This window comes from Monodelphis domestica, chromosome 4 (genome assembly GCF_027887165.1).
Source record: "Monodelphis domestica isolate mMonDom1 chromosome 4, mMonDom1.pri, whole genome shotgun sequence".
Taxonomy (NCBI): Eukaryota; Metazoa; Chordata; class Mammalia; order Didelphimorphia; family Didelphidae; genus Monodelphis; species Monodelphis domestica.
The window spans coordinates 346,811,214-347,099,571 of record NC_077230.1 but is presented as its reverse complement, the minus strand read 5'-3'; the positions used below and the strand labels follow the sequence as shown (position 1 = coordinate 347,099,571).

The window sequence follows — 288,358 nt, the reverse complement described above, 5'->3', positions numbered from 1 at the left end:
CTTCCTTCTAAACAAAAGTCTGGAGGAAGGAGGGAAAGTTCTGCTAGAGAAAGTGATCTGGTGATGGACTCCAGGCTACTCCAAAACCCCAAAGGGGTGAGGCTTGCAAAGAGATGTCAAAAAATGGCTTGATTTCTGGTTGAGTCCATAGTAGTGGAAAATCAAATAGACAATCACTTGTTAAACTCCTAGATACTTGCTAGGCCTTGAACTAAGTGCTAGGAAAACAAATTTAAGCCTAAAGAATCGCAGCTCCTCCTGCCTTCCAGGAGCTTACACTCTAATAGTGGAAAACTACATAAACAGGAAGCTGAAAAGGAGGTAAGCAGGAAGGAGAAAGGGGGCCCAGAGATAGAGAGCTTCTCTTTAGAAGGGAAGGTTCCAGAAGGAACCAGCCAAGCATCCCAAGAGGTTACAGGGCAGAGGGTACCTAACAGTGAAAAGTCCAAAGGTGGAGGGAGCTGCCAGAGTGAAGAGATTTCTGTGCTATGATAAAATTAGAGGCAGAAGAGACCTGGTTTTGAGTCACATCCCTCACTTGCTACCTGTGTGACCTTGGACAATTCCTTCCTTCCATTTCTTTCTAAAATGAGGCAAGTTGAACTACGGTGGTCTCAAAGGTCCATTCCAGCTCTGCTTCTAGGTGTACAGCTTTCTTCCAGCTCTAATGTTCTGTGTTCCAGTTTTCTCCCACTTTTTGATATCCTGGATTCCGGGTTCCTTTCTAAATCGTGTGTGATCATTGTCCTTTTAATATAGTGCTTTAAACTTTGTAAGGCACGCAATGACTGGTTCTTTGATGGTAGTGGGTATTACACGCAGCATTATCCTCATTTTAAAAAGGAGGAAACTAATGCTTCGAGAGGTGGAGGCTAGGTTGTGTGACTTGTCTGTGGTCACATAGCTCACCAGTAAGTGCTGGAGCGGGGATTTGAACTCAGATGGGTCTAACTTCATGCAGCACTGCAAGGACTACATTGCCTTGTGTTCACTGGGTCTAAATGTCTTTCTAGGCTCTTGAGGGCTGACTTTTGACTGACGGGTTTAGGGAGGGGCTTGGAAGCTGTGGAGGAAGCTGGGTAACCCACAGGAGGGTGGGACTTGATCTTGATTGTTCCTCCTTCAGCTTTACTTGTCCTCCCCCCAGGGTCAGGTGGCAGCATTCCCTGAGCTTGCTTTCTTGGGGGCTGATCAAAATAACTGGGAGGTCCCAGGGGATTGAGGCTAGGTTATTTTTGACCTGGGTAGGAACACAGAAATAACTCCCTGGGTCCGGGAGAGGAAAGGGGCCTCCTCTTCTCCCAGCCAGGGACGGGCATCAGTTTTGATGGCTCCTTTCCCAGCTCCCCAAGTTCAGGCCAAGTCTTCTTGGGAACATTGGCCCCATAGGATATTATCTGAGGAGGGAAACGGCGGCCAAAAAGCTCTTGCACTGAAAAGGGTAGGGATGGGGTTTCATGTCAATTCAGAGACATTTATTAAGCTGCTGTTGTGTACAGAGTCCTGTGTTCATGTCTAGGAGACATGGAGAAGTTGAGGGAGAGACACTTAAGAGGTTGAGAAAAATATGGAGGACGGGAATAGAGTGTAAGAGAATCTGGCTTCCTTGACTCCCAGGAACCGGCTAATCAAGCCAGAGACTCCGGATTTATGTCTGGCAGGGCATACTTTTCAACAAACTACTCTCTAGGGTCTGAGGATTCCCATGGCAAGCACTACAATCAGCTTTCCTCCCTGGTTTATACCAGTCTGAGGACTGGTCCCCTTCAGTGTATTACCTGGATTAAGACACTGGAGTGGCCTTAGGGTCAAACAGTTCTATCCAACTGACATTTATTAGGCACCTACTATATACAGAGCCTTAGCCTCTGAAGCAGAGAGGAGGTTTGGTCAAGAGATGTGTATCCTGTCTTCTTGGGGATCTCCATCGAGTTAGGGAGATAAGGCACCGGCATTAATTTAATATTGCATAAGGCATTAGAACAAGAAAGAAGCACAGAAAAGCAGGATAGCTTTGAAAGCTACAAGGTGAATTTATCCTATTTTTAATAAGAAAAGTGAGCTGCTTATCATACAGACCAGATAGTTCTCGTACAGTCTTCTTTTACTGTTCTACTATGTGTTCAGAAATGCCCATTTTATTTGGGGCTTAAGACCAGAATTCAAAAACACGAAAAAAAGGACATTAATAAGTGCCAGATGATGTCAGAGGGAAACAATCATCACCAATGAAAGACAGGCTGATTAGGAATAGGGAAAGAGGGAGAGAAATTATGGGCATATGAGACAGTGAACAAAGTCCTGTCTCTGAGGCTGCCCAGTTCTTAATCCCTGGCAACATCTCCTTCCCATCCTCCCACCCCTTTGCCAAGAATCGACAATCCCCAAGGATCTAAACAGTCGAAGAATTTGACAGGGTCTCCCTGGTCACCCTCCCTGGACAGAACTGGTTGCTGAGGTCTGCTGCTCTTCTCTCCACATCCCTCCCTGGTTCTCTTGCTATGATCTCCTTGTTCTGCCTTCTCTCCAGGCTCCTGCCCAGGTCAGACCAGCAACCTAAGTATGGCCTTAGAAATTCAACCCCCGTAAACAGAGTTGGATATCCAGACAAGATCAACAGTCTGTTAAAGGTCTGTCCCTCAGAGAGTAAGGTACCAAGATTCTCTGAAAGGAGGGGTCTGTAAGCCAGGATGCTTGGCCTCAGGGAACCCCTGATCTGAGGGGAGATTCAGACCTTCCCTCTAGGAAGCTCAGTGTGAAAAAAAGGACCTTTATCTTTGCAGAGATCATTTGCCTCCTTTCCCCTCCAGTGCCTTGCCTCTCTGCCTCTCTTAGATTCAGCTTAAAGGAAAGGAGTGTGAGGTAATTGAAAGACCCCCCTGGATCTGGAGTCTGGAGACCTGGTTACCATTGAGAGGAAGTACATGTGATAAAAGTGGGTAGAGTGAAGTCCCTGGAGTTACAACAGACCTGAGTTCAAATCCTACCTCTGACACTTACACATCAGTATGTTGTTTTTTTAAATTTTTTAAAATTTTATCTATTTATTTTTATAGTACTTTTCCATGGTTACATGATTCATATTCTCTCCTTCCTCTCTTCCCTACCCTCTCCCAGAACTGACAAGCAATTCCAACCTCAGTGTGATTTTAGGCAAGACATTTCCTTGCCTCTGTTTATTCATGTATAAAATATAGGGTTGGAATTGCTGGCCTCTAAGATCTCTTTCTGCTCCAAATGTAGTGGTCAGAAAGCATTTATTAAGCTTCTTCACTGTGATCTCATGATCCTGACTTTTCCATTTATTATCTGTATGACTTTGGGCAAGTCACTTCTCCTCCTATGGTCTCAGTTTTTCCTGTATATAAAATCAAGAAGGCTAGAAAAAGAAGGGGCAGCTAGGTGGCTCAATGGATAGGGAGTCAAGCTGGGAGATGGGGGTGGTGGTTGGGGGTCCTAGGTTCAAATCCTGGCCTTGGACACTTCCTACCTATATGACCTTGGGTAAATCACATAATCCCAAATTGCCTAGCCCTTACCACACTTCTGTTTTGGAACCAATACTTAATATATTGATTCTAAGATGGAAGGTAACAATTTTTAAAAGAAAAAGGAGGCTGGAAGAGATGATCCCGTCCAGGTCTAGAATATATTTCTATCCACTAAGTCTCACCCAGGAAGTTCTCCCTGGCCATTGCCGCCCATGTTGGTCCCTCCAGACCCTGAATCTCCCTTCTCTTTGACTTTCATCAGTCATTAGAGACATAGATGCTCCTGGTAACCTGGCATTGTAGGTTTGTGCACCTGAAATAAAGTAGAATTGCAGAACTAGATGGGACATTGGCGACCACTGAGTCTAATTATTTAGCAAGCATCCATCCATACCTGGGGCACCTAGGTAGTGCCATAGAGCGCTGAGCCTGGAGTCAGGAAGACTCATCTTTGTGAGTTCAAATCTGGCCTCAGACACCAACTGGCTATGTGACCTGGAACGAGTTACTAACCCTGTTTGCCTCAGTTTCCTCATCTACAAAATGAGCTGGGGAAGGAAATGGCAAACTGCTCTAGTGCCTTTGCCAAGAAAACCCCCAGATGGGGTCATGGAGGGTCAGCCATGACTGAAAACAACTGAACAACAATGACAAATAGCCACATGCCATACCAAGTGTTAAGGAGATACCAAGAATGAACATGTTGTTGCAAAAATAGCTCCTGCTTTCTAGGATCTTAATTCTACCAAGGGAGGAAACCTAACTAGGTACATACAAAAGACATACAGAGTAGGAGGGAAGTAACTGAAGAGGGGGAAGGCTTAAATGGCCAGGGAGAACCAGGAATGGCCTTTTGACAGAAGCTGGCATTTGAGCTGGGACTACAAGGAAGTGGAGTACCCGGAGGCAGAGAGGAAGAAGGAAGGAGAGCATCTCAGACATAGGGCACAGCCAGTGCAAAGGCACAGAGATGGGAGATAGGAGGTCAGGTGTGAGGAATAGCAAGTAGGCCAGTGTGGCCGATCTATAGAATGCATAGAGAAGAATAAAGTAAGAGAAGATCGGTGGAAAGGTAGGAAGAGTTCAGGCCCTAGTAGTAGTAGTCTCTCGGTAACCGAGGATGACGATTGTCTTTGTGCGTTTTCATCTGTGATGTAGATGAGTGTGCACAAAAACACTCGTGCGTGAAGGAGATTTAAGTGGAAAAGTCATTGCACAGAGACAGTCCCACTCTTTCAGCATTGGAAGCCTGGGTCCAGTGGCACAAAAAGTCATTAAACCTGGAAGCTTCCTCAGCTGCATTGGATGGCTGTGTTGTCCTTTGTGCTCCACAGTGCTTTGCTGCGTCGCCATCTCAGCCGTTGAACCTTCTTGTTGGTTTCTTCCATCTGTTCAGCCGAAGCAGTCTTCACATGCTGGGTGAGCAAAGCCCTGGTTCACCAGTTCAGGCCCTAAAGAGCCTTAAAGACTAAACAGAGCAGGCTGCTGGGTGGCTCAGTGGATCGAGAGCCAAGCCTAGACACAGGAGTTCCTGAGTTCAAGTCTGGCCTCAGACACTTCCTATATGTGTGACCCTGGACAAGTCACTTAACCCCCACTGCCTAGCCTATACCGTTCTTCTGCCTTGGAACCAATACACAGTATTGATTCTAAGATGGAAGATAAGGGTTTAAAAAAATACCAAACAGAATATTTCTATTTGATCCTGAAGATGTTGTTTGGACATTTTTCAGTAATATCCAACTTTTCATGACCCCATTTGGGGTTTTCTTGGCAAAGATACTGGAGTTGTTTTTCCATTTCCTTCTCCAACTCATTTGACAGATGAGTAAACTGAGGCAAACACAGGGTAAAGTGACTTGATCTGGGTCACACAGCTAATAAGTGTCTGAGGCTAGATTTGAACTTAGTTTTTACTGACTCCAGCCCTGGCTCTCTATCCACCAGGCCACCTACCTGCCTCTAGGATTAGACTGACTGTATCCCAACTCTCATCCCAGGGCTCTCTTGTTTGCTCATCTGGCCATATGCACTGTTAGCTCAGAAGTAAGCCTTTTTCCCATCTAAAAGACAACCCATCACCTACTCAGCACAGGTCTGGTAAGAAAAGCTTTTTTTGGAGGGGCAAGGGGGATCTTGGTATGGTCTTCTACCTCTACATAGGGAAGGGGGCAGGGGAATAGGGGATGGAAGAGGCTTTGTAGTCCCTAGAGGTCTGGGTCTCTTCTTGAGGATGACAGAGTTCCCAAACTAGGCTGGGACCCCTGCAAAAAGGGTCAAATCAATCTCTTGCCCAGATTCATTTTGCTCCTCTGTTGAAATGGAGAGTAAACAACTCTGCTAATAGGAGACTCATGCAAGAATGAGTGTGTGTGCGTGCGTGCATGTGTGAGACAGAGAATAGAGATTGAGTCAGAGAGAGGGAGAAGAGGGGTGGGGGGGAGAGACAGAGGGAGATGGGGAAGAAAGAGGGAGGGAGGAAAAGAGAGAGAGGGGAGAAGAAAGGAGAAAAGAGAGAGACAGAAAGATGGAGAGAAAGAGGGAGAGAGACAGAGAGAGAGGGAGGGGGAGAGACAGACAGAGAGGGGGGGGGAGAGAGGTGGGGAAGAGAGAGGGAGAGAGAAGGAGGGAGGAGGAAAAAGGAGAAAGAGGGAGAGAGATGGAGACAGAGACAGATGGGGAAGAGAGGGAGGGAGAGAGGAAGAGAAAGGGGAGAAGAAAGAGAGGAAGAAACAGAGAGAGATGGGGAAGAGAGATGGAAGGAGGGAAAGAGGGAGAGAGAGAGACAGAGAGAGGGGGAGGGAAGGGGAGAGAGGTGGGGAAGAGAGGGAGAGAGAAGGGAGGAGGAGGAAAAAGGGGAGGGAGGGAGAGAGATGGAGACACAGAGGGAAAGATAGGGAAGGAGGAGAAAAGAAAAAGCTTCAGGATAGAGCCTAGCAGGGGTCTGGGCTGGGGCTGGGGGGTGTTGCTCAGGTTGAAGGTCTAGGGTTCTACACAAGGAAGGAGTCAATGGGTAGATTCCAAGGCATTGGTCAGGTTGAAGGCCTGGGGCAGGGGGAGTGGGTGGTCTACACAGAGGGTCATTGGATTCGGTTTCTTTTGGAAGCCTATGTATTTTACCTTATGCATCTATAAGCATGATTCTGAAGAAGGGGTCCATAGACTTTAAGACACTGCCAAAGGAATCTTGGTCTCAATCTTGGAGCTCTAATGCTCCTTCTTCCTTCCAAAGAATATAATAGTATTCCACCTGAATCTGTTAGGCTATAGCTAAAGTCATCCTGCAGCTGTGTATTTACAACTCTCCAGGGGACCCAGGTTATGGTCCCTGGTTGGTTCTAGACTCTGTGTCTCTGGGGACCCATTCCCCAAGGCCTCCTTTGTCACCATCCCCAACTCTGCATTGCAGTGTCTCTGGCTTCTCCCCCTCAACCCCCACTTCTTCCACAGGAGCGATGGGAGAGTGGCTGCTCTTGCCTGGGACCAGTCTCTCCCCACGCTCTCCTGTCTATTGGTCTGCCTGTCTGTCTTCCCATCTCTCGGTGTCCCCTTCCTGTGTCTGTCTGTCTGTCTCAGGGTAATGAATGACTAGACAGGACGAGGCTGGCTGAGGCTGATCTGGGCACAATGCCTTGGTTTCTGAGGGAAGAGGAGACTAGGAAAGGGAATCAGGCAAAGGAAGGGATGTGGGGAGCTTTCTAGGCTTCCCTTCCCAGACCACTACTACCCCATAATTCACCCTGAAGCCAAGAAGCCAAGTGGTGTATGCACAATCAAACTTGGAAGCCAGGTGCCAGGATTCCTGATTCTTTCCAGAGCTTAGCTTCTAAGACATAGGGACCTTCCTTTCCCCCTTAATGGCATTTAATAATTGGAGCCAGAAAATCCGAGTTTGAATCCTTGTTCTCTGATACTTAATGCCTCTAGGACCTTGGAGAAGTTGGATTCTTTCCTCTAGGTCTACCTCCATTTTTCTTCCTTTTAAAAATAGAGCAGCTAGGTGGTACAGTGGATAGAATGCCCACTCAGGAGTCAGGAAGACTCATCTTCATGAGTTCAAATCTGACCTGAGACATTTACTAGCTATGTGATCCTGGACAAGTCACATCACCCTGTTTGCCTCAGTTTCCTTATCTATAAAATGAGCTGGAGAAAGAAATGGCAAATCACTTTAGCATCTTTGCCAAGAAAACCCAATTGGTGTCATAGAGAGTTAGACATGTCTGAAAAACAACTGAAAAACTAGAGCAATGGGCTAGATCCAGGAGGATTTTGGATTTCTAACCCCTACCTTCTGCATTACTTAATGCTAACCCTTACTTATCTGTTCCAAGACAGAAGAGAAGTAAGGGCTAAACAGTTGGGATTAAGTGACTTGACTGGTCACACAGCTAGGAAGTGACTGAGACTAGATTTGAGCCCAGGTCCTCCTGACTCCAGGTCTGGTGCTCTATCCACTGTGCTTCCCAGCTGCCCCTTAGATCAGGAGTTGTTGACATTTGTATCAGGATCTCTTTAGCAATCTGGGGGAGAAGGGCTGCCTCTCAGGAAAATGCTCAATTCAGCTAGAGGTTAGTAGAAATAAAGATGTAGAGGGTTTTTTCTATCCATACTTAGACCCCCCCCCCCAATCTATCCATGGACCCTTTGGAAGACTAGATAACAGGCTAAGAATTCTTTGGTCAGGTGGAGTCTAAGCTCCAAATCCTAGGATTCTGTATAAATTATTAGCCTCAAAGGGAACTTGGGGATTGGCTTGTTCAGCTTCAGCCTTCTAAATAGGACCCTGATCTTTATCTCTCTCTGCCTCAGTTTATTCATTTGAAACTAGGATGAGTAGGAGAAACTGACTGAAAGTATTTGAAAAACCCCTACCAGTTCCAATATTCCATATTCAGAGGTTTTTTCCTGATCATGGAACTTCAAATAAAACAAAACAATAAACAAGTAACTTTTTCCATGAAGCCTTCCTTCACCAATCCCTTGCCCACTCACCACCCTACCCCTCTGTAGCTCAGAGAAGCAGGTGGCTTTCTACATCACGGTTCCTCATGTTCCATCATCCAGAATGTTCAAACCTTGGTTGAGAAGTTTCATTGAAAGGCTAACAGAGAAGGTAGTTCTCTTCTGCATTCTTGTGTCAATATAGAATGGAGGAACTAAGTGAAAGCCAGAGAGGGGGGAATTTGCTCAAGGTCACTTGTGGATCATGTGGAACAGAGAGGTATAGAACCCAGGCTTTCTGTCTCCCCTCTGGACACTCTTTCTTATTTAACACCTGGCTAGATGTGGAAGGGAACAGCATGGCCCAGGGGGACCATCTGGCCAACTCCCAGAATTCTGGGTGCCAAGGTTCCTCAGGGAGCAGGAGCATAGTACACAAGACCTGCAACTCATCAGCTCTATCCTTGAAGGCAAACAGGGCTCACCTTCCCAACACTGTCCCCTGGGAAGGGGGAGTTCCAGAGGTCAGAATGGGGCTTACCCAAGGTCACACAGCAGGAAATCTGAGAGCAGAAGCCAGCCCTAGTGTTCTCTGCATCCCCATCTATCTATCCCACTCTCCCGGGCTTCCCTGGAAGTTCTACAGCACCTCATTCCATACCGTCCCAATGGACAGATTCCCAGTGGTCCTGGTTCAGAAATACATCACAACCTCACCAGTGCTCCAAATACAGAGGGGGAGAAGAGGGAGGGAGGGGGGAAAGAGTGAAGGGAGAGGGAGAGGAGGAGAGGGAGAGGGAGGGAAAGGGAGGTGGAGAGAGAGAGAGGGAGGGAAGGGAGAAAGAGGGAGAGGAGAGAAAGAGGGAGGGGGAAGAGAGAGATGGAGGGAGGGAGAAAGAGGGAGGGAGAGAGAGAGTGAGGGGGGAAGATGGGGAGAGAGAGAGGGAGGTGGGAAGAGAGAGATGGAGGGATGTGAATTTTAACCTTTACAGGGAGAGGGAGGGGGAGAGAGAGGGAGAGGGAGGGGAAGAGAAAGGGAGGGGGAGAGGGGAGAGAGGGAGAGAAAGAGGGAGAAGGAGGGGGAAAGAGATGGAGGAGAGGGCAAGAGAGAGAGAGAGAGAGAGAGAGAGAGAGAGAGAGAGAGAGAGAGAGAGAGAGAGAGAGAGAGAGAGAGAGCATGCCCTCAACTTGGAAATAAGGTCAATATTGACTGAGAACCCAGCCCAGGGTGCATATGCCCCTCCCAAGTGTCTATAGGAAGTTTTATACTTCATCCCTGATGTTTGTTGAGAGAAAAGTAATCTGGAGTACTGGAGAGGTACATTTGCTGATAATTCGAGATAAAGGAGGGGGAGAGGCTGGAGTATAGAAGACACTCTCCCTTGATTCATTCATTCATTCATTTTTCTGTTGCAAGGGGGAGAAAAGAGGGTTTTACATAAAAGGTTGGGCTGGATTATTCCAGAGTAAGGTCACCAGGAATTTAATTAAATTCCAAAGATATTTATTTAACAATTTATTTACAAAATATAGAAAGAGTAAAAGTAAGAAAATGAGAGAGAGGATAGAGTAAAATATCTAGCCTAAGCACTAAGTATTTTGCTGCAACCATTGGCTCAAAACCAGGCAGGGGAGTTTAGTCCTTAGTTGGAGAGGCCTCGGCCCTTGTAGCCGAGGACCCGGGGATGCAGAGAGCCTCTTTCAAGAGGATAGGTCTCTCCTGAGGCTAGTCTCTTCAGAAAATCCAGGAAAGGAGTCAGCTCTTTTCACTCACCATGTGTCCATCCAAAGGGAGAGATTTAAGAACAGCCTCATCAAGTCCAGGGTCTCAGGTCCAGACATCAGATTCTTCACCAGCCTCCAGTTCAAACTCAGAACTCCAAAGAATGAAAGAATGAGAGCAGTCAGAAGTCCCAAGCGTGAAGAACTCTAGTACTCTTGAAGAAATCCCCACAGGAAGTTGTAACTCCCTTTTAAAGACACTTTCTTTTGCATCACTTCCTGTACCTTCCTCCACCTTTATGTCTTCCAATTGCAGTTGAAGCTTTGCTTAGGACTGCTCACGGGGCAGTCAGTTTAAGTCTGATTCCTCACCTATTATCCTACATATGGGTCACAGACCTCCCCCACTCAATGATTAAGTGGGATGTTTACACTTTTGGTGATTAAATTTAAAAATGGATAGGGGAGTTCATTTTATCTACACACTGTCTACCTTTCTGATGGCAGATTCCTAGGTGATGATACCCAGCATTATGCTGAGTGTTGTACTGAGCACCCTCGAAGAAAGTCTGTGAGTAGAAAAAGGCCTCCCAGGGACAGCTAAAGTGGTGGCTCAGTGAATTAATAGTCAGGCCCAGAGATGGTTGGTCCTGAGTTCAAATCTGACCTCAGACACTTCCTAGCTGTGTGACTAGCTGTGTGACCCTGGGCAAGTCACTTAACCCTCATTGCCTAGCCCTTACCACTCTTCTCCTTGGAACCAATATACAGAATCGATTCTAAGACAAGAGAAGGTAAGGGTTTTTCAAATAAGAAGTCCTTTGCCTTGGGTTAATGACTGTCATGTAAATCATCCTCTCTCAGTATCTTTTTATAACAGGTTCAGTTCAGGACATCAGATATTTATTATAATTATAGCTCCCATTTCCAGACCCCTTTAAGGTTGCTAAAGCTCTTTTCCTCACAACCCTTCTAGAAACCTTTATTAAGCACCTACTATATGCCAGCAGTGGGCTAGGTACTGGAGATATTAAGATAGAAGCATAATAGACCCTGATCTCAAGGGGCTTACTGAGGACCCAAACATATGCTACATTACAGTAGAAAGAATATTGGCTCTGGACTCAGAAGACCTGGGTTCAAATTTTGCTCCTTATATTGACTTTAATTTTGTGATGCCTACCATCTGTGAAGTAGGTGATGCAAGTATTATTCCCATTTTATAGATGAGAAAACTGAGGTCCAGAAAAATAAAGTGATTTCTAAAATCCAAGGTTGCTCACATAACTAATATGTGACAGTGCTAGGATTTGAACCCAGGTGTCCCCCCCCTTCAAGTTCAATGTTCTTTCTACCATATCATGGGACTAACAGCTCACTTTTTCATGATTTTAGCAACTCTTCCCTCATAACCACTTCACCTCAGAGGCAGTGAAGTGTATCATGTATCACTTGCCCCATTTTACAGATGAGGAGGTTGAGAACCCAGGGTAGGGAACAGGGGGAAATGATTTATATAATATCATACAGGGAGTTTTCAAAAGTCCATATTTTGTTGTGGGGGTTTTTTTTTGCATCATTAGACTTTCTCCCAGTATTCTTCCTCTGCCTTATCCAAGAGAGAGCCTTTCCATGTAACAAAGAACATTTTTTATATTTTATTTATTTATTAATTCATTTATTTGTTTACATGGAATGTGGGAACTTTGCGACCTACAACATAAGACTGCATGCTTCTCCCCACTATTATGGGGGGCCTTGGGGCAAGGACTGTCTATGGGAGCCCAAGATCCCTGGATAGAGAAATAGGTTAGGGATCCCGGCTCCCTTAGTGGAACTCTTCTTTTGGCTAGAAATGAAGATCCATAGCTTTCCATTTTATTCCTTGGAGGTCTATTACCTCCATTGTTTACCTCCAATGTTACCATTTTTTATCAGGAAATGAGCTCAACAAAATAGACACTGAGGCAAATACTAGTGCCAGCATTAAAGGAGGAAGAATCAGTGTTGCCAATAAAGTCACAGGATACAGCCTGGCTTCCTGGGTAGCCCAAGTTGCTCTCTAAGGGTCCCAGGGATGCTTGCTTTGCCTCTTCTTGATATCATCACGTTTGGCCAGTTTCTCCAGGGGGCATTTCAGATGTCCAGCAGATTCACTGAGAGTAACACACTGAGGGCCATGCCAGTGAGCTTGCCTTTCAGCTCAGGGATGACTTTATCCAAAGCCTTAGCAACAGAAGTGGAAGCAGGAAGGATATCAGTTTGGGGCAGCATCATACCCATCGTGCCACGGCTTGCCAGAGGAGCCATCTACTGTCTTCTGGATGGTAGTGAAGTGATAGATTTTGACCGTGAGCAATTTCCAGTGCCCAAGTTGTCATGGATGACCTTGGCCAAGAAGGGCCAAGCAGTATCTTAAAGGGATGATCTCTAATGATTAACTCCCTTCTTGAACATGGCAGCATCAGGAGAAGGGGCAAAGATAATGATACACCTGGATTCACCCTTTAGCCTTTTTTATTTTCTTTTAAACACTTGCCTTCCTTCTTCAAATTAATGCTGTGTGTGTTGTTTCCAAGATAGAAGAGTGGTAAGGGCTAGACAATGGGGGTTAAGTGACTTGTCCAGGATCATACAGCTAGGAAGTGTCTGAGGCCGGATTTGAACCCAGGACATCCCATCGTTAGGCCTAGTTCTCAAACCACTGAGCTGCCCCCATCCCTAAGCCATTTCTTTAATGGTAAAGACACCAGTGGATTCTACTACTACATATTCAGCTCTAACAACTCCCCATTTAAAACTTTTTTAAACCCTCACCTTCCATCTTAGAATCAATACTATATATTGGTTCCAAGGCAGAAAAGTGGTAAGGACTAGGCAATGGGGGTTAAGTGACTTGCCCAGAGTCACACAGCTGGGAAGTATCTGAGGCGAGATTTGAACCCAGGACCTCCCATTTCTAGGCCGGGCTCTCTATCCAGCTACCCAGCTGCTCCCTTCCCCATTTAATATTGATAGGATCATACTCCTGGAAGTTAATAATGGTTTTTTCATTGATCCCCAGCTTTCCATTGTCAGCCTCACAGTGCCCTTGAATTTGCCATGCATAGAATTATGTTAGAACATATAAACCAAGAAGCTGAGATCAATAAGAGGTCATTGATGACTTATCGCACCTACTCTTATCTGAGGGGAATGCAGCCCTGGTCACCAAGTGCATCCATTGACTCTGATGTTCTCCATCTTGTCTCAGGGGAGCAGATATAGCAATACTGAGCTTGGGAGAAAAGCTGAGAGCTCAAAGTATTTTTTTTAAAGGGGGAAAAAGGAGAAGAAAAATGATCATTAGCAAAACCAATGAATATATCAAAAAGGTCTGAAAATGTATGCTGTGGACCTGCCACCACTGCAAAGGAGCGGAGAGAGGTGCCTTCTCATATTTCTTCTTTGCAGCCACACTTGTTCTTTATAATTTTGCAATATTCACTTTTGGATGTTTTATTTTCCATTTTCATTGGTGTAGTCACTGTGCATATGGTTTCTCTGGCTCACTTGACTCTAGGTCAAGTTCATGAAAGTCTTCCATGCTTCTTGGTACCCATTGTATTTGTCATTTTTTCCTGCTCCGTGATATCCCATTACATTCATGACCCACAGTTTGTGTAGCCAATCCCCAGCGGATGGGATCCCCTTTCACACAGAGGAAGTTAGTGGCAGGACTATGTTTTCAGACACTTGGACTCTTTCTCCCATGGTGTTTCCTCTGTACCCAGACCTTGAGGCTATAGGAATTGGAGAGAGAGGGAATACCTTGCCCTCGTCTTTGGGGAGTTTGGAGGTCCATCAGACAGAGAAGATGAACTGGGGAAGGAGAAGGAACCAGCAATAAAAGATGATAAATAAAGATCCAATTGCCACATTATTTAGTTCAGACTTACCTTGATATAGAAGGTCAGAAAAGGGGAAGACGAGATGGGTAACAGTCATTTGTGTGGGAAGACTACTAGTCTCCATTTTGTATCTGCTGCCCACAAAAAAAGGGCCCCTCTTGGGATAAATTCATCATTTCTAGACTCCTAACCTCACCACAATTCTGCTAACTCAAGCCCTGACTGACATCATCTACCTCCCCTCCCCTCTGACTGCCTTCCTTTATAGAAGGCAGAAACTGGACTCAGCTCACTTCCCTTTGCATCTACTACCCTACCTGGTTTCAATGTCAGGGAATAAGATGTACCTTGCAGTGTCCCACTCCCCTTTCCTGACTCCTTTGATATGTTGTTTCCTCCTTTAGATTGGAAGCTCTTGGAGGGCAGGGACTGCCCTTCTTTTTATTCATTCTATTCCAGGCAACTTAATCATACTCTCTGGTGCTGAATGTTTCTTGGATTGGAAGAGGCCTTACTTTAGAAGCTAGATCTTGAAGGATGAGTAGCATTTACTCAAGTGGAGAAAAGGGGATCAAAGAAAGTTGGAGCATACAGCCAGGTCCTAGTCCTAGCTCTGACATTTTGGTCTGCACTGTTTGATCTACAGCAAAGCCTCTGTTTCTTCCTCTATCGAATTAAGGGAATAAGACTGTGTCAGGTACCCTTCGAGATTGATGAATATAGGAAGGACTTAAGTAAAGGCTTCGGAGGCATGGTTGGAGATTGTGTGGACCAATCTGCTAATAGAGGCTGAGGTCTGGCAATAGAGGGCAATCTCTCTGTTTGTTTTTTTTTAATTTTATAGTATTTTATTTGATTATTTCCATGCATTATTCATTAAAGACAAAGATCATTTTCTTTTCCTCCCCCCCACCCCCCCGTAGCCGACGCGTGATTCCACTGGTATCATATGTGTTCTTGACTTGAACCCATTGCCATGTTGTTAATATTTGCATTAGAGTGTGCGTTTAGAGTCTCTCCTCTGTCATGTCCCCTCAACCGCTGTAGTCAGGCAGTTGCTTTTCCTCAGTGTTTCTACTCCCACAGTTTGTCCTTTGCTTATGGATAGTGTTTTTTCTCCTAGATCCCTGCAGATTGTTCAGGGACATTATGCCGCCCCTAATGGAGAAGTCCATTACGTTCGATTATACCACAGTGTGTTTGTCTCTGTGTACAATGTTCTCCTGGTTCTGCTCCTCTCACTCTGCATCACTTCCTGGAGGTCGTTCCAGTCTCCATGGAATTCCTCCACTTTATTGTTCCTTTTAGCACAATAGTATTCCATCACTAACATATACCACAATTTGCTCAGCCATTCCCCAATTGAAGGGCATCCCCTCGTTTTCCAATTTTTGGCCACCACAAAAAGCGCAGCTATGAATATTCTTGTACAAGTCTTTTTGTCCATTATCTCTTTGGAGTACAGACCCAGCAGTGCTATGGCTGGATCAAAGGGTAGACATTCTTTTATCGCCCTTTGTGCATAGTTCCAAATTGGAGGGCTATCTCTCTGAAGAGATAAGGCAAGTCTTTGAGCAGGGAAGGTATGCAATTCAACTTCCAGTTACTATTTGTAGGGGTTGAGCAAATAAGTCACTTTACTATAACCTTATCCCACCCCAACCACCCCCATTAAATAAAATCAAGGACTTCGACTAGATTGTTGTTGAGTCGTTTCAGTCATGTCTGACTCTTCGTGACCCCTTTTGGGGTTTTCTTGGCAAAGATCATGGAACAGTTTGCCATTTCCTTCACCAGCTCATTTTACACATGACGAACTAAGGCCAACCAGAGTAAGTGATTTGCCCAGGGTCATACAGCCAGCAAGCATCTGAGGCTGGATTTGAATTCATGAAGACGATTGTTCCTGATTCCAAGCCCAGTGCTGTATGTCCTATACCACTTATCTTCCCCCTCAATTAGATTAGACAAGTAGGTAGAGCATTTATTATAAGCCCTTACTATATGCCAGTCGTGGTGCCAAGCATTTAGATGCAAATGGAAGCAAGTAAAATGGTCCCAGTCCTCAAGGAACTTACATTCTAATGCGGGAAACAATACAAAGAAGGATTCTGGAAATTGAGAATGGGTAGCATCTTGAGGAGGCTGCTGGGAAGTGATGACCTCTTTTCAAGATAAGGGAAAATGATCAGTAAGGACTTTTCCAGTTCTAAATCTTATGACCTTACGATTCCTGGAAGGTGGTACCTCATGCTGGGCACTGCCAGGAAGGCCAATATAATGTCCCAAGATTGTTGGCTAAAAAACTGGAGTCAGAAAGGAGCAGAGCAGAGGAATGGGGGGAGCCTGCCTGTTAGCTAGAGGTCCAAATAGAAACCTATTCTTTTTCCTCCTATTTAGCATTTAAAGTTTTTCATAGCCTGATCCCTCACTACCCTTCTGATTTACTGTCCTCTGAATTCCCTACCATCTGCTCATTCTAGCCTACTTGCTATTCCTTGTACATGATGAAGCATCTCCCATCTCCATTCTGTCCGCCATGTTTGACAACTGATCCTGCTCTATTCTCTGCCCCTTGGATCCCTGGAGTCCTCCAAAGACTCCATTCACACACCATCTTCTACAGGAAGCCTTTCCTGGTCCCCCCAGCTGTTAGGACCTTCCCCTCCAAGGTGGTATTTGATCTCTATTTTATCTTGTCTAGATTGACACATGTACCTGTTGCCTCTTTTAGAATCTAAACTCCTAATGGGCAGGGGTTGCTTTCATTTTTGTCCCTGTATCTCTACTGCCTAGCATAGTGTCTGGCACAATGTAAGTGTGTAAAAAATTTTTACTGATTGACTGATTGAGAGCTAGGGCTTAGGGAAGGTGGTCTGGGTCAGTCAGTCTACAAACATTTGAAGTAAGTACCTACTATGTGCCAGGCACTGTGCTGAGCCAGCATATGACAAAATGGGATGCAAACATTTCTCCATACACTGATTTCATTGGGAGCAAGAGTTGGTAAAGATCTCAGAAACTGAACAGAAGGAGCAGCTAGGTATATCAGTGGATTAAGAGTCAGGCTCAGAGATGGGAGGTCCTAGGTTCAAATCTGACCTCAGGCCCTTCCCAGCTGTGTGACCCTGGGCAAGTCACTTAACCCCCATTACCTAGCCCTTACCACTCTTCTGCCTTGGAGCCAATGCACAGTATTGATTCTAAGATGGAAGGTGAGGGCTTAAAAAAAAAAGAAAGAAACTGAATAGAAAAAAGCCCTGAGGTCTAATCCCAGGTCTGACCCTTAATAGATATATGACCTTGGACAAATGATTTCTCTCAGGGCCATCTCAGTTTCCATCAGAAAAATGGAGAAAATAATCCTTGCTTTCTTTCTACCTCATAAGACAGTTGTGCATAACAGCCCTTGTTTTGTTTTTGTTTTTAAGTTAAATCTGCATTATTAACATATTCTCTTATCACTTAAGTCTAGTTGTAGTGGTGTGTTGGAGCCAGCTTGAATTCGTTTGTGAGAGCCAATTAATAACTGCCTTTTGTAAACTTGAAAACATTGTCCTTTATTTTTGTTTCTGCAAAAAATGTGTCACTTTATTTAGTCAGTTTTCATATTTTGTAAAGAGCTTTATTGACATCCTTTTCACCTAATTCTTGAAGGATATGCACTTCCCCATCAGGCCATCAAGCTCATTCTTTTAACATCAAAAAACCAAAAATCCAATCCTATGCAACAGTTAAGTAAAGTCAAATGACATTGTGACCCTCAGACAGTGCCCATAGTCCTTACCTCGCCTTAGTGCTTAATAAGGAAAAGAAAGAGTACATTTCTTCTTTTTTAGGACCAAGACTGATTGACTTGTGACTTTGGGCTGCATTTTGTTGTGGGTTTCTTTTTTTCATTCCTATCACTGTAGCCTTTGTGGCAATCTTCTGGTTCTGCTTATTTCACTGCATCTGTTTATACAAGTCTTCCCCTGTTTCTCCGAATTCCTCAGCTTCCTCATTTCTTATGGTGCTCTCCTATTCCATTACTTCCCACAGTTACCACAATTTGGTCAGCCATTCTGCAATCAATGGCACCTATTTTTTTCCAGTTATTTGTTAGCCCACAAAGTGCTGTTTGTGCACATTTTGGCACAACCCTTCTTTTTAAAGGTGGGGAAATTGAAGTCCAGTGGAGGGAAGGAACTTACTGAAGGTCACATAGTCATTCAGTCACAGCTTGTACCCTCAACTCCTGGCTCCCAGCCCAGGGTCCTTTATCCCATATGGAGCTTCTCCTGTTGACAGCATCCTCTTGAGTGCCTGGGCTGTGGCCTGGAGGGGAAGTGATGAGAGACTCAGGATGCTTCACTCTCCCTGACCAAACTCCTTGCTTAGCATCCCCTAAAACATCCCCCCCCCAAATCCTGACCAGAGTTTCTATAAATAAGCAGGTTTAAGGAAGGTGCCAATTAGTAGGTAGGGTGGAATGGAGGACAGACGGGCTGGGGAGAAATGATGTCTTGACCTGATTGAGCTGGGTGGGCAGAAAGTTTGAATGGGTCAAGGATGATGGTGGCCTTGGAGCACCTATACATAGCTATGGACCTGCCTTAGTCAATGATACGGCCAAGCTTACAAGTTCTGAAGGGAGAAAAGTCAGCAGAAGCATACATTGCTAGTCATAGGACGTCAGTGTCCTGAGGCGCCTCAAGAGAGTCCAACACCATTATTTCACAGAGAGGGGAAACTGAGACCCAAATGGAGATGGGACCTGACCAAAGTCACATAGTAAACCTATTTTAGCATGAGGATCCAGGTCCCTTCTATCTCAGTGTTCTTTCTGGTCATACTCGAAGGAAGACAGACAGGGCATCTGTCTGTCCTTTATCCTCCAAAGACTAGAAAAGGAGAGACCGGCTGCATGTTACAGTGTTGATAGATAAAAATACATAATGCATGTATAATAAAGCATTTACTGTGTGTCAGGCACTGTGCTAAAGGTTAGGGGATACAAATATAAGCAAGATGGTCTTTGTTCTCAAGAGCAAGGGAATAATGGGGTAAGGCAGCAACGTCGCAACATCAAGGAAGCTAGGCAGGGGAGGGTGGACCATGGGAGGCAATATGGGGCTCAGTTCCAATCAAGATAAAGCAAAGAATCATCTACAGAGCTGCCCAGTGTCCCAGGGGACCCACAGACTTCTGGAGGAGGGCCAGAGTATGGGCAAAATGGTATGGAGAAAACTTCTAGCCTTGGATCCCAGAAGCACTGGGTCAAATCCCAGCTCTGCAATTTCCTAGCGGTTTGACCCTGGGCTGATCTCTTGCCTTCTCAAAAAATGAGAGGGATTGAATAAAGTGGTGCATGAACATAACAGAATATTAATGCGTCATGAGAAACATGGAAAGACTTGTATGGTGTGATTTGGGTGAAGAAGCAGCAGCAAAAGAATCACATGCACCCAGACTCCAGAGTAAGGTAAATTCAAACTATGCAGAAAGGTAGCTGAGCTCATGCGAATTGCCGTGACCAATTTTGGTCCTGGAAGCAAGAAATAGTTAATCAGCCACAAAAACTGGTATGTGATTATGGACCAGACTAGACTTTGCTGGGATTCAGACAGTCAGGGCTGCAGAAACTCAGAGAAAGTTAAGGAAGAAACCATCTGTTGCTGGAGTTATCAGGAGGACTTCCTGGAAGAAGCAAACCTTAACAAGAGGCTTGAAGGACAGGTAGGATTTGAAGAAGCCTAAAGGAGAGGAGGGTGATGGTAGCTCTGAACAAAAGGCCCCCTCCTTTCCCCTTGTCCACTCCCATCATAAGCCCACGGGGGTTATGGCTTAATTCGAATTCCTTCTCTCTGTTATTTATTTCATATTTATCCAGTATATAAATTGCTTTGTATCTATCTGTTTGCATGGCTCCCCAGTTAGATTCTAAGCTCCTTGAGGGCAAGGACTGTTTTTCCCCCTTTTTGTATCTCTGGCACTGAGCACAGAGCCTGGCACCTAGTAGACCCTTAATGATGCTTATTGATTGACTGGCTCTGACTGAAGGCAAAGTAGTGTGATGTATCTAGGTCTGAGAGCCTGGAAGGACCTGGCTTCTTCAGATACTGCTTCTAAAAGTTACTTAGTGGTGTGACCCTGAGCAAGTCATCATTTTATCTGCTCAGTCTTAGAAGAGTTGAGGTCTCATTACATGGGGTTTGACTACATGGGCAAAATCACAGATATTTCCACTCCTTGCTATAGACCCTGGTTCTGCCTTTTCTTAGCTCTGTAACCCTTAGGAAGGTCACTTCCTCTCTCTAAGCCTCAGTTTCCTCATCTGTAAAATGGAGCTAATCACATAGATCCCATCTGCCTCCCAGGGTTGGTGTGAGGAAAGTGCTTTGTAAATGTTTTAATGAAGGCTCTGTAGATATGGGAGCAGTTAGGATGAGCCTGGGCTCTCCTTGCTTAAGCTTAGTTCACCAGAACCCTGTTTCCTTCTCCTTGAGGACGGGCATTGTCCCAAGCCTGACTGATTATTAGGGAGTCGTCTGCCAGTGGAGAGAGATCGCATTAGTCCGTTAAGGTTTACAAAGTTCTTTCCTTCAGAAACTTTTAAAATTTTATTTTAATATCTTTCTTTCCAGATTACATGTAGCTACAGTCTTTAATAACCATTTTCTGACATCCCCATAAACTTTAGGAAACTGACAGTATCAGTATTATTGCCTCCGGGCAGAAGCTCTCAGAGATGATTTCTCTTGTCACTTAAAAACTAGATGTCAAAGGTGGGATTTGAACCCAAGGCTTCCCAACTCCCAGGCTCATGCTCCTTCTAGCTCACCATGGGAGGAGCCATGGAAGGTCCTGCCAGGCCAGTGGATGGAGAGCTGAACCTCGAGACAATGCTGGGGCTCAAGCAGGGCTGATTGAATGGAGGAAGGTTTCAGAGCTGCTTTCTCTGTCCCCTTCTGGCTGGTTTTGCTTTCTTGGTGCGGAGCCCTTTCATCTTCTTCCCTGACATCCTGGCAAACATCCTGGAGGAAGGGGGCTGGAAGAGGAGGCTGACTGGGTAATAGCAGAGCCTTCTGCTGTTCAGTTCTGCCCTCCCTTTGTGGGAAGGAGCTTGTCTTGTCTTACCTGACCTAAGAGTGCTGCTCTCCTTCCCCAACCCCAACCTCATTATCTGATGGGCTTGAGATCTTGGTACATCCAGGGGTCATGTGTCTCTCTTGGGGTCCTCTCAGACCTGAGGGTTCCCGAGACCAGTGGGGGATGTACGTCTCCTCCCCCCAGCCCTGAGAGCTCTCTGGAGGAGGGGCAGAAGGTTGGGTGCCACAGACCCTAGGCACCAATTACAGGGCTCAGCCAGAGAAAGTGCTTTGGTAGAAAAGTGTGGGTGGGCTAAGTTGGGGCTGAGAGGGTTCATTTCTCTCTCCAGGCTTCTCTTTCTCCCTCCAAAGGGCCAATTATCACTTGGCCCTGCCTGCCTCTTTCTCCCGATCCCCACAGACCTTTTCATCTATCTCCAAGGCTACCTGAGCTGCCTACACAGGTGTGCCCAGACTAGAATCCCAGACAGTCTGCTTCCTTAAGTCAGAGATTCCCCCTGCCTAGAGGTGAGGGGATGGCTGGGAGGACTTCCGAAGGTCTTGTCCATGCTAGGTAAGATGGCTTCCCTTCGCCAAAGGGTGAACTACAATCTACAGTTGAATTGGTGGATTCAAGTAAAAATTTCCTCAAGGTAAGCCAATGGATATCTGCCTTAGAATATAGGCTCCTTGAGGGCAGGGACTTGACCTTTCCATGTCACTCCAGGCTTTGGCATAGTGTGCCTTGTCCATAGAAAGTGTCCAAATGGCTGCTGGTTGACTCATTGACTATTTTACATTCTCTATTCTATAGGAGATTCTAGAGGGGCTTAGGGGCTCCCCCTGCTTCCATTTAGGTCTATAGGGGAAGACTAGGTCACACAGGAAGGAAGCAACAGAGCGAGCCCTCTAGTGCCTCTCAATTCTGGGGGCTCCCCTCTGCAGCCCACTCATCAATTTCAGTTCCCTGAGATCACATTGCTTTCCATTGTGGGGGTCTTTTTGTCTCCTCTCACAAAGATCACCTGCCTTCCTAGGTACCTCATTGTTGCCCCCTGGGACACGGCAAGGGTCTGAGGAAAAGAAAAAATCATAATAATGACAACAACCATATCTAGAGTTTATAATAGCACCTACTAGATGACAGCAACTGTGCTCGGTGCTTTATAAATAGTGTCTCATTTGATCCTCACAACTCTGAAAGATTAGTGCTCTTATTATCCTCATTTTACTATTGAGGAAACTGAGGCAAACAAGTTAAATGACTTATCTAGAGCCACATGGGCCAGTCAATGTCTGGATTTGATTTCCGGTCTTCCTGACTGTGCTGCCTCTAAAAAAAGAGAGGAGGGAGGGAGGGAGGGAGGTCATTTGGTTGTCAGCCTAGGGCTAACCACAGAAAGGTCTCTGAGTAAGCGCTTCTCTTACCCCACATGCCAAGGAACTTTCCCCCCTCCTCAGTTCTCTGCTAGGTTTGAAATCTTCCCCAGGAATGTGTCTGCTCAGTGGGGACATGGAGCCCCTGGATCTCAGGGAGACAGGTGGCCTCTGCCTTCAGCCAGCCCCAGGTTTGAGACGGGATTGGGGGGGGTGTGGAGGGGGTGGGGGAAGACACACATGAGAAACAGACATAAGAGCAGAGCATCATGGACAACCTGTAATCAAGGGCATGGTAATTTCTCCCCCCAAATCCCAGTCTGTGTGTGCATGTGTGTGTCTGTGTGTAAGTATTAACAAGGCCAAAGCAGGGCTGAAAAAACCCTTTTATTTATGTTTTCAGAAGCAGGCCAGACAGTTCTGGAACCCTCCCTTACACCTTTAAAAAATGATACTGGCTGCCACTGGTCTGTTGTAATGTGGGCTGTGTAGACAGGAAACGACGGGAGTCAGAAGGGAATGAGGAGGAGGAGGTGGAAGAGAGTTACTATTACTTGTTAATACTAATGTCAATAATGTCTCCTTTGAGATACAAAGATATGAGGGAGACAGAAAGAATCAGAGAGAGGAGAATGAGAAAGAGAGTAGAGAGAGAGAAGAGAGGGGGAAAGAGAGGAGAGAGAGAGACAGAGAATCAGAGAGAGGAGAGAGAGAAGGGGGAGAGAAAGAGAAGAGAAAGAGAGAGAGAGAGACAGAGAATCAGAGAGAGGAGAATGAGAAAGAGAAGAGTGGGGGGGGAGGAGAGAGAATGAGAGACAGACAGAGACATAAAGAGAATGAGAGAGGAGAAAGAGAAGAGGGGGAGAGAGAAGAGAGAGACAGAGAAGAGGACAAAGATAGAAAGAGTAAGAGAGAAGAAAGAGAGGGGAGGGGGAGAGAGAATGAGACAGAAAGAATCAGAGAGAGAGAGAGAAGAAAGAGAGGAAGGGGGAGAAAGAAAGGAGAGACAGAGGAGAGAGAATGAGAGAGACAGAAAGAGAATCAGAGGAGAGAGGGGGAGAGAGAGAGACAGAGAAGAGAGGGAAAAGAGAGACAGATAGAAAGAGAATCAGAGAGAGTGAGAGAGAAGAAAGAGAGGAGAGGGAGAGAGAAACAGACAGAAAGAATCAGAGAGAGGAGAGGGAGAGACACAGAGAATCAGAGAGTGAGAGAAGAGAGAGAGGGGAGGGGGAGAGAATGGAGAGAGAGAGAAGAGAAACAGAGAGATAGGAGAGAGAATCAGAGACAGACAGAGACAGAAAGAGAATCAGAGAGAGGAGAGGGGGAGAGAAAGAGAAGAGAGAGACAGAGAAGAGAGGGAAAAGAGAGAGAGACAGAGAATCAAAGTGGAAGCAAAAAGAGAATCAGAGAGAGAAAAGAGAGAGTGACAGACAGACAGACAGAGACAAAGAATCAGAGAGAGGAGACAGAGAGGAGAGTGACCAGAGCACCCTGTGTGGGGAAGGGACATTTAGAGCAGGGGATCTTCAACTTGTTTTGTCATGGACCCCATTGGCAACAGTCTAGTGAAGCTTATGGGTTCCTTTTCAGGATGTTAAATGCACAAATAAAATACAGAGGATTAGAGAAGAAAGCAATTATGTTGAAATAGTTATGCTATTACAAAAAAACAAAACAAAAAACCCAAGTTCACAGGCCTGTGGTTAAGAACTCCTGAGAAAGGAACAGCTTGGCACAGTGGATAGAGTGGCAGGCCTGGAGTTGGGAGGACTGGGGTTCAAATCTGACATTATATACTTCCTAGCTATGTGACCCTGGGCAAGTCACTTAACTTTGTTCGCCTAAACCCTTGCCAGAGTTATTACTAAAATAGAAAGTAAGGGCTTAAAAAGAACTCCTGAGAAGAGATCCCCACTGACAGGCTATGTGACTTTGGAGAAATCATGTACCTCTCTGGGTCTCAGTTGCCCTACCAGAGGGTCCCTGGCTGCCAGGGGTACAAGTTAGGGGCCCTAACTCTGGAGGGTCCGATGCTCACTCCCCTTGTGTCCTTGGACAAGTCATCATAAAGTCCCTGTTTATTTGTCTGTAAGATGAAGGGGTTGCATCTGCTGCTTCCTGAGGTCCCTTCTCCGCCGAGCCTTGATGCTAATTATTTTTTAGTCTGGAAGCTCGCTTCCAGCTCTGCTGTTCCATTTTCTCTAGCAATTTCCAGCTGATGATCTCACTCTGACATTTTGTGGCTCGGACGTTCTCTAGTTGCTGTTGTGTACTGTGTATGGCTTCTCTGAGGCTCTTATTCCCCCCCCCCCCCCACCTGCTACTCTATTGGGTTATTCCCTGGTCTCTGGAAGTCCCCCAGCTTCCCAAAGGATATCAACTTCCCGGCACTGAACATTCATCCCTGAGGTATTGGGAAGGGCAGGGTATGCCCTGAAGCCCCCACACCCTTAGCAGCAACCCCCCCCCCACTGAAGACAGGACTTTGCTGCAGCTAGGGGACTTGGGAGACCATTCGGGGTCAAAATCACTTTTTTGGAAATACCCTCAAGGTGAAATATTTACTCAAGTGTAAGACCTAGGAAAGTCCCTTCGCTTCCCTCTTTGTCCAACCAAATGGACTCTTGATGGGATCTATTTGTGGGGGCTTTCTGGAAGAGGTGGAAAATCAGGTACAATTTTACAGACACAATCTCCTTCGATTCTTATCCACCATCCTTGAGAAGTAGTGTGGGTATCATCGCTCTCCTCTTACAGATGGGGAAACTGAGGTAGCAGCCTCTCTCATTTCCCAAATGCTTTACAGTTCAGTCATCAACCCCACGAGCTGGATAGATAGCAAAAGGGTTCCCACCATTTTACAGAAGAAATAACTGAGGCCCAGAGAGAGGAATTAACTTTCCCAGAGTCACGATAATGATTAAATGACAAAGCCAGCAGGAAGACTTAGGCCTCCCAATTTTTGGCAGCAAATTTTTTTTTGCCTTCTTGATGATGCTAGAAACTCGGGCTTAGTGCAAAAGTCTAGGGTCATTGAGCCTAAATGGGAAAACTGAGGAAACAGAGAATTGGAGAGTAGCTCTTGTGCCTATCAAGTGAATGGGCCTTCACTACAGCCAGGTGGGGGAGTGGGAGAATGATTTGCCTCTTTTTTTGGGAGGGAAATCGAGGCTCAGGATAATAATAGTTCCTATTTGGGGGCAGCTGGGTGGCTCAGTGGATTGAGAGCCAGGCCTAGAGACGGGAGGTCCTAGGTTCAAATCTGGCCTCAGACATGTCCCAGCTGTGTGACCCTGGGCAAGTCACTTGACCCCCATTGCCTAGCCCTTACCTCTCTTCTGCCTTGGAGCAGTATTGACTCCAAGACGGAAGGTAGGGGTTTCATTTTAAAAAATTAATAGTTCCTATTTCTCTTATGCTTTAAAGTTTACAAAGTTGTACAGTGATTACTATCCCCATTTTAGGGATGGGAAAACAGGCCCACTGAGGTGAAGTGACATCCAAATTTCCAGAGAATATGGGGTTGGTTGAGGTAGGAAAAAGTGGAGAGATGTAAGAGAGCTGGGCCAAATTTATGTGTAAATTTATTAAAATAAAGATAAAACTTTTTTAAAAATAAGAGAGCTGAGTCATAACTTGTGGGTCTGGGAACATAGAATGAATATTCCACCTCAGCAGGGAGAAATCTTCCCTTTGGAACCCTGACCATCCACCAGAGAGCTTCCCACACTAGCCAGAGTCAGCTTGTCTTTTGCCACTACACAAATTTAATTAGAAAATATAAACGGTATTAATGTAAAACATTACCCTTGGGTTCAAAAAATCAACTGCCCAAGTGCAGGATGGTTAGATGAGGTTTTAAAAAAAAGACTGCAAATGGGCTGAGGGATTTAATGAAACCACTGGCTCAGCTAGAAACCGAAGCACCTAGCCTGGCCAGCTGAAGGATATTAGAAGCTGGGAGCGGCCAGACCCAGCCTGAAGAAGATAAGATGCTGTCCTTTGTCTGAGTCCAGCCACCTCGGGACTGTGGCGGTCAGCCCTGGGGCCATGTTTTTGGTCAGACACATTAAACTGGAGAGAGTTCAGTAAAGGGCAACCAGGATGAGGCCAGAACTGGAAAAACCCACTGAGAGAAGAGGAGAAGCCTGGAGAGTAGCTGATTTAGAGAAGAGATGGTCTGTGATCAAATATTTGAGTAGCTATTGAGGAAGGGAGAGCCTGGGCACCCCCCTCTCTAGGGAGCCCTCTGTCTGAAGGGGAGAGAAGTAGCCCTGCCCTCAGGGAACCCTCAGGCTGGGGAGAGACTCGGTCCTGCACTCTGGGAGCCCCTGGCGTGAGGGGAAGAAGCCCCCTCCTCACAAGGTCTCCAAGTGCCTCTTCCATAGGGCTCTGGCCAGAAGAGCTTCTCCCCCTCCTCCTCCTCTTCCTCCTCCTCCCCCTCCGCTGCCCTAGTTAAGCCTGAGTTGCCAGGAGACGGTTTGTTTCTCTCTATATATATTAACCTGAAGTTTTCTATTGGTTGGTTGGTTCTTCCATTTTTCCCCCCTCAGTTTTGTTTGTTGTCCACTGGTCAGAGCAAGGAGTTATTTGCCAACCATCTGTGTTTCTGGGGGTCTCTAGACCTGGCTCAATCCACTGAAGCACCCAGCTGCCCCCAAGACCAGGTGCTTTAAAGGACTTAGTCTAACCAGAAAGATGGGAGATAGATGCCATAAGCACAGTGGGAAATATGGCTTTTGTGTTAGAGGATCTGGGTTCAAATCCAGTTAGGTACAAATCACTTCAGTTTCCTTGTCTATAAGATGAAGGTTTTAAAGGTCCCCTTCTACCCTAAATCCCAAGCTCCTTAGTGGTCTGAGAGCTCAGAAAATCAGTCATAGAATATTCATTTGGAGGCTTCCCAGAATATAGGACATCCGAGCTGGTAAGGGACCTTAGCAGCTAGCCTAGCTCCACTGAAAAGAATTGAGAGTCAGAAAGGGATGGTCTTGTCCAAGAACACTCAGTAAGCAGCAAAACTCTTTCCGTTATCATGCCAGACTGGGAGGGGCAATTATGGTGGGCTGCTATGGCGAGATGTTTCCCCAGAGGAGATTGGCCACAAAGGTTATATTCTGGCCTTCATGCACTTTATCTCTATTCTCTCTTTTTCTTATCCTCACTACAGCCCTGTGAGGGAAGACCAAGGACTTATTCTCTCCCATTTTACAGATGGGGAAATTGATTCCCAAAGAGAGGAGGAAAAGGAACAAGAATTTAAGCACCCACTATGTGCCAGAAACTGTGTAAATGCTTCACAATTCTGATCTCACTTTGATCCTCCCAACAAATCTGGAAGGTAGATACTATTTTACAATTGAGGGAACTGAGGTAGACAAAGGTTAAGTGACTTGCCCCATGGTCACAAAGCTAAGGAGGATCTAAGGCCATATTTGAACTCAGGTCATCCTGACTCCAGGCTCAATGCTTTCTCCATCGTGCTACCGGGGAAGAAATGACTTGCCTACAGTCAGCAGCAGAGCCATGTCTTCTGACCTCAAAGCTAAGGCTCTTTTTGCTCAAACATAGCTAGCTAATGCTGGGACAGAGAAGGAAAAAATAGACTTTTTTTTTAACCCTTACCTTTCGACTTGGAGTCAATACTGTGTATTATCTCCAAGGCAGAAGAGAGGTAAGGGCTAGGCAATGGGGGTCAAGTGACTTGCCCAGGGTCACACAGCTGGGGAGTGTCTGAGGTCCATTTGAACCCAGGACCTCCCGTCTCTAGGCCTGGCTCTCAATCCACTGAGCTACCCAGCTGCTCCTGAAAAAATAGACTCTTGGGAAGGGAAGAACCTGTTTAAATACAGGGGGAGAGGAATAGAAAGTCCAAGAGAAGATGGGGCTGAAATGGGAGGTTGGGGCCACAATGAGGAGCCTCACATACCAGGTTGAGGAATCTAGACTCACTCAAGGGTCTTGGGGAGCTATGGCAGGTTCTGAGCAGGTGATGGATATGAAGAAATGAGTGGTCCTATGAGGAGAAGAGCCAGGAAGGAATTAATTAGGATTTCAGAAAAAATTATAGGGAATCTCTGACTATAAAGTCAAATGCTGCTCAATTCCCAATCAGGGAAAGGAAGATGGCCCCCCTAAATCATCAAGAACACTAAGTCCTTTGAAGATACAGGAAGCTGAGGAAAGCAGAAGTAGGGAGGACAGCTGAGCCTTCCAACTTCTTCTTCTTTCAGGCCTCACTCCTACTACTGACTTCCTGTGTGAACTTTGGCAAGTTCCTTCCCTTTCTGGGACTCAGTTTCTTCCTCTGCAAAGTGATGAGGCTGGGCGTTTTTGGACCAATGCTAGAAACTCACGGACTTCTAAAACCTTAGAGCTGGAGGGATCTTTCTTTCATCTATCTATCTATCTATCTATCTATCTATCTATCTATCTATCTATCTATCTATTTATCTTCATCCATCCATCCATCTATCCATCCATCATCTATCTATGTCTGTCTTTGTTCATTCATTCATATTTATTTTATAATATATAACATATTATGATTATAATAGAATATATATTTTTCTTTATTCACATTACATTCTCTCCCTCCAGTCCCTCTCCCACACATTGAGAAGGCATGCAGTATGATAACTATTATATGTGTGAAGTCATGAAAAATATTTCCATATTAGCCACATCACTAAAAAGAAAAAAGGAAAGTTTTAGAAGTCCAGGAGTCCAGAGGCCACTTCCCGCTGCCCTCTGCACTTGAAGTTCACTGCATCTCTCTGGAGGTGGAGAGCATTTTTCATCATGAATTCTTTAGAATTATCTTGGATTACAGTATTGATGAGAGTAGCTAAGTCGTTCACAGTTGCTCCTCAGACATTATTGCTGTTGCTATATACAGTGGCCTGGTTCTGCTCACTTTGCTTTGTATCAGTTCACGATAGTCTTCCCAGGTTTTTCTGGAACTGTCATCCCTGGAGGAACCTCTTGGGCCAGTTACATAGCCTCTTTGGGCCTCAGTTTCCTCCTTTGTAAAATAGAGTTGGTTCTTCTCTTTTCTTCAAGTTTTTTTTGTACAAAAGGACTAATATGGAACAATGTTTTACATGATTGCACATGTAAAATCTATCAGATTGTTTACTGTCTTAGTAAGGACAGAGGAAGGGAGAGAACTTGGGAATGAACATTTTTTTAAAATGTTAAAAATTGTTTTTGCATGTAATTGAGAAAAAATCATGTGTGTGTAAAAAATGAAGGACTTGGACTAGAATCACCTCTAGATCCATGATCCTACCATTCCTCTCATTTCTTAAAGGTGAAAATGGAAGCCAGGAGAGGAAGGGTCTTGCCTCTGGTTCCAAAGTAAGTCAGTGGTAGATCCAGGACTAGAACCCAAGTCTCCTGATCCCACCCCCATCCCTACCACAAGTCCAGGATTCTGCTGTCTCACTTGTTGAAATACTGGATGATGAATTATGGGACTCAGTTCAACTTGACAAGTATTTATTAATAGCGGGTGAATATGACATAGTCCCTGCCCTCCTGGAGCTTCCAGTCTTGGAGGGGTTTAAGATACCAAGACAAAATACTGATATCTAGTGTCTCATGGTTAGTATGTAGCAGAAGTCTTGACAAAGTGCCATGTAAAGTCATGGAATTACAGAATTTGATTTAGGTTTTAGAACACAGAGCACAGAATGTCAGAGCTGAAAGGGGTCCTGGATATCATCTCATTTAATCTTATTTTACACATGAGGAAACTGAGGTCCAGAGGCCACAGATAGTATAAGTATAAAGAGTGGGATTAAACCCAGGTGCTCTGAATTCAAATCCACTGTACCACTGAAGCATTATACAGGGCTTCCTGGAGGAGGTGACATTTGATTTGGATTTGAAGAATGGATAGGAATTCAGAAGAGCAGTTAGGTTAGATAGAAGGTAGGGCCTGGAGTCAGGAGCTCATCTTTATGAGTTCAAATCTGACCCTAGATTATTAGCTGTGTGATGCTGGGCAAGTCTACCTCATTTTCCTCATCTGTTAAATGAGCTAGAGAAGGAAATGGGAAACCACTTCAGGATCTTTGCCAAGAAAACCCTCAGTCATAAAGAGTCGAACATGACTGAAAAACAACTAAACAAAAGGAATTCAGAAGGTGAAGAAGAGGGAAGAGGAAGTTCCAGTCATAAGGGACATCAAGACCAAATTCACTGAAGCAGGAGTATGCTGTGCAGGGCAAGTTTGGAGGAGATAGAGTGCTCCAGTTTAGTGGAATTATGGAATTCCTGGAGGGGACTAATAGGAGAGAATGGCTCTTGATTGTGGAGAGCCTTGAATGTCAGGCCACTATCAGCCTTCCTGCTCTTCAGAGAGACCTTAGGAAAGGGAACCACGTGGTCTAGATAACCCCAAACATTGGGTAATCAGCAAATGGCATCTGGCCGGCTTAGAGAACACTTGCATGTTTGGGGGAGGAAAGAGGGGAAGGGGACCACAACAGTTAGGGCCCTGTCTCTTGCTCGAGTGAGGGAGTGGAACCTTGGCCCCTCACCGTCCAACCCTCCTCTGTCCCCCCACCCACAAAGTACTATTATTTCCTTCCTCCTTTTTCTTCTCCTGCTTTTCTCAGAAGTTTAAAATCCCCACCCAGTCCCTAGAGGTGAGGGCAAACTGGCCTGGGGAGGAAGGGTGCCGAGCTAACTCTGCACACCCGTGAGCTGCCCCGCCCAGAGGTAAACCATCTCAGAATCTCAGCTCTGGAAGGAACCCGAGACACCAGCTAGTGTCCAGCCCCTCTTCTGCTCCAGAAGGAAACTGAGAAGAGGGCACTTGACCATGTTACATTGTTAGTGACAGGGTTTAAGCCTGGGTCCTCTGAGGCGGTGGGGAAAGGGCTGCATTTAGAACCAGACTGCCATTTTGAATCACAATTCTGTCATTTACTAGCCAAATGACCGAATGATGCCATTGGGGCAGCTAGGTAGTGAATGGATAGAGTGCTGGGCCTGGAGTCAGGAAGATTCCTCTTCTGGAGTTCAAAGCTGGCCTCAGATACTTACTAGCTATGTTATCCCTGAACAAGACACTTAACCCTGTTTGCCTCAGTTTCCTCATCTGTAAAATAAGCAAGAAAATGGCAAAAATCACTCTAGTGTCTACCTAGAAATAGAGTCATGAAGAGTCGGACATGACTGAAAATGACTGTGCTGATGACCGACCTTAGTTGGACTAGGATTACCTCTAAGGTCCCTTCTCTCATTTCTTAGAGGTGGAAACAGAAGCCAAGAGAGGAAGGGTCTTGCCCATGGTCCCAAATCGAGTCAGTGACAGACCCAGGACCAGAAGAATCCTGATCTCCTGCCCCATTCCCCACCCACAAGTCCAAGATTCTGCTGCCTCACTGGTTGAAATATTAACTGAAATATAGGACTCAGTTCAAACCAACAAATGCTTATCAATGGTCTTATGGTCTAAGTCTCAGTTTCCTTATCTGTAAAATAAGGTTAGACTACGGCCTCAGTTTCCTTCCAGATCTCCATCTGTGATCCTTTGATCTCCATAGAATGAGGGCTCATTAAACTTTTGCTTGAGGAACTCTAGTGATGGGGAGTTCACTACCTTCTGAGACAGCCCATTTTAGTTTTCCACTGTTGAATCCTGGGAAGGTCTTTTCATGCAGTGGAAACTGCCTCTTTGCAATTATCCCCCATTGCTTCCAGCCCTGCTATGATACCCAGTGTCTCCATTTTTCTAAATAACAATCTTCTTTAGGTCATGGCTTCTAGTGCCTTCCCCAAATTGGTCATCCTTCTCTGGTCTTGATGTAACTGGTCAGTGGCCTTCCTAAAATGTGGATCTATGTCCTAGATACACGCCTGGGCCATCCCTGCCCTCTCTCCCAAATCCTCTTAAAATGGAAACTGATCCTTGACTTAACCACAAGTTAACACTACCTATGTTGTATATTTAGTTTGTTAAATATTGCCCAATTATATTTTAATCAATTCTGGCTAAGTTTGAGACTCTTGTGAGCCCCACATTTTTCACCATTGGGTGATCTGAGTTTAATTGTAGCCCCTGCACTGACTTGCTGGGTGATGTTGAGCAAGTCCTTTCTCCTCTTGGAATCCTCCCTTGTAAAATGTCAGAATTATGGAAGTAGCTAGGAGCTCAGTGGATTGAGAGTCAGGCCCAGAGATGGCAGGTCCTGAATTCAAATATGGCCTCAGACACTTCCTAGCTGTGTGACCCTGGGCAAGTCACTTAATCCCCATTGCCTAGCCCTTTCCACTCTTCTGCTTTGGAGTTAATACACAGTATTGATATTAAGATGGAAGGTAAGGGTTAAAAAAAAAGTCGGGATTAGATTAGATGATGCACTTTTCTACCAGCATCCCATCCTCTCCTAGAGGATACTTGGCCTTTACTCATTGAGAATCCCTAGTGTGAGGGTAAGTTGTGGCCTCATTGGTCCATCAGTCAATTGACAGACACTTATCCATTTATTAATAAGCACCTACTGTTTACCACACTCTACCCTAAGCACCGAGGATATAAGTAAGACAAAAGTGAAAAATTGTCCTTTCCCTTCAGGATCTTCCTCTTTTGGGGATAAGGAAATAATATCTATAAATATATATCTACAAAATATCTACTCTCTATAAAAATGCAGTCTATTAAACATACAGCCTATACCATATTATCCTGAATATAGTGCGATGTTTTTCCCCCCAATACGTACCTTTGAAAGTTGCATTTGCACTATATTCGAGCACTTCCAGCTTTGAAATCAAAAGTTGTGTATTGTGTGCCTTAGCATGCATTTTAGTGCATCTGTTTATAATCACTACATTGTAAGTGAATCGAGAATTGATGTTACGATGCAACATTGTTCAAACGTACTGGAAGTGTCTTAAGAACTCTGAAAATAGATTGAGGCTAAACTGTTGCAACTTCATGTACGTGTTGTCTCGTGCAAATCATCTTTCACACACGCGATACGTTGTGGTGGCGATAGACCTCATGCCAGTTGGGGGAACAGCATAAGAATATTATAGGCTGTTGGGTGCCCAATGCGCCCCAGTTTGCAAGATCTCTGGGAAATCATAGCTTAGAAATTGCCAGACACGTGGCCTGCTCCCTAGCATGAGAAAAACAAATACTGTATGTCCAGCCAAGAAAATAATAATAATACAAGAATTCTGTGAGAACATACAGTATTGGGTCATATGTTGACATGTTACCTGTGATTTGTTATTCTATAAAAAATACTGCTTAGAGCCACTAAGGCAATCTGCACCTATCGTTTCCATCTTGTAAATCATTACTAACCATTGTTCCTGCAAAAGACTTACCTAATCCCTTAACCTATGTCATTTTCCCTATAAATTGTGCACCCCAATTTGCCACACCCAGCAAGAGAATGTCTGTGTGTTTGATCTGTCCGTCTGACAGTTCGATCCTCCTGTAATCCCAAAAATCATTTTTCTCATCCCAGTTCGTTGACCCAGGAATAATTCATCGAGCAGGACTTGACAGCCAGTATTTTTGGTTTCGGTAGCTCTTATGCCCAGGCTCTTGTAGTTATAATTTCTGAACATTTACCTGTTATTTATTTGATGATGGGTAGAGAAAATAATATTGACCATGTGGAAAAAAACCAGCTTCTTCCAAAACCCAAGTACTTTTTCCTCTTTCTGAGTTTCCCTTCAAATACTTGGGATCACACTATATTCAGGGTTGTGTTATATTTGAGCTAATACAGTACAGAATGAAATATTTTATATCTATTTTGTGTAATTTATAATATTTATGTCATTAAAATGTATAATATGTAAATATTTGTGAGGGAGGAGGACTCCAGCAGCTGGAGTGAATCTGGAAAGGCTTCCTGTAGGAAGGATTAATTGAGCATTGGTCAGAAGGAAATGAGGGCTTCTAAGTGGCAGAGGTGAGACTCGAGGCCAGCCATGAGGGATGATAGAGTGGAAAGTTCCCCTTGGACCACCAGCATTTCTCTAGGGAGGTGAATGAGAAGGGCCTGACTTGTCTCAAAGGAGAAAGAAGAGGATGTGTTGAGGCCAGCTGCCCCAGGGATGGGCTCACCAGGATTTCTGTGTCTTCTGAACCAGGACTCTGTCACGTCATTAAGGGAGGTGGCTAAATAGCCAGGAGCTTCACAAATAGCCAAATTGGCTCCAAGAATAATTCTAGAGTCTACAGCAGCCAAGCAGGCAAACAGTACCAGGCTCCAGGCTCTAACAATAATCCAAGACTCTAGTATTAGCCTTGAGGTCCTGCAAATAGTCATTAAATTCCAGGAATAATGCCAGGCTCTGCAAACAGTTCCAGGTTCTGCAAACAATTCTAGGCTTTGTGAGCCAGCCAACAGGGTTTATATAAAATGTGGGACTCTGCAACAAGTTGCTATTTGTTCCATCATTCTCAGTTGTGTCTGACTCTTTGTGACCCCATTTGGGATTTTCTTGGCAGAGATGAGAGGGGTTTGCCATTTCCTTTTTCAGTTTGTTTGACAGATGGGGAAACAGAGGCAAACTGGGTTACGTGCTTTGCCATTTCTGTCTCCAGTTCATTTTACAGATAAGAAAACTAAGGCATACAGAGAGTAAAGTGACTTGCCCAGAGTCTCATAGCTAGCATCTGAGGCCAGATTTGAATTCAGTCTTCCTGACTCGAGGTCTACTGGGCCATCTCTAAGCAGAAACCTTTAGAGCATCAGTGTTTGAGGTGGACAAAAGCCCCTTTTCCTGGCTGAGAGGCTTGTTTGAGGGTTGTTGCTCTTGGGAAGGAAGAGCTGGCCATGAGGCTTTGCTAGGCAGAAGTGTGGGCTGGGCTAGTTAGGGCAGGAAAGCAGTCCCTAATAAGTAGGGCAGTGTGTGGTCACAAATACATATTTAGAGCTTAATTAAAAGGTTCCAGGTGGGCAGGTCTCTGTTTATAGTCCTTGGGAGCCTTCTTCCCCAAGGAAGTCCTTTCTTGAGTCTCTGCCTCAATCCTCCCTGTTGCGTTGGGAGACTTAGCAGAGATGGCTCCCTCTACCTTCCCCTCCCTGATTTAGGCAGGGAGTCAGGATGGAAGAATCTGGCTTTGGCTGGCATCAGGAACCCCCTTGGGGACCAGGCTGGTCTCCCTCCCCTTTTCACCACGAGGTGTAACCTGAACCACTGGCACTGACTGAAGGGCCTGTGGGACCTGGCTGGGACAATGAAGGATCAAGTTGCTCCCTGGCTCACTTTTTCCAGCCCCTAGAGCTGAGGTTCCTTCGCGTGGTCGAGGGTCACCTGAGGCAATAAGGAGACCCTGGGCCAGCCTGAGACTTGGGAGGAAGGTGTGAGCCACTGAAGTTTGAGACCTTAGATCCCTACGTCCAGCTCCCCTAGCGTGAGCCCCAGAGGGATGAAGGCACTTGTTGAAGGGGAGAAGAAGGGGTAGGAGAACACTTCAGGCCACGTCCTCTTGACTCCAACCCCAGGGCTGCTTGCTTCATTGCCATCATACAACCTTTCCCTTCTGCCTCTGTCCCAGGAGCCTGAGCTCCAGCTCTGCGCCTGCCTATCACACAAGTAGGCCAGTGGGAAGCTAATCATAGAGAAACAAGGAGACTCTTCTTCCTCATCAGTGAATCTGAAAGATCCAGGGACACACAGGGCCAGAGACAGAGAATGGTGCCTATCAGAGAGCTCATCTGGGCAGGCCTGGAACTGGGGCACAGCCACTGGGGCTTTGCCTTCAGGTGCCAAAATTCAGAGAGTTATTAACAGAGCATTATACTCCTCAGCAGCTTTTGGACCTAGTTAGCAAGAAGAATTAATTAGAACTAGAGAGTATTCATTCTCTGCCTGATATCATCCTATGTGAGTTCCCTCGCCTGGCCTGGCTCCTCAGCCCCACGAGGGGCATCCCCAACACTGGCCTTGAGGTATCCATGGGTGACCAGACCCCGGATTACCCCTCTTTAATAGCTGTCAGCCTTGAGATGTCCTGGGTTCTTCCCCCACCCCCACCCCCCATTTCTGCATTTCATGTCTCTGACCACAAGTACAAAAATGTCTAGTTAGTTCCTGGCATATGGCAAGTGCATAATAAATACTCTGTCTCTATCACTATAAACATCAGGCTTGCAGTCAGGAAGATCTGGGTTCAAATCCAGCCTTAGATACATACTAACTGGGTAACCCTGGACAAGTCACTTAACCCTGTTTGCCTCAGTTTTCTCATCTGTAAAATGAGATAGAGAAAAAAAATGGCAAACATATCCAATATCTTAGCCAAGAAAATTAAGAGTCGGACATGACTGAAATGACTGAATAACAATAACATGTGTTTAGTTATCCAGTCTGGAAGGGACCTGATCTTTGAGCCCAACCATCTTGTTTTTACAGATAAGGAAAAGAGGTCCAGTGGGGGTTAAGTCACTTCTCCAGGGACACACGGTTATCATCCAAAGTGAGATTCAAACGCTGCCCTTCCTCACTCCCGAGACCAGCCTTCTGGCCCCTGGACCATGATGCCTTGTGCTTCTCTGTTTAGCTCCAATTTCTCTACCTTGGGGTAGAAGAAACTGAGGTCTGAGGTCGGAAATGGGGAGTGATTTGCCTAAATTCATAAACAAATTAGCAACTGAGCTGGAAGGGACCTTCTCCACCATCTAGACCAAAAGGCAGCTTTGTTATGGAGGAGCCTGGGGCCCAAGGGGGGAAGGGACTGGCTCAATATTACATATTGACTCAGTAGCAGGCCAGGAACCAGAACCAGCTGGGGGGGGGGGGAGGGGAAGGTGAGGGTTCAGTCAAGATGACAGGTCAATCTGAGTCATGCGTTTGTCTTGGGTTACTTCCCAGCCTCCTCTCTGTATATCTTCCTCTGTCCCCTTCCCCTTGGTACTTAAGATCCCTCACCTTGGAGCCAGATCTCATTCCTCCATCAGTTCTCCCAGTCCTTCATTTCCAAGAATTCATGGCAAAAGGAAGCTCTGGATGGGGAGCCATTCTCTAGAGGAAGAGACAGAAGTCCCAAAAGGAGAGTCAGTGGGATGGGAGCTCCGAGTTCATCAAACAAAGCAACCAGTGTAAATTACTTTATCAAAGCCTCTTCATCAGGGATCTTCAGACTTGTGTTTTTGGTTTTATTTTGGTTTTGAAAATTGTAACAACTACATTTTGATGTAATTAATTTCCATTTAATACTATGTATTTTATGCATTTGAAAACATTTTGAGAGGAGTCCATAGAATTCATCAGACTGCTAAAAGGGATCCAAGCATAGAAGTTAAATTAAGAATCCTTGTGCTACAGAAATGCTAGTTGTCATTATTATTATATTGTTCAGTTATCTGTTATTATTATTATTTGTTCAGTTATTTTTCAGGCATGACTCCATTTGAGATTTTCTTGGCAAAGATACTACTACTACGATGGGTTGCCATTTCTTTCTCTGGCTTATTTTACAGAGGAGGAAACTGAGGCAAACTGAGTTAAGTGCCTTGATCAGGGGCAAACAGCTAGTAAGTGTCTGAAGCCAGATTTGAACTCAGGAAAATGAGTCTTGCTGACTCCTACTGTGGTATTCTATATTATTATTGTTGTTGTTGTTAGTCAAATGAGGGGGTTAGACTAGATGGATGACCTCTGAGATCCCTTCCAGCTCTCATCCTTGATCTGTTCCAACCCACTTTATTTGACAGAAAAGGAAGGTTCTTGCTTTAGGTACCATAGCCAATGAGTGGAGGGCTCAGCCTTGAACCAGGATCTCTAGGGCCCTGGCCCCTGGCCTCTCCAGTTCTGTAATGCCTCTAGGATTATAGGAATACACTCAACGAACTTGCTATAGATTTAGAACTGAAGAGAGAGAAGAGAAGGAAAGAGGCCCATAGGAAGAGAGACTTGCCCACAGTCACACAGCTATTACATAGTAGAGCTGGGCTTTGAACCTGGCTGCCTTGGATGGACAGGTGAGACTCTTTTCCCCCCGGGATGCTCCTGCCTGCCCTGATGTCCAGCTTCCTCTCCTTTGTCCTCAGGTCAGCTGGCCCAGCCCCGGGGTATCCTGAGGATGAAGTGGCAGAGACTGTGCTGGTCCTTCACCTGTTTCCTCACTGTGAGTTGGGGCCAGGGAGGGAAGCGTCTGAGTCTAGTGTGCCTTCTGGTGGTTTGGGAGGGGTATCCCGGGGAATTGAGAGGAATCTCAGGGGCCTTCTGTCCTGGCCCAGGCCATTTAGCCATGCCCAGATCCCTGAATCTGCCCATGATAGTGGCTTATACTCTGAAGTTTTCTATATCTCTCCTGCCCCGACTCTGCCGTGAAGAATAAAGACTAGGAGCAACTAAGTGGCTCAGCGAATTGAGAGTCAGGCCCAGAGATGGAAGGTCCTTGATTCAAATCTAACCTCAGACCCTTCCTAACTGTGTGACCCTGGGCAAGTCACTTAACCCCCACTGCCTAGCCCTTACCGCTCTTCTGCCTTGGAACCAATACACAGTATTGATTCTAAGATGGAAGGTAAGGGTTTAAAAGAAAAAAAGAGTAAAGACTAGGGTCACAGCTAGAGGATATTCTCCCGTTGGCATGGGTGATGGATCCCAAGACTGTGACAACCTCCTGCTGCTTCTGCTTCTGTCTGACACAAGGCCAGCTCCAGCACTAGGCAGGGGCATGAAGGAAGATGACAGACACACTTCTTGATGTAGGGCTCCTCTCCCTGGTGAATCAGAGCTCCTGTGAGCTGGGTGGGATGTGTGAAGAAAGAGGGGGAGGCGTGGAGGGTAGCCAGCACCCGGAGGGTCCGGGATGGGTGAAGAGAGCCCAGCCCTGGGGATTGCTGACGAGACTTGGCCTGTCTCTCATCGGGCCCTGGAAGCACCATGGAACTAGTGCTAAATCAGGAAAAGAGAGATGGGCTGAGGAGCGAGGAGGAAGAGGAGATAGAAGCATGCAGTACTAGAACCTTTAGAATCTTAGCGATGGCGAGTCTTAGAAGCTCACTGTTCTGCATGGTAAAGGTTAAACATGACAGACAGACAGACAGCAGGGAGAGAGAGAGATGGGGGAGGGAGGGGAGCAAGAGGTGGACAGTGGGGGGAGAGCGAGATGGGGGAGGAAGAGAGAGAGAGAAGAGAGAGATGGGGGAGAGGAAGGAAGAGGTGGACAGAGGGGGAGAGAGGTAGGGGAGGCAGAGACAAAGAGAGAGAGAGAAGGGTAGAGGGGGAGAAAGAGAGAGAGAGAGAGAGAGAGAGAGAGAGAGAGAGAGAGAGAGAGAGAGAGAGAGAGAGAGAGAGAGACAGAGAGAGAGACAGAGAGAGAGAGAGGAGGGGGGGGGGAAGAGCGTGCCATGAGTCCCTGAGAGGTCATCAGTCTTTCCTTTTGGATTGTCTTAGAAATATAGGTGGGGATGGGGGTTAGATCCCCTCCTTGGACTTGGGGATTCTCTTCTCTTTGACTTCACCTGTGAAGAGTTCCTCTGAGATCACATGATCTGAGACTCACACCCCAAAAAATAGCCACTTAAAACCAGGATAGATGAACAAATCCAAGTTAATAACAGAGTAGTCAGCGTCTACACTGGCTGGCTGGGGGGCATGCAGGGGAGAGCAGGAATCAGAATGGGTGGGGCTGTTTCAGAGAGGGCTTTAGGGATCTTAGCAGGGATAATATATGTTCCTGTAGGAGGTGGGATGTGCTGAATCTGTCACCATAAGCAGAGTCTAGACTGACATCCAGGATGCTGGAGTCCCCATCACAATTCCTGTTCTCTCACCATCCTCACAACATTACCTATAAAGAATTAGAGATCCTTGTAAAAAGGGGCCCTTTAAGGCAATGGGGTGGGCAGGCATTGGACCATCCGGTAATGGTGTTCGGTTTGGCTTCCCTTTGCAGAGGCTGAGTATGTGCAGTGAGGATGGGCAGACTGTTGGGACTTCCTGGTTTAGAAGCTCTTATAAAGATTGGAGTATAGTTCCCAAGATAGATCCAGTGGGATCTCTCTTAGATCTTATTTTTAAAACCCTTATTCTCATCTTAGCATCAATACTGTGTATTAGTTCCAAGGCAGAAGCGCAGTAAAGATTGGGCAATGGGAGTTAAATGACTTGCCCAGGGTCACACAGCTAGGAAGTGTCTGAGGCCAGATTTGAACCCAGGTGCTCCTGACTTTGTGCTACTCAGCTGCTCCTCTTGAGTCTTCTTTCCTGGCACTTGGCAACCCTGTATAAATGTGGAAAGACCTGGAGTTATTTCTGGAAAAGGAGGTGGAATCTTCAGTGACCCAAGTTGGCAGGAAAGTAGAGCCCCAGGACCTGAACCCCAGTTCATCCATTTGCCCCTTAAAGAGTCATGGACTGACTGAGCTGATAGCACCCTTAGAACATCCTTAGGACCTAAAACGTCAGATTTGTCCAATGTCACATGGGCATTTCAAGCTCGGTCCTCTGGTTCTGAAGATGGTACTCCCTTTGCTGCCCTGCTCTGGGTTTGTGTAATTGTGGGAAAACAATCCTCTGGTTCATGAGAGAGATAGTCTATGGCTACTCTTCTTTAGTTGTTTTACTAAACACCTTTGTTTTAAAGGGGGGGGAAACCACCAATGCCAGAGCAAGGAGAAGCTTTAGAATAGAGAATGTCAGAACAGAGGGGAGCCTAATAAGAGAATGTCAGTTGAATCTAGTTCAAACTTCTCATTTTACAGATTAGGAAACTGAGATCCAGAGAGAGGCACAGTTTTGCCCAAGGTATGCTTGAGGATCAGTGGCAGAGCTGAGACTAGCACCTAGGTTTTCTCCCCGTCCAACATTCTATTTTGTAGCAGTCTTGACCGACTCCTTCTCCATCTTAGCACAGAGGATTCTGGGGGGAGGGCAGGGAAGATTGGTGGCAGCAATGCTGGCCAGGCATAGGCTGGGAATTGGATTGGTTCCTGCCCCTATCTCAGTGTCTGCTGGTGCCAGTCTCTCCTTCAACCCTTCTCTCTCAGCTACTCAGTGGACATCAGTCGTTCTCCCTGTCCTGCCAGGACTCTGAGTACCAGACAGAAGCGGGCGGTTGTGCTGCGTGTCCCGAGTGCCCACCAGGAGAGGAGCCCAATCAGGTAAGCCCATGCCTGGCCCTAAGGGGCACCTGCCCTGAGGAGGAGCTATGCATGACCCCATCCTCAGAGACCCCTGACTCTGAAATGGGGGGAGCTGATGGCTGAGCCTGAGGGAGGACATTTTGCACCTGTCCTCAGGGACCCCCCAGCTGAACTCCAAATAAAGCTTAAGGCAGAAGAGCAAGAGCCCCATATGACAGTTCACATGTATAAAGGTCAAAAATTCTCCTAGTTGAGGGAACTGGGTGGGGGTGGGGGTCAGTCAGTAAATACTCTGGTAGGTTGGAGCATGATAAGACCAATCCAGGTTGGCTTCTTGGAGAAGGTAGCCTTTTGGGAGCCCTTATATAAAGGTCGAAGGGATAGGGAAGAGAGGGGAGAGACCTCCTTCCTTTCTCAGCTTGAGCCTGAAAACTCCCATGATGCCTCTTGATCGCCCGCAGCTGCTAGCGCCTACCCCTAAAATTACCTTGAATTTATTCTGTGTCCATGTAAATGGACATACACACGGCCACAGCCTCCTTCATTCAAATGCTAACTCCCCACTGCCTGGCACACAGCTTAAATGTTTTTTGATTGATTTTCCCACTCAGGAATGTGGTTCCGGACCGGGACTGGGTACTGTGTGCCGTGCCTGCAGGCCGGGCACCTTTTCAACCAGCCTGGGACGAAGCCCCTGCCTGCCCCACACTGGCTGTGCCCAGCTGAGGAGAGTCGAGGCCCAGGTGGGAACCACGACGGTCGATACTCGGTGCGGTGACTGCATTTCAGGGTGAGCTCCTCAGCTCTGGAATTGAGAAGGCTTGATCCTCAGCCCAGGGACGCTCAGTAAGGGAAGCAAAGATTCCTGCCCCCAGCAAGAAGCATCATTGGCTGTGTCAAAGAGGGAGAAAAAATTGAACTGGGAGTTGGGACTCCTGGGTTTCAGTCATGGTTTCTTTGTGACTTTGAATGAAGCCCTTTCCCCCTCTGGGCCTCAGTTTCCTCATCAGTAAAATGAGGTTGGACTAGGTAATCTCTAAGACTTTTTCTGGTTGTCCTGGTGTCCTGATCTTCCATGTTCTAAGTCCTTCTAGTTCTCAATTCTCTGTTCTGAGGTCCCTTCCAGATCTGACATTCTTTGTTCTGGGTTCTAAAGTTCCTTCATGCCCAGACATTCTTTGTCATATAGGTCACATCTCTCCAACTCATTGGTTTTAGAAGGAAAGGAGAAGCCTCAGTGACTTAGCCATCAGATTCCATTTAGATTCCTGTTAGACACTGGGGAAAGGAGAGGCAACAGAATGGAGACTTTGGGGCTGTCTTGGAGCTCCCCTGACCTGAGGGTTTCTCCAGAGGAGGAAGGGCATAGATTGGCCCAGATCACCCAGGCCAACTGAGAGCAAGAGCTCAGGAATTCCAGTTCCAGCTCCCACCATATACCTCTTGGGCCTCTTATCTCCCATGTTGACCTTATTGGAGGAGCCACTGTTTTGCTGAAAATGATCATGGCTGCATTTCTAAGGCCACTTAACTGTTTACAAAGCTTGTTCACCGCATCAGCCCTTGTCCCCATTTCATAGGGGGGGGCTAGGAGATTCAGACATGAGATTCACGGCATCCTAGACACAAAAGGACTCATCCAACCCCTTTCTGAACAGAAATTCTCCTTTTCAGCATTCACGATCTTCAGAAAGGAGGAGTCCCTCTCTGTCTAGGCAGCTCATTCCACTGTTGGTTTTGATAAAGCACCCAGGATGGGTTTGAGGCCTCTGGGAAGCAGAGGGTGAGAATGGGAAGTTGTAGGAGTCCATAGAAGGGGTAGGGCAGAGGGGACTACTATGTAGGAGGGGGCCATTTGGAGCTGGCTGTAGGTATGAGACCACCTTTGTTTTCCTGCAGGTTTTATGACCCCAGAAGGCATCCAGACACCGAGTGCTGGCCTTGTTCTTGGGCACCCATGGGCACACCTGGCTGTGGAGGTGAGTATGGGTCTAGCATGATGGGTGTTGGGGACAAGGGGGAGGGTAAAGGAGGGAGAAATGAAGGCAGAGAAAGAGGTGCAAAAGAATCAAGAAAAGGAGAAACAGAGGGAGGGAGAGAAACTGAGAGACAGCTTAGCGTTTAATAAATGCTTGCTGATTGATTGAGGGTGAGAGAGAGGTAGATAGAAGACATCAGGGACAAAACCAAAGAGGGGAGACAAATGTGTATGTGAGACACAGAAAAAGAGACAGAGACAGAGACAAAGGGCCTGAGACGCCGAGAGACTTAGATGAAAATACAAAAACAGAGACAGAGACAGATAAATAATGGGTCTGAGATGCCGAGAGAGACCCAGATAAAGATACAGAAGTAGGCGAAAGAGACAGAGGGAAAAGAGGAAAAATGAAGAGTGAGAGACAAAGATGAAGGGAAGTACAGTGAAAGGCAGGCACAGAGAGATTTAAAGCCATGGAGACAGAGACAGAGACAGGATGCAGAGTTTGAGAAGAGAGGAAGAAAAAAAGGAAAGGGCTAAGATGGAAAGAGACAGATGTGCAGAGTCTCCAGAGACCAGGAAAGACAGAAAGATGGAGTAGAGAGCTGATACAGGGAGAGAGCCTGAGATGGCTCTGAGAGATGGAGGGACAGAAAAAGGCAGGTATGGCTCTGAGGCAACAGAAGGAGGAAAATAAAGATTGAGAGAAGGAAGAAGACAGAAGGATGGAGACAGAAAGAGATTAAGAGAGCAAAAGACAGATGAAAAGAAGAGAGAATAGGGGATTAGAGACATGGAGTGATAGATGGAGAGATGGCAACTGCAAGAGGGAGGAGTTAGAAGAAAAGGCAATAGAAAACCAGAGCCCAGGGCCCTGATGGGGCAGCCCTTTCCTCTTTTGCCTCTCCTCCTCCCTGTAAACTTTGAAGAGAGAAAGACTACCCAGGACTGATGCTGACCCACTTTCAGCTCCTGAATATGCTGACTCTCCCCACTATCCTTGGGGGGCAGGAGTTAGAAGACAGCCAGTGCTGAGACAGCAGCTTTTTCTTCCACGACTGAGGCATGTCCCTGAGGGGAGGAGAACATAAAGGAGCAGGGTACAGAGAGTCAGGATGGGGCTGTGGAAGGAACCCCAGGCCGAGAGCTGAGACTTGAGAATCCTTGCTCTGCCACTAACTGGCTGTGTGACCTTGGGCAAATCTCTTCCCCTTTCCAAATGGACCTCATTTCCCCTGACTAAAATGACGGCATTTGGATTCAAGTCTCTGCAGGGGGGCCTTCTAGCCTTCAGGTCCATAGTCCTGGGGTGTACTTTTGCCCCTGCTGGCCCCTTTATTTTGAGGTCTGGGATACTGAGGGGTACAGTAGCCTAGGTCAAGCCAACAAGATGGTACACTGAACCAGAGCCCAGGACATAGGAGGATCACTCCCCCCTCCGTTGGGTGAGGACTTGTCCCTGCCAGTTCCCAAGTTATCTTGCCCCCTCTTCCCCACAGATAATCTCTGAGGGTCTGGGGAGAAGAGGCAGGGACAGCTGCTGCCTGTTGAATGGCTGGTCTCTGATGCCCTCGAGCTGCATCAGCTCTGTGCTGTCCTGTCCAACTCTGAGTCCCCTGAACTTTGTGAGATAGAATGAGGTGGTGACAGAGGCCCCAGTGTCCAGCCCCCTCCCCAGGGACCAGGCCCCACTGCCACTCCCCATCCCCACCAACAGGACCCACAGATAGGTGGCACACACGGACCCTCTCGCCTATATGGACTCCTACACAAATAAAGAGCACATCCAGGGAGCCTGGAGGGAATGAAAAGGCAGAGGAGGGAGGGTGGCTGGGACTCTGCTTGGCATCCATGGCCCTGGATCTGACTCCGGGTGCCATGATTTACTCACTCACTCTGTGGCCTTGGCAGCCATCTCACTAATCTGAGCCCCGGGAGACAGTGGAGACGTTGGTCTAGAGGGCTCGCAAAGGTCCCTCACCCGGCCCGAAGACCGGTGGGCTTTTGACACCCTCGTGCACTCACTCTCCAACACAAAATCTGCTCCTGCCCTCAGGGGCCCATCCGGGCACACACTCTCCTTTCTTTCACCTGCTGAGTCACCCTCAGTGGCTGGCACCCTGGATCAGAGCCCAGAGCCTGCCGGGTGGGGGAAACGAGGACACCTGGGCCCACAGCTCTGTGTGTGTGTGTGTGTGCGCGCGCACGCGGCTCGCACCACTATGTTGTGCTCACTGTTTTTAGACAACACTGAAACAGAGAACTTACTGTTTTGTAACAGATTTCTGCCCAGTGGAGGTGAGGCGGGAAGGCTGTGTGTTTGTGGGAGAGCATGGGGCCAGGGGTTCCAATGCCACCTATGCCACTCACTTATTCTCTCTCTTCCCCTTTGGGGTATATACATCTATAAAATGTATTTAGTTATTTATAAATTATTGTCATTTACAATTATTTCTTTATAATATATATTTTGCCCCTGCTGATGCCTTTATTTCGAGGTCTGGGGTGTAGAGGGGGACAATGGCCAAGGTCAGACCAGTAAGGTGGTCCACTGAGCTCGAACCCAGAACTCAGGAGGATGACATGTATGTAATACATATCCTAGGCCAAATAAGGAGGTTGGACTAGACAAGTCTCTTCGAGTATCTTGGAGCTTCTAACATTTGTACCAGTGCCTGGGTCTCTGAGCACAAGGAGGCTTGTCGATGGAATAGCTCCTGCACCCTTGCCATGGCCTGGGACAAAGATCCCTTCTCCATGCCTAGGTGGGCACCTCTCCTCCAACACAGGAGTTACAAGGGGGCTTGGGGAAGGGCTTATAGACCCTAGAAGAGGTGGCTCAGAGAGAGAGTAGAAGGGCAGAAAAGGAAGGCATGGAGGGTGACCAAAAGGGAAGTGGGAGAAGGGTGGGAGCCGGAGGGTCAATACTCCTGGGAGAGACTGAGCAGTCACTGGGGCTGTTTTTGGGCCAGTTTCCCCTCTTAATTTCTCACTAACTTGAGATTCTGTTCTCTACACCCAATTCTCCGTTCCTCTATTCTCACTTTCCCCATCTCTCTCTTCCCCTTTGCCCTGGGATGTTTTTCTGCCTGTCCTTCTATGTCATTCGTCTCTGGGTGTCTCTTCTTCCCTTTCAAATGCTCTTTCTTGTGTCTTTGGGTCTCTATTTCTGCTTGCTGTCTTTGTGTCTCTCTTCTTTCTCTCTTGTGTGTCTTGTCTCTGGCTTTCTCCTTATTCTCCCTCCCCCATCTTTTTCTGTGTGTCTTTGTCCCTCTGACTCTGTGTCTGCCTCCTTCTGTTTCTCTCCATCTGTCTCTTTGCCTTACACTGCCTCTGTTTCTCCTTCCCTCTCTCTCTCTCCCCATGTCTTTTTTTCTCTTCCTCTACCTTCCCCTCGATGCCCGTTTCACCCTATGTCTCTCCTGGCCACGTCTCTTTGGCTGGGGGCAGAGCCTGAAATAGGACGTGGGGGCCGTCAGCGTCGGGACGTGGAGGCTGGGATGGGGCCCGAGGTCCACCCCCCAGAGAACGGCACCCAGGCTGGGGTGTCCGAGGAAGCTGCGGCCCAGTACGCTGTCATCGCCATTGTGCCCATCTTCTGTCTGATGGGCCTGCTGGGGATTTTGCTCTGCAATCTTCTTAAGAAGAAAGGCTATCACTGCACAGCCCATAAAGACAGCGGTGATGAGGCTGGACTTGAGGGCAAGAACGGTGAGAGGAGGGTAATGGAGCCCCAAGGGGGGGAATGTGGCCTCTGCGCTTGGGGTGCTTCCCATCTGAAGCTGGGGGAAAGCCCTTGCCTTGGGGAGGGAGGGGGATGAGACGAGGTGGTCGATCTATCCCTTCTCCAGGTGCATGTGGCCAGGGAAGAGGGACACACAGAGTCTGAATTAAAGTTCTGAGGGGATATCCAGCTGGAGCTGGCTGGTAGACACCTGGATATTTGGATCTGGATCCCAGGAGAGGAGTCGGGCTTAAGCCCAAGTGTCATCGGGAGGGATGTGATCAGTAAGACAGAGAATGAGATTGCCTCTAGAGAGAATTTAGAGAGGCCACTAGAACCTAAGACAGACACAATTAGTGGGTAGGAGAGGAAGATGCACTTTGGAAAAGAGATGGAGAAGGAAAGGGCAGGCAGCCATGAGGGAGAGATGAAGAGTAGTAGCAATGCCAGCTACAGAGAGGATGAGCAGGAGAAGGAGGGCTGAGAGAGAGAAGGCTGCTGGAGGTGGCAATGGAAGAGCCTGGAAAGGGTGATTTTAGTAGAGCAATAGGGCTCTCTCTAGAGCCATGATGGTGAACCTATGGCACACGTGTCAGCCACAACATGTAGCCATTTTTGATGACAGGCAGCCGCATGCGGGCTCCACCTGGGGAGCCTCGTGCCTGCAGAAGCAAGGATGGAAACTCGCGCCTCATGCATCCCAGGCCAGACTCCCTTTCTCCCAGCTACCTTTTATCCAGGGGCCCCTAAGGCCCGAGGAATGTCAGCCACTGAGTTGATTGCATGTGTGCAGGCACTTTTGTTCCCAGCCAAATGGACTGTTTATTTCACTGAAGGCCACTGTCCTCATCCATGCACATTCGCATAATGAAATAGTGTTTGACACAGGCAGAGAGAGCCATTCTATTTGTGTTTTGTTCTCAGAGAGAACTGTAGTGTGTCCAGCCACCTGAGATTCCTCTCTTAGCCCCTGAGCAGGACAGCAGCCGCCATACTGAGGCTAGGAATGCCCTTCCTGAAGCCTCCGCCTTCCTGTACACTCCTCAGTCTGCAGAGGGAGACCCGGGGGGACCTTTTAAGGCTGCAGGCGGGGCCCATTTTGGCCCCCTTGCCCTTTGTCTGGGTGGGTCGGGTGGGTGATATGGAATGTCAGGATTCTCTAAGGGGGATTCTGGGGCCCAGCATGGCTAAGATTAACTTCACAGCTGTTGAAGAAGCTTCTCCAGCTGTCTCCTTCCCTGGGGAGAGGCAGGAGCCTGAGAGCAGCTAAAAACCCCCAGTGTCCTCCCACATCTCTGTTCCCTGGGGGTGAGGGGGAATGGACATGGAGAAAAGGCCGCCTTTCTCTTGCCCTTGTTGGAGAGGCATCCAGCCATCCAACCCTCATCCTTTCTGCTGTAGTCGAGACCTCGTTTCTGTGGGAGGGAGAAGAGTTCTCTGGGAAAGAGCCAAGGAAAGGTCCCAGCCCTGGTTCTGTGACTGATTCACTCTGCAGCTTCTGAGGAGTCCCCTTGGTACCTCAGTTTCCTCAGCTGTAAAATGAAATGGTTGTTCTGGGTCTCTAAGTTCCTCTCTCCTGCTCTAGCATTCTGTGGGTCTGGGTCCCAAGCCCGTGCTCTGGCCAAAGGAATCAATGTTGCTTTAGGGTTCTCCCTATCCCATCACCATCCCAGGGATCCAGACTAATTCATGCCCATGGAGAGAGCCTTAAGGGGGTTGTGTAGGACAAGAGAGGAAAAAGAACTCAGGTTTCCCTGCCTCAAGGATTCCCACACGCCTCAGTCTTGCCCTTGAGCAGCACCCACTGGCTCTCTGCCCAGGCTTTGAACCCTGTTCCCATCATGTCCCTCCCAGTCTCATCGACTCTTGTCTTCCTTCCACAGGGACTAACCCTGCCTACCGAATGGATGACCCCAATGAGGACACCATTGGGGTCTTGGTTCGACTGATCACAGAGAAGAAAGGTGAGGCTGGGGTGTCAGCTGTTCTTTTCCCCTCCCTTGGAACCACGGGAGCTCATTAAGATCGTCCGCTCTACCAGGACCAGTCGCTGTGGGATAGAGGGGAAGTGCTTTGGTGGGAACAGGGATTGGGGAATTGAATTGGGGTGTGACACCTTGTTGGTTCCATCCCGGGAAAAGGAAGCAATTCTTGCTGTCTTGGCCATGCAAATATCCCTCCTGGATCTCTCCTGATTCTGCCAGGACTTAAAAGAGAAGGAAGGAGGGAAACAAGCATTTATTAAGTTAATAGGAATTAATAATTCATCAAATGGCTTGTTGATGCTATAATTCATTTATTAAGCATTTGTTAATATTTATTAATAGGCTAAATACTTTGTTACAAAGGCTTTCTCAATTGGTTGTAGGAGGCAGGTGCTATTATTATTTCCATTTTATAGATGATGGAATTAAGGCAAACAGAGCTGAAGTAACTTTCCCAGCTCATCCAGCTAGTCTGAGGTCAGATTTGAACTCAAGTTCTCCTGACTTGAAGTCCAGTGTTCTGTGCCCTGTGCCTTGTTCCTCGGCAGGAGAAGGAAACCAGTAATGATAATAGTAATAGCTGACATTTTAAGGTTTACCAAGAGGTTCTTCTCATGACACCCCTATGAAACAGATTATCCTAGTGTTATCCCCATTTTCCAGAGAGAGAAGCTTGAGGCTCACCCAAAACAATTTGCCAGCTCCCACCCCAGCATTCTTTTCTTTGGGCTAAGCCATTTCTCCCTGGTGTGCCACAATAGAGCCTGGGAGCAGACAGCACCTTCTGACAGGAATTTTGGGTAGCCTGGAAGGTGCTTCTTGTCTGCCTTTTGGGCACCCCAGAGGAGATGCTGAGTTTAGATAACTCCTGGGTCTACCTGACAGGTCCTAAGAGTGTGAGCCTCTGAATGGGAAGTCAGGAGCCTGGGGTTCTAATCTGAGCTTCACTTGAACTCATTATATGACCTCAGGAAAGCCACTGCCCTTCCGGGCCTTCAGTATCCTCCTAGGGAAGATGAAGGTGCCGAACTCAAGGAGCTTTAAGTGAGATCTGATAGGCAGGGTCTGGGGTTCCTGCTGTAGCCACACAATCGCTGCCTTCTAGATCCTCCAGAACCAAAGCAGCTAGGAGGGGGTATTCTCTGCCAAGCTTGGAATCAGAAAGAACTGAGTTCAAGTCCTGCTTTAGGATTTTACTAGCTGTGTGACCAGACCTTGAGAAAAATCACTTAATCTCTTTCAGCCTGTTTCCTCATCGATTTAATGAAAGGAGTGAGCCTCAGTAGCCTCTAAGGTTCTTTATTAGCCCTCGAACTCTGATCCTCTGTTCTGCTTGGAAGCAGAACCAGTTGGGAGTGGATTCCCAAGGGAGGAGGAATTGTGTAATACCTGGAGCTGTCCCCTAGAACAATGGGCTTCTTCCAAAGCAATGAGGGCCCCACTGATGTATGTCTCCGGAGGGGATCCTTCTTCCATGAAATTAAGCTGGGATTGAGCCCTTTCTCCTGGGCTCTTTCTCCTTTGTGCCTCCAGGTGGGAAGGGAAGAGACTGGGCAAGTGACCATGGCTGGTAGTTCCCCGGACAAGGCTAGGGATCTCCTGGCGGCTGAGCCAGAGAGCCAACCCCGAGTGGGGGTGGGAGAGAAGGAAACGCTCATAAGACTGGGCCAGCCCTGACCTGTGGCCCTTTGCTTCCCAGAGAACGCAGCTGCCCTGGAGGAGCTACTGAAAGAATATCACAGCAAACAGCTTGTGCAGACCAGTTACAAACCTTTGCCCAAGTAAGCCAGAGGCCGTCGGGGATGGGCAAGCAAGCCTTCGGGGGCAGATGAGAGCTCTGCTCGATTCCTGATTTTTGCCACACCAACTGCCTAGTTTGTTTTGCTTCACTCCGCTTGGCTTCTTTGGCTCTCCTTCCCCCTGACTTGTTTTCCCTCCCGTCCTGACTTTGCCTCTGCAGTCTGCTTCTATTTGCTGCTGGTGCTGGTGCCGGTGCTGGTGCTGGTGCCAGTGCCAGTGCTGGTGCTGGTGCTGGTGCCAGTGCCGGTGCCTGCTCTCTCTGTGGCCCCACTTGGTTCTGCCCCGAATCCTCCTGTCGTTTGCTGTCTGAATTCTTGCAGGCTCAGGCTCATTAGGGGCTTGACAGTAGATGGGGCAGAGAACTTGCTGTGGTCCAGGTATTTAGGGATGAAGAAGAGTTGGGGTGTTTTCTGCAGTGGGGAGGAGTTGTCCCTCCTTCCCTCTGGCACAGGCTGGGGACAGGGATGCTTGGCCTCTGCCCTGCCATCCTTGCCTTCTGCCCCTGGAACTGGGTATGGTCCATGAGGCCAGAGTGCCGAGTCTGGGGACAGCAGCGCTGGCCATTCTTAGCTGCCGGGGGCTGTATAAAGGACCCTCCTTCCCCTTTTCTCTTCTTCTCCCCCATTCTCTTCATTTGGGGGTACGGTCCTGTTGTATCCAGGTGTCTCTAGGGCCAGGGGCTCTAGGGCAGAGGCAGGCAAGGCTTGAGGCTACACTCATCTTTTTCTGCTCTTCTCAGGCTGATCCAAGGCCCCCCCTCCGTACCCCACATTTGCCATCACCAGCATCACCTGCACACAGTGCAGGGCCTGGCCTCACGCTCTGGGTCCTGCTGCTCTCGCTGCAGCCAGAAGAAGTGGCCCGAAGTCCTGCTGTCCCCCGAGGCTGCCGCCGCCACCACTCCCACCCCCAGCGCGTTGCCACCCCGAGGTGGCAGCAAGCCTGTGCCCAAGGGGAGCCGCCCAGGGGAGATCACCATCCTCTCTGTGGGCCGGTGAGTCTGGGGCCCTCTGGGGAAAGGGACAGGGAGTTCTGAGAGGGATAGGGATGACTGGACACAGGCAGTGTGATACAGAAGAAAGCCTTGGCTCTGGAGGCATTCAAACCTGCCTTTAAAACTTATATTTGTATGACATTGCCAAGGGCACCTGAACTCCTGGGGCCTCAACGTCATCATCAGCAAAATGGGGATAATAATAGCACCTCCCTGAGAGGGTTGCAGCAAGGCTCAAATGAGAGAATATGCATAAAAATGCTTTCCAAGCTTTGAAGCCCTATATAAATGGACTATTAGAAAATGAGAGGGACAGCTTGGTAGCAGAGTCGACAGAGCACCAAGCCTGGGGATGACCTGGGTTCAAATCTAGCCCCAGACACTTTCTAGCTGTGTGACCCTGGGAAAGTCACTTAATCCCATTTGCCTAGCCTTTGCTGCCCTTCTGTCTTTGAGTCAATTCCAAGAGCCTTAGAATTGGCACTAAGGCAGAAGGGAAGGGTCTTTAATACAAGAAAAAGAGGGGGTTAGATTAGCCAGCCTCTGAGGGACCTTTACAGCTCAAACTCGGGTTGGAATTATAGCAGGCATGGGCACAGCTGAAGGCAAAGAGACGTGGGAATCGAAGGTGGAGGGCAGAGCCCTGGTGACATGGTGTGGTGGACAAGACGGTCTTACAGATTCCCTGACTATAAATAGGGTCAAGACTAAGGAGGAAAGAAGGCAGAGGTAGGTCAGCTCAGAGGTGTTGAACCTGAGGCCCAAATTGGGGCTCCAGAGAAATGAGGGAGATGAGGAAGGACCGAAGCTTGAGGTTCCGAGGCAGCCCCTGGTACAGTTTGGAGTCAGAGGCAAATCCCCTGGGATGCTCCTCTGCAGTTTTGCCAGGAGCTGCCTCCTCCTCTTCCCTCTTCCCTCTCCCTGTCTGTCAGTTTCTCTCTGTGGTGCAGGCTCTTCACCGTCCACAGCCTGGGGGTCCCTTGTGACTTTTGGGAGACTCACCTGCCCCTCTGGTTACTCCCAACCCCCTTGTCCTTCGGCAAATCACTGGCCCTCTCAGTCACTCATAGTCCCAGTTTCCTCCTCTGTAAAAGGAAATTGGTCCAGATCTGTTATTCTCAAAGGATGTGCTGAGAGCTTCAATTAGATGTGCCAGGAGCGTGTGGGACGCCCATACCCTGGCCTGCCTGGGTCTCCTGTGAACTGTAAGGGACTTACATTTGGGGTTACATGCACTTGGGGGATCTCATAGTGTGCTTTAATTAATTCTTTTGTTGTTCAATCATTTTAGTTGTCTCTGACTCTTTGTGACCCCATTTGGAAATTTCTTGGCAAAGATACTAGAATGGTTTGCATTTCCTACTCCAGCTCATTATGCAGATGAGGAAACTGAGGCAAACAGGACCTCCTACCTCCACCTTGCCACCTAGCTGCCCATGTTCAAGCAAACGACTAAAAAGACAACTCCTCCTCCTTCCTACCCCACACTTGTCAGACACAGCTTTCTTTTCAGAACCTGACATGGCAAATGGCGACTACTAAGAAAATGAAAAGGAAGGTGGTTTGCTCCCTCTGCACCCTCTTTTTACCTACTTGTGATTTTATTTCCAGAAGTGTTTGAATTTTTCGGCAGGCTTGCACAGCTAAGATTCATCTTCCTGAGTTCAAATCTGTCCTTAGACACTATCTGTGTGACCCTGGGCAAGTCACTTCACCCTGTTTGCCTCAGTTTCCTCATCTCTAAAACAAACTGGAGGAAGAATGGCAAACCCTCCATTATTTTTGCCAAGAAAACCCTAAATGAGGTCATGGCTGAAATGACTGAACAACCACCTAGTTTATTACCAATGTCTCCTCTTAAGTTTGCTTCAAACCTGGAGAGCCAGTTTCAGCAGGAGGTGAGGGGAGGAGCATCAAAGTTTGTAAACCCATGAAAGAATGGTGGCTACTTAATGACTGTGGAGGAAAAGATGCTTTCTTTGATGGCCAAACTTGATTTTTTGGTAATTAGTTTTGTTTTATTAAAAAAAAATGTTTAAACCCTTACCTTCCATCTTGGAATCAATACTGTGTATTGGTTCTAAGGCAGAAGAGCAGTGAGGGCTAGGCAATGGGGGTCAAGTGACTTGCCCAGAGTCACACATCTAGGACATGTCTGAGGCCAGATTTGAACCTAAGACCTCCCATCTCTAGGGCTGGCTCTCGATCCACTGAGCTACTCAGCTGCCCTGGTAATTGGCTTTTAATTAAAGCTTTATATTTAGGGGGGGAATTAACTATAGAAAAGAGTGTTGGGGTTTATTTTTTTATTAGAATGAGAGTGAGCTGGAGCGAGCCCAGGACTTAGAGTCCAAACCTTAGAATTCTTTCATAGCTTGGCTTTGCCACTCACTAGTTCATATGGCCTTGGAGAGAGCCCTTTCAATTTAGAAAGCATCTAGGAATGCCAGGCACAAGGGAATATAGAAAGAAAAATGAATGAAAAAAAAACTTTCCTTGAAGGTACTTTGCCATCATTGTTGTTGAGTCTTTTCAGTCATGTCTATCCTCTTTAAGGTTTTCTTGGCAAAGATACTGGGGTAGTTTGCCATTTCCTTCTCCAGCTCATTTTATAGATGGGGAAACTGAGGCAAACAGAGTGAAGTGACTCGTTCAAGGTCACACAGCTAGTAAGTATCTGAGGCCAGCTTTGAATTTCTGAGGCCAGCTTTGAATTCGGGACAAATGAGTCTTCCTGACTCTAGGCCCAGTGCTCCATCCACCACACTACATAGCTGCCTCACTTCAAAGAAGAAATACTTTTCCCTGCTCCTGGAGGATGCAGTATTTCAAGAGATGAAAGAATACAGAGATGGAGGAATAACTCCCTGCAGGGGGATGAAAGCATCTCAGCCACATGGGTACATTAACATACCCTGTCCCCAAGCAGGATGCTCTCAGAAAAACCTGGAAAGATTTACAAGAACTGATGCAAAGTGAAGTGAGCAGAACCGGGAGAACATTGTACACAGTGGTGCAATATTTTGTGACGAACACTGTGAATGACTTGGTTATTCTCAGCAGGGCAGTGATCTAAGACAATCCCAGAGACTCATGATGAAAAATGCCATTTGCCCTCTGAGAAAGAAATGATGGAGTCTGAAAGCATACTGAGGCGCTACTATGTTTCACTTTCTTTCTACTTCTTTCCTTTTTTTATTTGAGTTTCTTCCACAAATTGGAAACATGTTTTACATGATCGCACATGTAAAATCTACATCAGAGCGCTTACCATCTCAAGGAAGGGAGAAGGGTGGGAAGAAGGGAGGGAGAGAGAATGGGAAGGGGTGTGAGAATTTAGAACTCAACACTTTAAACTTCTTTTAATTAATTTAATTTTTTAAAAAACCCATATGCTGTCCTATGCGAAGAGGCCCCTAAATATCTAAGCTCGTCCTGTACTTGAGATCCCCAGACCCAGCCTGGCCCAGCTGGATCCTGCTTGGACCCAGGAGAAGCCATCAGGCTCCCTTTTGGCCCAGATGAGGCTAGCTAAGGAGATGAGAGGCCGTGAGAGTTGTTCTTGGGCCGTAGCTCCAGCGATCACAGCTTAGGATCGGGGAGAGGGGGACAGGGTTTATCGAAACTGCTTATCCATGCATTTGACCAGTGGCAGAGCCTTCAGGTTCTCGCTCCAGCACCTCCTTTATAGAACCTAGATCTAAAGCTGGAAATGTACCGAGAGACCGTCGACGCCAACTCATTCAATTTATAGATGAGGAAACTGGCTCCGGGAGAACAAGAGGGTTGCCCACGGTCACTCGGGAGCACAGCAGGTCCCGTGGTGCCAACTTGGACCCTTTTTCTGCTCTGCCACAATATTTTTCTCCCTCCATCACTCACTCTTCTCATGTATCTTCATCCTCTTTCCTCCAGGTTCCGTGTGGCCCGAATCCCTGAGCAGCGGCCAAGCCCGCCAGCCCCAGAGGTGAAAACCATCTCAGAGACCAGTGAGGAGGGGGAAGCAGCTGAAACTCCACCCCCTGGGCTCCCCCCTGAGAATAGAGCCCTTCTGGGCACTGGTGGAGGGAGATCCAAATGGTTGAAAACCCCAGCATCTGGGGCAACTGAGAGCAAATCAGAGGTGAGCCGGGGCATGGGGTGACCCATAGATCCTGGGGTCTTAGAGCAGCCACCCCCAGGCTCAGGCTAGGAACGATGGAATGGAAGCTCTGGTCGAGCTAGAGTCTCCCCGATTTCCCAGCACCCAGGAAGCCTGAGCGTCTCTCTGCCTGTGGTTTCCTGGCTCAGCCCTTGCTTCTTACTGACTCCCAAGGGAGGAGGGTTTCTCTCTCTGGGAATGGAGCCCAGAGTGTATGGGAGACTCCTTCTCCTTCTCTAAAGGAGGGGATTGGTGCCCATGAATGAACCCCCGGAGCACAGCGCTGGGCAGTACAAAGTCCAAAATGAAACCATCCTTGTCCTTGGGGCGCTGGCACACTTGGGGGCCAGCCTGCACCTGCCTCCCCCTTTCTGATCCTTGTGACATCTTCTCCCTTAGGAGAATCGCTACGTGGTCAGGCTGAGTGAATCCAACTTGGTCATCTGAAGGTAATATAGCCCTGGGGGAGTCCGAGGTCTGAGGGGGCACACAGGGACTGAGCCCTGGAACAAACCCAGTTTGTTTTTAGAAACAGAAGAGCGGGCAAGCGAGATCTTTATGGGCAGAGGCTACGGGGAAAGGCTTCCTGGAAGGAAATGGGCCAGGGGGAGGAGACAAGAAATAGGCTGAGAAGATCTGGGCCAGCGGAAAGGCTTTCAGGGTTAGAGGGGTGCAGTGAGGGAGTGCCGCTGCGTTTTGACCCAGGAGCCAACAGATTAAGGGACCCATCGGGGCCTCCCTCAAGTCCTCCGTCTCTCTCCCTCACAGGTGCCCTTATGATCCACTCAGACCTAAGGCCCGAGAGACGCTGGAGCCTGGGAGTTGGCAGCAACCTGAGGCCCCCAGGGGGCCGTCCCTCAGGCCCCTTGCACCCTGGGCAGCCCCTGTGAGCTCTGGGCAGTGGGCAGTGGCAGGGGAGAGAGCTCACTTCAGGCAACTTATTTGAAAGGAAAAGATGATCTTGTCTAGGGCACAGAGGGAGGGAGATGCCCGTACTTGACCAGGAGTGGGCTGCCCTGGCTCCTTACCCTGTCCCCCAGCATCTTCTCCGTGCTAGCAGCAAGCCCCTCCCTGGCCATCCAGTCTTTCCCCCGCTCTGAACAGGACACCCAATTTGGCCTCCTGAGCCCTCAAAGATGGGGCAATCCATACCCAAGTGGGGGTCTCCTCCCTAGGACGTCCAGCCCCAAGGAAGGGCCCTTTCCCTGGTGGCCCACAGAGAGGACACGTCCATCCCCCATCCTTCCCCATGCAGGGGTTTCTAGGAAAATGACGGGCTCAGCCTCCTCTTCCTCTCCCCTGTTCTTTATCTCACCACTCCTGGCAGTCAGGGAAGACGGGGAAGACGGGAGAGCAGGGGCCCACTGTCACAGCATGCTAGAGCTAGGATGCTCAAGTCCTGGCCCCAGAGAAGGGTGAAGACAGGCTGACTGAGAGAGGAGAGACCTTCCAGAGACCACACAGTGAGTGGCACAGGCAGGACTAGACCCAGGTCTCCCAACTCCCAGCCAAAGGCCTTTCCCATTCCTCTGTAGTCATTGGGGACCTCCTCTTCCCTCCCATATTCCCCGCCACTCCCCAAGACCCAGTCTTATTCTCCAAGATGGGCTTGTCCATGGGTAGAGGTCTTGGTGGGGTTTAATGGAGATCTGAGGGGAAGGGGTTTAAACCCCAAACTCTGCCCCTTTGCCTCTCAGAGCCTCAGTTTTTCTCACCTATAACATGGGAGAAAGTCTCTGATCCTATGACCATCTCCTGAGAGGAGAGGCAGCCAGGGAGCGGAGAGGAAAGCTCAGGAGACTCGGGTTCTGGGTCCAGCTTTGTCCCCCCTTGACTTGTGCGGGTCTGTTAAAGAAAGGGTTGCACTGGATGGTCTTTAAAAGGCCCCTTCTGGCTTTGACATTCGCATGTCCTTGTCACACTCTTGTCCCCTGAGTCCGATTTACTAAGCCCTTCTCTGCTCACTGAGCCACCGTGTCCCACCCAAATCTGGATAGGAAAAAAGTGTGACTTGGGGTGACCCTTGAAAGGTTTCTCCTGCATTTCCCTGGGAAGAGCCCCCCTCCCTCCTCCATTGTTCCCCCATTGTCCCCTGTCCCCACCTCCCCAGTGGAGCAGACAGAGGCCTCTCTCTGCTGGGGCCAGGGGCATTTTGGGGTACACGGTACATCTCAGCTCCTTCCCTCCCCCCCAGCTGGATCAATAGCTTTATTAGACTCCCCAGCTAGCTGCAATTCTTCTCCCTGCCCCCCATTCACCAAATCCAGGGCCATGCTTCTGCACGAGTAGGGGGGGGTGCCTTAATGCATGTCAAGCAGCCCCCTCCACCCCGCCCCCCAGGGGTGAATGGCTGTTTTTAAATTAAAAACCAAACTTGTTGTGTGTTGTCAGCTATAGTTTGGGGGCCTCTGTCCTACTGTGTCCCATTTTCCCCTCAAAAAAAGTGCTTTAGAATCCCCACGGCTGAAAGCCCTGGCCAGTGCAGTAGAGAGGGAAGGTGGGGGCTCTAGGTGCTGACCACCCCAGCTGAGAACCCCAGCTACACCTCGTCAGCCTTCCCCAAGCCCCCGACTTGCTTTCCCCCATCTGTCCCGTTTTCCCCGTTGCATTCTCTGTGTTTGCTCCCAGGAGAGAAGCATGGGTGATTCAGGCAGTGTCTGGCGCCCATCTGTCCCGTCTATTTATGTGGGGGCTGTGCAGGTCACAGCCCCTGCTGTCATCTCCCCTCCCCTGGTGGGGGTTGGGCCCTGAAGTTTGGGAACTCTTATTTATTGAATTTGAGCCTTTCCCGTGTCTCCCGTCTACCCCTCGTGCGTCCCTACTCCCCCCCCCCAGTTTCTTTAAGTTGTATAATAAAAATATTAGAAAGTGATGCTGTGTGGGAAAGTCTTTGTCGAAGGAGGGAACTCTGATGCTTTCTCTTCTATCCCAGAATCAATACTGTGTAGCGGTTCCAAGGCAGAAGAGTGGTAAGGGCTAGGCAAGGGGGGTAAGTGACTTGTCCAGGGTCACACAGCCAGGAAGTTTCTGAGGTCACATTTGAACCCAGGACCTCCCATCTCTCCATCCACTGAGCCACTCAGCTGCTCCTCTGAGCCACTCAACTGCTCCTCTGATCATCTCGAACCTATGCTCTATGGGTTGCATTTGAACACAGATTCAGGCCCCTGCTCCCTCTTCCACATGATCTAGTTAGTGTTTGGGGTGCTAGGGAGATACCCCCACAAAAACATGTCCCAGAATCCCCCTTTACAGCCTCTGAGACAGGAAGTTTGGGATAAGACAAGGGGAAATCGCTGACTGGAACAGGACGGCTCAGCCCATCTGTGTGAATGCCCTCCTTCACCCCACGGGCCCAGGTCTAGACTGAAACCCCCATGTTGGGCCTTGGTGCAGTGGATACTATGAGGCCTGAAGTCAGGAAGACTCCAAGTCTGGCCTTGGACATCTACTGGCTGTATGATCCCGGGCAAGCCACTTAACCCAGTTTGCCTCAGTTTCCTCATCTGTCAAATGAGCTGGAGAAGGAAATGGCAAACCAGTCCAGGATCTCTGCCAAGACAACTGAGTTGGCCGTGCCTGAACTATGCATAGCTCACTAGCCTTCTATGGAAAGAAATCCTCATCCAAAATAGCATCTATTCAAATGTGAGAGAGACATTCAAAAGATGGCCGCAGTTAGGGCAGGACTTTTCCTATCCAGGTGGCTGGACGTTCTGAAGCCGTGAGAGGGATTCTGGCCTTCGGAAAGGATTCAAAGTGGCTCATCTGGTCAGTGGCAGTACTGACAGCTTCGATAACTTCCAGCGTGCAAGGGTGGCGGATGTGGAGGAAGTATGTCTGAATGCAGAGACGAGAATGGGCGTGAAACAAGTGATGGGACTGGGAATTGGGAAGGACTTGAAAAAGCAGGAGATGCTTCCTCACGGATGGCCTGGACCAGATACCTCCCATGTCCCTCCCAGTCTGGAGAGTGGGATTTAGAAGTCATAGGAGACCTCATTTCAGAGCTGCTGAACCCAAGGGACAAAGAGCATATTATCCTCAAGAAGATGGGGGAAGTGAGGGTGGGAGAAACAGGAATAATGGGGAAATGAAAGGAGCAGATTTTGCCTTGGCAGGAGTACAATTTCCTAGCAATGAAAGATAATCCCTAGTGGAGCAGGCTATCTCTAGGTAGTGAGCTTTTCATCACCAGAGCTATCCAAGCAGAGAGGAAAGGATTCGTGTTAGGGAGAGATTCTTGGCCAAAGGTTGGAGGCATGGCCGAAGAGGACTCTGCAGGATCTTGGAATTTCTCTTGACCTAGAAAGAAGGGAAGGATCGGAGCAGAGGCCAGGCACTGTATGCTTTGGTGGGTCCATTTCCTGTTAGCCTGGAAACACCCAAGAGGTGCAGCTTCCTTTCCCTATCTGAGGGTATGCTTACAGAAGAAGAGCTTCCATGGCTGCAGTAGGAGAATGGAGACTGGATGTGATGGAGAACTTGGCTGGTGGGTCTCCATCTTCCTCCTCTGAAGGACCTTTCCTCTCAGGACTTCCCTAGACCTGCTTGCTGTCCCCACCAGCTGGCAACTCAGGGAAGAAGCAGCATGAGGGCATGATGGGGGGTGGGGAGCAGAGTCTAAGACCCAAGCTTAAGCTGTTGGCTGCAAAGGTTCCTGGGAGGCTCCATTTGTATTTGGGAGAAGATAGTCTGCACTTGAAGATTTGCAAACACCTTTGCAAACACTTTGAAAGGCTCACTTGTTCCTCACCACAACCTTGGGAGGTAGGTGCTAGGGCTATCCCGGCTTTACAGATGAGAGGACCTCTCCAAGGTGAAATGGCTTCAGTGGGTATACACTGCTAGGTATATCTTGACAGAGGCAGGATTTGAACCCAGATGTCTCCAGGCTCCCAAGTCCAACACTATCCACTTCACCAACCACACTGTAAAAAGGCATGAATGGATGGACACAGTATGTCAGCTGTCCTAGAAGGGGATGATGGCCATCTTCAAGTGATGGAAGGAGGGATCCAACTTCTGTTAGGAACTAGAGGGGAAGAAGTTATAGATAGATTGATTTCTGCACAAATTCCTCACTATCTGGAGTGACACCCTCATTCTGCAGCAGAAGTTCAAAGGGGGGGGGGTGATCCATCACACACTGCCTGTGGAACTCATCCAGTCACAGAAGAGGGAGGGAGTCAGTCAACCCTGGACCACTAACTAAAGTTCCCACAGTTCAGCACACTGTGCCACTCTGCCCCTTATTAGCCCCAATTCCAGGATTCTTGGCTTGGGTACATCTGATGTGCATAGGAGTGTGTGTGTGTGTGTGTGTGTGTGTGTGTGTGTGCGTGAGAGAGAGAGAGAGAGAGAGAGAGAGAGAGAGAGAGAGAGAGAGAGAGAGAGAGAGAGAGGGAGGGAGGGAGGAGGGAGGGAGAGAGAGAGAGGGAGAGAGACACAGAGACACAGAGACACAGAGAGAGAGAGAGTCAGAGAGAGACAGAGAGACAGAGACAGACAGAGAGGGAGGGGAGAGAGGGAGACAGACAGAGACAGAGGGAGAGAGAGAGGAGATAAAATGGAAAGAGGAGAAAACGGAAGGAGAGAAGACAGGAGAGAGGGAGGGAAAGAAAGGGAGGAGACAGAAAGAGAGATGAGAGAGAGGGAGGCAGGGTGGGGCAGAAAGAGGAGAGAGCCAGAGAGAAGGGAAAGAGGGGAGCGGGGAGGGAGACAGAGACAGAGAGCCAGTGAGGGCGGGGGAAGGTGGTCCTGTTGGGTGCACATTGTGAGAGCTGCCGCAAGATGGACCAGGCATCCTGATGGATGGATGGTGGGGGGGAGGAATGGGGGGATAGAGGGAGGGATATCCCATCACGAGAAGTCTTCAGGCAGAAGTTCAGCTGACTGATGGTTAGCGATCATCTAGCAAGGATTCCTGAGCAGGTCAGAATAGCCTCTAATATTCCTTTAAATGCGGAAATGCGGAAATGCTTTTTCTATGTGCATTACCTTCTATTCTCCAGGTGGGGGCAGACAGGCAGGTTATGGATTAGCCCAGAAAACCTAGTGGTCTGTCTACCCTGCAACTCCACACTGTAGCCACCAGATGGCGACCAGAATCCACGATGGGAATCAACACTGTCAAGACCAGGCTCAAGATAGGGGAACTGGGGGGCTGTAGTGGGAGAACGAGAACCAAAGCGAGATAAAAAGCCCCACATCCTTGCAACAACCTCTCCTTACTTCCTGAGGCGGAGCGGTGGCAGCTGCCGGAAGGGGTTGATCTCGACATCCCCTCCACCACGCTGCTCCCACACTTGCGCCCCACTTCATAAAATCCCCAGAGGGGCTTCTTTAACCTGCGCCGAGGCTCCCAGACTGAAGGGAGAGGTGATATCCCCAAGCTAAGACCTCACAGACATAAGGAAAAGAGCGCTAGATTTGGCGTCAGAGACCTTGATTCAAATTCTACTTCTGCTGCTCAATGCCTGTGTGGCCTTGGGCCAATCACTTCACCTCGGCGGAGTCGTCTCATTTTCTTCTCTGTACCGGGAGGGTGTTGGACGACACGCACGGGTGAAGGAAAAATCATTTAAGCATTTGCCGTGCACAAAAGAGCCGATACAAAACCAGAAGCGAAGCTGACCCTGCCCTCGAGGAGCTCCCATTCTAAAAGGGGATGAGGGGTCGTTCGGTCGGGAAAGTCAAAGAGAGGGTCAAAGGAGAGGAGATTGAGGCAGCCTCCCGCCTCCCGGCAGCTAGAACAATAGTCATCTGGGTATGGTTCAGCGACTGGAAAGGGGTTGGGGCGATGAGGGGCAGCCACGGGCGGGCTCCACGACCAGATGTCTGGAGTGGGCAGGGAAGCATTCCTGGCACCAGGAGAGGCACACGCCAATTAGGGAAGTGGGGGACGAAATGGCCGAGCTCATCTGGGTTTAGATCCCTTGACCAAAGGAAGAGTCGCCTGGGGAGGGTGAGGAGACTGCCTTGCCCTGCTAAGAAGACTATGGCTGGAGATTTGTATGATGTCAGAAAATCTTCCAGGGCGAGTGGAGCCAAGATGGTAGCTTAGGAGCAGCACATGGAACCACTCCAAGAATCCTTCCAGTTCTAAAACCTACATTTGGGGATCACGGGATGGATCCGGCCTGGGGCAGAGGAAGTGACTCGTATTGTGGGACCTCAGAAAGCTGGACCAAGGCCATAGCCTGCGTGTTGGAGGAGCTGCAATGAGATCTTGGTTTAATTCCTGGGGACTTGGGAACGGAAGGGATGGTCCTGCAGTGGAAGGTTGGAGCAGATGGTAGACAACCACTTGTCAAAAATGGTGTCCACAGGATTCCTACACGGCGGAGGGGGATGGGTGTTTCTAAAGGACTAGCAGTAGGGGCAGTTAGGGCAGCTGGGCATAAGAGCACCTTGAACACTCTTAGCCCATGGTGAACCTTCTGCTAAATAAGTCACCTGACATGCACTTTAATATTCTATTTTGTATTTGTAGTCTTGAGCATATATTGTGCTCTCTTGTTCGGCAGTATGTTCAACTCTTTGGGACCCCATTTGGATTTTTGGGGGAAAGATACCAGAATGATTGGCCATCTTCCTTTTCCAGGTTCTTTTGACAGATAAGGAAATTGAGGCAGTGTTTAAGTGTCTTGAGGCCAGATTTGAACATGGGTCTTCCAGGCCCAGCACTCTATCCATTGCACCTCCTAGCTGCCCAGTCTGGCACAAGGTAGGTGTTTGTGCCTTGTACAATACACCTTCCTCCAGTATCTCCTGGTACAGTGAGAAGACCCTGGATTCTTATTCTCAGCGGAGGACAGCCTCTGGCAAATCTAAGCAAATGGAAAAGACTTAAGAGCTTTGGAATACGTTTCCCGAGGAACCATCTGGTGAAATGTGGGGAGGTTCATTACTGGCCACCCTGGCATGATTTGTCCTACCTGCCACAACTCATGAACTCATCTAAGTTAGAGATCTGTATTGGTGAAGGGAGGAGGAGCCATGCTGGTGAAATCTGAGCCTTTTGGCCCTCTAGGAACCTAGCTATCATTTTCCGCTGGTGCTGGAACTCCACAAGGCGAGGACTTAAGAGTTTTAGCAAACTTTTGGGGAATTGAATTTAATTAGACAACTGGGATGCATAGGTAGAGTGAGAGCAGGGATACCTGCATGGCACTCATCATCCCCAAGATGTGGCACGAGTCAAACACATAAAGGCTGTGATACGTCCATAGATGACAGCCATTTACTGAGAGAAGCCGGGTCCTTCCTCTGGGCCCACAGATAGCCACTGAAGCAGCTTGGAGGGAAAGGGTTTCGGTGCAGGACAGGGAAGAGAGAATAAAGGGGCCTCCCTGGTCTTTTGGAAAGGTCAGAATGGAATGGTTTATCTTGGGGGCTCAGGAGGGGGCAGGAAGACCTGCCTTGTGTTAGAAGAGTGGTACCAAACACCACTAATGTCAAGACTGTCCTCAAGAAAGCCAGTGGGCTCTGGATATTATTGAACATCCAAGCCATGTGGCATAAAAGCATGAGGAACCTGGGACAAGACGGGAGTTGACTTAGCTTTGTGACCATGCTGGGTCCTCCTCTAAAAAGATGCTCCTCTGTGTACTCCCTGCCTCCCGGGCTGCTGCTGCTTTTTTTTTTTTTAAACCCTTACCTTCCGTCTTGGAGTCAATACTGTGTATTGGTTCCAAGGCAGAAGAGTGGTCAGGGCTAGGCAATGGGGGCTGAGTGACTTGCCCAGGGTCACGCAGCTGGGAAGTGGCTGAGGTCAAATTTGAAACCAGAACCTCCAGTCTCAATCCACTGGGCCACCCAGCTTCCCCCATCATGGGCTTTTAATTAAATCACATTAGCACTATAGAAATGAAAGTTAGCCTTACTCTTTCCCCTGCTAGTAAACTCTTTTGAAATCCACTTCTGACTTGGGTGCTTGCTGCTGAGGAAAAGGAGTGGTGTGACAGGGTTAGCCTGTGTAATGAGTAGTGGGGTTTTATGTTTTTCCCCAAAGACTGATGTCAGTGATAATGTGGAGGGAGGGCTGCTTCCCAAGAGCAGGACCCTTTGGGATCCTTCCTGATAAGTGCTCTTAGGATTGCAGATTGAAGGAAGGGAGCAGTAGCAGGAAGGATACTACCATCCTTTCCATTCAACTCCCAATTGGTCATCCGTTTCCCACATGTGTACTTATGTGACCTACCCTCCCCTTCCCCCAACCCCTCAGAAAAGTTGCTAAGCTTGGCCACCTGGGCCAGTGTTTTTGGGAAACATTTTAATAGTTATTGAATGTTCTACATCTTACAGTGAGTATCATACAGTTACAAATTCTTGGCTTAAATCTGTCTGGGAGATCACGCTGATCTTCAAAAACAAAGAAAACAATAACAGAAACAGAAACCCAAACAAACCAAGTCAGATTGACATTTCATACACACAAGCTGGGGCTGCAGGGCTGCCATATTCTTAAAAACTCCAGGCTGTGTCTCTAAAATACATTAAAGTCCTTGGATCGAGTTTGGAAGACATTGGTCAAAGGTGGTTTTTTAAAATAGGTTTTCTCTTTGTGTGTGGGTCCCAATAAAATCTGAAAATTGGGATCCAACCTGAAGATTAAAATTAATTTAGAAAATACAAAATCATATACCCCCCAAAAGGTTAAATATCATAGGAATGCATATCCCCTGGGATGAGCTACGGATTGAATGCTGATGTTGGACGAGGTTGGGAGATACAAAGGGTGCTACTGAGAAGCCATGTTAGATCCATTCCGCTCCCTTCGCAAACCATGTGGTCGATCTGTACGAGAATAAGAACCAGGCAATACACAGGCCTCCAGATGTCACGGATCACCATTCTAGGTAGGGGGAAATGTTCTCTGCGCCCAATTAGGCCTATATGACTGTGGCAAACCAAGGATATCCTCAACTGAACCCCTGGTGATGGGAGGATGATATCATTACTTCCCCTTGTGCACGTCGCGGGGTAGGGAACGGTTAGTGGGTGATGGTGTCCTTGCCAAGCCACTGGTTATGGTATTATTCAATCTCTCCAAACATAAGCTATAGCTGCTGTTGGGAGCTGACATGGAAAGAACATGGGCCTCACCAATGTTCCAGGCAGAGTACTCACCATCCTAGAAGGCTAGCGCTTCCACTTGAAAGATGCTGCCAGAGCCAGATTCCATGACCTGCACCACTCTCCTGGACTACCTGCCCTGGCTCCAGCCCAAATGCTAGATTCATTTGCTCCCTCTTCAGCTGGCCTTTTTCTTGGGTGGAACTAAAAAGTCGTCAGGACCCAATAGCACATTGCAGAGGTAACACGTGATGAAACTGAGGAAAGACTACAAGAACCTAACAGATAAGTTTGTGGACCGAAGGAGTATCAATCTGCCAAACTCAAAAACAATTTAGTGAGGAAGCAGGGTATAAAGAAGAAATCTGGACCACAGATCAGGAGATTTCTCTTCAAGTCCCAGCTTTTTTACTAGATGCAGGTTTTGAGTAAGACACTGACCCTTTTCTGGACTTCAGTCTCCTTACTCTATAAAATAGGGTTAATAAGCCTTGGATTGGCTACTTCCTAGAGATTTTGTTAGGAAAATGCTTTTTGTTAGCTATAGCCATAGAAACAGGAACTACTATTTCAAGAGTTTCACAACCCTTAAGAAGGGATAAAGGAGACAAACAACCAGGCCACCATCTCCCCAGGCAGCTGTGCCTACATTTGACTGTGTGGTGTGTAAGTTTCCTCCTCCCTAATCTTCCCCCCATCACCTTTCTGAGAGAGATGCTTGGGCTCTTCTCTGCTGGTCTACTCAGACACTGCCCCACTCCCCACCGGGAGCACTTTCTCAAGATGGGGAGGTGCAGCTTTGACATTCTTCTCCAAAGTCAAAACTTGGAGCCCCAAGGTGCCACAAGCCATGGGAATCTTAGAGACCCTTATCTGCCACTTTCTGTAGAAGTCCTTGTACTAGAGAAACCTCAGAGCCTTCATAAAACATTGAATTTGGAGTCCAAAGGGACCGTAGAGATCATTTGAGTCTAACTTCTTTATTTTACAGAGGAAGAAGCAAACTATTGTTTGGGAGGGAAAAGGTCTTGCCAGAGATCACCACCTATAATCTCTGCTTCTAGCTACACCATGATTTGTAAGGTAGAATGAGGGGAGGGGGATCTCTATAGACTGGGAAGTTGGAGGCTTGGCCTCATATCTTGACTTCAGCCAGACTTGCTATGTGAACAGGGGCTGGTTGTTCCCTCTTCTGTTAAATGGGGTGAGATGGTTAAGTGATCGTTATCATAATATCTGGTCCCACCTAGTTCTTAAAAAATCATAGGGGTCATCTAATTCTACACGAAATATTTAAATAGGTCAACAAAGCTGTAAATACTGGGATAGTCAAGCACATTTAAAGTTCTAACACGGCCCTGACTACTCTCTAGGTCATGTTGTTTGGTCAACCTAAAGCCTTTGGTGTTTCTAGAAATGGTGATCACTTTACCCCCATCCCACCCCAACCCTATCATAAAGAGAATCAAAGAATGGTAGAGCTGGAAGGAACCTTAGATCAGCTACTTCAATACCCTATTTTTACAGATGAAGCAACTAAGACCCAAGGGAGGGAAAGTACCTCCCCTAAGGCACATAGCTAATGCTGGAATGACAGTGCCCTTATCCTTGGAGTCCTGACTCTATAATGACCAAGTCTTCTCATCCTCATCTTCCAACCTCTTGGGAAATGCTGATATCAGAAAACTAGAGCTGGGCTGATGAGTTTCTCAGTTATCATGAAAAGGGAAGCTTATGAGATTATGCTCGGTAATAAAATGCAAGTTAAGATTTGTCTACTCGGGGTTCTTTCTGGGGTCACGCTTCCATGGTAATATTTGGTTCAAGGCCTTATTGCAGTTTGGAACAGAGAACAAAGCTATCCGAGACCCTATGGCGGCAGCAGCATTGTTAAACAAATTAAATCACTAACACTCTAGGCTCCCATCATCACCTCCCTTAAAGCATCACCTAAAGGATTGCAAGTCTGAAGGGATGGTCCACCCAAGTCTTTGCTGAACTTAGCATCTCTTTCACTGCCTGCTTACAGTAAGGATCTGGGAAATGGTCATTGTGTTTTGTAAGTCCTGTTCATTACCTATCAAGAAGCAGGCACAGGTATAGGAAGATTGGCCTCCTCTTTTTGATAATGGCTCCCATTGCCAGGGTGTTTTAAGGTTTACAAAGTGCTTTCCTCACAACTCTATGAGGTAGGTAGTGCAAGTATTACTATCCCTCTATGACAAATGGGGAAAGACAAAGGCCCAGAAAGAGGGCCTGACTTGCCTTGCCCACAGTCACATGGTAGGATGCAAAGCCAGATCTTCTGACTCCCAATCTAGTACTCTCCAATGTGCTGGACAGCACAGGGCTAGGCAGTTGGGTAAGTTAACATAGGATGTCCAGGTCTACAAAGCAACTCAGCCCAAGTCACATAGTTAGAAATTAGACATGAGATGCAAAACCAGTTCTCCTACTTCCAATTCTAGTGCTCTTGCCATCATTCAATGTGAAAGATCAAACTTGAACTTGGGTTCCTTTCCACTACATGATGCTCCCATCTCCCACTTAGCAAAGGAGCCCAAGGCTGAGGGCAACCACTTAATGCTTTTGCGGCCAGACCCCCAGAGCAGGATCGTGTCCATCAATCACTGTTCTTTGCTATCTGAAGAGTTATAACTCAAGGTTTTGGAAAATCATAGAACTAAGGGGAGTTCACAATATTTTCACTTGTATTTGGATAGGAATGCCCTCAATATTGCCATTAAGCAGTAAGCAGCTTCTGCTCAAAGGCCTCCAGTGGCCCATTGCCCTGACTGTTGTTTTCCCTCATATCACAATGAAATCTATCCCCTATAAAATATGGTGGTGGGATGTGGTGAGGCCTAGGTGATCTTTATGGCCCCTCTCAGCTTTGACATTGACCTAAGGTCCTTCCTACCTTTCATTGTGGGGCCAAAATACAAGGTAATCTCTTCCTTTCTCCCTTATGGGTGAGGGGTGGGGGTGAGGGTGGAGAGGGCAAGTGTCCCAGACTCCTTACAATGAAGAAAATGAGCTGTGCTGTTGTACTGTACCAAGTCAAATGGGGTTTGTCTTCTGCCTCATCTTACTCTTCCTCAGACACTCAGGTGTCTGAGTTATTTGTGTATGTCTTTTTCCCCATCCAAATGCAAACTTCATAACAGTAGGGGTTGTGTCATCTTGGGTGTTTGATAAATATTTTTAAATTTACTTGCCTGGGGATGGGAGGTGCAACTAGCCTCTAACAGGCCTCCCCACTCACTGCTTCTCTGGCTCATCCTGGTGCACATTCCCACTGTGCAGCAGGGAAAGGAGTCCTCTTCCAAGAATCAGGAGGCCTGCTTTTTTAATTCCAGCTCAGACACCAACTCAGTGCAACATGGGACAAGTGACTTTCTCCTACGAATCTCAATTTCTTCCTCTTTGAACGAGGAGGTAGAATTGCTCCATCCCTGAAGTCTTTCTCCAGGTTAACTGTATTCTATTCTAATATTCTATTTCCTTAGATCCCTTTCTAATTCAGACCTTCTCTGTTTCATTCTAAATGGACTTCTGACTTTCACACTCAGGGCTCTAGGGCCACTTTCATCTCTGACATACAAACTCAATTTTCTTCCTTTCATATTAGTGGCTGGCTAAATGTTGTGGACATCCTTTCTCTAACCTTAAATCAAAAGGTTTGCTTCTTGAGGGGTTGAATTCCTTCAAACATTCTTGACCTAAGATACATGAACTTGTTTTTTGAAAAATTTTGATAATGGCATTTTTCTTTTAAACCCGTAGCCTCCTAACTTAGTATCAATTCTAAGACAAGAAGGACACAGGTGAGGCAATCTGGGTTAAGTAACTAGTCCAGACTCAAACAGCTAGGAAGTACCTGAGACAACTACATTTCAATGATTGGTTCTCTTCACAATCTTACATATTTTATGCATTTAAAAACATAACTTTGAATAGGGGTCCATTGGCTTTACTCACGGTTAAGAACCCTTAGACTAGAAGACTTGTCTCTAAGGCCTTCTCTAACTTTAGAATATTGAATTCTATCCAAGCTTATCATCCTATACATTTGCCTGAGTGTGAGTGTCTCCTAAGGGTAATGGTGGTAGAAATATGTTGCAAGACAATTTGGGTTCCTGGCCTGGGCATTCAGATTTGGGTTTCCAGTGCTAGCTCTGTTACTAGCACAAAATTGGGTTTCCAGAGCCAGCTCTGTTACGTTGGGCAAATTGATTCCCCTCTCTTGGTCTCAGTTTCCACATCTGTAAAATGGGGACCATAATACTTGCACTGTTGATCTTGTAGAATTGTTGAGAGGATTAAATGATATAACATATATAAAGCACCAAGTAAGTACTAATATTTCCCTTCAGAAATGTGACCTACTAATAGTTACCTCCAAACTAAGGTGAAGACAGCCAAGCAAGGGAGCCCCCAAAGATACAGTCCCTACCAGTGCTCTCTCCTCCTAACATCCCTGACTCTTAATCATTCCTGCCAACATACACATCAAATTGTTCAACTAGACAGTTGTTGTTTTTTCTCTCTCACTTTCTTTCTCTCTTATGTTTCTTCCCCAAGTGGCCAAGATCTTTTTACTCAGAGGTACTAACAACTGAGGCCATATGAAACTAGTCCTTCTTGGCCAACCCTGGGCTAACTTGCTTGTAGTTGGGGTCTGGTTTTGAATTTTTTGTGACTTCTCTGTGATTCAATCAGGCCCTGGGTTTCAGAGTCCAAGGGCAAGGATACCTCTGGTTAAGGAACAGAATACGTCATCATACCTATAAGCATTCTCCATCACAAACACCCTCCTAGACACACGCTGAAGGCCTCTAAAACAATGCAGTTTTCAGAGCTACAAGGTCAATTAGCTTCCTTTCTTTTACCATCGATGCTGATAGAAATATGGTCTGAGCATAAAACTTCTGAAATCTCTTTACCTCACTTCCTCACTCTTTTCCCACATGGACTTCAGGAAAACTGAGGCAGCATGGTGCTGAAGACTGCAGTACCTGTCTTGGCTCTGCCATAAATTAACTGTGTGACTTTAGACAAGTCCTTTCCTTTCTGTGGGCCTCTTCTTCCTGTGTGAAATGGAGATAATCACTCTTTTCCTGCCCTTCTTCTAGTTTTAGGGTGGAACAAATCCAATATTGGAAGAGAAAATACCGTGAAGTCTTTGTCTGGTGCCATAAATATGGGAGGCATCTTTTTTGTTTTTGATTTGGTGGCAATAACGTGTGATGTCTACTGGTATCCACAAAATATTAAAAGAACTTGGGGAAGTCCCTCATTGTACTGGATGGAACCATTATGGAAAATTTACAGAAAGAATTGAGAATTGCAGGGGATAAGAAGAAATAGAAGGGGTTAGCAGCATTGCTGAGATCATAGCTCCATCCAAGGATTATTTAAGGCGATGTTAGAGATCCATAAATCAAGATTTATAAAACCAAAATAGGGTGGGTGTCTTTGTAAAACTATGTGGGTTAACACTGGAAGTTGTTTATTTTAAAAACAAATTGAGGCATAGCCCAAAACACCATCAGGTGTATACTATATATGTAAATATATGTATGTGTATCTTTGTTACTTCTGAAATTTCTGAAATTATCTATTTTAAAAACCACTTTCGATAATGACTTTTCCCCCCATGAAGCAAGAAAGGGACAACAGATGGGAGAGCCTGAATGAGTGCTGTGCCAGGACACAAGAAATATGAAAAGGCCCAAAGGAAGCTTCTGGTGTGGCAGGTGTATCCTCTATGGAGATATCAGAGAAGGACATAGCCAAGAATCTCAATGGATGGATAAGTATAGAAGGGTTATAACCAAGTGCCATGGAAATCATTGTGTCACTGAAATACTAAGCAATCAATGACTTTAAAAATCATGACCATTGCTTTTCTATATCAGGTACAAAACAAAGGCTAGGATGACCTCCTTTGTGAGGAGGCTTGAAGGAGAAATTTTGCTTTGTATGGAAGATGACCCAAGTGCCCTTCCAGTTTTGAGTCTATTTTTGTTCTGAGGGGACTGAAAACAAATTTGAATTGGCTTAATTTTCTAAGGAAAGCCATTATTTAAAGAATGGAATAAGATGTACACTCTGTAAGGGTCGGTTTCTCTTTTCATTCCTTCTTTTTCTTACCCGACACTGAACACCACCAAATAGTTACTGAAAGCCCAGTTGGAAGCTGTAAGATTTTCTTACAAGTCCATTTCATCCAATGGTCCAGGGAAATGTTAAGACTTCCCCTTTTGCCCGCAAACAATACAGGGAGGGCACCTTTTCCCTCACCTTTTCCAAGGCTTTGGCCAGTATCTGGCCCAGTGGTCCCAACTCGAGTTGCTTTTCAGGATTATGTCCTGGGACAGGGTCCTGGGACCTCAGATGGTAATCTATCTCCCTTTCTCAGCATGTCCTCCTCCTCCTCTGAGTACAATCTCCATTTTGTTTTCCTAGCCCGGCTTAAAGGATATTTGGTCCTACAGCACCCAGAGGATGCTTAAATCTAGGCCATGTTGAGGTGCCACACTTTTCTGGCCCCACTGGGAGCCCTGCTCCCTTCCTTTCACCCTCTCCTGAAAGGCTTGGCCTTTAGGAGTGTGACCTGCTATGTGCCTCCTGTGTTATTTCCCAAGGATGCTTCTTCCTCTGCTGTGTCCTCCTCCCTCTGGTTGTTTGCCTTTATTGCTTTATGCCCACTTGCTGTCCAGCTCTCATCATGTTGGCCCCTTCTTTAGGTAGCTTCACTTGCTGTGTGACCTAGGGCAAGTCAGTTCCCCACTATGGGTCTTGGTTTTTTCATCTGTAAAAGGAAGGGGTTGGACAAAATGGTCCCTTCCAGCTCCAGGAGTTTAGGAAATATTTATTGCTATTGCTCCATGATCCCTATTTCACCCTATTTTCCTTACTGCCCCCATAGTCCTTTCCCTGGAAGTACCTCAAATGTTACTCAAACACTTCTTCAATGAACAAAATAGCGTTAGCAGCATCTAGGACCTGGTGCTGGGCAGTAAGGACTTCCGGTGCTCTGGTCCTAATCTACTTGGCTGTGCCTGCCCTGACATGCCAGAGAGTGTCCCACCAAGCAGCGGTGGCATAGTCTCCATCAGAGGATGCCACTACACCTGCCTTAAAACTGATCCCATACCTCACCTCTCCTAGGGAGGTCAGCTCAGGATGATGGATTTCCTGGGCTCTCTCTGGGTGCTTGGGCCTGGCGACTTCCTCTACCACCCAGGAAATGGCAGGTCCTGGAAAGCAGACATCCTGATGCATGACTTGAGATCCCTGTGTTTCTTTTCTATCCATACTGTCTCATCCGAGGCTGTTGCACGCTCAGTTGCCCTCAAAGGAACTGCCTGGTTATGACACAGTGCAATCAATCAGAAGGTCTGACACCCAGATGGTCCAGTACTTGGGATGTCTGATACCCTTAAGGTCTGGTAATCAGAAGATCCAGTACCCAGGTCTGACAGTCCCTTCAAGTTCTGGTCACCAAAAGAACCTAGAAGGTTCTAATACCTAGAAAGTCTGGCAATGAGACCTATTACAACAAAGCGGCAAATCCTATGCCAGTTTCCAGGCATGACACCTCCTTTCTTTCCATCCCTTGGCCTCCAAGACCATTCCTGTCCCCTTCCCCTCCCCCCACCCTCCCACCCCATTCCTCTATTCAAAAAGCAGTCCGACCTTTCACAAGGAACAAATCCAAAGCCTTTCTATGTCCTAAATCTAACGTATGCCACGGCTAACATTCCCCCGAGTTTGGGACTCCTATCGATGGGCTGGCCTTAGATGATGGATTATGATTGGTCATGACAGCTCTCTGGAAGACGAGAGTTTCGTGTATCGTGGTATGGAAGAGTCAACAACTGATATCACTCCCCCCGCTCCCCAAAAGAACAAAGAGAAGGAAGTCAAACCAGAATGGAGACCACTCGCCATACCACGCACCATTCTCGCTACAAGGAACAAACAAACCGACCCAGTCGCTGTCTGAACGACTCAAAACAAAACACCAGCAGAGGGTATGCCACCCCGAAACTGAACGCTTGGGCCTAGAAATGAGAAGACTAAAGAGACTGGGACCACTGGCCAGGGTCAGAGTGAGGGTTGTCATCTGGGGGATGCGATGGGAAGTGGACTGGCAGAAGGGGCCCAGGGAAGAGGGAGAAGATCAGAAAATGCAGCTTTTTCCCAAAAAAAAAAGAAAGAAAAAGAAAAACCCCAAACACTAAAGGATGCATAAAGTGACCCTGGCACTTTTCAGTGGTTGTTCTTGCAGACGAGCATGGCGCTGGTCTGGAATCATGCCAGCACCGGGTGTAAGACGAGTTGTTGCATACCATGTCTGACTCCCAATCTGTGGAAACAAGAGAGAAGCAAAGGGGAATAGTAAGTAGGGTCACAGAAGGGGAGCTACTGAAGCACATTCAGGTAAAAAAAAGGCCCTCTGGGTCACAGACAAGGCCGTGGGGTGCTGGCACTTCTGCCCATGGCTCGTGCTGCCAGGCTTTTGGTAGGTACACTTGTCACCTGGCCCTCTACATCTCAGGGGTCCCAACTGGTTCCATGCTCCATGTGGGCCTGCTTCTTGCACCTGTCCTGCCTCTGACTAGTTGCCCTTCTCTTCTGGCCCCCCATTCTATTACTGCCATTGCTCCCAACTGCTCTTCTCAGCATCCCCCTGACTCCCCAGACCAAATCATAGCTCTCTGACCATTACTACCCTCAGTGTTTTGACTCCCTCTTTCAAGGTCCTGAAGTGTGTTGTCTTATTTATCTGTATCCTCAGCACTTGGCACAGGACAAGCACTTACTATATGATTTTTCATTCATTTGTTCTCATTTCTTTTTATTTTTTAAATTGAAAACATTTTTTAAACCCTTATCTTTCATCTTGGAGTCAATACTGTGTATTGGCTCCAAGGCAGAAGAGTGGTAAGGGCTAGGCAATGGGGGTCAAGTGACTTGCCCAGGGTCACACAGCTGGGAAGTGTCTGAGGCCAAATTTTAACCCATTTCTTGGTGTAGCTCTCAATCCACTGAGCTACCCAACTGCCCCCTTGTTCTCATTTCAATTGCTGTGATCAAAGTATTTTATAAACTGTAAAGCATTATAGAAATCTGAGCTAGGATCATAGTTTCTGATTGGCTCCATTAACTACTATGAATCATCTCGTGTCTTAACACATAGGTTGCACATGGCCCTGCCTTGCCTACACCACTGCTTGCCCTGCCCTTTTTACCCACTGAGGAACTTTCGGGGAAACCCCAGACTTCCCAATCTGGAACTTTAAGGCTAAGTTTGGAGAATGTAATTCAACTGGACAGGAACCAAGCCATACAAACTTAGCAGAAGTCACAGGGAGGCAGGTGTCAGTCCAACAGAAAGAACTATTCAAAGGGTAACTGCTGTTTTACAGTGAAATCAGCTCCTTCTAAATTGAAGGAGCTCTCCAACCCTCAAGGTAAAGGCTGGACTATGATTTATGAGGAGGCACTGCCAGTGAAAGGCCTATTAAGGTAAGGCTAGATTACACAACCACTGAGGACTCCAAGATCTGGATTGCTTTAGCTACAAAACACAAAGGAAGTTGCTTTTGTCTTTGCTCTTAATTCCCATTTATCCCTAGCCATGGGCTAGGAGTCAGAAAACCTGGATTCCATTTTCCAGTTCTGCCATGAAAATGATGAGGGGAGGGGGCGGGGGGAGGGGGGGAGGAGGTGGAATGTCAGTGTCTTTGGCAAGTCCATTTCCTCTCTCTTCCCTAGTAAAATAAGAACTTGAATGAGATTGGCCTAAGCCAGTGATGGCAAACCTTTTAGAGACCGTATGCCATGCCCCTCCCATGCTGCATGTCTCCTGCCACCCATCCCCCCCGGTATCCCACACAGGAGAGGGAGAGCACTCCCATTGGGCTGCTGGACAGGTGAAGTGAGGAATGTCCTTAGTGAATGTAGAGAGAGGGAGGGGAGTGGCCTGAGCTCTCTGTTCCCCTCCAGCTCTGCCATCTGTGAGCCACTCAACTTACCCCCTGTGCATTCCCATTGGCTGCTGGGCAAAGGGGTGAGAGAGGCACAGTGGAGAGGAGCTCTGCCAGAATCCCTCTACCTTTCTAGTAACAAACTGGGGGGGGGGTTGGAGGGGGGGCAGCCACATGCCCACAGGGAGTGCTCTGTATGCCAACTTTGGCAACTGTGCCATAGGTTCACCATCACTAGCCTATTGACATTCAATTTTCTAGGTTCTCTTTCATTATAGCAGGCACTTCATGAATATTTGTTGAATATTGTGTTGAATTTTATAACTTCATAGTTTTAACATGTTCTAATGAACTCTGGCATTCTATGAAAGCAAGAGGGCTCTGGAATAGGTTAAAGTTTAGGACAAAATCCCTTTTGCTGCTGCTACTACTCATACATCCCTATTAGGATGAATTAAGCCATAGGGCTAATGAGGACCATTTGAAGTAAATGGGATCTTAGTAGCTAAGGACAGGGTGAAGAATAGTGGGTAAGGTTTCTTTAAGGCCAGAGAGAATCTTGGGAAGGGGGCCTGTTGAAATTCTGGGTAGCCAGTCAGTTGGTTTCCCAACTGCCGACCTGCACAGCAGGGGGTATCCGAGAGGTTTTTTTTCCTTAGGAGAAGGCTGGTGTTTCTGCTCCCTGGAACACTGAAAAAACCCAGTGGCAGGTGAAGGAGGAGAATAGGTTAGAATTTCTGGAATAAGTCTGTGGGGGAAATCAACAGAAAAGAGAATGAGAGAGGCAGTTTTTCCTGTGTGGCAGCTGAGAGGGCCAAGCCATTTTGAGGCCTACTTAGGTTGAAAAGCCTAGCTAGGCCCAGAAGGGCTGGCATTGGGCAGAGAAGTAAATAACTGAACTGATTTAAAGTTGAAAGAGATCTAAGGAGACAGAAAGAATCTGTGTTTTTCCTCTGTGTGGCTGGAGACAGCAGCAGTCATTTTTGAGACCTGTGTAGGCCCAGAAGCCTGCTTAGGCCAAAAAGCCTAGCTAGGCCTGGAAGGGCTGGCAGTTAACAGAGAGATTGAGTCAAAGCTGAGAGAAATTAATAGAGACAGTAAACTTTATTATAAATAAGAGGATTACAATTTAGCATAGTATATGTAGACTAGATCTGGGAATTAGTATAGATTAAGGAGTGATAAAAAGGCTCGGGTTAACCTGAGCAAGAAGCTAGTTCTCGTGAACTAGAGGGAAGTAGGTAAAAGCTTAGGCCCTGTTAGTTTTAGGGATCCTAATCCTCAACCTTCATTACCTTTCCTTACCTTTCCTCAAACCTTTTCCAATATTTATTAAAGAGAGGTTTTTTTACATCTGTCTCCAGCAGTTATCTATTGAGCAGGTCCAAACAGTTACACGGAGTTCCCCCCACTTAACATTCCTATATTAACATCCCTGGCTGTTCTTATTTGCAACATCCCTAGCAATAAATTAACATCCCCATAACATTGAACATCCCCATCTCCAAATAAGAAAAATACTCAGACAAGGGTCAAGAAAGGAGCACCCATGCTACAGGATGGGATAAAATCTGTAGGCCTGCTTCCCCCAAATGTCACCTAGCCCTGCTAAGATTTCTACTCACGTGAATTGGCTGCTGAAGTTTACCAGTGTGGAGGTACATAGCTGTACGTGGGCGTCCCTTGGGCCCGGTATGTTGGCACGGAGACGGGATGAGCTCCGATTGCAGTGTGTTGTGGGGTAGTTAACAGGGTACCTGGTAGACCAAAGAAAAGGGATCAAATCTTTTCGTAGTGTTCCAGCTTTGACCTTAATTAGTTGAGTGACCATAAGCAAATTATTTCATCTTTCTAAATCTCAGTTTATTCGTCTGTCAAATGGAGACAACAATACTAGTGCTACACAGTCTCCAGTAAAGAAAAAGTCTTTTGTACCACAAATGTCCGCTACAAGACACTGTGCTCAATGCTGAGACCACAAAGTCATCCCTGCCCTAGAGAGCTTATATTCTATTTGAAAAATACAAAATGTGAATATAAGTACAATACAAGATAATTTGAGGAGGGAGAGAGCACTGAGGGCAAAGGGAGAAGAAAGGAGGATTTTAAAGAGAAGATGGTTCCTGAGCTGAACATGAAAAGGAAAGGATCCATGAAATACAAGGCAATGAGGGCATGCATTCCAATTATGGAGGATGGTCTATGAAAATGCCAAGAGGTGGGAGGGGGAAGGTAAAGTTTTGGAAACAGGTAGTAGTTCAATTTGGCTGGAATACACAGAGAATGAAGACAGTCGGGACAATCCAATACAAGGCTATAAAGAAAGACTGTAGCTATACTGTGGAATCTGTATTTTATCCTAGAGGTGATAGAAAGTTACAAAGCTTTCTGAGTAAAACAGTGACAGGATCAGGTCTTGCCTTCAGGAAATTATTTTTGGCAGTTGTATAGAGGACTGATTGGAAAGGAAAGAAATTGGAAATAGGGAGACCAATTAAGAGCCTATTATAATATGCCAGATGAGAGGTAATGAAGACTTGAACTAGGGTGATAATTGTATGACCGGAGAGAAGGTGACAGGTACTAGAAATCTTGTGGAAGTAAGTAACTAGATGTAGGGGAAAGGGAGAAAAAAAGAGTCAAGGATGATACTTAGATTGTGAGGCTGGAAGACAAGGAGGGGAATAATATCCTCAACAGAAAGAGTTACCTTTGGAAAAAAGGTAGATTTGGCAGGAGGGAGGGTAGTGAAAAATCCTATTTCTTCTTTATCAATGAGAAGAACAAAATTCTACCATATATGGTTAGATCCCATTTTGGACCTGTTGGTTTGGAGATATCAGTGGAGATACCAGATAGAAATGCCTAGCAGACAACTGGGGATTATTGGCTGGGAGTCTAGAAGATTAGGACTATATACAAAGAATATGGGAGTCATCATTGAATTCAAAGAAGTGGATCAGATACCAAAAAGGGAGAAAGAGTTTAGGAAAAGAGGAAAAGGAAAATCAGGACCATATCTCCAAAGTCAATAATATTAGGTGGTGAAAGGTAAATGATGAACCTGTCAAGGAGGGTATAAGATAACTGAGATAGAACAGAGACAAAGAAGAGGACAATAAGGAGCAAGTAGCATTATATAGTCCAATAGAGGAATTTAGGCAAAGAAAGTTTGGTCAACAGTGTTGAAAGAGCTGAGGAAAAGTCAAGAGGTTCAAGGGTTGAGAAAAGGTCATTCACTTTTGTAATTAAGACACCAAAGAGAATAATTTAATTATTTCTAGTGACTAGATGGAAAGAAAGTTGAGGCAATTCAACTCAACAAATATGGGGATATAAAGATAAAAGGAAATAGTCCCTCCTTTCTGCCATCTACTACCTCTGTGATCTGGGGCAAGTCCTTTCTCTTCAATGGACTTTGATTTAATTAACTATAAAATGAGAAATTTATACTAGGTGACCCCTTTAAGGTCCTTTCCAATTCTAAATCACCTGGCTTGGGATCTAGCCCCTCTCTGGGGAAATTTGCATTTTATAAGGCCTAAGTAGATAAGGGCAATATTTACTCCAATGGAAAAACCCTTTAAAAGGTAGAACTGTACTTACTTGGGTTGAAGATTAATTATTTGTAGAGTGGATTTATCAACAGAAGAAATTTTATGCCTCTTTCTGTCTCCCTACCTTGGAATGGCAAAAACATTGCTCACCTGCTGACATAGCCATGGTGGTTCCAGCAACCATGCCCATCGCTACCCCATTGGTCCTGGGAGCAGCCACAGGTGCTGGGTAGATAGCTGATGGAATGCTGTTGGGCTGGACGACAGTAGTGTGGTGGATAACATGGGGCTGGGCGGCATACACGGGCTGGGTATAATATGCTCCCTAGAGAAATACAAATCAACATGAAACAAATTTCTTCAGGTGTTGGTCTTGAGGAAGAGAGGAAAGGAAACCTGGTTAGATTTATATCAAGATTATAGCTGTAAAATGTGAAAGGTGGCACAGTAGATAGAGCACTAGACCTAGAGTTAGAAAAACCAGAGTTTAAATCCAACCTCAGACACTTACTAGCTAGATGATTCTGATTAAGTCACTTAACTTGGTTGCCTCAGTTTCCTCCTTCTGTAAAACAGAGATACTAAGAGCATCTACTTCCCAGGGTTGTGAGGATAAAATGAGATAATATTTATAAAGCACTTTGCAAACTTTTAAGTGCTATATATATGCTGGCTATTATTCTTATTGTTCAGGAAATCTGGGTTCCAGTCCTGGCTCTGGGTCTACCTCACTTTGTAGTTTTGAGCAAGCTATTTTCCATCTCTGGACTCAATCCCCCCTCCAAATGAAGGAGTTGTACTAAGAGATCTCAGGGGTTTCTTTCACATTCTAAGTCTTAAGGTCCTTCTAGTTCTGACATTTAATAGTCTAATGTCTATTTAAATTCTAACATTCTGTTAGAAGATCTCTTTTACTTCTGACATTCAAATATTCTATTTACTAAGGTCCCTTCCACCTCTTACATTTAACATTCTAAGATCCTTTTCAACTAATTTTCTGTTGAGCATCTTTTTTTTTTCTAATCCTTACCTTCTGTCTCAGAATCAATACTATGTATTGGTTCCAAGGCAGAAGAGCAGTCAGGGCTAGGCAATGGGGGTTAAGTGACTTGCCCAGGTTCACACAGCTGGGATGTGTCTGAGGCTAGATTTGAACCCAAGACCTCCCATCTCTGGCCTTGGCTTTCAATCCACTGAGCTACCCAGCTGTCCCAGTTGAGCATCCTTTTTTGAGAGTCCTTCTAGTTTTATCATGCCATATGTTAAAATTCAAAGTTCTAAGGTTCTTCACCCATACTTGATACTGTTTTAAGATCTTTCCAGTATTCTATAATATCCTTCTATCCCATTCGAAGATTTTGTCTTTTCTAACATTCTAACATTCTCTGTCTCTCTCTTTACCTCCCTATATTTCTGTACCATTCTATGATCTATGTGAAGAAGTGATTATCTCTCCTTTAAGGACTTTACATTTAAGAGTACAGAAGAGTGGAAATGACTCTTAAGCTAAGGAAAAAAACACTAATGGAATATTAAGGGACTCAGGAAGGCAGACATTTCTGAGAAGAAATAGGTCTCCATGGACCACCTCATATCTCTCCTCCCACCAGTATGTAGGTGCCCACCTGGGAGAGAAAGTAGAACCTGAATCCCCCATACCTGGGCATACAGGTTCTGCTGGGGATAGGCACTTCGAATAGGGTACATAGCCGTTTGGTAAGGATTAGGTGATGGAGAGTAGGGAGGTGGTGCATTGTTACTCTGGGTGGGTGGGACCTTGTAGGGTGTTCCTGCTGTGTATCCTGTATGGGGACAAAAAAAGAAGATTTCACATTAGTGGACATAAAGCATACTACCTCCTAATAGCAGCTGAACCAAGAACATGCATGGATAAAGCAGATGAAGCCATATTAGAAACAAATGCGCAAGATGGCATAAGGGAAATAATTCTTATTAAAAGGTAAGAGACCTGCTTTTGATACCCAGTTGTACCACTAGTTCACTCTACCACTTTATGTGGTACTTTGGAAAGAGCACTAGCTTTAGAGTCAACGAATCCGTGTTCAAATTCTGTCTCTGACACTACCTGTATGACACTGTCACAATGTTCCTGGTACTCAGTTTCCTCATTTGTAAAATTAGGAGTGGGAGGATGATAGCTGATGTCCTTTCTAATACAACGATCCTAAGAAGTCAAAGTCTTTCACTGGGCTTCAATTTTCTCATCTATAAAATGGGAATAATAAACCCAGCTAAAAAGATAGAGTTCGGTATAGTTGTCATAGACCCAGGAAATCCAGATAGGGTTGGAGATGGTTGGGGCTTATAACAAGTCTGCCCTCAGATAGAGGGGTTGGAGTAAGCCCCATATTAGTAGAAAAGCATAGGAAAACATATGGCCTGAGATCAAGCAAAGTAAGCAGAGTCAGGAAAACAGTATACAATTATAAAATAAATAAAAGAACAAGAGTTTTTTTAAAAAATATGCAATATCATAATAACCAAGTATGGCCCCAAAGATGAGATATAAAAAGATACCTCTTCCCACCATGGACATAGAACCATGAATAGTATGTCAAACTTTTCAAAATATATTAAACTCTTTTCCCTTTCTTTTTTAAAAATAAAAAAAAATAAGGTATTGCAAAAAAAAAAAAGGTATTGCCCTATGTAAGGGAGGTTGGAGAGAAATACATTGGGAAATACAGGTAATATCAAAAAAGATATATTTTTTAAATACCCAGGAAAAATCTGAGGACTGAAGTCCTTTGTTCTCTCTACATCACATACAAGTATGTATCAATTGTGTGACCAGAGGTATGTCAATGTCTCAAGCATTCTAAGACTAGTAAAAGTTCAGGCGTGGGTGCAGATTTGCATTAGAAGATAGTTTCCTCGTTGAGTTCCTTGTATTAATGAATCACAGGTCCTATTAAAAAAATACTTATTTAGTCTAGTTCATGGGGCTAAGGTGCCTTCCTTGTGTATAGTAGATGCTTAAAACATATTTGCTAAATGAATGAGGATAAGATGAAAAAAATGTGTTTCTGAAAGCACTCTGAAGGAATATAAGTATTGAGTAGTTCATACAAACCAGAGGTCTAGGTCACTACAGGGAACTAATTTTAAAAGGATTTCTCTGTTTTATTATAACCCAGAAATAAAATACCCTGGCCTGAGAGTCTGAAAACATGAGTTCGAGTTTTGGGCTCTGCAATTAATTCCCTAAGTGACCTTAAACAAGTTTCTGACCCTTGTTTGACCTCAGCCTCTCCATCAAACCAAAGAAACTATTGATGCTAAATTAACTCTAGGATTCCTGCTAGAGCTGACTAGCTGACAATCTGACAATATCTAAGGTACCTTTTCTTTTGTAAACAGCTTGGTATGGAGCATAAAATGAGTTCTTTGGAATTCTCTTAAAAGGATGATAAAGCTTAGACATGTAAATCTTGAAATCTCTCAGACTTGTGAATGTTAAAAATTTCCCCATCAGGGAATTCTTAATTGGAACAAATTCCCTACTGAGAAACATTCCCCATTTTGATGTGAGAACTCGCCAGGATCAGAAATGGGAGGACCTCTACTCCACCTGTACTTAAGACTGCTTTAGAGGAGAAAAATCCTTGCTATGGGAGGACCCCTACTCCACCCGTACTTAAGACTGCTTTAGGGGAGAAAACTCCTTGCTAAACAATGAAAGTACTTGGACCCATGTTTATAATAAGGCAAGGAGTTCTTTGAGCCAGGCCTGTTTTTAGAATTGATACGATGGGATGTTAGGTACCTAAAAGGGTCGGGCAAGTTTTCTCTTGATGAGATTAGTTGACTCAGCTGTGTTTTCTCTCAGACTTACTGAGGAGATTGGTCGACTTAGCAGGGATTTAGATGGGCAGTCCTTTGGAAAGCGTCTACAGTGATTGGTAGATGTAGGGACTTAGGGGAGGTGACATGGGAGAAAAACCCCTATATAAGAAAAAGCAGAATCTCTTGAGGAGAAATCCTTTTGGAGAAATCCTTTTGGAGGATCTCTGATGAGGATCGCTTGGGAAGAATCTCTTGAGAGAGGCTCTGGAGAAGGGAAGCTCTTGGAGGATAATCTCTAAGGAGGTCTCACTGGAGCTCCTCTAAGGGGATTCTGTCCCTCTGGAGGCTCTGGAGAGAGGCCCTTTGGAACAGTCTCTGGCTGGAAGGCTCTTTGGTGAAGTCAGCTGAGATGGAGCTGGCCTGGTGTCACTAGAATCTTTGTTTAGGCAGACCTTGTGGTGAGTGTTAAAAGACTGACTGACTGATTGTCTCTCTTAAGACTTAGGTCTAGGCCATATTGGCTTGAGGCCCTTCATAATTATTCCTTTCCTACTCTTTCTCTTTCTCTAATTCCTCATTATATTAGTAATTAAAAATCTCTATAAACCCAGTTGACTTGGGTATTTGAATAATTGGGAATATTTCCCTGGCGACTACCTTATATTTGATTTAAAAACCAAGACATATTTTCTGCGGTCAAATTTACTCACCCTCTCTTATATCTATCACAATTTATATCTTCCACCATTTTAACTCACTACAGTTTAAGACCTCAACCATTTTAAATCTAACAGACAGGATGTGCTGGGTGCTGGATCAGGGGGTTAAGCCTGGCTCTCCTAACTAATGGTATGAACCTGCATATAATACTTCTGCTTTCTGGCCCTCCTACATAAAGATGTAAGAAATGCAGAGATGGTTCACTTTTCCCCCAATCTAGCTCTCACCTCATCATTTGTCCTTTCTCTTCCTCTGCTCTTTCCCACTCCCAGCCCTAGATTTCCCCCCTTTTTTTCCATCTCTACCTCTCTTCCTTCCTGCCCTCTTCCTTCCTTTCATATTCCTTGATTACCCTCTGGACTGCTTTCATTTCTTCTTTTCCTCCTGTTCTCTCTCTCCTTCTGTCTCTCTAGCCCATTTCCTTACTATAAATTCCTTGCCCTTGTTATGAGAATTTATATCCTTTTATTCAATTTTATGCCATTCTTCCTGGAACATTTGGCTAACTGAAGCCTGTTTCCTTTTAATATTAAACTCACTTGCCTAAAACCCAACATATAGTGATGGTATTAAGGAAAAACTTTTGACATCTGAGATAAGCCAAGAGAAGATAAAGAAGGCTTAGAGTTAGAATCAATAAAAATTTAAAAACCTTCCAAAAGTGATTTATCTATTTGTGGTAGAATTTCCTTGACAGAGACCCCTTAGTTATCTTTGTGACATATAAATCTTTTCTCCTCAATTAGCCCACTGTCACTTCCTTAAAATGTAGCCTTGTAATTTTTTAAGTGTAGAATTTTGCAAATTCTGTTTAAATTGTGTTTTAGTCTTTCCAGCTTTCTTTCTTTTTTTTAAAAATTGTTATTCACCATTAGAAATATAAGCTCTTTGAAGGGAGGAGCTGTCTTTCTTTTAAATACCTCCCTAGTTGCTGCTTGGCATTTTGGTGTCAGGAGGAGCTGGATTCAAATCCTGCCTCTGGCTCTGAGAAAGACATTTAATTTCTAATCACCCACAGGCAATTCTCTAAGACTAAAAATTGCAAGGCAATTTTTTGATCTTCTTTGGAAAAAGTTTCCTTGCCAGGGCATTCCTTAAACCAATGAAATCATAAGTCTATATCCCTACCCTCAAATTCCCTTATCAAATAATATTACATGTAATAGTTATCTGTGTTGTGGTTTATACTTCTACAGTTCTTAAGCAACTTGAGAGTAAGGCCTAAATGTTATCTAACCTGCGTAAGGGTGGGGATCTCTGGAGGTGGTTATCAGGAAAGAACACAACTCACTGTTTTTTATATATGTCCCACAGGGTGTGATCAAGTCCCTTTAGAGGAGGATGTCCAGGATTTTTTATACCTCTTTTTGACTGATTCATGTACCCCACTAAATAAGGTAGGAATATTCTGTGCACAGCAAAAATTGAATGAAATCAGTTTCGTGCTCCAGCAATGGAAGTAGCCCTTTTGGTGACGTATTATGAGCCTCTTGCTAAAAGGTTTATAAGACCAGAGGGTCTCCTGGTCCCTATGATAGGGAAAAGAGGGATAGGAGGGAAGCTGTGCCAAAAAAGATTAAAAAGGAGAAGCTTAGGCTTCTAACTACTCCCAACAAAGGGGCTGGGAAATCTTCTCCCTCCCTCCTTCCTAGCAGCAGCTGTTGTGGCTCCATTCAAATGACAGTCCCTAGCTATCTCTTCCTGCCCTCACCCTACCCCTTACCATTGCAGTTCTGAGAGGGATCCTCCTAATCTGAGCAGTCTGGGTACTGGCTGCCAGAGGAAGTGCATCTAGGAGCTACACCCTACTTGGAAGAGAAGATGACCACTGCCAGAGGGTGAACCATGCATACCTGGATGGCCAGGACCAATGGACCTCCAATGAAGACAAAGGCTTGAAAAAGCAACCTGTTCAGTGATTTCACAAAGTGTTTCATGTTTTTAGTCCCAACTTCTCAAAAGAGTCATGGGTCACAAGTTTTTTTAAAACCTGCTTATGGATTCCTATGAGTCTTTTGTCATGTTTTAAATACATGTTAATGTTCACTTCACAGCATTTTTCATTTAAGCATTTCTTTTGTGTTGGACCATTTCTGGTGATATCTGTGCATTTTAAAATGGCTATGAACCCTGGGAGTCTACATCTCCCAGGACTCTCTACCCCAACTTCCTCAGACACATCCCACTTCCTTTGTGAGAGGTGTCTGAGAAAGTATAAAAGAGAAGTGTGGGTTTTGGTGCCTTTTCTAGAGAAGAGCTTTTTCCCTGGAGAGAGCCTTTGGTCCCTGCATAGCTGCAGAAGATCAAATTTTCTTTAGCCTTTCCCAAACCTTTTTTTCTGGCCTAAATAAACCTATATCTAGCTATCCCTAGAGTCTGGCGTGATTTAATTTAAATCCCTAGCATAATTATAGCTAAAAAGAAAAGCCTGGTCAATTTCCCTACCAGAGCAAGGGAGGACCCCTGGCTACCTTCCTTTCCCTACCTTTCCTTCTTTTCACCATCAACAAATATTTAGCCACCCAGATGGGACTCAAACCTACAATCCCCAGCTTCCTGTAAAAGATGTAAAGAAGAAAATGTAACAAATAGCTCTTCAAAACATTGTAGAAGTGCAAGTTCATCTGATTCTCCTCATTGAAAAGAAAAAAAAAGTCAAAATCCTCTGGAAAAGAAAAAGGTGACTCAGTTAAAACTGAGAAGATAGAGAAGAGCAGTCCTAGTGGGAAAAAGGAGTCCATGCATGATAAAGAAAAAACAGGAAAGAAAAAAAAGGAAAAACGAGAAACCACAGGAGGAAAGGAAGAAAAAAAAATTATAAATCTTTTGATAAACACAGATAAGGACGTCATATTTGTGGTAAGAGTGAAATGGAAAACTTGAATTTCTGACCAGAAATACATTATTTTCTCATAGCATGCACATGGAGACTCATCTAAAATGGCCTGAAATTCTCCCTCTGGCCCTATTTTATCTCAGAAGCTGGCCCAGAGGTGATTTACACATCTCACCATTTGAGATGCTATTCAGACATCCACCTATTCAGGCTCAACTATTTACACCCACCCACCCATCATTGTTAGGAGGGGATACAACTATTGCCACATATATAAAACAATTACAAACAAAATTGCCAGAACTCTACAACTCTGGAGCTGCTATTCAGGTAGGCCCTATAGACTTCTCCCTTCATGATTTAAACCCAGGTGATAGCGTGTACATTAAGAATTTCAAACATACTGGGTCGAATGAACCTACTTATGATGGACCATTCCAGGTCCTATTGACTGCACCAACAGCTATTAAAATCAAAGAGAAGGACTCATGGATTCATTGTAGCCATGTAAATCGAGTACCTTCTGTTGATACTGAATAATTGGCTGTACCTTACTTTATTTGTGCCATCCTATATTTGACTCTTATCTTTATTTATACCTCTATGGAAGTCCATAACAACATGTATTGTTAATTTGGAAAACTTATATTTTGTGAATTTTGAATATTGGTATTTTCTTTGTACCTATATTTCCTTACAGAAAAACTATATTATTGACCTCTATTAATCTGAATTGATTTGATTTGCATTCTGTACCTTTTTGTGGAAATTTTTGAGTTTACTTCAATGTATTACTGGTTTTATACCTTATTTACACTCACACTGTGAACCATGGCTAAGGTAAGAGAAAATGCATCTATATTCTTGGGTAAGAACCTTTATATTCTATCCCTTCTTAAGTGACATTGATTATAAGATATTTTTGATTGTCACTGATTATAAGAGATGTATATTTTTAAATTTTAGCACATTTTTTATAATTGTGTGTACAATTTAATTTTCCTAAGCAAATGTCATCTACCTAAATTGAAAGATTTTAGATTATAACATTAATGTAGATTTACTATGTCCATTAGTTCTAACTGTAACTGCCTGCCCAAAAAGCCTTGGACTACTGAAACTACCATTAGTATTTAAATATTATGGGACTTAATACATATGTCTGATTTGAAGAAATGGGAACAAAAAGGAGCACAGACTTGATCTACATAGTGCCACAGAAGCACGTATTTAAACTGAATGGTGCCAAAAGAGCACACAGGTCAAAAAGAGAAACCAATCCTGCTAGAATTGCTGAGACTTGATGAAACTTCTATGCCAATAAAAAAAAGACTTGAACCTTGTTTGAGAATCAAGGTTGTGGCGCTTAACATATGTTAAGACGCAGGACTCCTTGTACCACACTCCTTGTGAAATTTATAGCAAGTACCTAACAATTGGCTATTCTGGCTCCATATTCTATCCCTGAGACGAAACGACAAAAGAAGAAACAATTAAAGAACTATATTAGACCAAGGAATAAATCTAGACCCTTTTTCCTAACTTTCTTGATATGGTGGTTGATTGTGGTCCTGGCTACTAAGTGGGTAAGTGCATGATATTGGACATGGATTACTTTAATTGAGCATTATTCAAATACCTGCTGTAATTTTGTATTTTTTTCTTATTTAGAATTTTTTCATATAAAATTTAGGATTGGATGTTTTGAAATTTCATCCAATAGTTATTTGGCGTCTTTTTTGTGCAATTTTTCTGATGATTTTAATTGGCAGTGATTGATATGCCTCATGCCTCAGACATGGTTTCCCTGTGTGATTTCAATGTTTTCTTGATATCCTCCTCAGGGGGGAATGTGTTTTTTATTTCTAATGAAAAAAAAGCTTAAGTCATTTTAGGAAAAGAAATTTGCTGCCTCCTGGAATCCAGATGGAGATGCACATGGAGACCATGTGGAGACTGCATACTACTCCAGGAGATCCTGAGAGAAAACTCAGATGCAAAAAAAAAAACCCAAAACAAAACAAAAAAAAGAACTTTGAGGGGGTTAAAAAATTCATTTGTTTTGTCAAAAAATTCATTTGTTGTGTGTGTGTGTGTGTGTGTGTGTGTGTGTGTGTATACACACACATATATATATAGTTGTGAAGAAGGGGACTACCCTCTGATTTCTTTGTAAAAAAAAAAGCACCAAATATTTAATTTTCTTTTGTTGTAAAAATTGTTGTCACTTCCCCCTTGTATTGATGTATATATCCTTTATTTTATTGTGATTGTAAATTTATTTAAATTTGTTTTGATCCATTGGGGAGACTGGTCTCCCAAAGGATCACAGGGGGAAGGTATATTTTAAAATGGCTCTGAACCCTGGGAGACTACATCTCCCAGGACTCTCTACCCCAACTTCCTCAGACACATCCCACTTCCTTTGTGGGAGGTGTCTGAGAAAGTATAAAAGAAAAGAGAAGCTTGGGTTTTGGTGCCTTTTCTAGAGAAGAGCTTTTTCCCTAGAGAGAGCCTTTGGTCCCTGCATAGCTGAAGAAGATCAAATTTTCTTTAGCCTTTCCCAAACCTTTCTTTTCTGGCCTAAATAAACCTAATTAGCTATCCCTAGAGTCTGACTTGATTTAATTTAAATCTCTAGAATAATTATAGCCAAAAAGAAAAGCCTGGTCAATTTCCCTACCAGAGCAAGGGGGGGGGGGACCCCTGGCTACCTTCCTTTCCCTACCTTTTCCTCCTTTTCACCATCAACAGCCATGATCTCAGCTAAAGGGACAGGTTTAGAAGTGGCAAGAGCATGGGACAAACCAGAAGGACCAGGAAATAAGTTCAGCCTCATCATCTTTTATACTAAGAGTCTAAATGTAAGATTTCATGTTTCTGTGATGTTAATTGTCTGGTATTCAGCGATTCTAAGATTCTATTATTCTATGGTTTTAAAGCTCTAACATTTTAGGAGTCTAAATTTCTAGGTCTTCTCTAATTTTCTGAGACTCTCACCCAAAATATACTAGTCTTCCTGGCAAGGAGGCCTGCAATACCCTTTCTGTGCAAGGACCAATATGTTAGGGGAAAGAAAACACAAGAATACCTCAGGGGAAAAATCAAAAGGCACCCAGTTACTGCAGATGAATTTTGTTTCCGCATCTAAGAATAACCTTTTCTGAAAATGTTTTTCTTCTTGTTCTGAAATAAGTAAGGCTCTGAACATAAATAAAAAATCCTGCCATATAAAAGAACAACATCTGGGAATCTGAAAACCAAATCAGAATGTCATGGGGAGGAGAGATCTTAGAGATTACAAAGCCAAACATTTCATTTTATAGATGAGGAAATTATGTTCCAGAGAAGGGAAGGGAATTGTTCAAGTCCACCAAAAAAATAACTGGGACCAGAACCAAATATTCCTGACTCCCAATCTGAGGTTCTTAAAAAAAATTGCAGAGTTGGAAGGTAACCCAGAGGCCATTTATTTTGAAACAGAACTGACAAGCAACCTCTAGGCAACACACCTGTGAAGAGTGATAAGAAAATGGAGGTGATGGCTGGAGACCTCTTTCAGCTACAAAGAGCATTATGGTTAAATGAATTTTGTGTTGTGTTTTAAATAGGGACATATTGTTAATGTTTAAAATTGGGAGTAAAGGAACTAGTAGAGAGAAAAGAAAGGCATTCAAGATTAATGTTCCAAAAATATGGTACCATTCCATTTCTACTGTCCTGGACTAGGCTGACTTTTCCTCTGATCCAAATCTTACTACTCAGACTCTAGCTTGAATACTACTTATTTTATGAAGCTATTAATGAGCTCATTTTCTTTGTATTTCTAAAGCAGACAGCCATGCATTTAGCACTTATTTACTATTTCTGGTTATTTATTCTTGTATCATCTTATCTTCCTCTTCCTCAATTGGAAATTAGAAGATTAAAAATGTTTCTTATACTTTTATGGCGCCTTGCCCCAAAATCATTCTCTAGGTGCCCATAATTAGCACCAAACAACTATTTAATGATTGTTTAGCTGAAGAGATAAATGTGGGGTTGGTTTATGGGAATAATTTCTGCCCCATGTCCCACAAGATTAGGGAAAGGGATGTAGTTGAAGAAACAATTACTCTTAAAGGAGAGATATAATTCCTTGGAAACCAGAGAAAAAGGAAGAACAAAAACAGTGGAATGGATACATGGGAATTCTTTTTTCATATGAGTTATATTAGATGCCATTCAGGCACCTTCCAACTCTCAAATTCTATGATTCTGCCCATGGTCATCCATTTGTTCAAATGTTTCTAATGAAAAGGGAACCCACAGTAGCTACATCATTCAGCAGATAAAGAGTTAGGTCTAGAGATGGGAGGTCATGGGTTCAAATTTGGATGCAGACAATTTCTGTGTGACTATGGGCCAATCACTTAACCCTAATTGCTGAGCTTTTACCACTCTTTTGCCTTGTAATGGGATGTGAAATATGATTTTTTTTTACATCTTTCATTCTAATTAGGATTTAATTTTTTCCTTCACTTTTTTTAACCTGAGTATATGAAATCAGTATTAATATTTTTGATTTTGAAGGATAAGTTTACAATACCTATTAGCCCTAATAACATTGCATACCCAAAAGCTTTAGACTATGGAAACCTGCCATTGATTGTTAAATACTATGGGGCTTTAACTGATGTTTATGTCTGATTTCAAAAGAAGGGATTACTAATGAGCCATTGCACAGTGCAAAGAAGCACAAAGTCAAGAAGACTGGGATTGGTAAGGATCTATGCCAGGACAGAGGACTTGTCTTAGAGGTTTGAGGAAGTGGCTCTTTGGAAAAGTCCAGATGTTAGCCTGGTTTTAACGAGTACTTTGGTTTGGCTTTCACTTTGGCTCCCTTATCCCTGTAATTGAATGAAAAATCAGACCAGGGAATCGTACTTCACTTTTACCTTGGACTTTTGTCCCCTTCCTCTTTTATAGTATGGGCAATTTTCTGTAGTCCTGGCTGCCAATGGGTAAATGCAGTATTGCTGCAATTGTCCTGCATGCTTGTAGGATATAGGATTTTAATTTTTACTCATAATTTTTATACACAGGATTTTGAGATGTATGTCTTTTTTAAATCTAGAATTTTCTCTCTTCTGTTTGATTTTTGGGTTTGTTTGGGTTTTTTTGGGAGAATTGATTCATATACCTCTCAGCCATGTATCCCAGAGGTGATTCTAGTGTTGGTCAACACCCTCCTGAAGGGGAGATTGTATAATAATCCTAAAATCCAAAATTTAAGATCTTTTAAAATAATAAAATTGCCAATACCTTGGACCAGGAAAGTGGATCTTCTGGAGAAGATGCCATAAGGATTCTTACAGAAATCATGCACATCAAGATATCCAGAGCAAATTTTTGGATATAACAGACTGAACTGAAGAGTGTTGAACCTATCATTTATTCTGATTGTAAACTCTTATGTCGAAGGGAAATTCCCTCCATTGGCTTTTTTGTCAATGCTTCTTATCAATCAAAATAGGAAATATTAGCCCAGCATGACCAGTTCTTGGTTGCCTTTTTTTTTTTAACTCATCTTCCATCTTAGAATCAATACTCTGTGTTGGTTCTAGGGCAGAAGAGTAGTAAGGGCTAGGCAATGGGGGTTAAGTGACTTGCCCAGGGTCAAACAGCTAGGAAGTGTCTGATGCCAGAGTTGAATCCAAGACCTCCTGTCTCTAGACCTGGCTCTCAATCCACTGAGCCACCCAGCTGCCCCCTTGTCTATCCCTTTTTGATCACTTCTTCCTTTTAGATGTTTAGTAACCATCTATTTATTTTTTGTAACCATTTCTTTAATAACACATTCTAGAATATTATCAGGAATAGTAAAACTCACTGGTATTATTGGCAGCCAACACCATCAATTTTCTTCTCTTTTTGGAAACTGGGACATTTGTCCTCCTCCAGTCATGTGGTAGCTTTTCCATCCTTCACATCTTTTTAAAGATCACTCAGAGAGGCTTAGCAATAACATCAGTCAGTTCTTTTAGCAACCAGGGATAGATTTCAATTTGGGGTCTGTTGATCTGAACTCATCAAAGGCGATGCATTCTTTTCCTATTTCCCTACTTATCTTGGCTTTTATTTCTCTATTAGTCGTTTTTACTTTATTCTTGACAATTCAAAACTCATTTTTGAGAGAGAAAACAGAATCAAAAAAAAAGAACTGAGCATCTCTACTTTTTTATCATGTTTTAGGGTTGTCATTTCAATCAACAATTAATCAATAAGCAATGATTAACCACCTTCTTTGCATCAGTCACAAGCTAAGAGCTGGGGATGTGAGTGTAAAAAATTTGGAATGAATTTACATTCAAATAGATGAGAGACAAGAAACTTTATAAACATAAGTAGGATAAATATGAAATAGCTAGATACAAATATATTCAAAGTAGCTAAACAAGGTGGTTTGGGAGGGAGGACACTTGCAATTAGGGAGATCAGGAAAGGCTTCAAGTAGAAGATGGCGCCTCTATGTGAAGAGTGAATTTCTTCAGGAGGGAAGATTGTATGAGGCAAAGTTGAAGAACAAATGAATTCTATGTATGGGGAACCACCAGAACAAAGACATGTAGCCAGGAGATGGAATGTTGTGTAAGGAATAGAAAGGTCAGTTAGACTCTCAGCACAGTACAGGAAGGGAAGTGATGTCCAATAAGGCAGAGCCAGGTTGTGAAGGGTCTTCAAAAGCTAAACAGGGGAATTTATGTTTGATTCTAGAGGCAAGAAGCGCATAAGGAGGTTGACTGAGGGGGTAGCTAGGTGATTGGTAGATAAACAGCCAGGTTGGGGGGGGGGGGTGGTCCTGGGTTCCAATCTGGACTCAGACACTTCCTAGTTGTATGACCCTGGGCAAGTCACTTAACCCCAACTGCTTGGCCCTAATCACTCTTCTGCCTTGGAACCAATACTTAGTATTCATTCTCAGACAGAAAGTAATGGCTAAAATAAATAAACAAACAAAGAAATAAAGGAGGATGACTGAGCAGTCACATGGCCAGATCTACACTTAAAGAAAATGACTTTGGCAACAATATTAAGGTTGGACTGGAGTGGTGAGAGCCTTATATCAGGGGAGACCAATTATGGTGTTGTTACAAAAGTCAAGGCAACAGGCAGTCAGAGATCAAATTAAGGTGATAGCGGCATGACTGGGGAAAACAAATCCGATGGAATATTGTTTAGGTTGAAATAGCAGTTTGGCAACTTGCTGGATATGTGGGGTGAAAAGGAGAGTGAAGAATCAAGGCTCAGGCTACGCTTACAGATCTGGAAGGACAGAGACCGCTGATGGAAATAGAGGAGTTTGAAAGAGTTGAGGGCCTGGAGGGAGAGAAAATTAATTCAGTTTTGGAAATGTCAAGTTTGAGATATCTTAAGGACATCCAGCTTGAAAGCAATTGGTGATGTAAGGCCAAGTCAGGGAATGGGGCTGGATATACACCTAACCATCTATCTAATGATCAAATGACCAATAAATAGATTGATAGCAGTTGATCAACGGATACACATTATCTTTCTAAGTTTTCTGTCTCTATCTGCATATCTATGAACACCTGGCACTGAAACAATAATTAAACCCATGGGAACGGAGTTTATTTAAGAGACTGAATAGCACAGTGGGCTTAGAGTCAGAAAGACCTAGATTTGGATCCTGTCTCAGTTACCTATTAGCTTCTAGACCTTGAGCAAGTCACTTATTTTCTCTCTCAAATACAATAATTTTATGTAAAATGCTTTACAAACCTTCAAGTGCCATGTTATAGTTCCATTAATCTCAACATCTCCTTTTTCCAGAATATAGTTACTGTCCTCACTGGCCACTCACTCTTAAAAAACTAAGCCAAAATTTTCTTTTTGTTCTCTATTACTTTTGCTTCCAACTTCTACAAATCTTTTTTTTTTTTAAACCCTTACCTTCCGTCTTGGAGTCTATACTGTGTATTGGCTCCAAGGCAGAAGAGTGGTAAGAGCTAGGCAATGGGGGTCAAGTGACTTGCCCAGGGTCACACAGCTAGGAAGTGGCGGAGGCCACATTTGAACCTAGGACCTCCCATCTCTAGGCCTGGCTCTCAATCCACTGAGCTACCCAGCTGCCCCCTACATATCTTATAAGAACCCAATAAATCTTTAAGTTCCCTGTACCTTTACATTAGCCTCTTTACAAAACTCCTTCTACCCTTTTTTTTTTAAAACCCTTACCTTCCATCTTGGAATCAATACTCTATATTGGTTTCAAGACAAAAGAGTGATAAGGGCTAGGCAATGGGGGTGTTAAGTGACTTGTCCAGGGTCACACAGCTAGGAAGTGTCTGAGGCCAAATCTGAACCCAGGACATCCCATCTCTAGGACTGGCTCTCAATCCACTGAGTCATCAAGCTGCCCCCATATCCTTTTCTTTATTAAAAAAACCAAACATCTATGTTACATTAAAATTTCCAAGTATCTCCCTCCCTCCCCTTCCTATGCTTAGAGAAGGCACCATTTGACAAAAAAGCTACATGCACATATAAAACTATATCTTGCTTGTTTCTATTAATCAATCCTTTCTCTGTAGGTGAGCATATACATTATTCTTCAACAATATTTCTTATCAGAATTGATTATGCACTTCATCTTGTACTGAATCCTGTAGTCGTTTTGTCAATGGGATGCTACCTATCTTGCCTCTGAAATCTGATCTTGAAAAATCCAGAGTTTGTGCCAGACTTTGCCCAGCTTCTATCTCTAGCACAAATTCCAAAATGGGATGGACATTTCCCTTGAGGTTCCCAGCATTTTAACTTTAGCAGTCAGTTGGTAAGAACCTCACCCTGAATATGAGAATAAAGTCCATATTTTGGGTGACATCTAAATGCAACAGGCACTGGACATCCATAAAATTCAACTAAAGTACTTAACTGAGTTTAAATACACAGTACCAGAATAAAAAAGATTATCTATGATTACAGTTAGGAACCAAGGGCCAAATGGGCAATAGCATTCAGGAAAAGATTTCTAACAACTTCCTAACTCCCAAGCCAATCCTTTTATAATTCAAAGCACCAAGTGGGACTGAGCCAAGGATCTGGGGGTGGAATATGGGCAGTGGTCACAACAGCTGCAATAGCCTCCTGAGCCCACCCAAGCTCCCACCAGCATCCAGAATAGCAATTCCCTTCCCTTCCTGGAAGCATGAAATTTTCATTAAGACAAGCCAAATCATTTGCAGCTCTGCTTTTAGCAGAAAGTGCTCCTGAAAACATCCAGATTAATTACCCCAGCATGGTACTGGGCCAAACTTTGATCTATTGCCCATTTCCCCTCATTTATTTCCTCTTTCTGTCTAGGTGGTTTGTGGTACACGACAATGTCACTTCTGTTTGTGCCTCCATTGATCTTCGCCCAAATCTTCTCTATGTTTCCCTTTCTTTGGTTCCTGGATCTCACTACCACATTTCTCCAATTAGTTTCCTTCTTTTCTTAGAGCACAAGGACTCTCATTCAGGTCCTCATCTGAGCTAACGTAATTGGTCTCCCTGGTCCCTGTTTCTCCCTGTTTTCCAATCTGTCCCCCAACCAGCTGCCAAATGTATACTCTTGAAGCACAGACCTGACTGTGGATCTTCTTGGCTAAAAAAGCTCCAGTGATTTCCCTTTCACATGAAGCTTAAATACTAAACTATCTCTGTAACTATGCAACATCCTCAACAAACTGACTCCAGCCTGTCTTTTCAAGATGATGACACATTATTTCCTCACACTATCTATATTCCAAATGGCTTTATTCCACATATCCAGTTAATTCCAAATCTTGCCATTTCTATCTTCTCCAAATCTCTCACATCTGACCTCTTTTCTCCACTCACACAACTTCCATCTTAATTCAGGGTTTCATGAACTCTTTTCAAGATTATTATAAGAGCTTCCTAATTGGTTTCTCTCTGTCATCTCTCCCTACTCCAGTCTATCCTCCAAAAGGCTGCCCAAGTAATTTTTACCTTCAGCACAGATTGGACTATTTCATCCCCCAACTCAATAAACTCCAGGAGATTCCTATTGACTTTCCAATCTGCCTGTCCTTTCTTTCATTGTACATTAATTTCCCTCTTACACTCATAAGTCCAGCCAAACTAGCCTTCTCTCTATTCCTCATACATGACTCTCTCCTGGCTCTGTGCCTTTGTTACTGACCTTATCACACAGTTAGAATACCCCCTTTCTTATTCACACTTTAGACTAGTCACTCTGTTCCTCTAAGACTTATCGCAAACCCTATTTTCTTCTTCTTTTTTTAAACCCTCACCTTCCATCTTGGAATCAATACTCTGTATTGGTCCCAAGGCAGAAGAGTGGTAAGGGCTAGGCAATGGGGTTCAAGTGATTTGCCCAGGGTCACACAGCTGGGAAGGGTCTGAGGCCAGATTTGAACCTAGGACCTCCCTTCTCTAGGCCTGACTCTCCAATCCACCGAGTCACCCAGCTGCCCCCTTAAACCCTATCTTCTGCATGATCTAGAAGCACCTAGTACCCTCCCTCTTAAATTACCTTATATGGAACCTTAAAAAATTTATTCTCTATACACTTGTCTCTTCCATTAGAATGTAACCTTGTGCCAGCAGGGGTTATATTTGTCTCCTCAGTGCCTAGCACAATACTTGGAATCTAGTAGCAGCCTAATAAATATTTGATTGATTTAAGAGATGAAATTGGCACAAAAGCAATTTATAGCAGCAATAACTTATTTTTGCTAATGCCAATTTAATATCTGTATGACATGTTCATTACCCACTTCTGCTTGGAGAGAGGATCTGTGACATGCTTCTAACAGAGGATTTTTCATCTTATCCTTATTCAATTGTTCTCTGTAATCCATCCCCTTTGAGTTTGTATTGTATTTGTTTGTGTTCGTTTATTTATTTTAAGAATATTATTGTTTCTAAGGCAGATCAGTAAAGGCTAGGCAATGGGGGTTAAGTGACTTGCCCAGGGTCACCCAGCTAGGAAGTGTCTGAGACCAGATTTGAATCCAAGCCCTCCTTTCTCCAGGTCTGGCTCTCTTTCCACTGGGCCACTAAGCTGTCTCTTCTGTATTGTTTTTTAAAAACTTTAATTAATTAATACAATAACAAGTGTGGCAAAACCTGTCTGGACAACAATGTACCTTCTGAAGCCTTATAAACAGTTAGCCTCATATACTAAAGAAAAAAAATACTGTACAAGTATTTTTATAACACATTCACATAGCTTAAAAAATTATATAACCTTTTAAAAATGCAAAAAAAATCAGTTTGGGGTACTAAAAAGAAAAACCCTTTAAATCATAAATTAAATAACTAGCCTCCTGTGAAAAATCTGTTCCTGGTCCAACTAAATAAAGAGAAAAAAAGCATTTCAGAAAATTACAATTGCACACATAGTTGTTCAGGAAACAAAAGCCTAAAGAAAATGTATGAAGAAGCTATTAATTTCATAGGGAAAAATAATTCCTGCCTGCAAGGCAAATTTTATACTGTGAAAAAGGGTACCATTTTCATCTATTTAGACAGTTTTCTTAAACCACAATTGCTGCCTTTTGCCTTTCCTGCAAACACATTTTTTTTCCTAAATCCATGTACTAATTACATCTAAAAAACCCCAAGCTGGTCCAATTCACAAACTACTTAGAGTAGTTTAATTTTAGTCCTTATTTCATGGAGAGTTTAGAACTAGGGTCAAAGTAACAAGAAATACTTTTTCCCCCCTGTTCAGATGCATTACAGACAATGGAAATCACTGGTATTGTCATTGAAAGTGTATTAAGAGACATTCCACTGTCATATAAAGCAGAAATACTACAAATCTGCTGTTTGGAGCCCTAGTCCACAAGGTAAAGGCTAAACTGTACTTTTGGTGACCTATGTGATTTATTCAAATTCACATTAATCTTATACACTGAATGAACGGTCTGTATGAGAAATGAAAAATGCTGAAATACCACTCCTCTAAAGCCCCCTCCCCCAGATGGGGACTTACGATCCTCTAAGTTCAAAGTATCCTTGTGCTTTAGATTTTTAAAAAATTTTCCAACAATAGATTGCTTTCTGAGGATGACAAAGAATGACTTCTGTCAAACCTTCAAAGCACATTCTTTTTGCAAATTCCTTTCTGTTTAGGAACATTTGTATCAAAGCTTCAAAGTCCCTCCACATTTTCCTTCTCTCCATTACCACCTCTTACTGATGAAACACGGTCATATTAAGGATTTTCAGTATTAATACCATGTGTGTTAAAATAATCTTTGGTTTCTGGAGGAAGTCATTTGGAAAAGAAATTGTAGGTTTCATGTTCAAAATACACCTTGCCTCCATTTCCAGAATCATAGTAGTAAAATACTGATATTTTTAAAAAATTGATAAAATCCTGAAAATCTTCCTAACTCCGGGTTGCTGAGGTGAAGGATTACTTGGAGAGAGGAATTCAGGTGCTACAAGCACAATATAGGGCTACACTCAGAAAGAGGCAGAATGATGACACCTGAATTGAAGTGGGTGCCTCCTCCCAAAGGCAAAAGGATTGGCATGGCCACTGCATGCTGAAAGGCTTCTCCTCATAATCTCCTACTCCTTGATATTGTTGCTATTCTGCTAAGACTCTATTTGACCTGCTTCTCTTGAACACTTATCTTGCTAATGATGTCAGAAGTTTCATCCCATGGAAAAAACCATGAGGTCATATTTGGGTTAAAATAGTAAATTCGCCTTGATTTCACAAGCTCTGAGCACTGGTGAATAAATGTCTAAGAGCAAAGTCATATTTCCCTGTTATTTCCTCCTGTGAAATCTTAGATCTTTCTTTACAGATTCTTCTATGTGTAATGCCCAATGTTCTCATTATAGTGCCATAATGAAGTACAGTTGGCGCTAAGCATCGTCTATTTAATGCCTTCATCAGATCAGCAAGTTTCATCCATTCTAAGAAATATTCTATTTTTAATTTAAAGTTGACTTTGATGAGATAACGTACCAAATATATTGAATGTGTCCCTGTAAAGTTGTACATACCTCAGTTTTTTAAAAAATGAGTCATTTATACAGCTTGCTTTTAAAAAGAATTTTAAAAGAATTTTAAAGAATTTAAAAAGAATTCCATGGTAAATTTAAAATTACAGAAATTTAGGAATATACATTCTCCAAGTTGTGAAGGTGCTTCGGAAGTCAGTTAGTCCAATCCATTAACTCCCTTTATAACAGTGATGGTGAACCTATGGCACAGATGTCAAAGGTGGCCCACAGTGTTCTGTGGACATGCAGCCACCCTCCCCTGCCTAATGTTTGTTATTAGAAAAGCATAGGGAGTCAGGTGGAGCTGCTCCACCCCCCCGCCTCCACCTTACCAGAAGACATTTTTTCACATCCCCTGCCCCTCTGCCTCTGCTCAGCAGCCTAATGGCAACACTTTCTCCCTCTCCTGTGTGTGTAAATGGGGGGCAGCAGGGACATGCCCTGCACCAGGGGGGGTTGGGGGAGGGTCACTCTAATCTCTAAAAGGTTCACCATCATTGCTCTTTAACAACCTTAATAGAGTTGGAGGGGTTATTGACATATGAAGATGTGAGTCTGGAGAAGTTCAGTATGAGGGAAACTTTAATTTATCATCCCCAACTGAATGGAATGTTTTGCTTTGAGACTCTCAATGAGTTCCCTCATCACTGGAAATGTTTAAGCAGATCACCCCTCTTTGTAGAGAATGGACTAGTTGATCTCAGAGGTACTTTCCCCAAACCCTCAATCAGATGGGTGGCTGAGTCCCCTGAAAGCAGATATTTTATGACATATTTGTTGCTGTTCACTTGTTTCAGTCACATCCAACTCTCTATGACAAAGAAGTAGTGGTTTGATATTTTCTTCTCCAGCTCATTTTACAGATGAGGCAAACAGGATTAAACTTGCCCAGGGCCACACACCTATAATGTCTCTGAAGCTAGATTTGAATTCAGGAAGATGAGGCCTAGCACTCTATACACATACACACTTTATAATATAAACATCTTAGAATAAAGAGATTAGATTAGATGATCTCTAAGGGTCTCCAGTTCTAAAGGCCTAGGTTATAAGATATTTTTCCTCTCTGAGTTTGTGTTCTCTAATTCTTTCCAGCCCTGGCATTCTATGTTCTAAAGGCCTTTCCAACTCTGACATATTTCTAACTTGAAATATGACTCTCATTCATTCAATCTATAAAACATTTACTAAATATCTAGTATGTCAGGTGCTGTCCTAAGAGCTTGAGATATAAAGAAAAATTAAACCAGCCCTGCCCTCAAAGAGTTTAAAACTCTTTGTTAAAACAGTAAACTCCCTTTCTACTACTGGTCCTAGTTCTACCCTGTATGGCCACACATGGTAAGCCTGTTTCCTCTGCTCCAAGAGACTTCTCATATTTGAAGGCAGTACCATACCAAGACTTCTCTGAATCAGGCTAAATTATATCCCCAATTCCTTCAATTCACACATACATAGCATTTGTATGGTCAGGTAAGTGGGAAAAGATGAGAGTAGGAAAAAGAGGATAGCATCTATCTTATCTCGCCTAGTGGGGGCACTTTTGTAAAGCAGAATTTTATTTTGTTTCCAAATAAAGCGCTACCGTTTCTCTTTCCCACCTTCCCTACTGCTCACTGAGAAAGAAAGAAAAACAAAAGCTTGGGGGGAGGGGGTGCCCTCTAACTGAATTTTCTGGTAAAATAAAAGCCAGCTTTTAAGGACAAAAATATTTTTTGTATATTTACCTTTTTGAGGGGTTGAGATGCTCAAGGGCATATAGCTAGTGGCAAAGTTAGCATTAAGAGAACTTTAAACATTTCTCAAAGAACTGTTGTTTTCAGGAGACCAAGGTTTGAACACCAGTTCTGCTACTCAGTAGCTATAAGACATTGGGTGAACCCCCTCTCTAAGTCCTACTTTCCCATTTTGAAAAAGGGGTACAATTATCTTTGCATTATATTCCTCCGAAAGTTGAAAACAAAGAACTTCATAAATTAATCAAAGTTCTAGTTTCTTGACTGGTCTCACTTTTTTAAAAAAGGCAAATAAGCGCCTCCCAATTCACCTGTGCTATAAATCCAAATGTTCGGATACTGGATGTGCTTAGGGCAAAACCTGATCATATGTTAGTGTTTTCCATGATGGAAAGGCTGAAGACAGCTTTTCAGAGAAGACACTGCTGGATTGTGACTGTAAATCAATTAGAAATAATGTCACCACTCATGTTTTCAGTGCTCTCTAGGTTCAAAGCACCTTCCCATCCACGAGCTTAACTGGTTCTTAGAGACTGTGCAGGGGGTATCTCCATTTTTTACTAATGAGACATCTACAACTTGGGGAGAAGAAAGAGCTTGTCAAAGGTCACATAATGAATCACAGGCAGATCTATGACTAGATCCCAAGTCTTCTGATTCCAAGCCCAAAAAGTTCTATTCTAATCTGCTGCCTTTATACATTCCAACATTTATAAAATGTGTTTGGAAAATTGTCTTCTAATGTCCCATCATTGGTGGGAGTTGATGCTGGTTTCTCAGAAAGAAAGCTCTGTCACATCCTACCAAACTGGAAGACTGAGAATGGGCCCAGGGATGAACTATCATTAAAGGATTAACTTTGCTAAATTCAGAGAGGCTCATCACCAGAGACATGGCTACGAGATGATTTTTTTTTCTTCCTTCTTTTGGTGGGGAAGGAGGGAGAAGAGAAGAAAAGGACAACTCATGAAATAGCTACCTCAAGTATTGGAGTGGCTACCTTTTTTTCTCTCATGGAAGGGAGTATCCACTTGGATGAGATTACGGATCTTTGAAGTACTGACATAGTTATAAATTATATTAGTATGTGGTGAGGACAAATGACCAAAGTTATGGGTATAAGGGAAGTAGTAGAAAGGGAAGGAGCTTATGCTGCCTCCTCCTACCCCCATAAGCTTGAAGAGACAATATAGAATAGTGACAAGAACACTAGATTTGGATTCAAGTTCAAACTCTTACACACTGCATAACCCTCAGCCAATCACAATCTCTTTGGGCCATGGTTTCCTTCTCTGTAAAATCAGAGGGCTAGATTACATGATTTCTAAGGTCCTTCCATGTTCACATTCTTCAGTCACTGTAAGATATAAAACAAATGATCTTTTTCTTGGAATCAACCCAGAAATTGATCATGGAAGAATTAGTCTGATAGGAGGGGAGAAGAGCTTCCCAGGCAAGTCACAGGGCTCTTTTTCTTGCTCTAGGCATTAAATTTAAACACTGTTCAAAACATAAAATCCAGAGCTGAGACCATGAGACAATAGATGGTCTCTACATGATAACAATATCAAAAACAATTCTCACTGTGTATACAAGCAGACCTCAGGCCTCTGGGAATGAAGCACACTAGAGCAGTGGTTCTCAACCTTTCTAATGCCGTGACCCCGCAAATAGTTCCTCATGTTGCAGTGACCCCAAACCAAAAAATTATTTTGGTGGCTACTTCAAAACTGTAATTTTGCTACAGTTATGATTCGGCATGTAAATACCTGATATGCATTATATATTCCCATTGCTACAAATTGAGAGGTTGAGAACTGCTGCTCTAGAGGATATGAGTTTCTCAGGGATTTGAAGTTCGACTCTTTTGATAGTTAATTTTTTAAAAAGGATTATTTAAATAAGTGGGATAAAAATCCTTCTAAAATGGATTTACAATAATACAGGGATGCTTTACTCAGATGGGAAAGGCTCCCCTCTCTGCAACATGAGCCTAGCAAAACAAATCAGTCAGAACAATTGAAAAGATTAGTTTAAAACATTCTCATCTCTTAAGGAATCTATGTTATTATTAAAAATAACAACAACAATGATCATGATAATCTTTTCCTCCAGTCCTTTGATGTTCCATCGTAGAATTGGAGGTAATTCATGGTTCTAAAAGTCTGTTATAACAAAAGAATACCAAACAACAGCTGGAAAGGTAAGGAACACCCTGGCAGACACATCACACAAGAGGGATTCCAAGCCAGGCCTTTCATATACCACATTTGGAAAGTAGTACACTGGAAAGAAAGATGGATTTGAAGTCAGAGGATCAGAATTCAAATCCTTGCTCTGCCCCTTACTATCTGTGTGATCACAAGCAGGTCATTTAACTTCCTGAAACCTCAATTTCTTCAACTGTAAAGAGATTCAGTTGGGACTAGATGATCTCTAAGATCCTTTCCTCTTCTAAATTTATGATCCCATGGTCTAAGACAGCATTGGAGAAGGTTTTCAAGTTTGTGTACCCAAACTGCAACTTCAAGCTGCCTGTGAGTTCCCTGTATTACCCCAGAGAATGGAGGGAGGAAGTACTCGCTTTGGGCGGCTAGACAAAGGGGTAAGGCATACAAATAATTTCCTTGGGTACTGGGGAAGAGAATGAACAGAGCAACTGCACCTCCCCAACCCTCCCCCCCCACCCCCCTCCCCAAGAGCTGGGAATGGAGGGATTGTATATCAAGGGAAGGAGTATAATAACGATGATGATAATAACTCACATTTATCTAGCATTCTGAAATATGGGGGACTCTTCCCCCCTACAATGGGTGGTTCTAGTCTTCTGGGCTTTGGAAGTGGTGTAGTTTTTTTTTTTAATGGATTTTCCTATTTTCTTTCTTGTTGGGTTACCACATCCCCTGCTAGCACCATATCTTCCTGCAATAATCTCCATTCTCTTCCCTTCTAATCTGCTATGATCTGGAAGATCATTATAGTCAAGCATTTTTGCATGAAAGTATAAAACAAGATCAATAAACTGCCTCTGAATGAGGGCCTGAGAGATTCCCCTATATATGAAGCATATTATTTTACTGAATGGGCTTTCTTCTGGGTCAGGATCTGAAGGCTCGTGGTTTTTAGTTTTAATTTAGAATCCACAGATTTACAAAGTGTTCCAGGTAGAAGAGATTTAGGAGATGACACAATTCATCTCTACCATTTTATAAAGAAACAAAGATCTACAGAAACTGACTGATTTGCCCATAGGTCATATAGCTGGCTAGTAGCAAAGTAGGGCCTTGTACCCAGATCTCCTGCCTCTTAAGTCTGCCTTTTCCCACAATACCACATCATTTTCCAGTCAACTAAAGTCAAACAGACTCAGCTCCATACACAATTACATAAATTTAGTTCCCCAAATTAATAGCTATTATATTGAAATTGTTTCTTAAATGAATTAGGGGGGAAATTACAAGTTAGAATAAAATTTTAGTGAGACTGCTGCATGGAACCTTCAGTTTAGGCTTTCTATTTAGCCAATTCTCTGAGAAACAGATTCATCAGCCTCTGGAAGCATTGGCTACCCACTTAAGAGAACCAAGCAACATACCTGATTTGTCAGCCACAAATAAAATTAATCTGGTGATTTTAAAATGATCTGATTCTGGCTCATTATAATGGCACCCACTTTTCCAAGAAAATGCCAAAGGATCCATAGTGAAAAATGCTATTCACCTCCAGAGAGAGAATTAATGAACCCTGAATTCAGACTGAAGCATTTTTTTAACTTAAAATTTTTTTCTTCATGTTTTTTTGTCTATGTTTTCTTTTGTGACATGGCCAATTAAGAAATATGTTCTGTATGACTTAATATGTATAATCAATATCAAATTGTTTGCCTCCTCAAGGAGAGGAGAAAAGGAATGGATTTAGAATTCAAAATTTTTAAAAATAATATTAAAAAGTTTTTGTGTGTAATTGGGAAATATCTAACAAAATAAATAAAAATATATTTAAAAAAACAAATAATGGTACCCATCTGCTACATTTCTGACAGCCAAAGAATAGAATCATTGAGTTGTTGCACAGTTGGATTTTGGGGAACTCAGTCCAATTTGTAGATCCAGATTCAGCTATACCAAAGAACTCTTCAATCACTTAGTTGTCCCATAGGGCTCAAAATCTGGTTCTTATCGATTTCTCCCCAAGAGGTTAGACATATCTAAGCAATAATTACATTGTGGGAATAATAATAGCAACTGCTCATATGTATAGAGTTCTAAAGGTTTACAAAACACTTTCTACAACAACTCTATAAAGTAAGCAGTACAAGTACTTTTACAAGACCTCGGTCTCCTGAGACATTCCAATGCTTTTCCCATTCCAGGAGGGTGGGAGGAACAGTTCTGAAGATGACCCTCAGCAGATCCCAGATATTTCTATGTATATGAATATACATATAAACATGTGTATGTAAGTGTATTAAGGAAGATTGGGGCAAGGGAAAGCATGCTGTATGCAAGACTCATCTTGCCACTTCAACACATTTCCATCACTTCCATTCCCATTTGGCACATGGCTTTGCCTCACAATTTTTTTTTTGTTAGTCAAATGGCCCTTAGCTTAAGGCTTTGAAGAAGGATCAGTGACAACTTCATCCAAAGTTTAGGCATATAGAAATGAAAGATCTTGTTCACCCATACCACTTTTCCTTGGTAGCTGATATCCACATCACGTGTGACATAAGGTACCATATTCATAAACTATGGGATACTGAATTAATACCTTCACCTTTCTTAGGTCTTAGTTTCCTCACCTATAAAATGGGGATGATGATAATAACTTACATGAGAATGTCATTTTGAAGCATACAAAATGCTTTTTAAGCTCCTTAGGAAACAGGAACTATTTCAAATTTTGCTTGTGTATCCTCAGAGTCTCAAACAATGCTTTATACATAATAGATGCCTGACAAATGCTCATCCAATTGGATTAATGGATTCTCTTAATCTGATATCACAATAACTCTATGATATAGAGACAATCAATCCTATTATCCCCATTTTATAGATGAAAAAACTAAGTCAAAATAAGTTAAGTAACTTAATTGTATTCATATAGATAGCAAGCATCAGAAGCAGGACTTGAATCTAGGTCATCCTGATTCTAAGTTTAGTGGTAATATCTACCTTCCATACATGCTGTGAGGACCAACTAAGATAGAATGTATGAAATCATGTTTTAACTGTCAAGCAGTATATATCCCAAACATGGGAGTTGTCACTATTTTTATTCCTTCAATAAAGTCTTTCTCTTATGTCTCATCATGCTATAGAGGTGACTACTGAGTTTTAGAAAACTATGGGGCTCAGTGGATAAAGAGCCAGGTCTAAAGTCAAGAGGTCTTGGATTCAAATCTGGTCTCCAATACTTCCTAGCCATGTGACCCTGGGGAGGCCACTTAAACCCCCATTGCCTATCCCTTACTGCTTTCCTGCCTTAGAACCAATACATGGTATTGACTTTAAGATGAAAGAAGGGAGAGGAGGGAGTAGAAGGAGAGGAAGGAGGAAGGGAGGGAGGGAGGGAGGGAGGGAGGAAGGGAGGAAGGGAGGGAGGGAGGAAGGGAGGAAGGGAGGAAGGAAGGAAGGAAGGGAGGGAGGGAGGAAGGGAGGGAGGGAGGGAGGGAGGAAGGGAGGAAGGAAGGAAGGAAGGGAGGGAGGGAGGGAGGAAGGGAGGGAGGGAGGGAGGGAGGGAGGGAGGGAGGGAGGGAGGGAGGGAGGGAGGGAGGAAGGAAGGAAGGAAGGAAGGAAGGAAGGAAGGAAGGAAGGAAGGAAGGAAGGAAGGAAGGAAGGAAGGAAGGAAGGAAGGAAGGAAGGAAGGAAGGAAGGAAGGAAGGAAGGAAGGAAGGAAGGAAGGAAGGAAGGAAGGAAGGAAGGAAGGAAGGAAGGAAGGAAGGAAGGAAGGAAGGAAGGAAGGAAGGAAGGAAGGAAGGAAGGAAAGCTTAGTAAAGGTTCTAGTAGGTTCTATGGACCCAGCAACAGACTTTATGTCTGTCATCTGAAGATGAGCCTAGCAAAAGGTGAAGGGACCAACAGGTATGAATTTTTTCAGTCACAGATATACATGAATACCCACATTCTAAGGTTGAGGATGGTTGGCTGGGATTTCTATTGGTGGAGGAAATATACAGATGAAAAAGCCAATTCTTGATATACTAATCTAAGAATTACAACATTATAATCCCTTCTAGTTCACAAATGTCTCTTTTAGGTAAAGCATTGATCTTGAGCTTTCAAAGGCTCTGCCAGCTGAGCATAAGCTCTGGAAATTTTTATACCAAAGCTGAAGACTTTCAGTATAGGTCCAGTGGGTCCAGTGTATTTATCATGTAAGCACCAGACTTGCTAAGCTTGGAGAAATTTATCACCAGGGGGCCAGCAGAGAAGGGTCCTAGCAATTCTTAAGTATCATCTACTAAAATGTAAAAGGGCTGTAATCTCTATCACTGAAGGGAACATCCAAATCAAGGAGACTATGTATCTACTGAAACACAGAAGTATAATTAATAACAAAATAATTTGACGAGGATGATGATGATGGTTACAAAACTAAATTTATTCTGAAATAACTGACAATCTGTTTGGCTAGGTGGGCCCCTTCCTCTCTTATCCTTCCCCATGCAGTCCATCCAGAGATGTCAACCTGACTAAAGGAAAGATGGTCTCCTATTAGGATCAAGTACCTGCAAACCATTCTCTTCCCCATTCCCCTGAAAAGCCCACACAATCAGTCCTCTTCAGAGGACTAAAGACAAGGAGAATGAAAACAGTATTTACTGAAAGCCGCCGACGAAGCTTGGTAAGTTCGGTTCTCGGTCCCAGTGTCCACCGGGAGGTGGAAGGTACCTTCAGTGGCACAGGACGATGAGGTCTGGGGCCAGGCCTGTTTCATCAGCAGTGTGGCTTAAGTGGAGACACAAGAGAGGCATTAGGCAGAAGCCATCATAAATCATGCAGCATCCCCAGATGGAGAATTTAAATCCCTACCTTCTCCCCACCCCCACCCCCACCCCTATTTCAAAAGCATCTTGCTGAATGAGAATCCTATCAGAACTCCCTTGGAGTAGGAGCTTCCTAATTCAATGAAAAAAAAGGCTGAAACACTGAGATAAAACTTACCATTATGGGGCAGGCTGGCACATTTAGCTAAGAAGGAAGAAAATATGCCCCGGGTATATTCTTTAGAACCATTATCTATCTACCAATATCTAGTACTTAGATAATGTCACTAATTTAAGCCCCAACTAAGCTGGATGACTTGCTATGTAAATATACTGTATACTGTGATCCACATCATTTACTCTTCCCTATACCTTGAAAGTCCTCTTCAGTAACTCTCTATTCTTTATGACCTAGCTCCAATGTTACTTACTCCTTCCAGGAAACCTCCTCCTTTAATATTTGACTCCTAACCATACAACTAACTAGAAATTACTTGGCCCACTTTGTTTATCTCTTTTGTGAGCTTATGTTCTATTAAAGTTACTTGTGTACATGTCATTAATAATAACAATAATGCTCTTATATTTATATGGGGTTTTAAGGTTTACAAAGGGTTTTCCTCACAACTCTGTGAGGTGGGCAGTGCAATTATTATTATCCCCATTCTACAGATTAGGAAACAGATTTAGAGAAGGAAAGTGACTTGTCCAGGTCATATAACTAGTATTTGAGTCAAAACAGACTCTCAAGCATCCTTGCCTTTAAGTTCAGTACTATTTACATGACATCCCACTATTACCAATTATACATTGGGGTTCTTAAAGGCAGGGATAATGTCTTATCTCCTGAGCACAGAGAGAGCACTGTAGAGAGCAGGCACTTAAGTTAGAATGGATTGAAGGGTGGATATGTTGTAGGTAGCAACATGCAACAAATCCAAGCATCTGAATGTGTATTAGAACAAATCACAAGATCATAGAGCTGAAAGATACTTAAAAAAATCATTCAGTCCAAACCCCTCATTTTTCAGATAAAGAAACTGAGACTCATCCCCCTCTAGAGAAGGGAATATGACTTGCCCATGGACACATATTTGGTTAAAGGTAGAGCTGGGAGTAATAATAACAATAGCTAGCATTTAAATAGTGTAGAACCCTGCTCTCCTGATTCCTAGTTTAGGGCTCTTTCTACTTCATGCCAATCAATCAAAGGATTTCAGAGTTAGAAGTCATCAAGTCATCTAGTCCAATACAAGAATTCCTTCCACTATGATCAATCACATTCTGAATAAATTGGGTTCCCTTTGTGGATGAATAGTCTTTTTGAGACCACAAGAATACTTAATAGAAGATGCCCAAACAGTAGCACTGAAACTAATCATTGGAGAAGATTTATAATTCCAGATAGTTCTCTTCAAAATGCTTTTAGATGACATACTAAGACCTGAAAAAAGCACATGAATCTTGTGACATTTGCCATTAGGGAGAATTCTCTTACATCATCAGATTTACTTCTTTCTGTGGCAAGATTTAGTCCACTAGATCTCTGGTCCACTCATATAAAAAGATCTAGTCTGCTCACCTCAACTCCTCTGTTCTCTACCTCTCCAAATCCGGCCTATTTATCTCTCATTAGACTTATCTTACTAGAAATCACATGCTGATTTCATCAACTGGTCCCCTCATCTTACTAAGTCCAATCTGTTCCTCTCATAATGTGGCAGAGTGGGAAAAGGGCTGTTTGGAATCAGAAGATCAAGCTTTGATTCTCAAGTCAGCTAGTTAATAGTGCACAGAAAGTAAATAACCTGTATGATATTGGGCAAAGCTTAGAAACTCTGCTTAGTCAGCCTCCTTATCTGGAAAATGAGGGGGATGAATTAGACATCTCTCAAGTCCCTCCTAGTTCTATTAACTCTCCTGGATAAATCTAGACTACTAACATCACTAAATCTAGTCCTATCATCTCCCTGTATTTTACTCCCTTCCTGAGCTAGACCTAGCCCCTCCCCACCCACTTAGCTGGATATAGTCCATTTATAATTCCTTCTAACTTGGAACCACACCCCACCCAGTCCCTTCAGTTTGCTAGAACCCATCCCTTTATCTTAGAAGACCTAGTCCCTTTACTTGGAGAGATCTATCTTGTTTATTTTGGCTAGATCTAGTCCTTTCTTCCCCATAAGGCCAGTTTCTTCATTAACCTAAATCCAATCTGACCTTAGTTTCCTTACCTTAATAGTTATCACCTAGCAAGTCCTTTTACCTATTCAAGATGTAGTCCACTGAAATAATTTTACTTAGTCCACTCACCTAGTTGGAATTAGTACATTTATCTGGGTAGATCTTGTTTGTTTACCTAGCTATCAGCTAATCTCTTTCATATTCTGCCTACCAAAATATACTATGATTCAACACTGGATTGCCTGAGAAAGATTCTAATAAAGATTTCAGAGGATATATAAGGGCAGATAGTGCCCTATATCTATGATTTTACCAAATCTGCCAAAATCTATGATTTTGATGTGAAGAAAGTATCAGAATAACTCCTTGAGTGACATAAGGTCCTTTCTGGACTAATGGGCCTGATTTGAGAGGTGATTCCAAACCAGCTCTCTGTTGATCTATATCATCCTTGCCATAAGGGAGAGAGAATTAAGGGAAGAAATCTGAGAAGAGAAGTGGATACATTTCAGGGAAGTAAAAGCCTTCTGTACTGATCACTGAGACCCTGTTTTTAAGTAGCCTTGACCTCTGTCTTCAATATCATCTAAATGGTTATAAATCAGATAGTCCCATCCTGGATGCTTAGGCTGACTGAAGCCCCAGTGTTGGTTTAGGGCAGAGGTGGGGAATGTTTGCAGTCATCACAAAAGGTTGAAGATTCAAAGAGGAAGTGTGCTCAAGCTAAGGATATTCCCTATGGCCAGCTTGACTTCTGATTCAATACTGAAGCCTGAATCTAGCTCAAAAACACAGATTCCCACCTCTATCTTAATCCTTTGGATATTAGCAGTCAAGAAAACCTGGTACTGATTCCATTGTGGCCTTTTGGTTTACACTTGAATGGAACCCAATTCAGACCCTACCTATTTCTCCCAGGGAGAACTACCCTAGAATGCTGTCCCTTTCCATGGCAGGATATGGCAGGATCATGAGGAACTAGAGAAATTCACTCATCATGAGGTGAACTAGAGAAATTAATTTCTTAAGGAGAAAACAGACCCACTATCTAAGTCATTTTTGATTTTATGGCAAATCACAATGTTGAAGTCGTGAAGTATTTTTAGGTGAACAAACCAGAACCAAAAGCCTGACCAAGGCATTCTGTCTTCATATCCTTCAAAGGTTAAAACTTGACTAAGGGGTATATGAAGAAAACCAAAGTTACAGCACCATACTGTTAGAGTGCCATGTTCTCTGAATAGGTGAAAAGAAACTCCAAAACACAAAAGATGAAAGAGAACAGATTTTTTTGCCCTTTAGGGCCCTAGTCCTGGTTGCAGGTTGAGATTCCTGCTGTGGTATGGCAGAATCCTTGGGAGGCTGCAAGAAGTATATACCAATGAATTAAATGCCCTGAAGGATTTGAAAGTGTTCTCTGGCTTAAATACCCGGGATAATTCATCCTAATGCATCTAATGTATCCAAAAAAGTAGCTCTAAATATCAAAACCATGCTCTGACAATATACTGACCTAGATATTCTCAAAGGGTTCAGTTGTGAGATTCTCAGATCACTGAGGCAAATAGTGTTGAGTATAGAGATTTGAAACAGAAAGCAAAGTTGGATCATGACCAAGGAAGAAAAGTCAAAAGGAAACCAAGAGGCTAGAAGGTATTCAAGAGGGCATATTGAGAGGATTGCTAAAGGTGCTTCTTAAAATGAACATTATTTTTGACTTTCCAGAGCAGCTATAATATTTGGAATGACAAAGACTTAATGGAAAATCAGGCTAATATCTCTAGGATCTGATAACTCTTGTCCCTATAGCCTCTGTTGACCATGCAGTGGGGTCTTCCCAACTCTTCATTTCACGAAGAAAAAAATTGAGTCAAAAACCCATTATACCTTTGGAAATTTAAAATAAAAAGCCAATAAGTTAAGGGCATAAGTAGGAGGACAATATCACTGCCCCCTATTGACAACAAGATAAAATGAACTCTTTTGCTTAGTATTCAAGTATCTCTATGTCCTGATTCCAACCATTCTATATATTTTCTACTAAATTCCTTTTCTGTACATAATATTTCATAATATTCTATAACTTCTGTTCTGTATATACTCTATTCTGTAATTGACCAAACTAGAATAGAGAGTATAGTATAGTAGAAACAATACACTTGGTGTCACTAAGCCCAGAGTTCAAATCCCAGCTCTACCAAATAATGTGTGACCTAGGGCAAGTGATTTAGTTTCTTGGGCTTTAATTTCCTCATCTATAAAATAAAGAGGCTAGAACAGATGATCTCTAAAATTCCCTGTACCTCTAGTTCTAGTAAACCTATGAATACTCAGTGATTTCTAATCTTATTATATTGCTTCCCACCTTTGTGTATTTGTATAGGTTGACCTTTGTGCCTAAAATGTAGTTCTGATCCCCATTCTACCAGTGGAAACCCTGCCCAGCTCAGACTTTAGCTATGAAGCCTTTTCCTAATCCAAACTGAAAATGTCATCTCCCTACTCAAAACTTATAGTACTTTGTCAGGATCTCTCACCTTTTGTGAGATGTGTTAGTATCATCTACCAGGAGGATCCCAGTTGTTTTCCCTTGCTCTTCTACAACTTGTCTGTAATCTTGAAAGTAAGAACTATGCCAGTTTTCTTTTTTCTATCTCCAGTACCAAATACAGATTATAGAGTAAGTACTTAATACATAGTTGCAGTTTTATTCTCATGAATCCAAATAACTTGGTAGCAAGCTGGCCATGCCAAGTATGCCTCTAAGAAGGTCAATATGATGGCATCTCAGACACTATAGGGACCTCAGAAAGTATCTAATCCAATTCAAATCTTAGCAGGACTTCTTTCTAGATCCCTGACTAATAATGATTGTCCAAGTTCCATTTAAGGATTCACAGTGATTAGGTATCCGCTCCAAAGGTTAACAAATGTTTCCTCATAACAAGCTAAAACTGGCGGTAACTTCTGCCTACTGGAATTACAGAGATCAGGTTTAATCCCTCATACACAGTCTTTCAAATGCTTGAAGACTATCATATCATATCTTATTTCCTTCAGTTGGTGTAGTATAGTCTCTCTTTTCCACCTAGCCCTGATTGCCTTCTTCTGGAAATCTTCCTACCTGTCAATATTCCTTCTAAAATGGAATACTCAGGGGCATCTGGTGGCTCAGTGGATTAAGAGCCAGGCCTAGAGATGGGAAGTCCTGGGTTCAAATCTGGCCTTGGAGACTTCCTAGCTGTGTGATCCTGGGCAAGTCACTTAGCCCCCATTGCCTGGCCCTTACCACTCTTCTGCCTTAGAATCCATACACAGTATTGATTCTAAAACAGAAGAAGGCAAGAATTTTAAAATAAAATAAATTAAAATTTGACACTTAGAACTGTGTACAAATACTCTAGATAAGATCTGACCCAGAGGAAAAGAAATCTGAGCAGATGTATGTCTTTCAAAGCTAAGGATTAGCCAAACTTAGCTCTCTCTTTTCTGAGAGTATAGGCAGCTGTCCAGGAGTCTCTTTTGAAACCTGTTGTTTGAAACCTAAGTTTGGCCACAGCAAATTTGAGGGACTTGGGAGTTCCCTGACTCTCTTTAACAGGTGCCTTGCCAAGGGGCTTATAGGTAATATTTTATTTTTAACCCAGGTCAAAATTCATACATTCCTCTGAAGGGCAGTCAAATGTTAACTGGTTAATCAAATACAGTAACTAGCGAAGGAACACTTACTGTGTTGCAAAGCCCTGTGCTAGGCACAGTGGGGATCACAGAAAAACATAAGACGTGATTCCCACACATAACCAGTTCACAGTCTCCACTGGGGAGAATGAGATACACAGACATGAAATGATTGAGAAACAAGATAGCTTATTTACTAATAAAAACAATGAAAGACTACTGATGTTCAACTACTCTTTTTAATAGGAAGCAAAGAACAATTGAAGCTCGATGAACAAGACACTTGTATTCAAATCCTAGTTCTGCAATTTACAGGCTGGGTGGCATTGGGCAAGTCATTTAGCTGTTCTCAGCTTCAGTCTCCTCACCTATAAAATGGGGATTGTGTTATGCTCACAATCTACTTCCCAGAGCTGTTGTGAAGAAGGTGCTTTGTAAACTGTCCACGAGAGGGATCATGATTATTTGGAAATGGCATCTAAGGGGAGGGACTCCTATTTCAGACAAACAAAAATGGCTGCCACAGACAGGAAGGCAAACTGTGTTCTCTGGCAAGCGGAAGGGATGTCAAAGAATCAGAGACTGCAGAATGTCAGAGCTGGAAGGAACCTTAGAGATCGTCAAGTCCAATATCTTCATTTTACAGAAAAGGAAAGAGACTCAGAAAATGTCTTATCCAAGGTGATAAAGGAGTTAGAATCAGGTCAGATCCAGGACTAGAAATTAGATCTCCTGACCTCTGGACCATGGTGTTTTGCCTAAAGGCAAGGACCTAGACCAGAAGACTCCTTGAGGTCCCCATCAGCTCTAAGATCTGTGATTCTATGATTTCCCTGAAGCGTTGAGATCACAGGAGGGAAAAAGGACCCAGGGAGGGAGTGCTGACAGTAAAGTCCCAGAGCAGAGCAGAGCAGTGGGAGGAGTATCTAAAGAATGATATTAGAATGTTAGGGTTAGGAGGGACCTTAGAGATCATCTAGTCTCACACCCTCATTTGACATCAGAGGAAACTGATAACCAAAGGGGGAAAGTGGCCTGTCTATGGATTGCTCCAGTCCCAACAACCCAAACTGTTAAAAGTTTTATAAGGACTGCTTAAGGACATCATGGAGACTTTGTTTCCAACATTTTCCCTACTAACTTTAGGTGGTGGTGGTAGTAGCGACTCAAATTTATATAGCGCTTTACAGTTTTAAACACATTCATTATCCCGTCCAACTTCACAATAACCTTGGGAGAGAGGCAGAGAAGGGATCGTTATCTTCATTTTATGAAAGAGAAAAGTGAAGTTTTAAAGAAGGAAAGTGACTTGATCAAGGTTACACAGTAAGCTGGGATTTAAAATTCAGGGCTCATGGATTAATTATCTATAAAACTGTCAAGGGAACTCAATGTATGCTGAAGTCAGAGGGTAGGTTGGCTACTACCTAAAGGCAGCTGGCAGTGTCTCAGAATGAGGTGAGGGAAATGGGGCCCAATAGATCCTCACCATGCTTCATCCTCAACAGGCCTGGCCTTTAGTTGAAAGGCCTCACAGCTAGGTTGGGTGGGGAAGTGAAGGAGTGTTAAAGTCTGTGAAAATAGCAGCTGTGCTTCAATGCTAGGGTAATCTGAGTTCTTAGTTTATTTTCCCCCTTCTTCTCTTGACTAATTTAACCCTCTGTCACCAACAGTTCCTAATGGAAAATAACTTTCTTAGGGAAAGAGGTCAAGCACCTTCCTATCTGTATGCCTAGTGAACCAAGATGTTATAGATAGAAGGATCCTTAAAGGTCCCGAGGTTCAGGCCCTACCAGTGCAATATGTGCCTAGAATTTAAATCTATTTCATTAAATTATTATAAAGTAAATTTATTATCAAATCTATTCCTCCACCCAGATATAAAATCATTAATTCACTACTTAAAATAACACCTTCCCTTTCTATAGCACTTTCCTCACCACCATCCTGTGCACCAAACAACGTATCATTGTCCGTAGTGTACAGATGAGGAAACATAGGCTCAAGGTGAAATGGCCACATAACTAGAAGTATTAGGGCTAGGTCTTGAACACTGGTATTCTGTATCTGTGTACTTGAGCTCTTCCTATTACATTACACTTCTATAATCATCCTTGCCAGGCAGAATGATCTTCCTAAAGAACAGAAAGGGCTCAATGGATAAAGAAAAGGGGGAAAAAAAGCCACTCTCTTGAGAGGTAACTGACTGGGGGTGGAATGAAGAGTGGGAGTAATGGTAAGAGCTTTGCACTTTTAAGTCAGAAGATCACAACTAATTTGCTATGTGATCTGAAGCCAAATCATTTCACCTTGATAGACCTCAGTTTCCTCATCTATGAAATGAATGAGTTAATAAAGATGGTCTCTAAGGTCCCTTCCAGCTTTAAAGCTTTTGATTTTAAATCATTTAAACTCACTGAACCTCTGTTTTTTTCACATATAAAATGGGAATAACAATAATACACTCACTATTTCCTAGAGCTACTGTGAACATCAAAAGAAACAGTGTCTATAAAGTACTTTGTAAGTGTCAACTATTATAGTGTCATTTGATATTATGGCTGAGGACAGACTGTGGGGCTGGGAGGTTCCTTTTGGTTCACTTGGTAAGATTGGTTTACTATCTCTCTAACCCATGATTCTTCATCATTAAATAATTAACTCACTAGTGCTTTCCTCCAGGTTTGTTTCCCCCTCTGTACAATTAAGGGGGCTAGACTAGATGATCTCTAAAGGTCCTTCTAGCCCTAAGGTTCTAGGACATCCCAGCATGTTTTAGGGTCCTCCACAGGCTATCTGAGGGATCCCCTTGCCCAGCTCTGTGGCTTCTGGGGGTGGAGTGGGGGGAGGAAAGGTGAAGGGGCTACTGACATAATGAAAAAATACATTCATAGGCTATAATACAGATGAGGAAAAATAGTTCTCCTACCATAAGCTGAATGCAGGAACTGAAACTCTGTTGGACAAAAATGTTAGTTGAAATTACCGCTAAGAATTTGCGCAATGATGTATACATCTCATCTATGTAAATATACTCTTTTAGAAACAGCAGTTTAGCCCAGTGTGCAAATTTCCCCAGAGGACTCAGGGAGAGGCAATTCTGAAGGCTGGAAAAATTATTCACTGAAGCAAGAGACAGAACTACCAGCAGCAAGAGCCTAAATGCATCTATTAAAACATTCTGTATGTTCAAAACCACAGCTCAGTAAGGAAAACAACGTCACTGAGGGGTCATACCTTAGCAGGTCAATTTGGCCTGTGTCTGGACCATCCCCTGGTCCAGAGTCATCGAATGTTAGAAAAGGAAGGGTCTTTAGAACATGGCATGTTAGATTACATAACACAAACTATCAGAGCTAGAAGGGACTTTAGAATACAGAATGTCATTCCCAAAAGGGTCTTTAATCTAATTCCTTAATTTTACAAATGAGGACTGTGAGGACCAAAGAAGAGAAGGTCTTTGCCAAAGATCACAAAACAAATTAGTTCTCAAACTGGTGTTTAGTCCATTGGGGTTTTTTTCCCCAGACTATTTGTTTGATTTGATACATGCCAAAAGGTTTTATTCAGGCTTTGTGTATTCTATTTTCACTTTTGATCCCAATTTAGTTCTCTAACCCAAAATATACCAGCTGACCTCAAGAAGAAGGATTCTGTTTTCAAAACCCCAAGAATTTATTATCAATTCTGCCAGTAACTCAACTTGTGACCTTGGGTACATCAACCTTCCTCTCTGGGAATCCATTTCCTCCTCTGTAAAATGAAGGAGTTTGACTAGATGGTTTCTAAGTTTGCCTTCAATTCTAACATTCTGTGATTTTGATTATTTTGTTTCCCACTGATCAGAAAGTAAATAAATGGGAATAAGCTGAGAAAGCTTTCAGTAACAAGTAGTTTTCAGAATGAACCATGGAATATTAGGTTATCTATGTCTTCTGCCAATGGCATTCTTGGATCTACAACATCTAGTTGAAAACTGCTTTCATTTAAGCACATACACTGATCTCTTGGAATGATAAGAAAGTAGAATTTCAATCCTAGAACTAATTTTCACTGAAGATTTATTTCCCCTCAAGTTCTAATTTGAACATTTCACTACTCCTGTGAAAAGGCTCAGTCTAACGGAGAACTTGAAGGACAATCCTCTCAGGTACTGGACATTTCCTTCATCGGTGGGTTAGAGCCAGCATTTGCCCTCTAAACCTCAGAAATACTACTGAGTGCTACAAATTAGGCCTTGGTTTATTGTTTGTTGATTGTTTAGACAAATGTTAATAGTATTAGCTCAAGCTTAAAAGTGTGTCATGCATAGTTGCAAGGTTTCTCATTCCCCCCAGCAGGCTATTAAACATTTCTAGCAAACCCTGGATCTCCTGTCTCCTATAAAGGGGTTGGTCTCTCACTTCTGAGATATGATCCTAAAAGAGAGAGTTGTGGTCCAGTATAAAGGGCTCTTTACTAGAACCCAGAACTGGCTTCTAGTCCCAACTCTATAAACCCCCTCGCTTGACCTTAAAGCAATATCTTCTGCTCTGTCAGCCTCAATTCCCTCATTTGTAAGAAAGGAGAGAAGTAAGAGGCAGGGGTTGGACTTAACTGGTCTTTTAAGTCCTTCTCAGCTCTGACATTCTGTATTCTAAGATCTCTCCCAGCTCTGACATTCCATGTTCTAAGATTCCTCTAAGCTCCACATAATGACATCAATAGAATTGAAATGATTTCTATTTCTTTGGAGCTTTAAGATTAAGATAGTGCTTAACACAGAACAAGCCTGTGAGGTGGATGGTGCAGGTATTATCCCCATTTTATACATGAAGAATCTGAGGCTCTGAAAGGAAGAAGTTAAGGAAGATTAAATGACTTCCCCATTGTTAAATGATCCATAAATGTCTGAGGCTTCTAGTCCAGTCTTCTTCCCTCCAAGTTCTGCAGCTCAAGTCCTTTCTAGTTCTCACCTTTAGTGTCTTTAGCTATAAAATGGGAATAACAGCACTTGCATTACTAGGCTCAAACTCAAAGAAGTGCTATCTGGAAAGCACTTTGCAAACTTTCAAATGTTATAGAAATTAGTTATTTTTCTCTATCCTAAGCTTTCTTCTAGCTTTAACATCTATAAGCCCATGTTTTCAGGATGTTTAATGCTCTAATATTCAATGACTAATTGAGAAAATGAACAAAAAATGCTGGGAAAAATAGAAAATGTTGCACACATCTAAGATGCATTTTCCTCAGTGAGCTGTGTCCCATTTTCAGTCTATCCATTTGGAATAACAGTGTTTCTCTTTGTGAATAATGACCAAGTCAAAGCAGTGGTTTGAAAGCTAGATATATTTAGACTCTTTGATGGCAAGTCTCCAACATCCATATACCTGTCAACATGTTCAGTTGACTATATATATTTCTCAACTGAGATCTTAAAAAGAAGACAAAGAATTGGTTTTGTCCTTTTGGGAGAAGGTTAGGGACAGGGTCAGGATTGCTTTGAAACATGGGCATATACACCAAGGAATACACAGTTCTTCCCATGTCTGTACTGTCTTCGTTCCCCCAATTCTTGCCCACCCCAAGGCCTAACTTGCACCCTTCTCAGACATACTCAGTGCTAGAGGCCTGGGTAGGTCCAAGCCCTGAGCACTTAGAATGGGAAATAATTTTCCCAAGATGAACAGCATGGGTACTAGGGCTTTACACCCCATCTTTCTATCCCCACAAGTCAACCTTCTACCTCCCTCTTACCTGGAGCATAGCTTGGGCTATTGGTTGGATACAAGCTGGGGTTGTAGGTTGGGGCAGCTGTTGGGTAACCAGTCGGGTAACCTGCAAAGAGAAAACAGAGGTTAACAACAAGATAAGCAGAAAGAAGAAGAAGAGATTCTGTGGCATATCCACCACCAACCTTTATTTCTCTGCCACATACTATGCAAATCCCTCACACAAAAACATCCAGGCACAGATCCAATTCTATCACAGTAAGACCAAATTCCAATGAAAATTTCCAATTGACAAAAAATGTCACCAAATTCTTGTTTGTATTACTTTTTTTCCCGTGATAATAAAACAAGAGATGTTCCTAATCTGCATATCTATATGTCAGATTTCAAGCAACCTCAATCTTATTAAGTAGCTTGTGAAACCCTCAGTAAGTCTTTCCTAAAAAAAGAGTAGCTGATAGCCTAAATAAAGTACATGTGCTTTATCCTATAGGGGGAGAATAGTCATAGTTGACAGCAATGGAAGAGAGAAGAAATGCAGTATAAGAAAATATATCTTAAATGTGTGCAACATTTTCTATTTTCCCCAGAATTTTCTTGTTCATTATTTCAATTAATCATTGAATGTTAGAGCATTAAACATCCTGAAACAAGTATAATTGTGCAAGGGCAAAGAACTCTGCCCAATTCCAAAGTGCTAAAAGTGAATAGATTCAAGTTTCACAACTAAAGAGGATGCCGATTCACAGAGACCATGGAAAAGTAATTATATGTGAGTAATAAATAGGTCCCTATTTTGAAGAGGAAATCTGCAGGATTTTATTGGGTGTTGTGGCATTTAAAAGAGTGGATGCCATAAACTGTAATAGTTAAAATAGTTGAGGTTGTAAACTGTAGTGAGTAAATTGTGACCGCAGAAAATATGTTTTCACTACAGTGTCTTGTTTTAAATCAATTACAAGGTGGTCGCCAGGGAAATATTCCCAATTATTCAAATATACCCAAGTCAACTGGGTTTTATAGAGAATCTAATTAATAATACAATGAGGAATTAAAGAAAGAGAGAAAGAGAGAAAAAGGAAATAATGAGAAAGGGATAAGCCGGCCCTGGCCAGTCCTGGACAACCCAGGCCTAAGCCCTAAGAGAAAAAATCAGTCAGTCCTTAATCACTCACCACAAGATCTGTCCAAGCAAGGATTCTAGTGACACCAGGCCAGCTCCATCTCAGCTGCCTTCACCAGCTCAATCCTCAATCTGAATTGTCCCCGAGAGAGTCTCGAGAGAGACCCTTCAAGGCAGCCTTTTTCAGCTGACTGTTCCTTTTTCTTATATAGCGGGTTTTCTCCTATGTTACCTCCCCTAAGTCCTTACATCTACCAATCACAGTAGGCGTTTTCCAAAGGACAGCCATTCTTAATTCACATTTTGTTATCACCTTCTTAATTCACATCTTGCTCTCACCTTTTCTGGGTAGACTAAAACTTCTGAGTAATTCACATCAGGAAAGCTCTGAGTAAGTTTTCACCTCTTTGCTCCTTGTAAGTTCACAAGTTGCCTGTCCTTTATAGGTACTTAGCACCCCTTTCTAAAAATAGGCATGGCTTAAGTATGGGTTTAAGTACTTTTCATTGTTCAGCAAGGAGTTTTTTCCTCTAAAGCAACTAAGTAGAGTTCTCACATTTTAGATCTAAGTAGCTTCATTGTTTAAAATGGGGAATGGTCTTAACCAAATTTTCTAAGGTAGAGTCTGAGAATCTTTTAACATTCACAAGTCTGAGAAATTTCAAGATTCACAGTGTCATCTAGCAAGATATCCTATTGCCAATATCCAAAGATCCCCTTGGATTTGTTGGAGAATTCAAGGGAGTGTCTGAATCCTAATCCAGCTCCCAAAGAGGATAATAGGTAAAAGAAACTTAAGTGAGAGGTTCAGAAAAAGGATCAGAATAATAGAGTCCACCAAATCTAAGATGGGTTTTTTAATAAGGATTCAGTCCCTGTAGGTACAGCATGGGAGGAGAACACATGGGAGGGAAAACACTGGTGCCTAGTACACAAGAGGTACCTAATAAACAATTGTATTGAGCTATGAAGTTTCAAAAAGATCAGAGGAGTCTCAAGTCATTAGCTAGACAAAAGTCAGAGAGCCATGGGAGATAAAAGAAAAAAGAACTTGGGGTTGGGGAACAGAAGGGATGGTGCAGAAATGTGGTAGCAAAAAAAGATGCTTGTTTGCCCAAAGACTGCTGGGAATTGAAGAGAATTGTGGTCAACATCCCCTAACTTTCTGTCCAAAAATATAACTGCAGAGAGGGGCTCTCTGTCATATCACAACCTGCCTCCACAAAGACAAACTAGGACTCCAAGTCAAAGCCCTGAGTTAAAAGCTATGTGACCAGAAGAAATTTATCTTATCCTTCTAGCCTCAGTTTCTCATTTTTAAAAACAGGGGTAGTTATATTTGCTCAAAGCATCTCACAGAGCTATCAGGATGAAAGCACTTTAAAAATAGCCACAACAAAAATGAGCAGTATGAACTATTATTAAAAAGGCAACTCCCTACCCATCCAACTCCAAATTATTAGGGTCTATGATGGGCTGAGGCCAAATTTGGGGTTTGTGATCTAACTGCCCAAAAATAATGCCCTACATTCTTGTGGGGCATTATTGTTGAGAAATGTGGCAGGCACCTCAAGAGGTTTACTGACAAGACTACATGTGGGAAGTGTTGGGAATCCCTCTACTCCTGTCCAGACAGTTGGTGAGTGCTGGCCCTGAATCTCTCACCTGGTGAAAGTGCTTTCAACATTGTCCAACCCTGGTGAGTATGGTAGGGTCAAATGGATTTCAGAACAGGAGAAGAATCAAATGCAGTAGATGTATATGTACTACCAAATACATCAAGAATATTCCCTCACCTTTCTGTGTATTACTACCTCATTAAAAGGGTTCTGCTCTGATAAGAAATTAAGACCAGATGGTTTAAACTGGGTCAGGGAAATGGCACCAGAGGGGAAGGTCAAAGTATATGGCTTTCAGGAAAAAGCTAGGTGTGTTATTTGTGATTGTAAAAAGCTTTCCCTCAAAGAAAAAAAAGAAGGAAAAAAAAGCTTACTCTCTAGTGACTTTCTTTATATAGACATGCACACAGAAAGCCAAAAACATACACATGCACATAAGATCCCAGAAATATAGGATTTGGAGCTAGAAAGACCTTAACAATCACCTATGAATCCAACACCTACAGGAGAGCTGCCGTTGCCAGATGTGGCTCTGAAGTTTTAAGTAGACAAGACAGCCTAAACCCTAAATTCCTGGGACATTTTCCTAAGGGTTGTTCTCTAGGTCCTACCTTTTATCATTACTTATTTGTACACATCATGTCTCACTTATTAAGCTGCAACTTCTTCAAAGACAGGAACTATCACATTTCAGCACTATCTCCACATGTTGTGCACAGGACCTTTTACAATGGAGATATTTGTTGCAAATGAAGATTCTACCAAAAATGTCTCCTTTCTTTAAAAAAAAAAAAACCCTTACCATCTGTCTTAGAATAAGTATCTAAGAATCAGTTCCAATAAAGAAGAATGGCAAGAGCTAAGCAATTAGGGTTAAATACTTGCCCAGAATCATACAGCTAGGAAGTAAGTATCTGAGGACAAATTTGAACCCAGGACCTCCCATCTCCAGGCCTGGCTCTCTATCCACTGAGCTACCCAATCTCTTCCCCCCACCCCCTTTCTATAGTGAGGAGTCCTCCTAACCAAGAGTGGAAATTTATTATACATTTAATATTTGCTCTAGGAAGAGATAGGAGATTAGAGACGTAAGTCTCTAAGTAAGCTTTATACAAACACTGAAAAAAAACTGAAATGTCTTCAGGTTCATATTGTCCAATAGGTTCAGGTTGCATGGAGTTCCTAATGCTTTCTGAAAGGAAGTACTAAAGAAATTCTCTATTTCTAGACTGATGATTAATGAGGCAGCTCTTGTTCAAAGCAAACTCAGGCTTCCATTCTCACAATTTATTAATATGTCCAACTTCCTGTAACATAAATTAGAAGAAGCTAATAAATCATAATCCCTGATTGTGGTAGGCTGAGGCAGGAAAGGAAAGGACAAGGAAAGCAGTATGGCATTCTTTTAAACAAGAATTTCATTCTATATCAAAGAGGAAATAGGCAGAACAGGAAAGAGCTCTACACTTGAAGTCAAGTAGAACTAAGTTCAAATCTAGCCTCAGACATATACTAGCTGTATAAGTCACTTAACCTCTGTCTGCCTCATTTTCGACATCTTTAATATGAGGATACTATCACCTACTTTCCAGAGTACTTGTAAGGAACAAATGAGATATTTTCAAATCTTAAAGCACTGTATAAACATCACTACTATTTTTAAAATTATATATATATATATATGTGTATATATATATATATATATACACATATATATATTATCTCCCTTCATTAAAAGTCTCTTTTGATTCCATCTCCATCTCAAACCCTACCCCCATTGGTAATAACCTTTCTTCTCAGATCCTACACATAGTACTTTCAGATAATGATAGAATCTCAAAATTGAAAAAGAATTTGGTGGCCATCTAGTCATACTTAAACAAAAATTCTGTCCTTCAACATGATGAGTGGTAATCCAAGCTTTGCTTGACAACTTCTAATGATGGGCACCCATTTCCTCCTACAGAGCCATGTGTTCTACTTTTAGAGTCATTAGAAATCATTAGAAAGTTTCTCTTCACACCAACAGCACTCTCACCCTGAAGATGCTATGATACTCATGGCCTTACCTCTGACTGGTGAGTTCTTTCAAGGAACCAATATTTCATGAAGAACCCGGGTCATTCATGCCTACTTCTCCCCAAGCTCAGCTCCTGACTCTCCAGATTTTCACCTTGCTCCAGCTCTAGCATCTCTAGCTCCCTTTTAGATACTAACTTCCCTCAGCTTATAAATTTCTTGAAGCCAGGGGCTATCTTTCTGAACTTATATATTTGTATTCCTAATGTTCAGCACGGCGATTAGCATATAGTAATTGCTTAATAAATGCTCTATGTATCTAGCTCTTTACCAGGATCTTTCGAATGTCATTCTCGCATCCTCTAGGTCAGATGGGCTAGGTTCTTTAATTATCTCTTAAATTACTTGAGCTATCAACTCCTTATTAACCATTTTTGTTCTGTCCTTTCCAGTCCAAATATCTTTTGTTGTTGATAAAGAAGACAGAAGCAACATAAAATTTAGGGAGCTACTTTATGTCACCTTTGTTCCTCCTCTTTTTCCCAAAGCAGCTAGAAAATTTTTATTGTTGTTTTATTCACCAGCCCCCCTTCACAGGAACTGTGCCATTTTTTCATATTCTTCCTCAGCTAACTAACCTTGCTTGCTTTGTGTCTTCAGAACTTCATTCTCAAGTACTTCACAACTCTACAGAATTTTCTGGATAGAATTCAAGACTATGGGATCCTAACTAAAGTCTCCCTGAACCTTTTTATACTTCTGGCCCAAAATCTAGGGTGCATGTCTGACTATGTATACTTTTTTAAAAATTATCTATTTTTAACATTGTTTTAAATTTTTTTTGAGTTCCAAATTCTCTCCCTCCTTCCCCTTCCCCATCCACTGAGAAGGCAAACAACATATTAATTATACAGCAAAATCATGCAAAATAGATTTCCATATTAGCCATGTTGCATGAAATTCTGAAGACACAAAGCCATGTTCAGTTCTCTCTGGAAGTGGACAGAATCTTTAAGACATTTGGAATTGTCTTTGGTAACTATATTGGATCAGTGTAGCAAAGTCTTTCATAATTGATCATCATAACAATATTGCTATTACTGTGTACAATGGTCTCTTGGTTCTGCTCACTTTACACCAATTCATATAATCATTCCAGGTTTTTCTGAAATCATACTGCTCATCATTTCATGTAGCACAATAGTATTCCATCACAATCATATATCACAACTTATTCAGCCATTCCCCAACTAATGGGCATTCCTTTAATTTCCAATTCTTTTAGGCATGCCTTTCATAACAAATTTAGTGGTCACTTCCCACTAAGGTCCTAGCATTTGCATCCTAACAACCATCATCTTCATAATGGTGAGAATCAGATTAATTAATTAAAAGATTAGCTGCTTCATTTTGGACAGAGAAAGCTCCAAGAGATGTCCAAATAAACGAAATCCCTTCTCACTACTTTATCACACCCCTGTGTTACTCTTGTCATCTCTTTGTTCTTTCTGTCCAGCTTGTGTATAGGGTACTCTTAAGACAGCTGACTTTCTATTTCTGCCTTTACTGATCTTTACACAAATGCTCTATATTAAGTTTAACCTACATAATTTTCCAGGCAAATCTCAAGAAAGGAAAGTACTGTATTATTTTTTCCACAGATGAAGAAATCGAGTCTGAGAGGAGCTGAGTCACTTGTTCATCAGGCTCCCTATCAGACAACTTGGGCCTTTACAATACATTCTTGGAAACCTCCTGAATGGGCTCCTGTGTCAGCAATACTCTCCTTTGCCACTAGATGGTATCTTTGCATCAGTGAGGTAAAATTTTGAGGTTTGTTGTTTTTTACACGAGTTGACATAGAAGTGGAACTTCCATTTAATAGCCTTACTATTTTAACTTCTATTACTAATAACTTGTAAATGTACTTTAAACTTCTACCCAGTTATCCAAGGATGAATGGGCCCATTTGTACAGATAAAGAAGTGGACTTAGAGAAGTCACACAATATCATAAGTTGTAGAACTGGGCCCTGAACCCAGGTCTGGCTCCTACCCTTTCTGTTTGCCAAGCTTAATTAAACTAACAAATACAGGACTGGCATTTCTGAGTGAGGTGGGCTGAAAACGGATAATATTAGGGAGCAATTAAACTGGTAAAATGTTAGAAGTCCCTGAATATAGGATGATGAGCTTGGATATTCAGGAGGTAATGGAGTAAATTGGAAAATATTTTATCTAAGATATTTATGTAAGAATAAACACTCTTTGCAAAATATTTTCTACAAAGGCAGACATAATTAATGTATTGTTGCTTTTACTCTACAGCTTTTTCTTTTCTTTATTCTTTGTTATAAGGGGTGTCTCCCTGAATGATCAAGGGAGGGATATATTAAGAAAAAAAAACTGCAGTAAAAACAAACTTTGGACAAGAGAGAGGTAGGATAATGCCCAGAAACTCTGTTCCATACTCACTGGTAATTTACAACCAAAAGCCAACTGTAAAAGTCAAAGATTAATTCCCTAAATTATCAAGTGTCTTTGGGATTCTCAAAAGACCAAATAATTGGGCTTTCATAATGTACTTTTGTTACTATACATTTCTAGAAATTCTTCTGAACTCAAAAGAAATTTAATAAATCCTCAAAAAGCTTTCTGTTAGAGGAATGTGAGGCTAGAGTTGGAGGGAGGGTCACTTAATCAGTAACAAAATAACCAGTTCATGTAGAATCATATTTAACAAATATTAAGAGATCTTAGAATATAGAATGTAAAAGCCAGAAGAAACCTTCATAATAGGACACCAGCACTAGAAGGAACACCTACATTTTATTACCTAGCAGGATAGGTTGCCCACTATCCCTTGAGGCGATTCATACACTGTGGGTTAGCTTACATTGTTAAGTTTGTCCTTACCCTGAGTCAAAATGTTCCTTTCTATAACTGTACCCCATTGCTCTATTTGCTTTCCTGGGCCAAGCACAGCCTTTCTAATCCCCTTCCTACAGAACAGCCTTTTAAATCCTTGAACCATCTTCTTTAATCTTTGTCCTCTCCAACTTTTCTCTTTTTCAGACTAAAAATGTCCAGCCTTATTTCCTGCTATTTTAACCACCATATTCTTTTCTCTCTAGCCAAACTGGACTCTTATGTCCCCTGTATAGTTACTATCCTCTTCTGCCTTTATGTTTTTATATTTGCTATTAACCCTTTCTGGAATGCTTTGTCCCAACAGCTATCTCAACGTAAGGAATTTTTATTTCAGGGTTCAACTCAAATTCCATTTTTTCCTCCTGAAAGCTTTCCCTACCCCTACCAATCAAGTGATCTTATCCTCCTCTGTTATCTTAACATGGCTGCACCTCTCTCACACTTAATATTGTGCTCTTTTGTGATGTCTTACTTCTTTATCCCCCATACTGTTCGTTTTCATTTCTTTCCTGGTGGTCTAAACAGAGCATCCCTACACAAAGTAGGCACTTAATAAATGTTTGCTGGGTTGTGTGTATTAGGACAAAAAGGAGGTAATTAAAATTAATTCTGAGATATTGAGATGAATTTGTAGAAGGAGTTAGTTGTCCTTCATTCTAGAAAAGAACCAAAATCACGTCACTGGTAATGTCTTCTGACTTGAGCATAAATTGGATTTATGTAAGGCACAGAGGCACAAAGTCATCGGCCTCACTCTCTCTTCCAAAGAGTCACTGCCAAGACAAAATCAAAACAACTGGTGTGGAATACTGTAGATCACCTTAGCTTCTTCAATGTCTAAGCTCTAAAATGCTCCAAAGCATCCTCCATGGATATTGGAAAAAATTGTTTTTATCTGCCCCTTCCACTGAAGGAAATGTCCGCATGTCTGGGATAGACATTCCCCTAACTCACTGCAGGGTTTGAAGCCCATGGGTTACCCTCAATCTGCTTTAGTCCACCTACTTTGATGGTTTACCAAACTGTAGCCAATGCACATGCTACAGCTTCTTGCAGCCCCATATGAGAGTTGGGTGACAGGTAGATACCAAAGGAGGAAAGCAGCCCTAAAAAAGGCTCAGCAAGCTCTCACTCCAGAGATACTAGGCCTCCCTGAACACTCCATATGCCCCTGGTAGAAGGGATAGTTAAAGATGTAGTAGGAAAAGCACTGGACTTGGAGTCTGAGGATTTAGATGACTGGCTCTGCTACTTTTAAGCTGTGACTACTTTTTAAGCTAGTTATCCAACCTTTTGTGCCTTCTCTCATCTGTAAAGGGGGATGGGAGTTAAGGATAGTGTGAAGAGTAAATCAAACTTTCTTTGTCTATCAATCAACAACTTTTAAATTAATTAATAAAAAACCTGAGCACTCCTACTTAACACTAAGCAAGAGAATTCACAAGTCACTTATGTAAAAATTAAATTATATCTCATAATAAAAATATTATATTTTATGAGGTTTATTAAGAATGATTAGAAATCACGAATAAAGAAGATACAAAATAAAAACTATGTGCCCATGGCTGATTAGCCAATTCAGAATCTCTGCACTTAGCTTAGCTTACTACACTTGCTACATCATTGAAATGGCAGAGAAGAGACCTTGGGAGGTGTTACTGCCAGTTAAATACCAATTGTGATCTCACCTACATGGAGACTCAGGTGAAATTATAGGGAATTCTGGGAAATACCAAGGACTTCTGGGGATTGAAGTCTAGGGTTCAAAATCTCCATTTATACACTTACTAGGCTACTGCCACCCTCTTAGGCCACTAGTGCTAGGCAAATTGAAAGTCGGCAATTGGTTCACATAAAAGTGGAGGAAGGAATAGGAAGGGACTAGAAAAAAGGATTATAAAAAGTCCTGAACTTCCTGTCTGAGAGCTTCTCCTTTGGACTGCTTCTTTGGAGGACTTCTCCTTGGATCTTCTTCTCCTTGGGAGTTCATCTTCAGAGACTGCATTGGTGAGCTGGGTGAGTAGCTGGCCTACCTTTCCTGCCTTCTGGGGAGACTGATTCAGAGAGGCCTTCCTTTCCTGAATGAGGTTGTGTTGGTGGAACCCTTGCTAAAGACAGTACCAGGTCCTCTGGCTGAAGGTTACCAAGCCCTACCAGGGCTGAGCTGGACACCAAAACAACACTTAGGGTGGTAGACTAGACATTTCTCTACCCTATTCTTATATTTTTCCACTTTCACTCTTTCTACCTCTTTGTAAATAAAGCTACTAAAAGTCATTTTGACTTGTTATAACATTTTTACATTGGCAACCACAATATTACTTTAGCATTTTCATATTAGCATAAAAGCCTAAATTTTATATTCTTACAATAGCCTATATTATTCCCTTTTATCTCTAAACCTAGTCTAAAAGCTTCCATGGAAGAAAAAGCAAAGGGCTGAGGACTAAGCTCTATGGAATGTACATTTTAAGAAGGCAGTTAATAGAATTAGGGAAGGAGTGAAGAAAGAGAGGACAGAGAAGTGGGATCAATCCACAAACATTTATTATCACTATTGAAATTACCTGAAATGGGGACTGAAAGAGAACTAGTGGCAGTTGAGGAGGCAGAGCTTCTGGGAGGAAAAAACAGACCAGGAGAGAGTTCTGAGGAGCCTCTGCACTTCTGATCTGAGATTTGAACCTGTGAAGTCCGGTTTTGGGGGGCTGAAGAATCACCAGAACCATCTGAGAAGATCTTGCTTCTTTCTTCAAATGTATACCGGATCTCCCTCTAAACATACTTCTCCTACTTCCCTCAACCTGAAGAAAACACATCTCAGACCCCTGAAGGGGATTGTGGACTCTCACAGGAGATTATATATAGCTCCCTTGCCCTTCCCTGCCTTCCTGAACTTGTTTTCTTCATAATTCTTTTAGGTCATACAGATAAATAAGTTAATAGAAGGGGTTATTTTAGCTAGGAAGGGATGGAGAGGTCTGTTTGAGCAGTATTACCTGCCTTTCAGATCATGGACCATTTGGATCTTAAAGGGGCTGCCCATTCCCTCTCCCCTCATCCTGTTTACCTGAAACCCAACAATAAACCCTTTAAAAGCAGGTCACATACTCATTTTGGCCTCTCAACAATATTGGAAAGATTACTTCAAGAAACTTGGCACAGGTCTCACAAACTCACAAAGAATGCTTGAGGCCTTTCCCTCAGAGACAAGACCCCTGCCTGGGGCTTGCCTCTACATCCTTTCTGAGGAGAAGGCACTGAAATCATCAATAAGGGTAGCTGACAGGAGAGCTTGTCACCAAATCCCCTTTAGCCACTTCCTTAGGGGAAACAGTGTGGTAACTAGCAATCTTTTATCACAGGGAAAAGGGAGGGAGGCAGCTACTTCACTTATACTAGTTTGGGTTTCCTCCCTCACACCTGTTCCTGATCCTATTACCCTCTCAATACCTTTACTGATATACCACCATTATTGCCACGTCAAGGAATATCCATTTTTACACTATGTGCCAGGCACTGTGCTAAGCACTGGGGAAACAAAAATAAGAGTTAAATAGTCCTGTCCTTAAGGCCCTCTTGTGTTCAGAAAGGGGAGACAACATGAAATTATACAAGCAGATGCAGTATGTGTACAAAATTAATACAGGGTAGTAGCTTGGTGATGGAAGACACTAGTAACTGGGAAGATCAAGAAAGCTTCATGTAGAAGGCAGAGCTTGGACTGAGTTTTGAAGGATATCAGGGATAGATAAGAAGAACTTGAAGTAAGGAAGGAGAGCTTTCCATAGCCTGGGAGATAGCTAGTGTAGAGACACAAAGATGAGAGAGATGGAGCATTATACGTGAGGCACCGGATAGCTGGATCAGAGAGTGCATTGGAGGGTTATTCAATCTGGCCTCAGACATTACGTAGTTGTATGACCCTAGGTAAGTCACTGGACCCCAACTGCTGGGGGGGGGGGGGGGAGAGAGAGAGAGAGAGAGAGAGAGAGAGAGAGAGAGAGAGAGAGAGAGAGAGAGAGAGAGAGAGAGAGAGAGAGAGAGAGAGAGAGAGAGAGAGAGAGAGAGAGAGAGAGAGAGAGAGAGAGAGAGAGAGAGAGAGAGAGAGAGAGAGAGAGAGAGAGAGAGAGAGAGAGAGAGAGAGAGAGAGAGAGAGAGAGAGAGAGAGAGTGCACATTGTGGAAAAAACTTTAAATTCCAATCAGAAAAGTTTATATTTGACCTAGGAGCATTATGAAACCACTAGAGTTTATGAAGAAGGGTAACATGATCAGACCTACATGATAAGAATTGTGAAGATTGGATTTAACTATTTCCTGATTGTAACAATGAAGATACTTAGTTTAACAAAATCAGGAATGTCTTGGGAACTCTAAATTACTCCACCCTACTTAGACCTTACTTTAGGGGAAGATAAAGTTGTAATCTCCTGATTGAACAATGAAGGTACTTCACTATAAGGTAACTCTTACCTTATAGTGAAGCTAGAACTTTAAGATAAGTCTAAGATCTTAATACAAACAGGTGTTAAGTAACTATAAAGGTTAAATTAATCACAAAAAGGTTAAGTAACTCACAAAAGGTGAACTTAACAAAGAAGTGTTAAGTAACTCTAAAGATATAATCTAATCAAAGAAGATGAGAACTAAAAAAGAATGGGCATTTAGAGGAGGAGACACAAGAGTGAAAGGTCTATATATTGGCTCATTTCTCCTCTCTGGTACCTTTTGCGGCAGAGTTGGCTGATAGCAGCGTGCTGGGCCTTTCGGCATCTTAGCATGGCTACAAGCTATTGTCCAGTTCGGTGGTGAGTTTCTGGCTGAGTTTCCCTCCTTTACTTTTCCAACTTTATCCTCTTAGAAACCTCTAATCTTCTTCAGAGACCTAGAGGAGGGAATTTTTAACTCCCCCTGGCACAGGCCAGGCAGGAGGAATCCTATATCCTCTTCCTGACTTCTCCCTAAATTCCTTCCTTCTATATTAATTAAACTACCATAAATTTCCAGACTGAATTGGGTATTTTATTTGGGATTTCCCCTGGTGGCCAATTAAATCTAGATTTTAAGTCACAACCCTAAAATTATCTTCACAGTCTTAAGGCAATGTAATGGCACTAAAATCAAGGCAAAAAAAAGAATATGAGGAATATGGTAGTAATTAACAAAGGAAAGTTAAATGCAGTAGAGAGATATGAGAGAAAAACTAAGAAAATAGCTTATATTTATTGATCAAGAAATCAATGGTAATCTTAATGGAAGTAATATAGTAAAGAGGACTTAGTTCCTTTAGATCATAGGACATTACCTAACTGAGTTTGAATCCATGAAACAATGCCTACCTCAAGGTGGATTTGAGAACCAGTCTCACTCTCTAGATCTGTTCACCCCCTCCTTCTTCACCAGCCTTCTATTTCTGCTTTCCCGTCAAACATAGTTCTTCCATAGAATTCCATTCACATGATCCACCCAGTTCTAAGTCTTCTCAAGGTACCCAGGCTACACTCCCAGACTGAATGTAAAGCACTGTAGTTGTAAATCAGCTTATTAGTATTCTTGAGTTACAAACATCAATTTCCCATCAATCATTCCTTACATAACAAAAGCTACTTCCAAGCTGCTTTTTCCCTCCCTTTTATTTTTCAACTCACTCTTCCAAATTTCAAGTTTTGAGTAGCAACAAGCTGGCCTATGCATCATCTGTTCCTGGTGGCTATGGAGAAATGACCCAACATCTCTTAATGAGTATCATCTTTCCCTGTTGTGGATACTATGCATACTCCTTCCTTTCTCTTCATCTTTTATTATTTGCAACTCAGTTCCACCAAAGGAATTTTCTTCTTGCATGTATACACACATCTTCCTGAAGCCCCTCACCCATCTTTGCTCTCTTCCAACTTGTGCCCAGTAACCTCAAGTAAATATCTTTCTCACTTCCTCTCTTTGTTCCATTTGTAGGCCAAAAACATGATCTTAGCTGATCAGCATCACCAGTAACAGACCAAATCAAAGGAAAGTGATAAAATTTCTAAAGTCCTTCAAAGTGCTAAGAAGTTCCCTTATAGGGGGCAGCTAGGTGGCTCAGTGGATTGAGACCCAGGCCTAGAGACAGGAGGTCCTGGGTTCAAATCTTACCTCAGACATTTCCTAGCTGTGTGAATCTAGGCAAGTTGTTTCTTTTCTGCCTTGGAACTAATACACAGCATTGATTCCAAAATGGAAGGTAAAGGTTTAAAAAAACAAAAGAAGTTTCTTTGTGAAGCATTAACTCATTCCCCTTTAATTACAATATGATTTTCTTCAAGCATTCAAAAGAAATAAAATACTTCTTAGTGAATTTTATAGGAAAGCAGGATGGTCTAAGGCTGTGGTGGCAAACCTATGGCACAAGTGCCAAAGACAGGAACGTAGAGTGCTCTCTATGGGCACGTGGCCGTATTTCCACCACCCCCCATCCCCAGTTCTTATTAGAAAGGCAGAGGGACTAGGGCAGAACTGCTCCCTTCCCCCTCTCCATTGTGTCCAACAACATCTTTTTTCATATCCCCCATCCCTTTGCCCAGCAGCCCAATGGGAGCCCACAGGAGGTAAGGAGGACAGCTCATAGGTGGCAGAGAGCAGAGCACTTGGGCCCCTCCCCTCCCCCTCTCTACTCTTGCTGAGGACATTCCTCACTTTACCCACCCCTTTGCCAAGCAGCCCAATGGGAGCACTTTCTCCCTCCCCTATGTGGGGTAAGGGAGGGCAGGGTATGCCCAGCACTCAGTGGGGAGGGGGGGAGCATGGCACATAGTGGTGGGGGCATGGCACTTGGTCTGGGGGAAGAGCCTGGCACTCTGTCTCTAAAAGGTTCACTATCACTATCTAAGGGAAAGAATTCTTAGAATAGGATTCAGAAGACAGTTTCTGAATCTGGTTCTGAAACTTACCAGTTGTGTGAACTTAAGCAAATTTCTGTCCTAGGGAGTAAATCATATATAAAACAATTTCCAGCTCTCCCATTCAGTTTGAAAGTTCCTCACAAGTCTGGTCTGATAATCTATTTAGTTTTAAAACTCAGTATTCAAAGTCCTAACACAATTTGTTTCTCCCAGATATAGCAGCTGGTGTTATAGTCTATTATAGGTGTTCTAAGGTTTCTTTCTTTTCTAACATTATTGTTTTATGTTTTTATGTTTATGCTCTAATGTTGCATATTCTAAGTCTATTGCTGTGTCCCAAAGTAAAATTCAATTTTGCCATCTACATGCTAAAATGCATTTTGCTCTGAGTCTATATACTGTAAAAAATGGCTTAGTATTGTTTTTCAACTCACAGGAATATTTTATCCAAATTATAGATTCAACAGAGAAGTCTTGAACCTATTTTCCTCCACTGTGTTATATCTGAAGTCTTCTGGTGATTCTTGCAGCCCTGTCCTTTATGATTCTTAAAGGTAATTCATTGAGCGTTGTTAGGCTCTGACACCTGACATGCTTTAAAATATGAATCTCATACGCTTCCACATCTATGAAGAATTTAAATATTATAAAGATCACCTAGTCTAACCCACTCATTTCACAAAGAAGGAAATTGAAGTCTGGAGAAGGAAATCAATAAGCCCAAGGTCCTTAGCAAGTCAGTGGCAATGTTGATATGCAAGCTTAAATCAAGGGCCATTAACAAAGCCCAGACCAAAAATCTTTCAAGTAAGATTAGGGGTGGAACAAGGATGCCCATTATCACCACTACTATTTAATATTGTACTAGAAATGCTACCTTTAGCAACAGGAGCAGAAAAAGAAATTGAAGGAATTAGCATAGACAATGAGGAAACAAAGTTATCACTCTTTGCAGATGATATGGTAGTTTGAGAATTAATCAAAAAACTAACAGAAGCAATTAAGAACTTTAGCAAAGTTGCAGAATACAAAATAAACCCATATAAACCATCAATATTTCCAAATGCCACCAATAAAGTTCAATAGCAAGAAATAGAAATGAAAATTCCGATCAAAATAATTCAAGACAGGCAAACATGGTTTCTGTATATTGAGTTCCAGGACTAGGGAAGGTCCTCGGTTCAAATCTGACTTCAGAAACATCCTGGCTAGCATATGACCCTGGGCAAGTCACTTAACCCCCTTTGCCTAACCCTTACCGTTCTTCTGCCTTGGAACCAATACATAGTATTGATTCCAAGACAGAAGGTATGGGTTAAAAATAACAAAAACTCAAGACAACATAAAATACCTGGAGATACCTACCAAAACAAATCCAGAAACTATAGGAACACAATTATAAGACACTCATCACAAAAATTGTCAGACCTAAACAATTGGAAAAACATTAATTGATTGTTGAAAGGCTGAGCCAACATAATGAAAATGACAATCCTACCTAAATTAATTTATCTAATAAGTGCCATACCTATCAAACTACCCAGAAATTATTTCATAGGGCTATAAAAAATAATAACAAAATTCATCTGGACAAACAAAAGGTAAAAAATAGCAAAGGAATCAATGAAAAAATATGAAGAAAGGAAGTGTAGTGGTACCAAATTTTAAACAATACTATAAAGCAGTAATCATCAAAACAATTTGGCACAGCCCACAAAATAGAATAATGGATCAATGGAATAAGTTAGTAAATAACATGTGGCAATTAGTGTCCCTAAAGATTCAGGCTTTGAGGGAAATAACTCATTATCTAACAAAAACTGCTAAGAAAACTAGAAAACAATATGGCAGAAATTAGGCATAGACCATCATCTTACACCATACACCAGAATAAAGTCAAAATGGATACATGATCTAGAAATAGAGGGTGACACCATAAACAAATTAGGAGAATATGGAAAAGTTGACCTGTCAGAATTTAAGACCAAACAAAACACAGAGAACATTATGAAAAATGAAATAGAAATTTTAGTTACATTGTACAGACAAAACCAGTGCATCCAAGATTAAAAGGAAATAACAAATTGTGAAAAATATTTGCTAGCCAAGTGTCACTAACAAAGGCCTCATTTTTCAAATATATAGAAAGATGAATCAAATGTATAAGAATACAAAGCATTCCCCAATTAAAAAATGGGGAACAAGCAGTTCTCAGAAGGAAATTAAAACTACCATAGGCATGTGCAAAAAGTGTTCCAAATCACAACTCTGAGATGCCACCTAACACCTACTAAATTGTCTGACATGACCAAAAAAGAAAAAAATTAATGTTGGATGGGAAGTGGGAAAATTGGTCCACCACACTGTTGGTGGAATTGTGAATTGATATGTAAATTTTGGTTCTACTCCACCTTGCTTAGTCTTTAGAATTCTAGCAACCAGGAATGTATACACCCCCACTTAAGAAATAACTGTAGGAGAGGATGGCCTATGACCAGCATGTGCTAGCAAGTGACAAATCAGAAACAACTGACTGACCACCTGGGCTGTCCTAAGCCAAGTTTAAGCCACCACTGGTACATGTGAGACACAGGAAGTGATGTGAAGAACTGCCTATATATTTCATGTCACTTCCTGTGAGAGCTCTCTCTTGGCGCCATTGGGAGCTTTTGGTGGCATTTGGTGTGCTTGCAACTTTGGCAGACTTTGACAGTGGAGTTTACTGGGAGGAGTTCTGTAGCATGATTTAGGTGAGGCAGTTTCCCTGAAGGACCTTGGTGAGAAAGCTGACTCCCCTTTTACTTTCTGAAGGCACTATCCTCCAAGGAGGCCCCTCATTTTAGAGGAAGCCTGATGGCTGGAAGCCAAACTAGATTTAATCTTCTGGGAAATCCCCTTGGCTGAGGTTTCTGAACTCCCCCTGGCTTAGGCCAAGCCGGAGTAGATCTTCTACCCTTTCCCTCTTTTCCTTCTTCTTAATTTCTTCCTTCTATTGTAAATAAACCACCATAAAAATCCCATACTGACTTGAGTGTTTCATTGGGATTGAATTTAAATCCCTGGTGACCACTAATATAATATATTCAGTCTCAACCCCTAATTTTACCCCTAACAGATACAACCATTCTGGAGAGTAATACGGAACTATACTCAAAGGGTTACAAAACTATGCATACCCTTTGACCCAGAAATACATTACTAAGTCTGTAACCTAAAGAGAAAAGAGATAAGGGAAAAGGATCTATCTGTAAAAAGAAAATATTTTAGGAGCTCTTTTTGTAGTGGCAAAGAATTGGAAACTCAGAAATTATCCCATCACTTGGGGAATGGCTAAACAAATTGTGGTGTATGGCTGTAATGAAACTATTGTGCATTAAGAAATGATGAACAGGATGAGTTGAGAAAGACTTAGAAAGACATATATGAAATAATGCAAACTGAAGTGAGCAGTGAACCAGGAGAACACTGTAATAGCATATGATGATCAACTGTGAAGAACTAAATTATTATTAGCAAAGCAAGTTCCCAAAATATCCACAAGAGAACCATGATGAAAAATGCTATCTACAGCCAAAGAAGGAACTGTCAAAGTCTGATTATAGATCAAAGCATGTCATCTTCCACTTTATTTCCTTCATGAGTATTTTATTATATTGTATGATAAGTGTCTTCTGTCATGGCATAAGTAATATGAAAATATGAATTGCATAAAAGCATGGGTATAACCTATATCAGACTACTTACTGATGGAGAGGGGAAGAAGGGAGAAAATCTGAATCCTAAAATGTCAGAAAACAATTGTCAAAAACTGTTTGTACATGTAACTGAAAAAAAATTAGCTAAAATAAATAAATTTGAAACAAAAATAAGCAAAAAACAAAGCCCAGACCACAGGTTCACATAAGACCATAAACTAGATCTAAGGGCATGAACCTTAAAAATTCTCAGACCCTACTTCAGAACACTTGGTTAAGACCATTCCCCATTTTAAACAATGAAGGGATTTAGATCAGGAATGTGAGATCTCTACTCCACCCCTACTTAAGCATACTTTAGGGGAAGATAAAATTGTAAACTCCTTGCTGAACAATGAAAAATATTTAACCCATACTTATAGTAAGGCAAAAGTTCTTAAGCTGTGCCTCTTTTTAGATCTAATACAAAAGGGTGCTAAGTACCTATAAAGGTCAGGCAACTTGTAAACTTACAAGTGGCAAAGAGGTGAGATCTTACTCAGGTTTTTTCAGGCGTGAACTTAATCAAAAGTTTAGTCCACTCAGGTGTGAATTAAGAATGTCCTTTGGAAAACGTCTGCTGTGATTGGTAGATGTGAGAACTTAGGGGAGGTGACATAGGAGAAAATTCCCTTTAAAAGGAGGTCAAAAAGAGGTCTCTGGTTTTCAGCTGGGAAAAGCTGAATTGGAGGAGGCAGCTGGCCAAAGCTGCCTTGAAGGGCTTGATGGCTGAACTTGATTGAGCTAGCTGAAGCTGAACTGGTGTCTCTCTGAACACTAGACTCTTGCTTGGGACAAATCTTGTGGTGAGTGGATAAAAGACTGACTGATCTCTCTCTTAGGGTTTTCAACCTAGGCTGGCTCATGCTGGCCTAGGCTGGTCTAGCCCTTTTCTCATTATTTCCTTTTCCTTTTTCTCTTTCTCTCCCTTTTCTTTAATTCCTTCATTTGTATTATTTAAAATTTCCATAAAACCCAGCTGATTTGGGTATATTTCATATTTGGGAATTTTTCCCTGATGACCACTTTATTTTTAATATAAAAAAAAATCTTTGCGGTCACAATTTAAGGCAACCACTCTTTTATCTATAACAGTTTATGCCATACCACTATTTTAAATGTTACAGTTTATGGCTTCCACTATTTTAATTGTTACAAGGGAACACAGTATTCCCAAAGAGAAAAATGTTGATGAAGAAAAAACCAAAGACCTAAGGGAGAGCCATGAGGGATCTAGTCACAAATTAGGTTAGAATTAGGACCACAATGCTCAAAGGATGTGGTATTACCCCTAGACAAATGTATTTATCACAGGCTTTTAGAGGAATGAGAATACAACCTCTATTATTAGTAGGGATTGCTTTTGGGTCCATTTGTTATAATTTTTATTTGCTTTAAGAAACCTTTATTTCTGAAAATAGAATTGCATATTGATAGAACTGAAAGAGAAATGAGATATTGTCTAAGAGCAGAGACAACGTGGCATAGTGGATATAGCACTAGGCCCTGAGTCAAGACAAGTTTAGCTTCCTTACTCTGACACTAGCTGTGTGATCATAGTAAAGACATTTAACCTTTGAAAAAGTCTCCTTACAAAGATAAAAATACTTCACTATCAGTTACAAGGAAAGCATTTTGTCAACCTTAAAGGGTTATGTAAATTTAAGTATTATTGTTACTGCAGTTATTGAGTGGCAGCATGATGCAGTAGAAAAAGTACTGGGTGTGGAGTCAGGGAGGTCTGGATTTGAATCCATCTGATACTTCTATAGGCTATGTGAGTAAGTCACTTAACTTTTCTGAAGCTCAGGTGACCAACTCATTTTGATTTCTCTATTAAGTTAGAGACAGTTTGAAGCTGGGCTAATGGGAGAAGTTCTCAGACTGACAAAATTACATTCGTGCATGCTTTTTTGTTATTATTATCTGATTATGTAATATCTTAAACTTTAGGGACAGGGTCTAAGTAATCACACAGTTCAACCCTGTATTTTATGCATGACGAAACTGAGAAATGAAAAAGGATGTAACTTACCAAAGATCACACATGAAATACATCTCAGTGCTGGGACTCAAAATAAAGTTTTGACTAAATCCAGCTGCATAAAAAAAAAAATAAGCCTGAAAACCCCTTTAAAGCAGGAAGCATCTCATCTCAACTTCATATCTCTTGCAGTGGTCTGCACAGTAAGCATTTAATGTGCGGATGCCTGTATTATAGTCTTTGTTGGCACTGGCCCTGGCCTCTAAGGAATTCTCCATGGTGCTGAATCTAGCTGTTTTCTATACCAAATGATGTGCTTTAATGCTGCACTTTGTAATATGCTATGTCCTAATTAGTCCTAGAGTATATGGTACAAAGAAAGACTGATGAGATAAGGAAGGATGAGAATGGCTTCCTAAAGGAGACACGATTCAAGTTTGGATCTTGGGGACAGATAGGCTTTGAAAGGTTAGACAAGGAATGGGTATTCTTTTTTTTTTTTTTTTTAATATATTTTATTTGGTCATTTCCAAGCATTATTCGTTAAAGACATAGATCATTTTCTTTTCCTCCCCCCCCAACCCCCCATAGCCGACGCGTAAGTCCACTGGGCATTAGATGTTTTCTTGATTTGAACCCATTGCTTTGTTGATAGTATTTGCATTAGAGTGTTCATTTAGAGTCTATCCTCTGTCATGTCCCCTCAATCTTTGTATTCAGGCAGTTGCTTTTTCTCGGTGTTTCCACTCCCATAGTTTATCCTTTGCTTATGAATGGTGTTTTTTTCTCCTGGGTCCCTGCAAGTTGTTCAGGGACATTACACCACCACTAATGGAGAAGTCCATTACGTTCGATGATACCACAGTGTGTTTGTCTCTGTGTACAATGTTCTCCTGGTTCTGCTCCTCTCGCTCTGCATCACTTCCTGGAGGTTGTTCCAGTCTCCATGGAACTTCTCCACTTTATTATTCCTTTTAGCACAATAGTACTCCATCACCAACATATACCACAGTTTGTTCAGCCATTCCCCAATTGATGGGCATCCCCTCATTTTCCAGTTTTGGGCCACCACAAAGAGCGCAGCTATGAATATTTTTGTACAAGTCTTTGTGTCCATTATCTCTTTGGGGTACAGACCCAGCAGTGCTATGGCTGGGTCAAAGGGTAGATATTCTTTTGTCGCCCTTTGGGCATAGTAAGGAATGGGTATTCTAAACGAAAGAACTTCAAGCTTTGTAAACAAAGTCATGAAGGCAAAAATGATCATACAGTGTTCAGGGACATGAAGGTTTATGCAATACTTTAAGGAAAAAGGGATAAACTGACAACTAAGACTCAGAAATTAATAGAATCACAGAACACGGGATCCCAGAGCTGGAAAGAGACTTAGAACAACATGGAATAGCAGAGCCTGAAGGGATCTTAGAAACCATCTAGTCCAACTCTCTCTCACTTAAGAAATGAGGAAACAGAAGTTAAAATAACCTCAGTAGAAAACCACAAAACAAAGGAATTTCTGCATTTTACCTTACCTTCCATTTTTTCTTATTATTTAAGATGTCCATGTGGTATTTTTAATGTTTTATGATAACACTTGATGGAGTCCAACACAAAAACAAATGTTGACCTGGAGAAGTTGTTAAGGATATGAATGCCTGAACTACTGTGGAATGTTAAAACAGTAAAACAAGTTCAAGTCATGCTTGGGAGAGACCTCCAAACACAGTGTCTAGGATGGCAAATGCCTTTGTGTGAGCATGTTCAAAGAGCAGAAAATATGCTAAAAATTCAACAGGCATTTACACATTCATGATCCTTCCAAAAGGGAGTAAAATTGCAAATTATGGTTTCGTTTCAGCTTCTCCATCTGTGAGTCCTTTCAATTGATCTTTGCAAAACATGGTGCCTTTTCTTCTTTTAAATACTTGCCTTCCATCTTAGAATCAACACTGTATATTGGTTCCAAGGCAGAAGAGTGATTACAGCTAGGCAGTGGAGTTTACACAACTTGCCCAGGGTCACACAACTAGGAAGTGTCTGAGGCCAGATTTGAACCCACGTCCTCCAGGCTTTAGACTTGGGTCTTAATACACTAAGCTACCCCCAAAGGCAGGGTCTTTAAGTCACTCTCTTTTCTAACCACCTTCCTTTGAATACATTATAGTCTGTCAAAGTCGTTAGATTTGGTCTGGCGAGGAAAGAAGAAAATGGGACTTTCAGCTTCTTAATTTTTATTAACAAAAACTAAGATTCCATTAACTTTTTGGTAGCTACATCACACAATTGAGTTTGTGATCAATTATGAACTCCAAAGTCCTTTTCACATGTGTTGTTATGTAGTCACATATATTCCATTATTTTTCATTTTATAAATGAAGAAGTTCCATAAATTTATATTCTGATATGTTCCTTGTGGCTTAGAAACAATTCTTGGCTCTTGAAGACTATATGCAAAGAGTGGCTCTTGTAGATTTTAGCATGCTGCAAAGTTCTGAATGTGATCTCAGCAACAGGTCAAGTATTCTTTCCAAGGGCTAGCTTAGCAAAGTAAAGAGAAATGTTATCATTAGTGGCCCAACAGGCTGGTGACTAATTCGTTAGCTATAGCAACCCATGAAACAAAATTACAAAATGCCCCTCAACCTTTTCAGACCCCTTTTACAATGAAAGAGTAGTAGAAAGGAGAGAGGAATGTAAGGATAACAAAATTTTTAGTCTAAACCCTTTAACTTAGTTATTGGTACTCTAAATATTAGATACTTATCTAATGACCAACAAGTAGATAGTACTAAAGGAAATGAATTGTATCAATTTTGATATTCTTACTATAAATGAAGTCAGAAGAAGAAAATCACAGCTAAAAGGAAAATAATTGAATTTTATGTGCTCACATCTGAAGCAAAAAATGAAGAGGTAGAGAAATTCTACTAGGTAATTTATGATATTCTTCAAATTAAATTAACCCCTACTTATATAGAATCAATAACCTCCAATGACCTTGGATGAGTCATTTCTGCTCTCTGAGTTTTGGTATCCCCATCTGTGATAATGACCATTATTCTGAGAATTTCCCAGAGCTGTTGTTAGGATAAAGTAAAAGTTAAAATAGGAAAACATTTTTTTTTAAACATTATTTTATTTGGTCGTTTTCATACATTATTCACTGGAAACAAAGATCATTTTCTTTTCCTCCCCCACCCCCCCACCCCCGCCTTTCCCTCTCCCATAGCCAACACATGATTCCACTGGTTATCACATGTGTTAGGAAAACATTTTATCAAATGCAAAGCTATGTGCATACATGCAGAATGATTATTACTATGAAGAGACATAAACATATAACCATAATAACTATAGCTACCATTTATACAGTATTTTAAGGTCTACAGAACATTTAAAATATATTATCTTGGTTGAACCTTACAAAAACCTTGAAATGTTGAGGTAATGAACACTTCCATTTTACAGATGAAGAAACAGAAATTCAGGAATTAAGTAATTTGCCCATACTGTAAAAATGGAGACTTGAACCCGGGACTCCAATCCCCAGAAGTCCTTGGACACTTCCCAGGATGTTTTGTAATCTCACTAAGATCCTCACCCAGGTGGGATCAAAAGTTCTATTTAACTGGTTGTAAAAGCCTACTGAGCCTCTTTTCTGTTTCCGCTTCCAAGCAGACGCGTCTCTCTATCTAGCAGGCAAGATGTGAGTGGTTGTGAATGGGCTCTCTGGGCCTAGACCCGTGTTTTCTTACTTGTATTTTCTTAAGTTCTTAATGCTTAAACCTCATCAAATATAATACTCCTTCTTGAGAGAAACTAATTTCTTCCTGCCTCAGTTTGGCTCTAAATTTTAATCTTAACAGTACTATCACAACTACAAAATATCAGAGAGAAATTTGAATCCAGATATTTCTAAGTTCATTCTGAATGATTCTGCCCTCAGGTTCTTCATCAAATTTTTATTAGAGAAACTAAGTGAAAAGATTTCCCACCCTCATTTAACTAGTCTCCTATGTCATTGTCCTATATCCTAATGTCATTGAGTTTGCACAAAAACTTTTCAGTTTTATGTACCAAAATTGTCCATGTCATCTTCCTTGATCCCTCTCTGAACATAAACTCTTCTTTTACCCACAGCAATTTAAAGTATTTTCTTGCTTGCTCTTCTATTTTGCTTCCAATACTCCTTTTTATATACAGATCATATCTAATTATGAAGCTTTCTGAGGTATATTGTGTAAGTTCTTGGTCCAAACCTAAATTCTGTCTCGGACTTTTTTAACCAAACAGTGAGTCCTGACTCCAGCAGCTGGCATCACTGGAGTTGTTGAATAATGGAATACTATGTTCATTTGCTTCTTCTCACATGTCACATGTCAAATCTGTTTTAATGATGAATTTTTCTATTTTTTAAAAAACAGTACCTGTTTTGATGAGTATGAATTTGTAGTAGGTTGGGGATTATAGTGTTCCTTCCTTTTTTTTTTCCCAATTTCCAATGAGACACATGACTAGTTATTCTTCTAGAAGAATTGTGACCATTTTTCCTAATGATCTTAAGTAATCATTCAGTAGTTTGGTATGACACTGAACATTAATTTTGGTAGTACTGTCATTTTTATTATTGGCCTGGCCCAAGCATAAGCAATTGTTCTCTCTCCACTTAAGGTCTATCTTGATTTTTGTAAAGATAATTACATTTCTATACTTCCTATGTATGTTATGGCAGGTGAATTTATATCTTATTTCTTCTATAGTTATTTTGTTGTTTATATTTTTCTTTTTTATTAAACCCTTACCTTCTGTCTTAGAATAAATATTAGGTATCAATTACAAGGAAAGAGTGGTAAGAGCCAAGCATTGGAGGTTAAGTGACTTGTCTGGTGTCACACAGGTAGGAGTGAACAAGGTCAGATTTGAATCCTGAACCTCCTGTTTCTAGGCCTGGCTCTCAATTGACTGAACTACCTAGATACCCCCATTCTCTCTCTCTCTTTTTAAATCAAACTTACTAATGGTTTATTGGTTTTATTGATTTATCAATACAATGGATTTTACTTTCAATTTTCTTAATTTCATCTTTGCTTTCTCAGGATATCTATTTTCTTTAATTGTAATTTTTTAAAGTGTTAGTTTTCTAGTTATTTTAGTTACACACCCAATTTGCTAATCTGTTCTTTTTCTTTAATAAATGGGTTTAGAAATGTAAACTTTCTCCTCAGGACTGCTTTAGCTATATCCCAAAAGTTTTGATATATCTTACTGTTGTTATTTTCTTTAATGAAGTTTTCTATTGCTTCTCTGATTTGTTCTTTGACCCTTAGGATTGAGTTACCTTTTATTCAAAGGTCCTTTTTTGAAGACCACTTTTTTTTCTGAATTGTGTTATTAAAAGGTGTGTTAAATTTTATGCTCATTTAGGAAATGTTGGTGTCCTGGTTGTAAAAATATGTGAAAGAACTGATTACTGATTTTAAACTGATTTAGATATTCTGCTTGCTGTTCTTACAAAGTATCTTCAGTTTATATCAGTGAAGTAAAGCTCATAAGTTAACTTTTCTTCAGGGCTAGGTGCAAGGATTCTAAGGAGACTCTTGTTATATAAAAATAACTATTTATTGAGAATATAAGGATAAAAAAAAAGAATTTCTAACTCTAAGGGATTCTAAGTCCACCCAAATAAAACTCCCTGGTTCCACAAGAAACTGTTTCTTCTTTTTCCACAGGCTATACTGATCGTTCCTGATCTGACTAATCCAAATTTTCACTATTCTACAATAAACTAAACACTATTATCCTTATACTTCTTAACTTTGTCTCCAAGTTATAAAAATAGCAAGAGCTAGCTAGCTGGCTGAGCCTCAGCAAGAACCAAGTTAGGACTCTGAGCCTTAACAGACTCAGAGTCCAAACCAAAGACCAAGTCTTTCTTTGATCTCAGATATAAAAACAATTTATGAAACAGCAATAGATAGTCACTAGTGTTTTCCAAGTTGGAAAAGGAAAATCACTTAGCTCCTTCAGGTTTTCCCCTCCTTTCCTTCTACCTCAGACTTTGAGGAGAAAGAAAAGATGTCACCTCCTCCCAGCACTCCAAGACAGTGTAACTGCCACTCCCAGAGACCAACTGCCATAGAAAAAACGTAAAACTATCAACATTTGAAACTGACACTCTTCTTCAGATCTGCTTCAAACTCCAATTCTTTCTCAAGCCAGCTCCTTTACTTCTTATCTCTAAACTAAAATAACCAGACTTAATTTCTAATATCATCCTTATAATATCCCCCCTTTGAGCATATGGAGAGATAAAAAAAAAACCTCTCCTGTATGCTCGCTATTCTATGTAATTCTAAAGCTATACATAATCTTACTATTATTATATCCCCCCCCAATATTCTTAATCTTACGCTTAACTTATTCTATTCTTATTGCTATGCCTTATCTATGCTAACCTGCACTAGGGATATAAATCAAAGAAAAGAAAAGTTCAATGGAAATAAATAACCAATGAAAACATACTTGTACAAATGCAAGTGTAAAACATTCAATTACAGAAATTCAAAATGCAAAATACAAAATGCAAACTTTTGAAAAAATTTTGAAACAATAAAATACAATTACAAAATAGCACAGTTTTGGTAAGGTTGCTATGTATAGTTAAGAAAAATACTCACCTTTTGATTATATTCAATAAAAATCAATCATCTATATTAATTTCCTAAAAATCTATTCAGATCCTTAAGTTCTTTCTTTATTTTTATCTTTTGGTTAACTATGTCTAAGCCTGAAAGTGGTACATTGAGATGCTCCTCTATTATAATTTTATTATTTCTATCAATAATTGAATGAACTTTTTCTTTATGTAGGTACTATGCCATTTGGTCTAAATAAAATAATGATATCACCTCTGATGTCTTTATTCATAATTTAGTTTCTCCACTTATCTCTTTTAATCCAAAGTATTTTTTATCATTGCCTTCAGAGAGGGATCATGATCACTACTTGTCTTCATAAATATTTTTTTGATCCTCATAATAATCCTGGGAGGTAGGTTCTCTATTATTACCCTCATTATTCCTCAGTTGAGAAAACTAAGGCAAAGAGAAATTAAGTGATTTGCCCAAATTTCCACAGCTAGTGTGTGAGGCTGAATTTTAATTAAGATTTTTCCTGAGTCTAGATCCAGTATTCTGTCACCTTGCTGCCTCTGTCTTCATTTCCTTTCTTCACTGTACTTTGTTATAAACCCAGACTGGGAGAAACATAATTCATTACATGCCTATCTACTGTAAAGGGTCAAATTATGGTTGAGACTGAAAAAAATCTAAGTTTATGTGGTTGCCAAGGGAAATCCCAAATAATAAAATACCCAAGTCAGCTGCCAAATTTTATGGTGATTTAATTGATAGTGGAGAAGATTAAGAAGAAGGAGTAGGTTTTTTCTCTTCCTCTTCTCCCGCCTGAGATCAGGAGATAAGGGAGTAAGGGTATGGAGTATGAAAGAGGAAGGAATCAACCTGACCTCCAAAGGGGCTCATCTAAGATACCCAAACCTGAAATTAACCCCTTGGGCAAAACTCACCACCCAAAACTCTAAGATATCAGAAAACTTAGCATGCTGCCAGCCAGAGTCATCTCTCCAGGGAAAGAGAAAGAGGCAGGAAGTGACATGCCTTATATGGACATTTTTACAGCACTTTTCTCCGTCTCATCTGTACCAACGAAGACTTAGCTTGACTTAGGACAGCCCAGAGGTCTGTCTTTTTTTTGCACATGTCTGTTGAAGGCCATCTCTTCAGATAATTAAATCTTGAGTTTGATGCAGACCTTTCAAAATCTTGTTAAACTGAGTAGGGTGGAGAATGTAGAGTTTCCAAGACCTGATTCTGTTATTCCAAGTATCTCCATTGTTATTGATCAGGAAATAGCTAAATCAGATCTTCTAAAGAATGTTCTGATTAGAGTGGAATAGTTTTAAAATTCACATTACCTAAGTGCTAGCATCATAGAATAACAGAATCATAGACTAAACTTTAAGAAGCAAAATCTCACAGAATCTTAGAATAATAAATATAATGGATCTCATATTTTATCTACTGGTATCCAAGTGAATCATTCAAAGTGGGTAGTAACTGTTGAATCTGACATGGCTCTCAAGGCTCTCTGAGTCACAATTTCAAATACATGCCTCAGAAAGACAAAGGACTTCCTTGTAGGATATTTCAAATTAGCATATCCTGGGTGTTCTGCATTAGAGAATCACCAACCATTACAGCTTGTTTTCTTCCTTTGACTTGTCTCAGAAAGTCTCTCCTTTGGTAGCTCCTTTCAAGCTTCAAGATCATTCCTACCATATAAAATGATGCTTCTTTTTTAGATGTGCTCAAGTCAGAAGATCTAGGTTCATATCCTGCTTCTGACTTTTACTTTTGGGGAAAGTCACTTATTCTTATTGAGCCCACAATTTCATCTGTAAAATGAGGGGGTTGGACAAGATGCCTTAGGATGTCCTTTTGAATTCTAGACTTTAATCCTATGATCCTTAGGACTAGGTCCATCCACTCTCTCCACAGTCCCAGATCAATTATAGGGTCTCAATTGCTCCTTGATCCTCTTTTCCTTCCTTTTCCTTTCATTCTCCAGACAATTTGGAAATTTCTACTATACCATACCTAGTCAGATTGTTTTTCTTCTGTTTTCTTGAAGTGCTTTTTTCCCATTCTTCTAGGAACTCCACATTATCCTGGATAAACTAGAAAATACAGGAGTGGTCCTCTAGGCCTTCCCCCTAGTAGAAAAGCTCCTGCATTATTCTAATAGTGCTTTCATTTGGGAGTTAGAAACAGAAATATTGCTTACTCTCTGAAGATCACTAAGAATTCTCCTGTACTCATATTTGCTGGAACTGATGGCCAACTTCATTTCCCTGTCACTTTTGCTCCTAGTTTTTGTGGCTTAATACCATGTAAACTCCACATGTTACTTATATTTCAAAGCTTTGTTGATTCAGCATGAATGCATTCAGGAGCTATAACTGTTTTCTACAAGAAGGTCCTATAAGTAGAAGCCACTTTTCAGACCCATCTTGGACCTTTGTTTCTCTCTTCATCCCTTACCTTTAATCAGAATTCAAAATCTATATACCCTGTCTCATCTCTTGACTCTCATTACCCTACTGTAGCTTCTTATTTACAAGAGAATCCCTTAAAGGGCCAACTCAAAGGTAATAATTTAGTTCATTCTCCCAACTAGAATAAAGCATGGTCTCTAGATCAACAGATCATCTAGTCAGTCTCCACTTGGACTTGTGATGAGAAATTCTCACTCTTCCAAGATAGTCTATTGTATTATATAGTTTCTCTCTGATTACTACAGTTACTCCTAGTAATAAACTGAAATCTACCCTCCTATAACACCTTCTCCCTCTTAACTTGAGCCAAAGACTGGTCTTCCAAACTTGAGTCTAAACATATTCTAAGCTATAAAAGATATATAAACTGGGAAATGTAGATGGGGGGGGGGGGGGGGCGGCATAGAGTGCTCAGGACTGGATCCTGGGCTCTGATACACTTCTAATGAAAAAGGGAAAGTCAAAATGGAAGGAAGAGAGAGAACAATTTGGAAGCTTACTAAGGATGAAAAGGTGATTAGACTTTTGGAGATTCTTGAGGGCACATTTTAATTGCTTTCTGAACATCTCCACCCTATAATCTTCTTTCTTTATTGTTACTCAGATTAGGCCTAAAAGTAGGTAAAAAGATGATTTGATTAACATGCAAATAAGAAATGACTTTCAAGGGAAAACTAGAGCTTGATCCCACAGTGACTATCTTTGGAGAATTATAAGTACAAAGAGTAATAAAAAATGCCTGGTAGCTCCCTAACTCCTTAAAGAGAGGCACCAAGGAAGTGTTCTTAGCTGAGATAGCCACATTTAATTATAGGAAGCCAAATTGAGAAACTCACATTTGAAAATGAAGCTCATTCTTCAGAGACACAAGATGGGGAGAACTGCTAGCCAGCAATTCATCTGAAACATACCTGGATTTATCAGAATTTTAGTATCCTGCAAGTTTGATGCATCAATAGTGGCAATCAAAAAACTAAGTTATCTTTTACCAAAGGAAGAAATTCATACTCAGTACTCCTACTGTCAGCCATTTTCTTTTAAAACCCTTACCTTCTGTCTTAGAATTTATATTAAGTAAGGGTTCCAAAGCAGAAGAGCAGTAAGGGCAAAGGAACAGGGGTTAAATAACTTGCCCAGCAACAAACACACTCAAGACGCATCTGAGGCCAGGTCTAAGCCCAGGACCTCCCACCTCCAGGGCAGACTCTATCCACTAGCTGCCCTTCCATCAACTATTTTCTTAGCAAATTCTACCCACTGTGTCAACTCTCCCTCTTTAGTTCTGTCATTTGCACATTTGATAAATATATCTTCTATTCCTGTTTGCCTGTTTCCAAGTCATTGGTAAAAATCTTAAACAGCCTAAGGTCAAGCACAGAACCCTGGGGAACTCCATTAGAAAATTCCTGCCATACTGACATCGAACCATTAATAACTGGAATACTTTGTTCAATTCTAGACTCCATCTTTTAGGAAGGACAATGATAAAATGAAAAGCAACCAACGGAAGATGACTAGCATGTCAAGGGGCTTGAGAAAATGCCATTTTAGGGGTGCTTGGAGAAGACAAGACTTAGGAGATCATGATAGCTATCTTCAAGAAGAGATATGAATGACTATCATGTGGAAGATAGATTAGGTCTCTCTTGCTTGGCTCCACAGAGCAGAAGGTTATATAAATAGGCAAAGGCTGAAGAGTGGCAGAGTTACTCGACTTGCTATAAGGGAAATGTTCCTAATAGATAACATCAGGTGAAATGAACTGCTTTGTAATTTCACCAATTACGTGTAATAACAAATTTCCACATGAGTTTTCCAAAATTATATGATGCGAATTGTCTCCTTTCCCTCTCCCATCCAAGAGCTGGCAAGCAATTTGATTTGGATTATATATGTATTATTGGAAATGAACTGCTATGGGAGTAAAGGTGTCCTATATTGCTGGAGGTCTTTAAGCAAAGGATGAATGATCACTGGTTACTTATGTATAAATTCCAAATTTAGTATGACTTGGAAAAGATGACTTCTTAATCACTTAGCACTCAAGGACTATGTATGATTTCATGGGAATTGTTAATATACAGTTAGTTTGCTTTCTAAAACCCTTACCTTCTGTCTTGGAAGCAACACTAAGTATCAGTTCCAAGGCAGAAGAATGGTAAAGGCTAGGCAACTGGGGTTGTACATAACAGTTTTAAATGAACAGCTGGTATTATCACCAGACCTGAAATTTGCACTGCACTTTACAGTCTACAAAAAGCTTGACAGCCCATAAAGTGATATGGATTTTATAAATTGCTTGATGCATATATGGCACTTTATGGTTCATAGAGTGCTTATAGCTTTAAACAATATAGAGTTTATAAGACATTTTAGTGGATAAAATACTTATAATTTATGAGGAACTTTAGCATTTAGAAGGCACTTTCCAGTTTGTTGGGCACATTTTTCAAATGCTGCAAAAGATGCCTGGACACTTTGATGTATGCACACTTCCATTACTCTCCTCCAAAATCTGAAGGGCTACAATGGGGAAGGCGGAACAAATTTGTTTGTGTGGCCTCAGAGGGCAGGGCAAGAGTCAAGGGGGACATAGGCAGACAGATTTCCCATACCAGAAATGAATTCCTTAACAAAACGAACTTGCTTCCTCTAGGGACAGAACCCCTGGGAGGTGTAGGTGCTATAAGTTAGAGTAGTGATGTAAATAAGAGGACCCCGAAGGTATATGGTGCAATTGAGTCTTGAACCCAAGTCTTAAAAATTACACATTCACATATAGAGAGCAGCAAGGGACTCGTGGCTATCTAGTCTGACTCTAAGACTATATATAATACACTCAACAAGTGACTGTCCAGTTTCTGCTTGAAGACCTATAAAGAGAGGGAACTTCTTCTTAAGGTAATCCATTCAATTTCTGAACAGCATTAAGGGTTAGAGATGTTTTTGTTTTTTTAAATACTTACCTGCCTCTTGGAATCAATACTGTGTATTGGTTCCAAGGCAGAAGAGTGGTAAGGGCTAGGCAATGGAGGTTAAGTGACTTGTCCAGGGTCATACAGCTAGGAAGTATCTGCGGTCACATTTGAAACCAGGACCTCCCGTTTCTAGGCCTGGCTCTCAATCTACTGAGCCACCCAGCTGCCCCTAGAGATGTGTTTTTAATGGAGAGTCTAACTGTGCCTTCCTGATTCTGTAGTCTGAGGCAGGTTCCCTCCTCCAAATGATCACCCAAATCCAAATGATCATGGTATATATACACCAGAAGACAGCTATTCTGGCTCTGTATCAATAGATTCTCATATACTCTGGATGTACTAAAGGCTCTTTACCACCCAAACTGCTTCCTCTGGACACTCTCCCACTTCTAAGTATCCCTAAACTGTGGCGCCCAAACCTGAATCCACTACTTCAGAGGAGATTTAAAGAGATAAAGTGGGAATAAAACAAATATCTACTTGTTTGTTCAGAGACTAAGCTAAGCATTTTTCAATTATTATCTCATTTAAGGAGGCAAGTGCTGAGTGCCTGAGGACTGATTTGAATTTACATTCTTAGAGTACAGTGGAACTCTTACTGTCTCGATCCAGGAAGCAATGCCCTTCTTCATGCAGTCTAAGATCCTAGCTATTTTGGCCACTTCATCACACTGATGTGGGAGAAACATATCCAAGTCTGTAGCAGGGTCTCACCCCAAGAATGAGAGACGCAAACTCCATTCAGTCCAGAAATAAGAAAAGGATTTTATTTGAAAAAGAAGTGTGGGATAGTCTGGGAGCTAATCATGTAGCCTTAGGGCCAATGGATAAGCTCAGGGGCTAGTAGAGTAGCCTCTTTGGAGCTCTGATAGCAAGGATTGCTATAAGATGCAGCTTCCTTCTGAAAAGTGGAGCTACCACACCCTGTGGATCAGAGTTGGCATATTTATTGGGGTGTGAGAGCTGAGTATGTCCCTTTCCAAACTCAGATGGAGGTTCTTCCATTGTCCACCTTGTCATCATTTGTCAGGGAGAGGTCCTGATGTCTTTCCAGAGTGGGAACATGGGGAGGGGATATGGCATATTGGAGGACCACTATAGGCAATTAATTATTTCTAAGAATGATATAAGCAATTAATATAACAGAGACGATACAAAGCTGATGCCTAGCACAGAATTTTACAGAGATCCCTACCCCCATCATCTTTATGTCACATGCAAATATGATAAGCATGTAATCTATGCCTTTATCCAGTCACTAATTTTTTTTTTAGTGGTAAACAACACAAGGCCAAACATTTATCTCAGGAGTACTCCACTGGAAATCTTCTGCAATATGATTGTACTATTGCCTAATCTGTAGCTTTCTATCTCCTCCATACAAACAGTATAAGTCATTAAAAGTCTTGCTAAAATCGAGGCAAATTATATCCACAGCATTCTCCTCATCAACTAGTTTACAAATCTTATTTAAAAAATGAGTTGGAATTGACTTGCCTAGGATCACACAGGTAGGAAGTGTCTAAGAACAGATTTGAATCCAGGACCTCCCATCTAAAAGCCTAACTCTCAATTCACTATGCCACCTTACTGCCCCCAACCTTCTCTAATCTTGTGGTACTTCTTTTGTTTTTCATGATTTTTCAAACATCATATGACTTTGGTTCAGCAACCACATCTGCTAGTTTTTTCAGGACAGGAGGATATAAGTTCATCTGGCAAAGCAATTTGAATTCTTCCAGGGCAGCTAGGTACTCTCTTACTATCTCCTTACTAGCTATCTCAGTTAATTATTTTTATTCTATCATTTCTCTCCCTTCACAAATTATTCTGTATACATCTATGTACATATTGTATCCCCACCCCCGCACCCCAAGAAAGGCTATGTATTCCTTAAAGGCTGGGAGTGAACTTGAATCTATATCCTCAAAGTCTAGCAGTGACCCACAACAAATAGACACTTAACAAGCATTTGCTGAATACAACTAGCCAAAGCTAGTGCTTTTCAGACAGCTCCAATTAGTGGAAAGGATATTAGTCCTGAAATAATTAGAAGAGCTGAACCTCAGTGTCATTGCAATATAAAGATCATCTCCACAAAAGGAGAAAATAGATGGGAAATTCAGGAAAAGGGAAAAAAATCTTTACAGGCTAGAACACTGTGCTGAATCTAGGAAGATAAAATTCAATGGAGTTAAATATAAAGTTTTACACTTAGGTACAAAAGCATCAACCTCACCAGTAAAAGATGGAAAAGGTGTGGACAGCAGATCTGAGGATTTTAGTGGACTACAAGCCAGTCCACAGAATGATGTGGCAGTCAAAATATTAATGTGATGTTTGACTACATTAAGAGAGGAATATGGAGCTGATATTCTCACTGTTCCCAGACCACATTTTGAAGTGTATTCAGTTCTGGACACCAGAGTTTAAAGAAAGATGTAAAATGAAGTGTCCAGAAGAGGGCAATCTGATGATCAAGAGACTCAAGTTCATAAATGAGAATCTGCTGAAAGAAATGAGGTTTTTGGGATTAGAGATGGGAAGACAAGGGGAGACTATATAGCTGTCTTCAAGGACATAATAGCTGTCATGTGGGGGGGAAATCAATGTGGTTTGGCTTGATCTCAGAGGACAGAATCAAGAGCAATGGGTCAAAATGTCAGCGTGTCAAATTTCAGCCTGATGTCCAGAGACAAATTCTTAATAGAAGTAAAATAGGTTGTCTCTAGAGGAAATAAGTTTCCCCTTCTTTTTGGAAGTCTTCACATGGTGGACGATCACTTTTCTATGAATAGCTTGGCTTCCTTTTGTGCATGATGGCTGCTGAGGCCCATTCCAACTCTCCAATTCTGTGATTTCATAAATGAATAGTAAGAGAGTACTTTGGATGAACCTGGATGAATAATAGCTAATATTTATATGTTTGTATTCTAACATATATTATATTCTAAGGGTTGCAAAGCTTTTTGCATATATTATCTCTTTTTACTTTTACAACAACCAAGGGAGGTAAAGCTTCTAACCTGCCTTAGCTCCTGACTCTATCTTTTCACTTCAACCCTAGTAGACTTTTTACACTAGAGATGCCTCCACCCATTGGAAGATCCTTACCAGAATTCATTTGGAGAAATACCCCCCAAAGATAGCCATGCGCACTATCTAACCTAGTTTAGCTCTTGATTCTCAGAACTCTGACACCTTCCCCTTTTTATCTCCCTTTTTCAATGCCTATATCTGTTTTCCCATTAGTTAGCACAATGAAAGGCATTATGCTTTATTTAAACTTAGGGATAAAGATGATTATATTAGATAAAATGGACAATTGTGATTACATAAAATTGAAAAACTTTTGTACAAACAAGATCAATGCAGTTAAAATTAGATGGGAAATTTGTAAACTAGGAAAATAAATCTCTGCAGTTTTTTTTCCTCTGTTATCCTAACTTATCAATTTCTCTTTCAAAGACTCAAGGAAACACTATCTAGCTAACTAACCTAGTGAGCAATCACTTCAACTCCCTCTGCCTGAGGTTTCTTATCTTTAAAATGGGGATAACAACATTTATAGTGACCTAAATCACAGATAAGAAAGGGAGTCCATTTTATTCCTCCTTTCAGTAAACTGAAATTTGCATCCCTGTTTCTTCTTCCTTTCCTTCCCAGTTTCATCCTTAGGTGCCACATAGAAAATATCTTCCTCCCTTTGGCTCCCCTTGGCTCCCCTTGGCTCAGGATAGAGAGAATAAATTTTATTACTTGAAGGTGGGAGTAAGTTTGTCAATTTTGCATAACACACTCCATTTTGTTTTAGGCCTCCACATCGTGGTTGAATTGTTTTTCCAAAGTGATTTTCTAAAATACTGGTCCAACCAAGTCACTTCACTATTTAATAAACTCCAATGGCTCCCTATCACCTTCTGGATCAAGTGTAAAAAAAAAAATCTATTTTGGTATTGAAAGCCCTTCCTAATCTAGGTTCCCCCTTCACCCCACAACTTCTTACATCTTAAGTCCCTTATCCACACACTTTGATCCAGTGGCCCTGGACTCCTTGCTGATCCGTGAATAAGACACTTTCTCTCAGCCCTGGGTATTTCTCTAGATACTCTTCATGAATGGATGTCCTCCATCATCTCTACTACTTGGTTTCCCTGGCTTCCTTTAGCCCTTGCTAAAATCTCACATTCCACAAGAAGTCTTTTCAATCCTCCCACCCCTTTTTTTTTAAACCCTTATTTTCTGTCTTAGAATCAATACTAAGTATGGTTCCAAGGCAGAAGAGTGATAAGGGGCAGGCAACAGGATTAAATGACTTGCTCAGTCATACAGCTAGGAAGTTTCTGAGGTCAGATTTGAACTTCCAAACCTCCTATCTCCAGGCCTGGCTCTATATTGCCTGAGTCACTGATCCTCCCAGTCCCTCTTAATGTGAGTGCCTTCCTTCCACTGATTATTTTCTATTTATCCTGTGCCCAGACTATTTGAACATAGTTGTTTACATAGTCTCCCCCATTAGATTGTGAGTTCCTCAAGGGGAGGAACTGCCTTGACTTTCATTGTATTCTCAGGGCCTCACAAAGTACCTGGCACATGGTAGATATTCAGTAAATTTTATTGAATGATTCTGAGTTGTATTTCAATATTAAAATAAGCACTTGAGGGGCAAGATGCACTAAAAACCAGATGTGTGTTCTGAACTCTCTCATCAGACATACCACAACTTTTGTCAGTAGCTTTTGTAACAAACAACCAATAGAATTATGTGGTAAATAAATGAGGAATGCCCCAAACTAGAGCAATCAGAAACCCACTGAAGGCCCTGACATTAGCTTGCTCCTGAGTCCCACCTGGGACAGGCTTCTGAGTTCTCACGTAAGACTCCAGCAGCCCACCTTCAGTGGAGGGTAGCGCTAACTGGCTGACACAAGGGACACAATCTCAGAAAGGGCATGGAGGAGCTCTGCTGTGAGTGATTTAGCAGACTTCTAGGAGTGCTTGATGGTTTGTTGTGAGGGAGCTGATGTCTATTATGTGCACATATTGATTAATAATATTTGAGAAACAGAAGTCTAATGGGTAGTTTTGTCACGCTGGTTGGAATACATAGTATATACCAGGCATGACAGACAGCCAATATCTGAGGATGGAAATTATGTCAGACATGATATAATCTCCAGGCACAACATTCACAGTTCTTTCAACTATTCCTTGTATGGTATAGTCTGTAGTTTCCTCACCATTCTGGTCATCCTCTGTTGGATATGCTCCATTTTGTCAATGTTCTTTCTAAAATGTGGACCAAAGGGGCAGCTAGGCAGCTCAGTGGATTGGGAGCCAGGTCTAGAGACAGGGTGGTCCTGGGTTCAAATGTGGCATCAGACACCTCCTAGCTGTGTGATTCTGGGCAAGTCACTAAACCCTCACTGCCTGGCCCTTACCACTCTTCTGCCTTGGAACCAATACACAGTATTGATTCTAATGCAGAAGGTAAGGGCTTAAAGAAGAAAAAAAATGTGGCACTAAAACCAGAATATCCTATAGAGTTTAATGCTGAGACTCTCCCCCCACCCCTGTCTCAGCTATAGTCCCATCAGGAAATAGATGGATGGACTTAACAGGTCCTACCAGAGGACATTAGGTCTCCAAAACCCTATTTTCTTTGGGTATCAGTTTTCACCTCTGGAAAATGGGTATAGCAATTCCATTTACTTTAATTCTAACTAACTTAGCAATTTCTCTAGGGTAAGAAACTAGGGATAATCACTCCACACCTATTTAACTATAAAGAGACAGGACTTTGTAGTTAAGAGAAATAAGTTCTCATCCTGCTTCCAACATTAACTAGCTTGTTGCTCTTATGCTTCCCCTTCACTGACTCACAAACCATAGCTTTTCTTATAAAGGAATAAAGTGGCACAGTGGGCAAGTAAGTACTGGGACTGGAATCAAGAAGGCCTGGGTTAAAATCTGGCCTCAGATATGTTGTATGACCTTGGGTAAGTCACTTAATTTCTATCTGTGTAGGGTTCTCAACTATAAAATATAAATAATAATAGTACCCATGTCCCAGTGTTGTTATGATTTTATTTACTTATTTTTAATATTTTTTTATTTCTAAATTCTCTCCTTCCCACTGAGAAAGCAAAGAATAACCATTATGCATGTCAAACCACAGAAAACATATTTTTATATTAGCTATTTAGCAAAAAAGCAAGAAATATAGTGAGAAAAGTATTCTCCAATTTGAATTTAGATAGAATTTTTCATCATTTTTATCATAAGTCCTAGATTATCTTGGACTATTATTGATCAGAGTAGCCAAGTCCTTCACAGTTGATGGTGTGAATTTTAAAACTGCTCCACCCTAATCAGAAGGTACTTTAGAAGATCTGATTTAGCTATTTCCTGATCAGTAACAATGGAGGTACTTGGTTTAACAGAATCAAGTCTTGAGAACTCTACATTTCTCCACCTTACTCAGTTTAACAAGGTCAGGATGCCTGTACCAAACTCAAAGATTTAATTATCTGAGGAAATGGCCTTCAACAGACATGTGCAGAAACAGCGGATAGACCCTTGGGCCTGTCAACCTAAGTCAAGCTAAGCTATCATTGGTACAGATGAGATGCAGGAAAAGTGACGTAAAACCGTCTATATAAGGCATGTCACTGGCTCTCTTCGCCCTCTTTCCCTGGAGAGGCGACTCTGGATGGCAGCATGCTAGGCATTCCGACATCTTGGAGTGGTGGCAGTTATTTGTCTGGGTTTGCCCTTGAGCTGATTCAGGTTCAGGCATCTTGGTTGAGCCCTTTTGGAGTTCAGGACTGATTCCTTCCTCCTTCACACTCTAAAACCTTACTTTCTAGATCTCCTAGCCAGGCGAGAGAAAATCCTACTCCCTTTCTTTCTTCCTTCTCCTTAATCTCCTCCACTATATCAATTAAAACATCATAAAATTTCCAGATGACTTGGGTATTTTATTATTTGGGATTTTCCCTGGTGACCAATTAAATTTAGATTTTAAGTCACAACGCTAAAATTATCCTTTACAATGGTCATTACAATCATTTAATATTTGTAAAGCACTTAGCACTATGCCTATAGAAAAAGTAGATGCATAATAAATGCTTACTTTCTTCCTTCCTTTTTCAAAATGGGAGTATTAATATTGGCTCTACTTACCTTCAGAGCACAGAGGAAATAAGAGAGATTATCAATGTTAGTTGTTATCCCAAAGAAGTTGAAAAGATAATTTCTTATTTTTTAAAAGCTCCTTGGCACCCCTTTTGCATCTCAGCTCAGTGTTCTCCTCTTCTCCCAGGAGAGGGCCAGGTGCCCTTGGGACCCACAGGGCTTATAAGCCTCTGATGCTGAGAAAGTCTTTCAAATGTCTAGTCAGATGGGATAACCTCATCAACTGTAATGCAATATGGCAATATCTACATTTCAGATGAATGAAAAAACATTTATTTACTTACTCTGTGCAAAGTATTATGCTAAGGATTTGGGAATACAAATAGAAAAGCAAGGAAAAATGCAGTCTAGTAGAATAGTTCAAACCTGGGGATACTTACCTGAAAGGAGGAAAAAAAAACATACTGTAATTTAATGCTTCCCTTCCTATACAAAAATTCACAGGTCCTTCTCTATGCTTCTGCCACAGCAGTAATTGGGCAGTAGAGCTCACTGCTAAGAACTATACCAAGACAAGAAGAGGCTAGGGAAAAATAGAGCTGTAGTCTTAGAGCTCTCACTAAGGAGAGTTCAAAAACAAGCTACAGTGAGATGAAGGTTCCAAGAGCATTTACTTTTAAGTGGAACTGAAATTCTATAGCTGAAATCCCAAAGCCATGTGGAGAGGAGTCAGAAGCATCTTAAACAGAACTGGTAGTGATTCTGCTGCCAGATGAAGTGATTGCAAAAGTTAAGAATCAGTAAGAAAACAATACCTATCTTTAATAATCTATTCTAAAAATTATCTGCCAGGTATAATTTTGGGCTTTGAAGTGTTATGCAAATTTTTTATACTATCTTTATAATAAAGGTCTTACAGATAAGGAAACTAAGGGTCAGAGAGGTGGGAAACTTGCCCAAGTTCCCAGAGCTAATAGAGCTATCACTCAATCTGGGTCTTCTGATGCTAAGTCAACATAAAGTCCCTACTATATGTCAGGCTCTGTGCTATTAAATAATATAGATTCCCATGATACCACAACGGTTCTACTCTTCTACTAAAAAATAAAAGGAAAGAAAGGCAAAGGTTGAGATTTCAATCAAGATAAACACTCCTTTGGCTTTCTACCTGAAGAAGCCTACACTTAGAAATCATATGGTTTAACGGTTACACAAATCAAAGGCAGAAGTAACTTATGGGGTTGAATTTCTTTAGTCAGTTGGGATATTTTTTTAAAGGCATCCAGAAAGGATGCTTGATTGAGATTCATTCCATATCTTTGTCTTGATGAACACTAGTTAATTAGAAAATTAATTCATTGACTTTCTAAGCTGAAGACAAAAAATGAATTAGTTAAAAGGTCCATAATCAATGGGGAGAAACCATTTCATATCTTCTTATACATCAGAATCATTAAAAACTGAATTATTCATTTTCTACCAAAACCTAGACTTCTCTACAATGTCTCCAATTGACGGCACCAACCTTATACTCACCCAGGTATATAAAATGAGTTCCTTAAGGATAGGCATTTTCTTTTGCCTCTTTTTGTATTCCCAGGATTAGATACCTGGCACATAGTAGGTACTTAATAAACATTTATTCAACTGACTGATAACTACATTTGATTTTTTCTCTCTTACGCATACCCAACTACTATCTAAGTAGTAGCTCTATAGACATAATATACCTTCCATCTATTCCTCTACATCTACTCCTTTCCCAGTTATCACCCTATATTTGAAGTGAGCACCTCTTATCTAGCCATCTGTAATATAGAATCTTCTTTTTTTTAATGTCCCTTATCTACCATCTTAGAATCAATCCTTTGTATTGGTTCCAAGGCAGAAATGTGTTAAGGACTAGGCTTTTGGGGGGTTAGGGGGTGACTTGCCCAGGGTCACACAGCTATGAAGTATGAAAGGCCATCAAGCTGCCCCTTATAATATCATCTTCTAGCTGGATACCAGACCTGCTCTTCTCCAACCCAAACTTCACATGGTTGCCAATATTATTTTTCTAATTTACCACACCATTTCCTTTCTCAAAGTTCTTCAGTAGTTGTACATTTTACTAAACAATTAAGAAACATAGAAAATTTTAAAAATCAGTGCCTAAATGTAGGATAACAAAAGGGGGGGGGGGGGGGGTATGCAGAGCAAAGCGGTCCACAAAAGTCCTCTCCAATAAGAGGTTTTCCAAAGATATCTTAAGATTAAGCCAGAGATACAATACTTATGTCCTATAAGAAATTATGAAGATGATTTCAAAAAGAGCTAGAAAAACCTACATGAACTGATGCAGAATGAAATGATACAGAACCAGGAGAACACTGTGCACAGTAATAGCAATATAGTACTATGATCAACTGCAAAAGACTTAGCTCCTCTCAGCAACACAGTGATCCAGAACAATTTTTTTTTAAACCTTAACCTTCCATCTTAGAATCAATGTTGTATACTGATTCCAAGGTAGAAGAGGGGTATGGGCTAGGTAATGGGGGCTAAGTGACTTGCCCAGGGTCACAGAGTGTCTGAAGCCAGATTTGAAACTAGAACCTCCTGTCTCTAGGCCTGGCTCTCACTTCACTGAGCCACTCAGCTACCTCCTGATCCAGGACAATTCTGAAGGACTTTATGACAAAGAAAGTTCTCTACCTCCAGAGAAAGAACTGTGGAGTTGGAATGCAGATGAAAGCATACCATTTTTCACTTAATTTATTTAGGTTTTTATTTTGGGGTTTCAGTTTTATATGATTATTCTCTTACAAAAATGAACAAAATAGAAACACATTTTGCATGTCAATACATATATAACCCAGATCAAATTGCTTACCATCTTCAGGAAGGAAAAGGAAAGAAAGGAAGGGAGACCATTTGGTTTGTATAACTTCAGAAAACTTATATGGAAAATTGTTATTACATGTAATTGGTAAAATAAAATATCTTTACAAAAAAAATTTTTAATTAAAAAAATCGTGATAAACAAAATTATCTTGGTAGTTGTGCCTAACAGATCTTTTATCAGTATCAAATGAGGCCTAAAGCAAGGAGAGAGCTCACCAAAGAAGTTCATCACAATCTGGAAGATACTCAGATGGAAGTAAAAATGGAACAGGGATTCCATAGAGCTCCTACAAACACCCTGTCATTTAGATGACATGCTGATTGCATCAAGTCTAGAAAAACTACAGGCACTTCTCAATAAGATTCACAACTATTCAAACGAGATCTTCCTTATTCTGAACTAGGATCTTTTCCCCTACAATTTACCTATCCCCACCCAAACTGTTCCTATTTCTAGCCTCTGGAGATAGGCAAGATAAACCTAAAATCTCTTTTCCTAATGACAGCCCATCAGAAATTGGAAGAGAATGATCATGGTCTCATTCAACATCATCTCTTCTCCAGCATATCATGGCCCAGGTTAACATTTTCACTTGATGTTCCTCTCACCAATATGGCTGACTTCCTATGGAAATGCCCTAGGAAACATGGACAAAGTATTGGCATGTATGCAGAACAGGAACTTGGGAGTTGCTCGTTCCCCCTCTTCCCAGTGCCTAAGGCCATTTTTTGCATGTCTCACTCCTCTGTCTAGCCACCCAAAGCAAGGACTTCCTCCCTCAGCTCTCACAGACAGTTTGAATTTGCCCTATGGGCATTTGAACTCAGAAAGCGTCAATGCTGCCCTAGGATGTCATTGTACCTCACAAAATATGGCACCTGAAGCTGCCAGTAGAAATATAATTTCAAGTTGTCATTGATCAATTCATCATGGGTCTTTGGACCCTATCATTAAATAAATTCCAAATCCATCTTATTGCACCATCAATTCATAGCACACATCTTTCATATAGCCCATTCTACCTGGATAAGATGACATTTGTCAAATATCTTGTTGAAATCATGATTTGCCATTGTTGAGTCATCTTTAGTCTTGCCCAACTCTTCCTGACCTCATTTGGGGTTTTCTTAGCAAAGATACTGGAATAAGTTGACATTTCCTTCTCCATCTCATTTTACAGATGAGGAAACTGAGACAAAATGAGTTAAGTGACTTGGCCAGGAAGCTAGGAAGTATCTGAGGTCAGATTTAAACTCAGGAAGATGAGATTTCCTGACTCCATGGCTGGCACTTTCCATTGTACCACCTAACAACCTGAAATCATGGTACTCTAGGTCCATAGTATAGTTTTGATTTTAGTAACCCTGAAAAGGAATTTAGATTAATTTGGCAAGACATTTCTTCATGAATCCATATTAGCTTCTACTGATGACTGCTAACCATTTACAAGTCACCTAACAGTCTATTCTGAAATTCTGTCATTTCTCTCAGTTCTCATGCACAGATTTGCCATCTGCATCTTCACCTAAGCTGTTGCTATATAACCAACACAGAGGCCCTCAGCCATGACAAGTTGGGTGATTTGTATCAGATAACACTACTAGTAGGTGGAAGACTTGGAAGCAGAATGACCAGTGTTGCATATTGAAATCCAAAGTAGACATATGGAGGAGTCACTTGGTATATTAATATTTATTCATTTAAAACTCTACCATGCCACATTTGCCAAACACATGTTTTTCATTTTCTTTGAAGCCAGCAATCTTTCTTTGTAAAAGAGAATTCCTCTTCCTTCTTCCTATCTTTGACATGTTCCATGAAGGTGTGAAAAACACTCTGATGGCAGCTTCATGATTCAGCATCTCAATCACATTAGCAGAATGAATCACTGAAAATAGGATATGGCTTTGTTCTGAATCATCAAATCAACAAGATTTGTTCACATTTTATAGATTTCTTCTCAAATATTTTGCCAAAGTGCTAACCGAATTTCTCTAGTGCAAAAAATAAATTTTTGTAACCTTAAAAATAGCACAAGATAGGTGTTTTCAGGATGCCACGTTTCCCAAGACAAAAAAAGGAACAAATAAACAATGAAACAATATCTCCCTTCCCCTCCTCAGCTGCCCCATCCCTAACGTAAAAGAGCGAGAATCAAAATCACTATTCTCCCCCCCAACCCACCCAATCTATCTCTGTCTCTATCTCCCTTCCCAACACAACTCAAGTCAGATGAATTCAGCTTCCTCCTAAAAACAAAAATTCTTTTTTTCTAAAACATACATCTGCCTATATCACTCCCTAACTTAAAAACCTTCAATGGCTTCCTACTGCTGTCTACAAGACAAAATATAAATTCAGTCTAGCAGGCTGAATTATTTTAAAAAATTTTTAATAAAATAAATAATAATTTATTATTAGTTTATTTATATATTTATATACATTTATAATATATATAAATTATTATATATTAATAAAATAATAAAAAATTAAAAATTTTTAATAAAAAAATTAAAATAAATTTTTTAAAGATTAAAAAAAAATTTAAGGCCTATTACCACCTGGCTCCAACCTCCCTTTCTGGTTTCTTCTTCATTCCTTTCCCTCACATACTCTATACTGCAGCTATAATAGACTACTGTATTATTGGGGCAGCTATGTGGCACACTGGATAGAGTGCCAGACCCAGAGTTGGAAAAACACACTTCCCGAGTTCAAATCTGGCCTCAGACATTTGCTAGTTTTGTCATCCTGGGCAAGTCACTTAACCTTATTTGCCTCAGTTTCCACCTCTCTGGAGAAGGAAATGGCAAACCATTCCAATATCTTTGCCAGGAAAACCACAAATGGGGTTATGAAGAATTGAATATGACTGAAACAACTCAACAATAAACATACTAGGCTATTGGCTATTTCAGACTTTGGCCTGACTTTGCATGCAGATCCCTTACCCTATTTGTCTTTTTTTTTTTTAAATACAGAATCAAGGATTAGATTAGATGAACTCCAGATTCCTTCAGGCTCTAGATTCTACAAATCTATGATCCAAGTGGGAAGAAATCACCTCTATCTGGAGGGTCCTTTGGGTTTACATTAATAGGATATATCTATAGGTCAGATATCTAGAAGATAATTATGTAAATATAGTCCTTTAAGACAATGTAACAAGCATTTATTAAGCACTCAGTACGTACCAGGCACAGTGCTAGCCCTGGAGATGCAAATATTAGCAGTAAGATAGACAGTCTTCTCCTCAAGGAACTTAAATTTTAATGGGGGACAACAAAACACAATAGGAGGGGATGAGAGAGGAGAGGTACTAAGTCTAAGTCTGGAAAGTCAGGAGGAGAGTCAAGGAATAAAAGCAAGCTATCCCAGACCCCTCCCCCAAACACCAACAGGGGGAAGGGGACAGCATGGTAGAAGAATGTTCCGGCATGAAAAGGTCTCAGGCACTAGAGTGAAATGGTGGCAGAGACATGGTGCAAAATCTGAAATTTCAAAAGCAAAGTAAGGAAAGAAATTAAAGTTGGTCATCCTGGACTCCTTTATTTATCAATAACCATTTTCAAATACTTTGAACTTCAAGATCAAAACAAAGATTATGATACAACCAGGCAAATCATGAACTCTTCAAACAGAAAGGACTAGAATCAGGAAAAATCTCACAATGTCATAAAAGAAGATTTGAAGCAAATGAGTTTCCTCCATTTTCCCCTCCTCTGAACACTAACTGGTGCACAGGAGAAATTGAAGTGAATTATTAGCTCAAAGGCTTCATACAAAGTGCTAAGTAATTAAATCAATTTGATATTTCATGTTTTAGTGCACATTTTATTATAGCCTATAATCAATTAAAACTACAAGCTTCTAGGAATCACAGGTTTTCTCTGCTCTCAGTTTTACTTGACAGTTTCAAAGTCTGGGTCCAACAGTCTCACTTTAATACATTTTGTAATCCAGGAAGATTATTCTTTGAAAAGTATAGTTCACAGAATCTCAGAATCAAAAGGAGCTTTAAAACTTATATACTACAGGGCATTTCATCTGAACAGTACCTATAACAGGTGGCTAACTACTCTTAATGGAAGTCATTCCTTAATGGGGTTGGTGTGAACACTGGAAGTTTACACCTGTTGTTGGGCTGAAATCTGTTTCCACTGGTCCAAATTCAACCTTCTTGGGCAACATGCCTAAACTGCCTATGACAAAGTCTGAAAACCCTTCTGATAATGGAAGACAACAATCATATTTAATTTATTTTTCTTAAAACCCTTAAAATCAATATTAAGTATCAACTCTAAGGAAGAAGAGTGGTGCGGGTGAGGTCTTTGGGGTTAAGTGACTTTGACCAAGGTCACACAGCTAGGAAGTGTCTAAAGTCAAATTTGAGCCCACGTCCTCTCAATTCCAAACCTGATATTCTACCCATTGAGTTTTTCAGCTGCCCCATATTCCATATTCTAACTTAAAGAAAGGCAGAACTAATTTCTCCAACTGTTTCTCCCATAAATTCCCTTTCTATAATCCCACTCAATCAGTTTTCTTCTGGGTAACATTCCATCTTATCAATACCCTCCCTAAAATACAATAACATATTAATGTCATATGAGATGAGGACTCCTTGTGTATTGGGAGAAAACTGCCTTCAAGTGGGAAGAAAAGAGAATAGATACCTAAAAGATAAGGTGGAAATGACCCCAGAAAAATCTAAGGAAGTGGGATAAGAATGGAGGAATTAGAAAAAACATTAGGAACAAAGTCCAAATAAAGGTCACTGATCTTTGTAGATTTAGAGACTTGGGAGGCTCAGAAGATCAAAAAATGCAAGTGGGAAAAGCCCTCAATATCAACAAACATCACTAAGGAAGAGGACAAAAGGACGTGCAATGTCTAAAAGAGTGAAATGCCACAGATGGGAAATGAACCTAGAGAAAGCCTGACTTGAGGATTGACTGAAAAACTCTTACAAATGAAACTGCAAAGACAATAAACAAAATAAAATAGAATTGTCTACATATCTCATATCAGTTGATCTACATTATTAATGACAACGTAATGACAACATTTAGACTACCAGGTTTCTTAACCTAGGGTCAATAAACCTGATTTTTTCTAAAATAATAATATTATTCTACACATATGTACACATAAAACTATTATAACATAATTGGTTTCTTTGCTAATCCTATGTATTTTATTTATATGCATTTAAAAACATTCTGAGAAGTGGAGTATAATTTTCAGCTGACTGCCAAAGGTATCCATGATAAAAAGGGTTTAAGAACCTGTCACACATCTCAGTCTTAGACTCCTATCTGAGAAAGGGAAAGATGAAGATAGAAAACAGCTGAATCTGACCAAATGCAAATAGGGGGGAAAAAGCATCGATGTTGGAGGTGATATAATTGTGAAAGCATAAATTTATCTTCACAATATTTCAGAGATAATGCTGAAAAAATGGAAAAGAACATAAGACTATCATTACCAAAAGAAGATAAATGAAGAGACATCAGTAACCAACTGACCACTATTGCTACTTTCTCATCTCCATAAAATCTTGTATGATAATGGTCTATGCATGTTATAAATATATGGAAAGAGAACATGTTTTTGTAGATAATTCTCTACAGCAGACTACATCTTCTCAAAATACCCCTACATACATGCAATTACAGAGATAATTTTGTTCAACAATTAATTATCAAATGCAGCATAAAACTCTAAGATAAATATCTCTATATCTATACACATATGTGCAAACCAATTACAGAGGTAGCTATGTAGGACAGTGAACAGAGTGCTGAGACTGAAATCAGGAAGACTTAAGTTCAACTATGGCTTCAGACACTAGCTGAGTGACCCCAGACAAGTCACTTGGTCACTGTTTGTCTCAGTTTCCTCAAAATTAAAATGGGGATAATAACAGCACCTAACTCCCTGAGTTGTTGTGAGGATCAAATGAGATAATATTTGTAAAGCACTTAGCACAGTACCTGGCACACAGAAGGTGCTATAAATGTATTCCCTTCTCTTCCCAATCCACCTTTCTCCTTCATTAAAACTGTTTTGCCACTGTAATGGAGAATGTCCTGCAAAAACCTCTTCAATTCCCAAGACTTGTACCTTTATTCTACCTCAACTATGCAGAAGTATGGTCACACTTTATTTCACTTTTTCACCCATGACCATTCTATTCCTTAATCAGAAATTCTGAAACTTCCTTTATTCTGTTCTCTCAATGCTTTCCTGTTACTTTCCTTCTAATCTTGACTGTAGTTAACCAATTCAATGACACACCATCCTCTTTGCTCAAATCCTTTGCTTCTTTGTCCTCTACCACTCATAACTTGCCAAACCCCATCCCTTGATTATTCCCACTATCTGCTTTTTATGTTCTTATTCATATGCCACTAAATAGTGCTAGAAGAATTCATGTAAACATGCTAACTGGATCTACTACCAATTGGTATTATTTACTCTCAACAGGAACCTCATTATCACAAGGCAATCTTACTCTCTATTACACTTCCCCCAAGCAGTTATTCCAAACCTTATCTTCTCTTCCTGGTCTCCACACCACCTCCTCCCTTCTCAGAAGAGGACCTCTTCTCACTGAGAAAATAAGTGCCCTTTTCTCTCCTGTTTAACACATTAAAATTCTTTAGTATCATTCATTCTCTCCTTGCTCTAGTTTTTGATGAATAGGTGCTCCCTCCCCAAATCCAATTCCTCCACTTGTATGTGCCCTTGATCCCATCCCCTAATGCCTTCCCTGCCAACTTGAGCTCCAAATAATTCCTGTCCTCTTATTTTCAATCTCTTCCTGTCTTCTAGCTTTTTCCCTGCTGCCTATATGCCTAAGAGTCCACCATTTTAAAAAATGTTTGATTTGACTCTAACCCTTCAAATTAGCATCCAATACCTCCCTACTCCCTGTTACAGTCAAACTCTTAGGGGAGTAAAAAATAGTTTCTACTCATTACTTCTCCTGTCAGTCACTTCTCAACTCCTTGCAATTTGGCCTCCTTCCTTCAACAGGGATTGGTTTTCCCTAAAAAGAAACAAAACAATCCTAGGATGCAACTGGCCCCAGCTTCCCCAGCACAGCTTCCTGGTTACTAAAGGCATAAAAAGGCTCAGCCACATGAGTCCAGTTCTTTCTCACTCTGTATATTTCTGAAGACCACAAGAGTAATAACCATGAGCTTCATAGTATCTTGCCCTGGTGACCAGACATATTTCCATATGGAGAAGAGGTGGATAAGCCTAGAGAAAGTAACACCATAACCTTGTTGCATCTCCTTCCTGTGTTAGGGCAAAGTATAGCTCCTTTGTTAACTATCCAGTGACCTGAGAGAGCCTCATTTCAACCCAACATCAAAGCTGAACTGGGAGAGTTGTAGCATTAGAACTACTCCAGAAATAATCTCGGTATCTTCACCTGTAAACTGAGGCTAACACCACTTCTCTGGGAGGCTCAAATAAGTTACTATGGTATGATGCAAGTACCTTCATGCATCTCTATAGAAATGAATTATCTCAGAACATTCAAAACTAAAGGTTCCATAAAGGAAAGGTACAAGGGGAATATGAAGATGATAATGTGAAGGTATATACATTTCAAATGACCTCAAAACTCTGACCAGAGCAATGTCTAATCATTATTTCCAAAGACTGATAATAAAACATATCTCCTACATGTTAGCAAAGGATGAGGCACAGAATGAACCAAACATTCTGATTTGTTTTGTTTGACTATACAAATTTGTTATAAGGGAGGGCTTCTACTTGTGATGGGAGGACATTAAGAGGTAATAAGAGACATGGAAAAAAAGCATCAACGGACATTTTTAATGCATAGAAGGAAACAAAAAAAAATACAGAGAGGGGCACAAATAAGAACAGTTCTGTTACTATTTTTTAAACTTAATTTATGTCATAAGTATACTCAAAGCTTCACAGTTTCTAATATATTCATCATTTAGTTTCCTTTTTGTATGTGAAAATTAATGCAATATTGTCCCCCCAATGAAAAGTATAATCTACAGCATGTTACCAAAGATGATTTGTCCATGAAAAGTGATATTTTTTAAAAAAGATGACAGCATTCAGGATATGAATAATAAGAGAGAGACAGGCTGGTCATTTAGCCATGGTCAGTCATAGTAATTAGAGCTAGAAGGAACCTTAACCTTATATCCATCCACTCCAATCTTCTCATCTTACAGATAATGTAACTGAGGCTGAGGGAAGGGAAGTAACTTGCTCAAGGTCACAGAGGTAAAAGAGATAACAAATGCACAGTCAGAACAGAGGATGCAGGAAATATTAAAAGAGACAAAGGAAGGCCTCCAGCACAGTGGGCAGATCCTCTAAGGCAGATTATGGAATGACATTGAAATAAATCATATAGGACAAAAATGCATGGATGGATTTCAAAATGGTGGAGTTCCGACAGCGAAGAGATTATATATCTAGCTGAGTATCAAGCAAAATATAAGTAGTTGGAGATTTTCAGGTTTGGGTTTTGGGTTTACTTTAGAGATCTTCTGAAGGTCATTTCTAGTCTTTTAAATGTTTATAGGCTTCAAAATGGATTATGTAATAAAAAGACATGATTTGAAATGCATGGCCCAAGGCAGCTCCAAATTAAGTCACTTGCATGGCTCTGTTTCATTGCCAACTACAGCTGCAGGAGCCAGCCTTTCCCTGGAATGCTAATGATGCCCCAGTTCCCAGGGACAAGGCATTGAAGTGACAAGGACAATGCACTTTTTTTACTTTCCTTAAACACTGCAACTAGCAGGGCATACAAGCAATAAGATAGAACTCCTGTTGAAATTATTCCAAAGGAGAACTCAATCAGGCATCAACCCCTGTCAGTTTATTTTTGAAATGTTCCTGCCTGCCCCTCAAAACCCCCACAGCCCATTCTTTCCATTTGTGGCCATCACATTCAGCCTATATCTCCTATCCCTATACATGAATGCCCCATGGATCTCAAACACAATACATCTTAATATATCATCTTTCCCCATCTCCCATTATCTATGGTCTGGATTCTCCAGGGTTGTCACTGACATATAATCAAGCATACCTGCCATATGTGATGAGTTGCAAGTCTTTTTCCCCTCTATAATATCCTCTCCCAACCAACCATCCCCTTCACACTTGCCCCCTAGCCAGGTAGTTTGGTGGTACAGTGTACAGGAAGTGCTGGCCTGAAGTTACGAAGACCTAAGCTCAAATATAGCTTTAGACAGCAGCTGTGTGAACTTGGGAAAGTCATTTAAACCAATGGTGACAAATTCCACTAAAAACAGGAGTCATTAAACCCTGCAGAGTACATAATGACTTGGAAAAGCACACAATATTATCAATATTTTATCATATTTTATTTATTTTGTTAAATATTTATCAATTTTAATTTTTAAAATCTGATTCAGTAGCACTCTGCTGTGTTGAGGGCCATATGTGGGCCTTAAAATGTTTGGCTTAGTTTCCTCAACTCTAAAAGGAAATCATAATAGTACCTACTTCCCAGGGTTGTTGTGAAGACCAAAATGAACACAGTACATGCTTAAGAAATGTTTATTTTCTTTACTTCCTTTTCTCCTTCTTACAGACGACTCCACCCCTAGTCCACTCAATGAGGAGAGGAGTGAGTTCCCATATCATGAAAGGGCCATGTTGCTCTCCACTTTCAACACATTCTACCACCATACTCATCCAATTCACCTCCACCTTGACTGCCTAGTGCCAGTCCCTTCCCCACCTCCTTTTCCAGTTCTCCTTTATGTCTTATCTTCCTTCAATAGAACATAAACTCCTTGAGAGTAGAAACTATCTTGTTTTCTTGTTGTTGTATTTCAAGATCATAGCAAAAGAGGTAGACACAGAGTTAAGTGCTTAAGAAATGCTTTACCATGGGGGCAGCTGGGTAGCTCAGTGGATTGAGAGCCAGGCCTAGAGGCAGGAGGTTCTGGGTTCAAATGTGTCCTCAAACACTTCCCAGCTGTGTGACCCTGGGCAAGTCACTTAACCCCCATTGCCTAGCCCTTACCACTCTTCTGCCTTGGAGCCAATACACAGTATTGACTATAAGAAGGAAAGTAAGGGTTTTTATAAAAAAAGAAGAAGAAATGCTTACCTCTCTAGCTACATAGCCTATTTAGAACCAAGGTGTTTACCATCCTGTCTCAGTACCAGCAGATATCTATTCCTCAGCCTCTAGTCTCATTCTTTCAATCCCTCCTACATGGAAGCCAGTCACCATCTTACAGCCTAGCTCTGACCATGCCCTTCCCCCATATGCTAGACTCTTCAGCATGGAATACAAGGGTTTTTATGGCCAGGTTGTAACCTCTCTTTCCCTTCCCTCTATTCCATTATACATATTCTCTGTACCAGTGAAACTAAGTCATGCCTTTGTTGACTCTATTGCTCATACTTAGAATGGCAAGGGTGGCATCCAAGAGCTTAGATTTTACTTTTTACTGGCTGTGTGACTTTAGCCAAGTCTGAGCTCACATAAACTCTCTAGACCTCAGTTTTGTCATCTATAAAATGAGGAGGCTAGAGTAAATGATCTCTAAGGTTCCTTCCAAAGGACGGGCACCAGGCAGCCCAAGTAGAAATGGATTAGATGAGTATGGTAGTGAAGCATGGTGGTGATGGACAATAAACATCATGGCTAGGCCTTCTGTGATATAGTGACAAGAGGAATGGACTTGGAATCTAAGTCCTAGATTTGAATCTTGCCACTGGATCATTCTGACCTTGAGTAAGTCACCTAATTAACCTGAGACTGAGTTTCTTCATCTAGACTCAAAACAGTCTGGGGCACATAATAGGGACTTAATAAATGCTTAATTGATTTGTCAATCAATCAACAAGTATTTATTAAATCCCTACTCTATGCAGGTGCTGGTAATAGAAGTGCAAAGGATATAATAGTCTCTACTCTCAATGAGCTTACATTCTAATGGGGAAGACAAATACAGCTGAAAATATAGCATAAAAATAAAGTTACTAAATACCTATATATGTATATACAGGAAATCAGTTCAATACAAGATAGTTTGAGAGAGGGCACTAGCAATTGTGACAGATAAAGAATCAGGAGGCTTCATGTAGAAGATAGTGTTTTGAGGTACATCTCAAATAAAGAGAGGAACTCCATGAGGTAGAGATAAGGAAGGGTGGAACTCCAGGGAAGGAGACTGATCAGTGCAGTAGATTTATGGTACTAGGAGAAGGGGTGCCATGAAACTGAGGAAGAGAGAGAGAAAGCCATTTTAGCTGGATCACAATGGCAGTGGGGTAGCATGGGAAAGTGCTAGTTCAGAAAAAGTTTTAAAAACCAAAGGGGAAAGAAGAGAAAGAAACAAGATGGTGGAATAGCAAAAGGAAGTACGGTAAAATCCTCACTCTACCCTTAACTCTGAACACAATTCCTCCAAATAGGAAGGAATGGAAAATATGAAGAAGGCGGAAAGGAAGAAGGGGAAGAAGGAGAGGAAGGAGAGGAAGGAGAGCAAGGAAGGAAGGAAGGAAGGAAGGAAGGAAGGAAGGAAGGAAGGAAGGAAGGAAGGAAGGAAGGAAGGAAGGAAGGAAGGAAGGAAGGAAGGAAGGAAGGAAGGAAGGAAGGAAGGAAGGAAGGAAGGAAGGAAGGAAGGAAGGAAGGAAGGAAGGAAGGAAGGAAGGAAGGAAGGAAGGAAGGAAGGAAGGAAGGAAGGAAGGAAGGAAGGAAGATAATATTTGCACTACCTACCTCACAGGGTATCTAGGTGACAAAGCAGATAGAGTCCTGAGCCTGGAATCAGAAAAACTAACCTTCCTGAGTTCAAATCTGGCCTCAGACACTTACTACCTATGAGATCCCAAGTTGTTTACTCCTGTTTGCCTTACTTTCCTCATCTGTATAATGAGCTAGAATTTTTTTGAAGGGAAATATGAGTGAATAATTATAACTAAATAAGTATAAACTGTTAACAGTATCTCACACAGAGAGAGGGTAGATTAAGTGAATGGTAAATCCTAAGGAAAACAAAATATAACTAAAGTTGTGCCAAAGTACTTATAGTAATTCTTTTTGTGGTCACAAAGAATTGGAAACTTAGAAGGTATTTATCAACTGGAGAACTGGATGGCCAAGTTATGGTAACCACAACAATGATAGCTAACATTTATATAGTGCTTCTTATGTGCTAGGCACTGTGCTAAGAGTTTTACAATTATCTCATTTGATCCTCCAAATAACTCTGGGAGAAATATGCTTTTATTATCCCCATTTTACAAATGAAGAAATTGCAGTAAACAGAGAAAGATTAAATGATTTGCACAGGGCTACATAATTAGTGTGTGAAGGCACATTTGAATTCAGGTCTTACTGACTCCAGGTACCACCTAATTCCATATGATGCTATAAGATGCGATGAAGGATATAATTTCAGAAAAACATAGGAAGCCTTCTATGAACTAACTGACGCATACTAAAATGAGAAGAACTGGGAAAACAATTACTACAATGACAACAATATTGTAAAGATAAACAATTATGAAAGACTTACAAACTCTGATTTGCTTAATGACCAGAGATTCCAGAGGGATCATGATGAAACATGGTATTCACCTCATGATGGAGCAGTGAAGGATTGATTCAAGGTAGAAAATTTTATATATATATATATATATATATATATATATATATATATATATATATATATATATATATATATATATATATATATATTTGGACAAAGCCAATATAGACCATATATATTTATAACCAGGATTTTTTTTTCTTCCTTGAATATGGGTAGAGGTAATAGAGAAAGAAGGCACATTTTTGCTGATTGAAAAAATTTTTTTAATTTAAAAAGAAATAAAAGATAAACCAAAAAGTTTATGTTTGATCCTAAAAGGAAATAGAAAGCCAAAGTTTATTAAGTAGGGGGGTCACATGGTCATGCTTGAACTTAAGGAAAATTAATTTGGTGGCAGCACTTTATAGGATGGATCAGAGAGGGAAGAGACTTGAGGTAGAGAGGCCAATAAAGAGGCCCTTGCCATAATAAGGGCTAGAGGTAAAGGGGGCTAAAACTAAGCTGGTAGCTTTGTGAATGGAAAGGAGGTGAATTTGAAAGCAGTTGTAATGGAAATTTAGCAACTAATTAGGTCTGTGGAGTTGAGAAGATTGATAAATCCAGGAGAATGCTGAGATAATGAACCTGAGACACAGGAAAGATGATGGAGTCTTAGGAATTAGGAAAGTTTGGAAGAAGATATGGAGACAAAAGGCAATGAGTTTAAGATGTCTCCAGGACATCCCATTTTAAATATACAGTAGATAGCTGATACATATATACATACACGCATTCATTCTTTCATGTGTTTGGCAGTATTTCCACTTTCCTCAAATCTTGACCAACTCTCTCTCTGACTATACTCCAATTTGTCAACCACCTTCCTAGAATGTAAAAATTGTTTTAGACCCTACACTCATCCATCAATCTCCTCATCAAGGTTGAAATTACCTTACAAAATTTAGTTACCTTACTCTTGACCTCTCATGACTATCCCTGGATTTCAGTATGAAAAATATAAAGGGATTTATGCTCACTGACAATGCCAAAATACAAGTTTCTCTCCAGAATCTGTTTTGCTTACCTATCCTTATTTCTTATATCAATTTTCTTTTTTCACTTTTTTTTTAAGGGGGAGGTGGGGGTGGTGGCTAGGTGACTCAGTGGATTAAGAGCAAGGCCTAGAAAAAAATTGGAAAATGAGGGGGTGTCCCTCGATTGGGAAATGGCCAAACAAAGTATGGTATCTGTTGGTGATGAAATACTATTGTGCTCAAAGGAATAATGAACTGGAGGAATTCCATGTGAGCTGGAATGACCTCCAGGAAGTGATGCAGAATGAGAGGAGCAGAACCAGGAGAACATTGTACACAGAGACTGATACACTGTGGCATAATCGAATGTAAAGGACTTCTCTCCAGGACAATCCACATCCAGAAAAAGAACTGTGGGAGTAGAAACACAGAAGAAAAACAACTGCCTGGTTACATGGGTCAATGGGGATATGATTGGGGATGTAGACTCTAAATGATCACCCTAGCGCAATTATCAATAATATGGAAATAAGTCTTGATCAATGACACATGTAAAACCCAGAGGAATTGAGCGTGGGCTACAGGAGGGGGGTGGGTGTGAGGAGGAGAGAGAAAGAACATGATTCATATAACCATGGAAAAATATTCTAAATTAATTCATTAAATAAACTTAAAAAAAAAAAAGAGCAAGGCCTAGAGATGGGAGGTCCTAGGTTCAAATCTGGCCTCAGATATGTCCTAGTTAATCTGACCCTGGGCAAGTCACTTAACCTTCATTGTATAGCCTTTACCACTCTTCTGCAGGTTTTTAAAAAGAGAGAGAGGAGGATAAGGAGCATAAAGAAAATAGAAGTCATTAAATTAAAAAATTTTTAAGTTAAATTCATTTCTCCCCAGCTGACTGAGAGGCATAGGGCAGATCTCAGGGGGGAAAAATAACTTTATGGATTCTATAGCACCAAGAGCTACTGATTGATGAGATCAATAAAGAAAATCTGATTGGAACACATATTCAAGTGCTTTCCATCAGCCATGCAATTTTCAAATCAAGACATATTGGATCTCAAACAAAAGAGACCTTTTGAAATGTACTATTTTGCTGGTCATTTGAGTTTTCCCAGAATGAGGGAATACTGACATTTGAAGTATGACATCAAAATTTCTAAAGAAGCTGTGAACCCTAAATAACCTTCTCCTACTCTCAGCTTCTTACACTAAACTGGCAAACAGGAAGAGCAAGGGAAGACTGTGTTAAACATCTCCTATCACTAGTTATCACTAGCCGGTAGAGCTGCAGAATAACCATGTATAACCCCTGTTCTCTAGAGCTTGGCACTGGCAGTCCAGACCAGGAAAAGGCACATATTGAAGATAGAACTTGAACTGAATCTTGCAAGACTCAACTCTTATCGAGTCTTCTAAGTCTTGAAAGACATCAGGAAGATGTATGTTCTAGGCTAACAGCCTCTAACCCTTTCTCAGACAGACACTAGCTGTGTGACTCTTAGCAAGCCATTTACCCTAATTAGTCTCAGGTGCCTCATCCATAAAACGGGAATAACAACAGCACCTACTTTACACGGTTACTGTGAGAATCAAATGACATAATTTACATAAAGCACTTTGCAAAATATCTAATATGCTATATAAATGAGCTTATATTGTCATGCTTATTATTAGTATATCAATAGCATTTTCTCTATCTACCAAGTGAGTTACACTGTCAAAAAAAAACATTAGCAGGCTGGTGGGTGACCAGGACAGTGAAGGGAGGGTTCACAGGATGGGCAGAAGATCTCATTTTGCAAAGCTCTATTACTAACTGCTAACTTCTCATGAAAGTAAAGGCCAGGGCCACTAGGTAGCTCACTGGATATACAGCAAGGCCTAAAGATAGGAAGTCCTGCGTTCAAATCTAGCCTCAGACACTTCCTGGCTGCATGACCCTGAACAAGTCACTTGAACTCAATTGCCTAGCTTTTATTGCTCTTCTTGTTTTGGAACTAATACTTAGTACTGTTCCTAAGAGGGAAGGGAAGGCTTTAAAAAAAAATAAAGGTTCATCTTTTCCTCTCAGCAATAGGGGTAAATAAATGCATAGTTACTTAAAATAGCTAAAGATCTTCAAGGCCATAAACCAGGGGAAAGCTATTCAATGTCATCTACATTCATACTGCTTGTAAATTTTGTTTTGGCATAAACTGTCTGATTTTTCTTGGCATTCTGTCCATATATAGACTTTTTGAAGAAATGGAAATCAACTCAAAAGCTGTCAATAAATGCATTTTTACATTTAAAAATAAAAAATTAGTAGATTTTGCTAAAGCTCTTTTAGAATAATATTTCATTCTATTACCCCTGTGGGCAGGCACTGTGAAAGTCTGAGGCATATTTCTATCCACTGTGACAAAGCCTCAATAACCAGGGGAGGAATTGGCTGTTACCATTTGCTACTTCTGCTCTTTCCTCCCTCAGGCATCCCATAGCCTTCTGATTTTGTCACATCTTTCAAGTTTAACTTCCATCCTAATAGATTCCCCAACCCCCACCCACCCACCCACCATCAACCTTTTTTTGGTACTGGGCTCAGTCACCAGGGACCTCTTCTGAGCTTACTTGGGCATTGTGAAAATAACCATAGTTTTCCAAAGCTTTGTTATTTTGCTCTGGGCTAAATTCTGTCTAGTAGAGGTCCACTGTTTTCTCAAAAAAGGTCTAAATTTCTATCTTTATGACAGCAGCTCCTATTTTCATATGGTTTTAAAATTTACCAAACCTTTCAGGGATTATGACTCCTGTTTTACACAAGATAAAACAGAGCCTTAGAAAGGGAAAATGGTTTGCCCAGAATCACGGATTTTAAGTGCTGGAGCCATCATTTAAACCTAGATCTGCTCTCTCTTTTCCCTTAAAAAAAAAAGTGCTAAAAGAGGCCATCAGGATGATCAAGAATCTTCAGATCAAAGGACACACAGGAAGGGGTGAGGGGAGGGAAAGGAGGGAAAGAATATGATTCTTGTAATCAAGGAATAATGTTCTAAATTGACTAAATAAATTTTTCAAAAAAAAAAAAAGAATCTTCAGATCAGCTAGGTGGTTCAATAGATTGAGAGCCAGGCCTAGAGATGGGAAGTCCTGAGTTCAAATCTGAACCCAGACACTTCCTAGCTGTGTGACCCTGGGCAAATCACTTAATCCCCATTGCCTTGCCCTTACCACTCTTCTGCTTAGAATCAATATTAATTCTAAGCCAGAAGGTAAGGTTTAAAAGGAAAAAAAAAAGGGGGGGTCTAGAACAGAAGACACAAGCTCTGCTTAATAGGAAAGAAAAAAAAACATGATGGTGACCAGATGATAGCTGTCTTGAAGTATTTCAAGAGCTGTAATGTGGGAGGATGAGACAATCTGTTTGGTTCCAAAGAGCATAAATAGGTATAGTGAGGCTCAGGGCAATGGAAAACTTTGTAACATATCAGTATACAAAAACATGAACAAGCTCTTCATAGAGAAAGGCTGGCCACTTATCAAGAGGCTATAGTTTATAGATTCAGAGTCTAGTATCCATTAGCCTGGATGACCGCTGAGTCCTCATAAAAGAGTAAGATTCTAAGAACTCTGCAACATAGACTGAGATGTGGATATTGGACATCAGTCAGTCAGTAAATAAGCATTTATTAAGTGTCTACTATGTACCAGGCACTCTGTTAAGTTCTAGAGATACAAAGAAAAGCAAAACGTAGTCTCTTCTCTCAAAGAGCTCACAGTGTAAAGGGGAAGACAACTTTTGAACAATTCTGACAGGAAAAATAGGAAGTAATCAACAGAAGGCAAACACTAGTATTAAGGGAGACAGGGAAAGGCTTCCTACAGAAGGTGGACTTTTAGTTGGAACTTGAAGGAAGCCAGGAAGCAAAGATGGGGAAGGAGAGAATTCGGTACAAGGGGCAGCCTGGGAAAAAGGAGGAGCATCAAGTAGGTGAAACAGTGTAGAGGCCTCAAAATGTGAAGACAAGAGTTCAAGGCCCTGCCACTTCCACCCTCTGAGAAGCACAGGCCTGGGACTCCTGAGATAAATATTCTAGCTGAAGTTCTGCCCTGAGGTTGCCATGTGCTAGGCATCAATTTTCTCATGTATGAAATAAGGACTTAGCCTAGATCATCTCTCGGACCCTTGGTAGCACTAAATCTATGACATCTGTAAAATAAAGTTAATAAGTGAATCCCTTACGTTTGTTTAGTAGTGCAGTTTCTAAAGTGTATACACCAACCAAGGGGCTCAGTATTATTTCTGCTTCACAAATGAGGAGATGGAGAGTCTACCTGTCTCAGATTTAGGGCAAAGATTAAATGAGATAAGGAACATGAAACCACTGTTGAAGCACATAAACTGTAAAACTCTGTAAAATGATAGCTACCAGTAGTAGTAATTCATGGAGAACTTTGTTCTCCTAGAGAATGACCCTCTCATTCTATTATATAATTGCCCTTGCTTTTGCAGTTGCCTTGGGGGGACATAGAGGTTTCCAGAGAAGATAAAAAGTATCTAGTAAATGCTAAAAGTAACAAATCTTCCTCTCAGTATGGTTAAAGTAACAAAATGGAAGGCATAACAAGGCCAAACTTGCAACAGTCAGGGGCCTAAGGAGGGAGGTGAGGATGCATTGAGATTACACACACCAAGGACACATTTGTTGTCAGTAAAGGGTAGCCGAGGTGAGATGATCTTACAGCCACAGCAAGCAAAGCAAAGGGACTGATGATGTGCTAAGTGGCCCTCCTGACCTGGCAACCATGTTCTGCCAGCTTTCCACTATCCATCCTAATTGGGTGAGGAGTCACCTGGGTTGCCCTCCTGGGACTATTCCCTAATGCTAAGGAAGGCCGGTGTTTTATAAGAAAAGAGCAGCATCTCTAGTGTGTGTTTCTGATTGGTTTCCCACTTTTGAAGTTACTGGCAAGGTAGTGCCAACTGGCAAGGTTAATTAGAGCATGGAAGAGTCTAGTGTGGAGGGTTCCAGTAATAGAAAATTCCAAAAGGGGCAGGAAGTACAGGCAAGAGGAGGGACAAAAAGAGCCAGACAATGTATGACCTAGAAAACCAGATGTTCTTTTAAAAAATTCTCAACAAATTCCTCCTCTGAAAACAAGGAGACAAAAGACAAAAGCACTGACATTTTTCATCCTTTAGGCCTATCAAGAACTGCCATTCTATATTCTAAGGTACCTTCTAGTGTTAACATTCAAGATCTCTTTGACACCTATCTATCTTGAGACTCCAAGTTCCTTGAAGAAGTAGAAGTATTTTCACATGGTTAATTTCTTCCAATGGCTGTTGAGCCTTCTTCACACTAACATAGAGACAGTCATTAATTTGACTGACACATTCTAATTTGGAGTTTGATCAGGAGTCATTTCATTAATCGAAGAGAATCAATAGCCAAATATTCCAGCTTTTAGGTAATTTGTTCATGCTAAAGTTTGTAAAAAATAGACTCGAATACAGGACTACAATCCCCATGAGCCTTTGCTCCACTTCCCCAGAATGCCTTGTAATCTCACCTGGGCCGAGATCGAGAAGGTATTTAAGTGGATTCAAAGGCTTTTGAGGGGTGGGCGCTTTTTGGACTTGCGTTTGGAGCAGACACGGCTTTTTCCATAATGTAGGTGAGGTCTAGGCCTCTGGCCTAGACACATGTTCTTTCTTATCCTGTATTTTCTTTTAATCCTTAACTTTAATAAACCTCTAAAAAATATAATACTCCTTGCAGAGAGAAACTAATTTCTACCTGCCTCAGATGCCTCAGTCTCCCCATCTCCCCTAAATTTTAATCTTTACAAGTTAAACATTCCCTTCCAATCCTAGAATGTCCCTTCTACTCCCAACCCTCCTAAAATATCCCCCCAGACAGTTTTCTTTTAAGATTTCTTGAATTATGTCTAAGGTTGTTGATGATGTTGTTTTTTGGCAAGGGGTGGGGATCATGGCTTTCAGATAATCCAATGGTTCTTAATTTTTTTCTCCTTAATCTATTTTCCTTTTCTTCTATTTTTTCAGCCTTTTAACTTTAAAAAAAACTGCCTAAATCTCTTAGAACCATAGAACAAATTGAAAATAGAAAGAATCTATTGGTCACCTCCTAAAAGATAACCCAAATGAAAACTCCCAGGAATGTCACAGTCAAAAGCCAGAGCTTCCAAGTCAAATAAAGAAAAAAATACCACAAGCAGCCAGAATGAAAACATTTAAATACTCAGGACACACAGTCAGGATCATTTAGCAACCACTACTATAAAGTAGCAAAGAGCTTGGAAAAGGATATTCCAGAAGGCAAAGGATATGGACTTACAGCCAAGAATAACTTACCCAACAAAACTTAGTATAATATTGCAGGAAGTGGGAGGTGGGGAATAATTGACCTTTAAATGAATTGGTGACTTCCAAACATCCCTGATGAAAATATCAGAGGTATAGATAAACTTTGAAATTCAAACACAGGAGTGAAGAGAAACATAAAAAGGAAAACATGAATGAATAAGGGAATAAAAAAGGATAAACCACTTACATTCCAAACCAGGGAGACTGCAGAACACTATTTTCATCAAGATTAATAGAGGGAGCAACTAGGTGGCTCAGTGGATAGAACATCAGTCTTGAAATCAGGAAAACTTGAGTTCAAATCTGACCTCAGACATTTACTTGCTGTGTGACCCTGGGCAAGTAATTTAATTTCTGTTTGCCTCATTTCCTCAACTGTAAAATGGAGATAATAATAGCACCTACCTCCTAGAGTTGTAAAGATAAACTAAGACAATAACTGTAAAGCACTTCATAAAGCCTAGCAAGTAGTAAGTGCTATATAAATGTTAGTCGTCATCATCATCATCATCATCATTATAGCAACAGGTCCAATTGGATAAGGCATGGGAATGGTTCTGTTATATCTAGATAATCTTAAAAATGGATAGATAGGAGAAGAGGAATGCATGGGGGAAGAGGGAAAAGCAAGGTTAGGGAAAATTGTCTCATATAATCAAGGTGCCCAATTAGACATCTATAGAAACAAGAAGGAAGTTTCAAGGAGGGGTTAACACTTAAACCTCACTCATCTGAACTGTTTAAAAGAAAGAAGAACACACACACACACACATATATATATACATATATATGTATATATGCATGTGTGCGCGCACACACACACACACACACACACCACAGAGTTATAGAAATACATTTTACTCAACAAGGAAATTAAAGGGAAAGAGGAGAAAGTGGAGTTAGAAGGGTAGATTAAGGGAGGAAATAATTCTAAACAAAACAAGCTCTAAAGATATATGAAGATATTTATAGCTCTTTATTTTGAGCTACGAGAATAGCTCAATGGCTAATGGGAATCTGAGGGGGTGCTCATTTTTTTTTCCAGTTTATGTTTTCACTTTATTGTAACCCTGTAACATTAAATAACACCATTAGTTAGAACTTGAATTACATATAAACTGTAAAAGATAGGCATGAAATACATGGTACATGAACTGAACATTGTCCCCTAAGCACAAGTCAGAGAGTACATACAACAATCTTATTAATATAGCCATAACAAAAGAAATTTCCTTAATGAAATTGAAAAACTTTTTCTGAGTCTTCTGCATCAGTAAAGGGAGTTCAGCCTAGGACTCCCAGAAATCGCTACAGCAGTGATATCACAATTTTGGAAATACACACACACACACACACACACACACACACATACACGCAGAGGAAATGGACAAATAAATTATGGTATATAAATATAATGGAATACTATTATGCTGAATTATTAACATAATGACTAATGCCAAACAGAAGGTTTTGTATCTGGTGTAACATGGCAGTAGGTAGTTATTGGAGTTTATTGAATGCTACACTTTAGGAAAATCACTTAGGTTGCTAAATGGAGGATGGAATAGAATGAGGAGAGGTCTAATGCAGGAAGACCCACCATTAGGCTACCGTAACAGAGCAGGCACAAGGTGACAAGGGTGATGGTAATGTCAGGGGAGAGACGGGTCATATTTGATAGACATAGCAAAGGTGTAATCAATAGACCTTAGCAACAGTTTAGACATAAGGTGGGGATGGGAAGTTGAAAGTAAAAAAGCCAAGGATGATGCCTCTTAGATTGAATACCTGAAAGACTGGGAGGATGATGGTACCCTCAATAGTACCAAGGAAGGTTAGGAATAGCAAAGAGTTTAGGGAAAAATATAATGATTTTAGTTTTGCACATGTTGTGTTTTAAGATATCTACTAGACAATCGGCATGAGATGTCTGAAAGGTAGTTGGAGATGTGGGATTAGAGGCAAAGGAAAGAGATGAAGTTCATTCCTAAAAACACTTACCTGTGTAGGCCATGGTCTTGGGGTTACCATAGGGAGCCCCAGGTTGGACAGGGCTGTAAACAGGGTTCATTGTGGAAGACTGAAGACCCTATAGGAAAAAGGGGGGAAAAAAGTTCAGTATTTGAATCAAATGTGCTAAAAACAATCACAGTCTTCTTTATAGGCACATACCATACAGTTAACACAACCCTTTCATATTCACTCTCTTGCTAGAACATGGGTTGACAACTCATGTTTCAATACTGTTTTAAACTTTACAAATGCTTTCTTCCCAACAAAGTTGTGGCACAGGTAGTATGAGACAAATCTCTTATTTAAAGATGGAGAGGTACAATTCGGAAACAAATTATTTGCTCAAAGTCATACAACTTGGGTGAGAACCACAGACTCAAAGCTATGTCTTCTAATTAAATAAATAACAAAAGTTATCCAAAAGTTTAAGTGAATTTTTTAAGTGAATTGTTAAGCTTAATGCGACATCCTGTATTTCTAGAGTACTTACAGTTTACAAAGTGTTCTCTTCAGAACAACCCTGTAGTATGTGATGAAGGATGGAAAGGTTTGCAATTTGCAAAACTGTGCAAAAACTGAAAAGTGCAAACCTAGGTATGATTGACAGTGGCATGTGACCAAGGGCCACATGGGAGCCTGAGCTGGAGGATCTGGGAAGACTCCATCTTATCCCAATGTACTTTTTCTTCTGGTCTCCTGAGGAAGTCAAGAGGAAGGTCTGAAGAGGGATCTGAAGAAGATTTTCCCTGTGTTGAACTGAGGAAGGGTTCCTGTATCTAGCTGCTGGCAGCATTCAGTCTCACTTGGACATCAGGACTTGCTTGGACATCTAACAATAGATCTTGGCTCTAACTGTTTTTTGGACCCATTCTGAGTAAGATTTGGGAACTTGGTTAAGTTTTAGTTTGGTAACCTAGTTAGCATTGTTAGTTCATTTTTTAAATAAGAATAAGCATAAGTAAATCCCTATGTCCTTATTCCTTTCCCTTCCAAAACAATAAAGTAGATTTTTATATGTTTTTTCCTTTTGTGTTTCCCTTTCTTGAAAATCCTATCCTAACAAGTATCAGTTAAGTAGGATTACAGAATTTAGAACTAATATCTAATATAGTCCTAATATTTAATATAGTCCATTTTATATATGAGAGAGGTATACCTAGAAAGAGGAACTGGCTCACCCAAAATCAAAAAGCTAATAACTAACAGATCATAATCTGAACCCAGGTCCTCTGACTTCAAATCCAATTGGTTCTAGTTCCACTAAACTATGCTGCCTCTTTTTTGAAACCACAGCTCCCTTTGCATGGTTTTAACTTCACACTGATGATTTAACTCTGCCATGACCTTTATTACTCATGACAAAAAAAAAAAAACCCTGGAAACAAGAGCATCTATTACCTGACAATGAAAATTTGATCACAGATTATCATCTACATTGCAGAACCCTTAAGATCTCCATGACTGAGCCTCTGTGAAAGAGCCCAGGTAAAAACTGTAACCCTTTTAGGATGACAGAGAAATAAATAAAGCATTTATTTAAGTCATTACTATTTTACGATTACCAGCCTTGAAGTCAGGAGACAAGGGTTTGAACCCTGGCTCTAATAGTAACACAATAGACCTCTTTCACCAACTGGAATCTCAGCTTCCACTGTAAAATGTGCTAAAACTCTTTGTATTGTCTACCTCATGTGTTGGCTCTAGGGAAAAGAGATTGGTAAACTTCTAAGAACTCTAGGAATGAAGGTTAATGTTCTCTACTGATTTATGAAGAGTTCGGGAAAGAGATGGGAAAAGATAGGCCCAAATCAGAAGCAAAGGACAGACCCAAAACAACCAAGTATTTGTAGCTCCCTCCCACCCCTCAGCTCAGAGTTTTGCCCATCCTCTCACATTAGGGCTCCTCTATATAGACTGGAAACTGGGATTCAAAGAGTCTACATAACTCAATCATGATTGTGTAGCTAGTAAGAAGCAAAGCCAACATGTTAATCCAAGCTTCCTGGTTCTTTTCACTCCATAAAATCTTCCCCTTCATACAAGGGCAACTGATCCATTAGGTTGCTAGGACAGTCTGTAGAGAGCTGCTAGAGAAAGGAAAACCTGGAATTGCACTTCTTTTAAGAAAAACAAAATAGAGATTTTCAAGTTGCTTCCACCTCTCTGGACCTTCATTTCCTCCTCTGTAAAATAAAGAAATTGAAACAGATGATCTCTAAGGTCTTGTCTAATGCTGACATTCTATGCTCTCCGAGTCCTTCCAGTTTTAACCTGTGCTCTAGGGGCCTTTCCTGCAGTTCTGAATTATCCTAAGCACCTAAGGCTACACATGAGAACATTCAGTTTTCCCCACTAGAGGGAGTAAAAGAGCCTGATCAGCTACGCCTCAACCTGTAGACCTTTAACAAAGGTCCTTAGATTGCCACCTGCTGAGCTAATCAGGCCCTCCAGTTCCCAGCCAAAGGCCCTTCAAGAGGGGATTGACTCTCTGTGTTGTCCATTTAATGGCAAATAATTAAGTGCAGCCAAAGCATCTTCTCTTCAGGTTCCTTAGAGAGAACACAGGAAATGTGTAAATTGGTTTGGTAACTCTCAATTAGACAAGTACTCCTTTAATTATCTTAATGAAGCTCATTTTCAATCTCTATACAGTAAAAGAAAAAACAGACACTGGTGTTTATTAGACAAGCCATTTGGCTAAAAACCTACAGCATCCAGGAATGCGCGTGCACCCACACACATGCAAATGCATGTGCACGCTCACGTGCGCACACACACATACACACACACTTTGAAAAAGGAGGGAATCACAGAATTTGAGGGTGGAAGAGGTCTTAAAAAAAGATTAGATAAAAAGAAGTTAACTGAATTCTAGACCAGGTCCTCTGATCCCAAATCTAGTTCTATTTCCACTAAATTATGATGCTTTCTTATAAATATGTACTATTAATTATTCTCACAGGATATAGTGAAGATGAACACTAGACTTTGTATCAGAAAGGATAGGGTCACAAAGTCCTGGGTTCAAATCCAACCTCAGACATTTAACAGGTGCTCATCAACCTCTCCAGATATAACAGCACCTATTCTCACAATGTTGTGAGACTCAAAAGAGATACTACTATATGTCAAATGCTTTACAGAAGCTTTAAGCACAAGTTATTATTATTATTCATGACTATTATCACCTCTAAGTATTTTAGGAAAACTAGGGAAGTGAGTTTCCCTACCTTGTCAGAATGATGGTACCACAAAAAGAGCATTACTTTTCCTATCAGAAGATCTGGACTCTGGACTGGAGCTCTGCTACTTACTGTTCAGAAAGCCTGAAGGCTTCCCTCCCTTCCTTTCTCTGGACATCAATTATGTTCACTTAACTGAGGGGCTTAGCTCCGTGGTTCTCAGTATGGTCTGTGGAACCCTGAAGATCCCTGAAACACTTTCAGGGGATCTGCAAGGCCAAAACTATTTTCATAATAATATTAAGATGTTATCTCTCTTTTCCAACTACCCTTATGTAAAGGCTGGATTTTTTCATATACTTCAAAACAATACGGCATATCAGAATGCACACAGATGTAGACTGGAAAATTCAGATGTCTTCAATTATGCCAGACATTAAAGAAATTGCAAAAATGTGTAAAATAATGCCACATCTCAGCAAATATTTTTTTTGTTGTTTTGGAAAACAGTTGGGCTTTGGGTTTTTTTCCCCAACAAGTTATGTTACCAATGTAATGGGTTTACTATAATTATTTTTAATGAATTAATATTTTAAAATTTTATCAGTTTTAATTTCTAATATGATAAATATAAATAGATATAACTCCCACATACAAAAGGCCTTTGGGGTCCTCAATAGTTCCTAAGAATGTAGAGGGATCCTGAGTTCAAAAAGTTTGAGATCCAATGGCCTACCATCATAAGATTTAGAGGAGTAAAGGAACTCTAGAGATTATCTAGACTCAACCTCTCATTGTACAATGAAGAAAATGAGGCCCTAAAGTGACTTTCCCAAGGTCCCACAGCTAATAATTATCGGACATAACTAAACACAGATCCCCTGACTCCAAGTTAAACATGCTTCCCAATACACCCTTTCCATCACCAAACTCCCTCCTAAGATAAAACCACAGAAAAGGGGAAGCATGTCTTAAAATCTAAGGAAAGGTGATGAACAGGTCTAGAAACAAAAAAGGCTGGTGACAATCCCAGGCTGGTAATGAACCCAAAGTGGGCTTTCTAAGAGGAAATGATAAGAAAAAGTTAACGGCTGAGTCCTGGGGTATCTGAGCTGAGCAATAGAGGCCGACGTTAAAGGTAAATCTGAAGCCAAGGTTCCTGTGCCCTCTGCCCTCCATTTCACAAGAGGAAAAGGGCAGACAGTCCAAATTCAATGCAAGCTGGTAATGGGAAGAGGATGGAAACAGAAATAGATAGCAAAGAAGAAAGTCAGTTTTCTAGTATTAATTGTTTAAAGATTTCATTTCCCTCTTAAAGTCACAAAATATTAGAGCTGGTGCATGAAACATAGAATATAAAAAGTCAGGCCTAAAAGGAAATTTAGACCATAGAATGTTAAGCTGAAAGAGACCCGAGAACATAAAATGTCTGTCAGGACTTTAAGACATGCAACTATCAAAGTTGGAATAGCTCTTACAATAATAAAACAACAACATTAATTAAGTTCTTTCTATGTACAAAGCACTGTGGTGTTGCTAACGCATATACAAAGTTTAGATAAGTTGCTATTCCTGTTCTCAGGACCTGTAGTCTGGTGAGGACTTGAACACCAACAAATAGGTAGAATATATACTATACCTAAATACAAACAATTACAAAACACAGTTCAGAATGGGGGCCGGGGGGGGGGGGTAGAAGAACAAGGGAATAAGGGGGCACGTACTTATTAAGCACCAAGCATTGTGCCAAGCATTATGTTAAGCATTTTACAAATATTCTCTCATTTGGTCCTCACAACAACCTGGAAGGTAGGTGTTATTATCATCCCCATTTTACAGATCAGGAAACTAAGCCAGAGAGAAATGAAAGGACTTGTCCAAAGTTATATAGGCTACATTTGAACTCAAGTCTTCCTGACTCCAAGTCCAGATCTCTATCAGCTACTGTCCACCTGACTGCCTAGAAGAAAATAGTGAAGGCATAAATCAAGAATGTTTTCCTGAAAGAATAGCTAAGAAGTACATGAACTGGCAGATCTCAAAGGAAAAATTCCAAATGATCAATAGGTATATGAAAAAAATGCTCCACTACTAATAATTAGATAAATACAAATTAAAGCAACTCAAAGGTTCTACTTCACATCCATCAGCAGACTGGCAAAGCAACAAAAAAGGAAAATGATCATTAGTGCCAACTTAGGGGAAAAAAGGAACACTGGTGAAGCTGTGAAGTAAATGGGTAAAGATATTCTGGATTAGTAATTTGGAACTCCACTGCCAAAGTCACCAAACTGTTCATACATATCCTTTGACCCATCAATACCAATAGGTCTATAACCTCTAAGAAAGCAAAGGGAAAAGAAAAATACCAAAATATTTATAGAAACAACTTTGTTGTAGCAAAGAACTGGAAATGGAGGGGATGTCCATCACTTGTTTAATGCTTAAACAAATTAAACTATATGGATGTAATGGAATATCACTGACTCTTAAGAAATGACAAAAGGTAAAGATTAGGAGAAATCTGGGAGAAATTGTATGAAGTGATGCTGAGTGAAGTGACCAGACCTGGAGGAATAATTTATACAATAAAAATCACATTATAAAGAATACTTTTTGAAAGATTGAAGAGCTCTGATCAATGCAATGACCATCCATGCCTCTAGAGGAATGTTGAGGAATCAACTATACCCACAGCTCTGGAAATAGGAGGTTTGGGCTGCTAGTATAGAATGAAACATTAACTTTTGGATGCAGCAAATGTGTAGATTTCTTTTGCTTGATTATGCTTAATTATGAGGAAAATTGTGAGGTCTTCCTGCAGGGGAGGGAAGGCAGGGAGAAATTCAGAGGGGAAAACAGAGGTAGTGATAAGAGTTGCCAAAGAAAGAAAGAAAAGAGATACAATACAGAGAAATGAAGGACATTTGCAAGGAGATGGACAAGAAGGCTTTGATAATAATGTGCTGAATTTATTATATACTTTAAAAAGAAAAGCAAGATATGATTGGCATTCACATTTTCACATATGAATCCTCTTTACTGTTTGTACTTCATATATGGTAAGGTTCATAAAATTCAGAATAAAAAATGAAATTTAAAAATAAAGAATGTGTAGGAATCCAAAAGGAGAAAGACACACAAGATACAGAGGACAGTGTGAACCAAAACACAGACCATATATTCTAGGGTCAGAAAACTGCCCATTTCTCTGAAGGGTTATGTGCTCGGAGAGGAGTGCCAGGAAGTAAGGTAGAAATGATGCAAGTTGTGAAGGACTTGGAATGCTGGACAGAGGAGTCCAAATTTTCCTTGATGGAATGCTGAGAATAGGTATATACCATGATCAGTTCTATGCATAAGAAGATTTATTTTGGCATCAATTTAAACATTAAATTGGAAGAAGAAAAAATATATTTATAATCGATAGTTTTAAAGACTGACTATTCCAACAATTTGGCAGTGGGTACGTAGAGAAGCTTGGAGAATAAAATACACAGGCCCAGATAAGTAACTGAATATGAAAGAGAAGAGAGATCCAGAAGAGTAAAACATAAGCCTAAGGTTACAAACATGGGAAACACTAAATGGTAATGCTCCAAAGAGAAATAGTTAGTTTGAAGGAAGGAAGAATACATGAGTGGATAAATATATTGAGCATGATTTGGAACACAGTTTGAGTTTTAGTGAAAAACATCCTAGGAAAGATATTCTGGAGGTTAAAATTCTTAACCTTTGACAGATGGGTAAAAACTATAGGCCCTGCCATTGTGGACCTAGAAACCTCACTGCATAAAATAAACCACATAGGACTGTCATAAAGAAAACAACTTAAATCGAAATATGGTGAACAAAGATAAAAATACAAACTCCCTAACCCTTACTGGAGGGAGGAGAGATAGGTGTCTGGAGCTCAGGCTCTGAAGGTGAAGACTAGAGATCTAAATTTGGGAGTCTCTGCACAGAGACAATATTTGAAGCCATGATTGTGAATCAGTTTGCCAAGAGAGTATTGAGAAGAAAAAACATGAAACTAAGAGCTAGAAGGAAATCTCTAACCCAAAATATCAGAGCTGAAAGGGCCATTAGAACCTAGAGTATCAAGATTGGAAAGGGCCAGCATTAGAGACCATCGATATGAACTCCTAATTGTGAAGAACTCCACATTTTGTGGCGTCTATCTCCACAATATCTCCAGAAAATGTTTATGCTTCAGTGTTGGTATTCAGTATGGTAATATTACTAAAGCTCTAATTCAGGCCCTCATCAACTTTTACCTGAACTCCTGCAAAGAGCCTCTTATTGTCTCGCCAAATCAAATGTCTTCTCACAGACACCAAAGTTATTTAATTAAAGCTTAGGTCTGATCATGTATCTATTTTTCTCCCTCACCCTAACAAACTCCAGGAGCTCCCTATTACCTCAAGGATCAAATTTAAAAGTTCTATTTTGAATTTACATCTCTTCAGGGCCGCTAGGTGGCTCAGTGGATAGAGTGCCAGGCCAATAGACACTTCCTAGTTGTGTGACCCTAGGTAAGTCACTTAACCTCAGCTGCCTAGTCCCTTACTGCACTTCTGCCTTGGAACCAAATACATGGTATTGATTCTAAGATGAAAGGTAAAGGTTTTTAAAAAAAACAAAACTTCTTTACAATTTGTTCCCTTTCCATTTTTATTCATTCATTACTCCTTTTTCTATACTCTGCAAGTCAAACATTCTGGTTATATCACACACACACACACACACACACACACACACACACACACACACACACACACACTCTATTTCCTATCTCTGTGTCTTCCTCTGCCTTCATCCTCCTAATTTCCTTCAAGACTCAATGCAAGTGGCCAGGCTGGAGAAGGCTTTGAATACCAGAGGAATCTGAAATATCCTGAACAGACTTTTGAAGCCTTTCCATATCCTCTTACTATTACCTTCCCTCTCATAACCACTTTGTATTCATTTTGAATATTCTATATGTATGCTGTCTTTCCTGTTAAAATGTAAGCTCCTGGAAGAATTCCATGGAGACTGGAACAACCTCCAGGAAGTGATGCAGAGTGAAAGGAGCAGAACCAGGAAAACATTGTACACAGAGACTGATACACTGTGGTACAATCGAAGGTGATGGACTTCTCCATTAGTGGCAAATCAATGTCCCTGAACAATCTGCAGGGATCTAAAAAACACTATCCACAGGCAGAGGATAAACTGTGGGAGTAAAAACACTGAAGAAAAGCAACTGCTAGACTACAGGGTTGGAGGGGATATGACTGAGGAGAGACTCTAAATGAACACTCTAACGCAAATACCAACAACATGGAAATGGGTTCGAATCAAGAACACATGTGAAACCCAGTGGAATCGTGTGTCGGCTAGGGGAGAGGTGGGGGGCAGGGGGAAGAAAAGAAAATGATCTTTGTCTCTAATGAATAATGTTTGGAAATGACCAAATAAAATAGTTTAAAAATAAATAAATAAATAAAATAAAATAAAATGTAAGCTCCTGGAAGGTGCAGATTGTCTCTCTTCTGTGTCTGCATCCTCAGCACCTAGTCGTACCCAGCAGATCGCAAGCAAGGTCTTCAGAGATTCTTGTTGGCTGACTATAAAACACTAAGATTCACAGTAAAAATGAGCTGCCTGGAGTCATCCATCTAGAAATGGTATTAAACTAAGGCCTGGATTAAGGCTTTTTAACTACTCAGTCAATAAAATATATTGCTTGGTAAGCCCTTGATACGTACAAAATATTGAGGAGAAGGGAGCAGTGAAAAGGGAACTTTCGAGCCAGAGCTCCTTTCCTTAAAATCAAAGACAACTTTCAAGCCCTCAGACTGTCACCACGTTCTTTGTCCCTAGGAAGGAGATGACCAAATCTGGCAGAGTTTTCTTGTTTGATGGAGCTTGGGCACTTATCCAAGAAGGCCTTTATTGTGATGAAACTGAAGAAAAAAGGGGGGGGGGGCAGAGGAAGAATGGGGAGGGGAAGGGACTAGGCAAGCCAGGGAGCAAGTAAGATTCGTGCCTGGCAGGCCCAATAATTAGGAAGGCAATCCTGATGCACTGGAATAGAACAGAAAGGCTAAGACAGAAGAAAGAAGGCAATTTAAGGAGAAGGCTCAGGATCCCTGAGGAACTGCCTGTGTATAGAATATGAAGCTTAAAGGCACAGACAGTTGGAAACCAAAGCAGGGGTATGGGAATGGCTGCTAGAATGACCCTCTCCCCTCCCCCAAACCTCTGCCTCTCCTTTGGCTGAAGTCGATGTTTTGAGCTGGTGTATGATAAATTTCACCAAATACAAACTGAAGAACACAGGTTCCCACTTGCACCCTCAAAATCTTCACCTCAGAAATGAAATGAGGAAGTGCTTGGGACAGATAATCTATTGTTTCGCTGGCACAACAAGGAAGGGAGGTAAGTCCCGAGGAGCTCTTGCTTACAATACCAAGTGCTCAACCTTCTGCACTATGACTTTCTGCCTCTGACCTCAAACAGCATTTCATCTGCACCTCTCTAATATGTCATAATATTAAAATGATGCTGGAAAAAGAAGTTGGCCAGTCAGACTTAAGAGATACATAGCCTAAGTGCTACGTAAACAGCTCCCAATTTTTTTTTAACACAGGTCTCCATTCACTAGGTAGTCTCTCTATGGAGAAATAATGGAAGGACAAGATTTCAATGGGGTAAGAATGGTGTGGAGAGAGCTGCACATGTGGAGGGAGCAATTCTAATGACAAGATGACAAATACAGAATGGAAAATTATAGTTATCTGTGCTGGTGTCTTCTTAAAGCCCTCTGGACTGTGAGCCAGGGGAGGGGCCTTGTCTCATCCAAATTTTATATATTATTCCCCAGCACCTGACATAGAGCCTTAAGAAATATTTAATGGATGAATGAATTCAGCTTCTTCATTGGATTCCCCAGCTCCAGTGTCTTCCACTCCATCATTTCTGTACATAGAGTCAGATTCACTTTTTTCTAGTCAGTCTCTGAACACATTACTCATGTGCTTTGCCCATGAACCTGCTATTATTCCCCACTGCATGAGGAAAAAAATTCAGCGTCCTTAGCAAAGCATGTGAGGCCCTCTGGGACCAAGCCTCAACTCCTTCTCTTAACCTAAGCAAGAAGTAAAACATTTAGTAACCCTTTAAGTCCTATATGAATGTCAAATCTATCACCATCATAACAATTATAGAAACATGCTCTGAACTCCATTCAAAAGTAGACAACTCCATTTCTGATGAGAACATTTCTGCCTTGGTTCTTTTACTCTTTTTCCTAAAGTCCTATTCTCTCTTTCCTTCCATTCAAACTCTGCAAATTTCAGCTAAAGTATCATGTCTCTTAATAAAGCCTTCCCTGACACCAGAATATGCCCTATTAGTCAAAGATGTCGAAGCTGCTCCAAGTCAGGAGTGGTCTATCTCTTCTCTAAACTTAAAAAAAATCAAAGAATCATAAAATATTAAAAGGAATTTTACAAGGAAAAGCACAGAATGGAGAGACAAACAGAAGTCTGGGAGGTTGAGAAAGATCTCAGCTGCTAAGGACAAAGAAAGAAAGGACACATGCCCTCTGCCAATAATACCAAGATTTCTTTCCAAAAAGTATTTACTTGCAAGAAAGAAACAAAATCATACCTGTTCTAAACATCCAATGGAAAGAAACAGAGAGCGGTCAAATGGAAAAGGGTCCAGAGTTCTAATGGCCACTCTGACAAATTTCTACCATATGCTCTTGAGAAAGTAACTTGAGAAATCATCTTGTCCAGTGGTTCTTAAAGTGTGGTTTGAGGATCCCTTCAAATTTCTAACACCCTGTAAAGTCATAATAATACTAAGATATTATTTTCCTATTAAAATACTCTTACCTTTTTTAACTACAAATCTATGTGAGGTCTTCCTATACTCTAACCAAAACAAGAGACTAAATGATCAGATATAAGAATTTATCTTCCAGGAAGCCAACGTGCAGAAATATGTAAAGTAATTCCACTTGTCTAATTAATTTGTTTTGAAAAATATAGTTACTGTGCATTTGAAATTGTTACTTATGTTATAACATGTAATAGCTGTGTTATTGTTTTGAAATGAAGAAGTACTTTAGAATTTGATCAGTTTTAATTTCTATATAGTAAATATCAATATCTATAACCAATATAAACAAAAGCTCTTTGGAGCCCTCAATAACTATAAATGTAAAGGGTTCCTGAGACCAGAAGGGCTGATTCAGTCCAACCTACTAAATTTAACAAATGAAACTAAGGGCCCAGGAAAGTGACTTTCAAGTAAAAACAGCTACTGAGGCAGCTAGGTGGTATAATGATTGAGTGCTAGACTTAAGAGTCAAGAAGACCTGATTTTGATTCATGCCTCAAATACTTCTTAGTTGTCAAACCCTGGATAATTCATTTAACTTCTCTCAGCCTCAGTGTCTTCATCTACAAAATGGGAATAATAATTATTATCTACCTTACAGGGTGGTTGTGAAGATCAAATAAGATTATATATGCAAAATTTTAATAAATGTAATGTAATTTATAGATATATTTATATATGTAATAGATATATTACACATTGAGTCTATATGTAAACATATGTAACATATGTAAAGCTGTCTGAAAGCCTTAAAATGTGATGTTAATATTAGCTAGTATTTTAATAGCTAAATAGCAATGTGAGAACTAGAATACAAATCTACAGACTACTAGACAGAACTTTCTTTCACTACGGTATACTGTCTAGGCCTAAGTTTCCTAAAGAGTTACTCAACTGTACTCAGGCACTTTTATGTTATTCCAGGACTGAGGGTGGTAATTAACCTGGGCAAAATCCCCCATGGTGGTCTGCACTCAAACAGCAGGCCACAAACAGAAAGGCAGAGGACAACTCATCGTATCCTGAGCATACATCCAGTTCACCAGGCAAAGATAGCCTGACAGTTCTACACCCCTCTATCTGTCACTGAAAGCCCCCCCAACAGGCTTCCCCCACACATTTCCATTTTTATTTCACATTACTGCCCTTCACACATTTTCCATCCAATCAAACTGGACTCCTAGCCCATTCCCCATTCACAGCATTCCATCTCGCACCACTATGGCTTTGCACATGTTGGAATATACAAAGCCTTCGCCTCTTTCTTTTAGAAGCACCAATTTTTTCAAAGCACAGCTCAGATGTCACCTCTTCCATGGTTCTATTCTGATCCCAGAAATGACTTTATATATACTTTATATTTACTTATACATGCTATAGCCTCCTGATAGAATGAAAGCTCCTTGAGGCCAGGAGCTGTATTGTTTTCATTTCTATACTCCCAAAACCTTGTACCTAAGCATGTAATAAATCCCTGCTGCGTTCAATTACGCGTCCTGCAGAGCAGAGTCCTATTGTGGGGCACAGAGTCCTCCTGCAGTCTGCACAGGCTGCTGGAGGTTAGGGTTCTACAAGAACTAGCCTGCGTTAGCTGAACGACCAGGAAACATATGGCGCAGCATGAAAATGAGCCACCAGACTCGGAGTAGGGGCAGATGGGGGTGCGGTGATAGAATGCCAGACCCGTGGTCAGGAATGCTCTTCTCGAGTTTAAATCTGGCCTCAGACCTGCACTAGCTGTATGGCTCTGGACAAGTCACTTCACTTGTCTCTTCATCTGTTAAATGAGCTGGAGAAGGAAATAGTAAACTTCTCCAATATCTTTGCCATAAAAAAAATTTTTTTTTAAAACAGGATCACAAAGAGTGAGACATGACTGAAAAATGACTGAAGAGGAAATAGTGCCCAAGCAGGGAATGAGCCATCATGAAGACGCTGAAGGAATCTGCAGGCGATGTGCTGAGAGCAGGCATTTATCAATACAAACAAGACAGAAACATCAGGAAGAAATGCATTATACATCAAGAAGAAGTAAATTATACATCAAAAAATGGAGGCACAACCTCCAGCCAGGCTTTTGTGTTGTACACACTGTGGGATGCTGCTTCCACAGCAAAGTAAAACCTACTGAACTAAACTCCGTGCCTTCCCCGGGCTGCCTATCCCCCGTGACTTGAATGGACGCCCCGTCTCATGTCCACCTGAAGGATCACTGCCTTTCCTCAGGCTTCAGCTCAGGAACCACCTCTGAGGGCCCTTTACTTTCTCCCAGCTGCTCGTTCCCTCTGCGTCCTCATTGTACCCGCTGGTCTGTGGATATACTGTATCCTGACTTCCCCTGTACTTTTAGTATTTAGCATAGTGTCTAGCCTATAGAAGATGCCTAATAAATGTCTGGGATGCAGATTTTGAACCTTCTTTCCCATCTAATCCCAGCTACTGTCAAGGTGAAAGTGTTGCTCAGTATTACGCACTGCCCAGCATGGCTAGTGTGAATTGCTTGGCAAATGTTTCATTTGACAAATGTTCCTTGAGAACAGGGGATGAGTTGTTGTTTTTAATCCTCCACAGCTCAGAGCATAAGACTGAGCACATATGTGATACCCAAGAAGACATCCCAAATTGTCTTTAAGTTATATATAAGTCCTATATATAGTCTGGTCTCACAGTACGCAGAGTCCTAAGCCTTTCCAAGCAAGAAGAGGCCTTTGAACACAGGCCTATGATTGCTGCAGGATAAAGAGAAGAGACTCTATTAGAATCTGGTTAGACAGATCTAGAACCAGCTGAAGGTCGTCATTGGGGTTTAGTGGTTTCATATCAATTTGGAAGAAGGTCTCTGGTGGAATGCCCAAAGATCTGTCGGCCATATGTTCTTATTGTTAAGTCATTCAAACGTGTCCGACTCTTCATCTCCCTATGGACCACACTGTCCAGGGGTTTTCTTGGCAAAGATACTGCAGTCATTTGCCATTTTCTTCTCTAGAAGATTAAGGCAGAGGTTAAGTAACTTGCTCAGGATCACAAAGCCAGTAAGTGTCTGAGGATGGATTAGAACTCAGGTCTTTCTGACTCCAGACCCAGCACTCTATCCACTAAACCATCATCTACCTGCTGACCATGTACCCCATGTAACATTTTCCCCAACAATTAGAATAAAGGCATTAAGGGTCTGGTAATTCAAATTTGCAGCGAACACAGAACGAAGAATGATAAATAAAATGCTGAATTACAATCAGGGCCCAAAAAGATGCCGGCAGGCTAGAACACTGGGAGGAATCTGAAATTAAATGTAAGGAAGAGAAAGTCTTTTGTTTGGATTCAAGCTATGGACCTCACAGGCACAAAGGTGGGCATGGCTACAAGACAGTGTGTCTGGGAAAGGCCTGGGGACAGGTGTAGTGAGTGGCCTATCTGCTCAGCCCGAGTCAGCAGTGTGACCTGACAGGCAAGAAGGCTCAGGCAGTCACAGGGAGCATTACAAGAAATGCAGCAGCTAGGCCTAGTGATGTGACCTAGAGTATACTCTGTTCTGATCAAACCCATGCAAAATACGATATTTACTTCTTTCTTTAAAAGCTCTTAGAATCAAAACTTTGTCTTAGTATCAAAATGAAGTATCAGTTCCAAGGCAGAAGAGCCATACAAGCTGGGCAATCAGGGTTAAGTGACTTGCACAGGGTCACACCAACCAGGAAGTGTCTCAGGCCAGATTTGAACCCAGGATCTCCCATCCCTAGGTCTGTCTTTCTATGAGCCACCAAGCAGCCTCTTGTATTCACTTCTAAATGCCACCTCTGAGGAAGAACATTGATAAGTTGGAGATTGTCCAAAGAAAGGCAACCAGGACGAGGGATAGCCTTAGATTCAAACCCTATGGGCATCTGTTGAAGGACTCCTGGGTCTGTATCCCAAAGAGATCAGAGGTAAGGGGAAAAGGATCCACCTGTGCCAACATATTTTAGCAGTTCTTCTTGTAGTGGCAAAGAATTGGAAACATAGCAGTTGTACATCACTTGGGAAATGGCTGAACAAATTGTGCTATGTGGTTGAATGGAATACTATCACACCATAATGAGAAATGGAAGAGTTCAGAAAAACCTGGAAAGACTTCTATGAACTGATGCAAAGTGAAGTGAACAGAACCAAAAGGGTTCTGTATACAGTAACAGAAATATTATATAATGACCAACTGTGAAAGACTAAATTATGATCCAAAAGCAAGTCTTCAACATAACCACAAGGGACTCATGAGTCACAGCCAAAGAAGTGTGATGCAGATCAAAGCAACTCATATTCCACTACATTTCCTTTGTGAGATTTCTATTGTATGTATGACATGTGTCTTCTAGCATGACATAAACAGTATGCATATATCTTTCCATGAGTAAGAATATAAACTGTATCAGGCTATTCATTGCTGGGATGAGGAGTAGGGAGGGAGAAAAATCTGAATTTTAAAATGTCAAAAAAATTTTCCTATATGTAACTGAAAAAAAATTTTTAAACAAAAAAAAATAAGGAGATTTAGGAGGAGTTTGATAGCTGCCTTCAAGTATTTGAAGCACTATCTCATTGGAGAGAGATTAAGTATATTCTAGATTCAGAAGACAGAACTAGGAATAACAGACAGAAATTGCTCAGAGATACCTGATAGAAAGGGGAAAAATCCCTAACCATTAGATCACTTTGCTATCTCAACTTCCTAGCTTGACATCAAGAAGTTGTGGGGAGAGCCAGCCAAATAGAGACAGAGAAGCCCCGAGTCTAGGTAATGGATCTGGGATCAGACTACCTTGAAATCCTTCTCTGTTGCCAATTCATTCATTGTGTTCATTGTGTTGTGATTCTTCACAGCCAAGAATATTGTGTATGAGAAGACTGAGAATGACTAAGTTAGAGAGAGATACAAAAGAAGAATGGTCAGGGCTCAAAAAGTAAAGTCACTGCCCACCCCTCGAGGACTAAAGGTGTTCAAGTAAGCCTAGAGAACAACTTAGGTAAACTGCACTGGGGCCCCAGTATCAGGGACAGTACAGAGGCTGGGCCTGGAGTCAGGAAGACATGAGTTCAAATCTGACCTCACTTATTAGCTGTATGACCTGGCAAGTAAATCACTTAACCCTGTTTGCCTCTGTTTCCTCATCTGTAAAATCAGCTGAAGAAGCAAATGGCAAAATGTATCTTTGCCAAGAAAATCCCAAATGGGGCCATGAAGAGTCAGACATGACTAAAATGACAGAACAATTCATATACAGTTTGAATTAAATAACTTCTGAGGTTCTCTCCAACTCTGAGACTCTGTGCCTCTGAAAGGGACTTTAGAACACAGATTATAAACTATCAGAACTGGAAGGGATTATAAACTATCAGAATTTGTAACACAGAATGTCAGAGCTAGCGGGTCCCTGTGAACACAGAACATAAGGTTAGAACTGAAAGGGACTTCTGTCCTCTACTCCTGTCTCTCTATATTCTCTTTTGGACAGAATCAGGAAGATCTGGCTGCAAATCCTGCCTCTGACTTGACGACGGATCAACCAAAATTTCTCTGAGCTTACCTCCTTGAGAAGAAAATGGAAGCAATAATGACTAATACTTACATCGCGGCATCACTGTGAATCTTAAATTACATAAATGTGTGTATTTACATATAGATATAGATAATAAAAGTGTGCCTTGTAAACTGTAAAGCACCATAATTTTTATCTTTATCATTGTTTTTATCAAGCCTTTTATCAAGGCTTCACCTCTAGGCAGGTGACTCCCATCATTCTCCCTCTGGCTGTTCTGTATCTCTGTTTCCACTAACACCACAAATTCAACATATCCCAATTAAATTAACTCAATCTCTCCCTCCAAACATCAACCCTCCAGAAAACAACCTGTGTCTATTTTTAGCACTACTGTCCTCCCAGTCACCTAGGTTTGAAATCTTAGAATGACCTTTATATTCTTCCCTTCCTTAAACCCCACACATTCCAACAGATGCCAATTTCTATTAATTATACGAGAATACCATTTGTGCCTGACACCTTCTCTCCACTCAGAGTGCCACCACCCAGGACAGGCTCTCCTTATTTCTAGCCTAGATTACTGAAATACATTCCTAATTCTCCTCCTGATCTCTAAAGCATGCTTCAAATAACTGGCAGTATGATCTTCCCAAGAGACAGGTCTGAATCTCTCACTCCTCTACTCCAAAGCACTCCAAAAAATCCAAACACTGCATATAGGAGAAAATACAAAGTCCTTAGAGTATGTTTTCCAAAATCTTCTAGAATGTGACTCACACCAACCTCCCCACATTCATCTCACATCACTCTTGCAGGTTATGTTGCTCCCCAAAGTCGACACTACCTTCTCAAATTCTCTTTTAGTACTTTGCCTAAACTTCTTCCTGGCCCCTTTCACACCCAACCTTATATAACACTTAAAATGTATATGTCATAAAACCCATATTAGACTGTAAGCTCCTTGAGGGCAAAGATTATGGTCTTTTCCATCTTTGTATCCTCCTGCACTGAGTAACAGAATCCTGTCTATGATATAATAAATGTTCATTTTAAAAAAGTTTTATAATAAATATTTAAAAGAATGTTAGAGGAACAGCTAGGTGGCTCAGTGGGGACTGAGAGTCAGAAGGTCCTGGGTTCAAATCTGACCTCAGACACTTCCTAACTGTGTGATCCTGGACAAGTCACTTAACCCCCATTGCCTAGCCTTTACCACTCTTCACACAGTATTATAGATACTGTAGGTATCTATAATAAATAAGGTAAGGGTTCTTTTAAAAAAAAAAGGAGAATGTTAACACAGAGAATGTTCAGGCTGAAACAAACTTTAGAGGCAGTACAGGGGCTTCCTCCACACACAGCTTTCTCTGACTCTGACGGTCAGGTAGTACAGTAGATAAAGTACTGGCCCTAGAATCAGGAGTTCAAATCAGGGTTAGGGCACTTAGTAGTTATGCAACCAGGGCAAGTTACTTAAACTGTTTGTCTCAATTTCCTAATCTGTAAAATGGGAATAACAATAGCATTTACTTCTCAGGGATGCTATAAGAATAAAAAATGAGATATTTATAAAACATTTTATAAGTCTTGAAGTGCTATATAAATGCTAGCTCTCATCATCATCATTATTATTATTAAAAGAAGTTTGTTGATTCCTAAGACAATATCACTGATGGATACCTCTAGTTGTTAGGAATTTCTTCTTTATGTTCAGCTAAATTCTGTCTGTGATTTACCCATACTGCCCCTAGTATTGCGCTCTGGGGACAAACAGAACACAACTAATCCCTTTTCCACATGATAATCTTTCAGAAACTTAAAGACAGCTATCATGTCTCCACTAAGTTTTCTTTTGTCCAAGCCAACCACCTCCCATTCCTTCAATGGCTGCTCACAGAGTAGGGTCCATAGATCTTTCACCATGCTGGTTGCTTTCCTCTTGATGAGTGCCAACTTGTCAACATCTCTCCTAAGTAAGCAAACCCTGTGGGGCCTCCAGTGAACTGTTAGAAGGCTATATTCAGAGAGGGTTGCTCTGAATGCCTCTGTGCCCATACAGTTCCAAGGAGCTCCATCTTTCCCTGCTGCTGGACTCCTGCCAAACATCTTTAATACAGGTGGGGAAGCAGCTGGCAGCTCACGGTAGCAAGAAGACAGTTCTTTCCACCTCTTCCTGCCAGAATTGTGAGCCCCATGCCTTGCTGCCCTGCAGGGTTGTCCTCTTCCAACAGCTGCTTTCCATAGAAATGGCCATTTCTGTCCCACCAGGAAGGCAGTTTTCTTCTGTAACTGCTAGCTGGTTTGGGGTTTGTTCAATCTACCTCGAAGTTTGTTTGCCTACTCAGCAGGATAGAAGGAAGAAAGGGAAGAACATGAAAACAGGGAAGGGCAGAGGAATGAGAGAGACAGGATTATAACAATATATCAAAAGGGTATCTCATTCGTCCGACAAATTCCTTCAGTATCTCTAGTGTGAAATAAGGTTCTAATATGGCCTAGAAGATCCTTTCCAACTTTCTTTTTTCTATTTTGCAACTCATCCAAAGCTTCTAGTTCTGCTCTGAAGCTAAGCACAAAAAAATCTAATCTATTTTCCACATAAGTCCTTTAAAAACCTGAAAGTAGCCATTGTATCATCACTAAATCTTTTTCTTTCTTTCTTTTTTTTGGTGGGGTGGCATTAAATGTCCTCAGTTCCTTCAACTAATCACCATATAACTGTCCTAAAATATGGCACCCAGAACATCTCAGTTGAAGTCCAATCAAGGCAGAGTACATCAGAGTAACATCACTTTCATTATGGGAAGTAAGTTTCTATTAAAGAAACCCAAGATTTCCTTAATTATTGTCAATGACTTATTTGAAGGCATAAATGGCACCCTTATCAAATTTTCAGACTGTACTAAAGCTTGTATGGATGGCTAATACAGCTTAAAATTTGGAATAAAAAAAATCTTGGCAAACTAGAACACTGGTCTGAATCTAATAGGATAACAATTAGTAGAGATAAATGTAAGTACATGTTGGGTCGAAAAGTTGACTTCTATAAATGCAAGATGGAAAACACAAGTTTACTCAGTAGTTTATCTGAAATAAAGATTTGGAGAATTTGGGGACTTCAAGCCCAATGAGTCAACAGTAGGATATGGAAATCATGAAAGTGTTTACCATGGGCAAAACTCTGTGTTTTAAGATGGATTTCTATTAAAAAGGAGTAACACTCCACCCTTCTCTAGTTAGAATATGGCTGAGATAATATGTTTAGTTGTAGCACCACACTTTACTAAGGGCTCTAACAAATGAAGGAAAATAACCAGGATGATGCTTTAGTTCATAATACATGAGGATTATTGAAGAAGCAGACAATATTTAGCTTATAGAAGAAAAGACTCAGGGAAGAAGGACATAATTTTGTTGCTGAGTCATTTCAGTCCTGTCTGACTATTCTTAACCTCATTTAAGGTTTTCTCAGCAAAGATACTGGAGTTGTTTGCCATTTCCTTCTCCAGATCATTTGATAGATGAGGAAAATGAGGCAAAGACAATAAGTGACTTACTCAGAATCATATGGGCAGTAAGTGTCTGTGACCATGAACTCAGGAAGATTACTCTTCCTGACTCCTGGCCCTGCACTCTATCCACAGTACCACCTACATGTCCCTTGGGAAGGAATGATACTCTGTTCAAATATCTGCCACGGGGAGGAAGGATTAGACTTGTTCTGTTTGGATCCAGGGAACAGAAACAATAGTAATGGGTAGAAGTTGTAGTGAGGCAAATTTAGATTGAATATTCAGAAAAATTTTCTAACAATCATAAAATTGTTCATCATTAGAATATATTGCTTCAGGAAGTAGTGAGTTCTTCTTCCTGGGAAGCAAAGGGTAGATGACCAAATGGCAAGTATGTTGTCATATGGATTTTTAGTTACACCTTGGACTAGATGGCCACTGGCAGTATGATCTTCCCAAGAGACAGGTCTGAATCTCTCACTCCTCTACTCCAAAGCACTCCAAAAAATCCAAACACTGCATATAGGAGAAAATACAAAGTCCTTAGAGTATGTTTTCCAAAATCTTCTAGAATGTGACTCACACCAACCTCCCCACATTCATCTCACATCACTCTTGCAGGTTATGTTGCTCCCCAAAGTCGACACTACCTTCTCAAATTCTCTTTTAGTACTTTGCCTAAACTTCTTCCTGGCCCCTTTCACACCCAACCTTATATAACACTTAAAATGTATATGTCATAAAACCCATATTAGACTGTAAGCTCCTTGAGGGCAAAGATTATGGTCTTTTCCATCTTTGTATCCTCCTGCACTGAGTAACAGAATCCTGTCTATGATATAATAAATGTTCATTTTAAAAAAGTTTTATAATAAATATTTAAAAGAATGTTAGAGGAACAGCTAGGTGGCTCAGTGGGGACTGAGAGTCAGAAGGTCCTGGGTTCAAATCTGACCTCAGACACTTCCTAACTGTGTGATCCTGGACAAGTCACTTAACCCCCATTGCCTAGCCTTTACCACTCTTCACACAGTATTATAGATACTGTAGGTATCTATAATAAATAAGGTATGGATTCTTAAAAAAAAAAAGGAGAATGTTAACACAGAGAATGTTCAGGCTGAAACAAACTTTAGAGGCAGTACAGGGGCTTCCTCCACACACAGCTTTCTCTGACTCTGACGGTCAGGTAGTACAGTAAAGTACTGGCCCTAGAATCAGGAGTTCAAATCAGGGCTCAGGCATTTAGTAGTTGTGCAACCAGGGCAAGTTACTTAAACTGTTTGTCTCAATTTCCTAATCTGTAAAATGAGGATAACAATAGCATTTACTTCTCAGGGTTGCTATGAGAATAAAAATTGAGATGAAGTGCTATATAAATGCTAGCTCTCATTATTAATATTATTATTACTAATAAAAGAAGTTTACTTCTATCCCCTAAATCAATACCACTGAAGGTTAGCTCTGATTCCTAGGAATTTCTTCTTTATATTCAGCTCAGTTTGGCTCTCTATGACTTTCCCAATCAAATTTAGGGATCCCTAGAAAGCTACCCACAAGCCCCTAGGAACTCCTAGTTAAAAACCCCTCAACAAGATGGCCTTTATGATTCCTTCTCATTCTAAATCATAATCTTTTTTAACCCTTACCTCTGTCTTAGAATCAATGCTAAGTATCAGTTCCAAGGCAGAAGATAAATCCATAATCTTAAGGCTCCTATCTTTGTGCCACTTGCAAAATTGACAAGCATGCCACCTATGGACAAACTGAAATATTATCTGTACGGTGTTCAGCACGGCACAGTACCTGGCACATAGTAGAAGATTAATAAATGCTTATTCCCTTTTCTCCCTTCTATTCCCTATGTCTTGCTACAAGTCAAAATGTTTAAATGAATTGTGCATCAGCTGTAGGGAAGGATGGGTGGAGGGGAGGGAGGGAAATAATGTGATTATTGTAACCAAGGGATAATGTTCTAAATTGACTAAATAAATTAATTTTTAAAAAATGTTTAAATGGTATAGGGTCAAGCAGATCTCTTGGGCACTCCCCTGGATACTACCTTCCAAGTCAACACTGAACATTTAATGACAAACTACTCTTTGAATTTCACTCTTCAACCAGAAGCATAGCTACCGGACTACTTAGCTCCCATCTGCCTAATTTGTTGATAAGAATCCCAGATCAACCAGTCTATTAACTGTCAAAAAATAAAACGAGGTTAGTCTGGCATGACCTGTTTTTCTCTGACATCATGCTAGTTCTCTGGTATCATCACTCCCTTTTCTAGAAGTTCACTAACCACTCCAGCAGGGGTTCTTAATCTCTTTTTGTGTCATGGATCTCTTAGGCAGTCTGGTAAGACCATAGAAATTTAAGTCAAACTTTGTGACCTAGCCTTTATAGCCTCCAATCCCTGTTGTTTCTTAAAAATCAGGCCATTTTGCCCATTTCCAATTCTGCAGTGGCTCTCTCATTGTCCATAATCTTTGGAATATCACATCTGCCAGTTCTTTCAGAACCCAAGGATGTAGTTTGTCTAGGCCTAGAGACTTCTATTCATTAAGGGCAGCAAGATGCTCTTTTCTAAATGCTCTCCTATTTATCTTAGCTGTCAATTCCTTATTAGCTGCCTTTGTTCTGCATTTTCCAAATCCAAAATCCAAAAAAAGAATTCTCCCTGGCAGAGCAAAATAAGGAAAAATAAGAATTGTAGCATTCCATTGTCTGTAACTGTCATCACATCCAGCTGGAGTGCAGTGTTAGCCTTTCCTTGGTCCTTCTCTTTTCTACCACCTGGCTTGAAAATGTATTGCTTGAAAAAGTCATTTATCACTGTTGCCTTTAGATTTCCTCATCAAGCTCAACAAATTCTGAGCTTTCAGCACTCCTAATGCTATTATCCCAGGCCGATGCTACAACTTTGTATTTATCTTTTGTTTTCTGTTACTTCTGTCGTTTTTTTATACACCTTTAAAATTTGTAAATGATTAAGTTTCCTGTGTATCGATGGCAGTCTCTTTATATAATCCCCCACTTTTCTTCCTCATTGGAATTGTTTTGTCTTTATAATTTCATTATTTGAGAGCTTCCTATCCATTGTGGGCCAACTTTTCCTACTGAATTTTAGACCATAAGTTCTTAGCTATTCATTCTCTAAACACTTTAAAATCTAGTTTCCTAACATCTAGAAGGAACAAATGTTAGACTATATCTGGCTCCCTTCTTCTAGATCAGTGGTTCTCCACCTTTCTAATGCCGTGACCCCGCAATACAGTTCCTTGTGTTGCGGTGACCCCAAACCAAAAAATTATTTTGGTGGCTACTTCAAAACTGTAATTTTGCTACAGTTATGATTCGGAATGTAAATACCTTCTATGCATTATGTATTCTCATTGCTACAAATTGAGAGGTTGAGAACCACTGGTCTAGAGGCAGTTAGCTGGTGGGACAGGAGACAGAGCACTGAGTCTGGAGTGAAATCTGAACTTAGATAAATACTTACTACTTATGTGACCTTGGGTAAGTCACTTAATTGCTGTTTGCCTCAGTTTCCTCGACTGTAAAATGAAGATTATAATAGCACCTACTTCACAGAATTAGAGGAGGTAGCTGTAACTCAATGCTCAGTGGATAGAATTCCGGGCCTGGAATCAGGAAGACCTGAGTTCTAATCCAGTCCCAGGTCCTTTGTAGCTGAGTAGAGAAGTCACTTAACCTTTGTTTGTCTAAATCCTTGGGAAAAGAATTGCCAAGAAAGCCCCCTGGAGAGCCAGGGTTCAAGGAGTCACAAAGAGTCAGATGTGACTGAATGATTGAACACCACAGAGTTGTTGTGAGGATCAAATGAGATAGTTGTAAAAACTGCTTAGCATAGTGCCTAACACATAATATATGCTATGAAAATATTTATTCCCCTGTTTTCTCTCCCCACTTCTCTCTCACAAACTCTAAAATGGAGCAATTGTTTCCCCCAATGTTACCCCTTTCCATCCCAAAAACCTTCCTTTCTGTTGATTACTCCAATTTTTGAAGGCTGAAATTATCCCAAGAAGAAATCAATAGAAGATTGGTCCCAGTTCTGTATTGGTCCCTTGGCAACAGATCTTCTTTCCTCAAAAGTTCAGAGGAAAGTTTGTCTTTTAAACAATCTTTTAAGTGATTTCTAGATTCTTAAAGTCTTCCTCCTTCAACAAAGAGCTCTCATTTGCCCATTGAGCAGGTTCACAAAGTTCAGGAGCTGGGACTGTGCCACTTGTTAGTAGATCTTCTGAAAACAAGATTCTCTATAGACTTGGGTGAGTTCTCAGAGAACAGATCCACAGCCCAACATTTGGCCCATATTAAAGGCATTTCAGCCCCCAGTAGCTTACCCTCTCCTGAAAGACCCTTTGAGAATGCAGAATCATTAACATATTCTGCTGAATTAAAAAAAAATTATCAGTCAATAAGTATGTATTAAGCACCTACTATGTACCAGACACTGCTATGCGCTGATGACACAAAGAGAGGCATAGAGTTCCCTACCCTTCAAGATCTCACAATCTAAGGGGGAAGACAACAAACAAATATGTACAAACAAGATGTATACAGGAGAAATAGGAAATAATTAACAGAGGGAAGGCAGGAAGGCACTAAAATTAAAAGGAGTTGATTTGAATATCAAAAATTTACAATTTTTACAAAGTACTTTCACAATTAATGCTAAGGATTATTGGCAGATGACTAGTCCCATTTTACAAAGACACAAACTAAGGTCCCCAGAGGCAAAATGACTTGCCATGGTCATGCAGTGAGTGAATCAGGACTAGTAAAGTACCAGTCCGGTTCCTGCAGAATATGAAAGTTGAGTGGGCAGCAGCTGTGTAGCTCAGTGGATTGAGAACCAGGCCCAGAGACACAGGTCATAGGTTCAAATCTGACCTCAGACACTTCCCAGCTGTGTGACCCTGGGCAAGTCACTTAATCCCTATTGCCTAGCCCTTACCTCTCTTCTACCTTGGAATCAACACACAGTACTGACTCTAAGAAGAATGTAAGGGTTTAAAAAACAAAAAAAGAATATGAAGGTCGAACATTCGCATAGCCACTACAGGGTCAGACATTCAAGACACTACAAAGGACAAGAGGTAAAATAACAAAAAGACCTTCTTCTATAACATTTTATTTTTAAAAAGAAAGTTGAACTAGATAGTCTCTAATTCTTTCGATTCTAATTGCATGAACCTTCAATCCTTGGAATATAAAGAGGGCAGATACTATCATGCCCGTTTCACAGATAAGAAAACTGAGGGGCCAGGATTTGTGTTCTATCTCTTGCCAACATATGTCTTTTCTTTAAACAATCAGTGGGAAGTTATTGGCTCTATAAGTAATTTCTAAATTCAGAAGTCTCAGGTAGGAACCATTAGTCCAATTCAGCAATAGCATAAACAAATTTATTCACATAGCTGCCACATTAAGCAAATACAGGAATACTTCCAAGACAAAGGAACATGTGGTTTTGAGGTCTTCCCACTAATTAATCTCTTAAGGATCTCTGGGCATGGAAAGCACAACAGCCATTCACCTATCTCATTAAAAGTTCATTTAGTAAATGAGATTGTTCAGAAATGTTTCCTTGCCTTCTCAAGCCATCTCAAAATATTTTCCTGAAGCCTTGGTAATTAAACATGGAAGTGAGCCCATCTGGAAAATAAGCCCCTAAGTTCAAACAAATACACTATCCTTCTTTCAATCTAGGAAAGGCAATATGAATACCTGTTCACACTGACAACTTCACCCCACACTCTGAGTAATCAGTGTTAAGAGGTATTTGTTTCATGCAAAAACAGAAACTCAGAAATGGAACTGGAAAGGGGAAGGATTACAAGGATTTGATCTAAAGGCAGAGTTTTCCTCTGATAAGAACTGTCTAAAAGTGGAAGAGGCAGACTAAATAGTTAATGAGTTCCCTGGAAGTAGAAGGATTTAAAAAAGAAATTGAATACACAGATGCTGAATGCCAGAGAGGCTATGCTAATATTTTACAGCACTCCAGATTTCCAAAGCACTTAACAAACATTATCTCATTTTATCCTCACAATAACTTTAAGAGATGGATTCTTCACTTAGCCCCATTTTACACATAAAGAAATGCAAGCAGAGGTTAAATAAATTACTTACCCAGAGCTACATGGTAAGTATCTGTGGCTAGATTTGACCCCAGGTCTTTCTGACCCCAGGTTCAGTATTCTATCTATTATGCTACCTAATACCCATGTTATAGAGGGCATCATGGTACCAGTAAAAATTTTTGAAGAAATGCTAAGGTTGTCTTTCAACTACAATATTATAGAATTCTCTGAGTTTAAAATTCTATGACTTAAAAAAGTTTATAATTTTAAGTGTCTTTCAGAGGCAGCTAGGTGGCTTGGTGGTTAGAGCACCAAGTCTGGAGATGGGAAGTCCTGGCTTCAAATGTGACCTCTGCCACTTCCTAGCTGTGTGACCTTGGACAAGACTCTTAACCCTAACTGCCTAGCCCTTACCACTCTTCTACCTTGGAACCAATTCTTAGTCATTAGTGATTCTAAGACAAAGTAAGAAAGGCTTTTTTAATTTTTGCTTTTTAAGTCTTTTAAATGGCAATATGATATTGAAGGCTAGCAATAATGACTTGCTTGAATAATGACAAGCTTGAAACCCATCTCTGACACTTTTTAGCTATATGAATCTAGACAAGTAACTTTCCCTCATGTGTTAAGTGGGACGATTAATTTCCGCTTTCAGGAGGAAAACAGTTTGTAAAAATGTTATACATATGTTAATTCTATAAGTCTAGGATTTTAAGGCTCAGTAAGTCTAATAATCTCCTTTCCTATTTGAAGAATCCAAAAGATAAATCTTTTACCCTTGAAATGTAAATTAATGGCATGTCAAAGTTATAGATTCAATGAACATTGCTTCAACAGATCAGTGTACAAAAGATATTATGTACATACTTGCCTAATTTATCTACTTGTTTATTTCATAATATTCACTAATCCATGGTATGTGCAAGACCCCAGATGTATTACACAATCTAGAAGGAAGGTTTTTTTTAAGTATGAAGCTATGCAAAAAATGCATATTAAAAGGCATAAGCTAAAGAACTACTGAAGTTCAGAGGAAAGAGTCAGAGAAGGCTTCATGGAAGAAACAGAAATTGAAGATGGATAGCTCCATGCTCTGAACAAACACTTTCAGCATCTTAAGTGTAAGTTATGTGTAGCCTAGGAGTCCTCTGGGGTTCTGAAGAAGGCCACAACCACAATACTGAATAAAATTTTAGCTATAATAGAGACAGCCAGGTCTGGTAAGAAGAGTGATGGGTAGGAAATCAGGAGGGTGGGTTCTGGCTTCTTATGTTCTCTTCCCTCTCTGGGTCTCAGTTTCGTTCCCATTCTACAAAGATGAATGGGTTGCACTAGCCTCTCAGTGCCCTTTGCAGCTCTGATAGTCTAGGATTCTACAGTACTATATGTTTCTCTAATGACTACACATTTCCTTCTCAAAAGAGAATTTCCAGGACTGAAAAGTATGGCATGAAGTAGTTTTCAATGCATCTACTTCTGGCCAAATCCATCAAAATCAGAGGATCATAGATTAGAACTAGAAGAAATCTTTGAGACCATCTAATCCAGTTGTTTTATAGCTGAGGAAACTGAGGTTCAAAAAGGTTCAATGACAGGTAGAATAGAATCCAAAGTGGGAAGAAGGGGGTGTCAAATCTCAATTCTACCATTAACTTGCTGAAAGACCATGAGAGAGTTCTTTGACTCACATAAACTTTATTTTCCTTATCCATAAAATGATTATAATAGTCTCAGCCCTGCCTCCCTCACAAGACTGCTATAAGGACTCAGTAGGACAACAAATATAAAAGTCTCCTATTACTTATAAAGTACTATATATACATACGGAATTGTAATTAAGAACAGAGCAACATAAAGAAATGAACTAGAAATCCAGGAGCCACAAGTTCTTTTTACTTTTAATAGTTAAATTTTAAGAAAAACATTTTTAATAATCATTAGAATTTTTTAAATTTTGAGCCAAATTTTCTTCCTCCTTCCCATCCTTTAGCCCGCCCATCCCACCCACCCCCCATTGTGAAGTCCAGGAATCTTTCAAAGCAAGGGCAATGGTGTTACTGTTAATAGTCACAACAATTCTATAATAAAGAAACATGTTTTACATGATAATACATGTATAACCCAGATTTAAATTGCTTGTCAGTTCCAGGAGGGGGGAGGGAAAAACAGAGGGAGACAATATGGATCATATGACTTTGGAAAACTTATGTGAAAATTTGTTACTACGATAAAACATTTTTAAAAGGCCTAAAAGAAAAAAAGAAAGTGAGCCCCATGTCTGACACCTCTAGTGAAGTGGTTAGTGTTGGGTCAGGCCCAGCAACAGCTCTCTCTAGTGCTGGCAGTAAGGACATTAAGTTTGTTACAAATCCTAATGCAACAAATGCCCATCATCCTACTATTTTACATAAATTAAGAAACTAAATAATTGATGAGAATTTTAAACAGCTTAAAACTGCCCTGCAAAGAGTATATGGTTTAAGAAGATCCCTAACTCAGTGATGATGATGATGAGCTCACAGCTAGTCATTTTTCACATTGCCAGGTTTATCTTGCTTACTTAATAATAACAATACTTCAGCTCTGTGTTTTTGTTTATTTGGCTTTTGTATTAATTTATAAATAAGCATTTAGTAAATGTTTACTATTTGCCAGAGACCTATAGTGATACTGATCACATAAGTGATAAGGATACAAAAATAAAATATATAACCAAGGCTATCATATACATGAAGAAGTGGAAGTTATGTCTGTGGCATGTAGTTTAAGAAATACCATGAATGCCCCTACCTAAGAAATACTACCCCCAACAAATGCCTGAAATTCTCTAATGATTTATTCCTTTCTCTTAAACATTGCCCTCTCTCCAACAGTCTTTTCATAGGAAACAAACATATTGATTAAAAGTTCTTTTTTTTACAACTAATAAAAATAATATAATTAAAAGAGTCCTTTTGAGGATCAAAAGTAACCACTTCAGTTCTGTTAAAGGGGGAGGGGGAGGAATGAGAAGGGGGGCCAGGGTTGGGGAGATAACCAGCACTCTGGTAATAAACTATTCCAAAGTTATCTAGCATAAATTTGGCCTCAAGATGATAGACATCCAATTATCAGGTCTATACAAACCTTTATTATGATCCCATAATTCTAAGATTCTGTGACAAGATAATTTCTAATGCAAGTTCCAACTGTAGGTGCTCTTATTCAAATGTGAAGTGTGGAAGAGAGCTAAGAGTTACTTCTGTTTAGATGTTTTTAAAAAAAACTTTGGACAAAGAAGCAATCAAAGATGCGAATAACATTCTGAAACACTTAAAAGTTAAATAACTTACTGGATTTACAGAGAAATGTCAGGGCATTTAAGTACATTTAGGCAAGACCAATATATCTATAGTCAGAACACTTTCTTCCCCAAAGTTTATCATCTCACCTGGCATCAACCACTTAGCTAATAAGGAAAATCAAAATTAGAACTACTGTTTTTTTGTTTTTCAAGAAAGAACCTAAGGCTGGGTTTCAGTGAGTCAGTGGTGGGCCCTGACATATCCACAAGGTTTTCTGACCCCAAGTCATTCCAATATACTGCCCTTATCAATATATACCTGAAAGGTCACATAGTTGTATGGAAAGCACTGCATCTGTAGTCAGGAGCAATTCTGGCATTTCCCCAGCAAAATAAGTAAGAACAAGACATACAATTGCTCTAATCCTTAGCTTCCTCATCTATAAAACGGAGATAACAAAGATCCTGGTACCTCTCTCTTTTGCATAGTAATAAAGAACAAATGAAGTAACCGTGTAAAGTGCTTTGCAAACTTTAAAGGAAGCTTGATAAATGCCAGAGATTTCTTTTTTCTTTCTCTCCCAACAAAGGTAGGCTAGAGGAATGGAGAGTACTGACTTTGAAGCCAGGAGTTCTGGGTTTTTCCATCTTGGCTCGGTTATTTATGAGCTGGGTGACCAGGGGGAAATGTCTTCCTTTCTCTGGGTTTCACTTTCCTCATCTATAAAATGAAACAACTGAACTAGATAATCTCTAAGATCTTTTCTAGCTCTAATTCCTATGACCAATCTCTAGAGATCCAGACAGATCCAATTAGAAAAGTCACTTTCTCTGATGTGAGAGCCACTCACTACAAGGTAATCATCCTACCCTTAAATGCCTACAATATGTTTAATATGCATCAAACATTTAGAATAGCCTTTAGAATCACAGAGTCAAAAGTCTCAAAAAGTTTAATGAGACCTGAGATGGTATTTATATTTAGTTCAACCTTTGACCCAATAAGGGAATCCCCTTTACAACTTCCCTGACAGATGGTCATTCAGCCTCTATACTTGGGCTTCCAAAGGACAGGGATCCAATTACCTTATCAAGGCAGCCCATTCCACCCTGGGTCAGCTCTGATTGTTAGTTAAGTTCCTGCTTGGAGAGGGCAGCAGATTCAGTTTAATGACATCCCATTTGTCTGATGTCCCACCTTTGAGGTTCCCCAAAACAAGTCATAAGATGATAAGTTAGAACTTGAAAGATCACAACAACGCTTAATTTTGCAAAGAATCAGAGGCCCAGAAAGAAGCTATGATAAGGTCAAGATTGCAAAAGTGGCCAGCAGGAGACCCTGGCTTTGAATCCCAGGCTGCTCATTTGAATCCACTGCTTGTCATTAACTATACGGTGCTACCTCCTCTCACTCCCTTGGGCCCAAAACAGCCCTTCAGATTAGTATGTTCCCTTTAAAATACTATGATTAAGAAGAGCCTATTCTAAGGTTTCTATTTGCCATTTTACTGGTTTTTTTAAAAGTAAATAAAAGCCATAAAAGACCCAAGTTATTGGGTTTTTCCAGTTTATAAAAGCAGCCAAGGACGTTCTATCCAGTTGAATTATTCCACTACTGAGTTCTAGAAAGGATTTTAGGGAATAAAACAAAAAAAATTTAACAAATTTTATTTGTAATGGGAAACAGCCAAGCCAGGCAGAGTTTATACTTATACCAAGTAGAGCAAAAGAATGCCACAAAGGGTAAAGAATTAAGACAGTTTAAGGCTCCTTGGCCTTAAACTCAATATAGTTCCAACTTATGTAACATTAAATAAGTTCCTTCCAACCTTTTAGTATTCAGTTTTCTCTTTAATAAAATAAGGGGATTGAACTTGAGGATTTCCAAAGACAAATCCAATTCCATTCCACTGACTCCAAGTTTTGGCCTCTTATTTTCTAAAGTATCTCCCTTACTGACATTCTATATTTTAATTCCAGCTCTGAAATTCTAGAAGTTGAAGATAAAATTTTACATCATACCTATATTGTCAAGCATCTGAGGATGCATAGGGCAAAATAAAATGTAGGAGCCAAAGAGAAGGGAATGATATCTATAGGGTCCCAACCATCCATATTCCTAAATCCTAATTTCCCAACTCATAGAATTTTAGGGCTGAATAGGAACATTTGTAAGAAACAACTGAGGCTCCAAGACATGGAGTAACTTCCTGAAAGACACAAAGCATAGCACTGGCAGGTATGGGCTTGGACCCCCAGCTTGACTCCTAGTCCCAATGCTCTGGCTACAGCTCCCTGATGCCAGTCTCTGAGGGTGATAAGATTGTGACTTCCTTGAACTTTGGATTATCAATATAACCTCATTCATCCCATTCCCTAAAATCCCTTAACTCATTCTGAAGGGAAGAGATATTTCCTCTGACCTAACTTTCCTGGCTTCCTTCAAGTATCAGCTAAAGGCCCACCTTCTTTCAAGAAGTCTTTCCCCCAAAAGAGACAGGGACAAGGGAGTAATAGCATTTCCAAACAGTAAAACATATTATAAAGCAGTTACATGTGTTATGTATGTATATGTATGAATTTAAATGCACACACATATATATGATAAACAGCCATTTTCCAATAAGTGGGTGGTCAAAGAATATGAACAACAGTTCTGAAAATTACAAAGTATTAACAACCAAATGGGAAAATGTTTCAAATTACAAATATAAGAAAAATGAAAAATGAAAACATCCTTGCGGCTTAACCTCACATCCTGCAAATTGGCAAAGATGATAAAAGAGAGCAGTAGCCAATGTTGGAATTGTAGGAAGATAGGCAAGCTGATACATTGGTGGTAAAGCTGTGAACTGGTACAATCATTTTGAAAAGTAATATGGAATTATGCAAATAAAGTGACCAAAATGTCCATAACTTTTGGCCCAGAAATTCTATTACTAGGCTTATACCTCAAGGAGGTCACTGATTTCTAAGAAGTCTCAATCAATATACAATAAAATATTTACACCAGCACTATCCAATTGCAAAAATAAATGAAAACAAAGTGGATGTCTGTTGATTGAAGAATGGCAAAACAAAATATAATACATGAATGCAATGGAGAAGGAAAGGGAATAAGCATATATTTCACTTCTATTAGGTGCCAAGCACTGTGCTAACAACTTTACAAATATTACCTCATCTTATCTTCACAGAAAAAAAAAAACGTGAGGGGTAGATGCTGTTGTTATCCTTATTTTACAACTGAAGAAACTGAGGCAAACAGAGATTAAATGACTTGCCCAGAATAATACAACTAGTAAGTATGTGAGGCTGAATTTAAGGTTGGATTTGAACTCAGCCCTTCCTGACTCCAGGACCAGTGCTCTATCCATTATATCACCCAGCTGCTTGTAATGGAATATTACTATGTTGAAAGAAATGATGTCATGAATTCAGAGAAGCATGGGAAGATCTACATGAGCTGATACAAAGTAAAGTCAGCAGATTGAAGGAACCAATATACATAGTAACTACAACATAAATGTAAACAAGAACAAGCACAGTTTAAAAGAGGAGCTATTACAGAATACGCCTAACCCATCCCTCTGCAAAGATGAAAGGTCCAGAGGTCTTCCACACTGCACACATTTTTAGACTTTTTCAATGTGCTAATCAATCATACTAATTTTATCCCTCTTTTTTTATCTTTAAAAAAACTATGTTATGTAGACGGGCTCTCTAAAGAAAAGGTTAGTAGAAGAAACTATGACAATGTAAAAAAACACATCAATAAAAATCCATTTTTTTTTAAGAAAACTTCCCAGTTGTCCTATAATCTTGGTGTTTCTCTGTGATTTATTCTCTTATCCTACATTTACATGTAGATTGTGTGCAGTCCCATTAGACTTCAAGCTACTTGAAAGCAAGGACTTGTGTTTTGGCTTTTTATCCCCAATACTTAGCACCATATTTGGTATACAATAGTAGCTTAATAAATGCTAGGTGACTGACTGCCATAGAAATGAAAATCAGAATTTGTCACAAAAAAAAAAAGATGGATTATGGGGAGGTTAGCAAGCTCAGTGGATAGGCCTGGAGACAGTCCTAGGAGAAGTCCTATGTTCAAATCTAGCCTCAGACATTGCGTAGCTGTGTGACCCTGGGCAAGTCACAACCCCAATTAGCCCGTATCCCACTTCTGCCTTGGAATCCATATTTACTATCAATTCTAATACAGAAGGTAAGGGTTAAAATGACAAGATAAACAAAAAGATTGATATGTACTTTGGAAGATAAGAGCTCCAGATATCATTCTGGGCATCTCACAGATGCCTGGAATCAAAGAATGCTAGCAAAGAAAAAGACCCTTCAATCCAAGATATTCAACTATATAAGGACTAACAGAGGAAGGCTGATAAATAGCAGTGGTCCAAGGTGTCTACCACATATGTCGATGATGCAAGTAAGACTAGATCTAAACCCCTCCCCTCTCTTCTAGCTTCCCCATAAAATTACTCTATTCCCTATTACCACAGAAGCCATTATTACTAAAGGTAGTCTCAGGAGTTTGTGAGCAGAAATAGCAAATATTATTTGCTAGATCCTTATTCAGTATACTAGCCTTCACAGTAATTTATTCCATTCCATTTACTTATCTGGTATTTGGAACAAGCACAGCTTCTCCTTCTGCTTTTGCAACATATTGTGGTATGTGCTTTTTCAACAAAATTGTTTAACCAAAAAGAAATATTTCACCTTTGCTGAATTTTGTATGTAAATATGAGTAAAAAATGTGAGTTTTTTCCCTATCAGATTTGATAGATTTCTCACCACATCTTTGGACCCAAATGACCTGGCAAAATCATGCTCCCCTAAAAGAGAGAATAATAATTCTCTACCAATTTCACAAGGTTGGTCTAGTGTTCAAATGAGTGAACAATGTAAGAACTCTGTAACAAATCACTAGTTAGAATTCTTATTATACAGCTAACTTTTTCAGAAGGACAGAATACTTGAATTAAACCAGGAAGAAAGTACCCAAAACACAGGTGTTCTAGTATAATTTCTTTGCCCAAAAGGCTAAGTTCATCTCCACATAGAAAACTTTAGCTCTGATCAGGGACTGTATGTGGAAAGGAAAGTTAACTTAGACACAAGTCTAAGCTCTATTACTGACTCACTGTGTCAATAAGACTTCATTCAGTGTTCTCAACTGTACAAAAAAGGGGATCAGACTAGAAAATCTCCTAGCTTGGACATTCAATGTTCTACTCTCCATTCTAACATTATATAATCTAACATTCTTTTCCATCTCTGCATCCAATCCCAGATCTCTTATTTAGTAGTTCCTATGTGATTATGGGCAATTCAGTTCATTTCGCTCAGCCTCAGTTTCCCTAATTAGGCAAATAAGTGGCACAATGGATAGAATACCAAGCCAGGAGTCAGGAAAGACATGAGTTGAAATCTTATCTCATATAGTTCTTAGCTGTATAACCCTGGACAAGTGGACCTCTGTTTGCCTCACTTTCCTCAATGTAAAATAGGGATAATAATAGCACCTACCTCTCAGGACTGTAGGGAGGCTCAAATAATAAAATATTTGTAAAGCACTTAGCACAGTTCCTGGTACATGGTAAATACAAAAAGCAGGAAGGGGCTAGAAAAGCAACCAAAAGGGAAAATAAAAGGAGATTCCATAAAAAGGATATAGGCACCCAAAAGGATATAGCCCTAAGAGGCTCACTTTCCAGAGTCCAGGGAAATGCCATGGGTAAGCTAAAGCAGCTCAAGACTCCGACAGTGACATTTGCCCTTTGCCAGGCTCAGCATAGGAACAGGAGGAGAGCTATAATTATAGCCAGAAAGAACTGTAGTGAAGTTCTGGCTCCACTACTCACTAGCTGGGTGACTGCAGGTTAAACACTTCATTCTCTAGGACTTTCCTCATATATAAACTTGTACTATTGCTTTTACAAATCATTATTGAGCACGTTAGAAGCAATGAAAATACTTCAATAATGGAGACTTTTTAAAATTAGCAACAGACAATATAAATCTCTATTCAATAAATACTACAAATATCTTAAGAGACTTCAAATCCATATTATATCCAGTGATAGGCAAGAAGAATGGGGATGGAAGAGGAAAGACAGAAAGGAAATCAAGCCATTTTAAATTTATTAAATATATTCTCTTGGCACAAATCTTAAAACATAAACATTAGATATATGTGCGCATATACATATAAAAATGTGGTGAAGATACTTTGTTTCTATATTTTTATATATACATAAAGTATTTTATGTGTCTATATATAAAGTATCTTCACTACATCAAAAGAGAACTCCAGACACTGTACTAAGCACTAGAGATTCAAGAGGCAAAAGCAGGGTTCCTGCCCTCAAGAAGTTCACACTCTACTGGAGAAGACACTATCCAAAGAACTATGTATATAGAAAACCTATATATATATGTATATATATATGTACAGTGTCAATGGGAGTTAATCTCAGAGAGAAAAGTATAAGAAATGGGCTTTGTAAACTGTAAAGCCCATGGGAAATGTGAGTTACTATTATTATTCTTTTTAAATTATCATTATTAGGCATGTACTTCCACAAAAGCCCTTTTCTGATTCCATGTTAGTACAGATATAAGAATATAATTCTCATTTCTCTTATGTTTTCCTGGGCCACAAATTCTGAAAGATCTGATAAAGTTGGAAAGGCTTAAAATTGAAGCAGGCAATTGTATATCTACGATCTGAAGACTAGCCTGGGTACAAAAAAGCTCATCACCAGAAGATCAGAAAAAAGATGAAGATTTTTTACTCTTGGTCACAGTCAACACACAGACAGGAATGGGATCTATGTTTGTGGAAGGAGTATCCAAGAACCTTTACAAATGAAATCATGGATCTAGAAGTATAAAGGCTTCCTACACCCACTATAAATGAAGTTCCTATTAATATGGCAAATGTCTAAGGCAGTCTAATGTAATTCTTGTGTCACTTTCTCCAAAATGCACTTTGATTCTCCATTTCAATAGCAGTGTTAGCTATTATAACAAGAGCTAACATTTAGATAGTGCCTATTGTGTGCCAGGCACTGTGCTAAGAACTTCACAATTATTTTGTTTTGATGCTCTGGACAACCCTGGGAGATAGGTATGATTATTATCCCCATTTTATAGATGAGGAAATTGAGGCATAATGACTTGCCCAGAGTAGTTGTCTGGGACAAATTTTGAACTCAGGTCTTCCTGATCCATTACTCTATATACTGTGCCACCTGGCTGCAATTTATACAGGAATTTACAAATACAGAGTATTTTGCTATTTACTACTAGAAATATACTACTACTAGAAATCATCTGGAGGCAGGTAGGTAGCTCAGTTGATACAGTACTAGGTCTAAAGTCAGGAATACTTGAGTTCAAATCCAGCCTCAGCCACTCACTAGCTGGGTAACTCTGGGCAAATCACTTCACTGTTTGCCTCAGTTTCCTTGTGATTAAAATGAGCTAGAGAAGGAGTTGAACTGAACTAGAAATCATTTACATCTTATTTGCAACATAAGAACCCAGTGAGTGAGACAGGGGCAGATTAACAACCTCACTTTACATAAAAGCAAAGTGGAACTTGAAGGGAACTTAGAAGGGTTTGCCCAAGGTCTCAAGATAGTTAAGTGACATATTCATATTTTCCTGGAGAAAAATTGGAGCTTAAATAACAAACCAATTCCATGAAGGTCACAGAGTGACACCCAAAGTCCTAGCCCTCCCATCCTTATCTGGAACTTGTTCCCATGCACTGGTCTGCTTCTCCTCACCTGGGTTCTCAAACTGGCTTCCTTCCTGCTGTCCTCTGATGTCTCACATCCTGACAGTCTCAGCCAACAGCCCAAACCCTCCTCCATTCATTTTGCAGCTGGTTGCCTATGTGGGGCTTTCATTACATTGGAAGCTGATGCCGAATTACTCTCCTGGAAGGGTTATCTGGAGATGAATTAATTATGGGAGTTGCACTAAGTTGGGAGTGCAAAGACAGCATCTGTGTGTCAGGAAACAGATGGCATTCAAAGGACGCCAGCTCCAGCTCCTGTCTCATTTTCCTAAGGCAAGCAGGTTTAGGTCAGCAGGTAGGCCAGCCCTAGAGCGCCTGCAAATATTTGGCAGTCAGCCAGAGAGAGGAAGAAGGGAATGCAGACACAGTGCATTTTGATAACAAATGAATATCTAGCAACAGCTGCAATTACCTGCTTCCCAAGCCTTTCATTTTTCACCAACTCATCAACTTTTGAATTTTTGTTCTTTGCAAAGACACATTTCTCAGCACAAACCTGGAGCTCTCTAAGCCCAATGCCTGGCACCTAATAAGTCATTCAGTATATACATTTCTGGAATCACACTGTTAAGAGCTAAAAGGATTCAAATCCAACTCCAACTACCAGCTGTATGACAACTTTGCCCATCGCTTAAGTTTCAGTTTTTCATCTATAAAATTGGGATAATAATACTTTGAGCTACTTCTCAGGGTTATTTTAAAGATATAATGTGTCCCATACAGGTGGTCATTCAGCTTCTACTTAATTTTCTCTAGTGATTTGGAGTTCATAATTTACCCAAAGCAACCTGCTCTTCTGTGAGGGAGCTCTGACTCCTGGAAAATTCTTTAAACTGAACTGAAATGTGTTTCTCTCTATTTCAGCCCACTGTTCTTTGTTCTGCCTTCTAGGGTCACACAGTAGAAATAAAAGATCTCGGAACAGTCAGAAAATTTCCCTAAATGGAAAGTCCCAGTGATGCCACTAATGGAATGTGTGATCTTGTACAAGTCACCTCCCCCAATCTATAAAATGAGCAAGGAGGGCTAGATCAAGGGTTTGCAGATTTGTCTTTTTCTTACTATTTTGATAACTATAAGCCAATATAATTAGTTTCTTATTTTATGCACTTGAAAATATTACTCTGAGGAGAAATCCATCAAACTTTAGATGACCCTTCTTTCCTTCCTCCCAAAGAGTTGGATTAAAAATACTAGACCTACTGGACAGCTAGGTAGCTAAGTGGATTGAGAGTCAGACCTAGAGACAAGAGGTCCTGGGTTCAAATCTGCCTAGCCTTTACTATTCTTCTGCCTTGCCACCAATACATAGAAATGATTCTAAGATGGAAGGTAAGGATTTAGAAAATACTACTATTAGACCATGTTCTTCTTTCTTTATGAATGCTTCACTACTTAGTTATTTAAATGAAAATGAAGCCTATCAATTGGGGAATGACTGAACAAATTATAACATATGAATGAAATGGAATGATACTGAGCCATAAGAAATGATGAAAGGGATCATTTCAGAGAAATTTAGAAAGGCTTGAATAAACTGATGCAGAGTATAGTGAAGAGTCTAAAACAATTTAAGCAATAACAACCTTGCAAAGAAACAATTTTGAAAAACTTAAGAACTCTAATCAATAATGACAATTCCAGGGAGCTCTTGATGAAATGTTACCCACTATCTTACAATGGTGATAGATTCAAGATTCAGAATATGATGAATACTTTTGATTATTAGAATTTGGTTTTTGTTTGACTGTGTGTTGTTGTTAGAAGGGTTTTGAGTTTTTGTTGTTGCTTTTTCCCCAATGGGGAATGTGATTTCTTATGGATGTTAGTTGGTTGAAAAATAATAAAATGCTTTTAAGGTGCTAATGAAAAATTGAAAATGTCATAATAGGCTCCATTAATATACCATAGAAGGAAATATGAAGAACATAAAAATATCCTAACTGTTCTCTAGACTGGCATAGATTATGGAATAGGCAGGGAGCTACTTAACAGTGTAGGAAAGAAAAGAGGTCACTTCGAACAGAAAAGGAAAGTAAAATTCACTTGGAATAGGATACCAAAAGGAAGCTACTAGCAATATCACATCAATCAGATCTTCCTGTCTTCCTAACAATCAGTGCCAAGAAAAGATAAATGACACAGTAGAAAGATACTCACTTTAGACTTGGGACTTGGGTTCATATCTTAGCTCTGCTATTTATTTCCTATATCACCTTCGACAAATAATTTAACTTCTCTGGGTCTGTTTCCTCATCAGTTAAATAAAGGGGTTGAGCTATGACAGAATTTCAGTGCGTAAGTAAGCACAGATCTCAGAGATCATCTGAAGAATTCTTTCTACAACATTCTCAACAAATGATCATTAAAACCTTTGCTTTGAAAACTCCAGGAAAAGGAAAACTCCAGGAAAAGGAAAACTCCAATGTCTCTTGGAGGCAACACATTCCAAACTTCTGTCTAGCTTTAAATAAAAAGGGCTTTATCCTCATCTCAAGCTTCCATATGCCTTTTTAAAAATTCCACCCATCCCTTTTAGTTTTGTTCTCTGAGGCTAGAAATGAACAAGTCTAACCCCTCTTTCACCTGACATAGCTCCAAATGCTTAAAGACTGGAGAAAGCTATCCAGTTCCCCTGAAGTTTTCTATATTCTAGAAATTCAGCCAAGGAACATGTCTAGTTCCTTTAGTGCTTGTTCAGATTGCATAAACTTTGAGGGCCTTCAACAGGATGAAGATGATGATCCAGCAGTTCACACTAAGTAGTGCTTTAAAGGCTTTTTGAAATGCTTTTCCATTCTCCAATATAAGAACATAATCTCAGATTCCTTTCACCTCTAAATCCTATGAAAGTGTTTCAGCTCTCTTCTAAGAATCCTTCCCTGAATTCCCCAACACAAAGTGACTCTTCTCTTCTGTATTCCACAATCTCTCTATTTGCCTACTTGCTGCTCCTCACACGTTCTATCTACATGCCTTTGTACCAGCTGTCCCTCATTCCTGGAATTTTCTACTTCCTCACCTCTGCCTCTTGGTTTCCCTGGCTTCCTTCAAAAATCACCTCCAAGCCTATCTTCTATAGAAGGCTTTTGTAGGTTGTACCCCCACTCCCTCACCAAGTTGTTTGTTAATCCTTTCCCTTTCTGATGACCTTTTCATCTACTCTATATATAACTTCTGTGTATCTAGTAATATACATATACATGACGGCTAGCACTGGTTTTTGTCTTTCTCTGTAACTCCAGCACTCAGTACACTGCCTGACACATTTATAAACCCCTAATAAATATTATTGACTTACATTCCATGTCATTTCACTTCCTGCTTTTCCATTACTTTTCCATGTCTGTTTCTTTAAAATAGCATAGGTTATCATAGGCTTTAGAGCTAGAAAGAAGCTTAGAGATCAGTTAATCCATTCCATCATTTTATGAGTGCAGAAAATGGTCACTGACTTGCTCAAGGTCACTCAGGTACTGTCTCCAAATCCTATTTCTATTACACTACAACAGACAGCATAGAACCTCAAAGTAAGAAGAGCTATCTAGATCTGAATTTGAGACAAAGATCAGATACTTCCTGGCTTTGTGACTACATCCAAGTAAGTCACTTAATCTGTTCCACATTTTATAAAAAAGTGATTAACAATACATTGAGTCTACTTCTTAGGTTTGCTGCAGAGGAAACTCTGGAAGACATAAAATACCGTAGAAATACAAGTTATTGCAACTATTTAATAGACAAAATTTACTACTGTGTCTGCTCCTACAATGGAGAGAAGTAAAAGTCAGAAACAGCTATCCCTATACTTGGCTACTCTATAGCTTAATGTGGAAAAAGCATACAAGCACTTGGAAGTATGAAGACTTAGGCTTGAACTCCCAATTCACTGAGTGACATTAGGCAAGTCACTTCCCCATCCTGACATTCAGTGTCCTCCTCTGTAAAATAGTCATGTTGGACTAACGGATCTTGAAAGCCTCCATCACCCACCCTCAACTCTGACCGTTTGTGTCTTCAATCCTTTGTAGGGCTGACATTTCTTTTCTCAGGGCCCTTCCAAATATAATCTTCTTTGAGTTCTAACAAATGAAAGAAAGTAATACCAACTCAACTCACCTGTGCTATTGAACACATTCACAGCTGTCTACAGAAGGGTGCTCACTCAAGGAAAGTAAGTACACCTATGCACAGGCAATCAGTTGGTTGGAACCAAGAGATAGAAGCTCTTTGGCTTAAAAAAACTAAAAACATAGAAGAAAGTTTAAAATAGTAATACAAAGGACTCAACATGAAGGCACATTAAAAATAGCTAAAAAGCAGCTGGCACAAATAGACCAAGCCTCACAGACTTTTTTTTACTGATTAATAAATATCAGAGCTCTGTGCTAATAACACATTCAAAATAACATGCTCTACAAAAGAAAATACAGAGAAGGAGAAGGCCTAAGGCCTGGTAAAATGGAGAAATCCATTTCAACATTTATTAGGGGCCAACTGTGAGCAGAACAGTCTTTTGAGGGAATGACCCCCAAAATTAACCACTGAGAGATTGCACCAAGGCAGGACACTGTCCAAAAATGGCAAGGGCTACCTTATGAAGTCATAATTTCCCTGTCACTGCCAATGTTCAAAGAGCAGTTAAATAGACTAACCATGTGTTGGGCACTGTAGATGAGATTTCATGCCTTAAGGAGGCCTAGACTAAATCATCATCACTGTGGGTTCAAATACCACCTCTGAAACTTATTGAATGTATATATGACCTTGGGCAAGTCTCAACCTTCCTGGCCCTCAATTTCTTCGTGTATCAAGTGAAGACAGTGGACAAGATGGCCTCTTAAGGTTCCTTCTAGCTCTGGATCTATGAACCTAAGAGTCTGTGGCAAAGTGGAAACAGTCGGATGTGAAGTTATATTACCTAGGTTTGGATCCCAACTCTAAAACTGAGTAGCTGGATGAATTCATCCAAATCACCTTATTTCAGCTTCCTTATCAGTAAAATGGGGGCAATAATCTTTGCACTACTGCATATCTCATGGGGATATTGTGAGGAAAGCAATTTATAAACATTAAGACCATCTAAAATCAAAGAAATGTGAGAGTTACAATTATTTCTGATTACCCATTCAAAAGTTAGGTCTAGGAGGCAAGCTGGGTGGCTCAGTGGACTGAGAGCCAGGCCTAGAGATGAGAGGCCCTGGGTTCAAATCTGGCCTCAGATTCTTCCTATCTGTGTGACCCTGGGCAAGTCACTTAACCCCAATTGCCTAGTCCTTGCCACTCTTCTGCCTTGGAACCAATACACAGGATTGATTCTAAGATGGAAGGTAACAGTTAAAAAAAAAAGTTAGGTCTAGAAGTAATAATAAGAATACAATCCAAAGAGAAAGAGTTCTAAATAAATTACATCAAGGACTGCAAAAATCAGGCAGTCCAGCACTTCCTCAGGGTCTACCACAGGCACCATGTGATACAGACTACAACCTACACACACACACTCCAGCCACAATGACCTGTCAATCTCTTCAAACACACCTTGTTTTTTCATCTCTGCACCTTCAACTACACTGTTCTCCTCTACACTTGGAACACCCTTCACTCCACTGCTATCTACGGAAATCTTGTACCATTTACTAAGGCCCAAAAGAAATGGCACCATCCTCTAAAGAGACTTTCCTCAGCAATTCCCTGCATTCCACAGCTCCCACCCCTCAGCTCTCTACTCTAGATAGGACTGTTTTATGCTGAACTGATGTGTACATCATCATCCTGTACACGGGGCAGTTAGGTGTCACAGTGAACAGAGGGCAGGGCCTGGAGTCAGGACCACTTGAGGTCACATCCAGCCTCTGATAGTGCCTAGTTGTACAACCCTGGGCAAGTCATTTGACTTCTATTTCCTTCAGTTTCCTTGCAGGTAAAATGGGAATAATAACAATGCCTATTTAAAAAGGTTGTTCAAAAAATCAAATGACACATACTTGTAAAAACCCTTAGCAAAGTGTCTGGACCTAAATAAATGCTTAATTCCTTATCTTCCCCTTGTTTCTTTTTTTTGTTTGTTTTTTAAAAACCCTTATCTTCAGTCTTAGAATCAATATCCTGAATTAGTTCCAAGGCAGAAGAGCAGTAAGGACCAAATAATGGGTGAAGTGACTTGCCTAGGGTCACACAGCCAGGAAATGTCTGAGGCTACCTTCCCTTTCTTTCTTCTAGTAAACTGGAGGCTCCTCAAGAGTAAGGAACGGCATTTTATATATCTTTGTATTCCCTGAGGATGTGTAGTACAGTGAAAAGAATTCTGGATGGATGAATCAAAAAAACCTGATTTGAAGACCTGAAGACTCTACGACCTTCAACAAATACTTTTGTTTCTCTAAGCCTCAGTTTTCTAAACTGTGTAATGGAAATAAAAGTTATACTACCTAATTCACAGAATTTTGGGGATGGAAATCTTTCATAAATATACCGCACTCCATAAATATAGACTATCATTTTTACTAGCAAGTACTCAAAAATACAGTACTATATGCACATGAAAATGGTGTTAAATCAAGAGTAGAAGTCATTATAAAACTATTAACATATAAATCTCTATACCAATACTCATAACTATCTTATATTATTGAATCATTTGATTCATGGAATTTTTTTTTAATTTAGGGACAGATTCAGGAAGAAGCATCCTTTGACTTCAATTAGGAAAATGTCTTTGCATCCTGACTGACACATTCTGTGGGCAAGACACCTTAAATAACTGAGGCTCAGTTTTCTTATGTGGAAAACAGGAGTGATTTTAATAACTCTGATTTCTTTATTTCTACTTTGTGCATTTCAAAGTTGTGTGGTTCAATTTATTTTAGTCATGTCTTACTCTTCATGATCCCATTTGAGGTATTCTTGGCAAACATCCTGGACTGGTTTGCCATTTCTTTCTCCAGCTCATTTTATAGAAGAGGAAACTAAAGCGAACCAGGTTAAGTGACCTGCCCAGGGTCTCTCATAGCTAGTAAATGTCTGAGGCCAGATTCTCAAACACTGGAAGATAATATCTTCCTGACTCCAGGCCTGGCAAGTCCATCTCCTGCGCCACCTAGCTGCCCCTACTTCACAAAGTATTTTTTCTGATAAGAACTATGAAAGTAGACAGTGCCTTTTATCTTCATTTTATTTTATTTTAATAAACTCTAACTTTCCAACAATCACTACTGTGTATTGGTTCCAAGGCAAAAGACCAGTAAAGGCTAGGCAATGAGGGTTAAGTGACTTGCCCAGGGTCACCCAGCTAGGAAGAATATGAGGTCACATTTGCACCCAGGACCTCCTATCTCTAGGTCTGGCTCTCAATCCACTGAGGCACCCAGCTGCCCTCTATCTTCATTTTTAACATTAGGAAACTATAGCCCAGAGAAGTGAAGCCATTTGTCCAAGAACATCAAGACTAGTCAGAACCTAATCCAAAAACTTAAGTGCCTTGGGAAAGTGTATCCCAGCCTAGGTTCGTGTGTGTGTGTGTGTGTGTGTGTGTGTGTGTGTGTGTGTCTGTGTGTGTCTGTGTGTGTGTCTGTGTCTGTGTGTGTCTGTGTGTCTGTCTGTCTGTCTGTCTGTCTGTCTGTCTACCTGGGGCCAGGCTCTGCATGGAATGGCTGCTTCACCATGCCCAGGTTTAGCCTTTATTTTCAAACCCATTTTCTTGGCACACAGCTACATTATTCAACATATATGTTCGAGTAAAGATAACTGGATAAGTGATACATTAACTTGTAACAAATCGTTTGATTAACATTCTGAGATCATTCTCTACTCTTATATTGTAGCTATTGATTCTGACAGGATACATAAAGGTTTTACACAAGATAAATGATTTCATCACAGATGGCTTAATTTTCTGCTTTGAGCTTACAGACAATCAAGGAAAATCACTTATTACCTTTAATAAAAATAATCAATCATAAATCCTGAAGATAATTAACAATCATAGCAGTGAAATTGAGAGATCAAAGGGGTGCTGAAAACACAATTCAGATTTAATATTAGCCTGATCATTTTTCAGGGCTTGTTAGGGAGTTTTTCAAGGAGGGTTTTGGTTGGTGAAATCAAGTCACTGAGGCATGATGATGAAGCATGGTGTACCAAAGCATTTTGTACAGATCTCTCCTTATGAATGATTTATGTACTAGCTTAGGAGAATAAGGTTCAGAGCATGGGAGTAGGGAATATCTGGGCATGGCTTGTGAGCACAGCTTTTGGTGGGAATTATATATCTAAGCAAAAGTTAGCCCATGATGGTCTTTTGGATTTGGTTTTGAGAGTCTGATCTTTTGGTGATATTTTGGGGGAAAGTGTGCAAGCATTTTGCTCTTATATTACTTTTTTGGAGACTAGAGAGAGGACAATAATCATGTCAATTCATTAGTAAGGAATGTTGATGAGAGAAGTCATACAAAGGGGGCTGAGTGGGCAATTCTATCCTGCCAAGGAGTCATTTTGTGATCTCTTGGTTTCCACAAGTGACATTGTGGCCTGATGGCTCCCAGCACTGAATAGTGTTCACACTACATGACTTGACATGCATAATGGCTACAGTATCACCTGCCTTCTCAAGTGAGAGGGAGGGAGGCTTGAGGGAGAAAATTTAGAACTCAAAAATGTTTATGTGAATGCATAGGTGAATAAGGGAGGGAGGGAGGGAGGGAGGGAGGGAGGAAGGGAGGAAGGGAGGAAGGGAGGAAGGGAGGAAGGGAGGAAGGAAGGAAGGAAGGAAGGAAGGAAGGAAGGAAGGAAGGAAGGAAGGAAGGAAGGAAGGAAGGAAGGAAGGAAGGAAGGAAGGAAGGAAGGAAGGAAGGAAGGAAGGAAGGAAGGAAGGAAGGAAGGAAGGAAGGAAGGAAGGAAGGAAGGAAGGAGAAAAAAGATAATATTTGCACTACCTACCTCACAGGGTACCTAGGTGACAAAGTAGGTAGAGTCCTGGGCCTGGAGTCAGGAAAACTAACCTTCCTGAGTTCAAATCTGGCCTCAGACACTTACTACCTATGAGATCCCAAGTTGTTTACTCCTGTTTGCCTTACTTTAATCATCTATATGAGCTAGAAAACAAAAAGACAAAAAGACAGAATCTTTGCCAAAAGAAGTCCAAATAGGGTCATGAGTAGTCAAGCACAACTGAAAAAAATTAAAAAGCAAGTTTCTTATTATCCTACCTGTCACACAAAGAATCAGAGAATGTGAGAGCTAGAAGGGATCTTTGAGATTATCAAATACAAACCCCTGTTTTAAAATATGGTATCAGAAAAGGGAAGGAACTTGCCCAAGGTCATCCAGCTACTAATTAACCTTGACCTCAAATCCAGAGTTCTTTCCAATACATCAATCTCTCAATCACCTTGCAGGTAAGAATATTTCAAATTCTAGAAGAACTATCAGAAGTCTTTTTAGCCTTGACCATAACTGTAAAGGAATCTCTTCTCTACAACATTCCCAATAAATGGTCATTCAGTGAAATTGCCCTTTATATTATTATTGGATAGTTATAATAGTTGGGAAGATTTTCCTGAGTCTAAATTTGCCACTCAGTAACCATAATTAGTTTATACAGGTCCTAAACATTAGGTCATCTTCTTCTGTTGATACACATTTACAACTAAAGCCAACTTGCATTTCCTTTCGGTTTAAAATCTAACCTTTAGTTACTTTAGTAGAGGTAACTATTTATATGTTCATCTAATACTCAGCTGTTACCTAACAATCTCACAGTCTCTTAAAAATGTTTTGGATATAATTCCCTAAAGATAAATAATAACACAAAGTATAAAACTCATCTCAATTGTGAAAGGAAGAATAAAAATCTTCCTTACTAAACAAAATTTGGGGAAAGTAAATGGATTTGATCATACTATATTTTATTTATGTGTTTATGTGTAATATAAGGGCAGGTTTGAAAAATGGCAAACTGGGTGAAAGATATTAAGGCCCTCCAAATAGGACTTCACTTCTCAGGAGAACAGTGCTTGGGGCTTGCAAGATACTTCATCCGTGAAGAAGAAACAGAAATTCTGGAAAAAAGAGAAAACAGTCCAAGAGGAAGCCACATGGAGAAAAGAACAGGACACAGTATCCAGTCCTGAGATGGAAGCAATGTGACGTTGAGAAAACAGGGCTTGTCTTGTGGGCAAGAAGGCTGCTGGCTAGGAAGAGGTGTGCCATCAGAAGGCCAAGGACTGGTTCTAAGTGCCAGGGCTAAGGGAAGTCAAGACACTGCACTCTTCCCCTCCAGAGAAGGATCTAGATATAAAGAATTCCTCTCCAGACTATGATGGGGAAAAGAAGAACGCATTTATTTAGGGAATGTTTGCTGAGAATGTTTCTATAACATTCATTTCACTGACTTTACCACTCCATTTAAATGCCCTGACTGAGTCTGTGCTGTGCTTCAACTCAGGTTTTGATTACTATAGGAGTATCTAAAGCCCAGTGGACAGTAGAAGTTCCCAATTTCACACCAGGAGTCTGAGTATCAATTAAGGCATAATTATTTATTTTTGTATGTTTTTACATTTGTATTATACTCTATTTCTTTTCTTGTAAAGATATTTTATTTTACAAATTATGTCATTTTTCATATCATGCAAAACTGAATATAATTTACTTGTCTTGTCTCCCTACTAAAATTCAAGATAAAAGTGGGCAGGAGCCATGTTTTCATTAAGCCTAGTACCTCCTCCAGTGTCTAACACAGAAGTCTGTAAACAGTCAGTGCACAATAAATGTCAGTCGTGTAACAGAATTAACTGCTAGGAACTTAACTTATGGATAGTTTCAGTAAAAAATACAGAAAATGATCAGAAGGTTGTGGGTTTGAGATCCCTTCATGGTTGCCAATTAAATATAAGGGGTAAAATAGGGGTTTTGACAAAATAAGAGAGCAGCTTTTAATAATTTAAGTTTTAATAAGAATATAGTAGAGTTGTAAATTAATATTATCCCTTTAACCCAAAGAAAACTTCTAGCAGCTTTTATTAAATATATATACACACTCACACACACACATAAAGATAGAAAAGAGGAAAGAGAGATTAATAATCTTATACCCTATAAATATACCTAAAATTCCTAATCCTAACAAAAATTTATAAAAACCCTACTCTGTCTTCAAGGACATGTTCTTGTGCCTGGCCAGACCAGGCATAATCTAAAACCTCAAATTGATTCACTAAACCCCAATAACCAACTCATGCCCAGCAGCTAACTTTCCCGCAACTGCCAGCCCTAACTGTCAGCAACTGACCAACCAACTGCCAGCCTTAACTCACTCTCCTAACTGTCATCAACTGACAGCCTGCAACCTACACTGAGCTTCCCAGTTCCTACTTCCTCTCACTGTGGGCTGGTTAATTCCTACACATTTCTATGGTAAGAGAACCTCCAGGTCCCCCATTAAAGAAATTTAAAAATTCCTTTTTACAGTCGTGTCAAACTCAAATAGAAACAGAACAACTAAACTTATAAGGATCCCTGCCAGCCTCATGATGACTTAGAAAATGACATATTAACATAATATATGTTCTACTATATTTTTTAAAAATACTTCTCAATTATATTTTAATATGGTTTCAGGGGAACTGGGAGTTGCCTCTGTGATTGAAACCTCTGGATCAGATGACCTCTAGAGTCCCTTTTAGCACTATTTTCTGATCTTCCTTACTGATTTTTCATAGCTCTTTGGAAGCACAAATGCCTACACAAAAAATAGCATCTATGTTAAATAATAGGTGGATTGGATTGTCAACCCTCCAAAATGAGTGGGAATGTTCTCACTTCAACACAGGACAATAAAACTGCCCCATAGGAAAGCAGGTTCACAGAGCTCAAGCAGCATCACTGCCTCTGAGAGTGAGTATGCAATTAAGAGGATTCCAATGTTTCACGAGGCTCCTAAGAACCCCAATGAAGCAAAAGCAAGAGGGAGGGGTTCTTAACTATAGAGGAAACCTCCTCCAAGCCAGTGACAGGTGCACAGAGCTCCAGCTGAGTCCCAAAGAGTTGACAGAAGCATTTAATTCCTTTTGGTTTTTTCCAAAAACACTTAAGTTTGCATGCAATTAACTCAAAAGCAGGCTGGCAAGACTGGTGGCCATATTTCAAGGTTTATTACCTCTCTTCCCTAGAAGATCCACCAATTGGGTTTTAAAGGATTAACAGAAAAACCAGATGGTTTCAGCTCCCAGTAAGCAAGTTACAATGATCAGAAATGATAATGACCAAGACCAATTTGCACTTTTCATTGAGCTAGTTTTCACTCTGCCTGGAGAACTGATATATCCTTTCTCATTTTAATATGTTTTTTGAAATGAGATTCTTTTAAGGATACCATCCTCACTAAGGAATGAATTTTCCACTATTTCCCTTGGTTGTCAAAGAAAGTATGCAAAGGGTTTTTGTCTATTCTTTTAATCAATAAAACATAATTAATGTGAGATAGGAGACATTTGTTTATTTCCTGAGTTATAAATGATGGTAGATACATTAGCATCAAAGTAACCTAATAGGCCAATTATAAAACACTTTTCAAATCCCTTTGAAATATTTCTTCTCGGGTGGCAGATTATTTTCTGTTCTGAGACTTTCTGGTAGGCTGTTGTGAGAAAAACACTTTGCAAACTGTTATGGACTACAGATGAGAGTGATTAATATTAGGCCCTTAAAAAACAGAATACAAATTCTAAATGCTTCACATTTGCAAAAGATAATGAAAGGAGCACTAGTTTTAGTGGAATTTGGTCCTGGTTCTACCACTTATTAGATTGAGAATAAATCACTTAGCCCTTATGAGAATCAGTTTTCTCATCAGTAAAATGGAAATAATCATCATATAAGAGTTCATCTCTGACACATGTTGGCTGTGTGATGCTGAAGGTAAGTCACTTAACCTCTCAATGTCCTAAGCAATCCGATAAAATTACATATTGTGGAGAAGATACTGACCTGAATCTAGGGAAGTTTCCTCATTGGGAGTTACCCACATTCATGAAATCAAAAATCAAAAAAACAAAAGCTGTGCACTACTGACCTCATTTAATTGTGGAAAAGAAAGTGTTTTTTCTTAAAACATTCTTTTTTTTTGTTTTGAGTTCCAAATTCTCTCCTTTCCTCCAGTCCTTCCCCCACCCACTGGAAAGACAGGCAATATGATGCCCATTTAAAAATATGAAGTTATGCAAAATTTGTTTTCATGTTAGCCAAGTTGAAAACAAGGAAAAATAAAAGAATGTTAAAAAAATTATACTTCAATTTGAACTCATAATTTATCAGTTTTCCCTCTGGCAGTAGAAAGAATTTTTTTCATCATGAGTTCTTTAGAATTGTCTTCAATCATGTATTGTTCAGAGTAGCTAAAAGTCCTTCACAGTTGATTATTGTTACTGTATACAGTGTTCTCCTAGTTGTGTTCTTCACTTTGCAACAGTTCATATAAATATTCCTGGATGTTTCTGAAACCATCCTGATCATCACTTCTCATAACACATAGTATCTCATCATAATCATATGCCACAACTTTTTTAGGCATTCCTCAATTGATGGGCATCCCTTCATTTCCAATTCTTTGTCACAAAAAAAAAAACCCTGATATAAATAATTCCTTACATATAGGTCCTTTTCCTTTTTCTTTGGGATACAGACCTAGTAGTAGTATTATTGGATCAAAGGGTATGCACAAATTTGTAGCTTTGGTCATAGTTCCAAGTTGTTCTTCAGAATGCCTGGATCAGTTCACACAACTCTACCAGAAGTGCATTCATGTCTCTATTTTCCACACCCCCTTCTAGCATTCATTATTTTCCTTTTCTTTCATGTTAGCCAATATGAGATGTATGAGGTAGTACCTCAGAGTTGTATTAAATTACATTTCTCTAATTATTTAGAGATTTTTCATATGCCTATTAATAGCTTTGGTTTCTTGTTCTGAAAACTGCTTATTCCTATCTTTTGATCATTTATCGAATGAAGAATGAATGACTTATTTTTATAAATTTGGTTAATTTCCATAAACATATATATTTTTTAAGAAATTAAGCCTTTATCAAAGAAACCTCCCATAAAACTTTTTTCCTAGTTTCCTGAAGAAAGTACTTTTTAAATCTGTGTGCAAAAGGAATGGGATTTATTATTAATAACAGCTAACATTTATATAGCATTTACTTTGTGCCAAGGCACTTTGACAATTATTATCTCATGTAATCTTCACAACAATCCTCAGAGGTAGGTGCTATTATCATCCCCATTTCACAGATAATGAAATTGAGGCAGACAAAGATTAAGTGACTTGCCAATAGTTATAAAGCTTGTAAGTGTCTGAGGCCAGATTTGAAGTCCCATCATCTCTACTCCAAGCCCAGTGCTCTCTCCTCTGACTTAAAGCACTACAGAAATGTGAATGGTTATAATTAGATATAAAAGGACACAAGATGGTGACCCATTTAATCTAATTCACCACCAGATAAAGGAACAGAGGGAAAGAATCTCTCAGAATTTGACAAAGTCTATGTACCCTTCTAGATGACTGCCCAGTGGTGGAGACTATAAATAATAACAACATGCATTTCTATATGCAGAAAACTTTGTGAGTTTAAAATGTAATATGCATACATATTATTTTAAATAATGACTTCTTAAAATTCTCACAGAACTCTGGCAGGATCTGCTATTTGTACTTGTCTCCCTTTCCCCTGTCACAATATGTGTGTATGTGTCTTTAGCCCCTATTAGAATGGAAGATTCTGGGGGCAGCTGCATGGCTCAGTGGATTGAGAGTCAGGCCTAGAGATGGGGTTCAAATCTGGCCATAGACACTTCCTAGCTGTGTGACCTTGGGCAAGTCACTTAATTCCATTGCCTAGTCCCTACCACTCTTCTGCCTTGAAACCAATCCATAATATTGATTAAGACAGACAGTAAGAGTTTTTGTTTTTTTTAAAAGGAAGGTTCTTGAGGGCAAGGTCAGTATCATCCCTATCCTGGTGTCCCCAACATCCCCCTAGCATAAGGGAACAGTGACTGAATATTAGAGGTTGACTGGATTGCTACATTTTTGTGCTGTCATGTCAGCCACTATTCACACTTAAAAAACTTTACACTTTCCAAGCACAAAATAAGAGACAAATGGGAACAATTAAAAAAAAAAACAGACAATGGTCATGTAGTCACAGCTTTGGGCTTATAATTAGGAAGATCTAGGTTTGAATCCCACACCTCAGTTTTTTACTAGCTGTGTGATTCTAGGCAAGTGATTTAACCTCTTTTTGCCCATCAGAAGGCACTTCTCTAATTATTAGCGGTTTGAGACCCTTTTAAAATAGTTATTGATAATTTTTACTTCTCCCTTTGAAAATTATCTGGACGTATCCTTTGACCATTCATCAACTGGGGAAGTGTTCATGTTCTTATAAATTTGAATTAGTTCCTTAGGAAATTAGACCTCTATCAGAAAAACATTCTGCAAGATTCTTTTCCCCAGTGCAAACCTTTCCATCCTTTATCACACCAGTTAACTGTCTCCTTTATCATTTTAACTGCATTGGTTTTGTTTGTAGATAAATTCGAATTTTATTTAATCAAAATTGTCCATTTTATCTTCTTTTACCCTCTCTATCTCATTTGGTCATAAACTTTTTCTCCTGATCCTTAGATCTGAACAAGGATTTTACCCTTGCTCCTCTAATTTGTTTCTATGTCATTTTATATCAAAAGCATATATGCAGTAGGAGTTTATCACAGTATATGGTGTGAGATACTGGTCTATACCTAAATTCTGCTCTCTAAACTTTCCAGTAGTTTTTGTAAAAAAAATAAAAAAGCTGATGATTAGGTCCACACACAACCCAAGTACATACCACTTGGAGATGGAAGGACCACATTCAAATCTGGCCTCAGAAACATCCTGGGTAGGAGGGAGGAAAGAAGAAAGGAGGGAAGGAGGAAGGAAACAAATCTGGAAACTTGTTTTTAGTACACACACACACAACCCCATTCCATCAGATCCTCTGTGCCGGGGCTAAAACATTCACTTAGAGAAAGGTGCTCTACTGCTCTAACAATCAAATAAAATGCATGATTTTCAGTTCTCTTCTACAATAGCTATTCCACTCAAATTCCCAAAAAGAAAAACAGGAAGGCCAGACACAATGCAATAATTTGTAGCACTGAAAAATAAATGGTCGTTACCTAACAAAATGAATTAGCCAACCAGGCCAAGGCCAAAATCCTATGCCAGATTTCTTCAAATGCATAAGATCCTAAAATAAATTCACTGTAACATTCATAGGCATCAATAATTGAATGAACTGAAATTTTCAACTGATCTTCCACTTGGGAAATATACCATCTGTATGACTGAGATGCTGTAAATACAACCACTAACCAACGGAGAGAAAATCTGCTCAAGACTAACTACAATTAAGCCCTCAAATGTTCATGAAGAAGTCTTCCTCTTAGCATGGTAGGAGAAGATACCCCAAGCATACCTAAAAGATGAGAAAAGAAGCCCCAACAAAGCATGGCACAGTGGAAAAATCTGTTGTCAGAAAAATTGGTCCAAACTCTCCCCACTCATTTTACAGAGCAGAAGACTAAGTCCCAGAGAGGAGAAGGGACATGCTCAAGTCATACAACTAGTAACTGAAACAGATCCAAGATCTGAAGCAAGGCACTGAGACTCCAAATCCAATATATTCACCACCCTGTCTAAACACATAAGTCATGACTCCCACTGAACCTGATGGCTCATACCTAAAGTCAGACAGACCTATTTAATATTCATGCAGTCCCTGAATGTCTCTTATAGGTCTGCTTTTAGTGCTGCCAACCTTACAGAATTATACAAAAGCAATCTCGGAATAAAATATCAGAGTTGGAAGAGAATAAAAGGTAGTGTTTAAGTCAAATGACCTGGACTGGAGCCCTACCTCTGACTGAGAAAATCACTTAATACTCTGGACAGTTTCCTCACGTACAAAATGGGACAATACACTAACTTGCAGGGTTGTTTGAGATATGTTCTTAGTAAACTTTTTAGCCCTATAGATACAGGAGTTATTGTTATAATACAATGTTAGAGCTGAAAAAAGTTTTAAAACATGGAATGCTAAAGTTGAAAGAGATTTTATAATGTAAATTACACATTGTCAGAACTAGGAAAAAACTGGGAACTAAGAATAGGCAAGCCAGCCTAGCTGAAGCACAAGGCACCCACCCCATGGGAGAGACAGGAGGCAGCATGGACCAGGCAAGTCAAACCACCACCACCACCCCTTGATCACAATCTCCCCTCAAACCCTAATGCTGACAGCCCAGGATCCTGAACTCAAGAGCCTTGGGAACAGCAGTACCCCCAAGCCACCAGAACTGCTTCTAGCCCAGGTCCAACAGTCATTACTGAGGGGAGAAATCATTGTAGAGAAGAGGCCCACCTTCCTCACTACCAGCAACAACAGCTGGCTAATTGCTACCAACAAGGCAGATGCCTAGCAGTGGCAGGGCTCCACCCCCCCCCCAGACCACTGTGGGTCCTGCTTCCAACCTAGCCCTTACAGTCAATTTCTGGGAGAGCAATGAAGTGGAAAAGGGGCTAGCCAGCCCAGAGAACTGCACCCCCACAGAACAAACAAATCAGCCCATTTGAAGCACCAAGGTATCCAGAGGGAAAGACAAAAGGCAGCATGTGCCAGACATATCAAGCAATTACCACCTCCACCTTGACCATCTTCTTCCCTCAAAATCAGGCCAGGACCCTGAAACCAAGAACCTTGGGACTAGCAATGCTTTTTAAGCAAGTTCCTTATTTCTTATCCATTCCTTATCCAAGGAAGGAATGCAAAAAGAGATGTAGCCTGGCCACTGTCTCTGCACCTGCTAACAGCCTCATCTTTTGAAGACCCATAAAAGAAAGTTTCTCCCTCCAATATCTATGGCACTGTCAGATGGTTCAAACATCAGATACTGATATGATTTTATCAGTGGTAATTGCATAAGGAAGAGGCATTAATCTGCCTTGCCACTATACCCCATAGAATGTGGGAATGTGCAGCTGAAATCTCCCATGTGTGTTGGCTTCTCCACTGGAAAGTGAGATTCTTGAGAGTCAAGACTGTCTTACCTCATTCTATGTATATCCAAAGCACTTAACACAGTGCTTTGCACATAGTAAGCACTTGGTGCTTTATTCATTCAATATGTACGGTTAGCACTTAAGGGACATAAATGATCATTTAATCTAGCCCGTAGTTTTTAGCAGTGAGGGAGCAGGATCAAGGAGATCAAATGTTTATTACTTCAAGGTCACACAGGAAAGTCAGTAGCAATTGAATTGAAGCCTGAAGATTCATAACCCAGAGCTCTCTGAATATTCTCATGCTGACTCCTTGGACAGGCAACTCCTACAAGGAAAGGGACTCCATCACTTTGACCAATTTGGTATACAAACTACCCTAAAGAGAAGTGGAGGGTGGGAGGATGTATCTTTAATAGATGCTTCTGCTGATATGAGGGCCAAAAAGTCTGGCACAAATGAACAACAAATCTGCTGATATTAACCATTATTATATTTGTGTTCTGCTTCACCCTCACAAAGTCTTTCACATTCATTATCTCAGAGGTCTCTTAATTTAGTGGAAAGACTCCTTCCAGTTAGAAAAAGTTAAATCCCTGCTAAATTTGTCTCAGTTTCCTCAATTATGAAATAGAGATAACAGTATGTACCTCTCTTAGGGCTGTTGTCAGGACCAAATGAGTTAATATTTGCAAAGCTTTTCACACAGTTCCTGGCACATACACATGCTATAGAAATGCTTTTCCCCCTTCCCCTTCTCTTTTCTCTGAGCCTCTCCCCTTTAAAGTTTCCTCCTTTAAACACTGAATATTAAGTATATCAACTACTTCACTATGGTGCTGAAGGGGCTCTATAAATGTAAATTATTATATAAATTATCCTAACAAAATGAGCTTGTCTCAACCTAGCAAGAAACTCAAGGGTTTACTTGATATTGCTTTTTGTAGCAGTCCAGCCCATAGGTATTATGGAGAGACAAGGATTGTGAGTGAGCACATGGCCATCCTGCGCATGGCAATGAGCTCTATTCCCAGCGTGGCTGAAGTTTAGGCGCGAAACCTTGCTTCCCTTTGTCTCACTCTCCCGAGAATAATAACCCCACCTTCACCTTGTCATAAGTTGCAATTATCCAATGGCAATACGCCAGGTAACTCATCCATATGTGTTGAGGTATCATGTAACTGATCAATATGTATTGAGCTCATTTGTATATCAAAGAGAATATATGGGACGTGACACAGCCAGCCGCCCACTGGGAGGACACCGACAGGTTTGCAATGGAGCACCTTCTCCCCTTTTTCTCTCCTCTCTATCTTTCTCCCTGAGGCCTGGCCCTCCTGTTTCTCTCTCATTTCTAATGCTAGTATCTAGCATCATCTACCGCCTTTAGTTTCTGATCTCCTTTTCTTCTGAGCTAGCATTATCCTCTGACCAGTGCAGTGTTAAATTGAGATCATTGGATGGGAATAGCCTGAATTAGTAACCACCAGTGGTCGGAGCAGGCTGTGGCTCCCGAAAATCAATAATTGATTACTGACTTGATTATTTACATCTCTAAAGTCGGCTCATTCACGCCCTTCGCGGGATCTAAAACTTCTATCCTGTTTCTATCTTCTCTCCTTGTAACCTCTCGCGGGCCGAGAGGTTGCACTTTTTTAATCTTATTAAGGTTAGTGTCTGCAACTATTAATCTGTAAAAAATGTGATAATCAGTGTTCATTTTCAGCCTTTTTAATTTCCAGTCAGGAGGCCCACTATATATTTCGATATGTTTTTTGGCTCTCCCTAAATAATAATCTTATTATCCTCTTTTTATGGATGAGAAAACAGAAGCTCAGAAAGGTTTAAATGATTCACAAAAGGTCATACAGATAGTAAATGGTGAATTATCATCAGTTACTGGCTGATGTCAAAAACTTTTAATAGTGAGGAGTAGCTAGATAGCACAGTAGATAAAGCACCAGGCCTGGGGTCAGGAGGACCTGGGTTCAAATTTGACGTCAGACATCCTTGCTATGTGACCTTGGGCAAGTCATGTAAACCTCAAATTTCCTTAGACTTATAATTGTTGAAAATTTCACCATTGGGATATTTCATACTTGGAAAATTTCTTACTGATAGTCTATTGGAATGGGAACTCCATTGGCATGGGAGGTTCCTTCTCTTCCCTTCTTAAGATTACTTTAGGACAGAAACCCTTTGCTGAACAATGGAAAGGACTTTGACCTATGCTTGAGCATAGAACAGGAATTTCTTTGAGTCTTGATTGATTTTAGAATTGATACAATGGAGATACTTGGAATAAATCTCCACCCTATTCAGTCCTAACAGGATTGAGTAAGGGCTGCAGCCTAGATCAAAATTTAATTATTCCAATCTCTACCATACTCAAGTTAACAGGATTTAGAAAGGGCTGTAGCAAAGGAGTATAGATTTAATCATTTGAAAATATGACCTTCAACAGACATGTGCAAAAACCAGAAACCTCTGGGCGGTCCTGGGTTAAGCGAGAGCCTCCATTGACAGGGAAATTGATGAAGAGTGATTGGTAGATGTGAGGACTGAGGGGAGGCAACTTGGATGGTGTCCTTAAAGATAGGAGGGTCTGGAGACTGGAGAGGATTGAGTTTTTGGTCGGTGTGGTTCCTGGACTCTGAGGAAGCTTGCTCTGAAGGAAGCTGAAGGTGGGGGGCCTCTGAGACTGTTTCTCCATTTTGGACACGTGAGTGAAAGGGACTGATCTCTTTTCTTTGCCCCAGCTATCTAAGGGCTTGGGCCTTTTGGCCCAGCCTAAACAGAAGGGGTATTTAAGCCCTATTCCCTTCTCTCCCCTTTCTCTCTCCCTATATATCTCTAATTCCTTTCTTGCTCCTATTGTAATTAAACTCCAAAAAAAGGCTGACGGCTGACTTGAGTTTTTCATTTAGGAATTACATAGCTGATTCCTTGGCGACCTTAAATTAATATATATCAGTCTTTTAAAGTGATTCCCTTGTAACAGTCACTGAACCCCATTTCCTATCTTAGGAAAATAAGGGTGTTTTTTAAGAAATGAATAGTGTAAATGAATTAATTAAAGCAGTTTGTGGTGGGCATCTTAGGCTTGGCTAAAAAAAACAGGTGGGTCAGGAAAGAAAAGTTAGATCTGCACAGCTGGGCTTGAACACTAAGTAAATTGTGCCAAAAATTTACAGTGGAGCACTTATATAATGGAGTAAAATTAAGAGAGCACTGTTATTGGAGGTCCCTGAAGCCTGACTTAAATTCTCACCTTCACCATGTACAAGACTCATGACCACTGGCAGTCCTTTCGTCTTCTAAACCAGTTTCTTCATCTGTAAAATAAGGAAAATTCAAAGTATCTTCTCTGCCTAATATGTTTGCTATAAGGAAACTATCTTTTAAGAACAAATGGACCCTCAATAAATCTAAACAGTTGTTCTTATTTCAGTACTTCAAGGATCAGTGATTTCACTAGTCACAGATCCTCCCCTCCGGTGAATGAGACTTGCAATCTCCAGACTATTTAGTAAATGAGACTTTGAGTGCTGATGTGACCCAAAATTTCATGTCGTTGTGATTTCTCCTAATTTAGCTAACTACTTACTTCTTGAGTGACATACTTTAATAATACTTTATATTTATACAGGGTCCTTAAAGTAAAGTGCTTTGCATATTTAATACAGGAATTTGTTTGATATTTCATTGATTTTTAGTAGTATATGACTCTTTATGACCCCATTTGAGTTTTTCTTGACAACAAAACTAGACTGGTTTGCCATTTCCTTCTCCAGCTCATTTTACAGATGAGGAAACGAAGGCAAACTGGGTGTCAGATCACACAGCTAGTAAATGGCTGAGATCAGATTTGAATTCAGGAAGTCTTCCTGACTAGGCAGCTTGGCATTCTATTTACCACACCACCTACCAATTCAGAATAGGAGATATTAGGGATTCAGTTCCTGACCACTGCAACAAAGCAAGTCACAAATGTTTTGGTTTCCCAGTACATATAAGTTATGTTTACAATATGCTGTAGCCTGTTAAGTGTACAATAGTATTGACTAAAAAAGTACATACCTTAATTTTTACAAATAAAATTTTGTTACTAAAAAAAAAAATGCTGTTACATACGCCTTTAGCAAGTGCTCATTTTTTTTGTTTGTGGAGGGTGGTCTTGCCTTGATAATGGCTGCTGGTTAATCAAGGTGGAATTGCTAATGGTTAGGGTGGTTGTGGCAATTTCTTAAAATAAGAAAATGAAGTTTGCCAAATCTATTGACTCTTCCTTTCACTTGAACACTCAGATGCCACTGCAGAGTTACTAACTGGCCTAAGTTCAATGTATTTCAGAGAAGAGGGAGGCCCAAGGAGAGGGAGAGAGACAAAGGGTCCAGAATTACACAGTGTTGGGGCAAGATATGAACTCAAATCTTCCTGACTCCAAGTGGAGTATACCACCTCATAGGCTAGTATTTCACTCACTTACCTGGTCCTAAACAATTGGGCACAGTGGCAATAATGATGAATTTAGAGTCAGAGGACCTCTAATCCCAACTCTGCCCTTTTCTATCTTTGTGACATCTGGGTATGTTATTTTTCCCCCCTTGGGTCTCATTTCCGCAATCTGTAAAATGGAGAGGTTGGACTGGATAACCTCTAGGACATGTTGGAGCTTCAGCTTGGTTCTGCTACCTCTGAGATATGAGGGTCACCCTTAAACCAAGATGAGACATGGCAGACTTTAGTGAGATATTAAGTGACTCATATGACACCTGAAAACAGCATTCTGCCAACATCTTTTTGTAGCAACCTATTTGGATGAAGAATTAATAATCTTAACATATAATTATCAACAAATATTCAAGTTATTTGGATCTATAGAAATAAGGCACCAGAATAACTGACCTTTTTCCCTATTCCTAAAGTAATACTACTATTCCCTGTGAGGTAGGAAGCATTATTATCACCATTCTAAAGGGGAGAAAAATGAGACCCAGAGATAGTAAATAACTTGCCCTATGGTGACACAGTACAAAACTATTCAAGACAGCACTTAAACCAAAGTCCTGTAACTCTAAATTGCATCTTCTTTCTAACATGTCAGGCTGTTTCTGAGAGAATGTTTCCCCTACCTAGATCCCAACAATCCCAACTCAGTCTCTGCCGATGAATCCCCTCCCAGTTTTTAAGGGATCAGCTGAAGGGCTCCTTCCTGGGATCTGACCCAGAATTTTAGTTTTACTTCTCTACTTTGATATTCTAACTATCTGTGAAATTATCTTCTCCCCATGAGGTAATAAGTTCCTCTGGGCAGGCAGCGGAGCCTATTGGAGCTTAGCACAATGCCTCCAGCACTTAGCACAGTCCCTGGCACATAGTAATCAGTACATAATGAATACTTGCTGACTTGACTTATTAATGTCTCCCACAGAGCTCAAATATAAGACAGATGCCTGTTTATTTGCTTTATTATTCACATAATACCAGATTTGTAAAGGAGATCAGAAAACATACCTGACATAGTGATCTGATCTGATCTACAAAACACCAAGTGACCTCCCAGCCTTCACTGGAAGACCCCAATGAAAGGGAGCTCTCTACCTTTTAAAGAGTCCACTCCATTTTTAGAACTGAATGGAATGGTTTTTTTTTTTTTAATATCACGTAGACACAGACTTTTAGCAGATTAGAAAAAAGTCTAAAATGGCAATCAAAACTGAAAGCAAACAATTCACCCTTGAATTTCATAGTAATCATCATCAGAAGCAGGATTTTCTCTCCAGAAGACCCAATAGTTACCTAGAAATCACCTGCCAGCTCCAAACTACAAAAAATTGGCTCTGCGGAGTTTATACCAGCATAAGCTGAGGGGAAAAAAGGCCATTGATCAGAATGTGAAAGAAATTAAACACACTAGGAGAGCCCAGGCACCAAATACCACTGGGCATCTACTTCCCTGATAATAACAATCCAATTTATTAAGCCTAGCAAAGTATACTATTAATACAACAAACATCCCACTGAAGCCATGTTATCTGCACTGTCTCTATTGTCGATGGTTTCATCCCCCCTGGAAGGAGGTCTGCAGAAAAGGATCATTTCTTAGAAAATACAGTTCAGACTTCCATGGTAAAGTATTCTTTTTCCTTTGATGAGGGGAGGTGGGTAAGGAAAGGGAGAAGGGAGAGATACAAACTAGAAGGAAATGTACACTCCAAAGAGGCAAAATCACTGTCACAATTTTCTGCTCTGTCTCTTTTTCCTCCTAAACTGTGAACTCCAAGAGGGCAAGGATTATATTAAACTGAAACTGAAACAAACCCAGGATTCAGCACAGTGCTCTGCAGTCAGCAGGCATTTTGTTTGTTGAATTAAGTTAGTCATAGAATTTTAGCATGAAAAGGAGTCTTAAAATCCATCCAATTCAATCCCCTCCCCTCTGCAAAGGAAAATGAGGCACAGTGAAGTGACCCTCAACACAGGCCCAATATTCCATCTATTCCAACTCATATTATATTATCTGCCAGTAAAGGCTGGGTAGCCCTGGGCAAGTTGTTTATAAATTGCAGAACTGTTACAGAGCTACATTGGTAGACAGAGCTCCCCCTACCCTAATGAAATCACAAGTTTGAATGAAAAAAGGTCACCCCAAAATAGATGTTTGTTAATGGAATGAAACTTCCTACTAACCTCTAAGGTCCATGAAGGTGGGGGCTCTCTGTCTTATCAAAATTTTGTAACTCCCAGGAAGAACTGAAGGAACAGAGAGAGGAGGGGAAGGAAGGAGAGGGAAAGAAGGAGGAAGGGAGAGAGGGAGGACTGGTTTATGAAGCACCTACTATGACCCATGACTTAATAATTATTATCTCATTTAATCCCCACAATACCCCTGCAAGGCAGGTGCTGTTATTTTCCTCATTTTACAGCTGAGGAAACTGAGGCAGATAGAGTATCTGAAGTAATATTTGAATTCTGGTCTTCCTGACTGGAGGCCTAGTGCTCTGTCCAAGCTCCGCCTAGTAGAAGAGATTGATGGTGATAAATCTGGTGTAAAACTGGCAATAGGTAGGAAAGAGGCTAGTGGTCATCCCTTTCTCTCACTAATAGGGTTATCTAACTCCTTGGGGAGAGGTCTTTCACCATTTGACAAAAATTTCTGGGAAAGCTGAAAAACTGTCTGGCAGAAATTTGAATGGGCCAACTTTTCATAACCAGCCAACATATCACAATAACATCTAAATAGACACACAACCTCAATGTAAAAGGCCATATCATAAACAAATTAAAGGAGTAACACAGGAGATGCCTTCTACAACAATGGATAAGGGAAGAGTTCTTGACCAAACAAGGGCTACAGATGATCATAAAGAATATAATGGATGAAAAACGCTATTACATAAAAGAAAGGAAAAAAGAACAAGCACTGATTTAAGCACCAATCATGCCACAAACTGTGTTAAGTGCTTTACAAATATTACCTCATTTGATCATAAAATTGATAAGCTTTTATACAGATGAAATCAATGTGGCTAGAATTAGAAAGGTAGCAATAAAATCTTTGTAGCAAATTATGCGAATTTTTAATTTCCTTTTTATTTCTCCTACATCTTAACCTCACCTGACCAAACCTCTCCCAGGAGATGTAAAAATTTACTTAGTTTTAAATACTCCTTAGATAAGACATGGAGAAAGAATCTCAATTGTCTCAACTCCAGGTGATATGTAAATTTTCCTCTTCAATCAGCCTATTTGTGAACTTTCTTACAATACAATTGTGTATTGATTCCAAGGCAGAAGAGTGTTAAAGGCTAGGCAGTGGGGCTTGCCCAGGGTCACACAGCTGGGGAAGTGTTTGAGGCCAAATTTGAACCTAGGACCTCCAATCTCTAGGTCTGGCTCTCCATCCACTGAGCCACCCAGGGGCCCCAATTTGTGAACTTTCTAAATGTAACTTTAATCTGTAACCTGACTTAGTTTACCTATAGAGTTTGTTTGATGAAGTTTATTTCTTTAGGGGATATATGAAGATATGAATGTTTATTTAGATTTGTTCCATTTTTATGGCATTGAAGAAAATATATTATGACTTTATCATCTCTTTAATTTTATGGCTTAAGAGGAAAGTACAAGATTGCTGTCACACTTATTTAATTTTTCCTAGGAAGCCTTACCAGACTATTCATGACTCTTCAAGTTTTCTCTAAAGCCTGAACCTATGCTTGAGTATAATAATAAAACTTGGGTTTTTATTTCCACTAATTTCTGCATTGTAGTAAATATATATTTGTCAGCAGTTACTCACTGCCTGAGGGCAAGGTCAGGTGGCACAGTGGATAGAGTACCAGACCTTGAGTCAGGAAGACTTGAATTCAAATCCAGCCTCAGATATTTATTAGCTCTGTGACCTGGCCAAGTCACTTAGCCTATTTGGCTCAATTTCCTCATCTATAAAATGAATTGGAGAAGGAAATAGCAAACTACTCTACTATCCCTGCCAAGAAAATACCAAATGATAGATCATAAAGATTCAGACACAACTGAAAACAACTGAACAAAAATTTGCCACAAGAACTCAGAGAGGAGATAGTTCTCCCATAACAAAATAAAGAAGCAGTTCTCAAAAGAAAAAAAGGTAAGCTATCTGATTGTTACCAGATTGGGGGGAGGGAGCCTCCAAATCACTAATAATTAGAGAGATGCAAATTATAGCAATTCTGAGGTTCCTCTACACAGTCATCAAAGATAACAAAAAAGGAAAATATCATTTCTTAGAAGGACTATGGTAGAGTAGGTAGGCAGCTAGGTGGTTCAGTCTGGGCCTGTAGTCGGGAAGATCTGAGTTTAAATTTGACCTAAGACATTTACTAGCTATATGACCCTGAACAAGTTGCCTTAAATCCACTAAAGAAGGAAATGGCAAGCCATTCCAGTATCTTTGCCAAGAAAATCCCATGTACAGTAGGGTCCATGTGATCATGATGAGTCAGACACAACTGAATCAACTAAACAAGAGAGCAGGTTCATAAATAATGTACTACTGGCAGACTTATAAATCATTCTGGAAAGCAATTTAAAACTGGATCCCCAAAAGTCACTAAATTGTCTATACACTCTGAATCAGAAAAAAATACCAATATATTATAAATGCCCCTATAGGTACAAAGAAAGAGGACACCTAAGTGGCTCAATGAATACAGAGCCAGGCCTGGAGATCTTAGCTTTAAATGTGGCCTTAGACATTTCCTAATTGTGTGACCCTGGGCAATTCAGTTACTCCCAATTGCCTAGTCTATATTTTTGGGGGGATCATGGAAACAATAGTAATTGATTCAAAGACAAAAGATAAAGAGGGGGAGAGACAGAGACAGAACATGCAAGAGAGCAAAGAAAGGATCTGCATGTTCAAAAAATATGGTATCTCTTTTGGTGGTGGCAAAAAATTATAAATTAAGGGGGTGCCCATGGATTGAGCAGAAAAATTATAATATGTGAATATAATGGCTCTTAAAGCATTCAGAGAAACCTGAGAAGATTTGTATGAACTGAGCAAAACCAAGAAACTGTAAAGGAAAACTACTGTAAAAGACTTCAGAATTATGATCAATGTAATGAGCAAACATGACTCTGGATGGCTAGTCAAGCTTTTCTCTTGGCCAAGAAATGATAGATGAACCCAAGGAACAGAATAATGTATGGTTTTCAGACTTGGCCAATATGTTCATTTGTTTTTATTATCTACATTTATTTGTTTACATGTATAATTATTTTAAATATTATATATTTGTATATAAATATGTTTGTATTATCATATATTTACTATGTGCACATATGTCATATGTCTGTATATTATATTTCATTAACTATATTATTTATTTATTTGAGAGGACTTTTATGTTGGAGGAAGAAATCAGGAGGATGAGAGTACAAAAGAGTAAGAATGTTACTAAAAAGAAAGAAAAGAATATCAATGAATCATTAAAAAATAAACAGAAAAGAACAGAAAGAAGTTCAGAAGGGGACACAGATAAATAGGGCAGAGCTGGATTACAATGTTAAAATTTAAATATACACAAAATAAAATATCTAAGTTATACACAGTGAAGATTCAGAGTTTCATATGCAGTCCTCTTTTTCTATTTCTCCAAGTATCAGAAAATCTTCATGTTTGCAGGTTTGCCATAATAAAAAAAAGAAAATTTAACAATAAAATAAGGGATTGAACTAGATGATCTCTAAGATCTCTTCTAGTTCAAAGTCTATGAATCTATAAAAGTATTCATTAGTTTTAACAGCATTTGGAGCACTCTATTAGGTGATGGGATCTCCCCAAAAATGAGCATATTTCAGACCAGCTAAAACAGGTGAAAAAGACAACTTGCTGGAGGAGGGGTAGAGAGCTTGGGAGTCAGGAAGACTCTGAAATATACTAGATGACCCTGTACAAGTGACTTCCCCTTCCAATACCCCAAGCAACTCTCTAGGATTATACACTGATAAATGGATACTAATGTGCATTGGTAGTTTCCTCACTGGGTGTTCTCAAAACCATATGAAACTCAGGCTAATTCCCTCTCTCTTTCAGAAATACAAGTCATAATAATGACAAGAAGTGAAGGATGAAGGATGAAGAAAGATGAGAAGATCTAGGTCCTCTCTACCTTTTCCATATCCAAAAGGCATACAGGGATGAGGTGAGCAAGAAGAAGAGATTCTAATCTTAATTTCCCAGCCACAAATCAGGTGAAGTCCATAAGAATGTTAAGTTCCTATCCTAACTATTTTCTAGGACTCAGGGCTGCTGCCAAAGGGTTAGCACCTTCTGGTCTATAAATTACTTATCACCAGCTGTAAAGTTTTGGATACAGTAATTTTCAAAGCAACTATGAAACTTTAGAAGTGAGCCATAAAGAGACCTGGTTCATGCCTTGCCCATCCAGAATATGTCCTCCAATTCAGTATCTGACACATTAGACTAAATATGCTATAAACAGCTATTTCTTCAGAGAGTATGAAGTTTTATAGTACAAACCTATTAGAAAGAATAAAGTTTAAGATACTCAAGAAAATAAACTGTTTTCAAACACCCTGGAGCACTTCTGAGGCACCAATTTTATACAATTGACATGCTAATTACAAATCTTTACTAGCCATTCATTAAAACAACTTCCCTAAAGGCCAATATGAAGTAATACTTTGTTAGCTTTTTTTGATCTACTGGTATGTCTCAATTCAGTTTATAAAACATTTATTAAGGGCATACTCTCTTCAAAGACCTCACTGTATCTAAAATACAACTGAATGTCTTCATAAATATTCTATAATTCAAATTGGCCAAATTCCTCATTAGGAAAAACAGATTTTTACTTAATTTCACAGGACTTAGAGCTAGAACCTTTAGAGTAGAGATTCTTAATCTGGGGTCCCTGGATTTATTTTACTATTTTGATAACTATTTCAATATCATTTCTTTCCTTTACTATCCTGTTTGTTGTATTTTATGTAGTTAAAAATATTATTCTAGGAAGTAGTCCATAAACTTCACCAAAGTGTCTCTAAAGGAGTTCATGACACAAAAAAAGATTAAGGACCTCTGCCTCAAAGATCAACTAGTATGATTCCTCAATTTTACATTTACATGAGACATATGGAGTTTAAGAAAGAAGGTGAAGCAAACTACCATTCAAGGACTTTACATTCCAGGGAGAAACAACATATCCCCAAAATATTAATTTGTCTAAGGGGGGGGGGGCTCAGTTCCATGGAACTCAAAAGAAAAGAGAATCCCTGGATGGGCCACTTTTCTCACTTAATTGGAACTTTAATCCACTGGGCAACAAAACTTTTTTGTTTTAATAATTTTGGATATAAATCTCCCTCAAATATTACTTCCATTCTGTGAGAATCTGTTAGGGCAGCTAGGTGGCTCAATGGATAGACAGTCAGGTCTGGAGACAGGAGAACCTGGGTTCAAATCTAATTTCATCCATTTCCCAGTTCTGTGACCCTGGGCAAGTAGCCAGACAGTAGCACCAGATAAGGAGGAGCAAGATAAATTTGGAGGCAGGAGATGTCCATTTCAAAAACATTCTGGGAGGAGGAGTCAAGATGGCAGCTTAGAGACAGCAACAGCTCAGACCTCCTCAAACCCTTCCTCGCCGAATCAAAAACACAATACTTCGAGGGGATTGAAAACCAAATCTAACAACAGGACAGAGCTAGGGAACCCTCCTGTTGGACTCAATTTAAAAGACTGATTTGAGAGCCTTGCTGACTAAGTTCCAAGGGCAAAGGCTACAACAAACTACAGGCAATGACCTTGATAAAAGGGTGGGAATCCCAGCTCATTTTCAGCTTCTGCTGTCAGCTGGAGAAGATCTGGCTAACCTGATCAATCAGCAGAACAGAGAAGAAGCCCCTTCGGGACAGAACAGCCCAAACCCACAGAACCAGCACATGAGAGGAGCAAGACTACAGGGCAACTACAGGGGGGAAAGAATGGAAAAATATGAGTAAACAACAGAAAAAGAAAAAAGAAATTATAATTGATAGCTTCTATCCAGGCAATGAACAAAGAGCAAATGGAACACAGGAGGATTGAAGAACACCAAGCAAAAACACAGAAACTCCAGAAAATTGGACACAGGCTGTGGAAGAATTCAAAATACAATTCAAAAAATAATTAAGAGAGGCTGAAGACAAATGGGAAAAGAACTTAAAAAAGCAAAATAAATCATCTGGAAACAGAAAATTGTGTCTTGAAAGCCAAAATTAGTCAGCTTGAAAATGAGGCAAAGGAGATGAAAAATGAGGCAAAGAAGATGAAAGATGACTTACAAAGAAAATCAGACCAGAAGGAGAAGGATGACCAAAAATCCAGGGATGAAATCCAGTCTTTAAAAAATAGAATACAACAACTAGAAGCAAATGACTTCACAAGGCAGAAAGAAACTATAAAACAAAATCAAAAGAATGAAAAAATTGAGGAAAATATGAAACACTTCATCCACAAAACGGAAGATCTAGAAAACAGGTCCAGGAGAGACAACTTACGAATCCTTGAACTACCAGTAGATCATGACAAAAGAAAAAGCCTGGACATCATTCTACAGGAAATCATCCAAGAAAACTGCCCCAACATTCTAGAGCAAGAGGAGATTGAAAGAATCTACAGATCACCGCCTATATTTAATCCTCAATTGACAACACCTAGGAATGTTATAGCCAAATTCAAGAACTACCAAGGAAAAAAATATTACAAGCTGCTAAGAAAAAGTCATCCAGATACCATGAAACCAAATTTAGGATAACACAGGATCTGGCTGCATCTACACTAAACGACCAAAAGGCATGGAATATAATATTCTGGAAAGCAAGGGAATTAGGTCTACAACCAAGAATCAACAACCCAGAAAAACTGACTATATTCTTGCAAGGGAAAGTATGATCATTTAATCAAAAACATTCTTTCTAAATGTGTTACAATGGATAAATTTCTTCAGTCTCTTCACACATATAATGAGGACAAAACTCCCAAGGTTGTTTTAAGTAAAGCACTTAGCAAACTTCAAAGCATCTTATTTGCTTTTTAAAAATAAGGTTCCTAACACTGTTAGGAAGGGGAATACTATGGCTATAGTTTACCTGGATTTTACATTTGACAAAGACAGTAATGCTAATCTTGTGGAAAAGACAGGCAGATGTGGTCTAAGCAATAATATGGTTATTATGTATTCAGAAGTGTCTGAATGGCTAGAACCAAAGATTAGCCCTTAATAGCTCAATATCAGCTTGGAAGTTCTCCAGGGAAATGTCCTGGGATCTATGGCTGTTTAGTCCTCTGTTGTTTCATATTTTTATCAATGACTTAGTTAAAGCACTGATTCTCCCACTTATCCAATTTATAAATGACAAAGAGCTAGACAGAACTACTAGACAGAAAGTCTTTGAAAAGACCCTGACCTGCTAGAATAGTAGGATAAATCTAACACAAAGACTTTGTTTTGATTTTATATTTTATTGAGGGAAAGGACTCCTGCAGTTTTTTTCTGTGTATGAGATGAAATGGCTTAAAGAAATTGAGATCATTTAAGTGAACAGAGGCAAGGTTTAATATTCCTCATGAGAAAGGGAACATTGCCCTAATGGCAATGCCCAATGCATGGGTGCAGATACAAGCGTTTTATAGATTCCTGATGCAAACCCCCACCCACTCTATTTGATACCCATGGTCTGGGGCTGAATTTACAATCTAGGCATGAAAGACCACCCAATCAGAAAGCAAAAAGTTTCATAGCACGAGCACACACACGCACATACACACTCCCCACAGCATGAGTTCTATCACGAGTTCCACCAGGCTGGAGGGAGATTATGAAGAGGTAGCTATGTCTTCAGGAGGGACTCTTCTGACTTCTAAAGGTCAGAGAAGATAAGGAGGTAGGATAGTCTAGTGGTTTGCTTTCTTTGAGATAAGAGATCTCTCAACCCACTGGGCCTATGACAATAACAAAATGTCCTTGACATGTTATTCTGAACTCTTAAATGGGTTTTCCTTCTCTAATGGAGCACCTACCCTGAGAAGAACAAATTAATTCCTTTCTCTCCAAACGTGTATCCTCCAATCCCTGGCAGGAAGCCTGGCACATAATAGGTACCTAATAAATGCTTACTGGAAAACAACTGAAATGTTCCCATTTTTTGACCCAGAATTTCCTCTACTAGGCATATACCATAACGAGGTTACTGATGAAAAGAAAGTCTCAATATATACCAAAATATTTATAACAGCATTTTTTTTTTTGTGGGAGTGAAGCACTAGAAACAAAGCATATGCCCATCAACTGAGGAACAGCTGAAGAAACTGTGATATATGAATGTAATGAACTATTATTATCATTTAACACTCACTGGTAAATTACCATAGCAACTTAGTGTTTGACAAATCCAAAGATCCATGCTTCTGGAAGAACTCACTATTTGACAAAAACTCCAGGGAAAACTGGAAAACAGTATGGCAGAAATTAGGCATAGACCAACCCCTCATACCATATACCTAGGTAAAGTGAAAATGGATACATGATTTAGAAATAAAGGGTGATACCATAAGCAAATTAGGGGAGCACAAAATAGTTTACCTGCCAGACCTATATGGATAAGGAAAGAATTTAGGTCAAAACAAGACATGGAGAACATTGAGACATAAAATGGATAACTTTGACTACACTAAATTTAAGTTTCTACATAAACAAAAACAATGCAACCAAGATTAAAAGGCAAATAAACTGGGGGGGAAAATCTTTATATATAGCAATTATCTCTGACAAAGGCTTCATTTCTGACATAGAGAACTGAGTCAAGTCCATAAGAATACAAAGTATTTCCCAATTGACAAATGGTCAAAGAATACAAAAAAGCAATTCTCAGATGAAGAAATTAAAACTATCTTTAGTTATATGAAAAAATGCTCCAAAATCACTATTGATTTGGAGAAATGCAAATTAAAACAACTCTGAACTATTACTGTTCTATAAAAAACACAAATATGATAAAGAGAGAAAGATGTACATGAATTGATTGAGAATGAAGTAAACAAAACCAACAAAACAACATACATAATAACTATTATAATGTAAGTAGACAGAGCCACCACCACAAAACAATCAAACATGACTGTTGCAAAATTACATGGTCCCAAAAAAGAGATATGAGAAGACAAGACTTATCCCTCACAACATCTTTGAAAAGGTAGGAGGCATCCAGTGTCAATCAATTAATTGATTGGTCCTAATTGTTAATTCACCTTTTCCTCTTTTACTTTTTCTTTTTAAAATATGTTCTTTGTTATATAGGATAGCTCTCAGATGGAAGAGAGGAATGGATACAGGGGGAAATTCAGGCACTATAAAAACAAAATTCTGACAAATTCAAGCTATGATACATCCTATCCCCTCTGCCATATTCTGTATTTCCCATATCACCAAGAACACATCAGACACTCAAATATTTGGTGAATGAATAAACATATAATAAAAGGCTCTAGAAAGAGATAATGACAAAAAAAAAATGGATCGGAAAGGCCATGCCAGGAAAGCAACACAATTTGACTGAAATTAATAACTATCTATATACACAATGGATGAAATGTGTTGTCAAGTAAAACCTCAGAAGTGATCTTAAATGTGCTTTGAAGAGATGGTACCAATACAATTAAAGCGCTTCCCTAAATATCAGTTGGAAACAGCCAACTTAAAATGTAATTAGCATAAAATAACCTATAAACTCAGACTATTGGCCTTACACTGACTTATGTAGGCTAAATTGCATACCATGATCCCCAAATCAAAAGTCATTTTCACAAGACATCTTCAGAAACAAGACACACAAATTTAATTCAACAAGCAATTTATTAAACATCTATTCTATGTGGTACTATACTGAGGGTAGGATAAAAGGCTTAGATAAGATAATTGGCATAGCCTGTACCTGTGTTCACAGTGTAAGTAGCAGAGTGTTGACACAGATGATTAACTAGTACATGATAAGTGCACCACTAAAGAAGAAGGCAAAGGGTTCCTTGAGGTTCAAGGAGAGATCAGTCATTATTGACAAGGGTCAGGGAAGATGTCATTTAAGAGGTAACATCTGAGTCAGGGTTTAAAGGAAGGATAGGAATTCAACATGTAAGGAAGGGTGAAATACATTCCAAATACAGGGAACAATGTAACCATAAGAAGGAAAGAGGGATTATGGATATGTACAGAGTAAGTGCATTAGCTATAATAAAGAGTACATGGAAGGAAACAGCATCAAATAAAACAGTCAAGTTGGGGAACACAGGATTGGATTGTAGAGAACTTCTAGTAGACGTTAAATTTACTTAAATTCTAATTGGTAAGTAACTGGGAAATCACTACAAAATTTTAAGCAAAAGAATAGCATTATCATGTTATTAGATGGCTTGCCTAAGGAAAATAAATCTAGCAATATACATGAATGGATTGAAAGAAACACGAGGGTGACCTGATAGAAGACTATGGCAATAACTTGTCTTTATCAACCAAAATGCCATTTCCTGAGGACAAAAAATATTAACACTTCACTACAGTGGATGGGATAAACAGATCTCAAAACTATCAGCACAGGAAGGATAATTGAGGCAGCTAGTTGGCATAGTGGATAAAGTATTGGAAGTAAGGAAGACCAGAGTTTAAATTCAACTTGGGACACTTAACTGATTGTATGATACTGGCATGTCATTTAACCTCTATTTGCCTCAATTTCATTTGTAACCTCACAAGGTTGTTGAAAAGAGAAAATTAGATAATATTTGTAAAGCACTCTGAAAACCTTAAAGTGCTATATAAATACTAGCTATTGTTGTTGTTATTATTATGGAACGTATGGGAGCTGATGAGATCATCAAGTAAAAAAAAAAGCCTAGGACATAGCCCTGGGGGACACTAAGAGTTAGCACACATAACCTGGATAAAGATCCAGCAAAGGAGACTGAGTGAACCAGGAGAGAGCAGTGTGACAAAAATCTAGAGAAGAGAGTACCAAGGAAAAGAGGCTAATGGACAGTGTTAAATTCTGCAGAGAGAGAGAGTTCAAGAAGAATGAGGTTTGAGAAAAGGCTTGGCAAAGATTTGGCAACTAAGAGATCCCTAGTAACTTTGGCCAGGTGATTCATTTGAATGATGAAGCTGGAAACAAGACTATAAAAGAGTTAAGAAAATGAGAGTAAAAGAAATAGAGGTTCTGAATATAAATTTATTAAGGAATTAGCCACAAATGGGCCAAGAGACATAATAAGATGAAAGCCCTCGGGACCAAATGAGGGTTTTTTGAGGATCAGGGAAATATGGATATGTTTGTAGGCTATAGGCTTTTATAAGCAGTGGTAAAGCAGCCAGCAAAAAAAAAAAGACTGAAGGTAAATGAGAAAATGGGAATAATAGAGGGGGCAGTCACCTGGAGAAGACGAAATGCAATGGGATTACTTTTGAATGTAGAGGGGTTTAAGCGACTTCCGGTTAAGATGGCGGCTTAGAGAAAGCTAAAGCTCAGATCTCCGGAAAACCCTTCCCGACCGATCTCAAACTATAAGCTCCTAAGGCGCCGAAATTCAAAACGATCAACAGCACAGACCCTGGGAACCCTCCTCCTGGACCTGGACCCGGTTCAAAAGGTACGGCTCCCCTCAAAAGCCAGAACCCGAGATCACTCGGACCTCAGGGGTAGGAGCGCAGAGTCCAAGCCTCCCGGAAGCCGCAGCCCGGCCTGGCTCAGAGAGCAGGGTCTTTTGAACAACAACCCTCAGGGCCTTCTACCCGAGTCCGGGTGAAAGTTACTGCCGGGGGCTTCCGCTGCAGAGAGCTGGTTGAAACAACAGCAACCCTCAGGGCGGGCAAGACAGCCTCACGGGCTGGATCCTGCTATCCAAGTCTCAGTGAAAGTCCTTGCCCTCGGAGCTTGGGGAAGCTGCAGCCCATCCCCCTGCAGGCCGACGAAACAGCCTCACGGCCAGCGATTCTGAAGGCAACTTCCGGAAAGCGAGCTGGGGGGAGAGTGTGGCCTCGTGGTCCGACCCTTCCATTCCAGTTCCAGTGAGGCATATTCAGTTTAACCCAGGGAAAGCTCATAGAACCAACATCTGCCCAGGACTAAAGCCTCTGAACACCAGAGATAAGAAAAGCTAATCCTCCACATTCAGAGATGGCAAACTCCACAGAAGCACAGAAGCCCCAAAATACCAAGAAAAATAAGAAGAAAGGGGCGACTTTGGACACATTCTATGGAGCCAAAATACAAAATACAGAGCAGATAGAAGAAGATATACAAGAAAATTCTCCAAAATCTTCCAAAGGAAATAGAAACTCTCCACAAACCCATGAAGAATTTGAATCAGAAATGACCAAAAAGATGGAAGCCCTCTGGGAGGAAAAGTGGGAAATAATGCAAAAGAAATTCACGCACCTACAAAACCAGTTTGACCAAACTGTAAAAGAAAACCAGGCTTTAAAGCAAGAACTAATAAAGCAAAGCCAAAACACCAAGAAATTAGAAGAGAACATAAAATATCTCACCGACAAGGTGATAGATCTGGAAAATAGAGGGAGAAGAGAAAATTTAAGAATAATTGGACTCCCAGAAAAGCCAGAAATAAACACCAAACTGGACATGGTGATACAAGATATAATCAAAGAAAATTGCCCAGAGATTCTAGAACAAGGGGGCAATACAGCCACTGACAGAGCTCACAGAACACCTTCTACACTAAACCCCCAAAAGACAACTCCCAGGAATGTAATTGCCAAATTCCAAAGCTATCAAACAAAAGAAAAAATCCTACAGGAAGCCAGAAAAAGACAATTTAGATATAAAGGAATGCCAATCAGGGTCACACAAGACCTTGCAAGTTCTACTCTGAATGATCGTAAGGCATGGAACATGATCTTCAGAAAGGCAAGAGAGCTGGGTCTCCAACCAAGAATCAGCTACCCAGCAAAACTGACTATATACTTCCAAGGAAAAGTATGGGCATTCAACAAAATAGAAGACTTCCAACTTTTTGCAAAGAAAAGACCAGAGCTCTGTGGAAAGTTTGATACCGAAAATCAAAGAGCAAGGAATACCTGAAAAGGTAAATATTAAGGAAAGGGGAAAAATGTTATCTTCTTCTTTTACTCAAACTCTCTTCTATAAGGACTACATTTATATCAATCCATGTATACTAACATGTGGGGAAAATGTAATGTATAAATAGGGGGTAAAGAAAGACCAAATAGAATAATGGTTCTCACACAAAGATTCACATGGGAAGGGGAGGGGAAGAAAACTCCTATAAGAAGGAGAGGAAGAGGGGGGGGGGGGTTACTTAAACCTCAATCTCAGGGAAATCAACTCTGAGAGGGAAAAACATCCAGATCCATTGGGATCTTGAATTCTATCTTACCCAACAAGGGTAAGGAGAAGGGAAAACCAAGGGGGGGAGGGGGAGAGGGAGAACAAAAAGGGAGGGAAAGAGAGGGGGGAGGGGGAGGGAAGAAAAAGGGAGGGACTAAAAAGGGAAACATCAAGGGAGGGGACAAGGGGACTGATTCAAAGTAAATCACTGGACTAAAAGGTAGAGCCGATGAAGAAAAGGTTAGAATTAGGGAAGGCAATCAAAATGCCAGGGAGTCCACAAATGACAATCATAACTTTGAACGTGAATGGGATGAACTCACTCATAAAACGTAGACGAATAGCAGAATGGATTAGAATCCAAAACCCTACCATATGTTGTCTTCAAGAAACACACATGAGGCGGGTTGACACCCACAAGGTCAGAATTAAAGGATGGAGTAAGACCTTCTGGGCCTCAACTGATAGAAAGAAGGCAGGAGTGGTAATCATGATATCTGATAAAGCCAATGCAAAAATAGACCTGATCAAAAGGGATAGGGAAGGTAATTATATTTTGTTAAAAGGGACTCTAGACAACGAGGAAATATCATTAATCAACATGTATGCACCAAATAATATAGCACCCAAATTTCTAATGGAGAAACTAGGAGAATTGAAGGAAGAAATAGACAATAAAACCATACTAGTGGGAGACTTAAACCAACCATTATCAAATTTAGATAAATCAAATCAAAAAATAAATAAGAAAGAGGTAAAAGAAGTGAATGAAATCTTAGAAAAATTAGAATTAATAGACATATGGAGAAAAATAAATAGGGATAAAAAGGAATACACCTTCTTCTCAGCACCACATGGCACATTCACAAAAATTGACCATATATTAGGTCACAGAAACATAGCACACAAATGCAAAAAAAGCAGAAATAATGAATGCAGCCTTCTCAGATCACAAGGCAATAAAAATAATGATTAGTAATGGTACATGGAAAACCAAATCTAAAACCAATTGGAAATTAAACAATATGATACTCCAAAACCGTTTAGTTAAAGTAGAGGGGTTTAACTTGACAAGAAAAGGGCCACCTCTTTGTGTGACAGTGGGGTGAAAGAGGAGATAGTAGGTAAAAATATCAAAGTGATGTGATGTGGCAAAGGAGAGAAGAAGAAGCTCTCCAAGAATGGCTTCGATTTCTTCCCAATATAAGGCAAAGTTCTCAGATGAAGAGAAGGGAGAATTTTGAGGAAGGATGAAAAGGCTTGGAAAAGTAAGTGATAACTAGGATAGTAAATCAACTAGAGAATTATTAAAGGATTGCCTTGCAGCAGTGAGAACCCAGTTAAGGTGAGGTTACATCAATTTCTGGTGGATCTGATGACTGCAACACAGTTTCATAATTTTCTCTAGCTAATTTGCATCAGATAGAGTAAAAGAAGCAGATGGTTGGAGTAATCCAAAACTGAGGCTTAGAAGGGCAACATGAGCAGCAGGATTAGGGGGAAAGGGACTTGAAAGGAGAGGATAGGGTAAATTTGAACTGGATCCCCAAAGGGGAACCTTTACCCAAAAATGGGTAAAGGAGGAGACTATAGCCAGTGCAAGCCTGGGAAAGAACTGAGGGGAGATGGTCCTGAAAGTCAAGATAAGGACAAAGAATAGGGTCTGAGGTTGCAAGGAAGAGGGAAAGGGAGAATAACAATAGACTGTGATGTTATAGGAATTTCAAGAATTTCAGAAGAGGTGCATTTGTGGGTTAGGGCAAGATCAAGGATATGACCATTTCTATGTTTGGCCGAGTGGGATGGAATTCAAGTACACTAAGTAAATTGAGGGACTAGTGTCATTTGAGAAAGTATCAGTATGTGTGCTGAAGTCTCCTAGTAAGAGGTTAAGAGATGGTAAAGAAGGGAAGTTTTATGGAGGTAAGTGGACAACAAATTAGAATTCTGATTGGAAAGTAGATATGGATAGAGTGAACCTCAAAGTTACTAAGTGATAGTGGTAGTGGCAAGGAGTATTCCAACTCCCCCACATCAACTAGTGAGTCAAAGATTACAGGTTAAAATACAAACAGTGATGAAAAGACAAGGGTCTATAGATATCTAGATTGTGTCATGAAAAGGAACTCAAGACTCAGTGATGGCCAGAAGATGGAAAAAGAGGGAAAGGAAAAGATACAAAATGAAAGCAAGTTTATTGCCTATGAAGCAAAAATTCCAGAGAGCACAGCAGAAGGGTAAGCAGAAAAAAAAGAAAGCTGGCCATAGACTGAGAATAACCTGATTTCAAGTCTTATCTCTGGCACCCACTGCCTGTGTGACCCTGGGCAAATCCCTTAACCACTCAGTGTCCCCAGGCAATCTCTACCAATGAAACCATGAATCCAGATACAAAAATTAATAGGAGACTTAGATCTCTAAGGTTAATTAGATTTCTTAAAAGACTATCCTCAGAGAATTCATCATTTAAAAGCCTGGATTTTCCACAAACAACAAATAATATAGCATTCTTGGGCCCTCTGGCAAAAAGCAAACTGGGAAATGTTATATTTATACTCAGTAGCTCCAATTCACTTTTCCACCTCTTCCTCTTTGTCCCAGGAGGTTCTGTTGGCAACCTACTGACCTGAATTATATTATAAAAGCCTCAAAACCAGTCTCCTGGCACCCAGGTCTTCCTGTCCATTCTTCTTCCACATACTGAGAGATAAATTCCTACAACACAACTTTGATTATGTCTCTCCCCTACTCACTAACTTTCCTTCAGTGGCTCCTTATCAGCTGTACAACAAACTCTTTACTTCACCATTCAAGATTCTCCATACTCTAGCTCCAACTCACCTTTCTAGTTTTAGCTCAAATCAGCCTTTTGCACTTTCTCTGTACTTTATATATTCTTCAAGGGCTGGTTGCAGTCCCTCAAACATTTCCTACATATTCCCCATGCCTAGGATTTTCCCAATACACCTATCTTTAATTTGACAGAGTTGAACTAGATGACCTCCAAAATCTCTTCTAACTCTAAATCCACGATCAGATCATGTCTACCTGTAAACATCACATACCCTTCAAGATGCCCCTCAAATGCCATACCTATTACATGATGTCTTTCCTATTTCTCCAGCTAGAAATGAGTTTCCCCCTTATTCAACTTAATTTAACAAAAATCTAATTAAGAATCTACTTGAATTAATGTATCCTGTACATACAAAGCCCTACAGGAAGCTGGGAATACAGACCAAAACAAAATAGACCCTGTCTTCAAAAAGTCTAAGTTATAATACTGGGATGGAATACTATGAACACTTACAAGGAAATTCAAGATCATTTGAGGAGGGAAAGTGCTGTAAAACTGGGAAATCAGAGAAGGCTTCACTGAGAAAGTGACACCTAAACCAACCCTTAAAAGAAGACAGGAATTCTGAGGTACAGAAATACTGAAGACATTCCAAGTGTGGGGACAAGTTGTACTAATGTGAAAAGCTAGGAGATAAAGGCCTGCCTTATGTGCCAGAACACTGTATTCCCCTTAAAAGTCACATTTTCATATTTATTCTTTTTCTCCTCTGTCCCCTTATCCGGAGATTAGGGTGCTGCAAGGCTGAAGGTGGAAGGGAGCAGACCTGTGGCATGCATAGCCTGGAAAAGGTTTCTCTCTCTCTTTTTTTTCTAAACCCTGACCTTCCATCTTAGAATCAGTACTGTGTATTGGTTCTAAGGGAGAAAAGTGGTAAGGGTTAGGCAATGGGGTTTAAGTGACTTGCCCAGGGTCACACAGCTGGGAAGTATCTGCGGTCACATTTGAACCCAGGACCTCCCATTTCTAGGCCTGGCTCTCAATCCACTGAGCTATCCAGCTGCCCCTGAAGGTTTCTCTTAAAGTTCTCTTTGACAGAGGGGAATCTTTGAGTTTGAGTCATTCATTGTACCCACCTGTCCACCAAGGTATCTAAGGCTTCCAAAGAGCAGGCAGGGAGCTGATACTCAGATAATTGGTTGGTATAAGAAAAGCAGCTTATTCTTGGCAGTCTAAGAGCACACTTTTAAATCAGGATGTTGTGATGAAAGTGAATCAAATCCACACAGGAGACTTGCTCAGGCTGAAAGGCACAAGGTGGCAGAAGTATCCACAACTTTTGGTCTTGGATTTCCTCCCCTTGTATGACATGTGGAGGTGCTCACAAAGGCCTGTGCCAGAGCTCCCACATGGTACGCACCAGAATATGAGAAAGCAATGGTCAGATCCAGCCTGAATTGTAACAGCTGGGCAGACTTCTAGCTATCCATCCCTACCACTGGCAAAGGCAATGACATAATTAACCTCTAATAGATTGTCAGGTCTCCAAGATCAGTACTGACATGTTCCCTAAAACTGAGCACAGTGCTTTGCATATACTGAATCCTTAATAAATGTTTGCTGAATAAATGGCTGAATTACTTAGCATGACTATTCAAGTGATACTTAATGGAGAGCTATTTGGTGTGCTTATATTATATACTTTAAAGGTTAGACTGCAAATCACCTGGCCTCAGTTATTTCCTAGCTGTAAGACCCTGGAAAATCACTTAACTCCAATGCCTAGCCTTTATGACTCTTCCACCTTGGAACTGATACTCAGTGTTCAAGATGGAAGCTAAGTGTTTAAAAGAAGGGGGGGGAAAAGATCAGACTATTCAGAGCAAACAATCTCTAAAAAGTCTTGAGTACAATAATTTCGCTTAAAAGAATTAACCCAATATATAACATTAATTTAATTTTTACAAGTTACTAAAATCCTTAGAATACTTCTAAACTTAAGTGAAAATCTTAGTGTACTTTTGTTAAACTTAGATAAAAAAATTTATTAGCTGTGTGATCCTGAGCAAATCACTTGACCTTCTTAAACTTCAGTTTTTTTATCTATAAAATGGGGATGTGCTATTATATAAATATTTAAGCATCTGCACCCAAAGAAAACACTGCTGAGGGAAAAAATACAAGTGAAAAAGAAATGGTCCTTTTCCTTAAGGGATTTACAGAATAATATGAGATTAAGACACATATGTAAAACACATATGCTACAATACAAAATAACAGTCAGCACACATAAGAAGTACAATGTTAAATTCAAAGTAGAAGAGTGTATTTCTGACTAGAGCAAGAATTCTTTTTTTTTTTTTAAACCTTTACCTTCCTAGGCAGTTGGTATTAAATGACTTGCCCAGGGTCACACAGCTAGGAAGTGTCTGAGACCAGATTTGTAGAGTAAGGGTTTTTAACCCTCAGGGTCAGTGAACTTTTTAAAAAAATATTTTGATGACTATTTCAATATAATTTTTTTCTTTTATAACCCTTTATATTTCATTTAGTGAATTTTCTTAACTATTCTGAGAAGAGTCTATCAGCTTCATCAGAATAAAAGGGTTCAAGCCACAAAAAAAAGTTAAGAATCTCTGGACTGTAGAAAGATTTCCAAGAACCAGTGGACCCTGAAGGACAGGTGGAATTTCAGTAAGCAAGATGAAGTGGAATTAGGAAATGCCAGGTTTAGAAAATAGTGTGAGCGAAAGGAAGAAAGCAAGAAAATAAAGGAGACCAAACACAAAATTCAGTTTGACCAAAGTTGAGCACATATGAGATAAAAATGGAGAGACAATCCCTATGCCTGGTATCTCCTCCTCCCACATTCCAGTTATTGAAATGTGACTTTCAAGGTCCAGCAATTGTGCTACCTCCTACAAGAAGTGTTCATTGTTCTCTAACCCTCCCCAACAAGTGATTTCTTCCTCTTGAAATTTTCTTAAAGCACATTGTTTCAATTTCTCCTCTGCCCTTATTACATTCTACCATATCTCATTCCTATTTGGGTATGTCCTGTTTCCCCCCACTTAAAAAAATGCCAATTACTTGAAATTAAGAGTGACAATATTTTTATCTTTGTATCCCCTGTCCCAGCATAGGTCTTTGCATATAGCAGGTGACAAATGTTTGCTAAATTGAAAGCAAGTTACAGGGAGTAGCTAAATGGCTCAGTGGATTGAGAGCCAGGCCTAGAGAAGGGAGGTCCTGGGTTCAAATATGACTTTAGACACTGGAGAAGTCATTTAACCCCCACTGCCTACCTCTTACCACTCTTCTGCCTTAGAACCAATACATAGGAAAGAGAGAAAGAAAGAAAGGTAAGTTATAGGGTCAGCTAGGTGGCTGGGTAGATTAAGAGCCAAGAGGTTCTGAATTCAAATTTGTCTTAGAGGTTTCTAGCTATGTGACTCTGGGCAAGTCACTTAATCCCCACTGCCTAGCCCTTACTGCTCTTCTGCCCTGGAACCAAGACAGTATTGATTCTAAGATGCAAAGTAAGGATTAAAAAAAAAAAAGAACAGAAAAGAAAGTTATAGTTATGTCCATAATGTAGATGTATTTGGGATACCCCAAAGCCCAATTTGGTCTTTATTCAGTAGCCAGTAAGGATGAAGACAATGTCTCTGCAAAAGCATTTTGTAAAGACTGTAGTTATTGATCCATAAGCTACAAGCAGTTGAGCAACTACCATTAGCAGGTTCAATGTGCTATACATATTACACAGAGAAAACTTACCCTGGACATTTTTCAGCATCTGTTTTCACTCTCTCCTCCTTGTCTTGAACCTCAGAAGAAAAGGTTCTCCAGCTCTTTGCCTAGTCCCATGCTGGCAAACCTATGGCACATGTGCAGGAGCCTGCCAGAGAGAGCTATTCCCTTCTCCCTCTCCACATGTGCCTGAGGATATTTCTCCCATCACCCACCCTTCTGCCCAGCAGCCCAATGGTAGCACTTCCTCCCTCCCCTGTCTGGGGTAAGGCAGGGGGCTCACAAGTGGTGGGGCAGACACATGAAGTGAAGGTTGCAGTGTGGGCACTCAGTCTCCAAGGCCGCAAAAAGGAAGAGCGCTCTCTCTCTCTCTCTCTCTCTGTCTCTGTGTGTGTGTGTGTGTGTCTCTGTGTGTGTGTGTGTGTCTGTGTCTGTGTCTGTGTCTGTGTCTGTGTCTGTGTCTGTGTCTGTGTCTGTGTCTGTGTGTGTCTCTCTCTCCTAAATGGTAGTGGAAAGGGGAGAAATTTCAGTTAGTCTTTGACTCTTCTTTCTTCCCTTCACTTCCCACATCCCATAAATTGCCAGGTACTGTTGCATCTATCACCATAATATATCTCCTATATATTCCCTTGCTTTCTACATCCATTACTACCATCATGTCTTTCTTGTGTAATTATTATGGTCCATTCTGTAAGGCAAAAATAGCTCATGTTTATATATTGTCTTAAGGCTCACAAAATACTTTTCTCACAAAAATCTCATGACTAGGCAGTGCAAATAATATCCTCCCCATTTTAGAGAAAAGAAAATTGAGACACAAAGAAGTTCCATGACTTGCCCATGTTAAGAAAACTCAGTTCTTTTCCAATAGGTACACATAGTAGGCACTTAACTAGTGTTCATTCAAAGAATATTGAATGAAACAAGGAAAAAGAAAAGAAGACTCTGTGTGACCTTGGCAAAGTTGAAAAACCGATTTACCAGAACAGGAGGCATTTCTTGCCAAATTCTGACATAGAGAATTCAGAAAAATATGGCATAACCTAATCAGTCAGTCTTTTTCCCCTCTTAGAGTTAGGGTTAGATCCTTCTGAGCTCCAGTTTTCTCAAGGGCTTGAACTGGACAATTTCTAATGTCCCTTCCAGGTCAAAAATTCTAGGATTCTATTGTTCTATGAGAAAGAAAACGATGAAGGCAATTTACTAGAAGAACTATCAACAAATTACAAATTCCTAGTTGAGGACCGTAGTGTAAAACAAGTCTAATTTAGCACCATGGGTTAATTGTATTTACCTTGCCAACTGATTCTTCTCTCTCATCAGCACATGGAAAGATCAGACCCATGCAGAGGCATGATATAAACCAAGAAATGGTACAAAGTGCCCTGGCTCTAGAAACAATCTTAATTTGCATTTTCCTCCTTGCTAAAGTCCTTAACTCATGACTGAGAGAGCTGCCATTCTCCAACTCAAGAGAGCGCTTCCAATCTGTTTCCCTTCAAATCCTATTTGTGCAGGTAGGACCTGACCCTGAATATTCCCTAACAGAGAGACAAAGGTTACAGGCTTCTCATTTCTAATGTGCTTTGACTCTCCAAATACATGAGAAAAGAGCCATGTCTAAAGTCTATCCTTAGGCAAAGAACTTAACCAATCAACTTTGTCTCAGCAGAAAAGGAGAAATCCCTGAACTTAAGTCTCCTTAGATCCTACCACTCCTATTCCTTTAAAGATGTCTTAAATCTCTAGTAGGCACTGAGTTCCTTGAGGACAAAGACTTTAGCTTACATTTCTTTGCTCCTCTTCCCCCCCCCTCAAAAAAGTACCTAAACAGAACACAGGATTTATGAACTTGGGTTTAGACACTGGCTCTGCAATTCATTACTTCTGTGACCTTATGAGATTCAGTTTCCTAGTCTGGAATAGCCAATGGGCCCATACATGTTAAAGTGCTACACTAGCTAACTATAAAAAAATCAACAAGGTAGAAAGGGAAGGCCACTCACTGACCAAGAAGTCTCTGCCACTTGGTAGCAGTGTGGCTTCACACAGGATCATGGATGCAGAGGAGAGATCTCCTCAGTTATCCATTCCAACTCTCCTCATTTGGTGGAAGAAGTTGCTTGCCTAATGTCAAGTAGGTAGGAAGCAAAATTGCTGGGATTTGAAACTAGAATCTCTCTAAATAAATAAACCAGACTCTCTCTGAAACTAGGTCCTATGGCTATAAAGCCAGCATTCTTTCCACTAACTATTCTTCCAGATTCATTTCCTAAGCTCCAATCTCAAATCACCACCTGCCTTTTGGACATCTTGAATTGCATACCTCATAAGTATCTCAGAACCAAATCAGAATTCATTTTCTGTGCCCTCAAACCCTCCCTTCTTCCCAATTTTCCTATTCTAGGAAACTACCACCCGTCCAGGACCCCAGGCTCACTACCTTAGTGTCATCCTCAACTTCTCTTTTACATTTACCCCATCTATCTAAGCCACTGTTGAGTCTTGTCATTTCTACCTTCCCAATATCTTTCATAGATGTTCCCTTTTCTTTCCTCATACAGTCATTACCAAGCCTGGCTGTTGGTCTCCTTGCCTCCTAGGCTCTCCCCTTTCCTCACAGCCTTCTTTGCAGGACCATACACAAAATGGTCTTCCAAAATTGCATCATCAATAGCTATCTCCCATTCCCTCCTCATCCCAGCCTCTTGGCTTCCCTCAGGTCTTAGATGAAATCCTATTTTATATAAGGAGCCTTTCCACCCCTCCCCCCAGGCTTCCCCTCTAAGATCATTTTCCACTTGTTATATATAAAATGTATGTGCATAGTTATTTGTATGTCCTTTTTCTCATCAGAACATGAGCACCTTGAGGGAAGAAACCCAGTTTTTGCTTTTATATCTTCAGCACTTAGCACAGGAACTGACCTGTATATAATAAGGTCTTAATAAATGACTAGTGACTGTTAACTATTTATAGAATGGAGATTATAATATCCACCCTGCCATGCCATTCATCATTTGTTCAACAAACATTTGTTAAGGGCTAGCAAGTGGCAAGTATTTCCACCAAACGATGTTGCCTTACTAAGTGAGAAATATTGGACTAGACCCTAAGAATCAAAGATATATACTTATATACTCTCTATATATTTTTAATATGCTTGCTTATTTCATTAATCTAAGAACTCTCAGGGATAAAAACTCCTACTACTAATGCAGAGCCTCACTTTCTCTGCAATTTATAGTCTTGGTGAATTACTGGGGTCCTGAGAATTGAAGACAAATGTCACAAAGCCAGTATGTGTCAGAAGCCAAACTTGAACTAAGACATTTCTAACTTAAAGGTAGATTCTTTATCCATTACACCACACTGCCTCTTTTAACAATGACTTTAAAATCATTTTTCAAAGTCATTAATGCTGAATATGGAACACACTCTTAAAAGCAAGATCTCTGGGGCAGCTAGGTGGCAAAGTGAATGGAGAACCAGGTCTGGAGTGAGGACAATCTGAGTAAACCTGACCTCAGACATTTCCTAGCTATGTGTCCCTGAACAAATCATATAACCCTGTTTGCCTAGTCCTTCTCTTCTAGACTAGAGTTGTTACTAAGACAGAAAGTAAGAGTTTAAAACCAAAATAATAAAGAAAGAAAATAAGATCACTTTGAAATTTTTTGAGTTATACATCAAAAAATACGACTACAAATCATAAATTTGACATAAGCCAGATGTGGAAAGAAATACGAACTACATTCAAACCTATACTATGATACCTTATTGTATGCTCAAAACTTCAACTATAATGCCATTAGGTCGAATATCCCAGGGATTGTTCCTATACTACTATTTAATTATATATGTGACCTTGGGTCAGTAGCTAAGTCTTTTGGTGCCTGTTTCCTCATGAATAAAGTTAACTTACTAAACTATTGCTAAGATTCCTTCTAGTTTTAAATTCTATGACACTAAGGCCTTTAGCAGGCCCTTAATAGTATTAGGCAGGATAGGAAAGTTGCTTTGAAAAGAGCAAAGTGGGGCAGCAGCTAGTTAGCACAGTGACTAGAGTACCAAGCTTGGAGTCAGGAAGACCTAAGTTCAAATTTGGCCCCAGATACTTTCTAGCTGTGTGACCCTGGGCAAGTCACTTAATCCCCATTGCCTGGCCCATACTACTCTTCTGTCTTAGAATTGGTACTGAGACAGAAGGTAGAGGTTTAGAAAAAATGAGAAAAGAAAAGAAGAAAGAGCAAAGCTCTGTAGGAAGGTCAAGACAGATTCTATCCAGTTCTTTGTTGGGGGACTTGAGCCCTCAGTTACAACCAAAAGCATTACCAAGGGAAAGATACTGAAAAATGTTGGGCATGTCCAGAAGAGAAACAACATAGAAAAGGCCTTGGGAGAACTACATGCCTTAACTGAAATACTGGAGCCTGAAGGCAGGATATATAGAGACAAATGAAGATCATCATTTAGAGTGTTAGCGAAGAACTGAAGAAGAGAAAACACAAAGCCCAGGCTGGCCTTTTAAAATGTCCCATGGCAGAAAAAAGACAGTCCAGGAAAAAAACTAATGATATGGGCACAAGAAAGGGACCCAGACTCCTTCTTCATGAGGTAGAGGCAAATGAGTTCTACAAGCCAAAAATTAAAAAGAACAATCGCACGAGGCCTTCCATTCAGAGGAGTTCATTAATAGTTATTAACTCTTAACAGAGTGTGAAACAGACACAGATAAGTGACTTGTCCAACTCACAGAGACAGAACATGGACCCTAAAAAGCAGATCTCAACTGCCTTTAGACTAAAAATGAAAACCTAACCTTGGCATTCAAAGTCCCCTCAATGTGGCTCCAACTAAGTTTATTCTGACACTGCTCCCCCTTTGGTGGTCTCCATTCCAAGCACAACAGACCATTCTCTGTCCTGTGTTCCTACTCTGGCTTCTGCTGTGCAGAGGCTTTGGCTTGCACTTTTCCCTACAGCTGCAATATCCTCCTGCCTCTCCTTCTGATCTCTCTCAGTAGAAGTGTCTCTCTTCCTTTAAAGCCCATTCTGGTGCTACCACCTCCAGAAAGCCCCAGCAGTATCTCCTTAGTGGTACTCAGTAATACTACTTGGGCAGTAGGGCTGGGGAGGGAAATTAGAGTAAAATGTATAAATTGTCAACTCCTTCCCTATGATTCTATACAAGATTGTGTTGGTCCTGAAAGACTGTTTGCTAATATTTACATTAGAAAGAAACATATTCAAAATGTGCCAAAGAAGTAAAAAGCCAGGAGGTAAAAAAAAATGAAAACTAAAACTCAGGAAAAGGAATTTCTAAGCCCAAACAAGAACCTTGAAAGGGACTCCCAGGTCTTGTCCCATCCTGTTATTGTATCTGTCTGGCCTCTATCTTGTCCTAAAGTATATGTGTCATGTATCCACTGCCTTAATTAGAATGTGAACTCCTTGAGCTCAGACGATATCTTGATTTCTTTTTGTATTATCAGAGCTTAGCACAGTGCTGTGTACACAGTAAGCACTTAAGTGCCTTCTCCATCCATTCCATATGTTCACGAAAAATCAAAAGAAAATGACGTTTCTCTTCCAGTGTCTTCCTTGGGCATCACATATCTAAAACTATCAGAATGTGATCATTTAAGGGGCAGCTTAGGTGGTTCAGTGGTTAGAGAACCTGGCCTAGAGTCAGAAGAACAAGAGTTCAAATTTGACCTCAGATGCTTCCCAGCTGTGTGACCATGGGCAAGTCACTCAACCTCCATTTGCCTAGCTTTCTGTCTTAAAGTTGTTACTAAGAAATAAGAGTTTTAAAAAACTGTAGTCATTTATGAACAAACTAGTTATATCAAATACATGTAATATAAAATGATTTTATATCTGTAATAGCAACCTGCATTAAAATCTCAGTGCTAGAATTTTCTTTCTGCCTGTGTGAGGGACCCCTCAGGATTTCAACTTTCCCATTTGAAGAAGGAAGAAATTGAATTACAAAGGCCACCAAGGTCCAATATAAATCTAAAGCCTACAAGCTTATGATCCTATGTAATGGGCACTTACCTATACTTACGTATGCACACAGTTCACTCAGTACAATCAAAGATGTTTGGTTTAGTGTTTTCCTCATCCCTTTTATTTAAAAGAAAATCCATGCCTCTAGAATTTCAAGAAACAAGTTCACCATCACTGAACACAGGCAACAAGGTGGGGTAAACAGCAGAAAAAGCTCTGTGCAGAGAATCAAAATACCTGGTATCTAGTCACAGCTTCCCCACTTATGAGCTCCTGATCCTCTCCCTTCTTCCTGGATGGAGGGGCAGGGGAAACTTGGGGAGCAGTTAGGTAACTCAGTGGATAAAGCAGTGAGTCTAAAGTCAGAAAGACCTGAATCAAATCCAGCCTCAGACACTTACTAGCTGGTTAAGACCCTGATCAAGTCATATAACCTATACCTGCCTTATTTTCCTAATCTGAAAAATGGGGATAATATCAACATCTACCTTGCAGGGTTGTTGTGAGGATCAAATGAGATAATATTTGTAAAGTGCTTGACACACAGATGCTCAATAAATGCTTCCTTCCTTTCCTCCTTTCTGTGAAATGAAAGGTTTGCACTCATCTGATCCTCTACAGGCCCTTCTCATTCAAACATTCCAGGATGCTATTTGGCTTTGGAAGGTACAAAGGTCCATTCCAATGGATTTGCCTCCTTAATCGTGTTAGGCTTACTAGTTAGATGAATGTAGAAAAGATGTTGGATAACAAAAGGGGATAAAAAACCTCAGAGGATAAACCGGCCCCAAACTATCCACAAAGTAGATGTAATTAAGAATGGGCTAGTTATTTGCCCATGCAAATTACCAGTAGAATGCAAACTCTTTGAGGGCAAGAATTCCTCATTTGGTCATTTTATCCCCAACAGCAACTAGTGATTAAGCATAGCAGGCCCATAATAATAATTGCTGGATTAGACTGGAAGGGACTTTAGAACCCAGCATGTCAATGCTGAAATAATCCTGAAGAGGTTATTTGGCCTGAAGCCTTCATTTTGTTTTTAAACACTCATCTTCTGTCTTGAGTTCTAAGGCAAAAAAGCAGTAAGGGGGGTAAGTGACTTGCCAAGGGTCACACAACTAGGAAGTATCTAAGATAATATTTGAACCCAGGTCATTCTGACTCCAGGTCTAATTCTCTATCTACGGAGCCACCTAGCTGCCACTATAAGGTCTTCATTTTTTTAAGAGAGAAACTGACCCCCAGAGAAGAGAAATTACAAAGCCCTCACTAGAACCTTGGTAATGGAGGTGTTTTGAGATAAGCACATTGTAAACTTTAAAGTTCTAAATAAATAATATTTGTTGCTATCATTTTTTAAGTATTAGAAGTCTCATCTATATTAAGGACATTGATTATATGACCTGCATACCCCAAAAGTTACCTATACTGGAAAAATATCTGCATTATATCTGCAACTATAAGGGCCACTAAATCTCTGGTGAGATTATTATTTTGAATTTTTAAAAGTAGAGGTTTAGCCAGAGCATCATCCCCACCACGAAATGTAAGAAAAAAAAGAAAACCATGGAATAATTTTTTTAAACAAAGTCATGTTAAGAATTACTTACACTGGTTATATATATATGTGTATGGAATTACCAGTAATTGCTTAAACTTGACTTGTTATTATAGTAGCGAGAGATTGAGCATAACAATAAATACATAACTGGCCTTTTTTGCCTCTAGTCTCTCCCTGTCTGATTCCTCTAGCCCAGAACTGCCAGATTAAATCTTTTTTAGGCATAGATTTGATCACCAACTTCCTCTGTCCAAAATTCACTGGCTCCCTGGTGGCTACCAAATAAAGCCCAAATAAATCATTCTGGCACTAAGAGTCCTCAAAATCTTACAGCCTCTAACCCTTCCGGGTTTATTTCCCCAATGCTTCCCCAGCCCAGTACCATATACTCAGTCAGAGTGTACTACTAACACTGTCTCTAGTACATAAAACACAATTTCCCACTTCCATACCTTTGCTCATCTATTACCAATGCCCAGGATGTCCCTAGCTGGCCCTGTCTGCTTGCTGACCTACTACCTTCCTTCAAGAAGACCCAAGGTCAAATCCTACCTCAGATATTTAAGAGCTGTCAGTACATCACCAGAGTTCTCTCTGTTTCAGTTCCCTCCACTACAAAATGATAAGAAGGCCTACTACACTCAGCTTTGAAAATCAACTTTAATAATATAAGCAAAGTACTTTGAAAACCTTAAAGCACTACATAAATATTAGCTATTATTTAAAATAATTTTAAACTATCTCCTCCAAGAAACATTCTCTGATCTATTCAGTAAAAAATAATTTTTCTTCTCAACATAGTACAGTAAGCAAAAAACAGCAGTTCTAGAGGCCAGAGGACCTTGGTTCAAATCCCACCTCTACTGCTTACTAAACCTGTATGGCCTTAGAAAAGTCCTGCAATCTCCAAGACCTCAGTTTCCTCATCTGTAAAATGAGAATATTACAATAAATGATCTCTGAAATCCACTCAGCTACAGAGCTTTGGTTCTCAGAATATGTATTATACTCTGAACCCTTCTTATTTTACACTTCATTAGTTATCATACAGTTAAGGTACATTCATTTCCCAGACTTAGTTCTCCTCATTAGGCTAAAAGCTAGAGAACAGGAGAGTGGTTCAGTGGAAAAAACACATCTAAAAATCAGAAGGCCAGGATTCAAAGCCTGCTTCCAGTATTTACAAGTAAACTTTGTGACCATGGACAAGTCACTTAAGCTTGATGAGCCTTAACTCTATAATCTTGATAGCCTTCAACTATATAATGAGGACACTGTCAGAGGGAACCACTTTCACAGAGCTAACATGAAGCAAACATTTTACAAATATTAAAGTACAATGGAGGGATAGGTTGGTAGTGAATAGTGCATCAGGCCTATGTCTGAGAGATCTTGGATTCAAATCTGTCCTTAGTTACTTCTTGGCTATATGACTTTGGGCAAGTCATTTAACCCTGAATGCTTAGCCCTTGCCACTCTTCTGTCTTGGAATCAATACTAAGACAAAAGGGAAGGGTTAAAAAAAAAAGGACAATGGAAAAAGGAGTTATTATGGTTCTACCTCCCAAGCATCAAGCCCAGAGCCCTACAACTTGAAGGTGTTTAATAAATGAGCACACTTGGATTCAAATGGTAAGACCTTTATTACTTTGTTCATTCCTTCCCAATATTACTTATTTTTACATCTTAACTGTAAATGTGCAGTCAAATGGTTTGATGGCTACACTCCAGAGCCAACCACTTGAGCAAAAAGAAAAATGATTCTGATTCCAGGGTGCTTATTTCTTTTTTCTTTACATCCTTCACCATGTTTTCCTCCATTTAAGCTCTAATCAACAACCACTTCACATTTAACATTTCATGAAATAAAGCAATTCAAGCAATCAAGTCCAGAGCAATGTTTTCCTCCATATGCCTCTTCCTTCATTCATATCTTCCAGTACCCTCTCTTTTCCTCCATCACTGCTTCTCAGTCAGGAGGAACCTGCCACTGAGCTTCAAAATCCAGACTGGGCTGAAAGAGAAATGAAGCCTCCATTCCTTAGGCTTATTACGTGACTGAGCCCCAAAATATCCCTCAACTGGTTAGTGGTCTACATCTGACAGAATTCCGATTACCTGAATCTCTTTAGAAGGAAATTCAATCTATGGAAATATAGAACCATTATCTTGGGGCTTATCAAGCAAAGGAGAAAGGGGAGAATCAAATAAAAAAATGCATCAGTAGGATATCCTCTCTCCGATGAATATTTATTACATTTCCATTTTTCACATCTCCTCTCTGTTTACATAAAGCAGTCAGGCTGGGGCTCATCTCCGTATTAGCCTGAGATATAATGATGGACTTAATTGCCCTGAAAACTGAGACACCAATAAATGGAGTCTTCAAGCAATCAATTTTAAAAAGAAAAGAAAAAAAGGCCTAAGCCTTTTATGCAGACAAGCAAGGTTCCTGTACTCAGAAATAAAGCCAGCTTCATATTTTTCAGCCTTGTTCATCAGTTATCAGGCAATGAAGGTTCATAGTGGCAACCCCAATCTCATCAAATCTGTCCATTAAAATCCTAAACTCCAAGGCTGGTTTTTAAAGGGGGGAGAGGGAGGAGGAGTAGACATCACATAAAGAAATCCATCACACTACATTCTATCTTCATTTTTTCCCCCACTGTCCTTAGTAGAACTGGCTTTGTTAAACTTTCCCATTCCAATCCAAAGGTATCTCAGAGGGGAGCCCCTAATTTCACCCTGAGTCCCCTCCAAAGAGTATGTACCAAGGCATAAAGATTCAGTTATCAACATGAATAGAATCAAATGAAATTATCAAAAACTAATGGTAAACAGCTTAATTCTTCTGAGAAACTGAGTCTTCTCAGAGTACCTTTTTCTGACCACAAGGTCCTTAGTAAATGCCCTCTGACAACACAAGCCCTCAAGTACTCCAAACCCTCCTCGCTTTGAATATGTCTCATATATACTGGCAGGAATCCCAGTATTTCCTCTCCACCACCTGGGGGGGAGGGGGGAAGAGGGAAGGAGGAGCTCTTGCCCACGTTCCTTCTACCCTTCTTTCTTGATTCCAGATTCTGGTCCCACAATACCAGTACTCCAATACCTCAGATCTACCTACTTTCCTCAGAGGGTCCCAATTCCAGCTTGCCCTTAAAGAAATCTCAGCAGCCTCTAACCACTTCTGCACCATCCACTAACCAATCTCCATCACCTCCCTGGGCTACCTTCCCTACCATGTTCTCCTTGTATGAAACCTTTCCTCCCAGCAGTGTTATTGCACTGAAAGCTATTTCCTCAATACCCTTGTCATCTACCTGGCCTGCCAGGTGCCTTCCTCCCTAGCCAACTCCTTGTGATATTTCTCATCTTCCTTCCCATCCTGACTGGATCTCCCCACTCTCTCTCCCAAACGATCTCAACTCTTTTCCCTGTACATCTCGACCTATCTTTATCCGGTTCTTTCATCCCTCTCTGCTTCCCACCCCTACCCCCTCAATTTTCTTCCCTAGCTGACTTTTCCTTCTCTTCCCCTCTTTCTATCTTGTTTTCCTTTTCTGCCTTTCCCTCGGGACTCCAATTTCCCCATCCCCTTCTGCAGGTGCCCCCTCCTTCGAATTCCCTAATGCCTTCTCCTCTCTTTTCCCTATTAGCTCCCCATTTCTGCCTTTCTCAGCTACCTCACCTCCTATCTGCCAGTTCTCTACCATTCTACTCTGCCCGGCTCCTGCCTGCCCTACCCAAACCATCTCCCCACCTCTATGTATTTTCTTCATCCCTCATTCCTCCCACCGATCCCAAGACCCCTCTCTCCTCTCCAGCTTCTCCCTACCACCACAACCCCTCCTCCTGTCTGGCTCCTCTTCACCTCCTCCTCCCGCTAACTCCTCATTCCCTGCCCAGCTCCATCACTGCCTCCTCCTCTCGTTCCCCCCCCCCCAAGCTTTTCTATCCCCAACCTCGCAGGCGGCATCGGCGGCGGGCCTTCCCTACCCCCCGGATCCCCACCCCCCCTCAGCCACTGCACCCACAGCTGGGGCAGGGGAGGGGGCTGTGGCCCCTGGAGGGAGGGGCGGGGCGGAGAGGCGGGCGCGGGGGCTCGCGGATGGCGCAGGCCGGGCTGGGATGGCGGAGAGGGGCTCGTCCTCACCAGAGGGTAGCAGCGGGAGAAGGCGGCGGCAGCGGCTGCTGCGGCGGCAATGCCCTGGTCTCCCCCGGCGGCGGCGACGTGCCCGGTCCCTCGGCCGGTGTCCGTGGCGGCTGCGCGCTGCGGGGCCTGGGCGCGGGGCTCGGGCTCGGGCTCGGGCGCCGGCTCTCACACACCAGACCGTCCGCAGCGGCAGCACCAGCGGCAGCGGCAGAGGCAGAGGCAGCAGCAGCACCAGCGGAGCCCGACGAGTTGGGGGAGGGGACACACGGGGGAGGGGAGGAGGCGGGGGCGGGGGCGGGGGAGGACCTGGCGCGCCGTCGCCAACACGTTCCTCCTCTCGGTTTCTGATTGGGGCGGGGGCGGGAGTTGAGCGGGATGGACTCCAGTGCCCAGCATGCCCCACGGCCTCGTCGAAGCCTACAACTCCCAGTGTGCATCGGGCTCCGATCCTCCCTGCCTCATCTTTCTCCCGTCTCTCTGCTCGAAAGGTGTGATTAGTGCGCCACCTCCAGACCCGCCGCTGCCACCACTATCCCAGACCCCGAAGGACTAAGCTTCCTGGCCGCGAGTGCCACCTTTCCTTTCCTTGCTCACGGTACCCAAACTATACATTCCCCAAAGGTGGGGGTTGGGAAGAAGAGTGTCCAGCCCCGATGCATGCTGGGGATTGTAGTCCAGCATCTCAGGCGCGGTTATGACTCCATGTTGGAAAAAAATAAAATAAAATTCAGAGGAAAAAAAAGAAAGAAAGGAAAAATGCCGCAGTCTCCCTCCATTGATTGCATTTTATATTAGCTGAACAGCAGATAGTATGCGCAGCAATAGAGAATAGGCATGAGTAAATGAAACCCATAAGCGCTGCCCTGGGACCAAACAGTCTCCGCAACCCTTCTCATCTCCACGACCTACCACCAAGGTCATTGCCGTGGCCAGGAGAACAAGATGTCCTGGCTGACAAGGTCCTCCCTCGGGGCCTCTGAACAGCTTAAAAATAAACAAATCCTTGGACGGTTACCATGAAAACCCTTCCGTGGGATGGCATTTAAACCCCACTGGGATCCTTCAAGTCGTTTTTCTCATGCCTTCGGAATCAATAAAGACCTATTACACGCCGCCCCCCCCCCCCCCCCCCCGCCTCATCCCTCCCCTCCCTCCCCTTCCCTCCCCCTCCCCGGTGCTGGGATGAAATCAACTCAGAATAGATGTACATTTCAAATAATCAATTTCACAAATTTTGCCTTTCAGGACAATGGTTCCTGCGAAACAGATCTGGAGGTCAGGGTGGTTTGTAAACTCAATGTGAGTCAACAGTTGGAAGTGACAGCTGAAAAAAAATGAGATCATAGCCTGCACCGTGAGCCAGAACTAAGGAGGTTATAGATACTTTGACCTACATTGTCCAGACCACAACTAGAATACTGTGTTCAAGTTAGACGTTGTATAGAGAACAAACAGCCAGTATGAGGAGAGGACTGGAGTGTGCCTCAGTAGTTTCAATTGTAGGAACTGGGACTTTTGCCCTGAAGAAGAGAAAGGTGAAAGGACTTTAAAAGTCTCACTAGCTGTAGTGATGTAGATCCATGAGTGGGCTGAAGCATCAACTTTCAGATTTATTCATGGTAACTGTGTATGTGTGTGTTTTTTAAACCATTGAAGGCTTTTAAGGGAGAGAGCATCATGTTCTTCAGGCCATGGCAATGACTTTGGGGCTAGGTCAAGGAGGATCCCTCTCTTCTTCAAATTATAACTTAAATACCACTTTCCACATGAAGCTTCTCCTGATCCCCATCCTGTTTTCTCCCTTTCAAATAATATTTTTACTTAAAATACTATACATTTATTCCCTTTATATATCTCTTCCATCCAGTAACACTAGCCTCCTGGCTGTTCCATGAACAATATACTCTATCTCTTAGCTTCCAGAATTTTTTCTGGTTGTTCCTCATGCCAGGAATGTTCTCTCTCCTCATCTTTTACTACTGCTTTCATAGTTTCCTTTAATTTCTGACTAAAATCACAAATGCAAAAAGTTTTCCCCAACTCCTCTTAATTCTAGTGCCTTCCCCCATTGATTATTTCCTATGTACCCATATATGGCTTGTTTGTATATATTTGTTTGCTTGTTGCCTCCCTCCTTAGATTGTGAGGACAGAGATTATCTTTCACTTCTCTTTGTATCCCCAGCACTTAGCATAGTGCCTGGCACATAGTAGGCATTTAATAAATGCTTATTAATTGACCAGTCCTCTCTCTATGTAATATATATATATATATATATATATATATATATATATATATATATATATATATATATATATATATATATATATATATATCCCCTTTTATAAAGAAACTACAGACCAATTAGGTGGCTTTACTGGATAAAGAACTAGGGTGGAGATGCTAGGTCCAGGGTTCAAATCTGGCCTCAAATATTTCCTAGCTGTCTGACCCTGGGCAAGTCACTAGACCCCAATTGCCAAAACCCTATAGCTCCTCAGCCTTTGATACCTAATATTGATTCTAAGACAAAAGGTAAGGATTTTTTAAAATGTAAACTCCTTGAGAGTAGGGATTGTTTCCTATGTATTTGTATTCTCAAAGCCTACCATGGTGCCTAGCACATCATAGGTGCTAAATAAATAAATGGTTATTGATTGATTGACTTACTCACTCTCTGCAAGTGACTGAAGAACTGTCATATAAAAGTGGATTTTGATTCTCATTCTGCTCTTTGGCAGAGGACAGAATGGGAAAACAGATCTGCTTGCTGTAAAGAACTTCTTAACAATTAAAGCTGTCCAGAAGCATGATGGGTGGCCTGGAAAGGTAGTATGGATTTCACAATGGAAGCTGAATAACACTTAGCTATTTTGTAGAAGGAATTATTGGTCAATGGAGGGCTATAAATCCTTCCCTTCTAGCTATGCCCCCAAAGTAATTGGTGACAGATCTCTTCCCCTATATATTTAAGAAAACAATTCCAATGTATTTACACACACACACACACACACACACACACACACACACACACACACACCCATCATACCTCCCAGATTCTCCAAGAGTAATGATAGGAGAAAGAGAGATGATTAGGGAGACTGTGAAGTTTTTTCCCCAAGTTTAGAAGAGTTAAGCTCAGTGGATACTGCACAACCCAGATGCTGGGGCTAAATGTACATCAAACTGTATGTCACTAGAGAAGGTGAGGAGAGAGATTTGTAAGTGCACAGGAAAATGGTTCTTTTTGACCACTTGAAGAAGACCTGTAAAAGTGGATGCCCATAAATTGGAGAATGTTGGAACCTATTGTATACAGATAGAATTGAAAATCACTGTAATACAGAAGTTAAAAGAAGGGATCACACTTGTATGTATACACACACACACACACACACATATATCAACTAATACAGAAAATTCTACTACTTTTAAAATGTATAAACATCAGAGAAAAAAATGTTTGAACTTACAATAAATACAACATTGCATAAGTTTTACAACAAATTGTAATAATTAAAAATAAAAATAAACCAAACCATCAAACTCACTTATGCAAAATGCATGTAACCACAGATAAAATTAAACATAAGTGGTATATCTACATAAATTATATATATACATATAATACACAATATAACATATACATGTATGCGATACATATACACATACATACTTCCTATTTATACATGTTACATATACACACTGTAATACAATTAATTTTATAATCCTAACTATTATACATACTATATATATTTACATATGTATTTACATTTTTGTTTGATTTCTGATGTTATGTGTCATATGTACTATGTAATATATGCTGGTATGTATGTTGCAATGTATTTTGTACTGTAAATAAGTATCTTACCTTATCTTATCAATCTTAAACTCTAACCTATCTGTAGCCCTATCTTAATAAAATCTCCAGTCTACATATATTCCCATACTAAACTAAGTAGCTAACTACTTTTGTTAGTAACTAACTACTTTATAAATAATTGTAACATTGTTAGTATCTAGCTATAAATTGTTTCACTCATTCAACTAGTGATTCAATGTATCCTAACCATGTTTATGTTTTTGTGTATATGTATTTGTTATTCATGCTATGTTATGTTGTTTTGTTGGTGTTATGTCAGTGTTACTGTTGTGTTAGAGTTGTGTTTCTGTTGCATGTGTAAGATTTAAAATGGTTGATGTTGTAAACTGTAGTGAGTTAAAATGGTGGAAGATATAAATTATGATAGATATAAGAGAGGGTGAGTAAATTTGACTGCTGAAAATATGTTTCACTACAGTGTCTTGGTTTTTAAATCAAATATAAGGTGGTTGCCAGGGAATATATTCCCAATTATGAATATACCCAAGTCAATTGGGTTTTATAGAGATTTTAATTAACAATACAATGAGTAATCAAAGAGAGAGAGAGAGAAAAAAAAGGTATAAGTATGAAGGGCCTTAAGCCAACATGGCCTAGACCTGAGTCTTAAGAGAGAATCAGTCAGTTTTTTATCACTCACCACAAGATTTGTCTTAAGCAAGGATGTATGGGGAACAGAGTCTCCCCAGAGGAAGTTCCATCCAGAGTCAGCCTCCCAAGGGACTTCTTCTCAAGAGATCTTCAAAGGGCCTCCTCCAAAAGGATCTATCTCCAAGGATCTAAGGATCTATCTCCAAGGATCTCCAAGCTTCCGTCACTCAAGAGATTCCTTTTCTTATATAGGGTTTTTTTTCCTATGTCACCTCCTCTAAGTTCTTCCATCTACCAATCATCGTAGATGTTTTCTAAAAGACAGCCCATCTGAATTCCAGCTAAGTAGACTAATCCCCTCAGTAAGTCTGAACCAGAGAAAACACAGCTGAGTCAACTAATCCCATCAAGAGAAAACCTGCCCAACCCTTTTAGGTACCTAGCATCCCATTGTATCAATTCTAAAAACAGGCCTGGCTCAAAGAACTCCTTGCCTTATTATAAGCATGGGTCCAAGTACTTTCATTGTTTAGCAAGGAGTTTTCTCCCCTAAAGCAGTCTTAAGTACGGGTGGAATAGAGGTCCTCCCATAGCAAGGAGTTTTCTCACCTAAAGCAGTCTTAAGTATGGGTGGAGTAGAGGTCCTCCCATTTCTGATCCTGGCGAGTTCTCACATCAAAATGGGGAATGTTTCCCAGTATGGAATTTGTTCCAATGGAGGATTCCTCAATGTGGAAATTTTTAACATTCACAAGTCTGAGAAATTTCAAGATTTACACATGCAATATACTTACCAAAATTTCAGATTATTCCTTCTCTTTTCATCTTGTTTGAAGAATTCTTCTCCAAAATCCATGGTAGTAAAATGTATTGATGAATGCTTGTGAACATATGTTGTATTATGTTACATTACTTTACCCAAATTCCTTAAATCTATTAGTCCATTAATCACTTGATCCTCTTCATTGAAAATTCTCTTCAAAGTCTTTGTCTTTCAGTCTTTTACAATGTCCATCAATTATTTGAATCCTCTTCATCTACAATGTCCTCTTCCATCCAAATGTCCTCTTCTACTTGAATGGTCCTCTCCTTATTGATCTTTCTGAATGCAGACTCTATTTGACTGATGAATCTCAGCTTTCCATGATCTCGTCTTCATTTTCTTCTTCAATAATTTGTACACTTTCATTATTAATTCCATGACCTCATGTAATATGTCAACAATGAAACCATGAATATCTACCTAATACTTTAACAGAAAAATGGTGAAACTAATACAATTGTAAAAGGACCTACCCAACTCTCTTGTGTTGCTGATGTTTTAGCAAAAAATTTTTATGTATACCATATCACTTGGTTGAAAATTATGGACCATATTGGATCAATACTCCCATATCATGCAGTTCTCTAAGCTGTTGTTGCAATGCACTTAAATATGAAGCAAGTTGACAATATCCTCCTAGGAGAGATGTATAAACTATCTTACAAGTTTTTGCCTGCAATGGAGCATGTCCAATGAGTATTTCATAAGATGATATATGTAAATCAGCTCTTGGTCTTGTACATAGGTAAAACAAAGCTATAAGAAGAATATCTGGCCATTTTAGATGAATTTCAGGACAAATTTTCCCCACCATAGTCTTGAGTTCTCTATTCACACACTTCACTTGACCTGAACTTTGTGAATGATAAAGAACATGATATTTAGGTGTTCCTAGATTCTCATAGCCTCTTTTCAGGATATCTTGTGTGAAATGAGATCCTTTATCAGAATCTATGGTAAGTGTTACATCAAACCTAGGAATGATTTCCCTAATCAACACTTCCACCACAAAGTTAGCCGTATTTGTATTAGATGGAAAAGCTTCAAGCCATTTTGTTAACCTGTCCACAATTACAAGAAAAAACTTGTATCTTCCAACTTTTGGCATGCTGATGTAATCAGTTTGCAAACTCTCTAATGGACAATATGCTAAAGATTTACCACTCAAACCTATCTTTCTGAATGCACCTTGGTTGAATTTTTGGCAAACAGAACAACTTGTATAGATCTTATTTGCAAGAGTACTTATTCCTGGTGCTACTCATTGCCTTTTTACAGAGTCTACTACAACTTGAATACCAAAATGACCTTTTGTGTGAATGACTTGACACAAATAGGTATACAAATCTTTTGGTAATAGCAGTTTTCCAGTGTCTGCAACCCATATTCCATGTTCTTTCCTTGATCCAAATTTCTCCTTCCACTTCTGAATTTCTGAATCTACATAAGCTCTTTCTAGACCATCAGACTCAATAGTTGACAAATTCATTACATACACTGGAGCATTCCTGGCTTCAAATTTTGCAGTTATATTGGCTCTATGATTTCCTTTAGAGACTGAATCTCTGCCACAAGTATGACTTCTACAATGGATCACCACTAGCTGTTTAGGTTTTTGGATAACATCCAACATCGAAGTTATTATTTCTACATGAGCAATTGGTTTTCCCAATGCAGTAATAAAACCTCGTTGTTTCCAGATCTTCCCTGTAGCATGACATACAGAAAATGCATAACATGAGTCTGTAAAAATATTTGCACTTTTACCATCAGCTAGAAGACATGCTTGCTTCAATGCCACTAACTCTGCCCTTTGAGCACTAAGGTTACTAGGTAATGAGCCATACCACAGTGTCTCAAATTCTGTGACCACTGCAGCATCTGTACATCAAATTCCATCACACAAGTATGAACCATCTGTGAATAACACCAAGTCTGGATTTTCAACAGAGTGTCTTTCAAATCCATCTTAGGCATATCCACTAGATCTACTACTTCTACACATTCATGAAATGGTTCAGCGTTCTTTGGCAAATCAGGAATAAGTGTAGCTGGATTTAATACACTATACCTCCTTAACTGAATGTTCTCACTACCCAGGAGAATAATTTCATACTTAGATCTGAATAAGTTTGTGTAAGAAATTTCCTCATTAGTGCTTCTATTTGATGTGAACAATATACAGTCAATGGACATCCCAAAACTAAATCTGCTGACTTCTGGACTAACACTGCTGCAGCTTCTACACTCCTTAGACAAGGAACTGTACCAGCAACCATTGGATCAAGCTGACAACTATAATATCCAATTGGACATAAACTTTGTCCTAAAGTCTATGTCAGTACCCCAGAAGCATTACCTTTAGTTTCATTAACAAATAGTTGGAATGGTTTTGTATTGTCTGGGATACCCAAAGCTGGAGCAAATAAAATGGCTTCTTTAAGCTTACTTAAGGCTTGCAGATATTCAGGCTTTAGTTTCAGAGGTTCTGGTTCTGTATTCCTGGTTAAATCTGTCATAAATTTTGTTAATTCACTATATCCAATTATCCATTGTCTACAGAAGCCAGTTGTTCCAAGAACAGCTCTGAGTTGCTTTTTGGTCTTAGGAGCACTCAGTTTCTGGATATCTGCTATTTTTTTGGTATGATACTTCTGGAACCCTCTGATAACACAAAACCAAGATATTGCACTCAAGGCAAAACCCACTGTAATTTTGCCTTGGGGATTTTATGCCCACATTTATATAATTCTAACAAAAGAATCTTGTTATCTCTCAGACATACTTTAGCATTTGGGTATGCAAGGAGAATATCATTCACAAAATGCACCAATTTACTTTCTTTGAATGTTTTTTATATCTCTATTTAGAATTTGTGAAAATTGGCTCAGCAAATCAGTGAATCCCTGTGGCAAACAAGTCCAGGTTCCCTGTGATTTTTCCCAGGTAAAAGCAAAGATCTTTTGAGAATCCTCATGAATTAGAATTGAGAAAAAAGCTGAGCATAAATCTACCAAGGTGAAATATTTTGTCTCACTTGAAATAGAAGAAATTATAGCAGCTGAACTTGGTACAACCATATGATAGTTATATAGATATAGATATAGAGATATGATATACAGCTTTGCCATTGTGATCTAACTTTGACTTTTTGATTGGAAGAATAGGAGTATTAAATTCTGAAAAGCAAGGTATTTTGATCCATTGTTGGAATAGGGATTTAATGATTGGTCTTATACTTATACATCAATTGCTTCTTTAGCCAAGGGATATTGAAGTACACAAGGAACTGGTCCTTCCTTAGTCCTCATCCTGACTGGATTAGCTGATTTCAATAGACCTACAACTGTGGAAGACTTTGACCAAAGATCTTCAGGGATATCCTCAGGTATAGATTGAATCTAAGTCACCCTGAATCTAAGAACAGCAATGGAAAAGCTTTCAGAGATTCTTCTGGTAGATGTAATGAGATATCACCAGTATCAGTACATTGGATTGTTGTTCTTAATTTATATAATAAATATCTACCTAAAAGATTCATTGGATAGTCTGGCATACAAAGAAATGCATGTTTCACAGATAATGGACCTAAAGTAATAATTTTTGGTTGTAATTTTGCTACTCTCTGTGGTTTACCAGGAGCTCCTATAACTTCCATTGTTCCAACAGCTCTACAATTCTTAGCACAGTAACATCTGTAAGCTCAGTCATTTTCTGTCCATCCAAATTTACATCTGCTTGAATTACATGATATTCCCAGGATTTAACATCTTTAACACCATCATCAGCTTTTTCACTACTCTCATTGGTCCTTATAATCTGTTGTTAATAATTCTTTCATCAATAAATAAAAATCCCCATAATCAGGGTCAAAAATGTCTATAACCCTTTGAAATTCCCTTACAACCTTATTAGGTTCTCCCGTAAATGATGGGGTCCTACACTTAATTGATTCCAAATTCTCTGGTGTAAACAATTTGTGAGTTTTGACTTTATATATTTCATCATCAGTTAAAACAGGGATATCCCATAATGGAAACAAGAATGCTTGATTTTTATTGCATTCTGCCTCTTCCCATTGTAATCTAGTCAAATTCTTCATTTTCCTATCATTATTTTCTTTATTAACCTCATTATCCTTTAAATCATTTCCAAAATCATTTGTTAAAATCATCCTGTCTTTCATGCATGACTCCATTGTCTCTATCTTTTCCTTCATAAATATAATCATTTGCTTCATCTCAGAGTCATTAGTAATTCACACCACAATAGCTTTCAATCTATAACCAATACCAAACACCACAAATTTACACTTGTATAATATAAATAAACATATACAACTCAAAGATACATATGATAACACATATTGCATAGTTAAACACATCAATGGTTTCATCCACTCATACCCTAAAATTACATAACAACATTGATGAAACAGATA

At 40.9% G+C, this 288,358-nt stretch overlaps 2 protein-coding genes across 7 annotated transcripts in view; one reads left to right on the top strand and one right to left on the bottom strand.

The window, feature by feature from the left end:
- RELT (RELT TNF receptor) overlaps window positions 1-59,067 on the top strand; it is a 61,234-nt gene extending 2,167 nt beyond the window's left edge. The window contains exons 2-12 of one of the 2 annotated variants that reach the window (XM_016422013.2): window positions 38,529-38,605; window positions 41,478-41,591; window positions 42,185-42,363; window positions 43,473-43,552; window positions 47,002-47,262; window positions 49,159-49,239; window positions 50,960-51,041; window positions 51,800-52,054; window positions 55,970-56,177; window positions 56,595-56,644; window positions 56,964-59,067. In XM_016422013.2, coding sequence (XP_016277499.1) covers window positions 38,561-38,605; window positions 41,478-41,591; window positions 42,185-42,363; window positions 43,473-43,552; window positions 47,002-47,262; window positions 49,159-49,239; window positions 50,960-51,041; window positions 51,800-52,054; window positions 55,970-56,177; window positions 56,595-56,642 — 1,353 coding nt within the window. In that variant the 5' untranslated portion in view covers window positions 38,529-38,560 and the 3' untranslated portion in view covers window positions 56,643-56,644; window positions 56,964-59,067. The remainder of the gene's footprint in view (window positions 1-38,528; window positions 38,606-41,477; window positions 41,592-42,184; window positions 42,364-43,472; window positions 43,553-47,001; window positions 47,263-49,158; window positions 49,240-50,959; window positions 51,042-51,799; window positions 52,055-55,969; window positions 56,178-56,594; window positions 56,645-56,963) is intronic. The other variant, XM_056795006.1, reaches the window with a different exon arrangement.
- A 6,390-nt stretch (window positions 59,068-65,457) lies between these two features.
- FAM168A (family with sequence similarity 168 member A) lies at window positions 65,458-278,757 on the bottom strand. 5 transcript variants are annotated; one of them, XM_056795003.1, is made up of 10 exons: window positions 278,621-278,757; window positions 243,700-243,763; window positions 184,978-185,065; window positions 120,578-120,658; window positions 117,771-117,797; window positions 108,816-108,941; window positions 81,493-81,635; window positions 79,984-80,158; window positions 77,902-78,033; window positions 65,458-74,652 (listed from the first exon to the last, which is right to left on the bottom strand). In XM_056795003.1, exons 2-9 carry the CDS (start codon window positions 243,706-243,708, stop codon window positions 77,921-77,923), a joined length of 762 nt encoding a protein of 253 aa, XP_056650981.1. In that variant the 5' UTR covers window positions 243,709-243,763; window positions 278,621-278,757; the 3' UTR covers window positions 65,458-74,652; window positions 77,902-77,920. The 5 variants fall into 5 exon arrangements, with proteins under 5 accessions (XP_056650981.1, XP_007491070.1, XP_056650983.1 ...); XM_007491008.3 differs by lacking the exon at window positions 278,621-278,757 and adding an exon at window positions 264,270-265,134; XM_056795005.1 differs by lacking the exon at window positions 117,771-117,797.
- Between the last annotated feature and the right edge of the window lie 9,601 nt (window positions 278,758-288,358).

Coding starts and splice junctions, on each gene's coding strand:
- FAM168A (XM_056795003.1), bottom strand. Junction 117,798..120,577: donor TAGCCCAAGCTATGCTCCAG/GTAAGAGGGAGG, acceptor TTTGTCCAACAG/AGTTTCAGTTCCTGCATTCA. Junction 81,636..108,815: donor AGCTTCGTCGGCGGCTTTCA/GTAAATACTGTT, acceptor GTCCCCATACAG/GATACACAGCAGGAACACCC.